Genomic DNA, 265,773 nt, shown 5'->3' on the forward strand with positions numbered 1-265,773 from the left:
GTGCAAAGCTGCCAGCGAGGCCTGTTTCTGATAGGCTGCCAACGTTTGCATTAAAATCACCCAGTATATAAACGTCTTTTTTGGGCACTTGCTTCAAAGTTTTTTTGACCCTTTATTTCAAGCTCCGTTGGATCCGTCATGGAGCGTAGACTTGGACAACTGTGACTCTGAGGGTCTTGGCGCAGATTTGGATGGTCATAAGGCGATTGTTTACCATCGAGAAGTTTTCCAGCGCTTGGGCGAGTTTCTTGCTGGTGATAAATGCCACTCTATTCGTTTCCCTGGTGTCATGTCCCGAGTAATAGTGAATTCCTAAGGCTGGAAATAGCCGTTGTCTATCCAGTGTAGCTCACTGACGCCAAGGTGGTTGATTTTCAACCTGGCCATCTTGCATTTGATGATATTCAGTTTACCCTGGCTCATTCCTCAGACATTCCACGTTGCTATCTGATGTGCCTTCGTGCAGCGTAGACCCTTGCTTTCACCAATGGCTACATCAGCAGCTGGGGTTCCTGCTGGATTTGACCCAGGCGCGTCATTCATGTCTTGACTACTCACTGCAGGCCCTTGCTCTTCCCCAGTAGCTCACTGGGTACCTTCTGGCCTGGGGGTCCTACCACTGGGCACCATAACTGAATCATTTGAGCGCCTTTCCATAAAATTTTCTTGGCAAGATTTTTACAAGGTAGGTCGCCAGGTCTTTCCTCCACCCTCCCGGGCTTGGGTCCGGCGTGCAAGTGCATGGCTGGGTCTACAAAGCGCACGGGTCTACGAAGGATAGTTTCTATCATCTTCCCCAACCTGGTACCCTTCTGATGTATTGGGCAGTCAAAATCCTCAAGCAGCCCAGTTTAGGAGTGTTGCAGGAAAACACAACTGAACAACACCAGGTTGTGGGGAGCTGGTTAAAATTATGGTTTCCTCATGGTTTGGAAGTTACTTCAAAGTGGAAAGAAATGCCTGGGATTTCAGTCCAATATATCTGGGGGAAGGGGCCAATCTAGGAAATTGAGCCAGTCCCCCCTCCAGAACAAAAAGAGGAGGTCAACCCTTCTAAAATAATCAGGTTTATAGGACAGAAAGAGCAGAAGCAAACAACAGACCCAATTTGGTTTGGCTTTGCTGCTGTCATGAAGGGCACAGAGAGTCCCATGGCTTACTTTCTCCCAGGAAACACCATTTAGGTTATTTGGTTTTAATTCCTGACCATCTTACAACCCAGCATATAGGGAGAAAACCATCCCCATGGGAAATGCAGGATGGTTTATCTATTTCAGGCCGACTCCTAACCAGGCTAGCTTCAGCTTAAATTTCTCAGGAGTGTCCCAAGCCTTCAGATTCTACTCTAGGCCATTCCCCAACGGTTGGCTGCGCAAAAGGTTCTCTTAATCAAAGAAAAGGCAGTGAACGCTCCTAAAAGATATTCAGTTACAGTTTATTTATTTTTTTCCGCCTGAAATTATTTCACATTTTTTTTTAAACATGGCTACAGAACAGTAGTAGTAATCCATCAGTAAAAGCAGCTAAGGATAAAATGTTGGCATTAGTTTTTCTTTTCTTTCTTTTCTCCCCTCACTGAGTTTATCAGACGGCATGGGATATAAGGCAGAGACAGGAGCGTCTGCAGGGATGGGTCTGTATAAAAAAAAAGAATTCAAGATGGCTGCACCACTGAAGGACTGACCCCTTTTTATGGGCCTGTGGCCCATATCAAAAAGCAGTGGCACCATCTTGACTTTTCTAACCCGCCCCCCCCCGGCAAAAAATACGAACAATGAACACCCTTCCCCACAACAGTTGTGGCATAACATACGAATTAAGACTTGAACCGGCTGTTTTTGTTGATATTGTCATAAAAAGGGAGAGTCGAGAGATAAAAGGGATTCAAAATAGGAATAAACTACCCAGCAACAGTTAAGAAAAAACAAAGGGTTTTTTTTTTAATTTGTGTGTGTGTGTGTGTGTGTGTTTATATGCATACCTGGTTTTTAAACCTCTTGCATTGCCAAAAGAACTGAATATACATCTGCGTAAGGAACATAAAACAAAACCTTTGCCTTGTTTATTTATTTTAAAAAAAGAAACAAGAAATAGCTGTTCCATTGAAAGAATGCTTATCATGGGGGGAAAAAATCCAAAAGCATATTTATAAAAGAAACCACTTAAAAAACAAACAAACCACCTTTTATCATTTATCTGAACAATCACAGAGGAGGATGAGGCAACAGGACAGTGGTCATACTTTCAGGTGGATTTGAGAAAGCGATCACAGGAAAGACAATCTGATTTCCATCTCTGGAGCTTTGAGAGGTCACGTTCCTCTGGATAAGCCAACCTTCTCCTGCAGCCCAACGGGTTGGCCTGCCAGTGTCCAGCATCTTCCGTGGGGCTTGTGGTCAGCTGCAGGCCGATATGGTAGAAGGGCCGCCAGGCCGAGCAAGATGGACATAAGCAAAGAGCTGGGGCTGGGGAGAGAAGCAGTGCGAAACACCTCCCTAATGTGGCGGCACGGAAGGGCGAAATTTTGCCCTTGAAATTTTGGACATAAACAGAAATCCAACCGTGGCAAATCTAACGCAAACGGTTGACAGCTCAATCTTCACTTTCAGGTAACAACGTAAGCATTTTCTCTAGCGTTAAAAATAATCATGAACATAAACAGAGGTGGCTTTGCTCACCACTCCTAATTCCTAAACCTAGCATAGTCTGAAAATGTGGCTTTAGGAACTGAAAAATCTATTCCCAACAGCTCACCCAGTGTTTTGCTCTTATATGTGTGTGTGTGTGTGTGTGTATGTGTCTGTGTATACACACATACACACACACACACACCAGGCATACACGTATATTCTTTCCCCTGGCTGAATAAATTTGAGGCATATATAAACCAAAAAGGTAAGGTGGGCTGGAACAAGACTGTATAATACAGGAGGGCAATTCTCTTTTGTTCTGTCTTTTTAAGAGCAACGACAATAAAAAGACACCAAAGTTGTTTACACAGTACTCTACGCAAAACAAAAATGAAACAAACAATGAATTAACAATTCATAAATAAAAGACAGGTCCCAGACCTGTTCTTTCTGAACTTATTTTTTTTTAAATAGGCGCATTATGTAAATTGTATATACAATAACATTACTTTGCATAATGATTGAAAGGACAGAATGAGGGGTGGAAATGATGAGAGTTGCTGCTGCTTCTCTTGATTTCGCCTACATTCTTTTTCTATTTTTCACCGAGGAACAGAAGAGATGGGAAAGCATCTATGAAAAGGCCAAGGTTGAAGGGAAACTGAAAAACCGGTGCATCTTCTTGTTAAAACAAAAAACAAAAAGAAAAACTTGACACGTAATTTTAAAAAAGTACAAAAAAGAAAAAAAGAGCAAACCAGAACCGAGAGACGACCCTCCCTGCCCCCCCAAATCTTCTTGAGGCTGTTCAGCCTTGCTTTCTTCACCCTCCACCTTAATTTAAATGATGTTGAATTCGAGAGTACGAAGCTGAAAGAATTAGGTCTGGTGTGAACATCCACCTGCAAAAATCATACTTCACTACCTCACACACAGAGCACCTAAAAATTGATGTCCTCAGAACCTGCTCTCTAGAGGCAAAAGCCAAATGTTCTCTGCTTTTTATTGTTTTAAAATCATTCTCTTCTCTCCCCGTCAACAACTACAAATGCAGCACGAGGGATTTTCACCAAGCTTCAGTGTAGCGGACGTCCACTTCTTTCAAATTGGGCAATTTAGCCTGGTGGAGGGGGAGAGAAAAAGCGATGAGATAGAAAGAACGATGATGAATTGAATACATCTTCATGCATTTTTACCTGCACAGATACAGAAATCTTTCCCACTGGGATGAATTGAGGCCTGGATTCAGCGTGTTATTCTGCTTGGACATAAATATCTTGTGAAAGCAGAACAAACAGAAACTATAGGTCAGTGGGGGAAAACATGCTTTTTAAGTAGAAGTTTGGCAGTTCAATCTCCCACATCTGCAGTTGGAGGAATCATGCTGCATCTAACAGGAATCAACTCCTTGAGTTGCTCCCAGTAAGTGTGAATATTATTATAAGGCAGTTTCCTATATTCTACAAGTTTTGTTTGTTAAGGCTATTATAAATCACTGTGCAGGTGGCAACTTCAAACAATTAGGACCTGTGCGTGTTGCATGATTGCTAACTGGCCAATCAGACACACGGCGACTGACTTTGCAACAGCACTGAAGGAGTGAATATATAAATTCTATTTTCTCCGCGCTAGCCTGGAAAATCATCCTGTCCTCCTGACGCTGCCCATCAAAATCTGGCCCTAAAAAGTGCTATAGACACTTAAGGGTGCTTTAGTCATGCAACATACCTTGAGGTCTTCATAGGTATCTGCCGAGAGCTTGGTGCTGTTCATGTTTAAACTACACAGGCTTTTCATGGCTAGGAAATAAACACAGAAAGATACTGGTCTGTAGGCAGCTTGCAAAGGATGGCATAAGGGAAAGGGAAATTGTGGAGGGTTAGCAGTTGACATCCCACAGACTTTTCCCAAATTAACATCTGGACTTTAAAGAGTGCTCAACCCTTTCCCTCTGGATCAGCTTGCCCCCCGATGTTAAGTGCAGAAAGCTGATCCAGCATTTTAAGTTTTCCTCGATTAGGTGTTATCAAGTCAGAGTTGACTCTTAGCAATCACATCGATTTTGGAACTGATAGAAGCAGTACTCTTCCACAGAGCATTTGGTGAGAAACAGATTAACTGGGACAGCAACGCATATCGTTTTAAAGTTCTGAAGCTGGAGTGCGATTTCATGGAAGTTTTAATGTACACATATTGCAAGCTGTCAAGTAAGCAGCATACAAAAGTTTGCTACAACAAAATTAAATTAAAAAAAAAAATGCTAGAGTGAAGTAATGCTCCAGAAATGTTTTCTCTGCAAACACGTGGGATAGAATCTTGGTACTTTTAAAAAAGTGAAATCAGAGATGCCAAAATCAGCTGGTCCTCAATAGGAAATCTCTCTTTGCTGGGGTCACAAAACATGAAAAGTTGTAACACAGGATGTACAAACCATAGTAGTTAGATTCAGCCACTGCGCTCAGCCACAAGCAAACAAGCAAGCAATATTATTGCTTATAGATCCACAGAATTGTAGAGTTGCAAGGAAGTATTAAATTCTCAGGCACTTAATTACAATAACTCTATTTCAGTAAGAGCCAGCTTGGTGTAGGCACCAGGCTAGAAACCAGGAGACGGTGAGTTCTAGTCCCGCTTAGGCATGAAAGCTGGCTGGGTGGCTTTGGGCCAGTCCCTCTCTCTCAGCCCTAGGAAGGAGGCAACGGCAAACCACTTCTGAAAAACCTTGCCAAGAAAACTGTAGGGACTAGTCCAGACGGTCGCCAGGAGTCAAAACGGACTCAAAGGCCCAAAACAAACAAACAAAAATAAAAACCCAACAGCAACTCTATTTCAATAGTGTAAATTACATTTCAATATATTTCATTTAAATTAGATTAAATCAAGTTTAGATTTTGTCCTGGCTTTATCCAATGCTTGCACTGTGGCCCTTGGCCCCACACCAAAGATTGCAATTCTGTTGTAAACAGAATTTATTGCAGCTGTACATAGGATTAAATTATCAAAATATTGTGCATTTAATACCCGTCCGGGTGTTCAAGCTGTGACATGTGTAACATATAGGAAAAATTGGCATTTTTGATCCAAGGATATATGATGCACAAGCATCTCAACAGTAACTACATATTGTCCAAAAAGAGATTTCCTCCTACACTTTTATCGAAAAGATATGCAAGCCCATGACAAGTCCTCAGATCTGTCACATAACTGCTGGACTTCTTTAATGTTTTTTGTACAAGTCTGTGCACATCCCAAATCTTGAACCTCGAAACTCTATCTTGTGGAGTTATCAGTATTAGTTGCAAAATCATGCAATAACTCCAAACGCAGAATGATTAATTCCAAACAGCAATGAACTGATAATTTTACTTTTTTCCTTCTTTTTAATGTGGGTAGTATATGAGCTATGTATTCTCTTTACCACCCAACTATCTTTATCATTCATACATTTTTTCTCTCTTTCCTTCTATTACAAATCTGCCTGTCTCTTTGTCCGTCCATCCGTCCGTCCGTCCACCCACCCACCCACCCACCCACCCAGAACAAGAGAAGTGATACTGTTGACTGTTTCAGTTACTGCACTGGTGAATTTTTTCCCCACCCTTCCTCGCCAGATATTTTGTTCACTTACAGCTCAGGGCCAGTAGCCCAGCATCAGTAACGGGCGTTTCGCACAAGTTGAGCACCTGAAGCATTGTGAGGTGTTCAGAAAGGAGCCGCAAACCTGCATCTCCAAACTGTAGGGAACAAAAAAGGGAGGAATGTTTATAAGGAGCAGTAAATGGCTGGAAAGTGAGCAGACTCTTAAGAGGTAGGGTCATTATGGAGAACTAAATGTCCATCTCAGCTAGCGTGATCCTCCCTTGTCTGCCCAAGCAATCTTTGGAATTTGTAAACTTCTCTGATGAAGCAACTCACCACATATCACAGAGGGATAGTCCTTCCTTGTTCCCTAGCATTTGCTTGCTGGGGGGAAGGGGGATGACATGGAGCTTTAGTACAAATGTATGGGCTAGACCTCCAGGCCACCAAAGGGATGAAGTAGTTCAACATAATAAGACAGGCTGAAATTTTAGGCTTTTCAAAGGAGTTGGTAATGGGCAGCTTTTCAAATGACAAGTGGGACTTGTCACAAAATGTCCCAGTATGGAATACAGAATTAACTATAATCTTTTTTATAAAAACTCTGTTCCACTCTCCCTCCTCTCCTGGTTTCTTCACCTCCCCCAAAACACACTGCTTTACATAGACCCTCAACATGCGGACTGCTCATTGGATAGTCCTATCTGTCTAGGAAACTGTTTTTTCCTAAATGTTTTCTATAGTTTTGCAAGTTATGGGTTTCCTCCACACTTGTTAGCTGTTTAGGCAACACCTAACTCAGACAGAGTTTTCCATCTCTGTATAAGTAGTCTTCCTCAACCTGGCACATCTCCAGAAGTTTGGAGACAGCAATTTCAGCCACGCTGGTTGGAAATTCTAGGAGCTGTAGTCCCAAAATGTCTAGACAAAGCCAGGCTCAGAAAAGCTGACATATAAAGGATTACCTAAATCTACAGTGATCTGCCAATACCTATCCATTATATAATGGTAAAGATACCTCTGATGCTATTTTTCAATTGCTTATTTTGTGCTGCCCTGAGCTCAGATTCCTTGCCAGAAGATCAGCATCTATGTGTCAAATCAATCTGAGATTAAGCAATCTAAGATCAATCTGCATTAAGCAGCAGTACATCAGATGCTTGAGACAAGATGCACAGGAAGCCAAATGCCTCCACCCTGTTTCTGAGCTTCCCAAAGGCATTTTGGCAACCAATGGTTTGAAAACAAAATGTTGGAGTAGGTTTAATGCCAGGACTGTGCCAGGTTTTGGACTGGATTCCAAAAAGGTGCTTCAAAACAACACAGGGCCTGTCTGCAACTTTTTAAAGCAGCTGTGTCTTTTCCTGAGATTACAGGGCAAATGTGTGATCCCGGGCGTTGCAGATAGGCGTCGTGCTTCTGTTTGAAAGCACCTTTCATGGAATTACATCCGAAGCATTGCACGGCTTTATTTAACACAACATATTTTGGTATGATCTGGAATAGCTTCTAGAACCTGATGCCCTTTAGGTGTGGAAGATAACTTCTACAATTCACAGACAGTACAGACTCCCTGAAGATGATGAGTGCTGTCATCCAAACATATCTGGGTGGGATTGGGGTGCAGGAAAAGATTAATACATGGAACAGGAGGACTTTGAAAGAGGAGCAAATGCATTTTATTTAGAGAAGAAATCTCTTGAAAAGGGCTTGGCTGCTTGTACTGAATGAAACCAGCTCTTCCTGTCGTGACGCACCGGGCCATCTCAGTTTGAGTTAGCACAAACTTTTCTGCCCTTAGTGGCTTGCACAGCTCATACCTGAGTTGACCACAGGTTCAGCTGCTTGAGCGAAGGCAGTTTGATGAGATGCTCTGCACAGGCACTTGTGACGTTGGTAAAGGCCAGGCTGAGGTTCTCCAGGTTTCCAAAGGAGCCCGAGCTTAAGAGCCGAGCCAGGTCTGCATCCTTAAAAGCAGAAGATTGTGGAGATCAGTCAATGAAACCTTCCCTCTCCCCCTATTTTTTCATGGAAAAATATGGCATGCCATTGGGAGAAGGGTCTCAATCCCATAAGCTATATGTCCCTTCTGTATAGTTCCCAATATCAGAATTGTGCAAGCTATGGTATTCCCTGTGACACTCCATGGAAGCAAAAGTTGGACTTTGAAGAAGCAGGATAGGAAGAGTATTGATGCTTTTGAACTTTGGTGTTGGAGAAGACTCCCGAGAATACCATGGACAGCCAAGAAAACAAACCAATGGATCATTGAACAAATCAACCAAGAGCTCTCACTCGAGGCACCAATGACCAGGCTCAAATAATCCTACTTCAGACACATTATGTGAAGACCTAGCACTAGAGAAGGCTCTGATGCTGGGAAAGGTGGAAGGAAGAGAAGCAGAAGAAGACCAGCAGCAAGGCGGTCTCCAGGTTTAAGAGAAATGGGGAAATTAAGGTGTTCCAGATGAGTGTCAGTCCCATGTTAATGAGCCCCAGATATCACTGGCATTCAGCAGCTTGGAGTCACGATTTTAATTTAGTTTCCCATAAACAACCAGATGGAATGAAATATTTGATCTTGTAACTTCTGATGAAGTGGGCAAGATCCTCAGTTCTGTTAACCCAGCCATCTCTTTGTTAGATCCATGCCTCTTTAGCTTGTTAAGGCTGCTGGCAAAGTGTCATACTCTCCTGATGGTCCCAGTGTCATTGGCATCCAGAAATGTGGAACTGCCATTTTAATTTCCCATAAACACTCAGATGAAATGCTGTTCCATAGCATCAGGCAAAATGTAAGTGAAGCTCCTCAATGGCATCAGCCATTTAACGTTTCCCACAATGATGCAGCATGTCTCCATCTAGCAACTCCTGGAGAGAAACATGTTACCTAATTCTATTACAGAGCAACACAATGGATCACACAACAGATTTAACCAGGCCAGCTAAAGACCCAGAGGTTGCATCTGCATGTCTAGCTAAGCTTGGTTAATTTTAATTTGAGCTTGCTATTTTTCTGCATGTCTCTGTGGGTTATGCAAGCGTAGCCTATGTGGTTAGTATAGGGCTTAAGATAATATGTGGATCCAAAACCTAAGTTAATTCAGTAAATAGATTAAATGGAGGTTAAGTGGAGACACTGGGGCATTTAAATCTAATCCACCATTCAAGGCAGAGGCAGTCTAGGCACCAGTGCAAAAGCTGGGCCTTCTTCACATACACAATCTTAGTGTATTTTGGCCCACTCCTGCAAAGTAGGGGAAAAGCTTTCTTAAGACCTCCTTCCATAGCACAGGCAACATATCAACCAGGGTCATCCTTTTTTAATGCCCCAGTGCTCCATCAGTAGGGAAACTGGGCCTTCCAGATGTAGCACAACTGTAAGTCCCAACAGCCCTGCTCAGGAAAGCCAAGGGTGATGGATGCTGGCTGGGGCAGTTCCTAACTCTCACGTGTCAACATCCTTCAGCGCTATGAGACATGTTCCGAGAACATGAAAACCACGTTCAGCAGGCTCAAGGTCATACTGAGATTCAGAAGGGCAACTCACCGTGGATTTTGATGGCAGTGTTAACCTGGTGGGGCCGCCTTTCCTCTGCTGCAAAAGAACACACACACTGCTTACAAATGTGGGAACCATGGATCTGCAGTGGCAAAGCACTGGCTTGGGCCTGCAGAAGGTCCAGAATTCAAATCCCTATCTTCTCTGTACATAATGACCTCTGCTGCTAGAACAGCAGAAGATCTCTTGATATTGCCCCAACTCAGAGCTAAATAGTATAAATAAAAATAAAAGTACATTCACCAACCATTTACAATCAAATGTCTTCTCAGTGATGCCTCCTGCCCTCTGGAATGATATCCTCCTCACCTAACATCCGTATTGTTCCCACCTTACTGATTTTTCACTAATTGTCCAAAACCTGGTTCTCCTAAGCCTTGGGTTAGGATGGTGGTGAAGCCCTTTTGGGTTTTTGGGGTATCCTTTTGGTCTTTTTGTATTATGAGGCCAGTTTTCCAGTTGGTAGCATTCTTTTTTCTTTGATAGATGTTTTCTTTTTTATTTTTCTTTATTGTAAGCTGCCCAGACTCACCATGGAGTCGGGTGGCCTCGAAATGAAGATATTAAGTTAAATATAATAAAAGGTTGCAACAGAAAAGCGCATCGACATATCAAGCCAATGTATTAAAAGACTATATGGTTGCTCCTTTTAAGGATCCAATTTGAATACACATCAGTTGTTTAAGCAATTAAATTAACTGCTGTGGCTTAGTCCTCCCTGAACTTTGGGTTACTGTTCTCTTTCATTGTGTGGAATTCTGATAAACCAGCAGGTGGCAGCATCCGGCTAATTTGGATGGATCTTGAAAAAGCTAAGCAGGACCACACCTAGCTAAATCTTGGATGGGAGAACTTCAAGAAACAACAAGTCTGCAGGTAGACCCTGTAGGTCAAACCAAGTCTTGGAGGAATGCCCTTCTTTCATACTGAAAGCTACAACATGTCCACATGGCCAGCAGGAATCAAGTCCAACTCAAAGGAGTCTTGAAATGTTTTCTCTGGGTTTCAGCATGCGTTATACCCTACTTTTGGATCACACAAAGAAAAGCAGATAACATGTGTTCTTTTGAAGTAGAAAGGTGGAATATAAATCCAAGAAGCTCACCAGCTCTTTGAGTTCTCTCTGCCGGTCACAAAGCTGCTCGTACATTTTCTTCCCCACATCAGTGCTCTCAAGGGTTGAGATGATCTGAAGCTGCGTGTCCTTGTTCTCAATAATGTTGTACTCCAGCATCAGGCAAAGGATCTGAGTAACAAGGAGAGGAGAAAGGATGGCCCATCACTGGTGGTGGCACAGACTCATTCCTTGCCTGCTTTTCAATGGGCAAACACTGTAATTCTTCACATGATCCCACAAATCAGGAACTGTAAACAGACTTTGTACTTTAAAATAACAACAACAACAACAATTGATAAAACTTGTATGCTGCCCTACTCTCAGTAACTCTGGGTGGCTCACTACAATAGAAGAAATTACAATAAAATCACTAAAACATAAAAGGTAAAGATAAAAAATGGCAAGCGTGGTGAAGCAAGAGGCCTTGGGTGAAGAGCCAGGTCTTCACAGCTCTTCTAAACAACAGCAGAGTGGGGCCATCTGGATTTCAGGGGAACCTTGTTCCAGAGGGCGGGCACTGCTACGGAGAAGGTGAGCTTCCAGAGTCCTGAGAGATGACATTGTTTAATCGAAGGAACACAGAGTGCGCCAACCCTGCAGGATTGAATCAGCCAGGCAGATGCTGTAAGAGACAGGTGGTCCCTGAAGTAACCAGGCCCTATGCCATGTAGGGCTTTATAGGTAACCATTAGCACCTTGAATCGCACCTGGAAGCAAACTGGCAACCAGTGCAGCTTGCAAAGCAAAGGTGTTACATGGGCATACCGAGGCATACTCATCCCTGCCCATGCCACCACATTCTGGACATTGTACATTGTACAGAATCTATTTCAAACATGAAGGTTTGCTAAAAGGAACCCTGGAAATTATAGACTCAAAAATGGGAGCAAGGAGAGGGCTGAGAATTCTCTTGTTAATATATCCAAGGAAAGAGTAACTTTTGAGATTCTTCTATCAAGAAGGAATACAAGTCCAATTTGCATTTGCATTTTTATCCCTTTATATCCCCACATTTCTAAGGTTTTGCTATGCTTAATTCTTGCATCTGAGTTTTTAAAGTCTCCTTTCTTGCCACACTGAGAATCCCATCCTTTATTTACTCATTTGTTGCTAAATTTATATCCCACTTTTGCTCCAGTGTTTCCCCCTTCCAATTTTTCCCATGACAACCCTTGGCTGAGTGAGTAGCCCCAAACCCATTGATCTTCCAAAGCTGAGAGTAGACCTGAACCTGGGTCAACATTTTATCCATCATATCACACCGTCTCTCACATTTACTGGCAGAGAGTCTCACTAAACATAATCAGATTTACTTCTGAGTAGACACAGATAGATTTGCACCATTAATTGTTGATCTGTTGTGTTTCTAAAGCTTGTAATCTCCCCCTTTGAGTGGTCATTGCACAGAGCTGGTTGGGATATTTCTTTTTCAAAGGAAGAACAGACAAAGTGCAGAAATGAAATATGTGCTTTCTTGTTTCTGTCTGGTGTGGCAAATTGACAAATGGGTATCAGCCTTACCTCCACCATAGTTTGGTTGCCTCTCAATGCCAGCAGCATGCAAGGGCCCAGTTTGTTCTCAGCCAATGAAAGCAGAAACTTTTTTGTCTTGTAGCAGGAGCCCATTAAAATATGAACCTGCAAGAGAGAGAGAGAGAGGGAAAGGTTCAAGTGAGAGAGACACACAATTTGGGAAACATCTTTTGGCACTTCTCCCAATGTAGCCAAGAAGGCAACATGGCCAAATCCCACAAGAACATTTTAACTCCAGTCTAGACTTCCCTAAATTAATGCCTTTCAGATATGTGGGATTACAACCACCATCGCTCTCAACCTAGCATGGGATGATAACCGTGGGAGTCATGTCTCTGGAAAATACTGATTTAGGGAGGGGTGCTCCAAGTTCAAAATTCGAACACAGTTTTCTGATTAGATGTGTCCTATCTCTAAGATACTAGATAGAGACAAGTCCTCAGCTTGCTTCTCAGAGCTTTTTCAGTTTCTTGTGGATTCCAACCTTAGGAGATGCTTTGCTTTCTCCTTCATCTAGTTCTGATGCCCAGCTTCTCCTCTTGTTCTAGAAGGACCAAAACTTTTCTTTCTCCAGCTCAGAGAGAGAGAGATTGGAGGAAAAATGTACCCTCATGAAGATGTAGATTTTACATATGAGGTGAGTGAATGTGTATCCTATATCTAGCATGAGACCTTTAAGTTTGGTATACTGTGAATGCAATCTAACTTCACAACAGCATGGTTTCAGAATTAGCCCTAGTGAGTTTAGTGAAGTCATGAGATACACCACCCCAGCCACACTCTTCTAGAATCAATGCACAACATGAACTTAAAGAATCTCCCATTTGGTTGTTTGCTTTTCTTACAGGCAGGAATGTGACAATTGAAACAAGTCAAAGATCATTCCAAATCTCTCCTCTGAGAAAATCCTGGAGAACAGTGAAGACAAATGATCAAGTGGCTCTTAAGAGATGAAATGCCAGCATGCTGGTTTTCACATCCAAGTATTTTCATAAACCCATCTCCTTTTTATCCTCAGTTTTCAATTTCCTCCCAGACCAGCTTTCTGAGCCCTCAAAGATGATATCTGATTTTTGCTAAGATGAACAAAAAAATCTCTGGACACTTGTTTTGAACCAGTTGGCTTTGATTCAAAGGTACAATCAATTTTATAATGATCATAAATCACTCAGTCTACTTTGGCACAGGGATTACAAAGACTTAATTTGATAGCACAGATGAAACTGTTCAAACGCAGCATTGAATTTCTGCCCAAAACAGAATATTCCATTTCTGTTTCCATGGCTGGGAAAGAGGCACTTCAGAAGAATGGGATGAACTTTAGGGTGTTGGAAGTTGGGGAATTTGTTGGAACCGCTCCCATGTATTTCATCTCCCCAGCCTCCCTTTTTGATTCTTCATAAACAAAAAAAGCTACATTCTGAAGTAACAACATTCAAAAACAAATCTTGCTGGAAAAAGTGGTAAAGCCATCTTTTCCTAATTGATGGCTCACAACATTTAGAGCCAACGTTTGTCGACTCAAATATGTGAGCGTGAGTTTCCAAAGTGTTAGAATAACCTCCTGAAAGCTGGCATATCCTGGATCTATTGGAATCTATTCAATTCACAGAATTCCCAGTCAGCCATGGCCAAAGAGACCAAGTCCAGCGTACCTGGAGGGCATCCAGTTGGGAAAGATAGCTTCAGAGCAGGAAACCCCCAGCTTGATTGGGACCACTAACACTCTGTAATTTTGAGACTGACTGGTGGTGTTTTACAAGATGACCACTGCTAGGGAACAGGGTCCGTTTACAAAATGGCTGCCACGATGGGCATGGCCAGTCATAAACTCCTATTGGGCAAACAGACAAACAGGTGAGATTGCTCTCTGAAATACCTCAGCCTATTTTTTATTGTCCAGATTATCTTTCCTTGTTTTGGGCAGGTGAGCCTCTGAAGAAAACATTGGGCTTTGGCCATCATGTTTATTTTCTAAGAACTCCCAAGTTCTTGGAAAAAAAGATCACTCTGGAAGTGGCATTTTTGCTTTGAAGTATGCCAGCTTCCTGTTAACTTGTTTTAAACTGAAAGAATCCCAGGAGGATTGGAAGCTTGGCCAGCTTCAACAGAGATGTCCATGGACCTGCAGGTGCTAGCGTTAGGTCTCAGCCTTACAGTCTACACCTGTAATGGTACGTGAGAATGACCATGGGAGACAGGGGGAAGAGCCACCACCAGGGGAACGGTTGGACAAGGGGCAGTTTAACCACAAAAGGAATGTGGGCAAACATCTCAGAAGGGACCCTCCCGAGTTTCTTGGGCTGTAAAGGTGACAGGGGAGAACTGTACTTTCAGACTTGCAAGATTCTGTTCATGTAACCTTACAATAAAGTAGAATTAACCCATCTGGTCGTGCTTCCTGTCTGGACTACCTCACAAGGCTGACAAGACAAGGGCAAAAAAGACTCTGAAGAATTGGCACATACCATACTGGCAAACAGCTCCCCGTCATCATCGCACGCCACACCACCAGGGCTGTAGAGCTGGAACCAGCCATCCTTGCCGGCCCGCACACTCAGCAAACAGGAATGGACCTGGTCGAACAAAAACACACGAGAAGGTGGACTTTCCTGCCAAAGCCCTTCCAAATAATTCTGCAGAGAAAGGAGCTAGCAAGATGGGACCCCTGTGGAACTTGAGATGTTGCTCAACTACTACTCCTAACATCCCTCCCAGCTGATCATGCTGATGAGGCTGCTAGGAAGTGCAGTACAAGATGCCCCAGCCTTGCAGTAAGAGATAAGGGAATGTTCCTTCTCATTGGAACGTTATCCAATTCAGCAATAAGACTCAAAAGGCATTTTTCCTGGCTCCTGATTAGGCACTGGGTGTTCTACGTGAACCCTTTCCTTCCAACCTGCAGGAGGGCAAGGAGCCTGCAAAATGGACCCTTGGATCTAAACCCTGGAGCTGACGGGAAAGAGGGAGAGGAAGACTTTGCCTCCTGTAACTGAAAGGTTTATGGATTTGTTGTGGTTATCCACCCACTGTAGGCCTGGCGTTTCTGAAGAATTTAGGTTCTCCATCCAGATGTTTTGAGCTGCTTAGGATTAAAATGTTGGCAGGATCAAAAGCCTACCCTACTCCTCCAGTCTGCCCTGGGTGCTCAACACAAATGTGCCCCCTTATATTAATCTATTTATCTATCTATCTATCTATCTATCTATCTATCTATCTATCTATCTATCTATCTATCTATTCACAACAAATTCAGACATAAGTACACACACTCTATTTGTGGATCCCCCCCCCATCATAACGATGGGCATTTTTATGACTCAAGCAAGGGTTCAAATGCTCAGTCTCAGTTATTCAAGAGACGAAGGGCATTTATCTGGGGCATTTATTTTACACTGAAATTTCCAGATGCAGCGATTCCAGCCACAGTTCTGAGAAATCCAAACAGTGTTTTATGTTGACATAAGAGGCATGAAATCATTTATAAGAAGGCAGCTGCAAGCTCCAAAAGCCCTTTCAGGAACAATATCAAGGCAGAGATGCTGAGAGGCTGACAGCCCCATGGAGCTCCAAGCAATTTATAGCCTGAACATTTTGACAAACAACCCTTCTCCCATTCCTTTGGTGCTGCGTTGGAAAGAAACTCACTTCTTGTCTTGGATCTTCTGCAAATCTTTGAATGACGTACTTCAGCTCCCTTGAAGCAGCAAAAACATAATAAAAAAGAGAAAGAAAGAGAAGAAGGCTGTCGGTCACCTCTAAAAATATATACAGCTGTTGCATTTCATTTTGATTATGTTCTAAGTGAAAAGTTATAAGGAAATGTGGAGGGAATGATTACTTTCTACTGAACTGGGGCTTTACACAATGGGAAGAGGTCTTCTCACAGCCTGGAAACAATCCATGATCATAGAGACTTTAATCCTCAGGGATTAGAAAGTATCTCAGTTTGAATGCCTGGAGGTCCCTTCCCAACTCTGCAGCTTTTTTTAGCCAGACAAATCCACAGCGAGAGACCTCTTGAGACCACAACCCTCTGGATGTAAGCCCAGGGGGAATTTTGTATGTGTGGGGGGGAGGATGTTTGGAAACCTCATCCCCTACAATGGGGGTAAACATTCCCTGCATGTAGGAAAGCAAGCATTTCAGCTAAAGGACTAGGCTAAAGGACTAGGCTCTTCCTGACCTGCTCCAGCTGATCAGCAAAGCATCCTTCCATCATTCCTTTGACCATGCTGCTTGGAGCACATGGGAATTGTTATCTGGGAACGATGGTTCTTGCCAAATGGCTGGTAGCACAATTCGATCCTGCCGAACCGGCTGCCAAAATAGTCCCACAAAGAAAACACTACAGTAGTCTAGACTGGATGCTTCTAAACCATAAATTACTGAAAGAATGGCCCTTGAGGGAAATGTGACCCTTTAGAGTGGCAGGGGAAGATCATGTGCTGGGCACCTCTATTTTTATGAATGGAGGAGGTGTACTCGGTGGGGGTCTCTTTTAGCCTTTACAAGTGAGAGCCTATCACAAACTTTTTAAACTTCTGTGCTGTGAAAGGCTGGATCAACCCAGAGTTTACATCACTGCAGGAGAGTATTTCAAGCAAATAAGCACTTACTTTGTGAACTTCTCATGTGCAAGAGCCCTGAAATAAAAACACAGGACATTATGTATGTGTTTTCTTCCTTTTTTTTTTTTTTTGCAGTTGTTTTCTTTCCAAAATAATAACAATAATACAAAACACATAGATTCAATGCCTATCAAGAAATGACTTAGGATCTACATTGTCTCTTGTCCTCTCAACTCTGGACTATAAATCCCATCATCCTAGTCTTTCTGAACATTGGCTTTTAGAGATTACAAGGGAAGTCGTTGCGTTGGGGAACACTGCTGCACATGACGCCATTTCAAACTGAACAAAACAAAAAGTGGAGGGAGGGGGAGAAACACTTTTTAATAAAACAAAATAAAGCTGAAGCACAGATAAATCTGGCAGAAACAGCCTTTGGATAAACTAACCCTTGAAAGAAAGATTCTCTGCTCTGTTGATTATATTTTAGGGCTGTACGATACTTGGGATTTTGTTCAGAAGAAGCAGTTTCACGTGCAAGAGTTCATGCAAACACAACACTTTTTTGAGGTTCATTAAAGTAATTGCGTCTGCACAGCTACCCAGATGCGTTAATGAGGCACAAAGAGAAGCTGCATTCATGACCTATATGTTCCAAGAGGCCTCTTCTGAAGCACTGCACCGTCCTAATAGATTTATCATGAGAGAGACCACCTTTTTCCATGATGAAGGCAGATCTGATGGAGTTCTAATGCTTAGAAATTTGTTCTTTGAGAGAACAATGGCTTGAACATAAAGAATCAGTCAACATATGTTTCAATTTATTTTGCATAGATTCTTTTTTTAAACTCAGAGATTAATGCCCAAATGGGATAGTTTATGAACACAAGAGAAATTGTCCAGAAGTAGGCCAATTCAGTGATATTTACTTATCATCATATTTTTGAGTGTGTCTTCTAATTAGGTGGGGCGATGTATATAGGGTGGGAAGGAAGATAGGCAATTCAGTGAGAAAATGTTATTAGAATGTGTCTTGACCACAGTGTCTTGACCACAGTCATCCTGAAGGGCCCATGACTGAACGCCAACTCGACCTGAACTAAATTAAAGTTAATAACATTAAGAGCAAGGCTGGGCAATTTGTGTTGTTTTTGTTTTGTTTTTTTAATACATTTTATTAAAAGTTTTACAAAGAACATAAGAACTAACACAAACCAATAGAAAATAAAAAGAACGAGGAAGGCAATTTGTGTTCTTTGGATGAGCACCAGAGTTTTGCAAGATCAAACATCTGAAACTGGGGAGCAAGATATCAAACTGCAATAGTGAGATTTCTTGCTAATTTTCAATACGAAAAGACACAAAAATGGCCTCAAAATTCCCTCCAACAAGATCATAGCCTCCCCAGTACACAACCCTTCCAAGGCTACTGTATGGAACCCTTGAGGCTAGAAGGTTGCTCATCCATTCTTTAGACACATTGGGAGAAAGGAAGAAAAGCTCGTATGTCATCAAAGACGCAAATGGAAATTTCTAGGTCCAGGAGACCAAAACCATGCATCCGTAAACAGGATTTTCTGCTCAATTCAAGTCCCAGGTGTGTTTGTTAATTGCACTGCAATTAAGGCCCACTTGTCTCTTATTAACATTAGCAAAGCAATTAATGGTCACTTGCAGAGAGGCCCTTGCATCACATTCTCGATCTACAGTCTGCCCTGGGGTCCGGGTCCTCGGTGAGAAAAACAAAACCCAACTCAGATAAATGACACCAAGGGCCTCTCTGTTTCTCCCTAGCCTTTTTGAAGAACACGCAGTTGGTGAAAACTGGGCCCTTCCAAGGCACCAGGCCCCCAAGGGAGGCGATAAGCTGGCAAATTGGATGATTATAGGCTGTAATGTTCACCCCACAGAGAGATCTCCATTTCATAAACACTGCTATCATTAATAGGCTTCAGAGGGAGCATCAGCAACTGCTTCACTGGATTCAAACACTATGTTTATGGAATAACGTGTGGTTTTATACTTATTTTTTCGGTGGGGTGTCTTGTCCCATTACATCTGCCGATACAACCACTTAGATCTTGTTTGATCCTGACAACTGACCCTGTTTACTTTCAATTTTTATTTTCAATTTCTGAGAAGTAATTTTGGCTCAGCTAGAAATTTGGGCAGATGGGACCTCTCCCTTCCACCTGCATCTCACATTGGAACTAAGTTTTTCCAGATATAGGCGGGTCTGGCAACCTAATCATTCTATGAAGGCCTAGGAGGTCCACCCTCAAATCTCACAAAACCTTATGGAATGATCATGTAAAATTCTTGTGTGAGTATCCTAAGACTCTAGCCATCTTTTTGCATTTCCAAAATTATTTTAATTTGGAGTTTGCAAATACCCTTTTTTTGGGGGGGGATGGGGTGGTCAGAGAAGGTAAACTGCAACAACAGTTTCCTCTGTGGCTGCAGCTTAAACTGGAACTCTGTCTTTTGCCCTAGAAAGGCAAAAAATTTCCATTCAGGAAGTAGTTGGTTTTATTTGTAGACAATGCCTTTGCTTTATGATTAGACCTCTCATTGTTTTGGTTACACTGTATGGAATTTTACTGCATTTTTAAATTGTTTGTGACTATTAACTAATGCTGAGTAGTGCAGAGGCACCAGAACAGCAATATACATACATACATACATACATACATACATACATACATACATACATATTTATTTAAAATAAATAAAACAAATGTCCCCTTGTTCTTACTAAATATAGTTCTTCCTGAGTTGCAGACAAATCCCAGCTATAAGCTACACTTATTAGACTCTTCTACTAAATCTTAGTTACAGGTAATCCTTGCTTAATGACTGTTCATTTAATGATGGTTCAAAGTTATGACGGCCTCAGAAAAGTGTTTTACAACCTGTACTTGCACTTACGACCATTGCAAACCGTCACACCACCACCTGCAGACATATGATCACGATTTTCGACTTTTACAATGTTTGTTAAGCGAATCATGTGGTCGTTAAGCAAATTCCGGCAAAAAATGTCCACTGGAGAAGCTGGATTCATTTAATGATGTGATTTGCTTAATGACCATGGGGACTTGCTTAACAGCCATCATAAAAATGGTCATAAAATTGGGCCCAGTCATGTGGTGACTCGCTTAATGACCACCCTGCTTAATGACCAATTTTCCATTGGATGTTAAGCGAGGACTACTTGTAGTTACTTCTGATTAATGCAAGATATCTACCAGGGAAAGGGAGGAAAGAAAGCATCCAAAAGACAATAACTTACTCTTTGGGGAAAGGGATGGGCTGGAGCAAACTGGCCAGAGCTGGTCTCCAATCTTCGTAATCTGATCTGTAATTAGAAATGCACAATTAGCCTAAACTCAATGCAGAATTTACTGCTGTTAATAAGCTATTTTTCTAGTGGGCAAAGCTTGACATTGTGTTTGTGCATGAGTTCAACCTTGGGCTCAGCCAGCCTTCTTTAACCTGGTGCCCACTGGATCTATCAAGGCACAACTACTAATATTTCATCCCTACTCATCGGCCATCCTAGTTGGGAATTCTGGAAATTACAGTTTCAGCACCTTAGAGAGTATCCAGGTTAGGGAAGATATCATAAACCAACTTCATTTATTCAACTTCCAACTTTTTAACTGGCTTGTTGGTGAAACCCTAGTATTCACATATGTCCACCATGTGTTTCCTCCATGTTAGCTTCATTTTTTGTAAAGGAGAGGCAAAACTATTATCAACTAAAACAAGGCATCAAAATAATGAAAAACCAAAAATTCAGACATAGCTGGGATTGAATAGCATTCTCCTAAGAGCTATTTACATAATTTGATCACAACCATTCCATTTAATCAAAGAACATTCAAAAGTCAAATGTGGCCAAAGTAATATCTGTTGAGAAGCAATAACAACCACCATGGTTCTATGATCAAGGAATCCGTAACCCAGATTAGGCCTCTTGTCTTTGACATATTGAAGGATGCATGTTTAGCTCCAGATACATTTATTCAAAGCATTTCTATACCACCTCTCATTACAAGGATTCCTGAAGTTATAAAATCCTAACTCCTAAAAGCATTTGAAAATAAAAATGGAGGACTATGTACAAATGATGAACATGTAATTGCTAAAATGTATACACTTTTGTTGAAATTTGAAATGGAAGAAGAACAAGTGAAAAGGTATATGATAAAATGGGCTAAAAATTTGGGACATAATACATTGATGGAACAATGGGAAAATATGAGGCTGAAAGAACTGAAATTTACATTATGATATAATTTAAAAGAAATTTTTTATAAAATGATGTACCCTTGGTACATGACTCCAGGAAAATTATCTAGAATGAATAAAGGTACTTCAAATTTATGTAGTAAATGTGGAAAACATGAAGGGTCATTCTATCATGCCTGGTAGACTTGCGAAAAACCAGAAAAGTTTGGGTTCAAATACACACAGTGATACAAAGAATTTTAAAGATTAATATTCAATTGCAATCAGAACTTTTCTTGTTGGGACTAATGAATAGACCATTAAAAAAGAGTTATGGAAGATTGTTTTTATATATGATAACTGCTGCGAGATTATTATATGTACAAAAATGGAAAGACTCTGAAACACCCACAACAGAGGAATGGCTGGTGAAGATGACAGAATTAGCAGAGATGGCAACAGTGTCTTGTATGATTAGAGAAAGGACAATAACTACATTTACTAATGTCTGGAAGCACCTTATGGCCTTTTTGCTGAAACAAGAAAAAAATGAACTTGCGACTTATGGGTTTGATGATAAGAAAGGGTAGACTATGGAAAGAAGGAAAATATGTTGTGACCTTAGAGAGAGAAGGTTAAGAAAATTGGAAGCCACTTCTTTAGAACTTCTCTATTTTTCTTTGAACTTTTTTTTACTTATTACTTTTCTTTACTTTCCTTACTTTTTCTTTCAGATTTTGTATTGTTTTTATTCTTTTAAAAATTCTTTAATAATACACACACACAGGTTACCCCCCAGGTTAAGGACGCCTGGTTTAAGGGTGACCCATAGTTAAGAACGGAGCCTATTGTAGCAAAATTCGAGTTAAATACACAATGGTTTGAGTTAATTACAAACGAATACTTATCCAGTATTATACAATATTACTGTTCCGGCTTACATACAAACTCAACTTAAGGACAGACCTTGGGAACGGAACTTGTTCTTAAACTGGGACTGTATGCGTGTGTGTGTGCGCGCATGCGCGTGTAATACAAATGAAGGAAAATGAGGATAAAAAACGTATTTTAAAAAAACAACTAAAAGATAAATAACCGTGGGAGACCAACCTTCAAGATGCCCCAAAATGGTACATTGCAAAAGGAGATCATTTGCATGGGTACAGGTATATGTAGAGATCTACTTCTGTATTGCCATCAAGGGGCAATCATGGAAAGCAGAACCCTTTCCAGATGTTAGGATAACCTGGGGCTGATACAGTTGGAGGCATTCTTTAAAGTAACCTGATCCCAGTTTTTTTCACAGCTTTCTCTAATGCAGTAGCTTGAATCTGGCTCAGGTTTAATCCATCTTTTCTTCTACGAAGTGTATGTGCAGTTCCAGTCACAGAATTTGCAAGCCTTCACTAACCTGAAATGTTTTCAGATGTTTTAGGACTGCAGCTCCCCAAATGTCAAGCTTCCAAACCACGCAACGTGCTGATGTATGGAAGAGTCTAAGATTAGGGAAGTCACATAACTACTGTCATGAGCCACAATTCAGAGTCTGACTCTGAATCTGATGCTGCTGCTCCAGCTGAGCCTGTGGAATGCCAGCCTCAGGAATCATTAAGCCATGATGCATCTGAGACTGATCAGCCACAGGCATCTCCTGCCTGCTGTTATCTGTCTGTCAGCTACAATCTGTATGGCTAGCTTAGCCTTTCCTCCTCTGACGCCCAATTTGATGCACACCCTTGCTGAAAGTGATGGGAAATGTCACCCAGAACATTTGGGGGCTAGATTGGGAGAGGCTGATCTAGAAGGTGACCACTTCCCCTCTGTATCAGGCCAAGAATTTCTTCCCATCCAATGGACCTGCATGGATTGACATAGCTTAGGCAACTTGCCAGAAGAATAACGAGGGCAATAATGTTGTACCAAAGCAATTTCATCTTTGGGATTCCAAATGGTCCCACCAACATCGGATGGTCACTCATGCACTTGTCACCTCCTGAGTGGACTACTGCAAAGCACTCTACGTGGGGCTGTCCTTGAAGATCACTTGAAATCTAGAACTGATTCAGAATGTAGCCGCACAGGCAGTAATGGGCATTGCATGGTTGTGGTTGGCTTCCAGTTGCAATTCAAGGTGCTAGTTATGAACTATAAAACCCTTAATGGCTCAGGGCCTGATGATTTGAAGTATTACTTGTCGCTGATACCTTCTGCCCATCTGATAAGAGCTGGCAGGATGGGTGCGGTTTGGGTCTCCTTCGGGGGCCTCAGAGGCATGCCTTCTCTGTTGCAGCACTTCCCTCTGAAAAAGCACCTCTAGAGATCCCTATGGCAACCATCCTGATAATGTTCCAAAAATCATTGAAAATCTGACTATTCTTGCAGGCTTTGGGGCAGGGTGATGGGTGAGTCCTTGTAAGATTTTATGCTGTTCCATATGGCATTCCTGGATGCATATCATGTGTTTCTCTTTTTTATTATTCTGATTTTAACAGACTCATTCCCATCGCTTCCTTCCTGACCCTTTTAATCGGAGATGTCACAAGCTGAATATGGGGCCTTCTATGTTCTGCATTGGGCTGCCAGCCCTCTTCTCTACCTAGTGCAGTGCTGAAGGTGGAGGTGAAGTGAAACTCTCTTTCTACACCCATTATGCAGCTGTGGGCTATGCCCCCTCTTATCTGACTGTTCCCTAAGCAGCATCTCTTCACCCTGTTTCTCAAGGTCTTTCTCACATACCATTACAGAAGAAGGCAGGTGGAAATCCACACACACACACACACACACTCAGCCCAAGAAAGTCATATGGACTGTCTGGAAAGTCACGGTGAAGAGTAACTCACAGCATCTTGAGTATTTCCACAAAGCAGCCGAGGATGCGATCTGCCTGTGCACTGAGTTCGATGCTAATGCTACTGCAGGTGGGGCTGACCATCAAGCAGTCAATCAGGTTGGGTTCGCTGTCATTGCCAACACTGGCAGTCATCTTCTGGTTGGCCACATTGTTGCGCTCAACTTCGACATGGATCTCATTGGACGTTACAATGACTGACTTGAGGCGGGATTCAGCCAGTGTAGCCTCCCGGGACATCAAGTCAGGGCTGGTGTGGAGAAGACGAAGGGGCAGATTGGGCTTGCGGTCGCAAGGCTGCTGGCAGCCATTCCGAATTTCCTTCAGGCTTGGAGAATTGTCCCGGCTAGATTGTTGAAGAAAAAAAAAATTGGAAAGAATAAAGAAGTTGAACTTGCCAGACATAACAGAAATAGCGGGGAAGAGGCTAGACAGCAACTTTGCAAAGTCTTGCGACATATCCTCTTTTTTTATTATTGTGTGTGCCTCTCTCTCTATTTTTTTTTTTACATCTTGGCCAGCTGCAATTACGTTGTCCTATTTATACCAAAGGAAAACAAATGTCTCCCAAAAGGAATTTGCAACGCAGCCCCCGTTTTGTGGCAGTCTGTGAACTTGGCCATCATGGGGAGGAATGCAATTTTCTCTTCCAAATGATGCAAAACTGTGATGCAATGTTCCTTTCAATAAGCAGCCCACCAGGACAGTCAACTACATTTCCTGGAAGGTTGATTTATGGAAAATGAAGGCAGAAATGCCATCCACCTCCATTCCCATCCTCCAAGACCTAGGAATTGTCACCAAGAGAACTGTTCCCTGCACACAACCGTGTGGTCTCTGACAACTATGGGTTCCTCTCTCTCTCTCTCTCTCTCTCTCTGTGAAGATTTTAAGATTACACAGGAATACCCATTACTGCTTTATTCAGAATCAGATTACTTCTCCACCTTGTTTAGTACTGCCTTCTCCAGCAACAAACAACTGAACACTTGCACTATGTTTTGCATTGCAACCCTCGTAAGTCTCAGATCCCATTCTTGATGGCCAGGAATTCTGGGAATTTTAGTCCAAAGCATCTGGTGGAGATCAGAGTGCCCGTACCTTGTCTATGCTGACTTGCAGAGATTTTTCCAGCCATATATCCTGGAATACCAGGAATTGAATCTGAGAATGCAAAAAATGTGGTCCACCATTCAGCTATGATCCTGTAACTACAACAGGAGGATCACAGTTTGGATTTTTTATTGTTACGGTGGTCAGGAGCTATAAGGGTGGGATGCTGAAGCAATGATGTCACTAGAAAGATTGCAAATAAAGCTGTAGGTGTGTTTCTCTCTTTCCCTCTACTTTTTCTTTGGGAGGGGTAAGCTTATTCAAGGCTTAACATACTCATTTCTCCCCCCACCCAAAACAGACAGGAAACATTGTCAGTAATTTTCAGAGGCATCTTTTGGCCTCTGGAATAATTGGGGTGATTGTGATGAAGGGATCCCAAGACTGTAAAAGAGGCTGGGGTGGACAGGCAGGCTATGTTGTGAATATTCCTCCCAAAGGAAATCTCTCTGGGTCTAGGGCTAAGGAGGCTGAGACATACTGAAGTCTGAAGGATGTTTAAAAGGCTGGGCAAAGGTCATCAGAAGTCTTTAAAAAAAAAAACTGGTATAATATGACAGTCAAACTCTAATAAACTAAAAATAAGAATACAACTGTGGTTACATAGTCAGAAAAGAAATTGTATCCACAGTAATTAAACCAAGACCAGAAAAAGGATTCCACGTTATGTTACTAAGAAACTAGTTATTCAAAAAAATGAAATGAAGAGGTTGGAGAAAAATTTAAGATAATTACTCGACCGAGAGAAGGGTGGAAGGCACAATTGTATTTTTTTTTCTTTTTCAATTTCTTTCTTGTATCTCTGTTTTTTAATTTTCTATCTTTGTTCTCGTTTGTTTTGTATATTTTTACTATCTGGAAAACTCTAATTAAAAATTCTAATTAAAAATTACAAACTAAGAAACTAGTTATTCGTTATTATTAAATCTAGACCATACAGACAGGTATTGCTCTGTCTCCTCATATTTACAATATAAAGATGTTTCAAAAATCAGTACAGATCCTACCTCTGGATTCCATGCAAAATATACATTTATTTCTGCTCATAGGACACAATTCTCTTCATAAAGACCACAAGCAGTGAGCAATGCGCTCTCCATGTTTGTTTGTTTGTTTTTTAAGCAAAGCACATGGCTGTTTGCTGGAATGCCTCTGAGCTCCACAGAGGGATGACAACCAGCATCCTGGTGAACTGGTTTGCCTTCTACAAAATGGATGTTTGGTGACTGGCCATGCCCATCCCAACAGCCATGTTGTGAACTGAAGGTCTCCTGTGGCAGCCATTTTGGGAGTGTGGCTGTGTCATGCCCTCAAAATGCCAAATTTGCCCCGTCCCACACATTGTCTACCCCTGATATCTAGAAATGCCTTCACCCCACCTCTTCTTCTTCCACCCGCCCCTGCAGAGTTTATTGGGAAAAGCTTGAGGCATTTTGATGCAAGTGCATTTTTCTCCTCTGATGGGTTCATTGGGGCATGCAGTTACTGACCTGTTGATGAATTCTTCGTAGCAAGAATAAATGGCTGCTAAACAGACGGCAACAAGATTTGGAAGGACCCGGGGATGCGGACACTGGCCGGTAGGGCCGTGCATACTGGAACGACAGGACAGGGATGTGAGACTGTGTGTCCACAAAGAGTATTGATAAGAAAGGAGAAAGCACAAAGTCTAAATCCAATTCCCCAAACTTAGCTCCTTCCAGAGGCATGGGACTGCAGAATTCCCAGCCGCTTGGCCCTAGCTGGGAAACCCCATGAATGGAAATAACACACAGCAAAGGGATAGATTCTCATGGAAGGCTTGCTAAATTATAGGCCAATATTGAGAGAGATCAGCCTTCTTTGTTTTTGCAGTTAAGTAAAACTCATGGCTAAAAGCTGGCTATCACAGCGGCTGGCAAGGGAAGCAGGTGGGGTGACAAAGAGAAGGAAGCAACGATGAATGTCCTACAAAGGGCAGAGAGATTTTGGCCACACAAATATTTACCTGTGAATAAATTTCTTCACCACTTCCATGCCTGCATTCAGTTCATTCAAGGCCAGAATGTACTCCTGAGTAAAGAGCCTCAACCGAGGGCATTTCCCAAAATCCTTTCCAAAACAGAAAAGGGAGATATTTAAGACGGAAGCACCGAGGTGTGGATTTTCAGTAAGGATGCATTGAAGAATGGGAAGCTTTAATCAGTATTTATACTCTTTCTATTAACTGAAAGAGCCTTTCCCAACCTGGTGCCCTACAGATGCACTGAGCTGCAGCACCCATCTTCCCCAGCCAACGTGGCTAACTGGATCTGGTGGGAGGCACTGCCCACCAATTAGAAGACTGAATTAAAATAATCCACCTATTTAATGACTAACATTCTAATGCCACCAACGGAGAAAGGTCACTTTCCAACACACGCCCTTCTTTTCATACTTGCACCCCCTTCATTAATTGTTTGCAAACTTTCACCACTTTGAAGTTGTTGTTTGCAGACTGGGCCATTGAAATGTTTCTCTGCTCAAATGAGAAGTGCTACAAAAAGGATTGCACAAAGAATAAACATCCCAAATAGGGCCAGCCCGATTCTGAGGCAGAGGGAGGCAGCTGACTCAGGCAGCTGATTTTAGATGTCACGAAAAAGCAGCGAACTTGCTAGTTATTTAATTTGCTGCTGTTATCATTATAACACTGGTGAGCTCCGCAGCTTCAGATGCCAGCTCAATGGACAGCTTCAGGCAATATGTATCCTCGTCTTCTTTGGAACACTTAGGTCTTCTGTTTTACTTGGAAATAAGACCTGTAGAGTTGATTGTGGGACATAGTCTAAATTGGTCAACAAAAACCTGCCATCAAACGCCCCTCCAGAAGTTTTGGACCATAACTTCCATTGTGGATGGAAGCTATGGACCACCTCGAAAAACTGGAGGCTTTCTGAATGCTTGTTAGAGACCAACAGGGAGTTCATTCTTCAACTTGGATCCTTACGTAGCCCAAATGAGAGCCGCAGGGAGCCAAGAGCTGACAACAGCAAGGGACTTAAACCAAGTTTGCAGAGGAACACAACATTTTTAGGGGAAAAATACCTACATGGAGGGAAGGGAAATCAGTCCAAGATAACTGAGCATGTTTGTCTGCCAAAAGAGGGGAAAAAATGGCAAAATGCTCCTTTTTTCTGTCTGTAAGAGTGGAAGAGGGCATAACTAAATTGCTAGGTACCCAAACAAAGGTATTCCATGTTCTTTTATTTTGGGGTGGGTGCCACACAACATTTGTCCTGTCCAGCAGTGCAGGCATGGATACTCTAAAAAACTGGTGTGAAAAAGTTCAGGAACAGATTAGACACATGTTGCAAGTGTGATGGGTTTGGGAGGGGAGTAGGCAGCATGGACACAAACGATTGGTTGCCTGCTGTGGCCCCTGGGGAAATACGTTTGCTCATTTCTTGGTGAAACTCCTCAGCCCTTTGCCCCCGCCTGTGTATATCAGCCCCCTGCTTTGCCAGCAAACAGGACTGTACAAACTCACAAAAGGAATTGAGATTGTTGACTGATTTATGCCTCCGTTTATAATGCCATTAGCATAACAAATGTTTGTATGATATTACAAATGGCAGTTCTCCAATCTCATCACAGCCAAGAAGATTGAGCCCCTTTGGAGCTGGGGAAATGAGACGGCTGAAGAACGGCTGCCGAGAAAACGAAGTTGCTAAGGCAGACCATAAATCTCAGCTTCTCATTACCTACTCTGGATAGTCGAAGCACCCTTGCAGTTAAAGGATCTTCTACTACCGCTCCCAACTGATTGCCGATTGTCTTTTCCCCACTGGAACTGATATTATTTGAGACAATCAAACAGTTGGCTTCCTCTAAGACCCAACTGGTCGCTTTTCTTTCTTGAAGGGCTTTGCAGATTTTTAAAACAAATGCATAAGTGAAAAGTGCTATTCTTACAATAGACAGACACATCGTCAGCCAAGTGAAAAGTTGCAGGCAAAATGCCAGCCCTGTGGTGCAAGCCCTTTCATGTTGCAACATCTTCAAAAATCTGCAAAATCAGCTTGGGTGCATTTTTTAAAAAAGGGTGTGGGCTACTTTTTAACCAACAGATTTGCTGCAAAGCATAAAGGTGATCATTTCATCCTAGGGTTTGGGCAACAGTGATTCAGAGGAAGGTTACTGCCTAATGAAAGATACTACTCAAGTAATTACATTAATTTCAGTGAATAAATTAAATGGATTAAGATTTGTATTTTATAGGAAAATGGAGGTAGACATAGGAATTTAGGCAAGAATATAAAATCATCAGGCTATTAAGTCTAGTTTTGTTAACACTCGGTAGCAATTTTCAGGGTTTGGGGAAAAAAGAGACAACTTTCCTTCATCACACTTTCTGGCTTTAACCAGAATTTTATTTTGCTATAAACCATAATGTGCTTTTGATTTAGCATATAATGCAAATCCAGACCTTCTGTTCTATAAACCTTAATTTATGGCTTAGCATATTGTTTGAGCCCAACTGTACCTTATTCAATGTACCATGGTGAGAATAACAATGGTTTAGTGTAGACTAGACTTTTAGATATTTGCATTAAAGTAATATTTTGTGTTTATGATTTTTGTTTAAATCATGTTGCCCAATTCATGAGGGAGATCCTGTAACAGATGAGGGATTTTGACTTCTTGTGTTGTTTATTCCAGTTACTGAACACATCCTTTCTTAAATTTCTAGATAATGCCAGATTACATATTCCATCATTCCTGACCATCCAAAAGCAACTAGGGCCTGAGAGCTGGGATCCAAAGACTGAGGATGATGGGAGTTCAATCCAAAAATATTTGGGGACCAAAGGCAACTGTGATCTAATTTAAAAAAAATCTCGCACCCAACCTACGTTTTAGACTCTCATCCCAACAGCACAGTCTATTTGATGACTATATCCAGGAAACAACTTGGTGATCTGTACATCACTAAGGACTGCCAACATTCAGCACTAAGAGAATTCTATTTGCATATCAAACTAAGCCAATTTTTAAAAACCATGTTTTGTTGAGCAAGTCGTATGACCTAGTTTGGACGTAATGCTATGCTAATCATATCTGAATTCACACACTGCACTAAGCCCCACACATCCTATATTAGAACTTAAAACAAGATGTAACCAATGTGTAACCAACAATATGGCCAGTGATTTCTCTGTTCTCCTTCTAAAAGCCTAGAATAACTGGAAGTAAATTGTTCTATAAAAGAGTTGTAGTTCTAGTAAAGAACAAAAGTGTTCTCACAAGCTTGAGATCAACTCACCCTTATACTAAAATATCCTAACCACTGCAATTTAATTTTTATATCTAGTGCTTTAAATTTCTCAAACAGCTACTGCTAGAGTTATGTTTGATGATTGTCCATCTGCAAGCGTGAAGTACAGAAAGCGATGCACAGCCCAGGCTCTTTAGATAAGTCCACACACAAATAGCCTGCAGTGCAATTAGAAGGTTTTGTTTTATTAAAAATTCTTTTAGGCCTGTTGACAGAAGTTTTGTTCCTTTAATTTTATTTTAAGCAAAGTAACCAAGATCCAAAGAAGACATTTATGAAATCATCTACTGCACACATAAAAATGCTTGAACTCTCCGTATTAACACTGACTATAATGTACATCCTACTGAATTCAATGTTCCTTATTTCCAAATAAAATGGTACTGGCATGCAGGTTCATTGATTACTGGATTCACCCTGCAAATACGTGTCCCACTGCTTTGACATGATGCCTGTTCATCCAGTTCTACAGAATCTCTTTATCACTGTCAGCGTCAATGGAAGACACGTCTGTTCCTCCTCTCGACTGGTGGGCTAACATCTACCCAGGACTAGACTCTATTTCAGAAGGCTGTTTAAAAACTATTTTTAACTCTACATTTTTGTAACTTTAATGCCTTTTGGAATTGGTGACTTTATGATTCATTGCCTCGTTCAACTGTTTTACTGAAAACTACACTGGACACTTTCAGGAGAAAAAGTTATTTATAATAACAGGAACAACAGTGCATTGGAGGAAGTTTCTTCCCTGTCTAAACAAACAGCCTCTTCTAAGAGAATGGCTGTCTTTTGTAGCTTTTCTAAATATGTGTTAATATATACTCTCAGGTGATGGGGAAGGAATAAAGTATTTTTAATCAATTTAATCTGCTGATGGACACTGGTTGTTTTGGGCAAAGGGCGCACAGTATCTATGGCTATTCTTGAAAGAGGAATGAGAACTACCGGGATTTTCTCCACTGGTACTTTGGTCTAGTGCAGTGTTGGGGAATTCTGGGAGTTCGGGGCTGGAGAATGCTGGGAAGGCTGGGGAATTCTGGGAGTTGAAGTCCACACATTTTAAAGTTGGGAGTTGAAGTCCAAGCATCTTAAAGATGCTTAACGTTGAGAAACACTGCTTTATAACTATCCAACCCTGAACTTGACCAGGAGTTAGAGTTTTCTGCATTTAGTAACTATTTGGTAGCCTACACTATACTATGTGCTTCCTTGGAAGGTTCACAATGAAATTCTGGGAACTGAAGTCCACACATCTTAAAGTTGTTAAGGTAGAGAAACACTGGCCTAGTGTACTGACATTCAGGACATGATTTTCAGTACTGTTCTACCGCTGATTTTATCGCAGGTCCAACAGGCAACTTAGAATTCAATCACGACCCATCTGTCCTGCCCATGGATTTTCATGAGCTAGCCTTAATAGTTCAGTCCTATATTTCTGTGGCACTACAGCTTGCTTACTGGCCACTCATTCAGCAACTGTTCAAAGTTACGATAACGCTGAAAAAGAAGACTTATGACCAGTACTCGAAGTTGCGGCTGTCACAGTGTCCCACGGTCACGTGATTGCCATTTGTGACCTTCACAGCCAGCTTCTGACATGCAAAGTCAATGAGGAAGTCAGCAGGAAGTCACAAGTTGCGGTCACGTGACGTCGCACTTAATGATCTGCAGCGATTTGCTTAATGAGTGCAGCTGGAACTGATGTCATAAGTCAGGAGCAGTCATGTGATGTTTCACTTTATGACTGCACCACTTAGCAGTAGAGTTGCCAGTCCCAATTGTAGTCGGTGTTGACTACCTGTACTACCTATTCTCATCTGTTTTGACTGAGCTGTAAAGAAATGTTGGTCACCAAGCACATATTTTTCTGGAACTGTTTCCACTCAATCTGGCATGATTACCCAAACTGGATCTGGGTTCCTGATACCAGATTTGGAGGTTTCGTGACAGGCTGGTTGTATATTGAAGTTGATGTGGTAGCCCTAATTTCACATAATTGGCACACAACATTCCAGCCCTCTTTCTTTTTCCACCCTCTTCCAATCCTGTATTGTGTAAAGGAAAGCCTCACCTTCTCCTACATCTTCCCCCATTTTATGTGAATTCCTCCATGAGTGGGAGGAAATCTCTGAGGCAGGAACATCCTTGGAAATTGCTGGTGTGATTCAGAAACCATGCAATCACACTTCAATAATCCCTCATGGAAGCTCCTGCTTCATAAGCTTGGCTGTTTGGGAAGACAAGTGATGGATCCTGCCTCCCTCCCTACCTCTCACAAAGTAAAAAGTCCTTTGACTAAAACTTGACTCATGTGAAGCCTGTGAACTTGTTTTGGAAGTCGTTTGCTATTGTCTTTTTTCTGGAATCTTCTTTCAGTAGACTCTAGCTTACCACTTGGGGAGCACCTTCTGGTCTCCATCAAAGTACTAACCAAGCCTGACCCTACCTAACTTCTCAGTCCAGACAAGACTGGCAAAGGTACTCCCACCTGTTCAGCTGCCTCTCTTATGGAGTAATGCAAATTAGTGGAAGGGAAGTGCAAGAGGGAACTTGGCTTCCCAGCATGTTCTTGTTTCCTGCACATGAGGAGAGGGAGAAGATTGAATAAAGCCTTTCTTTTATAGATATATTCTTAGAGATGATAAGAGAGAAAGAACATTAGAGAAGATGGGAATTCAGGGAATTACTGAAATAGATGCAGTGCGTAATTTTTTTAACAGCTTTTGCAGATGTCAAATCATGCTACTTGATTCAACTGAAGCAACTACATGAGCAAGGAAGGGCTATGAGCTCCCTGCACTTGTGAAAATAAATCACAGTGTCTCCTGAAGGAGGAAATAACATCTCTGTTCTTGCCTGTAGACCTGTAATGCATAGCTTGTTCTTTGTGACCCAGTACCAAAATGAGGTAAGTTCTACATACAAGTCTTCCTATTAAATAGTTTCTAGAAATCATTTCAGGTAGAAAGGCTGGAGAGCAGTATATGAACATTTACTTAGCCATTCTATGTTTCATTTTTTTAAAAAGCATGTATTTCACGATCACTTTCTATGTTTTTCATTTTTCAGAAAAGACAAAGAAGTGGCTTTCAGGGGGGAAAAAAACCACAAACGTTTCCAAAATTTCCCTTTATATCTCTGCACATCCACATTTCTAGATGTGGAGATGGGCTTCCACTGAGGAATGAAGCTACGTGCTTTACTGCTACCTGCGACCTCTCTATTTCACAGATATATTGCATGGACGTAGTAGACGACATAAAATAGCAGTATTGTGAAGATTTTGTAGAGAAAACTTCGAATTAAGACAGCAAAGATATTGACTCACCATGTTATGTTTTAGGATTCTCTGTACCACTGGAGTGAACACTTCTATGACCACCATAGACCGAGGGCGTTCTCGGCAATGCTGCACCAAGAGATTACTACGTTTAAAAAGAGGTGAAAAGAAGCACAGCCCACTGTTGCTAACGACCCCAAAGTCTCCATTCATCTTAACAAGTTAAAAAGATATTTTGGATTTTCAGGTATAAGAACTGTATGCCCCAATACTGGACAGGTCTTTCTGAAGGGTTCCAAAAGTATTTTTCATCAATGACCACAGTGTATTCTCTGTGAATACACTCAATGAGTATCCTCTCACATTGGCTGTTCATCTTTCTGCTGAAGCTATTGGGGACTGGCCTTGAAACGATCTGCATGAAAAGCATGTGGGCTCTGTTAGTGAACAGTGGTCCACTGGACTATAATTTTCTGATCCCAGTTCCTCCATACATAGGAATTCTAATAGTTGTCAACATTTCGCCTGAATATGGGTTATTGGCTTATTTCTTTCAATAGCACGGAAAGGTCCTGGTTATAATTGGGAGCATATCAAGACAGCCATTCCCCAACATTGTTAATAAGATTGGAGCATCTCTGAATGTGAATCTTGATCCCAGAGAGAAAACCATTTGAAAGCTGTCTATAATGTAGGCATTTCCTGAATATAACAAAACAATAGAAAGTTTGCTTGCTTGCTCGCTCGCTCACTTGCCTGCCCAGCTGCCCGCCCATCCATCCATCCATCCATCCATCCATCCATCCATCCATCCATCCATCCATCCATCCATCCCTGATGCTTATAATCCATGCCAATCTTGGAGAACTGTAGTTATTGACAGCCTCACCAGGTAGACCAGACCAGGAAATCAACTCTGCAGGAAGGCTAAAACCACCTTTACTAAGATGGGCTACAATAACAGAATATTGCAACTCTGATTGTGCTGTACCTCCTCCCCCTCTTATACTCCAGTGAGGGAGGCATCTGTCTGAGCAGCTTCTGAATGTTACCTTGTTTTAGTGAACTTAAAAATGTTTTAGTCCATTTTACAGTTCCTGTGTATTTCCATGAAGGTCATCTTCCTTACTCTCTACAAACACAACCTTAACTTGCTTAAGGAGCTACCACCAAGAAATTTTTGGACATAGTTTGCAAAAATTAAGAAAAGAAAGCAAAGAAATCAGAAATACCTTGCAAAAAAATTCACACAAGTCAGGTGGTGGGTGGTTGTTTTCCAGCAAAGGAGCAAGTGCCTAAAATAATGAAAGATTAATAATACATTTATATCCATTTATACTCTGATAGTTATATCAGAAATAAGTTCTATATTATTCTTCCACATTACAGTGAATCCCAATTTTTCTATCTCATATAAATATACACATTCTGATTTGCTGATTGCAGAGATAAATTACCTAAAATAAGTCCTCACTTACAAAAAAACATAAACAGGTGCAAATCTTGATTAATTGCATAGTTTCTAATTTTATTTGACCATTAATTTGTTGGCAGGCTATTATAAATTAAAGAAAGAAATTACGATCTTACAAGAGTCCCCCTAGAATATACTGCCATTTTACAGCATTAGTTTTGTGCCTTTTTCTCTTGAAAAAGTGCAAAATAAATGCACTGAAGCAATTTTAAAACTCTTAGTCCTCACAAACACACACGCACACACACGAAGCATGGATGCTTTGGGATCCAATCCCATGACATCACTGCATCACCAAACCTGACCTCTGCTGTCATCAAATAAATAAAACAAAGTGAAACCCTCTCCTTGAATAAATTGTCCAGACCTGATTTAAGCTATATTTACAACATCACCAGTCTAATATTAATTATTTGCTTGTAAAATTCACAGCTGCAAGAGGAAGGGAACATTCTTTCAATGTTCACAACTGATGACCAGATCACAATGCATGATCAGATCCTGGTCCTAGTCAAGTTCACAGAGCAGCTCTGGTGTCCAAGGTCAGCTGGAAAACAGCTCCAGCAAATGGAGATGAAGATCTATACATGATATGAACTACAACAGACTGATGACAATATTAGGCAGGAACATATATCAATTAAAAGAGGCTGAAGTCTGAGTTTTATAGAATCTGACACCACTGGTGCATCCGATGAGCCCAGCTGACATTATTCAAATTGGTCCTGAAGCCTCGATGGGTCTTCTTAATATACAGGGCAGAGGACTGCTATTGATGCAAGAAGAAAAGGTGCTAAAAAATGGAGGGTGATAATCCTGGTTTGCTCAGCCCTAGCCCTGTCCCTGTTTTTTCATAAGCATGAAATCCTATATAATACACATATAAACAAAGAAACTATTAACACAACCAGACAACAGACCAGCCTATATACCAGCCTTCACCAAACTGATGCCTTGCAGTTGAGTTGGATACTAATTCCCATAATTTTCAGTTAGTGCCCAAGATAAACAAAGGGCATTAAGTAGGCAGAAAGTTACTACACATGATCATATAAAAGACTTCTTCAGCATCCTGAACCACAGTTCATTTAACAGGTTTCTAAACATTTGGGCTGCTCCGATTTTCACAGAAGGTAACACAGGGGTCAGTATGGCACGTTAATTGTTACTGCTCAATGAGCACTCAGGGAAAAGTGTGGTCTGTAGGGAAGAGATGTGGTTTCTTCCTCTGTTTTTCGCTTTCACAAACAATTATCAGTAGGCACAGGGGAAGCTCCACCCCTTCCAATTTGCAGTGCTCTTGATAAGGACCTGGAGTCCCCTCTCCAAAACACTGGGCAACCTATTGATCAGATCAACATAAGATCACCTCTTCCTCCACCTTGGATGATTTGTACCTCTCTCTCACACTTGGCTTCACCGCCCCGTTTGTCAAGCCGGCCAAGAGTTTCCTGATCTAATAAAAACAAAACTGGGAACATGGGAATTTTCCAGACCAGTCGGAAACCTCTTCCTTTCCAACAAGCTCTTGCCTTTCAATTCTTAAGTTCATCCTTTCTCTGCCCATTGCTAGGCAACCCAAACATGGTTACATGCCATAACTGCACTAGGAGTAACAGCGGCCACAGTGTGTGTAATAAGATTATGTCACTGCTGCCACTATTGTAAATTATGAAGCGTTGCCAGTACGAAAGTTTCTTCAACAAAAGACCAGGGCCCGTTCCGTCCTGGAGCTACAGAATTCCAGGCATCAGGCTGCAAAAACAGGTGTCTTTTAAGACTGGACTTATAGTCTTTAAAGACTAAGCTTCTTAGACTAGCTTCTATTAAACCTTTCTGACAACTCCATTGTTTGGAGCATCACTTCTTTTATCTTCTCCACTTGGACTTGAAGTGGAGAAGAAATCACAACACACACAAAAGCTACATGCCTAAGTTAAAGCCAAACAGTGAACATGGAAGTTTAAAACTGACTTATCCTGTTGGAAGACTGGCTCATATAACTAACGCTACTCAAGCAGAGATAAACTTCTCCATTCTTGATGCCTCTGGAGAATTGAAAGAAAAATGCTTTGCTCATCCACATGAGATCTCCTTAAATCTGAATTGTACAACTTGCAGCCACATTTTAAAATCTTTTCTTGGGAGGGGGGAAATTTGGGGGGGGGAATAACAGTTGTAAAATTGGAGAAAGGTATTTGCGTTATGTAAGACTGTATGACAATGCCTGCCATGTGACCCCAGCATTATGCCACAGCAAAGTCTGTGGGAACATAGCTGTACCAGATCGGCCATATTGTATGCCCTGCTCTGAATTCACTTCTGTGGCCCAAGGGAATCTCAACTGGCAGCTGGGTCTGTCCGCTCTTCTAGATCAGTCTTCATACAAGCCTGAAGGACCCTTGTTGGGCTTCTGCTCTTGAACTTTGAAACTGGACAGTGAAGCCTATTTGCTCCTGCATTTTAAACAAGTTCCCTCTCTCCCAATCCTAGCAGCACACTCAAATTGTATTATCATTGATTAGGATCATAAATAGCCTATTTGGGATTGAAAAAAAATGTCACTGTGATTTTGGAAATTGACCAAAGTGCTTCAGGGGCTGCTGAGTGACAGTGAAGCTATATTCACATCTGGCAACAGCTGCACTCTGTGGTCAGATTATTTACGTGGAAGGTTTGTTGAGACAATCATAGAACCAGATGAAAACAGGAACTAAGGTAAGGTTACTTAACAACTGTCTTGGAAATCGTGAGCATCCAACATTCAATTGGAAAGTTAGGGAGACCATATTCATCTCTGGGATAAATTGCTAACTGTTAGTATTTTTAAAAGAAATAGGTAACTCAATGGGCAAGAAGAATACAGACTTCTCCTTCATACCCATTTAGCCAACCAGAGCCATCCTAATTATTTTGGGCAGGAGACGTTGGATTCAGAAGGTATACATTTGGGTTTGGGCTGTGTACCTGAAGGACCAGCAGGAAGTTGAACTATGATCCAATTGCTTCAAGCCTGACATTCTAACCCATTCTTCCATAAACTGATACTGTCCAAACTTTTCTAGACTTTTAGAAGTTGCACTGGCAATGCATCTATGGGGCACCTTGTTGAGGAAGCTTACTCTAGCCCAGATGCAGACCCCTTATCCAATTTCTGATCCTGTAAGAGCCCACCAAGATCTTGGTACCAAAAGAAGCAACTCTCAGTGTCACAGCTGCTCATGGTTTTCAATGGAGAAAACTGACATCAATTTTAATTTTGCATTAAAGAACTTCCCCTCCTTAAACCTACAAAGAAACTAAAAAAAGGGGGGAGAAAAAAAAACTTAGCATCACCCCTCTGATGATGACATGACACTGGCCATCCCTGCTGCCTTTGGAGGCCAACAAAGAAATCAATAACCCCCCCCGAAAAAACACTGTTCACCCAGGTTCTGATTTTTGCTCTGCAGCTGCAAAAAACTCATTAGAAACCATATAGATTTTAAAAGAAGAAAGTGTTGTGAGTTGCACTCTAAGCAACCTTATTTCAATTAAGATCTAAGCTCATAAATTAGTAATAATGCTATGGGTAAATGGCAGCAGCAGCTGATGGATGAAATATGGCCTTGTAGAGGTCTGATGGAACAAATACAAGTACCAACCCAAGCAAACATCTCAAGTGTATTTATGATTTGCCCTGACCTGTTGGAACTCCTTGGTCATGAGACAATCAAACGTGTGGTTAAGAGCATCATTCATAATCCAGCTGCCCCAACTGGACATTGAAATAATGCAATGAGCTCACTTTTCCGTGGCTGAGGGTGGACTTGACCTTGAGTCGCCCCAATGCCAATTCAATATTTTAACCACTTCAACCCACCAGCTCTTTATCACCTTTATCATCCTGACCATGGATATCTTCTTAAACTGGGGGGGAGGGGGGGCGCACAGACAGGCAAAAATAAAAACACTAGAGGCTATCTCTCTGCAAAGTACTCTTTGCAAGTACTTTGGAATAGTATAGAGGCCCAATATAACCCACAATTGAGATCCTATTCTGCCCCTTGGGAAGGCTGAAGGTGGCATGATTTTTGCAAATTCACAGATTTTAGAGCTTATTTGGCCTGGGGATATAGCCAGGTTTAAGGGGTCATTTCAAAAAGGCCAGGGCGGGCCTCTATGAATCTTGGGAAAAAAGTGTTCCAGAGGACTGATGCCATAACAGAGAGGATCTGCTTCCTAGATCCACCAGATACCTTGTTTAATTGATGGGACCCGGGGCATGCCAACTTGGTCAGACGATAAGGGTTCCTGCACCAGGCAAGAACAAATTATTGAACAAAATAATCTTGAATGTTCCTTTCAACCCTTACATTCTATTCGGTTTTTTAGCCTCTGACTAAATTCTAATACTACAAGCTACGCAATGAATGTCCTGTAGAATTTAATTCTTGCAGCTCCTTGGGGCCTGTCCTTGCTCTCCAAATCTTTTGGGAAAAAATGGAAAGAATGTTCCCAAACTCTCAAGAAGTTGCCCGTAGCCATTTCTTGAGTGCATATTCTTGGAATTAAACCACATTAAATTTGTAGTAAAAAATGGCAAAGACAAATCAGGGAGAAATGAGAAAGAATACACAGGGAAGTAAAACTCAGGGAAGGAGACCGATCAACCAAACACTTTTTTATTTTTTTGTACTTACCACAATAATATTTTCATGCTCTTGAGTAGTTAAGTTGGTCGCCTGAAAATTGAGATTATATTAAGATTACATTTACAAAACTGAGATGACATTAAGAAATCAATAGCCCATCATCATCATCATCATCATCATCATCATCATCATCATCATCATCATCATCATCACTGAATCCAAGGTCCATCTACTTTGTGTCTCCCACAGGGGTCCCAAAGATCCAGTTGCTGACAAAGAAAACATGGCATGTTGCAATACTGGTGACTTTGCTTCCCCCAGCACCATCTCTCATCTCTTTCAATTCTCCCAGACCACCATGCCAGGAAAGTCAGTGGCTGCTGGTGATTCAGATACTTACCCAGGCTTTGCACATACAACTTCCCATCTTAACAACAATCATTCACAATAAAGGAGCCACGAAATGTTTGAAGACAGTCTAGTAACAAGAGACTAAACTAGTAAACTAGATGGGTGACCAGCCTAGGATGGTGTAAGTCAATTTCCTACATTTCTTTATTATGGGCAAGGGTTTTTAATGGGCAGCTTTTTAATGGTCAACACTTAACTTATGGGTGGAGTGATCACACTAAAAAGATGCCCCCCTCCATGTTTTTCTATTTTTATCAGGATTTGGGCTTTTTTGGAAGTGAGGTCTTTGTTATTTAAATGTGTCAGCTTCTGTTTGTGCCCATCTCAGAATTGTGGGGAATCATTTCAATTTTTAGCTATTGTGTTCAGAGAGGGGCTGCATGTCTTTTCTGTTTTACAGATATGGACATGTTCACTGAATTAACAGAAGTCAAATTCAACTTGAATGAGTCTTGACCCCTTTATAACATCTGTATGCCTTGGAAGAACTTGGGCCATTATCTGCTTGGCTTCTGCAATTTTTGCTTCTGTTGGGCTGCTGGCAGGTTCTCTCTGCCTGTTGTTCAGCTCCATGGAAGGAGGAACTAAGAATTCATGTGCTTCTTTTTCCCCATCCATAGGCAGATCCTGCAGGTGTAACCGCTTTTGCAGGACTAGACCAAACAAAACTTGGACCCAAAATACTCTCACAATCCCATTTGAGGTCAAGCACGGAGAAAGTAAGGATGTTTCTCTTTGGTGTGCCACAAGGAGGTGGGAGCTCAACACACTGGCTCAAGACTTTCCCTCATGGCATGCTTCTTGAAATAAGCTGATATATGGAGAACTCTGGGGTATGGAATACTTGAGATAGTTCTTTTCTAATCAGTATAGTTTCAATAAAATCAGTTTCTGTTGTTTTAATCTGAGTCTATACAGTACCAGGAATACCTGAGGTCAGCTAATGCATGTAGAACTTTCTGAAATTTGGTCTCTGGCCAAAGACCACAGTGAATACCTAGTAGATTCAGCCTAAAAATCTCCTACACTGGGTTTACTGGTTTGTTTGCTTGGATCATGGAAAACAGGAATGAAGAGACATCATTGCCAAGAACTTACCTCCGAGAGCAACTTGGAAACGATTTCCAGAGGAGCTTGATGGATGGACTCATCCTGCAAAGGGGACGTTAATGCCATGTCCACCAAGGTCCGGATTTCTTTCAGGACCACCTCTAAGCGGCTTGGATTACTCAGCACTTTCTTGTACTTGTAGATCTTTTTCTAGGAAAAAAACAAACAGAGAGAAAATTTTTAGTTTAGAACCCCCAGGTTTACTTCAAGATCACATCCAAATCCTGTCTGCTATTGGCTCTGAAGGCAGGTTGGACAACACTTCAATTTTTAACAACTTAAAAAAAAAAAAAAAGGAAAATATTTGCATGTCATTTTCTTCCTTGGATTTTTAGGAAAACATGTGCAGACAGACCAAACGGAGAAGTGACAAGCTGGATAAAGCCTGATTTGGAAATCTGATATCCACCACTCCTTTTTTCTTCCTACACTGATTTGTTGAATTGCTTTGATTTCATCTTCCCAGATAGTTTACAAGAAATACTCTGCTCAAGAAAACATGTAATTGGCTTAATATCCACAGAACAGAAAAAATAGTTTTCATTAAGAAACAGATCTTTTTTAGTTTAGCACTTGATAGAACACAATCAACCTGTATATGATTTGACCTGCTGAGTAACCACCTCAAACAGTCTATAGTTGCGAACAGATTTTTTGCCTTCTGCTTTATGTCTTTCTAGATCATGAGCCTGGGGCAAACTGTAGGCATCTCAGGAAGCAATTTTAGTATAAATGCTTAAAACAAACAAATAACTATACAGAACTACTTGGGAGCATGTCCTATAGATTATCAAATAAACCTACACTGCATTCACTGTAGGTAAGTCAGCTAAATTTACTCACAGCAGTGCACGTCAATGCCTCTGTGTGTGTGTGTGCATGCGTGTGCTTGTGTGTGTATGTAGATAGACAGACAGACAGACATCCAAAATATATCAAAAGTGTGAACAACCAATTTAGCTATTAGTACCAATGAGGGCTTGTACCACCCTTCTCTAAGCTGATCCTGTCCAGATATGTTGGTCTACTACTTCCATACCTCTCACCTGAGTTTCATCATGCTGACTTCATCATACTGACTGAATGTCACCAGTTGAGAAAAACATGGTTTACGGGTTCAACTTTTTTCTTTTTCAGGGTGGCCGAATCCCAGAAGAAAGCAACAGGACTCTAGAAACAGTCGGAAACCCCATAAGACTCAGTGCAATAGGATGAAGGGCATTGGGCAACACTTATCCAGTTGTGGATATCTTACTTTCAGAAAGAGGATGGAGATTATAATTACAACAGGATGCCTGGCAGCTTCATCACTTGTTCTCCATCTTGGTTTTGACAGGGACAGAGTAGAATTCTAATGCAAAGAACTCAGGGACTCTCAGTGAGCTGAGTGTCCTATTGTGTCCTATGGTGGTGAATCAAATGGCCAAGATAAGCCAGTGCAAAAAGTGCAACGTGAAATAAAAGGAACTTCAGACCACCCAGGTTCCAAACAATTATCAAAAGGCATCAGAAATGTACACCAGAGTTTATCAGTCTGTCTCCCCACCACCACCTTCAGCAAGATTGTCTTCAGAAAGTCAACTTTCCTCATGCACCCTTCTCATCTGCCCATCATTCCATCAGCCATTTCATTAACAGTTCTCAAGTTCCTCAACAGGATTTTGGAGGATATACTGATCTCTGCCCCTGTTCTTATGTATCAAGTAGCAAAATACCTAAATACACACCATACCTAAAAATAAGTAAAAGAGAACCACATAAGACTTTTTCAGCAAAACCAACAAAGTTCAGTAACGCTTGAAAACCCAGTTTTCAGCATGGCAGATTGGTGGACACTTGTCCTGAAAAATGATACCTCAACCAATTGATTGATCTTTAAAAGACTGCTTTAAGCTTGTTGATACCACTTTTGCACATTGCTACTTTAGAATAAAAGCATTCGAACGGCAATCTTGCATCAAACCATCGAAAGAGGATCTACCGCAAAGCTCTTGCTGAAAAGGGCGCGGCAGAAAACACAATGCACTTTTCTGAAGTTTCCAAAAAAAAAAAAAAAAAAGGTGAAAGTAAATGGTTTCTGCCTGGTAGACTATGTATTTCTGCCTGACTGAAGAAATTTAACAGAAGAAAAAGGTCTGGTGCTTCCCTGTTATTTAGCCTACTTGTTCATCAAATAAAGATTGGGCAGCAGGGGGAGAAATGCAAAAGAAGTTGAAAATAAACATGCAGCAGATTTCAACAAACTACAGTAGTCCAAATATCACTCCCCCTCATCACGTTCCCCACCATTCATTTTCTCCCACCTCAGACTCCATGTGCAAAGTCAGCTTCCAGTGTAATGTGACAGAGGAATCCTGTTAAGAAGAACAGCTAGTGTTGGTTGAAGCCAGACAAAATAATAATAATAATAATGATTATTTCTTCTTCTTCTTCTTCTTCTTCTTCTTCTTCTTCTTCTTCTTCTTCTTCTTCTTCTTCTTCTTCTTCTTCTTCTTCTTCTTCTCCTTCTCCTTCTCCTTCTCCTTCTCCTTCTTCCCTTCCTTCTTGATCTTCACTAAGCACAATAGGCACAGGATTCTAAAAATATACTTTTCTCAGAAAAATGTGATTGCTACTTTTTAAAGGAGAGGGGTAGGGAGTACGGAACAAATTGTCTGCCACTGAAGACAGGACAGGAAAGGTTAAGGTGGATGTCTGGAAGATATATTTTGAAACAGATCTTCAGAGTTAATTTCTCTCTAGCCTCTCACTGAAAAAAACTTACAAGATGCGCAGCACCAGTCTGTGTCTTGCAATGCTCCTCTCTCTCTCTCTCATCCCTATTTCTTCTCCTTGCAGCTCTTGGGGCCAGAAGGTTTTAAACCTGTTTGCAAGATGCACTATTATCTTTAGGAAATGTCACAGTAAAAATTAAAGCATAGACCAGGAAGGTACTTAATAAACCTCCAGAGACACAAACTGTGGCATACCTTTGATTTGTTCCTGGATGTAATTCTGCCCTTCTCAAAAGAAAACAAAAAGACTTGACCTGCTCAGTGCAGTGAAAAAGTCATTTGTACGAAGGAGGGAGGGACGGAGGGATCAACCCACCCACTGCAAGGCTGGGTATCATATCTACTCTGTTCATATTATGCAGCAATGGGGACTGAAAGTAGTAGAGGGCAATGAAGATGATGAAGAGGAGAAAAAGACCTGGAATTTTATTTTGCTCAATGACCAGCAAAATAAAATACAGTAAGATACAATAAAGCATCTATACAGCTATGAATACAGTAAAAATACGACAGAATTATGAGCACTAAACCGATTAAATCAGTAAGACTAATCTAAACAACTAAACCTAAAAGGAATGAGTTCTCCTAATTGTTATAAACTAGGTTTATGCTAAGATGCAACAAAAACACTAACAATAGGCTAAGAATGCTTTGTTACGGTTAATGACTAATAAACTAAAATACAGAATAATAAAACGATTGATGGATATAAAATACTAGGGTCTTCTGCTCTTGCAAATAATCATGCCATCATCCCCCTTCTGTATCTGCAGGCAATATAACAGTATTCAGCAACATTCAGAGAAACTGCACCAATTCTATCAAACAATAAATACCAGGGATCAAATACATCAGGTTGCCCTGGGTAATTTGCTATTACTGGTGTCAAATAGTGTGCAAAAATATCTTGACCAAAGGGACAATATAGAAAAAAAAATAAGCAGTGGTTTCAACGTGACCAGCTCCACATGGGCAAAGGCAATCGTTATAAGACTGTTCTTATATCTCCCTACTAAGACAGCTGTAGGCAAAACAATAAATCGTGCTAATGTCACAACTCACCTCTACTTGGATATTTCTATCTGCCTCAGGTATCTGGCTGGACTGATGTGAAAGACCTGAGCACCCAGATAGGGCTTTGAGCTTTCTGGTTTTCTATATCATTCTCTGCCTTATCTTGACTTGGCTTCCAGAGAGTAGCCACAATGATTCAACTTGTGTATGATGAAGCTTTTCCATTTGTTGATAAACTAATCAGAAGAGATCAGGGGAACCAGACCACGAGGGCAGAAGACTCTTTTTAACCAACGGTTCAGAGTATTGCGCCACATCATCGTAACAATTTTGAGTACACCAGCTTCTGGCTGGAAAATAACATTGGGTACACACTGTGGTGCCTGGAAGATATTTCTCAAAGGTTTTGGACTATAGGGATTCCATCAATGAAGTGTGTTTATGGGGTCCTATCTCTGCACCATACAGAAGTTGTACTCAGGCTTTGGCAATAAATAGTTCAATTGCAACTGGAATATATAATGTTCCCTAAGATCTATAAAAGGCTTGAATAGTCAAAGTTGATCTCTCTGCAAACTGTATGGTGTATTGTAAATGTGCATTTCATCTTCCTGCAGTTTAAATATTATCCCCAGGTACTTACATTGTTTGACTGATTGTAGCTCATGTCCATTTATTGTCCATCTATGGACTTTAGGGCACTTTGGTCTTGTCATAATTGATCTCAAGAACTTCCTCTGTGTAGAATTCCACAAGGGACTGCAAGACCCTTTTCAGATCAACCTGCATTAACACCAATACTGCTACATCATCTGACTACAAGAGTGTTGAAATATGCTTAGGTGCCAACTGTGATGGATGATGTGCCAATTTATCTAGGCTGAGACCAAGGGGTTTATACAACAATTGAACAATATAGGAGTCAGGATACAACCCTGCCTAACTCCTTTACTCGTCAGAATTTCTCCAGTATAATGGCCTTGAACCAAGCACTGAACTTTTATTCTCAAGTTGTCATAGAGTTTTTGCAAAAGTAAAAGCAAATATCTATCAGTAGAAGATTCCTCCAGTTTTTGCCATAACCTATTCCTGGAAGTTGAGTGAAAAGGCAATATTTAGCCATCATTGAACAGCTATATTCTCCATAAATTCTTCTACTCCTCTTTTAAAGCCAGCAAGTTGGTGGTTAGCTTTCTCACCTGGATTCCCACTACTATTTACAACTGACAGGCCAAGAAAATGACTTAGAAAAGGATGTTTCACTGGATCTACAAAAGAAACTGACTGAGGTTTTAAAATTTAAAAGGGGAATACAAATGACAAACCAAGAGAGTGACCTGGAAATTTTTTTCTTATTGGATTGACAAAAGAGGCTTGTTAAAACTTTGAAGAACTCTGTGCGATGGGACAAAGAAGAAATGAAGAGAGAGGAGAAGAAATCAAATCCTATGACAATATTTGAATGAACTAAAGATTAAGGCTGTTAGAAGTAAAAAGAAGGAATATAAAGTTGGTTTCTTTGATCAAGGTTAAAACAAAATAGGTTGTTACTTCTGGCAACCCTTTATGCATTTTCTGCTGACACCAGGACTGAAAAGATGATATTTGATGGGTTTGCCTATAGAGGGCATGGGATATGGGATGAAGAGATAAATGTTTATGACCTTAGAGGGGGTGAAGAGTCACTAAATACTTGTGATGAAGGTTGGAAGTCCTTCCTTCCTTCCTTCCTTCCTTCCTGCCTGCCTGCCTGCCTGCCTGCACTTTTTACTCCTTTCTATTCTCTTTAAGTTTAGTTTGTATTAGATTTTACTATTATAATCAAAATTCTTAATAAAAATTACACACACACACATGTATACAAACTAGACTTTTAAGCCCTTCTACAAAGATTTGTTCCATGTGCTCTAAAAATGGTCTCAGCTTTACAATGGGATATGGCCTTGCTGCTGGGGAAGGGCCAAGACACTTGGGACAATCTGTAGGGCCTCAAGTTTCTTTCATTGGCAAGCCACAATGTCTTCTTATCACAAATGCCAACTGTGGTCCTCTTTTCTTTAAACAAGGTGTTTAATCCTGGAGCCAGTCTCAACTGGCATCTGGATTTCCCCATCTCTCTCTTCCAGGTAGATCTCTGCCTTGGGCCAAGGCTGAGCAATGTCTGTTGCTAACTTTCAAAACAGGAGAATAACAAATGTACATGGGTGTGTTTTTTTAAAGATTTTCCTTTTTCCTTCTTTCCAATACATTCTGGATTCATTGTCACTGCTCAACTGCAACTGCACATTAATCAAGACACTACTTTGATTTGAAAGGAAATGAACCAATTATTTCAGAAATTAAGATAGCACTCTTGTAAACTGGGAGTCTCACTGAAATCAATGGGATTTAACTTTCACATATATAACCATAACATTGTCTTTCCAATCTTATTTTAGAGGCAAGACACTGATCAAAGTTGTCAGCATTTTATCATCAATGCTTTATTGTTTTATCAACCATTCTAATTTTTATGCTCTTTACTTATCACAAATTTAAGGACCGAATTAATTTTATATCTGTATATACAGCAATTATATAGATATTTTTTTCTTGTTGGTTTTTACTTTTCTTTTTTTATTATGGTTGGTTTATTTAAATCACGATAATATATCTAAGTCTTTTTCTTAACTGTATAATCACTATCTTTTTGGGGGGGGGTACTATATTTTTTGTAATTCACAATTAATTAAAAAACAATTTATCACAACAGTATTTATTAAACCCAGAATATCTAATATTATTGATGATGGGGTGTGCAGACATCTGGTGGAGCAGCAGATTAGCGAAGGGTGGAATAAAACAAGAATGTCTAAACAATGTACATGAAACAGAGTTGACGCATGATCGTTTTCCCTTCTTTCCAAACCTGTCATGCCAAGACACGAGTCCAAGTCACTAGAGGATTTGATGACATAAGCAAAACTCTGTCATGATCTCAGCCCAGTGGGTTGGGACTGGAAAGGCACGCAGATGGAAATAACACTGTCATTGAGGGATTTGCACTGTCCCTTGTTGAATCAACAGGAACTTTCCCGAAGGGAATCCATACCCAACATTATCTGTTTAGCTGGGTATTTAATTCAGTTTTTTGATCCAGTTCCTTCTTTCCACGGTTGCTGGTCTCACATGCTACATTCTACCCTGAAGAAAGTTCACCCAAGAGACTTCAGCATTTTTTCCATGATTTAAATATAGAAATCCAAATGGATCTTCTTTCTGGCTGCAAAATCTTAGTCCACCCCAGCTTCCCACCATGATAGGATTTTGGCTTAAACCATTTTCCTGGCAGTGAATTATTTGGTTTTTTGCAGATGTGCTGAGGCTAAAACATGGTTCAGCTTCCCATAAGACTGCATGTGGCAGAAAGTGCTGATTTATTGTGGAATCCAAAGAATCAAACTCTAGCAGCAGGAGAACATGCCAAGATGTTCCTTCTCAAACTGCTGCATCTACCTTCCTTGAATGGTTTATAGCTGGAGCCTATGACCAAGATTTCCCAAAGCCCAGCCATATACACAAAGATACTTTTCCTTAAGAAAGCCTTGCTACATGATTTTAAAGCTCAAACTGGAGACCTGATGAGAGCCCTCTGATCTTCTGAAAAAGACTGCATATATCAACTATTAATTATTTTATATTTAATCCACTCAATGTAATTCATATAGTTTTCGTTCAGACTGCAGCACTTTTCCTATGGATGGTCCTGAACCCAGTTTACAGTTTCTACAGCAGTCATTTGTTACTGGGTACCTTCCACCTATGCCAGAAAGGTCATTCTGGGAATTGGAAGCCATTCTACTGGAGGGCACCAAGATGGGGAAAGGTATTCTAAAGAGCCCTTGGGAGTTTCTTCAACCTTTGGGGGATTGGCACTGAATTTCATACTCTTTGGATGATGTGACTAGGGCTGTATCACACCCATGAGTGGAAATCTTGAGTTTTTCCCTCTTATGTTTTTGGGAGGACTTTGGGATTTTTTTTCCTGTTTTAAACTATAACAAGATTAGTTTAGGATTTATATTACAACTATATCTGAACAAGTGGGAAATTGTGTCACGGTTTGCAACAACTACGTTTGGAAGGGGATCAAAAAAGGGGCTTGGAATTGTACATGGTCCTGGAGTTTCAGGTTATCCATTTTGCTGTTTCAGGAATGAACCATGCGCCCCCAAAGAGACCAAGGGTATGTCCCAGAAGGAAGATAATGGCCTTTGTTCACATGTGACACTAAAATATGGTTTCCTATTGCAAGAATGAACCTGTATTTTCCTCCTCTTCCCCTTCCTCCTCCTCCTCCTCCTCCTCCTCCTCCTCCTCCTATCTGGACCTTGTGTTTCCACTTTTGATTAACCATACCTCAGTATAATTATATTAGCCCATGGAAAATGAAAAGTAGTTATATTCCCAAAGTATGGCTTGAAGCTACCTCACAACTGTCATTGTTGTTCAGTCGTTAAGTTGTGTCCGACTCTTTGTGACCCCATGAACCACATCGCGCCAGGCCTTCCTGTCCTTCACTGCCTCTCTGAGTTTGCTCAGTTTCAGAAGGACAATCTGTAGTTAAGACTAACCGCAAGAGTAATTTCTCCAGAGTTGGACATCAGATTCAAGAAAAGCTGTGCTTATTCTAAAGCTGCTAATCCAGAAGATGTTCACCGTCAAGGGCGCTCTTTTCTTAGTGGAAAGCTGTAAGGAACAGCATAACAAAACCTAAAATTGAGTTGGTCATCCTTTTCTTTCTCTTTGTTGCTCTTTTTCTTTTCTGTCTGGCAGGAGAAGACTTTGCTCTGATTAAGATGGCCCCCACAGACCACTTCCAGAAGGAGAGCTTCAGAAATTAAACCAAATGCTGCAGATTGACCACTCTTGTTCTAAGCCATTGTTTAGACTTAAGACTTACATATAAACACAGCCAGTGTGGAAAATTATCCAGATGGATTCCTCAAACAGTTCAGATGGAATTTCCCAGAATTTCCTTCTGGCAAAGTTTCCTTCTTCAGATTCTGACTTTATCACAGGCTGGTAAAACATCAGCTCTGGTCCCACTTGTATCAATAGCAGTTCCATTTTTTTTTCATTACAATCACACAATCTGCTTTTTACTGGTTTTAACTTCATTTTTAATGGAATTTGGCTCTTTGGAATTCTGCTGAGTGTTTCCAGGAAAAAATAACAAAAAAGCCACGGCAGGCAATTATCTCAAAAAATTGTATTAAATACGTGAAGTAAAAGAGGAAGGCAAACAACTTACTCGATATTATTATTTTGATGTACACCTTCTGCAATAAGGGCACAATTCACACATTTCTCATTTTTTGTAGATGTTAAATAATATTTTTAAAAAAGGATTCAACTCACAGAGTGTTATCAGTTAAATCTACTTTCATTTTGGATGGAATTCCAACATTTTTCTACAAACGTGTCATCTCCTGTTCTAAGTCTTGATTTACTCTATAGCAATAATCACATTTTTTATCTTAACGTCCTTTCCCAGTTATAGCATCTTCATAGCATCACCCACCATCACTTGAAGTGATATGAAGTTTGTCCTCATTACTGTTATGTTAGCACAACAAAGGTTGGATGGCTCTAGAAGACAATGTAAGTTGGTAGTCACCCTTCCAACACCAACTGGTCTGTTAAGACTGCATCTGCTTTTTCTATAGAAACTCTCATAACAGATGATTTCTCAAATCTATTAGGTTTAGCTTCCATCCAATATATGCAAAGATTATCTTTACATGTTCCTATAGCCTCAGAGGAGAAGAGTAGTAATGGTGAACAAGCTCACACTGGGACAGTACTGGAGGAGCTTAGAGATCCAAGCAATGTATGCTAAAAACTCTAGTAATCTGAAACTCTCATTTGCAAGGTATTTGCTGGTTCTTTTAGGTGGCATTCTAGAAAATAACTCTATAGTCCTATTCATTTATATTTAGAGAAGAAGGGAATGTGAAGGTTAGTCCTGCCTTATGAACAGCAGGACTTTGGAAATAATTTGAAAAAGGTTCTCTGGAGCACACAGGAGTGCAAACGTAGCCCCTGTCTGCAGCTCTTTAAAGCAGCTACATCCTTTCCGAGCAAAAGACTGAAGATCAAAGCAAGGTCTACAGAAGTACAGAGGTATATGTTATAGTTCCAGTGTGCTTCTCACTGTGCAAGGAGTAGGACTAGTCTTGCATCTTCTTCAAACTTCCATACTTTCCACTGTGTAGGGATGACAGTGGAAAACCGGATGGCCTAACAAAAAATGGGTCAGGCCAGGCCTAGGAAAAGCTAAATACCATTTAATATAAATGTTTAATTTTAATTGAATTAATTAAATATAATCTATGAGTATATTCAGCAATTAATGTAATATAGTTACTCTCCTTATATGTAATAGTTTCCTCTTTGGTCACTTTACCAACTACAGCCTCATGAAACACTTCTATAATGACTCTCAGAGCTGCGCTACATCTTTGGGTAGGTACATACAGTTGTAGAGCTGTAGATGTGTGCCTTTTTCTCTGAAGTGTTATGGACATGCAAGAGAACACGGAGTTGTTTCCTATTTTCCACAACCCTGGTAGGTGGAGAGAGGCATTATCCAGAGACTCCCACTGAATTTCATGACTATGAACTATGAGCAAATTCAGCATGACTCACAATACCCCGCTCACTTTAGGGAAGATGTGGCACAGTGTTTTTGCTGTCTTCAACCAAGAAAGATGACTAGTCTATGTAGCTATGTTCTCTCATCTGCTATTCTTCAAGTACTGTATGGTGGACCTTAATTCCCATATCTGCTCCAGCATGACCCTTGGTTGTGGAATCATGGATGCTGAACCCCATTTTTTTCTACAGATTGGGGAAGGCTAATCTACAAGATTTGACAGGGGCATGTATGTCTGCTTCTAAGCACTTCTACATGTAAACCATCTGCCTCTCCTTAGAGCTATGATTCTTTTGTCAGGTGACTCCCTACAGCCCTCAGAAAAAAACATGAAACCTGGATTTCTTGCACATCAAAGATCTGTGATTTGTCACTTAGCTCCACGTATAATTGGTCACATTCTACTCCTCTTCACACGCCCCATTCTTCAATCAAAATGATTTCCAAATCAAACGACTTACTATTCTCATCGCAAATCCTACCCCATGTGAACGCTGCTGAATGGAGGCTGAAAGAAAGCCAACATTCTATAGCTTACGACATAACTAATTCCCTTTTGCAGATGGTGGTTTGGCATGCAAACATTTGCTAGCTGCTACCCAAAGCTGGAGTGCTTGTTATCCCTTTGAATAGCAAAGACCAGCTCTGGTGACAATACCCTTATCTGCATGTACTTTGACCTGTTCTTCAGAGGAAGAGAAGGGAGGGGGTTGTGCCACAAAGCATCCTCTTTGCAAAGAAACTAGGCCTGATCAGCCTGTTGCCAGGTAACCAGCCTCTAATCTCAACCACAAGGCTGACAAAAAAAAAAAAAATTAAATGAATATATCTATCATTGCACAGACATGCCAAACCATGACTGAGAGCACAGGTCTCCAGTTTAAAAGTGATCCTCCAAAACAGACTCTCTGCTAGCAAATCATGGAAGCTCTCCCACCTCAACTAGCCCCAGGGGGGCATGGGTCTCTCTGCAGAAAAGCGAACTCCTTTTTACAGCAATTTCTCATTTAGCAAAGAGTGCTTCACATTCTGAGCTATCAGTGTTTCCAACCTGGATTAAAAGGAATGCTGATTTCCCTTCGGGTTTTACTCTTCGGCTGCACCAGCATCTTCCTAGCCCTTCCCCCCAACTTCCCTCTGACGGGCAAGCTCTTCCAAGCGCTGACACAGATTAAAAAAAAAAAAAAATCTGTTTACCTACCTATTCTGCTCCCCCTCCTCTGGCAAAAAAATGTGCTATTTTGCTGTGGTTTTAGCCTCGCTTCGCCATAAATGTCTGTGGAATGGACGGTGCTGCTCTGTCTATCTGCATCATCAGTGTCGTCAGCAAACAACAAGCAGCCGGGCTGGAGAAGCGGTTTTCAGAACGGAGCTGCTGTTGCTGCTGCAGGACCTTTGGAGCACGGCTGAGATACCAAACTGCAGATGTGATGCCTAACAGCTGCTTCTGAAAAGACTGGGGGTGGGCAGGGTGCAAGAGGAAACGCGCTACGGTTCTTTCCACCGCTACAATTTCACAGGGAAGAGATCCGTTTCATCCATAATTATTGATGTCGCCGTACTTCAGCAAAGGGAATTTCGGAATGCTGAAGCAGATCGTGATTTACTTGGTAGGCAGACAGGTAAACAGACTGCACCTTCTCCTGCTCTTTTGCTACTGTGGTGTGGTCGGTTTTTAGAACAGCTGGCTCAGTTGCTGAAGTTCAGAGGTGGCGTCTTGTTTTGGCATCTTATTCTCATACGGACATGCAGCATCTCTGAGGTTCTTCCTCGATTTCTTCCCCATTTCAGAAATGCCTAGAACTCTGATCTACGTGTGGTTCTCAGCATCTGGTGGACATCATCCTTGGGCCACTACAGATCTTCTGCCCAACCCACGTTTTCATGTTTGTTAAAAGAATGCAATTGTAAGCCAAATTCAAAAGCATGCCCCAAAGGAAATTCTCACTCTCCAAAATCATCTTGGTTTTCAAAACATCAAGTAATTCCACAACCATCCCAAACAAGATTTTAGGAAATAAAATCAGTAAATGGCTACAGCCCAGAGCTTTGTTGTACCTGCCTGCCCAGAAAAGAAAATGGGAATTCTGAGAATGAGCATCCTGCAGATGTGAAGAGGATGGCAGAAAACAACCTCATCCGTTGAACCTCTGACAAACTGGTGTTTTTATGACTGTCTATACCCAGCTTCTATTGTCACCACTCTTTCACCCCCACAAGGCATTCCCAAAATGCAAATTTATCAGTTGGCAAAAAGATATCAGGGACCCCCAAGAACATATACAATTCATATAAAAAGATATCGGTAAGGCAGGAAGGACAAATGGGGGCGGGGGGAAGGAGGCAAAGAAAGGAAGAGAGGAAAAGAATAGAGTTGAAAAAAATCACTTAGAATCATATTGTGCAAAGTCGATGCCATTGTAATCTGTAATATCTGCCTAATTCCTATGAAATCAGTCCCACCCACTTCTAACTACCCAAGTTAGGTTAAAGTAGCCTGGCACTGTGTGTTCCAGTTGACTTGAGAGTGCAATAGTTTCTGAAGCTGACATATATTGGGTAACAATAAAATGGATAAATAATGGTTCAACCCTGGAATTTCTTTCTATTAAGCTTTGGTGGATCCAACAAGAGATCAAGAGACCTTGCTGCTGGGAGAAAGACTGAGAAACTGGGATTCTGCCATTAGTTGGCAATACTAAGACAGCCAACTGGCGATTGTAAGGACTTATGCTTACGATGAACTCTGTTTCAGCTCTTCCAGCATTAAATGCAGGGCACCAATATGAAATCATGCAATCTGAACATGAGCAAATATGTGAACTCTGTGGATTTCTAATTCCTTTCTATTCAACATCAGGCAAAACATGGGCAGCAAGGTTGCTTTTCATAGTTTTTTCCAACCTTCAGTGCCAGCTGCTGGAAAAGCAAGTCATTTTCAATGCTCTGACTTCAGTGGACTGTTTTGGAAAGAAATGAGCATTGCTCCCCTAAGATGATTTCCTTAGGCCAATATCACAATTTCCCACATTTATTTTATGATAATTGATTTCAAAAATGCATAGATCATTGCTCAACAGAGCTTTCCGGAACAATTTAAGTAGACTCTCTTCTTGCTGGCTTGATTCCTACATGAGCCTTGCCATGTAGTTTTCTTGGAACAATACCAATATATGCAACGCTCTAAAATTACAATTAAAAATAACATCTAGAACCAAAACATGAACAAGTCACCAGTTCTAAAACACAAAATTAAGACACTCACATAATATTAAAGGATTTGGCACACCGGAAGGATAAGAAAATCACTGTTGGCTTCTCATCACCAGGAGAGCATCTACAGCTGGGGGCCATCACTGAGAAGATCTCTTCTCCCCCCGCCTTACAAATAGTTCTCTCTTGCACTGATGACAGCATTTGGGGTCTATCCAAAGGATCACATCCAAAGAAAGAGTTTGCTAGTAATATTTGCTTTATCAATGAGAAAGTGACAGAAGTAGGAGAAAACCGAGCAGGTATCCTTGTGATGGATAAATCCTAAGAGATAGAATTGCCTTTCTCAAGTCCAACTGCATCCGTGGACCAGTTTTAGAATGCACGATTCTCTTCTCCGAGTTCAAGAGATGTTTGCCATCTCTCAACCATTTTCTCTCCAAGCAACTCAGTTTTTTAATGGAGGAACGAGACTGTTCAGAAGAATTAAAGAGCATAGCCATAACTTCTGTCATTCCTACGGAACTGGTCCAAGGGCTGTTGCCTTAAGCACCCTCTCTGGAAATGCTCAACTACTGTCCTAGCTGTGGATTGATGACGCTGTTATAAAGCCCATCCCGAACCCTGCCAGATTCCCTCCCAGGTAAACAGTTCAACATTAAGCAGACATTCAGATGGAGGGAGAGAGAAAGTGAAAGAGCCAGAAAACAGTCAAAAGAAACAACTCCTTGAAAGCAAGGCAACAGCAACCTGTAGAATATACTGGCCAAAAAAAAATAAGAATAATAAAGGAATCAAGTGTGTGCACACATGCACATACAGAGTGTAGGAGATGCCAGATCACAGAAATGGCTAAGTTTACCATCTCCTTAATGCCTTTACCAGGACTGAAACTGAAATTTCCTCCACCAACCAACTGTAGGACCATGTGGAATGTCACCAAAAGGGAATTTAAGGGAAATTACCAAACTTTCCATTCTTAACTTTCACCAAACATCTCACGTATAATGAAGACAATTTAATCATTTCTTGATTCTTTAGACAGAGGGGAGCATACATTTGCACCAGGTCTTCTACCCCCACACTTAGGGAGCTGTATTTGAAAAATACATACATGAACCCACATAGTAACTCCTCCTGGAGGGTCCCTCCCCTGCCCTCAGAAAGGTAGAAGATTCATGCCCAGGGATATTTATCCAATGCTTACATTTCTATGAGCAATGTAAAACATCATTTCAAGGTATGTTTTGAAATTCCACATTAAACAAGATCTGAACCAGTCCATAGTGGCTAAAGATAGTTATTACAATCAACAAAATAGCCCACGGTTCACCTCCAAAGAATTCTAGCCTTTATTTAGACTCAGGAGCTAGTCAAAATTGAAATGGTCTATCTTGACAGCTATTTATCTTTTAGTTCAGGAAGAAGATAACTTTTCTCAGGCTAAGGTTCAGATTTGGGTTTTCATGGAACATGCCAGTGGGAACACTCCCCAAAAAGGAGACAGAAAGAATTTGATTTCATTTAATTCAATCTCACTGAGCTACGTTTCAATTTGCATTTAAGGGTGGAAACTAAATTTAATTCCATTCCATTTAAATTGAATTTAAAAGAAATGAAAGGAATACGGTTAATGGGGGTACTTCCCACATGTTGAATGATTTCCAATTCGGTGGCAAGTTTTCAAAGGGGCTTTGACAATCTCATACCCAGTGTGTGAGCCTTGGCGATATGTTTGTTTTAGGGAAAGGTAAGAGAAATATATTCATTTACAGTGTAACTACTACACACTAAGAGCATGGATTTTTTTCTACTTACACTGATTGTAACAAAAATACAGATAGATAGCTTACCTTCCATTGTAAGGAATGAAACCACTGGTCCCTCAGGTAGCTGTTTGCAGCCTACAATATTAATGAGAGAAGATAAAATAAACACAAGCGTTCAATTCTACTCACACACCATTAAAGCAAAACTCCAATCACTCGCACGGACTTTACAGCCTTGAAAGGTCCCTGTCATTTCATTTGTTTGAACTCATTAACTTTGCACACCAATCTCTGGGCTGCTCTCCATAAACTCCCATAGACCCCTTTCCCTTGCATAAAGGAAGGGCCACTGAGAACTCAAAGGAGGGGCTGTTGACGCGTTGCAGTTGATTGAGTTTTACAGCAGAAGGCAACGCTGTAATTGCAACACCGAAGGGCCAATCGACAAATCATCTTTCTGACCTCTTTTTACTACCTCCTCGGAGATGCAACCATTACCCTTATCTCACATCACTGCAAGCTGCGCATCTATTGGAAATTGGCCTTTTCCAACCAGGCAACACAGTGGAGCTTAGGAGATCCGGTAGCATCAGGAAAGGCAAAGAATATTGCCCCTACAATGGCAATACATGACTGGACACTTCCAGATTCAGATATGTTTGGCCGGCACTCTTCTTGCACCTTTATGCTCCTCCCCTTCTGATCTGAGAAGGTGGACATGCTCTGGGTCCCTCCTTGCTGTCCTTTAGTGGGACCAAGGGGGCATGCTGCAATGCCTGCCCTACGAGGTGCCATTCCTCTGAGATTCAAATGGTTCTGATCCTGCTGGCATTCTGAAATCCGTATGGCTATAGGATGTAACTTTTTTCCCCTCTGTTTTTTTTAGGACCTCGGCTGCATTGTATTAACCTTCTTCTTGTGGTTATTTGCATTTGAATTTGGAGGACTGTCATAATTCTGAGTATTGATAGCCACCCAGAGTCACAGGAATGAGATGGGCACCCACATAAATGCCTAAGGTACAAGGTTAATGCCACCATGGACAATATTTACTGCCATGTTCTCAGAGCTGTTATCAAAAGTTGACAGCAGTGTAGATAACAATAGCCCTATGGTCTGCTGGAAGGATAGAGATCTACTCTTTATTATGATTACTGGGCAGTTCGTTTTTGAAGGGCCTAATTCTTTCAAAAATTACAATATAAGAAGACATGTCACACACTGGGAGTCACACAGGCAGAGGCATTCATGGTAGGGAATCTTTTGGTATCTCCCATCAGTGACTACTGAAGACCCTGAACCTAATTAGAGCAAATGCTCTGTGAACTTTACAATTAATTAGGGATTGGCCATAGTCAGTTAGTGGTCAGCCACTATGATTGATATCTGAGACTGTGAACTTCCCAAGTCACCAATTAGCTGCCATCCACTGATCCCCATGATGCTTCTACCACCTTCCATACTGGATCTCTGTGGATCACTGTCTCTACTTGCAAACCACTATTTCGTTAGAAGCAAATGCTCTGTTTTACGTGAGGCATCAAAGAATATCTCGGGGGCATCTGGCCTACTGCCCCCCCCAGTTTAGATTTCAGTTAATTAGTGCCCATGAGCAGGAGTTGGTATTTAATGGCAGGATTCCTACTCTAAGTGCAAAGTCAATGGTGCCAAAGAACTCTATGGCAACTGCATGTCTGCCTGGTGAAACTGGAGCCTGATCATGCAAATACAGAAAAGCTTTGAAAATTTGAGCTGTATTGCTTGACTGTGACCCCTTCTTACTGCATCTCACCAGCTTTTGCTGACATTGAGGTTAATTTAGAGCCATGTTTCTCAGCAGGCTGGCTGGGGAATTCTGGGAGTTGAAGTCCACATATCTTAAAGTTGCCAAGGTTGAGAAACACTAGTTTAGAGAACCATGAGGAATGGTTTAGAGAGAGAATAAATTATAACAAAGGGTACGGTCCTCTCTGCTGAAGTGCCCTTTTTTAGAACCTGTACAAACAATCTCAGATTCAACATCTATAAAAAAGATTGTTTTGCTTGTTGGAAAGGGACTGGACGTTTAATGGGCTGTGCAGCCATCATGTCGTGCAGAAATTCTGTTCTTGGTTGAGGGCTTTCATTATCACCTTCAATTTCCAGCACTTGAATTTTTCAAAAATGATAGCTTTGACCTTGCTACAATTTTGTGCCCATTTGTATTTGTGCACGTATTTGTTCTGTGTTGGCCTCTTCCTTGCATACAAGTGGGACAAGAGTTTGTGAAAGGAAGAGAGGAGTGAATAAAAGTGTCTAAAACAATTGTCCATAAAATCTGGAGAGTCACTATGCACCAGAAAACTGAAAAGTGCATCAGATTTCATCTAGTCAACACGTTGAATTACAGGTTCTACGTGGACTTGTAATTTAGTCCAGAAAATCATACTTTAATTTGAAAGAAAGAAAACTCTGAAAGATAGGATATACAAACAGAAAACATATCCTGTATATACTTGTGGATAAGCTGAGAATTTTAGGTGCCAAAGTACACCTAAAAAATTGGGTTCAGCTTATTTGCAGATGGGCTTACCCACGAGTATATACAGTAATACTTTTTTAAAGTACCCATATATACTCGTGGATAAGCCCATCCTTTTATTAACCAAAATACCTTGAAAAATGTGCCACCTGGGATAAGCCAACCTTTGAAATTTTACAATGTTTTAATTTTCACAATGGCTTATCCAAGGGTGGCACATTTTTCAAGGTATTTTAGTTAAAAATTCAAGGGTCGGCTTATCCGTGAATGGGCTTATACAAGAATATATACGGTAGATGAAAAAGAGAGCTATGTCTGCATTTACAAAACTTTTGAAAATTCATACACAATTGTATAATACAGGTTCACGACATCAGAACAGCTTATTTAGGCCATAAAAATCCTTGCTTAGTGCATGAATCTCAATCAAATCTAGCCTCTGTTTGAACTTATCCAGCCAAAAGATGTATCATTATATCATCTATTGCACTGCAAAAACGGTTTTTATGGTTAGGAAATTTTTCCTCATATTCATTTGAAATCTGCCTTCTTGTAACGTCAGCCCATTATTCTTGCTAAACTTTACCCTGGATTTTCCTTGAAATGTTTTTGTTAGAATAAAAATAAAAATAAATTGCTATGCTTACACAAAAACTGATGAATCACTTTTTATCTACCACCATTGTTGTGCTTATCAAGTTTGTTTTTTCCTTCTGAGTACACCTAATTGCCGGGAATAGTCTTCAAAATGCAGTGAACACTACAGGGCCAAATTTAGACCATGGTCAAATTTAGAACTTGGCCAACTTTTGCAATTGTCCAGAGGGAAAAAACTAACTTGCTCTGATAGGTTTTCTCTCTGAACACCCCTTAAGCAAGATCTAAGTGGAATACAAACCATAATTTAATTTTCTCCTGTCTTGATTATCATCACCATCATTCACTTTGTTTTTCTGGTGTTCAAAATGCTTCATTATTTCATGTTACAATTCTCCCAACCACTTGGTCTGAGCTGTTAGCTTTATATTGCCTCTTCTAATTTAGATGCCCTAGATGTATTACTCCAACTCCCAGAATTATCAACCATGGCCAAACTGTTTGGGAATTTCAGGGAGCAGATTCTCCTATCTAGAACATATCCAGATTGGGGCAGCCTGTTGTAAGTAGGAAGAATGCAAACTCTATCTATCTATCTATCTATCTATCTATCTATCTATCTATCTATCTATCTATCTATCTATCTATCTCCAATGACCCCACCATCCCCATTTTTCAGACACTTTCTTACAGTATGTTTCTACTTCTCTGTGTAATGTGTACACCATATATGGCTTAGAATTACATACTGTGTCATAGCATGGTTTAACCTTCATTTATTAAACAAAACAAAATTGGGTGGCTTTATACATCATGCTAAACCATAAAACCTGTTGAAACCTGGTTTTGAGGGGTAGCAAATATACAAGCCATGGTTTTCAAACCATAATGTTTGGGTTGGCAGGAGAAAAGGAAAGCCTGGGGGGAGAGCACAGGGTGAAAACATCTGCTGATCTTTGCAGTTGGCATCCTTGAGCCAGGGATGACATTTTTGAATAACTGCTTAGTTGGGACTAAGGGGTTATTCAAGAGCAAACCCAAGGAAGGTAGAAGGGAAATGTGCTGGAATTGCACCTAAGGAGCTATCACTAAATAAAGTAAAATAGGTGCAACTGGAAAAAGCTTGGGTTTGCGCACTGTAACCTGAAATGCAAACTAGAGGTCCCAGGTGCCTTAATACATGACTTCCTGAAGTACCACCATGCTGCTGTTGGTTCATTTAGACACTTTGACAGGCATGTACAGAAAAGTTGGGCTGTGAGAGAGAGAGAGAGAGAGAGAGAGAGAGAGAGAGAGAGAAAGGAACGCAGCCATCAACTCTTGGGTCTTCTATTTCAAGTCACCCATGATACTCCATGGCAGAAAGGTTTGCCCGTGTGCACTTTCAAATAGGTAATCTCTTCTTCCCTCTCAAAGGTGGTTTGTTTGTTTGTTTGTTTGAATGTATAAGTGCCCAACTCCAACAAGCTCCATGGTTGAGTATGTTTAGCTTCTTCATGTCTGAAGCTGACATTCACAAGAGTTATATCATTATGCCACTTTTTTATTTATTTGAATGATGATACAATTGCCCATCTCACAGCAATGACCCTGGGCGGTATTCAAGAGTTAAAGCAAAAGACAAAGTGAAAAAAGAAAAGAAAAGAAAACCCAATAAAATTAAACCGGCAACCCTCAAAACAAGTGTCTGTGGTCAACAAAGAATCTTACCAAAGAAAAACACCAATAAAAACCAATCAACCAGCAGAGTTGGCTTAACCTCCTGGCCCAAATGCCTGAGGGAACAACCCAATCTTTAGTGCTTTGTGAAAGGCTAACAGAGTCGGAGCCATCTGGATCTCTGATGGGATGCTGCTTCACAGGGGAGGAGAGCAGAGAAGTGGCAGAGAAGGCACAACTTCTGGGTCCAACAAGATGACTCTGACCTGACCACATGTCACCTCCCAGGAGGACTTAATCAATAAAGGATATGGATCTAAAACATAGCTGACCAAACTCATAGCTCCAAGGACCTTGCCCACTTCATCAGGGCCAACAGGTTCAGACTCTTCTGAGGTGACTGGGCAAGATTGTGCCTCAGGTAACTCCATGGGACCCAAACAGATTCCACAATAGATGCCTAGGAGAGTCCTCACAGTAGCCCTGAAAGTGTTCCCCTGGTCTCTCCTTAGCCAGGAGGGACTGGGTTATCGTAAACAGGCCCTCCAACTGGCTCTTTGCAGGTGCAATAAGGATGGAAAAATAAATGTTACAACATTTATTGCCATGAGGAAGTGTAACCGTATGTGGGAATGACCTTGGGAGACAGGGAGAAGAAATGCTGCCTAGGCAAAGATTAGATAAGGGGGGAGGGAACCCCACAGCTGCATAATGGGCACAGAAAGAAACTCAGAAAGGACCCTCCCTAACTTATCAGGCTGTAAAAAGAGATGGCAGGAGATTTGTACTTTCAGACTTGCAAGATTCTGTTAATGTAGCCTTACAATAAAGTAGAATTAGCTCATCTGGTCGTGTTTCCTGCCTGGTTTACCTGGGAAGGCTAACAGGAAGGCTCTAGCCCATGTCTGGTCAACTTCACTCTTCGTTTTCCTCCAGTGGTGTTCTAGGCATTTCTTATGCTGCTTCATCACCCAGAGATCCTCTGATAAGCAAGGGGCCTTCCAGGATCCATATGCATACATAGTCCGCATATGGCAATCCTGTCCAAGGCTGTCATCGCCCTCTCATTCCAAGGAGCAACTAAGGCCTCAGTCAAGCCATGTGCCAGAGCCCCAAGGCCCTAATACTAAGCTGCCTCCGAAACCCAACAGGGTCCATCTGTGTCTGGGGCAAACCAATCCAATAAGTCATGCTTCCCTGTAGTGGAGCACAGTATCAGAGAACTCCAAAGCCAACATGGAGTAACCTGTCCCTGAGAAGATTAGAATAATATTCCCAACTCCAGATCATGTTGGCATTACCCCAAGATAAAAAGTGGGTGCTTACATTTTAAATCTCCGCAGAAAAGTTAGGGACCTCTGCCCTCAGTACTCAAAATCCTGAACATTAAAACATACAGGTAGTCCTCACTTAATGACCACAATAGGGACTGGGAAATTGGCCGTTATATGGAGTGGTCATTAAGCAAATCATCTGGTCATTAAGTGAATCATGTGGTCGTTAAACAAATCCAGCTTCTTCAATGGACTTTTCTGCTGGAATTCACTTAATGAACATGTTATTCGCTTAACAACTGCGGTGACTTGCTTAACTATGGTCATAAAAAAGGTGGCAAATCACGATCATGTGCCGGTGGGAGGCTGCATCGGTCGTAAGTGCAAGTACAGTTTGTAAAGCACTTTTTCTAAGGCCGTTGTAGCTTCAAACCATTGTTAAGTGAGGGCTACCTATAGTTTTAATTCCTCAATTCTCCACTCATTTTGTTTCCAAAGACAAACTAGATTTTTTTTTTCTTAAATCAAAGAAATCAGAGTTTTCTCCCAAATCTACGCACAGGAGGAAAAAAGTGATATACAACTGAACACTAATATTTTCAGATTATCACCTTTACCTTAAAAGAGAGGTAAAGAGAAAAGAGAAGCAGCTACAGTACATTCACTGTCTAACATACCTTGTGTAATTACATTCTTTATTGTGTCATGACTTAAATATAGCTTTTCCATCTAAATTCCCCTAGTAACTGGCTTCTATTTCAGTGCTTGTCAAGCACTGCAATTGCACCCAACATCTGCCTTTTAAGAGCATCCCCAGCCCATCACACGTCAGGAGTCCCAATACAACAGCTCCAGCTAAACGTGTCTGGGAGCAATTGTGCTGGTGCTCAGTCGCTGTCTGTCCTGCAAAGGACCTGCAAGGGAGCCTTGCTCAACAAATGCTGGGAATGTCCAAGATAAATAATCAGGGAAGTCTGGAATCCATTCAAATTCTGTTATCGGTGCTGATGAAACAATATTATGACCTCAGTTCTTCAAGTGGGAAAACATTCAGGCAGGCTTCCCTCTTCAAATGCCCATTTCTCACAAATGCTATTAATTTGCTCTCAGAATAACAGCAACAAAATACAGCCCACCGCTGCAGATAAAAATCTACCACGCCTGCCAAACTTCCTTGAAACACAGCCAGGAGCTTGGACTTCAGACGTGTTTCATTAATTTTTTTCAGCACAAACAATCCCTGTCCATATTTTCGTGTGTTTTTCTTAATCGGGTTGGAAATAAAATGAGAACGCAAAGAAATAGGGATTTGGAAACATGTATCATGATGTACAGTCCAAATGTTTTCCAGCTTAGATTTTTCAAAAAACCTATCTAAAAATAATGCTTTTTTCCCCACTGTGAAATTAGTGTGGGACGGATACATCTGGGAAGATGCCAGTTGCAGGATTTGGGGCGGGATGCAGGATTAAAATGGTTTGGGTTGCCTTGGTGTGCGATGCATGCCAGGAAGCAGATGGGGTGAATAGAGTTAGTTCTCTTCAATCTCTCTCTGACTTCTGATGCCACTTATCATGGTATTTATTTTTATTTATTTATTTATACATAGACTTATCCCAGCCCATCTCCCTGCAATGGGGGACTCTGGGCGGGTTACATCAATTTAAAACAATAAATACATAATTAAAATTTATAAAAGACAGACACATCCCCCTGGATCACTCAGAAGATCTGGACCATGCGGCTCTTCACACAGTTTTTAGAGCCTTCCTGTTGTTGCTGGGGGATCACTTCAGAGCCTCTCAGCTGTTTGGGTCTGGGATATCCCAGAGGGTACCTCCCTACCCCTATATTGTGTAACATGTATATGAAAGCACTGGAGAGTTTCTTCAGAGGTCTCCGGGAAAGCAGATGACACCTGCTTTCAAGTTCAATAATAGGACCGATGAGGCTGGCCCAACTGAAACTAAAGTCAGCAAAGACAGAGATGCTGGTCAGTGGGAAACTGACTTGACAGGGTTGCACTTTTCCACAATTGGGGAATGATGTTTGACCCCAATGGTCTCTGGATCTGTGTACAGCAACAATGGCAAGGAGCACTTTTGAATTATTTAATGCGCCAGCTGCGACCCTTCCTGAACTGACCGGCTCTGCCATGATTACATCGGAGTTAGACTTCTACAATGAATTCTGTGTAAAGCTATAACAGTTGAAGCCTGAAAGCTTCGACTGACACAAAATATAGCAGTTCAGCTGCTAACAACCACCATGGTCCCAAGTCCTTATTATGCCCACCCTGAAAAATCTTCGTTGGTTGCCAGTTATTTTCTGTACATTATTCAAGCAGCTGATTCTAAACTGTGAAGCCTCAAAGAGTTTAATCGTCTTAGGGACCTGGGGAACCACCTCTCCTATTATGGATCCCTGGAGATCTGAAGGACAGGTCTCCTTAAAGATGCCCTCCGCTTTCAGAGACCTGCTTGTCAGGTACAAGAAAAAGAGTTTTCTCTCTCTCTCTCTCAAGCGATGAAAAGTACTCCATTTGGAGTCGTTTTGTGTTACGCCACGGTTAAAAGAATTAAGGGATTTTAAAATCACTTCCACCGTGAACCGAACATTAGTACGTGTATCTTAAACCTGTTCCTGTTTATTTTATGGGGATGGGTTTGGTCGTTGCGGGTGGCCTTGATCACTTGGAAAAAACGGGTAAAAACGTTTAATTAATCAATAACAACACTGGAAACCAACTTCCTTGATTGCTACGTATATGAATGATATGAATGACAGAAGCTTTCAACCCTGCTGATCTGTGTGTGTTTTGCAATCCAATCCAATCTGTGTTTGCTTAGGAAAAAGAAAAACATAATGGTGCTCCTTGAAGCTTGTTGCAAAGTAATCATGCATAAAAAAGACAGCTTGGACTTTAATACCAGAATGTCTCTGGTTCTTGGAGAAGCCAGTTTCCCAAAAATAGGGGACCAGTTTCAGAAACCTACATAGTGTTCCCTATTATTAACCATCCCCATCAACATGAACTCCAGGAGACATGGGTAGTACAGTTGGGAGGGATGATCTGATGCTTCCACCTTCCTCTCTGCACCCTTTTTTTATTTTAGAATTCAGAAAGAAACCCAACAACTTCATGAAGCTTGAGAGATTCAGTGCACCTGTTTTACAGGAACAAAAGCCTACGAACGAAAAGACTCCAAGCCAAACAAGAACAAAAAGGTGGTCTGAAACCTGAGCTTTGTCACTTTGTCATGCCCCTTGAATCCCACGGAAATATTGTTCCCTTTTTATTTTTTAAACAGGTTTGGCTCTGAACAGCCAAGGCAGACTAAACCTGGTTTAAGGAACCAAGCAAAAGACTCTAGACTGGCTTTAACTAATGGCAAGAGAAACAGAGGTCAAGACTAATCCAACATTTTTATATACTATTCTGCCAGCCCCTACGTGGGCCAGCATCTCTTAAAAAGTACAACCTTCTTCAAGCTCTTGATGTGGACACCTCCCTGGGGTTTTCTTGGCAATAATATAGAAGCGGTTTGCCCTTGCCATCTCCTGAGATGTTTCTTCAGCTTCCCAATCAATCTAGCCTAAAGTCCTGGAGTTTTCATCCAAGCGCACTCACTCCTGTTCCTGCTTGGCTTTGTAAGATCAGCCTGGCCACAGAGATGCTGGCATCTATTAGCCAACAACAAATCACAGTTCATTCTGACCATTATGAGTTATCATCGGACTCGAGCAAAGAGAGAAATGGGAAAGATTCAACAGTGAGAAAGCAAACAAGGTTTCTGTGGTGCTTACTATACCTGCAACAAGACTGTGCCCCCGGGGATCGTGAGCTGTAAACAATACTTTGGGGCGTTCTCCCAAGAGAGCAACTGAATATCTTCAATTGAACTGTAGGAAATGGAGCCTTCCATGTACCCAGTTGGCTGCAGGAAAAACAGACAAGGAAAAAAAAATATTAGGGATTCATCTCAGCACTTTTTAAAAACCTAACAAGGATTTGTAATAAGGTTCATTTGGTCAATGACCAGCAAAATTTAAAAATGTACAACCCAAATGTAAAGCCAAATGGGTGAGAAAACATACTAACGTAACAAGGAATTTCTATAACAACATATCGTAACATACACTACTACCATGGTATGTTAATTAACTGTGCAAGTATAAATCTAAAGTATTACAATCTATAGAATAGAAATACATTTCACCTAAAACAAGGTAGCTAACACATAACTAACACGAAGTGATGAATAAAACGTAAGTGGTTATTCCTGTGAACAAGGATTAAGAATGTTGCCAAGGACTATCCATTTATTAAAATCAAGATTTTTAATTACACTTGAAAATGCACTGAAAATATATTTATAACCAAGGAGTTGCATGGAATGGGATGGTATATATATATATATATATCTTTGTATAAGATATAAACAGGTGTATGACGCGTTCTTATATTAGTAATGTGTACAATGCATAATAAATACACCAACCTTTGCACCAAGGCAACTTAAATAAAAAATATTTACACACCTGTAAATAATTTGAGAATGGAGCCATTATGCAAACACAAACTCACACACAGTATGCATTTGGGTGTGCATGAAAGAGAGAGAAATGCTCAAACACAGACACATACACACGTACACAAACACAAAGGGGAAGACTTAACTTTGTAGGGCAAAAATAACTTGTGGCCAATATAACTGGAAGTTAATACGGTCTCCCCTCTGGAACCTAAGATTTCTTCATGTCTTTCATAAGGACTAGCACCTTTTAGAAGTGAACATTTTCAGGAAGCTGACCTCTTCCATACAAAATATCACAGTCTGATCCTGGGAGAGCTAAAGATGAACCACATAAACCTAGACAGATAATTATACAAAAGACAATCTAAAATTACCCTGAAAGGAGGTACCTTTGCTTCAAAACTATCCACTTCCCACAGTTTAGCATAAAAGCACCAAAGTGACAGAACTAATATTAATTTCCATTAATCATTCAAAGAACGTTATTTAAAGTTGGGGGAAAGAGACAAAGAAGAGATTACGTCCAGAATCTAAAATTCAGTAAGTGCCTATCTGATAGGAAGTCCCTAGTTCAAATCCTAGCCAAATTAGTTTAGGCACACCATGTTTTTGTCATTCCTGTTCCTTCCTCTCTGCTTTACGAAGCACTTTTAGCTCCCAGGGAGGGGTATACCGTATACACACTGCAGAGAAAGAGTAGAACTGAAAACACGGCTCCATTTATTAGCAAAAGTCAAAGACCTGAATGGAATAGGAAGGACTTTTAATAAATGATCAGGGGTCCCTGATTAAAGAGTGAGGGTCTATCGGTGTCATGCTAAGATCAAACCCACTCTAAACAGAATCAGGCTGTTGCCCAGAACTACCCACTTATCAAAATCAAGATTTTTAATTACACCTGAAAATGCACTGAAAATATATTTATAACCTAGGAGTCGGATGGAATAGGGTGGTATATACACCGCAGAGACCGCACCTGCGTGCGCACCACAAACATCTCCAAGATTTAATGACAGAAATGAGGCACAGCGTCTTCCGTCTGCACTTTGGGGCTTCAGTGTAATCCCTCGTTCCTTGCAGGAGTTTCCAAAAAGTCTTTGCAAACAGGATGAGCCCCCAACTTTTAAAAAATAATGCCGACAGCAGGAATATAATAAAGCAAAAGCTTGGTGTCCCACCTGGGCTGGATACATGGAAGTCGAACTAAAGCTGAGAAACACCCAGAGCCATCCCCGAGTCTTCAAAAAGTTGTTAAGATGGGTTTGGGTACGATGGGGGATGCAGCTGAGTGTATTTCAAGCCTATTCTTGGCACCCCTGGAAGTCCCCTTGCATGCTAAACGTCGGGGGGGCTTGGATGCTTAGCCTAACCTACTTCACAGGGTTGTTGTGATGATGATAACATGAGGAGAGACTCCCCCCAACACTATTTTGTCTTCTCAAGAGAAAAGCTTAACACATATAAAAGGAACAACCGTCGCAGCGTGGTACAGGGGCAGGGTTTCTCAACCTCAGCAACTTTAAGACGTGTGGATTTCAACTCCCAGGATTCCCCAGCCAGCAAGCTGGGGAATTTTTTTTTTCCTGTTTTTCCCCCCACTGGAAACCTTTCCTACTTCAACCAGATTTTGATTTTTAAGGTTTGGCTGGGGTTTCACACTGTCTTCCAGATGGGTTCCTTTTCATCTTTTTTATTTATGGTAATATTTACAGGGCATTTTCAGTTTCTTACGGTATGTAATTTCCCTGTATATTTCTTATGCTATGGAGTTGTTTTGAACCCCTTATGGGCACAAAATAACTAAGTAAGTAAAATTTAATTTACTTGTCCGTTTTGTAAGGAAGAAACAAAACCCACATGTAGAAAACTAGCTTTTCAGGTCTGGTAGAATTATCACCCTAATCTTCTCCTTGAGTTGCCACGCTTTCCATTGGAGAATCTGATTTTTCATTTCCATAATAATCATTAAGTTTATCCCTGAATGGCCCACCCAGTCAGCTCCGGGAATCAACTACAGTTGGAGCCATCTCTATCCAACGGGGAATCCTTTTTCCTGTCGATTACAGATAGAAACTTTGTGAATATCTTGGAAATCAAAAGGATAATTCTGCAGACTATTCCCTCCTCTCAACTAAAGACACAAATCCTTTGTGAACTGTATCATTCCAGATGTGCAAGTGGAAATGTCAGAGCAGATGCCCGTGAACTTTTACATTTTACATTTATGTATTGTCTGTTTATGGTTTTATATATATATATATATATATATATATATATATATATATATATAAATATAAAACCATATATATATATATATGCTTATATTCTGTTGCTTTTCCTTCTTTTTAGTTTATTGTGTCATGCGATTTGAGCTGGGCAGCCTTTTTAAGGTTTATAATGAACCAAGAAACAAACATTGAAGATGTCACCGTAACCCCTCAATTCCCAAATGATTGCGTGAAATTTATCAACATTCCTGCAGAAACACAGCTGATTCCAAAACAACTTTGTACAATATTACACTGTTACTTTCAAAAGAACGGGGGGGGGCTTGTTTGTGATCTATGTATATTCTTTTGCATTCAAGTAATTTCTTTCTGGTTTGCAAAGGACTTCAATTGTGGGTTAAAACTGTTCTATCACACTTTTCTCATGGGGGGGGGGACTTTCTTTTTCCTCCTGTCCTTCAAACAAAGGACCAGTTATGCAGAAAGCCCGTTAACCTTCTGTCTACCCATTTACCCAGAGAATCATTCCATGCTTCTAAATGGAAGTCCCTGGGGGTTCCTCCTGATTTTGTACGTCATCCTGTACCTACTGGAGTGCAATTATCTTGTGCACTCAGGAAATTCGAGACCCGAGTTCTTCCACTGAAAGGGTACATTAAAAAGTTCTGCAAGTGAAACTCTGCTTTGCTCAAGAGATGCAATCTAAAAACAGAAGAGGAAATAAACATGGGGAGGGGAGGGAGTTGTGCACAGCAGAGGGGGAAATTTTCCACTTTGTAATGAGTGTTATCCATGCAAACCGTATTCTTAAAAATTAAACATAAGAACATTTGAGTTACTCAGTCTCCGGGACCAAGCCGTCCAGGACCGTGTGGTCTAACTTTGCTTTTTGGAATATTGAAGCAAACAAATGAGCCATTTTTCTTAAGGTTCAGGAACCACTGGATAAATGCTCTGCACAAGGGCTCTCATTCTGCCATCTTTAAGGGTAGGAAAAACTTCCTAATGGTAAGAGCTGTGGGGCAGTGGAGCCGGGCCCAAGTAAAAGCTGGATAATCTGGGACACTTTTATTGTGGAGTTCTTGGTGCTCTCCGCGCTTGGTGGTCTGTTCGTTGATGTTTCATTACCCAACTAGGTAACATCATCAATGCATTGTTACCTAGTTGGGTAGCAAAACGTCTGCATGCAAACCACCAAGCTCAGAGGGCACTGGGCCCAGATGATGTTACTTAGTTGGGGTAACGAAACGTCTGGAAGCAAACCACCAAGCTCAGAGACCATCAAGAACTCCACAATTCACCCCTGAGCTACAGATACTCTCTTCTATTCTTTCACCTGGACTCCTCTGTTGTGCAAGGAGAGTTGGAGGTGGGGTCCAAAATGATCCCTCCCAACTCTATCCCAGGATCTTTGAAACTTTTTAATGTGGGCCCAGATGGAAAACAGCAGAAGATGCCTTTAAATGTCCCTGCTATTTGCCAAAGAGGCAAGCTATTTTTCCCCAGGGGATCTTTGAAATCTCAGCCTACCTTTTCCCCACAGCTAAAGGCTGCAAAGGAAAACATGGTTTCTTTAAAAAATAATAAACTTGGAACTGGTGTAATCTGTAGATGATCTGTACAGGGCAAAGGAGAGGAGAGGTCTATATGCTGTTTGACTTTGGATGTGCTGCTTTTGGGGGAGTGGTGTTAAAGAGAGGCTTGTCTTTCACTGATATTTCATATTTTTATTGCCAAATATATTTTTGTTACATGTAATGCCAGGTATTATAGACTTGTAAGCTCTACAAGAAGGGAGGAGAAGGGAAGGAATGGCTCAGAACTTTTCATCCATGTCATGCGTTACAACAATTGTTATAATTATTTTGACCACTTAGGACAATGAATGGGGGAAAGGATGATAGGTTAAGTACATGTGGAAGTATATGCAGTCCAAGTTTGTAAAGAGTCCTCATAGTGAGGCTCTTGGTGGCAAAACACTCCCGGTTGAAAGACAGAAAGGGGGTCGGGTTTTTCAAACTGTTGTATAGTGATAATTAAGAGAGAATCTTGGTCCTTCCAGGCTCATAATACTGACTTTTTTTCCGCAATCATAAAAGTGCACAATACCCATTTCCATTGGTATATACTTCGAAACAACATAAGCACCTACCAAAAAGGGGGAAAAAAAGTTTTCTCAAGCAAAATTACAGTAATGTTAAAGAATTTCTGCCTGAATCACATCTTATCATTACTGGATTTGAGGCGCACTAGTTGAACCCACCAATTTCTTCCTAAACTGTGCGCTGATGTTAAATAGACACCAAATAGTAATTTCCCACCAATCAGACTTTATCCTCCCTCTGCAATGCCATCTATAGAGAGACAACTATATATTTATACCTTCTGCAGTGAGTTTTTTTTCCCCGTCCTGAATCTACTGCCAGACAAGTTCATTGAACGGACCCCCTACCAATGTGGTCCCTGATATGGCGCTAAGTTATTCCAACTTGCTAGCGAACATCTCCTTTCCTGTCGGTTGAACTTGACTTGGAAAGATTATTTTAGTTGAAACATATAAATAAATAGAAAATAGTAAGCCTCCAACCTCATGTATATTTCCAGGAATGCTTATGCCTGACTTAAGTATTTATGGGGGGGGGGAGTGAAATTGTAGGAGGGCTGCAATTCACAACTTTGGAAGTTAGTCTGCTGGAGGAGGAGGAGGAGGAGGAGGAGGAAGAACAAGTACTGAGCATTCTCAGGGCCAAAAGGGGACCTGAAAAAGAACGTCATCAGTTTCTCTACTAGTACATGTAGCTCACTGTGATAGCTCATCGTGACCGTCCTTCTGTGAGCAAGCAAGCCCTCAAAAAGCAACCATTTTGTGCAAGCCCCCACAGCATGATCTCAAAAGTCAAAGGACTCTGCAGGGCAGAGGAGAAGCACAGAAAAAAGACAGCAGCAGGAACTGTCTCGTATTTTGCTACAGGTACAAACCAGAGTTCCTTCTAGTCTAAGGGTGATGCTTGGAGCTCATCTTCTTCCAGTCAAGGAGGAAAGTGATTCACATGGTCCTCCCACTCCTGTGCCCTGGCCGAGAAGCGCCGAGCTGGCTTGCAATGCCAGGAAACGGCTTACAACGGAAACAAAACAATCCTGCTGCCAGAATCAGCGGTTCCTTTTGACTCACAAGTGAGTTTGAGTCTCCAGGAATGGCAGTGTCCGTCAGTGTACGCTGGGGCCTTATCTTCCTTAACCTTTAAGACTATCTTACTTAAACTGTGGCCTTAAAGGCACTCCTAAGCATCAAGAGGGCTGTTCTCCTAGAAGATGTAGCACCTGAGCAATCCGCCGCGTGGGCTACAAAAGACTGAGTTTTACATTTTTCTAGTGGGAATGCTTCCTATAGAAAATCATAACTTTCGGGCCCATGGTTTTGGCCAGCAGGGCTAAAAAGAGCAAAAAAGTGTGAGCTACCGAGTGCTCAATGCAGGCAATCCAGAGTGACCAGTGTAAGGGCAGAAGGGACCTTCCTGGTAGCTCTGATCCTGGGTGCAAGGATAGACCCATGGTCAAACCACTGGAGGAGTCAAGATCATGCCATCTAAATTGGACATGATAGTATTCTTTCTCTCTCTCTCTCTCTCTCTCTCTCATTTGCAATATGCAAAATAATTTACTCGGCAGCAATACAGAACTTGATTTCATCTGGATTGCTGTTTCAGCTTCCCAGTGGAACCTGCAGCCCTGGGATTTCCCCATCCAAGCCCAAACCCGGCCCAACCCTGCTTAGCATCTGAGCCCGGACAAGACCAGCCAAATGCCGCCAGCAAGCCCATAATTCCTTCTGGTCTCAGCCGCTGGACTCAGTTTAGTTAAACTGTAAACTCAAACACCATTCTGGCCTGCAACAGCCGTGCTAGGCTCCAGAGAGACTGCTAGCTCATCCTTAAAAACAGCCAAATCCACGCAGGATAGATTAAACCCAGGACCTTTTCTACGCAAAACAGCTGATCTGTGGAGCTCTTCCTGTTAATAAACTTAATGTTTTCCAGAGATTGTTTAACTGGACTGTTTCGCATTGTGTTTTCTAAGGAAAAGCCAGCATTTCTTTCATTTTCAGAGAGACTTATAAATTGTTGACATATAAATCTTTTTTATAATGTTTTATTGAGGTTTTGTACTAGCTTTTTTATAAAAGCTAATACAAAACTAAAAAGATGTACAAACAAAAAAGAAAAAGAGAAATATTAAGAGAAGGAACAAGAAGAGAAAGAGAAAGAAAAAGACATATAAAAAGTGACTTTCCCCTCCCTCTAAACAAGTGTAAGCATTTACAGTAACTTAACACCTTCTCTAATATTACAGGAAAAAACCCTCTTCCTCCCATTTCTCATCCCTAAACAATAGCCAAACTGTAAAAAAATATTCATTGATCCATCTTATTCAGCAAAAGTATTAAGAGTACCGGTAGGAGTAAATTATATATTTTAAGCTTAGACAACTAAAATCTATTTTGCGTTTTAACTTATAACTTTTTCTAATAAGTAAAACATAAAAGATCTATCCTCATAGGCATAAGGAATACCAATCATAGTAATGTGTGTATTTTAAATTAAGTCCAATCCCTTTTACATCTGTAAATCAACGTCTGATAATCCTGGTCAGAAAAAAGAAGAAAAAGATTCCAATAATAACAACCCCAAATCAGAACTTATAGTTTAACCCTGATCTGATCGGTCCACTTTGAACACCTTAGTCTCTCTTCATTTTCTCCCTCTCTGTTTTCAGAAACAACTTCAGAGATTTAGTGTTACCCTTCTGTGGATCCAAAACAAAATAATTCTCAAAGTCACTCTTCTGATTTATAATCTGGATCTCTCTTTTAATTATTAAAATATCAACCATAAAAGTTAATATATCCATTACAATTTCCTTCTCCTTATAGTCAAGCATTTTTAAATCCATTTCACATCCACAGCATCTTTTTGCGTATCTTGCATATCTCTTTTATAGTCTGGCAATTTTTTAAAGTCCATTTTAAAGTCTTTATTCAAATCATCATCAGGTTCTGTTTTATCCAGTGGAACCTTTTCTTCTTCTATAACCTCTGTTAGATGCAGTTTTAGGATTAAGTCCTGAACACATTGTTCCCAAACAGATTTAAATTCTCCAGTAGTAAGACAATATTCCTCCATTATGTTAACAACTATCTTTTCCTTTAATCGCTCTCTGGTTCTCTCTAATTAACCTACAAAGCCCAGTCTTATCTTTTATTTTGTTTATTTTCAGAATAGAAACTTTCCCACTGTAAAACTTCTTACAGTTAATTCCAAAATCATCAGCTATATTTTTATAAAATTCAGAACAGTCCATAGAAACTATTCTTTCAGATCCATCTGGCCTCTTAACTGTCCACAGTCAATATGCTTAGCTCACTTTCGCTGCTTTCTAAAAGTTAAAGTTTTTGTTTTTAATCTTAAGACTTACTTAAATCTTCCTTCTTCCCAGATAGAAGGAAATTCTCCCGGTGTGCAGCAACTTGCCTTTCAGAAGGTTTTTAATTTCCAAATAAAGCACAAATAAGTAGTTTCTGATAGTAATTTAAAGAGGAAATGAAAGTAAATCTAATGTCCTTTGGAAGGCTCCGCCTGCAGCTTGGGCTCGATGTTTCCCGCGATTCCCAGAGCGCTCAACCCGCTAGGGTTCACAAATTTGCAATCTCTTCACAGGGAGCCTCTCTGAGGAGTACTTGTGGGTGATCCAGGCATCCCCTTTATCCGGAGATGGTTCCAAAGAGCCAGACCTTTCATTGGGTTCTCCTAACTGCTGCGGCCATCGGCTCCACAAAAACAGAGCCATCTTCAATCCGCCATTACTCCCTCAGAAGTCGTTGACGTATAAATCTTCACAGCTTGGAGACCAAAGAATGACTGGCTCCATGACAACCACAATGCCAAAAATGCTGTTAATCACTGACTGGGAAAATAGGATGAGCTGAATCTCCAACTGGAATAGCCAGTCTCTCTCAAGACTTTTGGGAATCTGCAATCGTTGGTTCTTCCTGCCTCAGAATTCAATCGAGTTCCTGGGAATGTCTAAGATAGCTTTCTGTTCTGGGAATTGCTGTCCCAGGACTTCTACAAGGGGCCAGGTGGGATAAGATGGATTTAAAATAAGGAAACCATCCAGATGTCTATGATGAAAGAACTTCTACTGGCCTTCTTTCTTCATCTGGATCAATGTGTGATCTCCAACCCTAGCCAACAATCCAGTTTTCATTTCCTTTAACCATCTCTATTATGTTCTGAGGAACTTTACTGTAATTCTCAACAAGTCCTTTAAGCTCTATCTTCCAAAGGGACTTTTTACTTTCAGGTTTCAGCCACAAATCCCCTTTTAGTAGCTGAATCAATCCAAGATGAGAAGCTGATAAGCAACCAGGTGGATTGCCCAACTTGGCAGCTCTCTTGTCTGGATCTTCAGCTGGTAATAATGAAAAGTTGTCCAACATCACAACAATTGACTTGCCACAGATCTGTTTCCCAACCCAATGTCCTCCAGATGCTTTGTACTACAATTCCTATCTTCAATTACCAACCTTCCATATGTTGAGGCTGAATTTCTCCAATGAAGACCCTTTTGAATATTGTGTAGGAACTCTATGGGATCCCAGCGTTTGGGTTTCTCAGGAATCAACACCAGTTCCTGAATTGGCAACCCACACACTTAGGACCACACACAGCCCCCAAGCCTGTTTTTTGCATCTCTTGCATGGCCCCCAATTGTGACTGGTGAAAATGAATAATAGTGTTCAAGATGGAGGCAAAAATTGTAACATATGCCCTAAAACAGGTTTACTTTGTGCTATCATCCAGTTTGCAGAACACTTTCTTTCTTCTCCTGGTGAGCACTGTAAGCATTGACACACATACCCGAGGAAGCATGGATGTGCAGCAAAGGTAAGCCTTTCTCAAGCTGCACTCTGGGTGACTTCAAGGACATCTCCATGTCCTTGGTGCTAATACATAAATGGCTTGAGGCTGGCTGTCTTCTGAGTGTGGAAAACTCATTTCCCATGCTGGCTAGGAAATTCTGGGAGTTGAAGTCCACACGTCTTCAAGCTGCCAAGGTTGAGAAGCACTGCTCTGAGAGATGAAGCCAGTTGCCTTTAATCATGGGAGAAATGCAGAGCAGAACCAGAACCAAAACCAACTCATCCCATCCCATCCCAACTCAACCCTTAGCAGGATTCCTTCATGGAATTTCAGAACGTTCCAGAGTCTCCTTCAGGTATGCAGGTCTAATTATCTTCTTCTCCAAGAACCCCACTTCCCCCAGTGAGGTCCCTTCTAAATGTTGGTCTGGGGAGTGAAAAGTCCCAACCCACATGGAAGGGGTCCTACTGGGGAAGGCTGTTATACCAGAACTAGAAAAAAAAATAAACCTATACAAGATCTGGTTCTCGTATCTCAGTTAGCCCTGCCATGCAATTGGGGGAAATATTCTTGGAGCTACAGTTTTTAGTAGCCCACTGAAACTGGAGCTGTTGTCCTGCCCCTGCTGCCACATCGTAAGTACATTTTATAGCAGCCATGCAAAAGATGGTTTCACACATTAAATATTAAATCGAACCCTCTCCCGTTTAAAGCGACTTGATGAATCTAGTCCAAAAGTGCTTTTCTGCAGTTCTTCAGATGGAGCTCTCAGAGCCTCACAAATCAATGAAAAGTTTGAGAACTTGAGATTTACGAGAGAGTTAAAGAACATACCTGAGAACCAACCAAAAAGCTGGGTTCACACAACATAGCTGCAAAGCGCAAGAGCTGTGTTCACCTAACCGGTTATATCAAAATATGTGAAATGTATTGGATGGCCTGGTTCACCAAAAACCCTAAGGCAATGGCTGGGATCCTTTGTTAGTCTGCACTGCAAATTACCCTACCCCATTTGAAGCTAGCCCACCGTGCCCTATCAACCTAAGAACTGCAGGTTGTGGCTGCTTAACATAATCTCTTAGTTGGTTTTTGTTCCTCAGCCCTCTTCTTTAAATACCCCACTATCTCAGCTGCAGTTTCTCTCTGCCGCCACTCTTCCTGCTGATCTTATTTATTCATCATTTCATGACCATTTATTTGAATGTTAATGAAGCCGTTTCTTCAACCACCTGGATGGTCGCTGCAAAACACAGAACATGTGCCCAACCTAGGAGTCAAAAGAGACCAAATTCGGTCAAGGAAAACTGTCATCAAGCCTCTAAGCTGGATCGTTTCAGAAAGACAGAGGATGGAACTGGATTTCAACCCTAATATGCCAAAAGACGAGCTGTGTTTTTAATTAAGATATATTGCCACGAGCGAAGGATGAGAAGGAAAGGTCCCGGGAGAGACATATGGTCAAAAGTGAAGGAAACAGAGCACTGATGCCACATACGTGATATCTTCAAAGGGGTTGACAAAACAGCTTGTGCTCTGTTCATATGTTACTGAGATTTTTGCTGTTGTCATGCATGCAACTTCATAAAAGTGGGTTCAAATGATACAGTACTTCAGACACTTGTGTGTGGGTAGCATCAGTGATGACTGACACACCCAAAGTGCCAGGATGATTTCACAAAATCACAGAATATAAGGAATGGAAGGGACCTCAGAGATCACTTAGTCCAACCAGCTGCAGGAAAACACTGTTAGCATCCTTGACAGATGGCTATCTAGCTTTTGTCTGAACACCTTCAGCTCTATCATCTTCTATGACTTACCATTATATGCTGATGAAGCAGTATTAGAATCTTGATTTTCATAAATATCACCTTGATTATATGCATTTCAGTTATTTTTAAAAAAAACATTCTTAAACCCCAAATTGTGCAAAGAGAGCACCTTTGGAATCACTGGCTCCATTTTTAATTTTGTTACTGGCACAAACAAACAATGGCTTCCACGTAGGATGGGACTGTCCCAGAAAACAAACTAAGAAGGACTCTCTCCAGCTCCAAGATGCTATTGATCCTCTCAATTTAGTTGTGTGTGTGTCTGGGCATAGATGAGCAGAATTCTTAACAAACCAGTGGGCAGTTGTTACGCACTTTATTTTCTAAGAAGGCCAAGAAGAGCTTAGAAGAATTCTTGGAAATCAAAGAGGCAGTGAGAGACTGGTGCTTTGTTCTACAGCACTGCTTCTTCTTTGTAGAGGAAGAAAGGGGGGGGGGGACCCAAAACAAACAAATAAAAGACGCAGAAGGAAAGAAAGGGCTTTTCATATTCACACTCATGTTGTACAGTACCAAGAGGTACCAAAATAAACACAGTAGGACTAGATTCCCATAGAGACAGCAGACAGCAATAATAACTTTTTCCTTGGTGGCTTTGGGTTAGCTGGACAGTCAGCCGGCCTCAGGGTTAAACCATGGGCTTAAAAACATTTTTGAAATGTGGCAGTTTTTTTTTTTCAGCCTTGCAAAACTGATCTAGAGATGAACTGAAGCTGTGTCAGCCTGCCTTGTTCTAGAAACGATGCTCTCTTTTGCTGGAACGGCTTGCCCAACTGGGTAGCAAAATTTAGAGAGGACTCTGGATTTCTCCATACAGCAGAAGAGAAGGTGAACCTCAGACCTTTGCTACCACATTGCCATTGACTCAACTGACTATGTGTCATCAAGTCGTTATTGACTCTTAGCAACCACGTAGATTTTCTTGATGACGATCTGTCCATAACCTGGTCTTTCAGGTCTTTCAATGATACCCCTATCGTCACTGCAACTGAATCCCTCCACATTGCTGCTGGCCATCCTCCTCTTCTCTTTCCTTCTACCTTTCCCAGCATTATAGACTTCTCCAGAGAGCTGGGTCCTTGCATAATGTATTCAAAATATGGCAATTTGAGCGCGGTCATTTGCGTTTCAAGTGAGAATTCTCATTTATTCTATGAGCCATTTTTTTTTGTTTTCTTGGCTGTCCATGGGATTCTCAAGAAAGTGTCTTAGGCACTTTATTGACCCCTTTTGTAACACATGCTTACTGCACACACACACACATAAAAAAAGGATGCCATTTAATCTGGACACAGCAAAAGCACGAAAATATTCCTGAGATAATATAAAAACACGAGAAAAATCCCTTGTGAAAGTGCAGCCTACTGTGTCAAGCTACCCCAGCAATGAATCCAGATCAAGAAGAAGCCATGCTTAAGGCAAACTAAAATTCATTAGCCTACAACAAACATGGCTTCAAATGAGTTATGGAACTATAAGCCATGATTCACTGTCTAATATTTGGTTCACATTCTGAAACAACTAAATCCTGGCTTAGCACTGTATGGAAACCAGGTCTTTCACCCTCAGCTCAGCCTACCTGATGAAGTAGCTATGAGGACAGAATGAGGGAGGGGGGATAATAAGAATCATAAGAATCATAATCATAATTTATTAAATTTGTATACCACCCAACTTTCAATCACCCTGGACGACTTACAACAATCAAAGAAATTACTATAAAATCAATAAAACAAAAAAGTAATGATGTGGACCACCCTAAAGTACCTCTTTAGAGAAAGGGTAGAATATGTTTCCAAAATAGTAGAAATTCCATTCAGTGGGTATTCAATTAAACCTTTTTTTCAGCAGTACCATTTCTCCTAAACTCAAAAGAAGGAATGAATTAGAAACCCAAAGAAAGGAATTTATTTTTGAAAAGAAGCTACAAGAAAGCTTGTTCTTAAGAATGTAAACTTCCAGTTATCTTCCACACCACCATAACTTGGCTTCCTGTCCAGTACAGTTAAGATCCGTTTGAGACCCACAATACCCAAAGTACATTCTTGGCTTTTCTAATAACTAGCATGAAACTCAAGAGGAAAATTTTCCACTGACTTCGGTTTGAAAAATTCAGTCAGTCATTCAGTCTGTCTATTCTCTCTCTCTCTCTATCTCATATACACACATATATGACATTTTGCAAGGCAAATTTAATCCTTTCTCCCCCCTACCCCCAAATTAATCTGTGGTTAGGAATTAACTGCTAGAAAGCCATGCTAATCAAAAAGTCACCTTTTGACCTGTTTTATAAATTATAATTAGTCACAAAGATCAAAGCACAGCTGGGGTATTTTCGGAAATGGAGATCAGCCAGAGTTCACAAGACATGCCCGGCAAGAACCTTGCTGCTTTAACAAGCCATTTGGGTGGCACATCTATCTTAAAATCTATAGCAAACATTATGACCAGCCTAGGCAAATCCTAATGACTAAAGCCAGACTAGATGCCAACAAAAAGCATAATGGAGCTGATTAGCTTTAATTACTTTGCAATTATTAGATGAGAAGCTGATGCAACTCATCACCAAGCCCTGGAACAAAATCCTATCTTTCTCATGAGTATTCTTAAGCCACTTTCCTTCATCTGCAATATGAAGTTATTATACTGCTAAATCATCTAACAGCAGGAAAATGGGGGTAGCTTCCAACCACTTTCCCAAAATTTCGGACAAGCGATCCCATTTGGAATTTGAAAAGCACACTGGGCTGGGGTGTCCACAGCGATAGACACTAGCTTCAAAATGGCAGTATGATCAGGTGATCAAAGTCCCACCCCTTTTTATGTGTGTACACAATGTGTGTAACAGATATTAAAAAGGAGAAGGGCTTTGGATGTGCCCTTCTGAAGTCATTGACCATCACTGTGGATGTCCCTGTTGTTGGACGCTATCCAAAATAATTTCCATGGTAGAATGAAGGACAACCAGTTTTCTTGGGAAGCAAATTTCAGGGCTGTTCCTTATCACACTTTCAATAAAACGTCAAATTACAACCACCTTCCATCTTACAGGAACTCTTGCTGCTGCTTTTTGTTGTAGGGCTCAGCTTCCCACTTTTATTTTTAATTAAAAGTATTTTTTTTAAAAGTCAGGTGGGGCAGGGATCCAAGGAAGTCTTCCTTAGCACATCAATATCCAGGAATCCCGCTGGGGACCCCAATGGTATAGCAACTATTTTGAAGATGGTGACTGGGTTATGACAAGCAGCACTATGCAGATAGGTAGGATTCTGTTTAAAACCTTCCCCTCTCTTTCAGACAAGAGGTTCTCATGAAGTAGGTCATCATAATATGGAAGAGGAAGAGGTCAGGCATTTCATCAAAAGCTAAGCCAATATATACGAAATATAAACAGAATTATGGAAGTAGAAAAATGTCCGGTTCTCAAAACATTTCCAGGTTCAAGGCAATGTGTGAAGTGACTTTACCTCTCTCTCATCTCTTCCCATTTCCCCAAACTCCATCTCTCTCTCTCTCTCTCTCTCTCAGTACTCATTTACCTGCCTGTGGGTTTCTGCTTCTCAAACACTGCATACCTAGCTTCTGGGCTCCCTGCCTCTTTCACTTCCATACCTCCTGATCCTCTTCTTGGCCTGGGTTTAAAGCTAAAGGTCTTCCAACCTATACAAAATTTTCATCCCAGACGAACAAGCACCCCATTCCCAAGAGGGCTGTCCTTGCAAGCATTTCTGTAGTAACCATTGGAATGCGGGTGAAGATTCCGAATCCTCACTTCAGGAGACGTGTAGCTCAGTAGATCAGTTCCTCAAGCTTTACTCGAACGATAAGGACATAAATAACTTCTCTTGTCATCACATCTCTAATTACCTAGACATTCTTCAGATCACAGCAACCTCATAAAACCAAAGCAGCCAATGCAGATGTCCTCCTTTTTGTCTTATTTATTTTGATGTACACATTGGATATGAAGTGGAAAGATATTAAAAATCAACAGACACTGTCATATTTCAGACTAGACAGAAAAACAACTTGGAAGATCATCCGTGTTTCCCACTACAAAAATGAAAATATTTGTTATTCATCCTTGCATCTGCCCCACCAGCTCGCAACTGCCCTACCCTAATCTCTATGTCAGCCCAGTGGAATTCCCATCAGCTCTCCAAAACAAACTCCATAGCATTATATATTACCCCACATACTTGACATTCTGCCAGACCTACAGTAAATCTAATCTAGCTGAAGAGTATTATGTTCCAACAAGGGCAGCTATGTAATAAAGCAGGATCTGGAAACTTTTTCAAGCCCTGGGCACTATCATGCAATCCTGCAAAATGACCCAAGTGCTCCAAGTTTAAAAATTAAAAATGGCCAAAATCTCATGAGATTTTAGTGACCTCATCTTGAGACATTACAAGAGGATTCTGAGAATATGGATAAACGTTGGATGGCTCTTTTTCCAAATTGGATCAAAGTTGGCATGGGAGCCGATTCACTAGCATGCTCATCGGCCACATGAGTTGTAACACCAGGCTTATTATCGCCAGTGCACTCTGGTGGTCCTCTTTAAACAGTAAATCTCTGCTCCCTCCCCCATAAAAGACCCCCTTCATTGTTTTGGTATCAACTCTACTGACCTAACAATTTATAGTCACATGTCTAATCCTGGGACTCTCCTGATACGTTGAGACCCCAATGTCCAGAATTCTCAGGGACTGACCATGTTGGTTGGGAGTTCTGGGTACTGTCACATAGCACACCTGGAGGAACCAGAGTGGACTTACAGATATACGACAATGACGTTTCGCAAAGCCTTACTCTACCTCTACATGCTTCCTACTCAATGAAAGCACTGCAGTTTACCTTAATCTTGACCAACCTGCATGTCCTTCAAATGGCTGCAGTCCCTAACCATCAGAACCAGTGCCAAGAATGATGGAAGTTAAAGCTGACACATCTGGAAAGAGTCCAAGTAGAAGAGAACTAACCTACTTTGTTGGACAGGCATATGGTTTGAGACTTATGTTCATTGGCCTCTCTTTTCGGTGCTCCAAATTTAGCTCATTGACAAGTGTGTCTGAAATACAGTGGTACCTCTAGTTACGAACGCCCCTCCTTACGAATTTTTCAAGATACGACCAGCTCCGGCCCCAAAAATTTACCTCTACTTGCGAACTCCGCCTCTACTTACGAACCGGATCCGTGGCCATTTTCCCTGCTGCCACGGGGTCGCAGCTTCCTGTGGGCGAGATCGCGGTAGCAAGGAGACGTTCGGTGAGGCTTGTGGTGTGTTTTGTGGTGTTTGGAAGGTTTTTGAGGTTTAAAAATAAAATGCATATGTTTCAGAACGGTTTAGCCATATTTACATTGAACCTTATGGGGGAAATTTGGTGCAACCAAATTCGGAGGGCGGATTAGCCGTATTTACATTGAACCTTATGGGGAAATTTGCCTCGTGGTGTGACCAAATTCGGAGGGCGGAACAGATTAACTGTATTTACATTGAACCTTATGGGAAACTTTACCTCGACTTGAGACCAACTCGAGTTGCAACCAGAGTCACGGAACGGATTAAGTTCGTAACTAGAGGTACCACTGTACTTCATATTTTCCTTTGTTTGCCCTGCTTCCCTTTCCCCAATGTCTAACTTTACATCAAAGTTCCTTGGGGTCTGTATCTGTAAGCAACAGACATCAATCACCATTATCTTCTAGATCTCTTGGTCACAGTAGTACTAAAAAGAAAAAAATCTGCATCCTTGCCCTCCCCAAACCCAACTTGATTGACTTATCTACCAAACTGACACTATACAGTTTCCCTCAAGCAAATTCAAAACAATAGCATTCTGTTCCATTACACCAAAACAGAAAAGAATTGGACTTTTCTTTTCTTCAAAAGAATTGAAGAAAACTTAAAATGAATTACCATGTTCACACGCGGATACAATAAATTATACCCAGTTTCACACATCTGTGAATTCTTGCAACAAAGACGTGCTGCTTGTTTGACTTTTGGTACAGCAATTCCCCCTCTGCCCCCCCTCCCCAAAATGAATAGGCACACTTAGGCCTTCAGTGTTTTTTCCTACTTTCCTTTCCAGAATTTTATAAACAGTTACTATGCCTTTCATCAATCTTTGGAGACTATCACACCAAACTAACAATCTGGATTCTAAAACCTCACTGAAGGCTCTTTAGATTCATTTCATGCAACCATTATTTCTGTGATTGTTAAAAACCACCTATAAAGTAGACCAGAAGAATTATCCCTGCACTTCAGATGGGAGTTTGAAAGAACAACATTTGCAAGCTGAATTGATCCCTTCCTCAATTAGAGAGTTGCACACCTTAAGACCAATGCTTCACCATGTCATGGTTTAACTTTAATCCCTGAATTCAGTCTTAAAAGCAGGGACATGTCTTCTCTTCTAGGTGAAGGTTATACTTCTTTTTGAATGACATGGCTGGGCCCCTCCAAAAAGTCAGGACAAAACCAAATTGAATGTAATGACATTTAAAATTAGCCATCCTTCCTATTGTTATTCTTCAAGTCACTGATTTATTGCTTCATTCTGTGATGCAAAAAATTAGAATTCAGCTGCACTTTTTTCGAAAGGCTCTCAAAGACACATCCAAGGTTTTTAGGAAAGTGCTCAGCATCCATATCACCAAGCTGCACACCTCACATTAAACGGAACGTCAGGAAATTCTGAGAAATCTGACTAAGACAGTGGAATCTGTAATAGCTTCTAGTTCTTGCAACAGAAACCACAATTTGGAGACATGCAATTTTTTTCCCAGGCTTCTGAATTGGTTTAAATCATTGGAGCAAAGGAGCTACAGTTCCCAAACTTGTGGAAAAAAGATTTTAAGAACATATTTGGAGCGGAGGATGGGCTTCATTGCTGTCTAAATGTATGCACTGGGAAATCTTTCTGAAACACTCCATTCTCAAGCATTCAGAGCTAACAGCAAACACTGAGTTTTGCAATCCCAAGAATGCAAAAAACAATGCTGTGGCCTCCGAAACTGCTTTTGGTTTAAGCTAAACTTTTCAACTATAATTTTACTCTTTGATCTCTACCACCAACCTTGCCCCTTCCTGCTGACCCTTCACAAAAACTCTCCCCAAAATATAACTGCAATGTTATGTTGCCAGAAGAATACAGTCGAAACCATGAGAGCTGGTCAGGGGTGGGGGGTTAACAGAACCGTAAGTACATAGTTGACTTAGTACATGGTTAGATTTCATCGTGTTATAATAACTAATCAACAGAGAATGAGAAAGACTTGCTGTGTTAGTATGAATTATCCAGCAATCTATTAGAAGTTGCTGGGAGTTGAGCGGCATATAAATTTAATATATTATTGTTGGTTTCACAGTAGTCAGATGTTTAGACTGGATATGGCATTTTTATATTATCCATCTATCGAGTCCTTCCCAAGGACCTGGGATAGGCAGATGTTGTTGTTTGATGGTGTTAAAGGTATCCTTGCAAGATGAAAGCTGTTCCAAGTAAAGCTGCCTTTTGCAATTCACTGATGGTGATTTTTGTCAATGCCGATGGTCTTCAAGTGGTGTTCCAGACGTTTTGGGATTGCACCCAAGGCACCTATTACTATTGGTACTATCTTTGCTTTCTTTTGCCATAGTCGTTCTACTTCTGTTTACAGATCTTTATATTTTGTAATTTTCTCCAGTTCTTTCTCTTCTATTCTGCTGTCTCCGGGTATTGCAATATCCACTATCCAGACTTTTTTGTCTTCCTTACCAACAATTGTTAAGTCTGTGTTGTTGTGTGGCAGGTGCTTGTCTGTTTGAATTCTAAAGTCCCAGAGCACTTTAGCTTCTTCATTTTCTATCACTTCGTTTTGTGGTCCCACCAGTTCTTGCTTGCAGGCAAACCATATTTCTTGCAGATATTCCAGCACACCACTGTTGCTACTTTGTCATGTAGTTTATAATCAGTCTGTTGTCCAAACGTATGTATTCTATTACTTTATGCCATATAAGAATTGATGTTTTATAAAAGGCACATTTTAATACTGCATCCTGTTTGGAGGCACACAGCAAGCAGGCATATGCCTATTTAATTTATTTTAGTCAATATATATTCAAGATTAAAGTGAACAAAGAAGAAACATAAAGGAAGCTCCAGAAGAATTGAAGGTTGGTGTCAAAATTGGTCGAAGGAATGTCAGTACCCTGAGGGATGCAAGCAATACTGTCTGAGTGTCAGTGTTCAATCACAGTCTTGACTGAAGAACCAGAAGAAGACCTAAGAACGATCATTCTGAAAGTAAAACAGGAGAGTGAAAAAGCTGGATTCTGTTTGAACATAAAAGATGATGTGTACTAGAGGAACTTAAGATAAACAATAAGACAACAGGCAGAAGGAGTTGACAGTTACAATGGTCTAGGCTTCAAAATTGATAAAGGTGGTGAGTGTGGAAAATAAAAAGATTCAGAGAAGAATAATGGTGGCCAAAAAGGCACTGAGGGGCCCAGATAAACTCCTGAAAGACCAAGACATTTCAATTAAAGCAAAAGCCAAAATGGGCAACTCAATTATATTCCCTGCTATGATGTACAGATGCACGGAAGGACTCAGTGCAAGAGTGAGAGGAAGAAGACGGATTCCTTTGCACAGTGGTGCTGGAGACAGCTGCTCTGCATTGCTTGGATAGCCATCAACTGTTCAAAACTAGAGGAAATCCAGCCTGCATGCTTACTGGAAACAAGCATCATAAAACAAAACCTGCCAAACTTTGGGTGTGTCTTGAGGGCTGATGCATCTATGGAAAAGAGGAGAATGCTGAGCAAGGTGCATGAAGAGAAAAGAAGAGGCTGACGATGCATGAGGTGCGTAGATCGAGTCGTGGAAGCTACAAGAATGCACTCATAAGAATTGAGCAATATGTCAAGAGACAAGACAGCTTGGAGAGCTTTTAACCACAGAGTCCCCAAGAGTCAGATATGACTTGATGGAAAATAACAAGAACAAACAGTTGGTTCTCTGCTATCAGTCGATCCCAAGGAGCAGGGCGACTCAGGGCTATCCAGATGAGGTTGGAGACTACATCATCTCTTTGCTTCTACAACGCTACTTTCAGCACTAGGGCAAAGGGGGAGAGATAGATAGATAAGGGGAACTTCACGCGCTGTCCCAGTGTCTGCTTCGCATCTGTTCTTTTGTATATTAAAGGAGACTCTGTGTGTTTAAGAGATCAATGGAATTTCCTGTCTCTTTCCCTCCCTCTTGCGTTTCCCTCTCTTCAAGTTGTAGGTGCATAAGGCTTTTCTGTCCTGTGGATTTCTTAATCAATGTACCTTTTACTTCAAATATAATAAATGTTCGCTAGCATTCACTGACAGCTGGACCAAACCAATACTCTGAATCTAGGTCATTTATATTAGGAGCTTCCAATAGTTGCAATTCAGTCGCAACTACGAGGAAGAAACTCTGCTACTTAATTCTGCAGTATTATTTCAGCTCTCTCCTCATGTTCAGGAGCACCTTTCCTAACCAGGGCTCCTGCTGAATTCAAACCTACAACACTTGATTGGTTTATAGTTACCTTCCCTAGCTGGTAACGGATGGTGCAGAGAATAGGACGCTAGTGCCTACTCCATAATCTTCAACTGCCGATCACTGCAACACATTAAAAATCTGAAATTAGGGCCCAGGTAGCAGGTTCAATGATGCTACCTGGGCCCTCCTGATTATGAGTGATGGGGAGTATTTTGCTGTTCCGTAATTGTTAGGAAACAGCCTAGTTCTCACTTCCTGACCCACCTGCTAAACAGAACACTTTTGGACCGTGCACTTCAATTCTGCAATGAAATGTTTGAGTTACAATTTTTATTTCTTTATTTGTTCAATTTATATCGTGTGGAATGTTCATAAAATCCACACAAATGCCCACCAGCTAGGGAAATGTGCACATAATGTGTATAAATAGTTACATACTTATAGATTGCAACATAATGAAGAAATTGAATACATCTCTACATTAATACTTATGAAACGGATGCATTAAGCAATGGGATGAGAAAAAGCATGGAAATAGCTTTTAATTCAAGTTAAATCTCTCCCTAGGATTCTGCAATCATACAGACTGTTGTTACTATTGCTTTTATTTAATCTTTTAGCTCATTCTTCATGAGTTCAGAAGACCTGGAGAGGCTTACTTCAAGAAGAGAATACAGCAGAGTTAAAAATGAAGGTTAATGAAATGGAATATACACAATGTAATTTTTTAAATCAATTATTCTCTGTAAGGAGCAAACTAAAAAAGGAAGTAAAAACAGAAGCAGAAAATATACACCGCCGTCTATTTTAATAGATGTCAATGTGCATTTTCTGCTGCATGTCTTCAGTTTCTAAATGACAGCAAGTAAAGTGGCAGATAAATCTTCACAAAACAGACGTTTTCCAGAATCATGGACCTCAAAAGACAGCTTTAAAGTCCAGACTTTAAATGAGAAAAGGCAGCCTTCAAGATAACCAGCTCTAAAAACACCCAGGGCTTAAAACCAGTACTTTAAATTTGAGCTCAGAAAAGAGATAACTTCTTAATATATACATACTACAAAACTGAAAGCTCTCCTGAGAGAATTTTTAATTCTGCGTTGTAGAGTTTGTGATCTGGGGGTGTGTGGAGTTGTTTCAGCTTCCGCTAGAATATTTTAGGCTACATTTGATGCAATTTCTATATCACTTTCCAGTTCACCACTTTGAATTTTCATGAGATCTCTTTGTTCACTTTCATTTAGCAGTGAGGCAAAGAACCCAGCTCCCTCTGTATTTTGTTTTTCCAAAATTAAGCCCGTCAGCCTAACCTAACCCAAAGCCTGCCTTAGAAATTTAAATGTCAACACCACTGGGAATATGAATCTATTCATTTCTTTGAACGTTGTTGTGTTATAGTGTGGGCCTTTTATATATGCCATGCCCATTTTTTCCCCATTCTCAAGCAGCAGATTCACACCCCTTGCCAACAAATACATGTCCTTCATCCAATAGGAGATACTCAACCTATTCCCAAACAATGTTAACAGTCAATCTAATTCAATAGCATCCATGCCACAAATTGTACTTTTGCCCAGTTATGATTCAAAACAGGATACTGCACCCTTGGCCCCAAGCATATGAACGTTTCGAAGTACACAATGCTTAAAGTTGGCTGCAACTTTTCCCAGAACCAAGATTCAAATATAGGCTTTGTCAAAATGATCTAAGAACACTCCAATCTCTAGATCTCTGCAAGCTTAGCTCTTCTGGCCCATTTTTTGTGCCTTCCTATGCTTCCAACGGGTCTTCCCTGAACAACTGCATCATGAGGGATGGAAGCTGCTGCATTTTTGTAAATCCCCAATTTTTTTTCATTTAGTACTGGTGTTTAAGGCTCTGTGGCTCGGGTTACCAGACATCTAGCAAAAGAAGGACATACCCTCCGTCCAGCAGGCATAGCCTTAAAATCAAATGTTGTCTAGCTTTTTCAGTGTCTTTTTTTTTTTTAAATTGGACTGTTTTCATAGCAGCAATCATTGAAGCTTTCATGTATTGTGACCTTGTAAATTGTCCGCTTCTTTCTTTTCTTCATCTGTCACAGACTCAACAGCGTAGATTTATATTATTTAATTCATCTCCTGATTCCAGCCATCAGCTTCAATCCAGCCCCTTCGTATCTATGATCACTGGAGTTTGGAGATCGCGCGACTCGTCCTAAGTTTCTGTGGTGGAATTTGAAAAGCACATTGCGGTCGATTCCATATTATTGCTAGCATATGTTCTTGAACATAAAGACTCGTTGGAAAAATACTGTGATTGAAAAACCAGTCTTTCTGGTGCTGGAAAAAGTAATTTCATATGCATGTAGGCCTGAGTACCCTTTTTTTTTTTTTGCACTTTTTCGCTATAATTTTTGTTGCAGATGCCAAGAAAGTTAAGTGTGTCCTCCTTTCCAATCCTCTATGTCCTCCTTTGCCTGTTCAGGTATCTGGTAACTACCAATTATGGGATTCTCTTCCCCCCAACTCCGGCTTTACATATCTTTGCATGCATTTAAGAAAGATCTGAACGTTTACTTATTGAATAAAGCAAAGTAATTGGAGGAAGGATTTGTGAACTAATGCATATGATGACAATAAAATTACAGAGTGGTGGTGTTTGGTTGTAAATGCTTTTAGCAAATGGCAAGGGCTTAGTGTTCTTTCTACGGTGAGTAAATTTGGGGTATATTGATTTTATTGCTTTCGCGCAAGTTTAATTGCAGTTTTTTTACTTGTTATTCTGACTGTAGTTAGACTGCACTCTGGGAGGGGGGATGTTACAAAATTGAGTGTGTTTATTTGATTTAGAGCAGACCTGACTGATCTGGAGTCCACCAAATGCATCAGATACAACTCCCATGATACTGGGGTGTCAGGAACTGAAGCCCAACACATCCTAGGTTAAAGAAATCTGGGTCAGATTGAAAGATTAAAACCCATTTTTCAATTTGAAAATGTTCTTGCCTAAGCAATCAAAAGTTTCGTGTTTCTTTAAAAAAAACACAACTAATACTATACTTACAAAAACAAGAGATGGTATGTATCCCCTTAGAAGAAACATTTGAAGTATTACAGAATTTGTCTTCTGTTCTCTCTGGACATATGTGCAATATTTACAATCGTCGGAAGTGTTACTTTAAGAAAAAATAGCAAATTTGGGCAGAGTTACAGCACAATTCCTATACATGCTGACTTATGTTCAAAGAGACATTTATTCCAGAGAAACAGATACCAAAGTACATAGACTAAACAACTCAGCTAAAACTCAAAGGACTAAAAATTCTTCAGCTGATGGCAATCTCAGCTCACTGCCCATAAAAATGGAAACTTCAAAAGACTATCAAGGAAAAAACTGCACAATAGACTATGTTGATGAGTACATAACATAGACAAAGTTTTCATATCAGGTGGCAACATCATAAACCTCACCAATGTTGGAAGATGATTCATGATAGAAAGAACCACTCCGACTTCTCTTTCCTGCCAGCTGTTTCTCTGTTAAGCATCACTATGTCTCATAATCTTAGGAAAGATACTAAGTTGGCTTTGTACATGATAACAGCTGCTAAGACATTTTATGCTTCCCAATGGAAATTACACTCAATTCCTTCTTTAGAGGGCTGGCAGACCAAATTCTGGGAATATGCATCAACGTCAAAAATAACTTCAAATTGTTTTTTAAAAATTCTGACACTAAATTTAACTTGGAAACTAACTATGGATTACAACTCTGCACATAGGTTTCTTCTACACCCAAAGTTTGGGTTTCTTGTCACACAAGGTCTTAACCCACTAATTAATTAATCATAAAGTCAAGAATGGACTGTCTCAGACAAGTTGGACATACTTGTCAACCCTTATTATTCTGAGTGACGATTCTTACTATTTGGGCTTTTTTTCTTCATTTCTGACTTTAATTATGATATTTAAAGAGCCAAACTGATATAAAATTCTTCATATATTGTACTGATTGAATGTTACTACAGGTAGTCCTTGGGTTACAATGGCAATTGGGACTGGAATTTCTGTCGCGAAGCAACGCAAATTGTAAAGCGCTATGTCATGTGACCGCACTGCTTAGTGACAGCAATCCTGGCTATCCTGGTTGCCGTTATTAAGCAAGGATCATAGGTCATTAAGCGAGAACTTCCTCACAACTTCCTGCCAGCTTCCAACAACCAAAATCAGTAGGGAAGCCGGCAGGAAGTTGCAAATTCCAGGTGGAGAGGGAGTGAGGGGGTATGCAGGTGGCCGGGGAGGTGCGGCACAGCGGGGCTTGAGGTGGCTTCTGCCAGGTGGGAGAGGTTACGTGAGGGTGTGTGAGTGGCAGGGGAGGTGGGGCAAAGCTTGGGGTGGCTGCTGCTGGGCGGGGGAGGGTGCACAAGTGGCCAGAGGGGTGTGGCGCGAGCACAGCAAGGCTCAGGGAGAGTGTGCAAGGGTGTGCAGATGGCTAGCAAGGCACAAGGGCCGAGGGGCTGGAGGTACATGAGTGGGGGGGAGTTACCCGAGCAACTTGTGACCTCCTGCCAGCTTCCCCATTAATTTTGCTTGTGGGAAGCCGGCAGGGAAAGTCACAAATGGCTATCACATGACCACAGGATGCTGCAACTGTCATAAGCATGAGCCTGTTACCAAGCGCCCAGATTTCAATCACATGACCGTAGGGGTGCTGGGACAGCTAGAACTTTGAGGACTGGTCATAACCACCACTCATTCAGCACCATCGTAACTTTGGTCACTGAATAAGTGGTTATTAACTGAGGACTACCTGTAGTAGAATAATGACATGTTTTTCTTAATATTTTGTAAACTTTTATCTAATTTTACAGCTTTTACATTCCTTTCTTCGTTTCCTTTTTTTCTCTTCTCTTTTTTCTAGTCTTATTCTTAAGTATTAAAAAAACAAAGCAAAGCAATTTTTGAGATAACTAGTGCTACTCCATTGTAGATTTTAAAAATCAGATTAACTGCTTGCTTGGTAATGTCATTACAGCCAGCCAAACAATTGCATTTATATAAATGTGCACATATTTCAACACCCCCCCCCCAAAAAACAGTATATTTTGAGAAGCTACCACATATTAACAGCTTGGTCAAGCAACATCTGCCATCTCCAACTTTTCCAACTGTGAGCTACCAAAATTTTTCTCCTGGGCTCAGGGTATAAGAGACTGTTTTCATGCACTTTGGTGGTATTCTGAGCTCACAAGAGTTCTGTTGTGAGCAATAAACCCTCTCTGTCAAGCCAGACACACTGGCAGAATGCTGAAAATAGAACATTTCACCATTGAAAAAGCTGTTTTGAGATCAAAACAGGTGCTTTCACTTCCTGATCTCTATCAGTGGACAAAGCCAGAGGAGACATCTATTTAGAAAGTCACTGCCAACCCAAATACATTGAAAGCAAACCATCACTCCAGATATTTGGGTGTATGAATCTCACCCATGCTGCCCATTGACTATGATGACTGTTGCTAATGGGAGCTGCAGCTGAAAGCATCTGGAGGGCCCCAGGATGCCTATGATTGACTAGATAGCTAACCTAGGCTAGTCAATGGACTAACTCATCATAAGGTCCTTTTCAGAAAAAGGTAGCAGCTCCAGTGAAAAATGGTGTCTGTTTCACTTTCCAGTCAAAACGGTTTGGTATTTGCAACCCACAAACTGAGTTCATACTGTAATGTTAGACTAGGCTAAAACATGATTGATTAATTTGTGGCTCAGCATGTTATGTGACAATACGACACTACCGTCTTTGCCTACTGTATGAACCAGGCTATTGAGGGAAACCATACTATGCTTTCCTTTTTGAAGCAAAGGCAACATTTTTTTTCCTTCTACAAGGGCCGGAAGAGTTTACAAATGGAGGAGGAGAAGGAGGTTATTTTTTAGGATACCAAAACTCACTCAAAATTTATTCCAACAGCATGTAAGCAAACTGGCTATGGTTCAGAAGTCTGTGAGCAACTGGCCACAGGAAACATGTAACAGGGATCCTAAGACATAGAAGAGATGTTTGTTTTATTATAGGTGTTTTAGAAAAATAACACTTTTTTTAGGCTACAAATATGATTCCCATATTCCAGGAATTTACTTCCTGTCTAGTAAACCTCACAATTTAAACAGGAAGTAAGTGGCTAACGTGGAGATACATCTATGTCATTTCCTGTAAGGCACAATTCGTCTTACCAAAAACACTCTCTCAAGATCACACATATCTCTTTTTGGTCTAACCACAGAATCAATATACATTTAAGAGAACATTTGCAGTGAATATTATTGTCTGTTATTTTCTTACTGTACATAATCAACAACCTTGCAAAACACCCTTCTAAATAGCCCCTCTTAGGAAAAAAATATGGTGATCTGGTCCATGTTACTGCCATTTCCTTACTGAAAAAACAAAGACTGCAGCCCTCATTCCCACCCCAATCCAGCAAAATATTTTTTTAGAAAAAAAAGTAGTAATGATTTTATCACCTTGCTCTGAAGTGGTTTGGAAGTGCCCCTTAAAAATATCTACATGTTACCAAATTCTACTTTCTGACATAAGACAATGCCCCACCATTCCCATTTGGCAATAAAGTCAGAGCTCCAAGTTAGAAACCTCAATAGAACTGGTGTTTGCTTGCCCATGCCATCTGCCAGGAACAAAGATGGACTTCTGTAACATGTAACATGAGGCCCAACCGGCAACATGTAACATGAGCCCCAACCAGCAATTATGGCCTCTAGATTACAATCGTGGCACACACTGGATTTCATGTCCCATCCAAATTGATTTTCTAAAAGATTCTCTAAATAAATTGGAAGTGAACATGCTGTAAGGCAAAGGGCCAACATTTCACCATCATCTTTGTTTACAAGTACGATTTGAGGTCCGTTAGGCATTCTTAGAAAATAAAAATGGTGGGTGGCTGAAACCCAAGCTTTGTTTTGGCAGGATATCCTACTTTATTTGTGTGATGCTTCTATCCCCTCAATCCAAGCAGACTTTACAAAGTTTATAAGTAAATAGTTTATGACTAGTCACAAACCCCAATGCAGCCATTTCATGAATAAGCAAAGCCCTCCAATGGAAGTCATTTTGGGAGAGGACTCACAGTATACTTTCAAAATTCAAAACAAACAGATTATTCCTCAAAAGCTGCTTATCTATTCCAATGTAAGGATTTATAGCAACAGCTCCTGAATAATGCTGTTCAGACTATGAATGACTGTTGCTACCAAGATACTTCTAGTAGTAACTTGCTCTGGAAACCCATGGCCTGAAGTCTAAGAAGAGTTGCTGGGGACTACAAAAGATTCAAGTCTTGTTGCTCAAGCAAAATGCAGTTTTAACCAATTCAGGCTCTATTTCTATCAGGCTGAACTACTACTTCAAATGATTCAAGCTATTCTGTCCAGATCTAGCCAACTGTCTACAAGGCTACAAAAGACCTTCTGATAGATTGAGATGTTGCTTGAGCAACAAGACTCTTCTTGAATCTTCTGTCCATTCTCTGCAAAGACCACTTCTACCTTCATAATACAGTAAAGGTTCTCCATGGACAAAAGCCCACCACTGCTTACTGTCCTCTCCAATTCAAAAGATCTAAGGTAGCATCACTGAAAAATACTTCTGGTTGAGTTCCAGGACACTACCAGTCAGAGATAGCATTGGGTCAAATGGATGAATGAAATTTATCTGTGTTCCTCTATGATTGCTATGGTGGCCAGAAAAGAGGTCTGAAAGAACCAGAAGATGGCAACATTCACATATAATAAAACAGCTTCATTCCAACTTTCCTGTGTTCTAATCAGTAGAATTTCCATAACACAGGCTTAGGTAAACATTGGTTTCTCTCTGAAGCTACCATTATTCCTTTCTTGTTTGCATAAAAGTCTGAAAGGATCCCATATCCAAGCAACAAAGCTTTAAAAAGAAAAAAAAAGCAACAAGATTAGGTATCTGTTGATAATAACCTAATGGCAGGGCACTTCACTTGAAGTGATGTCACTACAGTTTGGAAAAATGTCCTAAAGTAACCCTTTAGCTAGAAAACCCTAGGACTTGATCTAGCATTTTATCAAATCCAAAACATTCAACCAAAGGCACAATAGGAAACAACTCTTTTTGTGCCATACAGGTCTTCCTTATGGCACCATAATACAAAAATAAACTTATCAATATGAACATGAACATGAGGATTGAAATGGAGTCAATATCCATTCCTGTCTTGCACAGAGAGAGAAAATGTTTAAAATATAAGTCTAGCCATAAGTTGCACCCTGATTAAATACATCATTTTACATTCATGAAATTACAAAAAGTACATGAGATTCAAAAACAACAGTACCAAGACTAAATGGTGAGCAATAAATATCTCAGAATATATCAACAGAAAACTTGTTTGTTCTTCTGGTTCAATTGATAACAAATTACAGACCAAAATATATATTGCGAATGTAATGTTTACATCAATTGCATAACTTTGCCTCCTTTTATTCTCCTCGATAGTTTCAAGACACACTCATCACTTACTTGAAAAAAATTTGCATGCAAGCCCAAAAATAATTTTGAACCGACTGGTCATCTGCTCCAAACTTTCCTACCTCTTTGTCCTTTTTAGTAGTTGCCTTGGTTTTGTATTTTTTAAATCATGAATTGTCATTTGTCAAGACATAATCAGATCTTCCACATCTGGTAATGCTGGCTTGATCAAAGCCTAAAATATTTTATAATGGTTTAAAATGATTTGAAGGTAGTAGGGCCAATAAGAATATTTCAAATTCTGAATGTGTCAGGAGGCACTAAAAAGGCTGGTGTGATTGACTGACTGCTTGATCAATGAATCAACTTTATTATGGTTATAGACCCATATTGAAGATTCATTACAGTGCTTCAGATACATAAAATATACGAGCTACATAAAGCTTCAAAAAATGCTTATAAAATCCAGTAATATGCAATAATAAAAGGAATTAACACTGATTTGTATCTCCCTATACTGTACTTTATGCTTCTTCTTGTAACACCACCATACCCAGTGAACGACTAAACAGAATTGGCCATCTACTTGCCATGTGATTTTGGGATCTTTATCTGCAAAGTAGATAGTTCACATAATGGTCATTCAGAGCACCAGGGTTTTATTTTATTTTGGATTGTGGTGTTATAAATGTCTGTATAAAATAGGCACACAGAAAAATATGGGACTTCTTCTCCACGTGGCAGAGTCTTTCATGGAATGGAGTGGCCTTATGTTTACCCTGGAGAACTGCTGAAGGGAGGCCATTACAGCGTGCAAGGATGAATGCTACAATACTCTGGAAAGTTAATTGTTTAAGATATTGTACTGCCTGGAGATTAGGTGAAGCAGATCCCAGCTACCACAATTGTTGAGGTTCAACCGTGATCATCCTGCATGTCTGTATCTATTAAGTCTCTACTTCAGCAATTCTCTTGCTTGATTATAATCCATTCCCACCAATATTAGGGGAGAAAGCCCACAGTGCAGTATTTTCCACTCAACTTTCAGTGTGAGTGGAAAGTATTCAACAGTGTTAGAGGGGCCAGGCCTTGTGATGAGAGATTCAGCTTCAACTGGAAGTTAGATATCTGCTTCCATGGCCTACTTTCATCTTTATTAGGTCCAGCTTTGAGCAGAATGTTCCCTTCAAAGCACAACATGATTCTTGGAATACATTCCTTAGAAACCTGGTCTCAAGTAGATGTATCTTACTTCCTAACCCAAACTCCACTCCACAGAGAATTTGCACTAGGGTTTTAGCCACAAAAAGCTTAATAGATGGAATATATTGATTTTTCCTTGTGCAGAAGAGCCTTCTTTGAGCCTTCTAGACTGCATTTTTTTTAAAAGTGTGCTTTTCAATGTCCAAGTGAATGGAAAATCCTTACTAGGTAAAGCAAACCACCTGCTTGAATCTCTGCCCATTAATGATCCAGCTGAGGTTTCTCTGGAAATACCATAAGTTTAGTTTGATTGCAATTAGTTGCAACGGTTGCTTCTTGCTGAAGCAGGATAAAGACTGAAACATCCTCTTTGCCCTATCAGTAATACTGACAGGTTTCCTGCATCACCTGCATATTGTGTCCCCCCACAATATTCAGGAGATGGAATACTATTTTAATTAAAAGATCAACCACAGAATTAAAATGAAAATGATGTAAGAGTGGGGCAATTCTATAGCTTCATTTAGCTGATTCCAGTAGGGATCAAGTGAGAGAGGTGGCTTTCCATACTACCTTTGATTGGTTAGATGCCATCACGTTGGTATTGACTCCTAGTAACCACATAAATGGACTTTTTCTAGGGTGCACTCTTTGCCACTATAACCAAGTCCATCCATCTTGCAACTGGTTATCCTCTTCACTTTCTTTCCATCTTTTCAGCATTATAGACTTCTCAAGGGAGCTGAGTTGTTGTATATGTCCAAAATATGATAATTTGAGCCTGGTCATTTGTGCCTCAAGTGAGAACTCTGGATTCATTTGTTCTATGATCCATTTGTTTCTTTTCTTAGCTATCCATAGTGTTCTCAGGAATCTTCTCCAATAAAGTTCAAAAGTGTCAATGATCTTTAATATCTTGTTTCTTCAAAGAACAACTTTTGCTCCCAGTGTGTCACAAGGAATACCACTGCTCGTGCAATTCTGATCTTTGTAGGTATAGACACATCACAGCATCTGAGCAGCTTTTCCAAAGTTCACTGGAACCTTCACTGCTACCATGCCAAGTGCTATACTGTGGTGTATTTCTTGATTGCTAGTTCCTTTACTAATCAATTCTAAAAGGCAGAAGCTATCCACAACTTCAGTACCTTCATGGTCAATGTTAAGGCTGGTTGCTACACCTGTTGTTGTTAGTTTAGTCTTCTTTAAATTTAGCCTTAGTCCCATTTTTTCCATTGTATTCCTTGACTTTCATTATTAGAACTTGCAGATCATTTGCATTTTTAGCTATCACAGTAGCGTCATGAGCATAGCGTAGGTTATTGATGATTCTTTGTCGTTTTAAAAACATACTCATCGTCTTCCAATTCAGCTTCCTTCAATGTATATTCATCATATACACTAAATAAATAAGAAGAGAATATACAACCTTGTCTCCTTCCTTTGCCAACCTGGAGCCAGTCTGTTTCACCATATTCTGTCCCTTACCTTCAAGATTAATCTTAGTGTAGGATTGAACAGAGGAAGTAGCTCTAAGATACAGAGGACACAGAGTTTCCTCTGTACCTCTAAGCTTTTCTCATAATTTTGTTCTAGAGATACTTAAATTCAACAAATAAAGTGTGTAGGCAGACTTTAGATTTGCTGTATATTTCTCTACCAAACAGCATAGGAATATCTGCTGAGTTATCATACTTCTGCCAGTTCTAATGTGGATCTGCTTATCTCCATCCCATTTAAGTTTCTAGTTTTGTGTAGGACTTCTTAAAGATATTTACTAAATGAGTTGATCAATGATTATCAGGAAGGTCTTCCCTCCTTAAAGATTGGAACATTTAGTTCCAATTTGATTTAGTTTAGTTTAGTCCTATTTAGTTCCAATTCCAACATTTAGTGCCAAACTCCAATCTCTAAGGAGTCTGGCTGTTCTATCTATGTATAGTGAGGTCAGACTTGGTGCCTACCAGTCCAAACTGCTTTATCAACTCTGGAGGGATCAAATCCATTCCGCGTGCCTTTCCAAATTTCAACTGTCTGATCAGTTTGGATAGGTGAAAAATCCTTCTCTAAGAAGCCTGTTGGATCAGTCTCCTCTGCATATAGCTTATAGCAAACACATTTCACACTGTTACGGGAATAAGACATTCTAGACTTGAGGTCTTTCTACACAAACAGGCAGGTACCAATTGTCAGAGGTGGAGGTGTCTCTTACAAAATGTCAGAGTTTCTCTGAAGGCACACTGGCGATGCAGAAAGAAAAATAACTTGCTCAAGGATCCAAGCACCAAACAGAAGTAGACTCTGGACTTCGGAACAGAACGCCACTCACAGTTTTCTGCTCCATTTGTAGAAGCCAAATTAATGAACCATGGAGAAAATATTTCCAGGAAAGTAAGTAAAAGGCAAAGATGAAACCTAAGACCCTAAATGCCAAATCACGTATTTGCTCCCATACAACATAACTAAAGCAGACCCACCACAGTAGGTCAACCAGACTCAATACAAACAAGTTCATGCAGATGAACTTACTTCTCCTAACTCAACCCTCCATGTTAACGTTTATGTCAGAGAAAAGTATTGGAACTGCAAGAGGATGAGTCTGCTGTGGTTGCGAAAGTTGTACGTGGCTGCAGAGAGTGCCTGCCAGCAGATAACCCAGATGAACTGTGAATGTTCACTGCAATACAGTTAATATTTTCTGTTTTAATTGCAGCTGAGGTATGATCATCAATAAGGAAGTATATTAGATGGGAACCATTCCCATATTCTTACATAATGATGTTATTCTAGCTGAACCTTAATTACACTGTTGTTACATTATTCTATTTTATATCCTATATTCTATTTTCCCTTCTTGGTTCATAGTATGAATATTAAGCATTTCTATATCTAGAACTTAGTGTTTTAATATCATAAAAATCATATTGAAACAATAAAAAGGGACACCAACTTTTTGCTATCTTTTATATCCCATCGGTTTCACTGTTCTCACCAAAAAGGACAGTAACTCTTACTGAGGGCATCTTATTATTTCAAGATGAGACTTGAAAGATCTGCCCCCCCCCCAAAAAAGGCAACTTTTCAGGGCCCCAGGCCATTACTTCTTCCAAGGAAATGATGGAGCTCCCACGGGGTGAGAAGGAAACTATTGCTTCTGCAGAAATACTTTGCATTTAGGCAGAACTCTGATGGCAAACAACAGGGAAGCGAAGTTATTTTTATTTTCCTGGGTCAGAACGTTTTTGCAAAAAGCCAGAGATGAAACAAACACCAAAAAGAGCTGTTGCACCAAAAGAATACTATCTGGGGGAGATACTGAATGGGAATCCTATCCAGAACCCCTTGCAAGACAAAGATGAATTCGTGCTGTGACAGCACCAAAAAGGAAGCAGCCATCCAACCCGAGAACAAAAACATAAGGAAAACCTGGAGAACTGCAGAATTATACACTTCGAGTTCTATGTTACCCAGATAGAATCAAACACTTTTTCACACAGTTGGACTATGTTGTGGGTGCCAAAACTGCACACAAAGTTTAATCAACTCATGAATTAAACAGTAAAAGGTTCACTGTAGAATGTATTTATTTACACGCTTGCTTGATTTATACAGCCTCCCCATTCGCAAATGTAACTCTGGACTTAAAATCAACAGAACAAAAATGATAAATCCTAACCATAAACAAGAGTTTACCCTAAACCTCATGAGATATCCTACAATAGCACAGATATTTGGCAAAACGTGGCTATCTCAGCCATTTCTGCCCCTTAAGTAATGTTTTCAGGTTTCCACAAAAGCCTGAAAAAGACATGGAGGTTTTAAGAGGCACTTTAACAAGCTGATTCCTTAAAGCAGCAGCATCTCTCTTTTCAGGCTGGCGCAGAAACCTGGAGGGGGGGAGGTAAAAAAAAAAAAAAAAGATAAGTTACTTTAATGAATAGCAGAGAGATGATATATTTATCTGAGGTTCAAAGTGGTTCTTCTGCGAATTTTTGAAGTGTGCCCAACTGCATGTCCAGGCTGTACTGACTTGGCTGCAAATCCTGTTAAGCTTCCCTGTTAACAAAATCAACAGAAACTTAGAAACTTTATCTCCAAAATCTACCCATTTCCCACTTCATGGTAATCTTGGCAAACACGTCCAAGTGGCAGCAGTCTAGCCAAGTTAACCAAACCCCTTTCAAAATTACTGGCGTGCGTTAAAGATTAATCTCTACAACCAGATTCTGGTTGGGTTGCAAAGGAAGAGAATCTTTTGGGGGGCCCTTGTAATTTCAGGGAAGCCAGCAGCCATCCTTTCTCAACAAAGAATGTCTCCAGATGTTCTCAGCTACACCATCCATCCTCAGCTGCAACCATGAATGGCAGAACTGCAGTCCAACAGCACCTCTGGAGGGCGGTGTTAAGCATTTTCTAAAGCAGTCTTCAATGCTTTGAAGCGCATCTACAGAAGTGATCTAGATTTTAATTTTTTTTAAGTGAATTACTTCAAAATGGCCACAATCACATGAGATCACGAGTTATCTGTTCTCAGTAAAATTTCATGAAATATTGTTTTTTTTAATGTTCAAATATTTTTAAAAATATTATTCAAAACACAGGCAGACATATTTTTATTTTACAAGAAACTGGGCTGCTGCAGCACTATGTGAAATTGTGTGCTGTATGCCAACTTTTTAAATTTTTTTAACTGAAACTAAAAAGAAAACAATAATAATACAAAAAGTATATTATTAATATCTGCTACCATCAGTAGAAATTTTAAAAAGGAGGAAATATATAGTATATATACATATACACACAAAGTGCATATGAAAACTTGAGGAAATATTTTAAGCTTCCATATTTAATATTTTTATCCAAAAGAATATTTATAAAGTCTGTCCATTAGGAAAAATAATTGTTTATATAGCTAGTATCTTGAATGTCAGAACTGTGCAGACAATGTTATCCCCTGTGACACTCTACGGACTTTGGACTTTGAAGAAGCAGGATAGGAAGAATATTGACACTTTCGAACTTTGGTGTTGGAGAATAGAGTGGACACCCAAGAAAGCAAATAAATGGAACATCAAACAAATTAACTCAGAGTTATCTCTTGAGGCACAAATGACCAGGCTCAAGTTATCCTACTTTGGACACATTATGCAAAGACCTAGCTCTCTAGAGAAAGCTTTAATCCTGGGAAAGGTAGAAGGAAAGAGAAGAAGAGGATGACCAGCAGCAATGTGGAGGGATTCAGTTGCAGTGGAGATGGGTGCACTGTTGGAAGACCTGAAGGACCAGGGTAGAGACAGATTGTCATGGAAGAAATGATGTGATCACTAACAGTCAACACTGACTTGATGGCACAATCAATTGATAAGGCTAATAAATGGTGAGTAAACTTGTCTTTTCCAGAGTTTGTCACAGTTCTTTGTTATGTTTTCAGCCAAATATTTCCCCAAACTGTTTAACTTGCCTATGTTTTAATCTATTTATTTAATGATTAATGAAGAAGCTCATATTATATATGTATTTTAAATATTTTAATCACTGTAGTTGAGCATAATTTGGTTCCTTTCTATACCTAAGTATTTCATTTTGTGCATTTAAACACATTTTTCTGAGAAAGGGTTCATAGGTTTCACCAAACTCTCAAAAGGGGTCCATGGCACAAGAACCCCTGCATTAGAGGAAAAACATCCTTTTGTCCCTCATTCAGAACAAGGAACCAGGAAGCAAGATCCTATCTGACTATCTCTTAAAATCACTGCAATCAAGCTGTTGAAGGTTCACATCTGTTTACCCGGAGAGGAAACATGCTGCAGCAGGAGGTAAAGCTGCCATCCTGCTAGCAAGGAGAAGGTGAACACAGCTTAAGAATCATTCATAAACAAGGATGCTGTGAGCCTGCCAGCATGCTGTCCACTGTACATTGACATAAGCCTCACAAAAAAAAATCTACTGCCAATAACAGAGAATGTTTGCTTCAGATTTAAAGAGTACAAAGTACTAGCAGGTAGGGGTGGTGCTTGTAAATTTTAAAAAAAAAAATTAAAAGAAGGGTGGATGGGAATATTTTACACAGAACCTTGCTCTAGTTTCTCATGCTCTGCAAACAGGGACCAGAAGGAGAAAGTGTGGAAGTTGAATCTTCTTACTTGCAAAGACATACACTTTAGCTCTACTACAGGAAGGTCAATGGTTCAGAAGAAGACAACTCTAAACCCCTAATTTTTGAAGACAAGTTTCCAGTACCCCTTTTCACACACATGCAGACTTATATCTGAAAGACTGCTGCCCACACTTCCTTAAAAATAGGGGGAAATGAAGAGGTTAGGTTAACCAGAACATCACAATCCTGAACAAATGACAAATTCATAAGACACGCAAGTCATAATACATTTCAGAGGTTTGGTCTTACTGCTTACCTAGATATTTGGGCTTTTTCAATAAGCCATACTGGAGGAAAAAAATGTGACTTAAGGCAATATATGAGCTCAGCCAGAATCTGCAAAAAGTAAATATATCTCAAATCCCAGGAGCACAAATTAAGAGGGTTGGATTTTTGTCCTCACAGCTGTCTTTGAGTCTGTTTGAGGGCTGATCCAGTGTTTAGGTCAGAAAGCTGTCCTTCTCCACAATTCAACTGACCCTGGGCTTTGTGGAAAATTCATAATGGCAGATGATTTCCTCAGTCAACCCTACGGGAGAAAAGCTGGCTGTGCTCTCCAAAAACTAAGTGTCTTCTAAAATCTTAGTTTTCCCACGTTTTGTGATAACTAATCTGGAAAAAAGAAAACAGGAAGTGGGGGAAAAAAAACAAGAACTAAAAACTTCTTTGGCTGAAAAATAAACACAATGAAGAATGTTGAAAAAATTCTACAATGGTGGACACGTGTACTGTATTCAAACTGGGTCACTGTTCGTTAGCCATATTGACAATATTTATCTATATTTGTCTGTACCAATGTTACTTGGATAGAAGCATTAAGTATGGATATTTAAAATGTTTGCATTTCTCAAGATGACATATCTATATGCTCGCCTATGTCCTACACGTCCTTTTTTTAAAAAAATGATTTTCTTTTTCTCCTGGTTTATTTTCCCTTTCAACTGTGTAGAGAATTTTAGCTTTTACCTTGTTTTGTTTGTTGTAACAAGCAAAATAACATAACGCAAAGCCTTGTTACAATTGGGCAGGACAATACACAATCCTCTGGTTTTTGCAAATGTGGTGTGATAGATAGGCCTTAAGCTATGTGAAAGCTGAGAAAAATCAAAGGCTCAATTCACGTGGCATCCTGGATTATAGCTTTAATAACCACAGTTCAAGATCTGCAGAGTACACCAAATGGGTCCCTTCAGATACTGGTGAATTCTATCAACCAACCTTACTTCCTATTGAGTAAGCCGGCTGGAGTCACGCGAAGGCTGCGTTCTCCAAAATGCAACAAGCAAACCACAGCTAAAGCTGCTTGTCCTCATCCTCCATCTACTCAGTTTCATTATGCTTACAACCGTCTCAGTGATGCAGCAACAAGATGGAGCAAGAGCAATAAATGAGGTTTATTGCTATGAGGAACATAGAATTATTAATTCAGTTTAAAAAACTAGCTCTACCTTCAATTTGGGATGTGCATCCTTGTTTGGCAGTGCTTCACAATCAAAACTGGGGTAGGTTTAGGTCTCACATCAAACCATGGTCTGCTTTAGAAGTTTGCCTTTGCTTGATAATATGAAATCACCTATTCTCATAGCTTCCAGCAGGCCTGTTCAACATAGCCGCCTGAGTAAATGTAGCCCATAAGCTTCTCACCTGCTAAGGCCCTCACCACATTTCTGGTCTTTGCAACCTCAGGAAATGCGAACAACTGTACTGTAGTGCTTGTAATGTTGGAGGGGGGGGGGAGACCTCAGTTTGACACTCTGCTCAACATGGCAGCCCCTTGAGCAACTCTGGGGGGGAGTTCCTCTCTCTATCACAGAGTTGTTGTTGGGATATAAAATAGAGGGAGAAGCATCCCATCTCTCTCCTGCGCTTCTAGAAAAACTGCAGAACAGATATGCCATGAATAATACTTACCAACCTCTGACAATGGTACTTTGGGCCAGTCACTCTCAAATGACCCTACCTGACAGAGCTATTGTGGGGAACAAAATGAGATAGATTGCCATGTGTCCTGCTTTGATGCTTGAGGACAACAGGCAGGATGTAGAAGGAAGGAAGGAAGGAAGGAAGGAAGGAAGGAAGGAAGGAAGGAAGGAAGGAAGGAAGGAAGGAAGGAAGGAAGGAAGGAAGGAAGGACGGAGGGAGGGAGGGAGGGAGGGAGGAAGGAAGGAAGGAAGGAAGGAAGGAAGGAAGGAAGGAAGGAAGGAAGGAAGGAAGGAAGGAAGGAGCAATACTTGCAGATCAACTGGAATCCAGACAGGACAGGATCTTTGGCTCCTGCTTACAGTGCACTGTGTAATGAGGTTTCTACTTTCATATCATTCAAAATGCATTTGCAGCTGTGGTCTCTCCAGCCTGGGCTGAAGGTCAGTGTTGTTTACTTACGAGCAGAACAGAGAAGGAGATGGGAACACAGGTTCACATTTACTGGCACCCTCCCTGTATTACTGTACTGGGTCAGAGGGATTAGGGAAATAAGCCGTTCATTTGATTGGAGTGCTGGTTAATGTACAATGTCAGAATTGCCTACAAGGACCGACAGATAATTTACTTTCACCTGGAAAGCTGCTGATGACGGCCAACTGCAGCATTCAGGTTAATGATAGTGATGAAGGAAACCTTTATTTAGTTTTACACTTATAGCATGTCTTGGCTAAAAAGATTTATTGTCCCCCACACCCGCAATGAACAGTCACTCAATTCATCTTTAAACCAGAGAAATACATTCATGGTGACAGTGTCATACAAAAGGAAAGCCAGTTCAGGCCATGCCAGTTTAAGACATTTGCAGGAATGTAGAAGACACCTCTTTTTTCTGTTTTGCAACCACTGAGCAATGCTGCCATAACAGAAGGGCAAAAAGACTAGGCTGCAAATCAAAAGGCCCAAGGTTCAAACCTTGCTCTCTGCCCTGAGTTAGCCACCCTTCCCCATCCTCTCTCTCAACCTCAGCTCATCCAGCTGCAATATAGGAATAATAATATGATGCCACCTTGAAGAGTTATTATGAGGACTAAGGCACCAGAGACTCTCAGGCAGCAGGGTCTAGCAATGGAGTCTCTGCACCCTGACTCGCTTGCAGATTGAAACTATCACCACCCTTACAGTGGCCAAAGGCAGGATTGTGGCTCAGCTTTTCCACCTAATCAGGTGACCTGAGCACCTAGCAAGAGCCAGCCAACTGTTGCCTGGTCCCTTGGTCTAAGCCAGTGTTGTCCAAACTTGGCCACTTTAAGATGAGTGGACTTCAACTCCCAGAATTCCCCAGCCAGCATGGTCTAAGCCATTTGTCCCACGGAACGACTGCACAAACTGCCTTTGTATCTGCTTGTTTCAGAACAGGAGACCTCCAGCTTCACAGCCCACGCTAAGTCGGGTTGTAGTTTGTTGAGATCTGGTTTGGTCTGTGGAGGTTGAAATAGTAACCACAGCATCCAGAAACCTGCATCTCGGCCAGTTCTTCAGTCTATGTGGCCATGTGGCCATCTTATCTCAGAACATGAACTTCTTATAAAAGACATGAACTTGTTAAAAAATGCATCACACACACACATACACACACACACACATATCGGGATATATGTCCATTTTGGACCAATGGGCACCTCTGGAATTTTGAGACCCGTGTGAGGACTTGTGCAAAACGGCTGCCACTCGGAAAGGGTGTGTCCATTCCAAAACTGGTTGCCAGATTCCAATAGGTAGGTTAAAGCAATTTTCCTAAAGTACTGCATTTCTGTTTTTTAAGAGGGACATGTGGATGAGGACCATTGGCATTCCCTTAAATGATGCTGCTGCTAAAAAAATGTCTGCTTCCCATTTAGCGTTTTTAACTAAAATAATCCAACAGACACGTGCCAGCTTCATGGACAACAAGGGAAGTGCCTGCTCACACACGTATGGATTCCCATGCTGTACACCCAAAAGTATATGGCTGGGATAAGTGGGCAAGTGAAACACACATATAATCACAGTACCAACATTGAATTAACTCCCAGAGGTCATATTTCGGTGGTTATCTGCTATATTCCAATGCAAATTCTTTCTGCCACTATGATTTGGCCATGAGGGCCTTGTCCTGAATCTGTCGAGGAGTTCACTGCAGACTTCTAGAACTGGCAAAGGCCACCGCCTCGTCTCCTCTGCAGACGTGCACTGCATGTTCATAAATACACATACACACACACCAAATGTGTACACAAAGGACAAATCTCTCAGCTACAAAGTACGCCATGAAAAGGCCAGCCCCAGAAAGCTACTCACAGTCAAACATGATCAGAAATGAATATAGATTCATACTTGGCATATTTATTCACCCCACCCAATGTAGGAATATCATAAAGGTGGGGTGAGGAAAGCAGAGTTTCAGTGAGGTTGCGAAAGGTTGCGCTGCAAAATCCCTGTCATGTTCTCAGGATTAGTTTGGCCACATTGCAGCCCCTAATTCTGCAAACTCTGGGACTGCCACCCATATTTGCCATGTATCTATTACCATGTCGGAAAGGTTTGAAACTGCTAATTGGACCAGTATGTTGTAGACACCCCTCAAAACAGCTATGTTTGGAATGCAGATCCAAAGACCATCTGAAGGCTGTTGTAATGCTCAACGGCCCATTGTTTCCTACCTCACAAACCACCATACAGATCCAAGATAAACTGTTGATCACATGCATAATAGGCTTAAATTGCGTATCACGTTCCATGTATAATAGTTTAGACAGCAGTGCAAGTTCTGAATCAAGCTTCTCTACAATCCTCTGATTCCAGTTTTAACGATTCCTGCTCCACACATATCCTGTATTATTTGGACAAATTCTCTTTCTAAGGAAAAATTATCCACCAGTAGTTCGCAATTAATTAAACTGAGAATGGAAATTACTAGGTGCTTCACCATCAACTATACAGCAAGATTCCCCAAAGTGGTCAATACTGACTCCCAAGGGTTGATGGGACTATCCACAGAGCTGTTGTTGTTATTCATAGTACTATTAGTTAAAGTAATATTTATTACATTATATGCATATAATGAATGTTTAGGGGTCGATGAACAATCTGAAACTTCTTGAAGGGGTCAATGAACTGAAGAGTTTGGGGACCTCTCGACTAGAGCCTCTGACAAAGCAGTGACAATATGGTGTATGTGACTGCTTTAAAAGATTGGAACTTTTGATGATGAGATGGTAACAAGTTTCTTCCATTTCATTAGACCATGCTTAGTAGGTAGCTCTGAAGTTAGTAAGAAATGGTTTATTTTAGAAATAATTACAAGCAAGAACGTGAAATAGATGAAGCTCATAAAGTATGAATGCTTTTGAACTGTATGTTCTGAAACCATTTTATATCACCCTGTCTTTAGTTGAAAAGTAAAATTAAACTTAAAATAATAATTGTAATAATAGTGTAATAATGATTACAGTTAAATATGCAAAGCATGGATCCATAAAATCCCATTTGGATTTAGCAGACATCTGTATTTAACAGACACCCATTCCCTTCTATTATTCTATTAAACTGATTAATTCCAAAGGACCATGAAGATTGACATGCTGGATGAATTGTACTCCAACACTTTTTGAGGACATTTTCTACAGGTACATATACAAGAAAAATCCTCTATTTATCAAATCCTATATGGCCCTCTATCCCCAAAGGGCTACCCAAAGTGGCAGTTCACAGCAGCAAAGATTTGAATGCCATGAACTTAAAAGCAACATTTTGAAAAATCCAAAACAAGCATCAGGGTAAGAATGAATAGCTAGCAGATTAAAATGCATTAAAAGCCTTGCAAAATAATTTTTTTAAAATGATGAAAAATGTAAGAGAAGAAAATGAGCATTTTGAGCAGTAACAAGACAGCAGGGGTACCATCAGCCACACATCTATCACTCTATGAAATAGAAAAGGGGAGATGGGTGCAGCTTATCCAATGGCATAGGCTAGAGAAGACAGTTTCCAAATTGTTCCAAGCACTCATCCATCTAAGCTCAACCTGTTGTTTGCAAGATGTGTTGGACAAGTGCCAGGAAGGCCAAGGGAATTCCAAAGAATTCCATGCTGGTTAGGAATTCTGGAAGCAGGCTAGGGAAAGTCAATCAAGGTTCATTTAAGTTAACACTATACTAGATCTTCAGAAGGTTCAGCCAAGAGGACTACTGGCATCGCAAAACTTTAAAAGGACAACTGCAACAAATTCTGTGTATCCTAGCCCATTAGACATTCTTTCTGAACCTCAGGTCTACAGATAAAGTTGGCCTACAACTCCCATCACATCAAACCTCTGGCTGCAGGATGGGGTAAGGATAATGGAGAATTGTAGGACATCATCATCTAGGGATCTAAGACTAGGAAAAACTGTTTTAACTCATGTATAAACCAACAGAAGAGAATAACAACCTAGAATGGTTTGTTCACCACATGGTATCCCAGCAGACTCCAACACTGAACACATGCAGCACAATACATCTGCGTGTTGTCTTACTATCTTTATGCCAAAATCTTTGCATCTTGCTTTTCTATAAGGTTCCCTGTTAGGCAGAAGTTAAAAGCCAGGAGCAGTACAGCATACAGCAATAGTGGACCTGGCTAAAGACAATGGTGAGCAGAAAAAAATCAAAATGAGATAGGGGTTATTCCCTTTCCCAGGCACTAAGGAATGCCAGGAGAGGAACAGATGGGTCTGAAATGGATTTGAAATCATTTACAGCAGGCCAAAGACCACACGCATGGGTGCAGCCTAACCTGGCCAGCCCAATCAAAGATCCCACAGTGACATAGAAGTAGCTCTCCAGATTTTGCTGACCCACACTTTCATCTCTGGTCTTTCAGCTGGAGCTTGTAGGAGACTGAGTCTAACTACTGAGCACCTAAAGGCTTTCCAACCCTCTGCAACAATGAGATAAACAGTGTTCAGATGAAGGGTGGGCAATGGTGGGAAGGGGGAGGTACATACAGCTCTTGGCCTAATTTCAAAAGCTTTCTGTAAATTGCTTCTCCAGAGCCAAAGAAGTTCCATTCTGATCTTTCGGAGGCTCCAGGACTGCACGTAGCTCCTGTGGTCTTGGGTGTGAGCCCTGCAGTCCCTCTAAGAGTTACAACCGATTGCAATTTGCACATGAGACCAGGAGAACAATAATTAAACACATGAAGAATGATCATATTAATTGCACTGACTTCATTTTCAGTAAATGCCGCTTTTGGTCTTGGCCAAACTCACTTCTTCTGTCCTCTCCTTCTTGGAGTGTGGCCCCCAGCCCTACTCAACAAGCAAGCACTGTCCTTGATTTTAAAAAAGTTGCCCACCCTCTTTCTAGAATCACTTCTGGCCATTTTCTTCTGAGTTTCATCAAGGGATGTTAGCATCACAGACACCTGAGGCCTTCCTTGCTGAGAAGATGCTTCAGGTACTCTGAAGAGACAGTGGAGAAAGAAACGAACAAACAAACAAAAATCTGCTATTACCAAAATATGCTATATTTTTATTTCCCAAAAAGAAAAGGAAAGGTACAGATTTTAAGACACACTGTACCAAAAGAAAAAACCATGACTTTATTGTCTGTGTCATTGTGACTTGTAACCATAGAAACCACATCCTCTATTGCTGCTATGGTAACACTGCAGTAACCTTTTCTTTCTTTTTCTTTGCAAATAAGGATGGAAGTACTGTAGATAAATTATTTTTGGACTTTTTTTCTGCAATGAAGAGGTGGAAGAGAGAGATAAGACAGATTCGGGCAACACAACTCTACAACTACTCTGTTGACAGCTTTTCCCGACCTGGCATGCTCCAGATGCGGGAGGACTACAACTCCCAAAATCAGTGCTGTCTTCAGCCAAGAAAGGGGGGGAAAGGTCTCAGGCACACATTTCTAGTTAATAAAACCTTGCCCCCCCCAAAAATCACTTGTTCCAAAAGACAAGTTATTTTGTAGGATTTTTCTCCCAATGGAATTTGCCCCCTAATGTCCTTCCCCCCAATGGAAAAAGTTAAGAAGTTTGCAGAAAGGAGGAAAAGATGGGAGGACTCCTCTCCACCCCAATACTAAAATGTTCTGCTTTTTTTCATGCCTGGATTTCTCCAAACGGGTCTTATCAGCATCACTGTCTCTGCAAATATGCGCTGAGCAATCTGGAACTTTTGAAAACAATAATGCGGTCGTGAGCAGACAAAGTGCATCCTGCAAAGTTTTTAGGTCTTTGTTAAGTTCCGTTGGTGAAAAGCAGGAGAAATTACTTCTTATTCAAACATAATCTCAAAGTTAGCTTTTGGCCTTTGCTATTAAGCCTCTCCGTTTAAATGCCTAATTGTTTTAAATGCCCTTTCAGTGGCGCACCAAGTTCAAATATTGGTCATTAGGCTTTGCTAATGACTCAGAAATTCCTAAACCTTGTTGTTCTTGGCCTGTGCGCTGGTGCATAATTGGCTGGTAAAGGTTTCTGGGTCTGTTACAAACAACTGCCTCAGCATTTAATTTTTCTTCCAACAAAAGGGTGAGTAGACTCTACCTGGATGGTCAGACTCCTGCATATATATTATTTTCTTTCTAAAACGTAATTTAAAAACTTTTTTTTTTTAAAAAAAGGAGAAGGCTACTAATGCTGCAAAGCAAAACTTCAGCTTCCAGTGCAATCTTTATGCTCAAGAAATCCTGTGAACCCCCAAAAATACTCACTGGCATTTGCAGATTTTTTTTGGAAAAAGCCACTCTTGCAGCCTAATGCATTGCTTTGAAGGGGACCCTGAAATGTTTCCAAGCATTTGGGGAGAGGGGAGTCTGGAAGGAGAGGATGGGAACGTGCGTCTTGCCATTCATCAGAGTTCCCAGGGCTGCCATTTTGTGACCGCGCCCACCCATGTGGTACACTTTCAAACACATCCATCAAAAGATGGTCTACGGAATAGAGGTAGACCATCTTTTGATGGGTGTGTTTGAACATGTACGACATGGGTGGGCGCTGTCACAAATGGCAGCCTTGGGGAAACGGATGAATGACAAGATTCATCAAAATACAAGTAGCTCTTTTATCACATTCCTAGTCCTAACTAGTTCTTGTAAAGTGCGGAAGTGGGAAAGGTTGTTCCAAGCAGTTTAGAACAGTGTTTCTCACAATCTCAGCAACTTGAAGATGGATGGACTTCAACTCCTCCTAAAGTTGCTGAGATCTGAGAAAGGCTGGTTTAGAATGACAGTTTCAGCCTGCATGCTTAGGCCAGTGGGGATACCAAGAGGGTCAAATGGGAAGGTTAGATGAACATAATTCCATGCACACCTTATCCATCATGGTCAGCACTACCTGATTATTCATAATACATCTCATATTCCCACTATTCCCACTGGCATCTAACATCTTTGCCTGTACAGAGCAGTACTTCTGTTTGACATCCCCACAAATCGATCCACATTTGCAAACATTTAAAACGGCTTGTTGACATGGCAGTTTACCAAAGCTTTTAATGACAAGGCAGCAATCTAGATAAAGGGGGGGGGAGGAATTCTATTGAGAACAAGTCCCCCACCAAACAATACAGACCAAGACCCCCTTTCAAAGGGGGGCGCTTTTGCATGGCAGCTCAGACTTCAATTAAGACGAGTGTTTGTTTTAATTCCCCGCATGCTTCTCCTCTCCGGTGCAACATGGCACCACTGTGTCAATAGCAACGGTAGATAAGATGACAGGATTGTGTTAGCTTTGGGTGTCAATTTACTACTGCGGTCAGCAGTTCTGAAGCAAATTAAAAGGCAAGGTGTGTTAAATGGGATTTTCTTGAAAGCCCGATGACCCCTTTTGTACTAATTCTGCCATGTCCCATCTCCAAATCCCCCCTGCCAGCCGCAGACAAAAGTAGTCATTTATTTTGATTAGAAGTAGCTATACTTCTAGAAAAGAGAAGCTCCAAATCTCAGCCTCTAATAATTTTAAGACCTAGTGTGTAGGTCAGTGTTTCTCAACCTTGACAACTTGAAGACGTGTGAACTTCAATTCCCAGAATTCTGGGAGTTGAAGTCCACACATCTTCAAGTTGCCAAGGTTGAGAAACACTGGTGTAGGTTACATGCACAGCTACATCAAAGGATGAGCCACATAGACAAACACAACTTACTAGCTATAAAGCTTCCTCTTGTGTTCAAGAATCCCCAAGTTCACAACTCTGGGTGGGCAATCCATACAGACTTATCTAACAGTGTGGTGCTGCATTCAGTTCTGTGGCCCACAGTTTATCCTAACGCCATTCCCCAAAGCAAACATTGCAAACTACTTTACCCCGCCATACGTTCAATTCAGTTTGCAATGATGCAGACCAGGTAGTTAGAAACAGCTTTGCAAAACCCGACGCCCTGGGTTGGGGGCCAGCGCCTTGTCTAAGCTCCTCTATCACGTCTTCGCTAAAGCTGAGCTGTTGCAGAGCTTAAATCCATGCAACGGGAAGACCATTATGTAGCATGTTTGTCTTTGGACGGACTAGGATTTACAACATGAATAAAAATTAATGTCTGCCCTATCGGCTATAAATGGGGGGAAATGATTTGCAAATGGAAAAAGTGAATAAATTTATATCTGGCCGGCAATCTGGCCGAGAAGAAAAACAAAGGAAGCTAGCAGCAAAAACCAGATGACAGTAAAAACGGATTAAACTAGCTTAATCAACATGACTGTCACCTTCCAGCTGGCACTGATTGGGGGCAAGTGACAAAAATGTTTTGCAAAACGTGACCACATTCCCAGACCAGAATTTCTGATGAAACTCTGATGCAGAGTCTGACAGAGGGGGGAAAAAGGTCATAATATTTGTATTTATTTTTTCTTCTGTAATGATCAAATACAGTTATGGGTGAACCCCAGCACTGCTACCTTTATGATTAGCTCACAGATCATATAGTTTATACCACTGTATTTGATAGTTGCATGGCCTTCAATTCTGCTCCTGTACACCACTTAGAGTTGATGGACTGAAGTGGTCTATCAATTCATCAATAAAATGAAATACTTTTACATCAAGGCTCAGTCCTGATCCATTCTGTTTCTGGGTCCAAACTTCAGAAGATGAAGCCTTTGAGCTTTCTGGCAATCTCACTTCCAACTTGGAGACAGACATCTGAAAGCACATTAGATTTCGTTGTTCCCACTTGACATCTTCAAGACCTCATGCAAGAGCTCCAAATCTTGTCTAATCTCCACCATTAAAAACCCCCAGGATTTTAGTTTGGGGGAGGGTCAGCAGACAACCTCATGCCCTTGACACGCCATGCTGCTAACTCTTGCATTACGCTGAACTTCATGTCATAATTCAAATGCTCTACTTTAAGAAAAAGGAAATCCAAGTCAAAACATGCCCCACTAGCTGCAAATTGGTTTTCAACTGCATCCAAGCCCCAGTAACTCCTAATGGCATCTGAAGACAGAGAGCATCACTCAGCTCAGCATTAGCTCAGGACCTTGCAGGATCATACCTCCCCTTCATTAAAAAGAGGTAGCCAAGATTTCTAACATAAACTTGTGTGTCAAAGAATCCATTCCACTGTTTCCTCATAGGGCACTGGCCGTGCATGAAGGTGAGGTTGAATTACTTGAAGGCCTTATAGGAGAAGAAATATATTGAATGCAACATGCACACACAACCCAAGCTCTTGGCCTGGCTGGCGATGTAGTCCATGTTCCCACACTCGTTAAAACAGCACCAGGGTGTGTCTCTCCACCATGAAATCAAGAACTCTGCAGATATTTTCTGACGTCTCAGTCTAGCCTAAAGCCCTGGGAGTTCCTGGTGACCTCCCATCCATATACTAACCAGGCCCAATCCTGCTCAGCTTCCCAGCCTAGACAAGGTCATTCAGGAAGAACAATGGAGAATTTCAGCTCTGTAGACATCAGCTGTTGCTTAACCCCATTCTGAGCAGGATAATAACATGAGTCATTGTTTTACACTGCAGAAAGAGATGCAAACCATGAGAACATAACGAAGAGCGCCGTTGCATCAGACCAAGATATATGGTGGTTAATCAAATGCTGGCAGAAAACCTACAAGCTGCATGGTCTTGTACCTTCTTGCTCATATTTGCGAGCATCAGGATAGGTTTCTCAACAATTTCTAAGAGGACCCAAAAAAAGGAATCCGTAATTTGCAATCTGCTATCAAGGACTGTTTCCTCTTATGAGAGGGAGGTGTCAAAAAACATTCCAGGAGAACAATAAACCACCTTCTGCAACCACCATCAGGAAAACAATTATGGATGCAATCACCAAGAATTCCCCCCCCCCAAAAAAGATGTTTCATAAACTGGATGACAAAACAAAAAGGAAGGCCCTGCCTTCAAAGTGCCTCGCCAACGTTTTCTTTTAATTGCCTAACCCTAACACATTTAGAATATGAAGCTTTTTTCCAAGACTGTTCAATTAAAAATATAGACAAATAATGTTAAAATGCATGCTGGCCAGCACAATAATGACCTTAAATACTATCAATTTAGTGTATTTTGGAGTCCTAAGATAAATATTGTCTTTGCTTTTTAGGGTTGTTATTAATAACAGCAGCCCAAATCAATCTACTGCAGGATATGGATTGTAATCCACCATGCTGGATGAGCGCAGGTTAGTAAATACATGTTTTTCCATTTGACAGTCTAGGGCTGAGAGTGACTGGCCCAAAGTCACTCAAACAGCTTCTGTGCCCACGGGAAGATGAGAATCTGGTTCTCTCCTATCCTAATCCAGCACCTACACCACTACCCAACATTGGCTCTTGGGCTGAGGAGGAGGGACTGCCCCCAAATCCCCTAGGGAGCCTCTGTGGCTGAGGGGGGACTAGAACTGGGTCTCCTCCCTCCTAGTCCAGCACCTTCACCACTAAATCATTCTGGCTCTCATATTTTGAGAACACACACACACCTCTCTGAAAAATTACAGAGACCTTGAAAAGCAACTGCATCTCTGAAACTTGTAGAGAATTACAATAAAATGTTGACAAGCAAAAGAGAATATAGAAAATATCAATCTGCTTCATTGGCCAGAGTCTATTCTCCATAACACAGAACACTGGAAAAAAAGAAAAGACTCACACAACCAGCTTTTAGTGTTTGATCATTTTGATGTTGGAAAAATGGGCTGCCAAGAAAGACCCCCAAAAAACATTCTCCACACCTCTAATCAATTGTCCTGTTGGTACACACAGGGACAATGGTTCTGGTGGTATCTGTGACATGCTACCCATGCAACAGAAGTTGAGGGTGCAGTTCCTTGTTCTTGGAGACTTCCTCATCATAAAACACGGATGCATTTTGAGCACTCTCTGTAAAATGGTTTCATTTTCTTTACCAGGACTCATATTCCAATCCAAAAGGACTCTGAGTGGACGTGGTTCCCTTCTTTCAGGAAAAAAGAAAAAGAAAACCAGGATAACCACATAACCATTAATAATGACAAAATTATAGGACGTTTTGGCATCTGAGGAACACTCAAAGTGCAAGCCATAAAAACAGGGTTAAGAAATTTTCCTGAAGCTCAGCAGGGTGATCCATATTAAGGTACTGTATATATCCTTGCAAATGTGTCTTTCTGGGCTGCCTAATCACAAATACCAATGTTTTTTGGTAAAACATCCTCCATGTTCTCATGATGATTACTACCAAGTGTGTATTTGTAGCCATGTCAGTGAAACAATGGCCTGGGAGTCTGGAGTTGAGACTTTGGAAATACCCCTAGGAATGTGTTCCAGAAGAAGAGCAGATGACCTTGACTCCTAATGACTCCTTGGCTCTTGGTCCACGTGGATCTCCCAGCAATAATATGGAAGGATTTTCTGCTGCCTTCTTCCAAGATTGTTTTTCAACGCTGCAGTTTACCCTACAGCCCTGGGGGTTCAGGCTGACCACTGAAAAGAAAATGGGAGAGACTTTTCTTTTCTCCCCCAAATTATGGGCCACCAGGTCACTGTGGAAAACACCAAAACCAACGTGCAATGGTGATAAATGGGAAATACCACTTTGAACTCAAGCCTGTGCAGGCATGAGGGCTTTATTTTGGCCCTAGAGATTACAGGGCTGACATTCCAAACTGTCCTCTCATCTCTTTTTACCATGATCACCCAGCACTACCTCAATCCAGGGAAGATTTCATTTGCCACAGCCAGCCTCTGGCAAGACCAGATTCCCAAGACTTTACAGGAGAAGACCCCATCCGCTGACTGACAGGTGCCTGTTGTTTCTCCTCAGGCAGACCACTGTCCATTGCTGGGAGAAAAATCCCAATGAGAGATAATGAATCTGATTTATGAGATAATCCTGAGGGACTTTTGTGTCCTGACCCAAATTACACTGCAGCTGAGGACAACTCATTTGAGAATGGGCTCTATTTACGTTTCTAAACAACCACCTTGTACTACAGAGTGAAACATTGCGATCTTTTGCATAAAGCAGAGAAGTGAGGACCTGCTATTTCTTTTATCTCTTGGAATCTGATGTCTCCTGAATAACAAACTGTGTGGCTCTAAACCTCCTTTTTCTTGAATTTCTTCCTTATCCTGTGCTTTATAACATCTTGGCAGATGCAGAATTCTAAAAAGCCTCAAAGTCTATGCACATTTTTGTATGAATTGGGTCAATTCTATCATCACCCAGTTATCAGGTTACAGTACATAATTTCTGAATTCTTCCATCCCATGGACCAAGATGGCTGAGATTACTTTCTACACAAAACCTTGCAGCAAAAAACAAAGAAGGGGACTCAAACCTAGGATGATGTTACTTAACCATTCCCAGCTGTTCCTGCAAGATACTTACTATTAAGATGTTGTTGTCATGTGTCTTATGAGCAATGCTGCTGGAGCAGCAGACATGGAACCAGACATGTCACCCAAGCTGATGATATGAATTGAACAATCAAAACATGGCAACTTGATGTAAGAACACCTGCTCTGTGGGTTGAGGCTGACAGCTTCATTCCTTGGCATCTTCAATTAACAGTATCAGGTACTAGCAAATGAATTCTGGGAAAGTCATAATTGGTCCATGTAGGCTACCGATGGCGAAAAGGAGACTTGAATCCTCTAGCCCAGGGGCCCCTGGTGCTGTGTCTACAGAGACACGTCCTTTGCTGCCTGACCTGGTCAATGTCCCACTTGACTGATTTTTAAAAGGTTATTTTAATTGCAAGTGCTGCAAAGGAAAGTAAAAGACTTGAGCACCTTCACTATTTCCAAGAATTCCTCTGGATTCCATGCAGAACTTCTTAGAAACCAAATTGGTAGCCACAATCCAATGCATTGTTTTGCAAGTGTGCCCAGCTGACCCCTCAAAAAAGAGAAGGATCAACTGGAGTGGTAAAGATCTTCCTATGAGGCTTCCTCAGTATACTTTCTTTTTAAGTAAAGTATGTAGCAACTAATCATGACAGCCCTTTTGTGAGAGCACCCACAACTTAGTCCTAAAATGTGGCCATTGGATTAAAAAGACTGGAGATCCCTATATGAGTAGGTTGTAAATGATCCAGAGTTCCTCACTGCCAACTGCTTAACAGTAGAAACAAAAATGATTTGTGCCACCTAGTTCAGATAAGGTTTGCTTCTATTTTTAAATGTAGATTAAAAGGTGTGCCCTGGAGCAGAGTTTCTCAACCGTGGTTCCATGGAATCCTAGGATTCCACGAGAGGTCCCTAGGGGTTCCCATGATTTATTTAAAAAATTATTTCAATTTTGGGCAACGTACTCTTGCAGTGATGAGCAGAGACCGAACAAAAATCTAATTACAACTCTTTCTGAGCAATCTGGTAGTGTGCTGTAGGACTGCATTAATTTAGTTGAATCCATCCTTAATTTTTGATGCGAGATAGGGGAGACCACTGATAACAGGTGAATGCTATATTGCAGGAAGGGAGGAATATATTGAAGGAAGGTGAGGGAGAAGTGCATTTTTCAAGAAATTAATGGACTTGTTCACCTTAGTCTGTGACATCAATCTCTCCCTCCCATGTCTTTTCCCTGTGGTTTTCCTGTAGTTAATTTATCCTGTTATTTTAAATAAATTTCGTACACATTTATTCAGTCATGTCTGAGGGTCCAATGTGGCAATTTTTGAAGAGGAGGTGTGAGAGAGGAGGATTCTAGAATGGACAATACTGATAAGTTTAATGATGATAATGATAATGAAGAATTTTAATCTTCTCAGGCATTTCCCTGCACTGGTACATCAACAGACTCAAAAAAAGTCTGTCTTTACAATGAAAGCTATTTTTCAATGGGTTTTACATGGATGGAGATCCAAGTTGTCTTACTCTGTTGTGCCTCATCTGTGGCAAACTTACAAATGCAGCAATGCTCCAGCAAAATTAAAAAGACACTTAACTACAAATCACAGTCATATAACAAGTAAAAATTCTGATTATTTTAAATGGCTATTGGAATCACAGAACAAACAGTGTAAAAGTTTTGTTAATAAAATGACAGTCAATAAAAAAGAAGCAAGTCATTTAGCAGCAGAACTTATTACACAGAAAAGGAAAAGTCACGCTTTGGGTGAGAAAGTAATCGTGCTAGCGTGTAAAATAAAAGTAGGAAAAATGCTAGGACCAAATGCAGTACAAGAAATTGAAAGAGTTCCACTGTCAAACAGTACAATAAGTCAGCGTACTGATGACATATTACATGATGCTGAAGAGGTTTTGTGTGATAAACTGAAGAACAACAGCTTTTCTATCCAAGTTGATGAGTCAACAGATTTCACCAATAAATGTCATGTTATGGCATTTGTAAGATTTGTAAATGATGGTGAAATTCAAGAAAACTTTTTCTGCTGCAAAGAACTACATGAAACATGCAAAGGCCAAGTTGTACTAAATGTTTTGTCTTCATATTTGAAAACAAAAGGTCTGTCTTGGAGGAACTGTGTTGGCATCTGTATTGATGGTGCTCCATCAATGGTTGGCTCCATGAGAGGTTTCATTTCTCTTGTAAGAAAAGAAAATCCTGATGTTGTCATGACACACTTTCTTCGCAGAGAGATGTTGGTGTCAAAAACTCTTGGAGATGAAATGAAAAAAGTTCTTGATGATGCTACAAAAATGGTTAACTTTATTAAACAAAGATGAGTTCACTCAAGAATGTCTAAAAAACTAGACTAAAAAATGTCCTGAAAACCTGGACAAAGAGCACATAAATCTCCTGTTACACACAGAAATATGGTAGCTTAGCAGATGAAGGGCTCTCAACAGGGTGTTTGAGCTGAAGACAGAATTGCAACAGTATTTTTGAGAAAATAGTATACCACATTTTGCTGAGTGCTTTGATGATGCAGAATGTTTGCAGAAACTAGTATATTTAGGGGACATCTTTCATCACATGAACCAGCTGAGCAAGTCTCTGCAAGGCACTGGAGAAAATGTTTTGACTTCAAGTGACAAGATTCTTGGATTTAAAAGAAAACTGAATGTTTGGAAAAATCATGTTGCAAAAGGAAATTCCGAAATGTTTCCACTGCTGCTTGGGCTTGAGAGTGAGGAAGGATCCCAGGAAGTCTCACATCTAATTCAGAATCACCTGGAAGTACTACAGAACAAAATTGAGCAGTACTTTCCCTCCCTTTCAACACAAATGTATGGCTGGGTGATGGATCCTTTCTCTGCATCTTTGCTCAGCCTGAGAACTTTACTTCAAAGGAAGAGGAAGAACTTTGTCAGCTGAGCCCTTGGATTTTGGCCATGACCAACTGTTCCATTTTACTGGGCATAACACATTCAGTGTTGGATTATCTGTAAATTGTGCTGCATGAAAACAACTTAGCCTACTGCACACATTACCTGGGGAAGACTGACCAAAGAGGGATGCTAAATATACAAGCCACCATCATCCTTTCTGTGCCACTAGAGCCCCAGACTTTGGTGGGAGCAAACATGAATTCCCAGTTTTTGTATTTTTAGGGAGCTGAGATTTTAAGAGGTAAGTTGGATTGCCTAAGCATTTTACTTGCTAAATCTCCCAACCCTTCAAAACATCATGTTCAATATAGCCATGGCCATGCCTACTTTTGGAAGGAGGTCTACGTGCCTTGCTGAACCTAAAAGCCACTCCAGCTAAGATTATATACTTGTGGTATAGCAATAATTAAAATATTAATAACAACACTCCAATTAATTGTACACCATTAGGATTTATAACTGAAGCAAGAAAAGCTAAGAGCAGGAGAAGCTGAAGGAATTTTTGAGAAGTATCTTTTAAGTTCACACAAAGGTGATTTTGGTCACAACCAACAGAGAATTTCAGCTTTCAGTTTTAATTTAAAACTTATCGGTCTTATGCTGGGAAGCAGAGAACCAAAAATTATGTGGGAAGGACCGAGTAAGATCTCAAAAGACGAATCCACTAGCAGAGGCAAGTAAGTTTAGCTGCATCAGTAGCCTAAAAGGTTCTGGTGCAATGTTTTAAAAAAATCCATTCTAACAGCAGCAGTGGATTTGAGTTCAAATTACTCTATAAAAATATTTTCAGATTGTCACAATACTGTGGGGGGGGGGGGTTTGGACCCCCCCCCCATTTTAGGAGCTATTTCCCAATTCCTTTCACCTAGGACAGAATGCCTCTAATAATACCTGTTATCACACGTGCAACATTTGATTGCATTTCAGCTTACATCTCTTGCTGTACTTTTTACTCACGTGTAATTTTAAATTCTATCAATTTAAAGTGAGAGGATCATGTGGTTTGGGTCTCATGAAAACAACAGACACAACCTTCAAAAGCTAGGCTGCAGCTCAAATTTTTCATGCTGCTAAATATGCATTGTGAACAGTTTTGGGGAATGGGCTTCATAAATCATGGTACATTGATGAGACAATATACCACGTTTTGTTTATTCTTCATTCTGGGGCAGTGTAAGAGCCTTTGGTGACCAAACACAGGACAGAATTCCCAAAATATTCCGAAGGCCACCCTTTTCACTTGTCACATTATGCTCTGTAGCACAGACGATCTACATTGTGGTGACAAGTATTTGACTTGCAAATCAAATTTCCTTTAGAATCAAAAGTGACTGGAAGATATCAGTCAAAGTACTTCTTTTTTTTTTTTTTAATTTTGGGGAACTACAGAGGTTTGCAGAAATTATTTCAGTTTTAATTTCTAAGGAAAATGTTTTCTATACTGAAAGCTTCTTACAGTGTTCAGAGAACATGAGAACCAGGAAGGAAGCTGAAGAATTACGGTGTCCTTGTCACTGACAGTAAGCTTCCCCTTTTCCTCTCTATTGTTGTCAAACATTACTGGGACATTTTTCAGTTCTCAACAATGTCATTCCCCAAACTGGTTATGCAAAAAGTAGAACCTCCATCCCCACGGAACTTCTCCAATTGACTGGTTAGACAAGGCAAGGATGAGAAGAAAAATAAGTGCTATAGAGACTAACAAAGGATGTAAACGTTGGCATAAAATTGCAACATTTTAGTAAAGGAAATACAATAATTAATCCCTCAAAGCACAAATGCACCGAGATTTGGTTTTTTAAAGTGGATCCAGCAGACTGTGTGTTAAAACACAATAGCAACTTGCTGTGATACACTGATCATCTCAAGTTAAGTGAGAATCAACTCCCAAAAAACAACCCCACCAGTTGAGACAGGGGTTGATCCCCTCACAGGCTGATAACAGCGTCCATCAGTTCCAGAACTGATCGTGTGCCCAAGATCTGCTCAAGAGGGCCTATCTTGGACCAAAACCTACATGGGACAACCAACAGGTCTGACTAGCAGCTACAAAATCTTATACAAGCAGCATCTCAAAGATACTCTTAAAATTTTCACATAGCACCTCAAGACTAGGATTAGGCTTTAAGGTTGGCAACCTTTGGGGCCAAAAGGCACATCTGGAATTTCGAGAGCATGTTTTGGTGCTGACACAAAATGGCTGTCTTGGAGAGTAGGGGTTTGTCTACTCACAAAATGGCCACCATGCTGGGTACAGTCAGTCACAAAACACTTGGGAGATGGCTTTCCATCCTCCTCTCTAGCCATTTGAAGATGCTCTCTACCACCCCAGCTTCTCTTCCATTTTCTGGGCACAGTTCAAAATGAAATTCTGGCTGCAGCTGAATTCTTTATTTTTCAAGGATGCTTAGAAGTCTCATGCATTCTTGGAAGTACAGATACTGCCAGAGGCTGGTACATTTCACTGTAACAGGCTGGTTCCCCACCATCACTTTTCTTGACTAGGGACCTGGGGAGCACCAAAAGAGGCAGCAGAGGAAACCATATTGCCAACTCCTGGCTCCACATCTGAGCACTACTGGAAATTCTGACTTTTTAATCACCAAGCAAAGATCTGAGTTTAACCAAACCTGCAGATGCCTGGCCCCCAACCATTTCCTCTTTCCACCCCCTTGATCCCCAATTCTTAAATTTATTTCAGCTGTAGCATATTTGTTGCAGCTCTGCATTCCCGCTCTTTCCAAGGGGCATGTCAATACTTTCACATCATCTGAGAGTTTCATTTAAGTGTTTCGCCAACCCCACCCAAGCCCGTGGGCACTTCGGTGATGTAAATCTTGACACATCCAGGACGTAATCCAACTATAAAGAGACTAGAGGGCTACGCACCCTTTCAACAAAAGGGAATGAGGAAACAGCCACGAGACGATTGGAAAATATGTAAATATCTGACGAAAAGCTGAATGCCGAAACGGCAAGAGCCCGATTATGTTGCAGAGGAACTCGGGTGGAATTGCTAAATCTCAATTGCTGGGACCTAAAATAGACAGCAATAATTTAAGCCAAGGAGAGAGAGTTGCAGCCTGCTGGAAGATCAATCTTATGTATTGTTGCAAAGGGTCCTGTTGTAATTCATTCATAACTAGCTGCTTCCTCCAGTCTCATATTTCTGGCTCTACAGAACACCATTTAATCTGAAAAAGATAGGGCAACCCAAGGCATTGGAAGCAAAACTATTCTTTCTTCCTTCTCTTTATGCCACAACTCCATGGGGTAACCCCAAAGCGGAAAATTGTCAGACTGCAGAGAGAAGGGGGGAAAAAAAAATAAAGGCGAATCATTCAAAAATATCTTGAGCGTGACTTCAAAGAAGAGGAAACCAAAACCTGCCTGAATGACAACGAAGTTGATCACGTAATTCTGCAACATCAAAGTGGTTATTAAGGCATCTGTTTTTCTTCTGCTGCTTTTCTTTCTCCTCCTCTGCAAAGCTTAGAGTGAAGCAGCAAGTATAAATGAGAGATAAGCAGGGTTTCCTTTGCGGCTGTTCAGAGCGGATTTGCACACTGCACGACAGAAAAGGTCAGGGAGCCTCCTGGACACACTTGACTGAGACTTGCAGCTGAATCTTCTTCTTTGACAAACCCAACTGCGCACAAGCACATTGTTCAACTTTCACAGTATTTGTGCTTCACTGTTAAAAAAATCAAGTCTTTTCAATCTTATTGGGTATAAAATTTGTTGTCTGCTTTTCCCAACACTCATACCTTTGAGGACTGAAAGAGACTAAGCAAAAAACGCCAGCAGGAAGCCCTCTGGCACAGCAGCTACCCTCTGGAATGGTATCTCCCCAGAGTTCCAAGTAGCTCCCATCCTAATCATGTTCCAGAAGTCTTTGAAAATGTGGCTGTTCTCCCAGGCCTTGGGGTGGAGTAACCATCAAGCCCTCTCCTTCACCTTCTTTTTTTCACATGGACCATTGTTGTCCAGGTACTTCAGATTTTTCCCCTATTGTTTTTCTGTTTTTAAACTATAAACCACTCAGAGTCATTCTGAGGTCGGGTGGCCTCCAAATCAAATCGATCAATCAATCAATCAAAAACATCAGCACTGTTGGCAAAGGAACTATATGGAGGCAACCAGGAAGTCATCAGGGGTTGCATTCAACTTGAGAACATCTTTACTTTACCATTAAAATCATCATGAATGGAATGGTCCTAAGAATTTCAAGAGGAATAGTCTAAAGTTTGGGCAGGGTGTAATATTCCAAACAAAAACAATCCAACAAACAAAATATCTTAAAAGCCACCATTCTGGGGACTTTATAACGGAATAGTAACATGGGGTCCCAAATTTCTGCGCTCCTTGTGACCGTCTTCAGAATTTACAGCGCAATGGGTAAAATAAGCAGCATGATTTCTCACCATTTGATTACGGTGAGATTATCTACTATCTAAAAAGCCACTCTTACACAAATACCATTTCAGAGTATAATGAAATCCAATCACACTCTTGTATGACAAGACCACATTTGTTTTGCGTAACTGCTCTCCTCCAGCCCTGCTCCCCCTCGCCTCAACCCAAAATATTTATCAACATTTGATGATTAGGCTCTCCTTTGTTTATTGACTTACCAAGTAACAATTCAGGACTTAAAGCTTGCTTAAATTTTTTATCAATTATTAAACAAAAGCAAGTCACTAGTTTTCGTGGGCTTGGAGAGAACATCCAGGATTTGTGGAAATCAGAGAAGGCAGAAGATGCCTAAGGCCTTCAAGGATGGGAACTTCACTGCTCCTTAGGCATGTCCAGGTCAGAAAAAAAAATGCAAAATGTGGCACAATTACAGCAACTAAATCAACTCTGGAGAAAAATGTCACTTGAATTTTCTGTAGAGCACATTAAACTTGTTTAAGACTTTATTACATCTTCTATCAATTTAAGCATCTCCATCCTTCTTCATTAAACTGCCTTATAGGCCAAGTCAACCCACTGGTACATCTGTACCAACACAATCTTCTCTGATGATTAATTCTTCCCAAAGACTTCTAGCTGCTGTCAGTGCCCCTCTCTGCCCTTTCCGGTTCGTTTCATCAGAAATGTTAAGGGGCTAGATTCTGGGACTTTCAAGACTCCTGTGTCCTTGCCATCTCTTTCATTTTGTTATGCACCCACAGCCCAGAATGGAATTAACCTATGTTTTGTCCCCTCTAACAAACACAGCATTGCCTGCCTTTTGGATAATCTCCATAACATGCACATAGGAATCGACGTAGGAAAGCTGTATAATTTAACAAGCGTGTAGTGTGAAACTGGGTGTTGCAATATTACATCTCATTGATACTGACCTAATTTCCTGCTGCCTCTGTTTTATTTTAAATGCACAGAGCAAATATTTTCTATTTTGTCCTCCAGGAGAAATGCATACTTTCTCTTACTAGTGAGCAAAAGATTACCTGACACGGATACCTCAAATTCCATTTTATATGGCAGAACAGCATTTGTCAGCAGTGAGCTGGCCTCTTACAATGAGTGTGTGAGTGACAGAATTCAAAGCATGATTTTAGAAAAGACTGGAAAGAACCAGATAACCTCCAGAGCACAGAATTTTATTTCACAAAAGGCTTTTCAACCTTGGCAACTTTAAGATGTGTAGACTTCAACTCCCAGAATTTGAAGTCCACACAGCTTAAAGTTGCCAAGGTTGAAAAACACTGCACTAGAAAAAGGATGTGTTGCCTGATACCTGAGAGCACACAGCTCTTGAATCCTCTGGGCATAGTCTCAGCCTACCCATAGAGGTTGCAATTTTGGAATACGTGAGAAGATGAATGCCAACAGTTGGGGACCAATCAAACTGTATTGCATTGCACTGCATTGCCTGGTAAATGTAATTTCTCTCAGCCCCATTTACCTCTGGGGATGGTCCTTGATATACCGGTCAAAAACCAAAGATCAAGGGCAATCTTTGGACTGGAACAAGGTCTCTGGGCAGGACTTCAACTCCCAGATCTATTGCTCAGCAGACCATCTTCACTGGGCACCAATAACAGCCCTCCTCCCCTTTTATGCTGATCTAAACAAATTCCATTGTCAAGGCTACCTCGTGAACCCACATCACCATTGGTCAATTTGAAAAGTTCCCTGCAACTCTGAACTGTCCTAGAATCAGGACATGCCTGAGCTCGATCCCAACTGATCCCCAGCACTGAACATCATCCTTGATGCTCACCCATGAAAAAAAGTTGCTTGGCTGAGTTGCTGCCAAAAACACAGTGCTACACAAGAGCGCTCTACAGTCGGTTATATCCTACTTTGGCAGCAGTGCAGTATGAAACATTGGATTACTTGCTGCTCCAAATCCCCCAAGATTAGGAAATACAAACATCTTACCTATCCCACTATTCGGATCAAGTATGGACCTGAATGCACACTGAATATAAACCATATTTTCTTGGATAAATCATTATTTGCTGGGCTCTTGATTTTACAAAGCATAGTCGTTGAGTGCCTATAATCCACTAAGCAACAAACATGTAGTTGTGGCATAGTGACATGCATTACCCTAGTAGCTGGGGTTTGTAAACCATGGTTTGGCTTAGTATACTGTGCAAATCCAGCCAACTGTGGTTAATTCAACAAACTCATGATTAAGCAAACCATGATTTCACACAATGCGTTAACCAGGCCACGGAATTACCACTTGCCTAATTTGCCAAATCATTAGCAATTCCAATTTTAGTTGAAATTTTGGTGTGCCCTTATGACTGGTGCTTCTATTAAGGGCACTGATTGTGTGGAATATGTTCCTCTCACTTTTTGCTATTATTTAAAGCATTCTTCATTAACTTGATGCCCTCCAGATATGTTGGCCTATTTATCAAGTTCTCTGGAAATTTGGGAGGTTGAAGCCCTACCATAACTAGACAGAGCAGGGTTAGGGAAGGACAATGACTCTTACAACTGCCAACCCCAGTCCCAATTTGCTGTGTGTCTTTGAGCTGATGGAAATTACATAACTTCTTTAAGGAAATCAAAATGAGCCCTTGTTCTGTGTTTATTATTACACAGGCACAATATCAAGTTTTCATCACTGGAGGAGAAGGAAGAAGAAGAAAAAGAGGTAGAAAGAGAGGAGGAAACAGTAGCAGTACAGTAGCAAAGTGATGGTTCCTTGAGGCTTGGCTAAAAACTGAAGAAACTAAACCAAAACCTCAAATAAATACATCTTCTCATGCTACTCATATGCAAAGGTCCTTCAAATTTCCTGCTTCTGGCAGGAGCCAAAGCTTCAAAAAAGAAATATCTCCCAACTGCAAAGCACCGTTATGTTCTTGTTTTATGCACATCGTAGGAACCCTGAAATTTGGGTTCCTAATCAACTTCTTTTGCATAATTGGTAAAACTGTTTAAAATGCTCTTATACATTGTGAAACAATGTGCACCCAAGCGTGCAGTTTAGAGGAAAGCGTGCACAGAACTGCATTTCACCAGGAGCTGGAAAAAGGACAAACTTCAGAAATAGCATGGAAAAAAATGCCAACTCAAGATGCACTTCTTAAAACACACACACACACACACACACACACACAAAGGCATACAAATATACCTAGCAGCCTTTTTTACTGAGTTCCTAAACGGTCAACAACTCCTACAATAGGCCAAAAAGGAACTCCAACAAAAACAACTAGCAAGTCATTGCTCTGAACTTCAAGGTGCAAAATCTCTAAACTTCTGATCCTAAGACATCAACCCCGCCCCACTTTTTCCTATGCATTTAGTTCAAAAGAAGTCTGACTAACAAATAAAACAGCCCTTATAACCCGAAGCCAAAATAAAAGAAACCACCAGATTGCTCATATGGGAACTTAGTCAATGAAATGGAAAATGGTGCATGCTTTAAAAACAGGAAACTCTTCCATTAACTGCAGTGCAACTACTAAGTCCTCATTTAAAGAGGGCGAGGACTTATCTGCCATCCTACCGTTCTCAAGGGCTTAAGGTGAAAGCATGTCTAGAATAATCTTCATCCCCCCCCCCGGCTTTTGAAGAAGAGGAGCAATTAATTCTAACACCGTGCAAGTTTAAATGTGGAGCTTGGGGTCATTTGTCTGCTCAACAGTAACTACAAGATTCTACAAATGGATTCAGATAACTCACTAAGCCAAATGTATTCATGTATTTTACATAGTCCTTTTATACCTCGCCTTACCCTGGGAGAGTTCAAGGCAGCGCACGTGGCAGTCGCCCCTAATTTAGCCCCACAATAGACTAGGTTGAGAGAGAGTGAATTCAGTGGTTGAGTGCCCTTACACATGGTGTAAGAAAAAAGGTAGAAAAAGTGCACTTACACATGGTGTAAGGCGGTGTTTTTCAAACTTGGCCACTTTAAGATGTGTGGACTTAACTCCCAGAGGCTGGCTGGGGGATTCTGGGCTTTGAAGTCCACACATCTTAAAGTGGCCAAGTTTGAAAAACACCGCCTTACACCATGCTTTACAGAGCATGACGGTGTAATTTGCAATATCGCACTCAACCACTGAATTTACTCTCTCTCAACCTAGTCTACCGTGGGGCTAAATTAGGGGCGACTGCCACATGCGCTGCCTTGAACTCTCCCAGGGTAAGGCGGGGTATAAAAGGACTATGTAAAATGCATGAATACATTTGGCTTAGTGAGTTATCTGAACCCATTTGTAGAATCTTGTACATCTTGTAGAAAAACACTGGTGGAGGACGTAGCATGTCATGTGAACTCAGCCAATCATGGTTCATTCAGTAAACTATACTTACACAAATCATGGCCCAAGTCAAGTTGTACAAGGTCTAAATGAGAACCCCTGAACTTATGGCTCCAGTTTGCAAGTTGAGTGAGAATACCTCATAGTTTGAACTGCTGCCCTCAGTTGCCCTGGCTGATGCACAAGACAACTATTTAAACACCATAAAGTGGCTATTTCCTTTCATTTGCGACTTTTAAGGCAGAGAAGAAGGCAAAAGGATCTGTTTGGAGTTCAGAGTCTGAGGTTAGACCAAACGTTTGACTTGGGTCAGACTGGATTAAGGAAAAATATCCAAGAGCAATTCACTGGTTTACTTTCGTCCAGAATTTGGCAGGACTGACGGGACAAAGTTCAATGCTAAGTGATGCTTTGGCCACAAGAAAATCTTCCAACAGAAAACATCTGGAGAGCATTTGGAACCAGAGAGAAGGCTCTTCAGGAACCTTGATTTGCATTAGGACAACCTTTCCTTCTGTTTCAAGCAACTGAAATGGCCTGGGCAGATTTGTTTTAAAACTGCTGACCTCCACCTCCACATCTCCACACACAAAAACACGCACACCACAAACAAAAAAGGTAATCATCAGACATGGGTCTCAATAGAAAAACAAGCTGGTGAAATTTACACTTTCCTAGCTATTCCTTATTCCCCTATCCCTGGGAGTTTTGAAACCTCAAGACATTCCCCCTTCCAGACAGGCCTCCATTACAAGCCATAATCAAGTCACATAAGTCATGAGATCATCACACAAATGACATAATTCCCACTGTATGATGACATCATGATACACGTGACATCACTTTGCTGCCTGTATGGATACTGATGTCCTAACATGAACCACAATCAAGAACTTAGTATTGATTAGTCATTTTTCTTCTCATTGCTCTTGTCCAGTTTTTTACAATGCCCCAAAGAGCTGCTCAGCTAATAGAGTATTTTACCATTACTAGTTTTTGACCGTTTGCCACATAAGGGGTAGAATTCAGAACTTTTCAAACTCCAGAAGCCCTGCTTGGCCATATTGCCTTGGACATATGGGAAGTATAATCTAGTAGGGGGAGTCAATACCCGAGGTGGGAAAAACTGGATCAAAATTATATCCCAATACCCAGCTAAACCACATGGATCCACACTAGTCAAAACAAGCTATCAGTTTACATACACTATTAGAAGACAAGCCATAGTTTAGACTGGGGAGGGTGGGGGGAATCTCAATGTCGTCATCTAAAGAAACTGCTAAGTTACTAAGGAAGCCCCCTAAATCAAAAAATTAAAATAAACACGTATAGACGTTGGCTAATGGGCTTTCTGAGTTTTCTTTCTTCTTCTTGCAAGAACTAATGCATTCACAGTAGGAAACCAAGCACAGCAGTGGCATACAGATTAAAGGACTTTGGTGCAACTGGAAGGGGAGATAATGATAAATTAAGGCTGTGCCAATAATCCAAGCGGCATGTTGACATCATGTTCAACCAAGAGATAGCATGTTCCAATCATCTGGAGAAGGGCACAGACAGCATGGCTTATGTGGGCCAAACTCTGTTATTTGCAGGAAGGCTGTAATGTCTGCTGGGAAGGTTCCACATTAGAGCGTACATTCAGCTACTCCTTCTCCTTCCTCTTCTTCTGGAGAGAGCATGCATTTACCCACCAAACTTCTGTGGTCCCCAATGAGAGGCCTTCAAGAAGCAATTGTTGGAACTAGCCCTTCCCGAGATTTTAAGAAAAGAGGGGGCATGCATAGGGTTGCTAGGCTACCACTCCTAGCATCTTTCGCCAAGGGAAAGGAAAAGTGCCAAGGATATTCTCTGGAGCATCAGATGAGTAAGCGTTTCCCATTTCTCTCAATGACCACCCAACTCTTCTGTATTTATAACAAGAGCAGCCATTGGTGCGCCCTCAGAGCGTACTCTTTCCAAAATCGCCGCCTTGCCAATGACTTCTGCCAAAGTGGCAAAGAGAGGACGTTTTCAGTGGCCAAGCTACAAACTCCCACTCTCTCCCTTTTCATTCCCCCCCAGAGAGAACCAATCTATGAGGGAATGGCCAGGCACATCATCCCAAATGTTTTTTTAGGACAACCAGCAGGCACAAGAGAAAGCAACAGGCAACGCTCAAGAAAGTCCTGTTGCAAAAGTAAAACAAAAAGGAAGAAAAAGGAATGCCTGGGATTTTTGTTTTCTTCCTTCCTTCTGCTCCTCAGAGATTTTCCACTCGAGGGTTGGCTTCCAACTAAAGAACATCTTTTTTAAAATGAGGATCCTCAGAGAAACTGGAGGAAAAGTGCTTGAACGCTGAAGCTAATGTGAGGCTTAGCGGCATTAAAAACGGACCTGGGTGAGTTTTAAAGCCATTTATTGACAACAAAAACTCTAGTGAGCATCATTTCCTACGGGCCTGATTTATTATAGGTCCAGACAGATCCTTGGTGGTCATTTTCTCCTGCACATTCACTTAAACCAGTGTTTCTCAACCTTGGCAACATTGACGTGTCTGGACTTCAACTCCCCAGATTCCCCAGCCAGCATGGCTGGCTGGGGAATCTGGGGAGTTCAAGTCCAGACACGTCAACGTTGCCTAGGTTGAGAAGCACTGATTTAAACCCTTGATACAGCAAGCCCCAAATATCTTATGCACAAGCTCAAGATGATACGAGATGGATTCCTTCCAGCTATATTTGCCATCAGGATAGAATAATAGGTAATAGGTATATGTAGCCTCTTCTGGCACTGTCCCAAAGCCTTGATCCACAAAACTAGCCCAGAAGACTACAAAAAAATTAGAACAAAAAAACAAAACAGCACAAACCATTTAGAACAGAATAAAAATGACACTGCCCTTTTCAGCAGAACTGAACGGCCGAAGGGACAGGTGGAATGTAGCTTGGGCTCAACTTGGACAGTGCTGGTAATTTGCACAGACTAGAAACGATGCCCAATGCCTTATTCTCTAAAATATTAAAAAGTCTGTGCCTCCCCAGTCCAAAAGCTAAATTTCTGGGGGGGGGGGAAGTACTCTGGAGAAACTAGCAGATTTGTGCATGAAAAGGCTGAATTGCTTATTACCAATATATCAAAAACTCCTCCGCTGAACATACGTTTATTGCACTGTGTCCCTTAAACCTTAGCGTGCCCACTTACCTAGGCCCCTCCTTTATATCTGGCATGAAATATATCCCCCCCAATAATCCAGAGCATATTTATAGTGACCGTTGCAGCTGTTTATACCTTCACCCTTTCCAGCACGCAAAGCGGCAAAGGACACAACCGGTGCACTCACAAAACTACACCTCAACGCAAATCTGTTGAAACGGAAGCATCGTTCCCAGTTAAATTTGTACAGTTGAGGCTCCAAAACCTTGGTTGCACTCCACAAGGGCCTGCGTCTTGCTGTGTTCCCAATGTTCAACAGATAAGAAGGGGATGGGATAAATGATTAAATACACAAGTGGAGAGCAACCCCATTAAATGCAATTCCAATTCAATGGAAATTTAAACAAACCCAAGAGTTATGATTTGCTCTAACTGCTACATTCTGGAGCATGGCCCTGGCACACCACTCAAACACCAAGGGCACTCTTCAGCATGGAAAAAGTTGGCCTTCAGGACCGGAGCCTAAGATGGTCTTAAGGGCTATGCAGCTACGTGAACGCCATGACCAGGAATAAAACAGCCTGTATGTAAAGTTCTCCGGTGTTTAAGAAAGGCATAGGGAACTAGCAACCAAGGCATTATATAGTGCTAAATTCCCATTAAGAGGAAAATTCCCAACAAGGGGGAAAAAATCAAAGGAGATGATTCCAGAGTTTCCAATTCCTATTTCAGGAGCAAATTGTCAGTAGTAGTAGTAACAGTTCTTGCTTTTCAGGCATTTTGGTTCAATTCAAGGGTAAATATTGTCTTTGGAGCAAGGACGGGTCACGCCCTGTTAGCTTTTGTACCGCAGCCATCTGTGAGAGACTGGCACATTTCTATGACAACCAACTGGCAAAGAGAAGAAAATGTGGTACACGGTTACACCACTTTTTGAAGCTTTCTTACAGTTCTGGAGCTGGGAGCAGGAAGAAGCACAACTCTGTGTGTGTGTGTGTGTGCGCGCGCACGCGCGCGTGTGTGTTTTCCCCAGCATCAGGCACAAACATTATCTTTTCAACCAATGCAAACAGAATAGAGTAATTCTTATTTATCTTTTTAATTATGAAAAGAAAGTTAAGTGTTTTCATACAAATAAGTCAATGAAATACATGAACTGTCCAAGGCACAATTTATAGAAAAAGCATCTGCACCAGGAACAGACAGCCATCAAACTTTTAAAATGGAACCACTGTATGCTTGAATAACACCTCATTTTTTAAAAAATGCTTATTAAATTTATATACTGCCTTTCCTCTGAGGAACTCCTAGCCAGGAAGGTAGAAGGAGATGGAAGTATCTATGAAGAAAACACAGAAACCAGCAATCTAAGTCTCCACCCTCCCACCCCCCAGCAAAAAACGTGGCTTGAAAATGTCACCCAAAGAATTCTGAAATACATTTTCAAGCATCCTAAAAAATTAGGTAAAGAAGCTGAGACTGTTTCTTCCAGGAGGGGAAAAAAATTCTGAAAAGACAGGTTTCAGTAGCGCATCAGTTCAGACATGACATGAACCATGATAGATGCTGCATTTTTAACAAAGTGGGGTGGATATCAGCAGTGACAAGGTACAAAGCCACAATCCTCTTATATTTTTATTTTAACTACTTGTTCCGATTCTCTTCCCCGATTTTAGCACCCCCCAACCCATACTTTTCTTTCACTGTTGCTGTTTTGAGTCAAGACTCCCAAATTTGACACCCCACAGTAACCTACTGCTATTTCGTTTTGCTTTCTTAATAGTGACATCCCACTCAAAATATCAGTAAATCTTTGAGTGCAGGGAAATTGCTGTGTGAGTGTGTTTTTGCAACCAACATTCCTCCCACTCAAACTCTTTCCCCCGTGAAGAAATTCCCCAGCACAACAACACTGGTTTGATTTTCCTCCTTTCACAGAGCTTTCTAACGTTAGGCACAACACACCCATCAGCACAAAAGGAAGATGTGCCCTACTTGCACAGTTTTGATGCGTCCTTTTATGTTGCTCTTTTGAAAAATGTATTGGAAAAAAAAATTAATAACTCCCCCAGATCACTTGGGGTTTTTAGGCAGCCAGGTTAAAATTTGAACCCAGATGAAAGGTCAAATAGGCGTGCGAAGGAGATCTAGGATCAGAGCTGAGTTTAGGAGTGGATGGTGATGATGATCATGATGCCAAATCCAGACTAAACATCTGGCTGACTATGCAACCAACCAACCATCATCATCATCATCATCATCATCATCATCATCATCATCATCATCATCACAATAATGATAAAAAGAAGATGCACGGAAGCTAGTACACCATGAAGGCTTACTGAATACTGAAGAGACCAAACTGGCCTACAAGAAAGACCAGATGAAGACTAGAAAAGGGACATGGCAAGGCAAAGTATTACACGGCCAGTACAGAAAAAAATTAGCAGGCAAAGTGGATAACAACAAGACCTGGCAATAGCTAAGAGCAGGAAAGCTGAAGAAAGAGACAGAGGGACTAATTCTGGTTCTACAAGACCAAGCCTTAAGAACAAATGCACACAAAGCCAGAATTGAGAAGATAGCAACAGACAGCAAATGTCACCTCTGCAAAGAAGCTGAAGAAACATTGGACCCCCTAGTTTGCTGCTGCAAGAAGATCACACAGATTGACTACAAACAATGGCATGACAAAGTAGCAACAGTGGTGTGCTGGAATATCTGCAAGAAATACGGTTTGCCTGCAAGCAAGAACTGGTGGGACCGCAAAACAAAGTCATAGAAAATGAAGAAGCTAAAGTGCTCTGGGACTTTACAATTCAAACAGACAAGCACACGACATCCCAGACTTAACAATTGTTGATAAGAAAGACAAAAAAGTGTGGATAGTGGACATTGCAATACCTGGAGACAGCAGAAGAGAAGAGAAAGAACTGGAGAAAATCACAAAATGCAAAGTCCCGCAAATAGAAATAGCACGACTGTGGCAAAAGAAAGCAAAGATAGTACCAATAGTAATAGGCGCCTTAGGTGCAATCCCAAAACATCTGGAGTACCACTGGAAGACCATCGGCATTGACAAAATCACCATCAGTCAATTGCAAAAGGCAGCTTTACTTGGAACAGCTTTCATCTTGCAAGGATACCTTTAGCACCATCAAACAACAACATCTGCCTATCCCAGGTCCTTGGGAAGGACTTGATAGGTGGTTAAATATGCCAAATCCAGTCTAAACATCTGGCTGACTGTGTGACCAACAATAATGAAATGTGAATATCAAAATAATGTAATAAAAACATGAACAGAATGCTGGCAAGGAAAAGCATTGCATGGTCAATTTCTACAAAAGATCAAGTGTAAAGTGGATAAAGATAAAACTTGGCAATGGCTTATAACTGGAACATTAAAAAAAGAAACTGAAGGCTTGATTTTGGGTGCTGAAGAGGAAGCTATTAAAACTAATGCAATCAAGGCCAGAATTGAAAAATCCTCAAACGACTGAAAGTGCAGACTGTGCAAAGAAGCAGAAGAAACAGTAGATCATGTACTCAGCTCATGCAAGAAGATCGTACAAACTGACTATAAACAATGACATAAGAGTCGCCAAAATGATTCACTGGAACATCTATAAAAATTATCATTTGACAGTAATGAAAAATTGGTGGGAACACATAGTTGAAAAAGTAGTTGAAAATGAGCAGGTTAAAATACTGTGGGATTTCCAAATACAAACTGATAAAGTTTTGGCGCATGACACACCAGATTTAACTGAGGTTGAAAAGAAGAAAGTGTGGATAGTTGATGTGGCAATACCAGGGGATAGTAGAATAGAAGACAAAGAATTGGAGAAGGTCATAAGGTACCAAGATCTAAAAATCGAAGTTGAAAGATTATGGCATAAACCGGCAGTGGTTGTCCCAGGACTTATCAGCACACTGAGTGACATACCAAAAACACCTTGGATGGTACTCAGAAAATCTGCACATTGACAAAATTTCCATCTGCCAGTTACAAAAGGCCAGACTGCTTAGATCCACCCATATGCTACGCTGATACATTAGACATCCTAGGTTCCTGGGAAGAACTCGATGCGAATGAAGGCCAACACCAGCTAAAGAACTGGCACCTGTGATTTCATGTTGTTTTGCATAACAACAACAGCAATAACAATAATGCTTTTCTCAAGAAACTGCACAATGATATAGCCATATTGCCAAAGAATGCAGCTTTGGAGGAACTTGCATTTTTTTGCAGGATTGGGGCTTTTAAATCCCTGATTGAAAACCATCTCAGATACAAGGACCAGCAGAGGTCCTATCTTTCTTCTTTTGGGGGGGGGGGGGGCTGAAACTCTGGAAACCCTCTTCCAGTGAGAACAAAATACTCCAGGCTAGATGAACCAACAATTGTCCATCCTGACACCAAAGAATTCTCCAAGCTCAAGTTCAACAACAACTATTATTATGATTTAGATTTATAAACCACTGAATCCCTAAAGACAGTACAGATGTCTTACATATCTGGTGTACAGATATGATACAGAGGAAACAATACACAATAAACAAAGAAGTATACAAATACTAATGGAAAACACAGAACATCAAATTTGCCATACTATAGCTGAACCAAGATGGGGTCAAGATCCAAATGCTTTCCAATGAGCTCTGTTTGAGCACCTTCTGGAAGGCAGTCAGGGTGGGAGCCACGGGGTGGGGGGGGAAGAGGAGTTTTCACACTTTCTCAGGCCATGGAACCTGTTACTTTAAAAAAATAAATAAATTCCTAGAACCCCTGATTAAGAGGCAAAGCTGTACTGATAGAAAATTGGCTGCAAGTGTGTGAACTTAACCCTGCTCCAAGATATCTGACAATTTTGTGTTTATATTATATAAAAACCCTTTCAAAAGGAGAGAGATGAGCATAGCAAGGCCACAATCCAGAAACTAAAAATTGAATATATGTGGGAAAAGGAAGATTTTTTTTTTCTTACGTTGCATAACTTACACAGGTTGCAGAAACTGGCTTAGGGCACAGAACCAAACTTACTTTGGCCTACAATGTTGTTGTGCAAGAAGAAGGGTCAGTGCTACAAATACTGATCATTTCTCATTTGATAAATGACTTGATCCTGTATCATTTTTGAACATGCTGCTCTGGATCACATGAAGCTGTGGTTTATTTACCACTTTAGCCACCAGTGACTGGGTTCACACATGACACTCAGTCACAAACCATGTTCTACAAACTACAGTGGCTGGTTTTGCACAATGCACGAAGGAAAAACCGAGCAGGCCATGCTAAGAAGGGTTTAATGTAGGGTGTACAGTGACATGAATGAACTCAGCCCCCGAAATTCTAACCCAGCAATGTAGGGTGGGAAGCAAAAAAGACCCAGTCAAGACAACTTCTCACGTGCGCAGCGTTTTACTGCTTGCAAAACTCTGCAGCACTTAAAATCCCATCTGAAAGAGGCAGGGGTGTGATTAATAGGGCATCCAAAGAGAGCTGTGAAAAAGGAACTAGTTTCATCACGAAGCAAATGGGTATTGCCACATTTCTGCTGAACAATGCGCTATATTACAAGTCTCTGCAAGTCCTCTGGAGCTCCAGAAACCTCCAACATCCTTTCCTGCTCCTGCTAAAGATTAAGCTGTTTTAAAGCTCGCAAGAGCTCATGTTCCAGTCTCAAGTCGACGGCCCCTTGATGAAAATAAAAAGAAAAAAGATGAAGGGCCCTACGTTCCTCCCCTGCCTTGCCACCTTCTCCTCCCCCTGCCCCCTGCTTGAGATTTCCTTGCAAAGCAGACATTTCCTTCCCCCCAACGGATGACATAAACCATTTTAGAAAAGGAGGAAGTGGTTTAAATGGATCTCTGGAAATGGCAATCCTCCCATTTTGCAGAACCACTGATAAAACGGACAGGAAGGTGCCCAGAAGCTTTCGCCATCTGTGGGTGCCAAGCCATCCATGGCTTGGGCCCCTACCCCTGTGTGTTCCACAAGACATTGGTTGACTGGGATGACAGGTTATGGCAGCATCCATTAAGTTTCCACTGAAAAAGCTGCCTCTGTGCTTAAAAAAACAGACCACCACTTGTAATGGTACGTGGGAACAACCTTGAGAGACGGGGAAGAGCCACAGCCGGGAGAACGGTTGGATAAGCAGCAGCTGCACCTGCGGAAGGAATGGGGCATGGCAAACCTCTCAGAAGGGACTCTCCCGAGTTTCTTCGGCTGTAAAGGTGATGGGGGAGATTTGTACCTTCAGACTTGCAAGATTCTGTTCGTGTAACCTTACCATAAAGTAGAATTAGTTCAACTGGGGTGGCTTTCTGTCTGGACTACCTCACAAGGCTGACATCACCAATACAGTTATAATGATAGAAGAAAATCATTATAGCAAGTGGCTTACAGAGCTATGTCGGTAGAACCAGGCTGAACCCTGCTCCTATGGAGGTTTCGATCGACAACAAAAAAGACGCAGTGGGGGGCTAGGAGAGGATGAACAGAGGCAAATGCAATATCATTTTGGAATGGTGGTCTCCAGCAGTTAGAAAAGGTTGCAATTATCAAGGAGAATGGGTGGTGTTTACAAAATGATGGACAACAGCTTGAAAAAGCGACACAAGATGAAAATAAACTTCATTCTGCTCACCACACAGTTGTTGCTATATCTTGGAGTTACAATCTCACTTTTCCTTTTTTTATTTTCTTATGTACACACACACTCACACTTGTTTATACTTCCTTAGCTTCTTATCACTGCAAAAGAGTTTAAAAGGCATTTGTGTGTGTGTTTTAAACGTGGGCAAATGCCATTTTCTAATCATTTTTGTGCAGATATAATCTAGAGTAACGCAGAGAAAATTTCAGCGCAAAAGATCCAGAACAAGACACAAACTCTAGTTTCAACCACAAATTCATCACTTTTTATCTTGTTCCTTTAAGTCCACAACCGGTTTTAAAGGACCAAAGTCAGAAACAAGGATATAAGAAATGAACCAAACATTTGGCATAAGAAGTGGGTTTGAGAAAAGAGATGGAAGAAGGCAAAGGGAAAACCATACTGGATAACTGGATTCACACATTATGCTTACCCGTGATTAGTTATAACTATAGTTTGTTGACCAAGCTAGAACCACCCCAGTTCATACATAATGCTATGCTAAGCAGAAGATTTTTAAAGGATAATTTCCAGCACACTGCCATTCTTGAACAGAGAGCAATTTACATTCAAATCCAAAAAAAAAAAAAAAGTTTCTAACACACATAAGATCCTGCTTAGCTTTTAGAACAGAAGAGTGTAATGCTTCCTCCAAGAAAGAGAGAGAAGGGAAGCAGCTGAATGCTAAGATCAGATGTTGCTGAGTTCACACACGGTGCAAGGCTATGGGAGCAACCCAGGGCCACAAAGAACCCCCTTTCTGCAGCCCACAGAATCCACCATAACTGGAAGTATTACTGATAGAGTTCTCAGTTAAAGTTTTATTTCCAAGAAAGGTGTAGTTCAAGACTGAAAGTATGCTCAACGTAGTTTAAAACACTACCAGCCCTTCCATCCTAAAACTCCAGGGCAGAAATGTGAAAATCACAGTCCCATCCAGTTGATACGATACAGGCCTGCTACCTGCTGAGCTCCGCTCTGCTCCCACCAAAGTTTGTTCCCCCTCAACCTTGCGCTAAGGCACAGCATTTGCGAACAACGCAGCATGCTAATCCATTAGGCAGTGTTTTTCAACCTCAGCAATGTTAAGATGTGTGGACTTCAACTCCCAAAACTCCCTAGCCAGTCATGCTGGCTGGGGAATTCTGGGAGTTGAACCGCACACATCTTAACATTGTTGAGGTTGAGAAACGCTGCCATAAGGGCTGAACTGGCATATCATGCTACACCATCCAATGGCCTACTTGATTCTGGCTTGATGGATGAGGGCATCTGCTTTGTCCATCCAAGGCAAGAACTGTATCCATTTTGACCTTTAATGACTTCCAGCTCCTAAGCAGACCTCTCCCACGATACCCAGCTAGAGTATGAACTATGGTCCCACACCTAATGAAAGCTTATCCTAGAATGTGACCCATATATGAGCTATCTGGGTCAGCCTGAACCCTGTCTTCTAGAATAGAGGTGGTGCCTTCAAAAGCTGTGGCTGATTTATCTGCGTAACCTGCCATTCCACCAGAGATTGGTCTTGTGGTTAAGCATTTCATCCGGTACACACATAGGGCAGGAATGTGCAAAACCTACCAATGAGCGCATGCTGTCTGCACACCCTTCTAGTGTTTAATCTTCACAAGCAAGCCTGTGAATCATAGGAGTGACTTCTCCATGAGCCACCTTCCTTGCCATCTCAAAGACAGCTGTGAAACAGCAGTTCTAGCCCAACTCTCTGCTTGAAACTCACAGCACTACATGATTAAATAGGGCTTTTTTTCCCCTGCCACATTCACATGCTCTATGTCTAGGCTTGGGAGGGTGGGGACAGAGAAATGCTCCTGTTTCTCCAGGATCTCTTCAAGGAATCCAACTTGTCGGTGCATTATTGCAAAAGGTTGGGACCATAAATCATTTGTAAATCATAAGTGTATTACCACATCTTCTGAAGAAGCTCTTAGAAGCAGCAATAAAATACAGAGGTAAAATCTAACCCATTTCAGCAACTTAACAACAGTATTTTGGGGTGCTTCAGGTGCACTCTTTTCTCCTTTTAAATTCTGAAGGGGAAAAAAAAGCGCAAGGGAAGACAGAAAAATCGAAATGTCGAATCATAATATGTTCAATGGGCCATTTGTGAAATCAAACCCTTTCTCTAGTTTGCTTTGGGCACGGTCTATCCCATCCTTGCTCACTCTTTACAACTGCGGGTGCAGCAAAGGCGGTGAGAGATGCCTTATGATGGGAAACACCTTGAAAATGATTGTCAAATTAATACGGCTGCACAACGTAGTCATCTTAACGGATAAATGAGTCAACTTAAATCTTACATAATTGAAATAGTTGGGGGAATCAGGAGGACCGTATGATCAAGGGCAAAATAGGTCCAGGTTGTTTTCTTTTCCAGTATTTGGTTGCCAGATAAATGGGATGAGAAGCAACCATAAACCAAAGCTTGTCCTTCTTCAACTTCCTGCTCTCCAGATGCATCAAGACTATAAACCCCAGAAATCCACACTGCCTAGGAATCCAGGAAGTTGCACCCCTCAAACATCTGGGGAACAACAGGTCTTAATAACTTTCCTTCAAGTCTCACAGCTCTCAGAACACCCTCACACTGAGGTCTCAGTAAGAAGTGAAATTAAGTTGGCTAGCCAGCTGGCAGATTCAACCTTTTTAAGACAAGTCATGCTTTTTAGGCCAGGGAAGTTCTGCAAAATATTTGCAAAGTCTTTTGTAACCTTCCTTTGGCCTAAGAAAGGAAGTACCTCTATGGATTTGGGGGTGGGAGGACGTCCAACTCAGGAAAACTTGTGTTACGCTCCGTAGAAGAAAGGCAGAACTTTCATCCATGAGCAACCATCAGTTTTACTTACAGCATACCAACTTCCCCCCCATCAAAATAGCTTAGATCTGTTTCTTAACCTTTGGGGATGAGATAAATACATTTATGGAGCCTGGATTTTTTTTGTGTATAGAATGGACAAAAACAGCAAGAGATGGAAAGATTTGGAAAATTACAACATATTCCTCAGTATATATTTAAGTAGGGAACATACTGTATGACGTTTATCCTCTAGCTCCTTCAAGGACTGTTTACTGTATCATGTGTGATGTCCCAGGATGCTGGTTTTCACATTTTGCAAAACCTAATTCCTAAAGGAAGAGTTCAATGGGTTGCTCCCTTTTTCAACGCTGCTTTTGTTTTGCAATGATCTAGTACACACCAGCTTTGGTTGCCACACAGAAAACATTCATACCATTTTCCAAACAGTGGAAACTGGCTGAGCATCTGAAGCAGAAAAGCAAACAATCCTGATTAGGTTTTACAATCCAAACAGAATGAAACAGGAAAGGTAGTATTTCAGCAACACAATTTCACCAAAACAAAAACAGAAATTTTTTTTTAAAAAGCACCCCACCCTCACTTCCAGGACGAACCCATCTGCTTGCTGGGCATGCAAACTGAGATCTATCAGCCTTCCACACAAAAACAGGAGCGAGGCTGCTGATTTTTAAAAATCTGAATGGCTTCAATTGGCCAACACCAAATGTGAAGCTTTTCATACTCTCCTTCAGCATTAATCTGAACCACAAATTAAGACGCTGAAGAATTGTGCCTATTTCTACCGTTTTAATCTCCAGCCTAGACTTCAGCAGTAAAGCTGTACAGAATTTTGGATTTGATTCCCAAACAATGCTTCAGAATATTTTGGGGCACGAACATAGGCCTTGTCAGTCACTCATTAAAGCAGCTGTGTCTTTTCCAGCGACTACAATTCCTTCCCCTTCACAGCTGCTACCTGATCCCAGGAAACGACACGGCGGCTTTAAAGAGTTACGCTACGTTTGGGCTTCCATAGAGTCCGCGACACCTTTTTAGAACTCAATCCCGAAGCACTGAACAAGCTTACACACCAGCGTGCAGCTGCTGGTACTCAGAAAAAGTGGCCTTCTCCTGCCTTCGTCGTACACTGTAAATTCACCCCAGGCACATAACATCTGCAGAAATGCAGTGGGCACCCACTGTTTGTAAGTATGATACCTTTCTGTGCTGCTACAGGAACTCAAAATGTTGGCGCGCTGCCTCTTGCTGTGTCTCATTTTCAGGAAACAATTCCTGGCTGGCTGAGACATGCAGAGGGTTTTCTTTCACAGCTGAGTATTCCAGCCAGCTGAAGTGACCAAGTGCCCAGCTGTTCCTGCTCGCTCTTAAAGATTCATGAGCGTGAACCTGGCTCAGAAATCACGAAAAGCGGCTTTTAATTCAGTGATGCAGGGAAAATCCTTTTGCTTTTTTCCCCCTTACCAGTTCTCTTTCAATATTTTGTCCAGCTGGACGGAGAATTCCAGATAAAGTTTAGCGTCAGAAGAAACCAGAAGACAGATTTCAGCATAACATCCGTTTTCAGGTAATTTAAAAACACAAACTAACCCTAACCCGCTTAAATTCTACCATCAAAATTACAAGTTTTGATCTACCACTTAACCAAGTAAGCAAATCACAAACCTGGTAAAGTGCAGAAGTGGGCAACCAAAATGATCAGTGGGCTTAAACTCCTTTCCTACAAGAAAAGGCGAGAATATTATCAAGCTTAGCTCAAAAAAGAGGGAATGGGTAATTTTATGGGGGACAGTCCATAAAATCCAGGACTGCTGCTCCTGAAGACTCAAGGTGACCTCCAGGTTGGGAGCAACATGCTTTCAAATACCTTTGCTGATGGGAGAGGGACATATCACCATCTCCTGCTTGTGAGCAGCCAAGAGGCAATTGGTTGGGCATTGTGAGAAACACAACGTTGAGAGGGGCCTTAGACTGGTCCAACAGGGTGGATCTTATGTTGAGAATTGCAGCTCACAAATAATCAGTGTAGATTTACATTGGTGTTCATGGACATTACTAATGGTGGTATACCAAGGGTGGGGCAGTGGGGGTAGTCCCCCCGTAGAGGCAATAAGGAAGTGCATTATCTGATGACCTGGAGGCAACAAGGAGGCTATCTGGAAGATCACTGACAGATATGGAGTTGAGTCAGCCTTTTGGCAGCAGCAACAGAGGAGTGGGGTGTTCAAAAATGATCTGCTCCATGTGTCAAATATGTTAGTTAAGCCACTGGACCTTTGGTATATATAGCAGCATTTGTTTGGAACACCAATCCATTTCCTCCACTATTCCAAGGAACATCTCCCAAATGCTCATTCTTCAGGTTAACAGCTTTAACTACTAGAAATCCTAATATATTTAACATGCTGTATCCAAAACTGGATGAATTAACTGTTCAATCCTAGCCACTTCACCTTTAGAGAAAACACATGAATGCCCTCGCTGTTTTGGAGCACACATTCTGTGAAACGCTGCTGAATCTTGCCTCCTCCATCTACTAGATGCATGTACGTAGTGTGCAAACCATGATTACACTTTAGCATATTTAGCCAAATAAAGTTTGAAAACATTCCATTTTAACATTTCCCTCACACAGGGCATCAAATACTAGCATCTGTTGAATTTCCTTACTCTGAATATAAGTCCCTCTAGTTCATGTTGCATTTTTTGTAAGAATGCTTTTAGACAGTTACAGTTAGTTATTTTTGATAAGTTTGTGCATCATCATCATCATCATCACCACCACCACCATCACCACCACCACCACCACCACCACCAAGGGGACAATCCTTCCAGGAACGTATGGCCTTCTGTAACCGAATTCCCTTCAGATATATTATAAAACCAACCCCCAGAATTTACAACTAGGCGTTTCTCATGTTGGCTTGCAATTCTGGTCACTGCAAAATCAGATACCTGGAAGTCACTAAAAGAGAGTCTAAATTAACAAGTATGGATCAAAGAACACTGCAACAGAAATTTAAGCGCAGGAACATACTTTGCTAAAAGTATCAGGGAACCTGATCTGGACTGGCATATTGAAAGCAAGGGTACCAAATTCATGGACCCAACTACCACCAAGCTGGAAATTAGTATTCTTCCCACATTTACCCCTGTCTCCATGTTCATCTCCTCTCCTTAGCCTATCTGTCCTATCTGTCTTAGCCTATTGTCCTTTACTGAATGTTATATCATATACTCTTTCATGTTCTTCCTAAAAACGTAGGGCCCTATATTATCACCTACTTTTTTAAACATTTGATGATTACAAATTGATAGAACAATAAAAGGGGGTGGGGGTGTTATCACAGGGCTAAGGAACCCTAACCCTGCAGAAAACAGATTTAAGTTGGGTCATTTCATTGGCAGTCATATCATTGACATGACGACATCCCATAGAGATAACATTTGTTAAGACCCTAAGATGATTGACTTCAGTCCTAAGCCTGACTTCTCTTTACTTAGATCAGTGTTTCTCAACCTGGACCACTTTAAGATGTGTGGACTTCAACTCCCAGAATTCCCCAGCTAGCCAGGCTGGCTGGGGAATTCTGGGAGTTGAAGTCCACACATCTTAAAGTGGTCCAGGTTGTGAAACACTGATTTAGAATCTTACAATTCCACTACCCCAAAGTAATTTCCAACCTGTGAACAAAGACCCACTTGTTTAAATCCATGTCAGATCCAACCACCAAAATGTATGTGCTGTAATGACTTCTAACCCACTTCCACAACATATGTTCTCAATTTATCTTACGTTAATAAGTGTCTAACCCCAATATAATAAAGCAAGTGAAGAGGGTCCAGATTGGAACCATCTACTCCACCGCCAAGTTGGGTTTGGAGACGAATTGCACCCTTAATCACCACTCCAATCTGCAATGTTTGAATTCTAAGCATTCAACATCTCTAAGCGCCCTGTGCTTTGAAGCTGGATTTCCCTCCAGCCAAACGAAGATGCCAGCCCGGCATCACATGAGCGCCCAGAAAAATCTTATCAACAACACAATCCCTTTTTTCAACAGTGTCAAATCTTCCCTTCCTCTTTTTCTACTCAGGAACCAAAAAGAAAATTCAACCCCAGACGAAGGACTGAAGCTGTTTGTTTTCACAGAGCCCACAATGATGCCCCACTGGCTTGGCAATCCTGGTGAACACCACCCTTGGAATGTATTGGGTAAAACTTGTTTTAACCCCTGAAATCACGGCAAACCGCAGAACCATGGCTTTCCAGGCTTCGCTTTATGTTCCCTACCTTTTATCAGTTACAGCAAACTGTAATGAGGCCCAAGGCAAAAGACTGATTGGGAATGCTTGTTTTAAGCTGATTTCCAAACTCAAACATCTTTAATCAAGTCAAGCTAACAGCAGTTTTGGAAGTCACTTTTAACAAATTGTATTTATTTTATCTCTTACACTGATGTCCTACTTTTTCCTCCAGCAGCTGAAGTTGGCTTATATGGAGACCTCCTCTTATTTTATCCCCAGACAACAGGCCTGTGAGGTAGGTAGAGGTGTGACCAAAAACTCTGCCTGTGTGGCAAGGATTTGGTGGAAAATGGGCTTCATTTTTTCCCAAGGGATTCATTACAAGCCTTTAGATCAGTGTTTCTCAACCTCGGGAACTTTAAGATGTGTGGACTTCAACTCCCAGAATTCCCCAGCCACCATGCTGCTGGGGAATTCTGGGAGTTGAAGTCCACACATCTTAAAGTTGCCAAGGCTGAGAAACACTGCTTTAGAATGCTTGAAAAGAAGCTGCCTGGTCCAATACATAGAAAATTGATTTTCTTTTAGCTTCTCATAAGAAAGTGACCTTGGCGGCCTGTTTTTAAAGTTTAGAATTGTTTTTTGTCTTCTCAACAGTCTGACAATAAGGCTCGATTTATACCTGTTGTATCTTGACTTGTGAAATCATTTCCATCTCTGTGGCATCCCATGTTCTAACAATAAAAACTTTAAAAAAAAAAAAAAGACTCCCTGTTATAATAAAAAAAATCCCCTTTCCATCTCCAGCTTTGTCTTCTCGGCTACCAAAGAGAAACTCAGAAATGATGAAACAGTATTCACTTTTAACTTCCTTGGGGGAGGTTAATGAATAACTTTGGGACTGTATTATTATGTCCTGTCCTGAAGTAATTACGTACACAGGGTCAACAAGATCTTTGCTAGGGAAAATATGTCCTCGCCTCCTCTATTTTTTTTTGCAAAAGACAGAAATTGAGGCAAGCAGATTTTCCAAATGGGAATTGGTTTTTTTAAAGGGAATGTGGCAGCAAGGGGCTGACCTTGGACCTAATTACTTGGATGGGGCACCAACAGGAAATCCCAGAGCTCTAGGAAAAAGTCAGAAAACATCCCAGGAGTTGGCCATTTACACTGCATTCCTCTCTCACCACAACCCAAATGAGCTGTTAAGCAATGGCCAATCACTGCTGCTCTGTTCCCAAAAAAACAGTATCGACACATCTATGAGGTCACTAGGCGTCGGGCTCAGCTAAAGATAATGTCTATTTTTCACTGGGAGGGAAGTCCCACGGAATCCAATGCACGTTGCCTTGCACTGTATCGTGGAAAAGAGGCAACAAGGAAAGTTTTGAATGGGCTTTTATATCAGCCAATGATTGCAATTCTCCAAACAGAGGAAAAATCATCATATTATGAACAGCAGGGAAGAGGAGGGGAGGGGAGGGGAGGGAGGGGAGGGGCTTTTTAATGAGATGGGCAGTGACAAATTTATATATATATGTGTGTGTGTGTGTGTGTGTATGTATGTATGTGTGTGTGTGTGTGTGTGTGTGTGTATATATATATATATATATATATAAATAAATAAATTTGTCACTGCCCATCTCATTAAAAAGCCCCTCCCCTCCCTCCCCTCCCCTCCCCTTCTGTTCATATGATGATACATATACATATATATATATGTATGTATGTATATGTGTATACACACACACACACAGTGTGTATGTATGTGTGTGCGTGTGTGTGTGTATTAATAAATAAAACAAACGGGAAAAAGGGAAACAGTGTAAAAACCAATATGTTAGCCACCATGAGCCATTTTTTATTACAGTGGCAATCAAACACGTTTAATAAATAAATACAAAAACAGGACAACAATTGAGAATTCCAGAAAAGGCACCACCACTGAAATTTAATCAATAAAATGCTATTACCTGGAATTTCCAAACAGCTCCTTGAATGATGCAGCAGGAAAACGGTCCATGAAAACCACCACACTTTCCCATCATATTACCACATAAGAACACTGCTGCTCTTCTCAGCTAATGACAGACAGTCAGCCGTAAAGCACGTCAAACGTGGCTGCCCCCAAACCCCTACAATGTTTATTACAGAGATTTTATGGGCAAAAGGGAAAGAAAATCAAATGGGCTGTTTGAGAATCCCCTAATGTCAAAAACCTTGGTTTTGCTTTTCACTGCAGGGATGGATGGTACAAGAGTGAAGTTTTGCTGGATCAGAAAAAGTTTGCCTAGTTCATCTTTTTTTTCCTCCATCAGCAACAAAGATGCTCATTGGTAAAACAAAAATAACTTTTTTTAAAAAAAGAAGAATCTAAAAGGAGCGAAGAAAAAATAGAGCAAAATCAAGGAACAAATAACTATGAGTGGTGATGTTGTTACAGGAACTGAATCTGATTTCTTTAAAATATTGTCACCCATTTATAGTAATCACTATTCTATCTATTCTTTTCTGATTATATTAGAATTGTTATACTTCTGGTCGTACTTCATCGTATCTTCTGGTTGTTATATTTCGCCAATAAAATATTTAAAGGCCCCAAAAAGTTATAATGAGAATTCTTAACCACAAACCACAATTCCAGCTAAATATAAGGCATGGGGAAACGTCAGTACATGCATCAAATGTCTTGGTCAAGGTTTGTCTTGTTTCGGTTTTGCATTTTGTATTTACTCAACAGGACGTGCCAATCTAGTGAATGAGCAAGCAAAGGAGGACAGAGTTTCTTTGCAAATTTCTCTGCAAAAAAAAAAAAAAAGTAATTTGCATTGAAAAGAAGAACTACTAAAGTCTGGTTTGACTTTCTATCAACCTAGGAGCACAGGCAGCCTTCTAGTTTCTTTATCTCTACCATAAGGAGGGCTAGAAAATTGTTCTAATTGTTCTATTTGTCCCTGCTTTAAATCAAAGACAGGGTTTTTTTTTTTTTAAAAAAGCCTGCAATTTGTAGAATGAAAAATAAATGCCTTAGGTGCAGAAAAATCTCCCCAAAGGTAAGTATTCACAACTGGTCTTGCAGAAGTTCAATCATCAAGGAAAGATTGGAGGACAATATAATAGCAGCAAACCCAAAAAGATTTTATTTAATGCTGTTGTAGTTTAGCTTTTATTAGACTGGCATGTTCAAGTGTTATTGTTGCAGAGGCTGCACCTGGTAAGGTTCAGAAACAAATATTTAGACTCCTTTGGCGTTTGTTTTATAAAACTACCAAGCCCAAGGGGAAAAAAATAGATTATGTCCCTGAGCAAGCACTTACCTGAAGATGAAAGTTTGTAAATATTAAAATTGTTCTTTGGGGAAATTGAGCAGTAAAACTCATATGCATACAGCATCGGGGATAAAAATGAGGCTATCATTAAGTATACAATCCTGCACAATGGAAAATTACATGCATACTGCAAAACTACACCTCATTTAAAGGACAATGAGGAAAAAAAAACAGCATGACAATAGGGCAGATTCGAAAAGAATATACTATGATCATTTATGTCCTACCCAATATCTGCCCACAGTTCCCGTATCTGTTGGAATCCTTAACCTGCTAAAATCTGTAGCAGAACCAACTTGGATTTTAGCCAAAATTACCTGCATCCAATAGACACCTGGCTGTATCTGATATTTTCCACTTTTGTGCTAAGCCATAGTGTGTGATCTGCTTGGTTCTGGCTTAAACGTGCTGTGTGAACTCAGCCCCTGGGTTTAGTAATCCCTGATCTTCAGCTTAGTGCTAGGTGTAACCCAGGCAGTAGTAGCTTACTCATGGATCTTGGTTTAATGTGATGGGTGAATCCAGGCGTAACATTTCTCTAGGACCCTCGCCTTTCTTTTGCTGAGTTTGTTTTTAACTGGAGGTGCTGTGGTTGGTTCTGGCTCTGACTTATGTGCCAAACATATAGTGCACCACTGAACTACAGAGATCCTCCACTTTTATTCCCATGCAGTGTGCAATCCCCCTTTTTATTCTTTCTCCTTTACCAAGGGCATCTCTCATCTCACCATCCTGGAACTCACTAGCCGCCCATCCAGGCATTGACCAGATCCAGACCAGCTTCACTTCAAACATATTCCCATGCTCTTCGCCAGGCCCTAGCTCCGATCTAGCTCCTTCAGAGATATTTGTTCAATTTTCCCAGTTCAACCTCATCTTTCTCACGCTTACCCTCATTTTTAACACCCTTAAATCTCAAAAGTGATCCCCCCCTCCGCCAGGCTTAGGCGTTTTCATCAAAATGTTACATATCTGTCTGCATCAAGAAATTCTTCAATAAATGTTACATTAGCTTGATGGATCAATATCTTAACTATTCTTAATAGTTAAGCTACTTCTCCTCCTGCTATATTCGGGAAAGCACAATTGACAGCAGCAAAGAAAAGAGATCACAATCTCTACCTGCGCTTTTTCAATGACTCCGTTTCCTCCTTTCGAAATCACTACCTTCTGAAATTGCTGTCCTCTTCCACCTCACCAGATTAAAATGGCTATTCTCCAGGGATTTATCTGAGATTGCAACCTTCCCCTGCTTTGTTTCCCAGGGGCGGGGATGAGTACACGAATAAAGAAATCAATCACACACCGTTTAGATACATTTCTCAACATCAAATCTCCCCCTTTCCCCTCCGTAGGTCCCCTACCTGCACAGGCGATGGGAAAGGAATCTAAGAACTAAACTACAGTATATCAATGTTGTGACAGACCAGCAAACCGCAAGATGAAAAAAAGTGTTGAAAAAGAAAACAGCCCAACAGATAACCGTGAAACAGACGTTTAGGCAACGGGGTGAGACTTCAGACATTGCCTACAGGCCACGCTACAGCCAAAGAGCCACACTCAACAGCGATCTACCTGGGTCTTAAGAGTGGGGGAAAAAACCACGGACTGTGATGCTGCCACTTTCTAAAACAAGAAAATACAGCAGAATTCTTACTAAGTCTATATATACAACAGAGAACAAAGGCACTTTGGCCTTTGATGTATCAAGCCTAAACACAATTGATACAGATCAGTTGACCTTGTTTCACGTCTACTGTACCTGTTCTGGGTTGCAGCAGGAAAAATTCCTTCACCTCTTGTCAAGCGCCCACCCAACCAGAGGCATTTTTTTTAAAAAAAATGGAGGCTTTGAAAGGAAAATGGGTCTGCACGCCTGCTTTTGTGCTGAAGAAAGGGTGAAGTCTTCACACAGGTGGCAGAAATTAGAATTTCTGTGCACCTACCAAGGCCTGCACTCTAAAGGGGAGAGCGCCACTGTTGATGTTCAGAACTTCTCCTTGAAAGCATTTGGCTCACTTTCTTCCTCTAAGCAACTAAGCATTCAGAAGAGACAGAGCTTTGTACTCTCGCCGCCTCATGCCTCCTTCAGGGCAGCTGCACAGATTGGACTCAAAGGGAAAGGGCACACAGGGGGTGAGTAGGGGGTCTTCTACACCTCTCCTCCCAAGCAAAAGATGGAAACCTTAATAAGATGAGCCTGCCAGCGAAACAACTCCTCGGGAACAGAAATAGAAAGATGAACAGCAGACAAGAGAAGGAACAATATTCTACCCCAGTAACTGACTAGCCCTACAGAGTAATCCTATGCAGAAAAAACACTGTGCAATTGATCCCCACTATTCTCATTCAATTCAGTGAGAAATCGCCCTTTGCCCGTCTTTCAAAGGAGAAGAGAATTGCAGCAAAATTCTCAGGGGTGGCATGCCATGGTCTTCCACTTCGGGGAGTCCAGGGGAGTAAATGAAGGTCTCACGTCTCTCGCCAGGATTCTGCAACTTCCCTGGGGTTCATTAAACCTCCAGGGAATTGGAGGTGGAAATGGGAAGGAGATGAGGGCATCTGGGAAGCTGCTCAGGAATTGGAAGAGAGGGGAATGAAAGGGACAGAAAGCTGGAAAAGAAATATAAAAGACATTCTTGGGCACTAGAGAGTAGGATAGAAATACAAAGGCCTCTTTTGCAGGGGGGAGGAACTTTTAGCAAGAAATACACTGGATTAGCTGATATTCTCATGGGCTTTCTCTCCCCTTGATCAACAGACTCAATAGCTTGGCCACATATCACTCTACGCCACGGTTTCTCAACCTCAGGAACTTTAAGATGTGTGGACTTCAACTCCCAGAATTGACTCCCATGCTGGCTGGGGAATTCTGGGAATTGAAGTCCACACATCTTAAAGTTCCTAAGGTTGAGAAACATTGCTCTAAGCCATCATGTGGTTAGTCTGGTTTTGCAGGTAAGGTGAACCCAATCATTTCAAGTAAGATAATCATATCAAGGTTAGAATAAACCATGGATCCGAATGCTATCTAAATCCAACCTAGATGGCTTCATCATTTTTTACTCCACAGGCTTTTTAAAAGAGAGCCATTACAGAAATAATTACATTTTACATTATCCCCAGTCAACGACAGCTACAAAACACTGAAGAATAAACACGGCATTTCAGTTTGCTTTGCTCCAAAGAAAGGGAGAGAGAGAAGTCTAAGGGTCAGCTAATACATCATGATGCCCCACAACTATTAATCAGGGCTTGTCAAATAAACCACAACTGGAAAACACCCTGGGGTTTTCTAAAGCATAAACCCTGATTTAGAAAAGGCGAGGCGGGGTTCACAGAGCACACCAGAGCAAAGTCAGATTAACCCCCTTAGGTGAACCCAATCCTTCCCAGCCTTGGAGTATATGAATGCTTTACATCGCAACCCTAGCTTTGCATGGCTCTGCCCGCAAATATTTTCAGTGAGCTATTCTAACCAGGCTCGATTTGAAAGCCCCAAGTATTAAGAAACCCTCGCCCATTCCGATCACGTGAACAGGACGCCAGCTTGTCCCTTAAACCACTCACAGACCAAAGCCACACTTTATCAATGAACTGGAAAGATAGCTGAAAGGAATGGGAGATAAATAGGAGAAACATGAAGGCTGCCATCCATGTACCCTTACTTAGAAGTAAGCCCATGTATGTCAGTAAGGCTTTACTTCTTCACAAGACCTGCATAAAGTTTAAATTCACTCCAGCCACAAAATGAAGAGCCAGTGGCTGAGTTGATACACCACAAGAAGTCATCAAGATCTGGCTTTGGGTAAGCATGATGTGTGAATTGGCTGCTCCAGGTTATGAGGAATGAGCACAGTGCTTGCATTACTTCAGTGCTTCTCAACCTTGGCAACTTTCAGACCTGTGGACTTCAACTCCCAGAATTCCCCAGCCAGCATGCTGGCTGGGGAATTCTGGGAGTTGAAGTCCACAGGTTTGAAAGTTGCCAAGGTTGAGAAACACTGCACTATTTATACGATGCTGGTGAGTCATGCAGGATATAAAGAAGGCCCAAAGTCCAAGATAGGCATTAACTGTAAAAACAGGTAACTGCTGCTAACGTCCACCTGGGGTTGGAAACTATCAACTTCAGATAGCAAGCTGGAAAATGGCTGCTTTAGAAGGCCCAACTGTGGTGTTGTGCAACCACAGCAGAGCTGCAACGAAACTGAGAGATTAACTCTTTGGCGATTGACTCTGCAGCCTTGCTGTATATTCTCTTGAGCCGTGGCTCTCTGTCAGCCCACCTTCCAAGGGTATGGTGAACTGGAAGAGAAGCTTGGATTCCCAGCATCCTTGCAAGAAGGCCAAGACAAAACATTCATTCAATGCAGGAGAAAAAGTAAAAGTCCATGGTTCCTGAGCTGACACACCGATTTAGGCTAGATTGCAGATAAGATAATATCTTAGTGTTTACTCAGGTATCGTCTTATCTGCAATCTAGCTTAAATCTGTATTACCTAAGCTGGAAGAGATCAAATGTATCTTCCATTCTCTGCAATCTAGCACAGGGAAAGGGGCATTTTAGGAGATTTAACACGTAGAAGAGAACATATGTAGTTCAGGGTTGAACTGTCCAGGGGTTGGGGTTCTCTGAGCTTGGTTGTTTTCTTGCAGACGTTTCATTACTTGACTAGCTAACATCTTCAGAAGATCTTACCTAGTCGGGTAATGAAACGTCTGCAAGAAAACAACCAAGCTTAGAGAACCCCAAGGACGCTACAGATTTAACATGGTCACTTCAAATCCCAAAGGGAACCAGCAGCTTTTTCCAACCTTCTGCTTTCTAAACTGGGAGGACTACACTTTCCATCATCCTTAGCTTGCTCGCCCTCAATTAAAAAGCACAAGAGGAAGAAAGACCAATCCTGGCTCCCGTCTTTCAAAGTCCATAAGGGCATACATACATTTCAGAATCCAGCTCAAGACCTAAAATCCACTTTGCTTTTTGTACTCAAAGCACACCCCCGAACGTCCTATCCAACCCTTCCAAAGGCACAATTCCTCTCTGCTTTCCATTCAAGATTTGATTTGTTCTTCATTCTTCCTTTAATTATAAGTCATCAAAACCCAGCAAACCCGATGAAAGAAAAAAAAAAAGGCTCAGCGTTCAAAGAAGGAAATGATTAAAACCTAAGTAATCACGCATCTGTATGTTGAAGAAAGAGGAAACAAAATCTTCTATCATGAGATGTCACTGATGAATAATTCAATTACAATATGCATCTAAATAATGGAAAGACAAGCCCTTACCAAACAGGGTTTTTGCTACCAGGTCTCATTTCAACCTCAAATATTCCAAACTGCCAAAGGACAAGAAGATCATAATAAGATGAAGAAAAATAAATAACAATAATGATGTTTTAAAAAGAACTGGCCTAAAGTGGAAACGTTGCTTCTGTCTGGGGCTTTGTTTAAAATCACCTATCTTGCCTTCAGAGACCATCTTCCAGGCATGCCAGGTTTTGCAAAATTTTATTTCAGGACAGGTTTGCAGCTCACGCCGTCCAGGTGTTGGACAACAACTCTCATTCCGCACAGGGAAGACGGTTCGAAACCCAGAGACACAAAGAGCGAGGGAAGGGAAGGGAAGGGAGGCAGGCAGCAACTGCACAGGACAAGCAAAGCCTTCGCTTAGCAGGTTGTGGGAAAGCTACTCCTTGGGCTTGTAAACCTCAGTTTGCAGATCAGCATGATGGGCCAATCCAACCCAGGGTGGGTTCAACCCCCAACCAGCCGCGTCTTGGGGTGTCATGCGAAACCAGCCAGCTGCAAGGTGTCCAATCCCCCCCCATGGGCCAACTCAGGCAAGGGGGCCCCGGGGCAAGGAGGCCCCCCAAACCGGCCAAGGGGGTCTTCCGCTGGGTGGGCAGCGAGGGGCACTTACCGTCGCGGAGGCCAGGCTGTGGTCCGCCAGGGCCAGGTGGTGAGGCTCCCACCGCCGCAGGAATTTGGAGGTGAGGATCTTGCTGAGGAAAGTCCGGGGGTGCCGGATGACGCACACCTGGATGTCCCCCTCCTGGAGCAGTTTGTACCTCATGCCGCTGCAGTGGACGCCTCTCCGGCACGGAGCGGCTCCCATCTTGGTCCCTTCGGGGCCGGCGGGCGCCTCGCCCAGCAAGGGCTTGCTCTCCTCCGGCGGCCGGGGGTCGCTCCCGCCCCCGCAGCCGCTCGTGCAATCCATGGCGCCCCTCCCCAGCCCCTCGGGGCTCGCGGGCGGCGGGCGAAGGGCGGCGAGGGGCGTCCAAGAGGGCGCAGCCGAGCGGGGTCTAGCCCCGTCCGCCCCCGACCCTCCCCGCGGGCACGCGCGGAGCACCCATGCGCCGGCGGCAGCGCGGCAAGGCAGCGCTCCGGGGCAGGCTGGAAGCCCGACGCGCGCCCGCTCCTCCCGCAGCCCGCGGAGACAAAAGGCGGCGGCGGCGGCGCTCCGGAGAGACCCGGGCGGGGGCTCCTCCTCGCGCGCAGGGAGGGACGGAGCGGCCGCAGCCGGGCCGGGGAAGGAGCAGAGGCGCTGACCGGCCCGCCTGCGCACGTCTGGAGGCGCGCGGACGCGTGTCCCGGAGCGCGGGGCGGCGTCGGAGCCCGCGGAGCCGCCGGAGCAGAGGCGAGCGCGGCTCGAGCGCCTGGCAGGAGCCGCTCCGGAGCGGCTCTGATTGGCTTCCCCGGTCATGTGCGGCCGCTCTGACGTCAATGCGAACCGGGCGGCCGCCTGCCCCGCCGTCCCCCGGCGCTCCGGGCGCGCGCCGCGTCCACGCCCGGGACGGAGCGGCCCGGCCCGGGACCGCGTGGCGCCCCCCGCGCCCCCGGCGGGTGGGGGTTGCAGCCCGCCCCAGCCCGCCCTTCCTTTCCGCCGCGCCGTCCGCTCCCGTCCGCCCCAGCACGATGGGATCTGTAGTCCAAGGCTGGCCAAGCAAGTTTGAAAAGAGAAGAAGCCTGCAGGCTTGGTCTCGAGCTGTCGGTCAGTTGCCCGGCACGATGGGAATTGTAGTCCAAGGCTGCCCAAGCAACTTTGAAAAGAGAAGAAGCTTGCAGGCTTGATCTTAAGCTGTTGGTCAGTTGCCTGGCACGATGGGAATTGTAGTCCAGAGCTGCCCAAGCAAGTTTGAAAAGAAAAGCCTGTAGGCTCGATCTTAAGCTGTCGGTCAGTTGCCTGGCACGATGGGATTTGTAGTCCAAGGCTGGCCAAGCAACTTTGAAAAGAAGCCTGCAGGCTCGATCTTGAGCTGTCGGTCAGTTGCCTGGCACGATGGGAATTGTAGTCCAGAGCTGGCCAAGCAAGTTTGAAAAGAGAAGAAGTCTGCAGGCTTGATCTTGAGCTGTCGGTCTCTTACCTTGATTGTGTGGACATAGAGGTGGGCTTGAATAAAACGTGGCTGAGCTGAAACGTGGTTTTCTCCCTTTTCGAACTGATGCTACACGCCGAGCCACGGAGTAACAGCCCCAGCGCAGTTCCCCCATAACAAGCGAGTTCAGATTCTGGTGGTTAGTTTGTATTTTAGCCTGTTTTTCACACATACCCCAAGACACCGTAGCTGTTACTAACCCTAATGAATTTGTACCCCCAGCTTTTATCAAAAACACACGCAAGATGTGATAGATAGAATATCACAGTCATAATAAAGACTATATTCCATTTTGAACCAGCATGTTTAATCATGATGGGAATTTATAGCTCAACCTTTACAGAACGAGCCAAGAAAATAAATAGAGTATCAATTAAATGTGGGGTAGTCTTTAAAAAAAAGTGGTAATTGTTTATATAAAACAATGCTGTTTAAAAACGATTAAAAGGTAGCACAGAGGACCTCGAAATAACTCTCAATGACATTAAACATCATAATGAATCTCACAAGACATTAAAAAGCTTATTTACTAATAACAATTTTATACTCCAGTTTTTCACTGAATAACATGCTTAGAAAAATCAGTACAATGCAAAATAAGTCTCATGTTATGTCGAAAAGTATTTTGTAAAAATAATGGTACAAGCACCACTAAAAACAAATAGAATACTCACATTTACAGATAAAACGATATTTTTTTCAAAGACCTATAACTAGAATGTAGTATTTCATACTGTATTGTGTTTAAAAAGAGTGTGTCATGCTCCCAACATTGTTTTAGGAACTGTTACAACAATCCTTTAGGTTGTTTTTATTTTTATTACTGTTATGAAAACTGCAAATATTTAATCATTCAGTTTAAATCACAATCAGTACTGGGCTTGTTTTAGTTAAGATATTTTTAAACTAAAATCTGCACGTAGAAAAAACAGAAAAAAGCATGAGAAACGTGAAAAGCCTGATCTGATCTTAAAAAGAGGGAGGGACGTTAAAAAAAATAATTCAAAACGCTTATGCAAAACCAATACTATCTGTTAAGGCACATATACAAGCTCCTACTTAAACATGATACAGATAAAACAAATTTTAATAAAACTCTGTGACAAAATGGATGCAAAACTTCAAAGAAACACTCACAGCAATGGGAAGAATTATGGATCAATTCCGTAAAATTTACTCCAAGTTACAGTCTAAAAGAAAATTGGTACAAAGTGTTTTACAGATGGTAAACAACTCCATCAATAATCTCCAAGATATATAAATCATACGGTAATAAATGTTGGAAATGCCATGAACACTCTAGAAATAACACTGTACCCAAACAATACAATGTATTATTCGTGTTTTAAAATAAATAAATTTAAGAAAAAGAAAAGTGGAAGGCCTGTTCTAAAAAAATGCTGTTCCACATGCGTGTGCAATGGAAGAAACAAAGGAAAAATGCTTTTCTAATATGTTTTTTCCCCTGAAGGGCCAATGCAGGTGGTTATAAATCAGATCGAGGACCTAGCTTTCCTGGGCTGATTTCCTAGTGATTTCCCATCCAAATATTAAGCAGATCTGCCCCTGGTGATTACGTGGATATGAGACCATTAGGTGATCCCAGACAGTAGGCTAAACTGGGAAGTCAAATCTCTTGGAAGAAGGCAAAATATTTCCATATTGCTGCTGCTAAAACTACTGTACATGTCATTTCAGGGAAGTCACCAGGAAGTGAGTCTTGACATAAAGAAAACCTCTAAAGTTGCCCAATCTGGATTTGAATCCATTCATTACGTTACTGGTTTAATGTTATGAAATGACCCATGCCAGCCACTGTAGTGTGGTGGTTAAAGCAGTGCTTCTCAAGCTTGGCAACTTTAAGATGGGTGGACTTCAACTCCCAGAATTCCCCAGCCAGCGTGCTGGCTGGGGAATTCTGGGAGTTGAAGTCCACCCATCTTAAAGTTGCCAAGCTTGAGAAACCTTGGGTTAAAGTATACAGCTAGGACCAGGAGTCCACAGATGAAGGCCACCCTCAAGCGTGGAAGTGTATTTCCTTTGCTTTATTTTTACGCCTCTTGCGCTTGCTTGAATAACCAGGTTTAAACGGCTCTCCCGAAACCTAGGAGAGCAAGAGCGGATCAAATCTCCATGCGGAGGGAGTTCCAGAGCATCGGAGTGGCAATGCCCACTTCCAAGCCCCCTCGATGGGGATCTCCGCATAACCTACAGGGTTATTACAGTGGGGCAGGGAGAAAGGGAAGATGGAGTATTAAACATCCAGACACACCTACCCAGCCCCCTATTCCCTTTCAGGCTGAGTAACATGGGACAGAGGGCAAAAAGCGAGTAAGAAATAAGATTATTCCTCAGGGCATCATATGGTCTAGCTAACATCCTCCATCCTGCCAACACCTGACATCATCTGTGTGCAAAAATGCACATCCCTTCACTTTTCCAACCAACCCACTTCTATTCTACAAGCGTTTGTTATACATTTATCTATAAATATTTCAAACTACCATCACACAGCCTTGCCTTACCCCTGCTCCATGTTGAACCCCTTCCGTTTCTTCTCCCGCGTGCTTCCGCTCCCGTCACATTCAGCAAGCGACCTTCCATTTTTATTTCATTGATATCTTTTATTTATTATTAAATTGATATGACGCCCGTCTCCCCCAGATGCTGCCTTCAACAGAGAGCGTTCCATACATCCAGGCTTCCCCCTCATCGTAGCTCAGATAATGAACTTTCTTCCTCTTTCGTCGTAGTTCACGTAACAAACCTTCACGCGTGTCTTCAAGCGCTGGAGGAAAAGCAGGCTCTAACCCTAACAAATGAATAAATAAACAGAGAAGGTTCGATGCTGGAAAAAATAACAGAAACTTTGCTACCGTTCTTTTCCTAAATCTGAAGAAGTACAAAAAAAGCACGTGGGCTGATAGCGTAATTCCAATGTGGCATCTGACATATATTGATGACTTACGTATATTGATGATTAGGATGGCAATCTTGTAGGCCATTAAATAGAAATACGTATAGAAACGAGAAGAATATATTCTGCTAGGCCCAGAAGGACTTATTTCTAAGATGACATGAAGATGGATGCACAGAGAAATAACAAGCAGTCCGTTCCTAGGCGTACCTGTTTAGGAATAAATTCCATGAAATTTAATGGGATGTAAGGATATAGAAAGGCTTCTGTTTGGTTTAACACTGAACCATTCAAAGCTAACAAGATAAAGCAGGGATGGTGTAGAAATTTGCAAGAGGGCCAAAGAATTAGGCACCGGGTTGTGGATATCCAGCCTACGGTGCTGGAGGGGCCAGCAATAAAATGGGTGTCACGATATCATTGCGCAGATGATGTGATTTTATCCTGTTTTATTTTGCTATTACTTTGTTATAATTGGCTGGAACATAATAGTCTTAATCCCAACAAACCCTATCAGGGCTTCAGCAAGTATTAGACTTAATGTAAGTTAGCGTAGCCTTACATTCTCACCGGGTTTTATGAATTTTAGTACTGCTTATGTCCTTTTATACTTATCTGTATTAGTTTATAGCAGTGTTGTCCAAACTTGACCATTTTAAGATGAGTGGACTTCAACTCCCAGAATTCCCCAGCCAGCATGGCTGGCTGGGGAATTCTGGGAGTTGAAGTCCACTCATCTTAAAGTGGCCAAGTTTGGACAACACTGGTTTAGAGCATGTAGATTATTCGTTGTAAAATTTAATTGTAATTTTATAGGATCCCTTTGCATTTTAATACCTGCACTCTGTAATTTTACCTTAATAATTTTATCTTTACCTTATTCTATCAATATGACTTTTGATTTTGATTTTAGCGTAATTGTTCTGTTAGGAGTTATATGCTGGTCTATGACCGAAATAAAATTGATAAAATGGATCGATTATAGCATGATGCAAGTACATAGCTGCATCATTCACACAATCACATCCTGGTACATGGTCTTTTGACATTGGGGCTTGTTACAGACACCTCTGCCTACAAGGTCCTCACACGGTTGCTTACCAATCTTTCCAAAAAAATAAAAATTGAAGAGAGATTGAGCAGGCTGAAAGACTGTCGTCAAAAGCAGAACCGTTGATTTTCCAGGGAGCAACACAAACCAGAAAAATCCTTCTTCAGCAACCCCCAAACTCTTCTGAAAGAAGGAGCGAACAAAGAACTCAAAAGGAGTTATTGCTTGTAAAGAAGCAATTAAATGAGAACATTACTTAATCCCCATAACAAAATGCACAGATACTTTCTCTTGCATCAGATTCTCTGCTCCTGCACAAACAGTACTTTAATAGGGCTGTGCAGCACATCTATCACTAAGAAGTGCTTCAGCAGTATGGAAATGTGAGCATAGCTCCTGGGTGCAACCTTTTAAAGCAGCAGCCTCTTTCCCTCAGTACCTTCATGGGCTCAGGGAAAGGGACAGCAGCTCTTAGATGGGGCAAATGGGTGCTACATTCACACAGCTCTATAATTTAGCAAAGTCTATTAGAGGAGGCCATTAAGAAACATCTCAGTGTCTGGGGTCACTGCTCAGCTGCTTTATTTAACCATGGTTTATTGGAAGAACGATAATGGCTGGGTTGACACTAGCATCTTTCAGCCTTAGCAGCTTCTAAATATGTGGATTTCAGCTTCCTCAATTCTCAGCAGAGGGAATTCGGAAGCAACGGTTTCCTCCTCTGAGGTTCCCTTTCTCTCTCTCAAAGCCACCCAGAACAACACAGGCCAAAGTCTTGTTTTCTCTTGGTTGAACAGAGTTTAACCAAGTGAAACAAAAACAGTTTAAACATCGACCACAGGCATGTCCCAATTTTCTCATCCCTGTGTGAAAGAAGTACCTAGTTTCTCTCAGGAAAAGAAATCACCCACCTAGTTTTATGTGGTGACACGCAAGGACAGCAAGCGAAGAAAACATTTGCATTTCACACTGATTTTCTTGGCTTTTATGTCCAGCTATGGGTATGTGTCACGGTGAAAAAGTATACCAGGAAGCTATGTATGAGCTGCCACTATCTATGGTGAGCCATTGATCTCTGTTCTTCCTCGAACAGCAACTCACTGAAATCCTAGAAACAAGCACGATTTTTTCAGCAAAGTGCAAGACCTTCCCCTCTTGATGCTAGATATTACATTTCAACGTGCAGGGCCCCAGCTTGGTGCCAGGAAGTTTGGAAAACATTGGCATGGATGGTAGGGATGGGAAAGCAGACCAAAAAAAGTATTTATGCATAGAAAAAGGTTGCTTACATCCGTAGATATCTGGGATGAGCACAGTGAGGTCGCACGTGCCACAAGGTTATCGAGGATATGACATGTGGCATTGCTTGCCCCCTGCCCCATGGATGTTCCTGGGCTACTAATTCAATCTGTGCATTAGTTTGGTCTACAGTATTTAGTGAAATCAACATTCTACATGAATCCAGCCACTGAATTCAATTATTGAGCTGGGTCTGCATAACACATTTCACTAAGCCCAGCTAGAGACCTAGAGCGGGATTTCTCAACCTTGTCCACTTTAAGATGTGTGGACTTCAACTCCCAGAATTCCCCAGCCAGCATACACTGATGAATTATAACCTTGATTAGATTTTTAGTGGCTTAACATGGTTTGCAATCCTAGCCTGTTTGGTCAGTTTTTTGTTCAATATATAGTCCAGACTGAGAAAGTGGATCAATTCAATAATCAAGTGTGGTGTCCAGTTCAAGCCTTAAATCCATACTATTCAATCTAGACTGCAGCCATGAAATTAAAAGACACTTGCTCCTTGGGAGGAAAGCTATGGCAAACCTAGATAGCATATTAAAAAGCAGAAACATCACCTTGCCGACAAAGATCCGCATAGTCAAAGCTATGGTTTTTCCAGTAGTAATGTATGGCTGTGAGAGCTGGACCATAAAGAAGGCTGAGCGCAGAAGAATTGATGCCTTTGAACTGTGGTGCTAAGAAGACTCTTAAGAGTCCCCTGGACTGCTAGGAGGTCAAACCAGTCAATCTTAAAGGAAATCAACCCTGACTGCTCATTGGAAGGATTGATACTGAAGCTCAAGCTCAGATACTTTGGTCACCTAATGCGAAGAGAGGACTCTTTGGAAAAGACCCTGATGCTGGAAAAGATTGAAGGCAAAAGGAGAAGAAGACGGCAGAGGATGAGATGGTTAGACAGCATCATTGAAGCAATGAGCATGAAACTGAGCAAACTCAGGGAGACAGTGAAGGATAGGAAGGCCTGGCGCAATATGGTTCATGGGGTCACGAAGAGTCGGACACGACTTAACGACTGAACAACAACAACAATTCAATTTAGCTGGTGGTTGATCAAGCTAAGGTCTTCCTCAGACATTCTGTTAAGATTTTTGTAATTGAGGCACCTTTTCAGCAAAATTCTGAAATATGGCTTTCATATCTTTTACTGGAACTTGCACTGTAGATATTTAATCTATCAGACACCATATATTTATAGCATTTTCCTTGCTTTTTTTCATATTTATAAGTGTCCTTAATGGTCTATACCTCTTAGGGGTCCCAAAATAAAAACGATTTGCTAGCCTATGTTGAAAAATAATACAATATTAAAATCCCATCGAACAGTCGTGAGAAGTAGCAGCAAATGCATCCATTTTAATTTTTAATATGGTAAATATTGATAAATATAATCCATACAAGTCAAAGTTCTTTTGGGGTCCTCCATAATTTTTAGAAGTGGGAAGGGGTCCTGAGAAAGAAAAAACTTTAAGAGACACTGGTCAACAGCAATGTGTCCCAACTTTAGCAATGTTCAAGTGTGTGGACTTCAACTCCCAGAATACTCAGCAAAATGGCCCTGCTTGCTGGGAATTTTAAGAGAAAGTCTGCACATCTGGAAGTTGCCCAGATTGGGGAAAAAATGGTGCAGTCAGTGTTACTTATTTTGTCTAAACACAGCTCTTCTGACATGATTTATATGGCCACATAGTATATTATTTTATTCTATTTCATTTTCCATCATAAAAGTATTTTTTAAAATATTCAGGACCTGCTTAAAAAAATGGGATTTGCAAAAATGAAGTTTGTCACTGAGCTTTAGTGGACAGGAAGAGGAAATATAGTAATATGTGAATAATGTTATGCAACGAGGCAGTGACAGATGTGGAACTAAACTGAGCCATCTGAATACCTAATACAGATAGGATATATTTGGAGATAATCTTGCTATTAATTTTCTGTTCTATGAAATAGGACCTAAATTGTTTTCAGATTTTAAGCATGATAGGAAAAGTCCAAAAAATCTTAAAACTTCTAGGAACAGGAAAGTGACATGCATAGCCCAAACAGTCTGCTAACCCATCCTTAGCTCTTACTGTTGTTCTGACAGCAAAAACCCCTAATCTAGTTAAAGGTTCCCATTTTGAAACATAAAGGTCCCCATCCATTTCCTCTATGCCTGCCTGATATCTCATGAGCCCTGGTGCAAGGAAAGTCAATGGAGAGGTTTCTATTTTAATGGCTGGCTGGGGAATTCTGGGAGTTGAAGTCCGTACATCTTAAAGTTGCTCAGATTGAGAAACACTACCCTAAACCCTTAATCCAACCATCTTCCCACAGTGAGACTGTGTTGGGTGAGTCCAGAACTAGCTCCTTCTGGGCCAGAAGACTTGAACTACCTAGAAAGCCTTCCAAGGACATGAGATGAATATGTCACATAATGTTCACATTTTGGACAGAGAAGATAGGTAGTTTGAGAGAGGAGTGAAGGAATCCATTTATGCCAAGTGGAAAATCCTTCCCTCAATAGAGGTGGAGGCCTCAGACACAACTTGTTCCCCATTTTCCAGGCTGTCCTTTCAACAGTCCCCAAGAAAATTAAGAACAGTTCAGAAGTTCACCAGGAAGGCAACTATTAACATCCCCTTGGGGATGAGTGAGGGATTAGGAGTAGATATCTACATCTCAAAGACTCTACTAATCACATCTCCTATTGTCCCTCAATGAGCCTATCATGCTAGCAAGAAACACAGCCACCCTGGAAGACTTTTATGGGGTCTCCCTAATCAACTTTTTTAGACTGAAGAAGCTGCTTGGACAAGTAATGAAACATCTCTACCAAAAAGAAAAGAAGTCCAGTTGCCATGATTCAACCTCCAGACAATTCCACGTGGATGACTAAGAATCTTCATAAACATATCCACTGAAAAACTAACAGCTGAATCTTGATTGCTTTAACAACCTAATGATTGAGGGCTGGGGAATTCTGGGAGTTGAAGTCTATACACCTTTGTGAGAAGGCAGAGAGAAGTGAGGGCCTCAAACGAACCATGTTTGCTAGGGGAGAGCGCTGTGCACCATGGGGCAGCCTTGGGGGGGACGGCAGGAGGGAGGAGATACTGTAGGCAGAAGGCACGTTCGCACCAGAGTGAAGAGGGGCAGCAGGAGGGAGGAAATACTGTGGGCAGGAGGCACGTTCGCACCAGAGTGAAGAGAAATGGCAGGGGGCGGCTGTTGGGTCAAGTGGGTATTGCAATGTGTATTGCGCTGATTGGATTCGGAAAGTGGAATGTCTGTGGTTTTGCAGTTAATTAGCGGCGCTCCGGGGCGGTAAAAAAAGGTGAGATTGTGAGCCAAGCCCTCTTAGGAGGGGGAGGACAGATAGGGGATATAAAAACCTGTCAGACCTTGTTTCGGGGTTCCTCCATTGCTGCGGGAGGGACCCACCTTTGCAAACATGCCCAATAAAAAAACTTCTGTCTCCTGGACAAACCGAACCCATGTCTGTCGTTTTCTGACAAAATTGGCGAGCCAGCCAGGAGTCCTCGACGTGGACCGGACTGTGGGGAACTGGTGAGTAATCGGCCGTAACACCCCGTTGAGGTGTCTCCCGTTTTCCCCGGAGTCGGGTCCGGGATGGGACTCCAATCGCCAGTCAGACAGAAGTAAAGAGGAAGTCGGCTGACGAGGGGACCTCTGGGAGGTCTGGTGAGTACAGCCTACCCATAATCTCGGGGAGATTAGCGTGGTTACGAGGCGTTGGACACCGCAAGGGGACAGAAGAGTCCGGGACCTTCTGTAAGGTGGGAAACGTAGTCAGGAAGGATGGGTAAGGCGCAGAGTAAGAGTGTAAGGCCAGGGGCCAGTGGGAAAAATGCAGTAGGGGGAATCCCCACGGATTCTCCATTAGGACAATTGTTGCAACAATGGGAGACACCCTGGTTGTGTCCATTCACCAGGGGTCTGGAGAAACCGACCATGATAACTTTGTGCACTAAAGACTGGCCAAAATATCCACTAGTGGACCCCGAATTCCCCCACCATTGGGATACTCTTGGAATCCCCAGTAATTACTGGGTGACCCAACTAAAAAACTACATTGTGGAGCATAAATTGTTAACACAGGAACCCTATGTGGAAGTCTGGTTCCATGTTCATTGGGAGGGGCCTCGACCCAAGTTAGCCAAAATTTTTGTCCAAAAAGAACAGGAGGATGAGGAGGACCTCTGGCTGACTGGACCCCACTGGGAGCCGCCACCTCCTCCTCCTCCTCCTCTTCCTACCGCTCCCCCTCTGGCACCCACACCCTATCCCGGGCTGCGGAAAGAGCTGGACCAGCTGAACCAAGACATTCAGAACTTGCCCTTTATTCTAAGGTCGGCCAGTGCCTTCCCCGTCCGGGAGGTCCCGAACGGAACGAACGCACAGGGGGTGGCCGTCACCAGTTACGTAACGGTTCCCATCAAACCCAGTGAGTTGAGGGAATTAAAGAAGACCCTCCCTTGTATGCAAGAGAACGTCCATACCGCCGCCGAACAATTGGAACTTTTTCTCGGCCCGGTGGAATACTCCTGGGGGGAACTGAATTACATTTTAGCCCACCTCTATACGCCAGAAGAGAGGGGCCAGATTCGGCGAGCCGCGCTCGGGGCTTGGGAGCGAAGGAATGCAAACGTCCCGAATGCCCCGGCCACGGATACTAAATTCCCTCTGGCGGACCCAAATTGGGATCCCAATAATGTCGCACATCAGCAGAACATGAGAGACATGAAAGAGATGATTTTGGAGGGCATCCGAACAGCAGTGCCCCAGGGGAAGAATTTGACCAAGGCTTTTGAGGTAACCCAGGGGAAGGATGAATCGCCCGGAGATTTTTGTGAGAGGATCCGGGTTGGCCTGACCAAATTCTCAGGCGTGACTCCGGACACCCCAGCCTTTGAGACCTTGTTAAAAATGCAGTTCGTCACCAAAGCGTGGCCAGACATTCAGAAGAAGATACAAAAACAGGAGGGTTGGACCAAACAGGGGATAGGGGAACTCCTAAGGATTGCTCAACAGACCTATGTGGGGAGGGAGGAGGCGAAGACCAGGCAGAAAACTCAAATGATGATGGCAGCTGTTCAGGCGGCGGCCAAGAATGAGACGAAGGGGGAGGGACTGAGGGAGGCGCGACCTTCTCCCCATCTGGTCCGGGGACCTTGGCCCCGGAGAGGTGGTATCGACCCCAGGAGGGAGAGGTGGACTGGGGATAGGCAAGGTTGTTTCCGCTGCGGGCGGGTAGGACACTTTGCTCAGGACTGTCAGGTGGATCCCCCCACGGGTGAGAGGAGTTTCCCCCTGTACGACTAGGGAGGTCATGGTTCCCCAACCGGGACCCACGGGGAACCCTTGGTAAACATCATGGTGGGTCCCACCAGCGAGGAACGGCAGTTCCTCGTGGACACCAGAGCCTCTCGAACATCACTGTGCCAACCGATCCCAGGGATTGCGAAATCCCGGGGCGCGTCGGTATCGGTGATGGGGGTGGGAGGTTCTCCGGTCAAGGCAGACGTACTGGAGGGAGTAAGATTGGAGTGGAATGGGAAGGAGGTAACTGCAGATGTGTTACTGATCCCACAGGCGGGAGTGAACCTGCTGGGAAGGGATCTAATGGGTAGTCTAGGAGTGGAGTTGTGGAATGTGGAACAGGCAGAAAGGATGTGTTTGTTGCAGGAGGCGGACGTGGAGGTTGTGAACCCTGAGGTATGGGCAGGGGAAGGGGGGGCGGGTCAGTTTTGCATCGGCCCAATTAGCATCCCCTTGAAACCGGGGGTGACGGGTTTGTGGCAAGCCCAATACCCGCTGTCCCAGGATGGGAGGCGCGGGCTGAAGCCCATCATAGATGGGCTGAGGTGGCAAGGGCTGTTGGAACCAGCTATGTCCCCCTTCAACTCCCCTATCTTAGCTATGAAGAAGAAGGACAATAGTTACAGGCTGGTGCAGGATCTGAGGAGAGTCAACGATTTGGTCTTGGCCCGGACCCCGATAGTGCCTGACCCCTACACTTTGATGGGGAAGATCCCTCCCGGGGATCGGTGGTTCATGGTGATAGACTTGAAGGATGCTTTTTGGTCATGCCCTCTGGCAGAGGAAAGTAGGGATCTGTTCGCCTTTGAGTGGGAAGATCCGGAGACTGGGAGGAAGCAACAACTGAGGTGGACGGTGCTGCCCCAGGGGTACACCGAGAGCCCCCTCTTGTTTGGACAGGCATTGGAAGAGAAACTCCAGGGGTTCCGGGCCCCCGGGGGTTCTCGGGTGCTGCAGTATGTGGATGATTTGTTGGTGTCTGGAGAGAAGGAGGTAAAGGTGAGAGAAGACTCAGTGGCTTTATTGAACTGGTTGGCTGAGGAAGGATTGAAGGTGTCAAAAGGGAAGGTCCAATTTGTGGAAAGGGAGGTCAAGTATTTAGGACATGTACTCCGGAAGGGCGAGAAGTTGATTGATCCTTCTCGGATACAGGGGATAATGCAGTTGAAGCCCCCTCATACTAAAACGGAGGTGCGGCGGTTTCTGGGTCTAGTAGGATATTGCCGGCTATGGATAGATGAGTACATGAGCAAGGCTCAGTTTCTGTATGAGAAGTTGAAAGGATCATCTGACAGGGTAGAATGGACAGACGGGGACACAGAGAAGTGGGGAGAATTACGAAGGAGCCTGGTGATGGCCCTGGCTCTGGCTCTACCAAACCTGGCCCTCCCCTTTCACCTGTACATTACAGCCCATGGGGGAACCGCCATTGGAGTGCTGACTCAGAGACGGGCTGGGAAATATCAACCAGTGGCCTTCCTGAGCAAAGCCCTAGAACCGGTGGTGAGGGGATGGCCGACTTGTGTGCAGGCAGTGGCTGCCGCTGCTGTGCTAGTGACAGAAGGGAAGAAACTCACTTTTGGGAGCCCCGTGATTGTCCATTCGCCCCATCAGATCTTAAGTGTGCTTAGTCAGCAGGCGGCTGCTTGGATGACAGAAGGAAGGATGTTGAAATATGAGACAGTTCTCCGGATAAGTCCTGATGTGGTGGTAGGAACAGACAGGAATTTGAACCCAGCGGAGTTTCTTGCGGGGGAGCGGAAAGAATGGGAGCCGGCGGAGCACGAGTGCTCCACCCTGTTGCAGCTGCAAACAAAGACCCGGGAGGACCTGCAGGAGGAGGGTGAGGTCTGGTTTGTGGATGGGTCTAGCCGAGTAGAGCAGGGACAAAGGAAGTCAGGGTATGCGATAGTGACGGCGGAGGGAGAGACAGTAGAGAAGGGGGCACTACCAGCGGACTGGTCGGCCCAGCTGTGTGAAGTGCACGCTTTGAAACGGGCACTAGAGTTGGGAAAGGGAGTGTCCCTCACCGTTTACACAGACTCGCGATACGCCTGGGGAGTAGTGCACACTTTCGGGAAAATTTGGCTGGAACGGGGTTTACTCACAACTGCTGGGAAGGAGGTGAAAGCTTGGCAACTGATAGAGGGGATGATGGAAGCTCTTCAAGAACCCGACAGGATTGCAGTGGTGCATGTAATGGGACATCAGAAGGGGGACTCGATGGAGGCAAGAGGGAACCGACTTGCTGATCGAGTAGCAAAGGAGGCAGCGGAGGGTGTCCCCATTGCCATCATGGTTGCAATCCCCCAAATAGAAGAACCTCTGACTTGGGTGCCGGGGAAGTTGGACAAGGTGCTGCTGGAAAGGGAAGGTTGCAGGGAGGAAGCAGGTCATTGGGTTACAATTGAGGGGACCCCAGTAGTGAGCCATGCTGACATGAGGGGGATGTTGGAGAAACTGCACAAAGGGTCTCACTGGGGGGTGCAGGCTTTGGTAGAAACTGTAAAGCCGTGGTACTGGAGCCTGGGGATGTGGACAGAGGCGCAGGCTGTGTGCTGGAAATGCCTGATTTGTCAGAAAACCAATCGCAAAGCCATGAGGAGAAGGGAGAGGGGAGGAAGGCCCTTGGCAGTGTAGCCCTTTCAGCGAGTCCAGGTGGACTTTACGGAACTCCCTCCTGTGGCTGGGTTGAAGTACCTGTTGGTACTCAAAGATCACCTCACTGGCTGGGTGGAAGCGGTGCCCAGCCGGAGGGCAACTGCACAGGTAGTAGCAAAAGTTCTCCTGGAACAGATCATCCCCCGGTATGGGATAGTAGAGAGTCTGGATTCCGACAGGGGGACCCACTTCACCCACAAGGTGCTGCAGGAGGTCATGCAAAGCCTGGGGGTTCGTTGGGAACTCCACACCCCTTGGCATCCTGAATCCAGTGGGAAAGTGGAAAGGGCTAACGGGGTATTGAAGCAACATCTCACCAAACTGGGATTGGAAACAGGGCTACCTTGGACAAAGACACTTCCGGTTGCCCTGCTTCGAATGCGGACAGCCCCTCGCAAGGATGTGGGGGTCTCCCCATTCGAGCTGATGATGGGAAGACCTTTCCTGGCTCCAATGGGAGAGCCTATCCCCGAGCTAAAGGATACCTTCCTAAGAAAGTATCTCTTGGTACTGTCACAATCTCTCTTGTCTTTAAGAAAACAGGGACTCCTCGCTCAACGGCCCCCCTTGCTGGAAGACCAACATTCCCACAAGCCAGAAGATTGGGTCCTGATAAAGATGTGGAAGGATGAGAAGCTGAAACCGTCTTGGGAGGGACCATACCAAGTTCTCCTGACAATTGAATCAGCGGTTCAGACCCGACAGGGGGGTTGGACCCACTACCATCGGGTTAAGCGAGCTCCCGACCCCCAACCGTGGACTGCCCAACCGGGAGACGGACTCAAAGTAAAACTTAAAAGGAACTGAACTAAGGCAGGGGAGGAGATGACCAACATAAAGGCTTGCATCCAGGTTATTCTGTTATGTCACTGCTTAGATGCTCTACAGCACAGCTCTAACAACAATTTTTTTGTAGAATTGGCACAGACAGCTTTGAACAGCTCAACTTTTTGTGTAGGGCAACTCTTGACTGTGAATGGTGTCACTTCCACCTGTTTCTTTGGAATGCCCATCAGCTTGGAAGCACTGAAGAATGTTACTCAGATAGCGAATATTGATATCACTGGGGATGATCCCCCGTGGGGGGGGATGTTCTATCATTTTGGGTCTTCTCCCACACCAAGACCCTGGACTAATCAAAGGCAAATGGCTCTAAATCTCTTGGGGATAACCAATGCAACTCAATGTGTATATTTCAACAATACCCAGAACCGGACCCACCCATTGCCCTCAAAAGGTCCTGCTTTCACTTGTGGAGGGGTCTATAATATCCCTTACGCTTCAACCCCTCTATACCTACCTAAAGGTTTCTTTTTGTTATGTGGACATGAAGCTTATACCTATGTTCCAGCCTATAGTTCAGGGGGCCCTTGTGCCGTAGGGCGCCTGACCTCTCTATATGCCCTGCCTCCGATGCAAGCGCACCCATCAAAAGAAAAAAGAAAAAGGGAGCTGCCATCTGATTGTGAGAGTGATGTGACACTCTTGTCCGAAACAGAAGCCATGGCTCTGGCCCTCTCCTTAATAGGGGTTCCTGCACTAAGCGGAAGAACTTATCTGGACCTAAGGAAGGTGGCCTGCCTCCTGGCTAAAAGTGTCAACCTTACATCCTCTCTCATTGCAGCCCTCACTGAAGAAGTCACTGAGATCAGGAGGGCGGTCATTCAAAATCGGATAGCTATAGACTATCTCCTATTAAGGGCAGGACAAGGCTGTGAATCTTTTCAAGGTCTTTGTTGCTTTAACCTAACCAACAATGAGAATTATACTGAAGCAAAACTAGCCAAGTTGAAGACCTTAGCCTCTCTCATATCCGAGGATCCAGAGGGATGGAATTGGTCGTGGCTCACTAGTTGGTTATCTAACTTTGCTTGGTTGAAACAACTTTCTGTGCTAGCTATTGGCTTCATTGCCTTACTGGTCCTAGTATGTTGCTTAATGCAATGCCTCCCTGCTTGTGGGAATTACCTGTCCCAGTGTGTGAAGCCCCGGGTCCGGGACGAGGGAGCAATCCTGTTAGCCAGGTTTGAGGCCCAACAGAGGCGTGAAAAGAAAAAGGGGGGATTGTGAGAAGGCAGGGAGAAGTGAGGGCCTCAAACAAACCATGTTTGCTAGGGGAGAGCGCTGTGCACCATGGGGCAGCCTTGAGGGGGACGGCAGGAGGGAGGAGATACTGTAGGCAGAAGGCACGTTCGCACCAGAGTGAAGAGAAACGGCAGGGGGCGGCTGTTGGGTCAAGTGGGTATTGCAATGTGTATTGCGCTGATTGGATTCGGAAAGTGGAATGTCTGCGGTTTTGCGGTTAATTAGCGGCGCTCCGGGGCGGTAAAAAAAGGTGAGATTGTGAGCCAAGCCCTCTTAGGAGGGGGAGGACAGATAGGGGGTATAAAAAAACCTGTCAGACCTTGTTTCGGGGTTCCTCCATTGCTGCGGGAGGGACCCACCTTTGCAAATGTGCCCAATAAAAAAACTTCTGTCTACTGGACAAATCGAACCCGTGTCTGTCATTTTCTGACACCTTAAAGTTGACAAAGTTGAGAAACACTGGTTTAGGGTACTTTAGGATTGAATAGCTCCTCACCTGACCTGGAATTAACTGGGTTTCTGCTCAAATCCTTGGACTTAGAACATCTAAACATTCAGTGCAAATAATACGCTAGTCATTTGACTGTTGGGATACAGACACAGGAATCAAATGAATGGGTGAAATGCTAGAATAGATGTCAATTCCAACTCTGTCCCCATCTCCATTCCAGCAGCACTATTCCATGATCTAATAACTTTGCCCAGAACATCAGCAGCAGGTATCTCTCTTCATCTTTGAATTCATTCAGTGCCGTCATCCGTTAGCAATGCCTCCCTGCACTCCATAGTGGACAACCTAGAGAATTCCTAGGCAAGGGAATAAATGAAGAGATCTAATGTCAGAAAAAATCAATATATATCTGGGGAAAGCTAAAGGGAGAAAATTTTAGTTTTTTAGGAGAGTCTGGCACTCAGCTCATGGCAACTAGCCTTGAGCAAAGGAATTACAAAGGCCCGTTTGAGAAATAAGGGAGATGGGCTTTTTTCTGGACAATTAACATGATATACCATGAATTGAACAGAGGCAAAAAGTTCTTATCACATTACTTGCCTTAATCAGCCCATGAATGCATAAATGTCTCTGTTTAAGGAATGGTCCCTACCTACAGGAAATTATCACTTCTCCTCTCCCACATTTCATTTCCTTCTGGCCTTTCCTTTTACTGTTTTCCCACACCCCATGCCCCAAACAGGATTGTATTAGGCCAAAAGAAACGGGGAAAAAAAAAAAAAAAGGAAGGGGAATAAAGCATGAATTCCAACCAGAACAAATTTGTTTGTCACAGGTTACATCATAACAAATATAGTCTTTAAGCAAATATAAAACCCTCATCTGATTTGGTTTTAGTAGTTTTCATGTATTCATCTCTTTAAAAATATGATCACAAAGATTAGGAGACCCAAGTCAGTCTGCTCTATTTAATGGGTTATTTGGGGAAAATCAAATTGTGATCTGTTGAATTTCTGGACCAATTTTTCATTAAAAACCCGGGGGGAAATTCACCAGTTTGGAGAAGGACCTCACTTCTTTGCAAAACATATAAAATAACAAAGGAGTTTCTTTTATCCCCTGCTTTTTAAAACAAATTAAGAAGTTCAATACATTTGAAGCACTGGGCACTCTGAAGAATAGAGCTCTTTTCTGGCACTTTCTGGAATGAACAGTTGGTACATTTTGAAAAATAAATGTAAATCTGCAAAACCCCATCTGACCTTTGCAGACTTTTTTTTTTTACAGGGAAGGATAAAAGCTAGCAGGACTTTGGCTAAGAGTTCATCCTGCTGTGTTTCTGCCATCAGTAAAATAATAAAAGTAGCTCCTATTAGGATGTATGAGAAAACTCCTTTTAATACTCACAGTTCACCTTTATTAGAGGAAATGTGGTTGGATCATGTGTGGGGGAAATAAATAAATCAAGGTGCCAAAAGCATAGCTTTTTCATCTGTTCCTCTTTTAAAGATATACTTTGTGAATGTATAGGTACCTGGTGGGTATCGGTAGGTCCATCCAGTTCAATCCAATCTTCCATAAGGAGAAGGAGAAGGAGAAGGAGAAGGAGAAGGAGAAGGAGAAGGAGAAGGAGAAGGAGAAGGAGAAGGAGAAGGAGGAGAAGGATGAGAATGGGAAGGGAGAGAGAAAAGGAGGATGAAGAGATAGAGAAGGAGAAGAATGGGATGGGGGAGAGAAAAGGAGAAGGAGTAGTAGGAGGGGGGAAATAAGAAGGAGGAGAGGAAAGGAGAAGGAGAAGGAATCCATCAACTTTGGAGGTGGATTTGGGGCAGGGGGAGATACCAAAATTCAACAGGTTTCGCAGGCTGTCCGTTTGTGGTTATTGTAGTGTTGAGTTGGTTATGAGTTGGCTGCTGTTAAATAGAAATCAGATATTCTCCTGCAAAACACCCAGAATAGATCCAGATCTATACTCCTGGCTCTACGGGAGGCTTTTTCTCCTGTAAAGTGAAATGAAATGATGAAACTCTGTGTCTCTTTTGGTTTGATAAAAACGGATACGATAATGTTTGCAAATGCCAAATATAAATCCTGGAAGAAAAAAAAAGACAAGATTCTGGGTGGTTTGGTGGTTGACAGCACAGGTTGTTCCATCTCCAATGGAACACCAGTCTAGTACAACATAAAAAGTCCCAGCAAATCTAGAACCTGGCTTGACAAGAGAGCACCTGAGCTACGTGGTACCCAGTAGACAGGGACACTTTGAGCCAATTTGGAACTTTGTTCCCAACCAAAACATATTAATTGGCGAGACAAGAGGAAGTCGTGAGTTGGATGATTTATTTTATTTCAGCTAACATATTTCTAGGCCAAAAAAGTTCCAAAGCCTCTTGAGCGTAGGAGACATTAACCACCTTAAGATAGAGGCCAGCAACCTTCTTGGCCAGGAGCTGCATGAGTGTCTTTTGAGGAGACAAGAGCTCTTATGGGGCTATGGAGCCCAAGTTGCCATGGGACAGCCAGGTTGGTGTCCTGCCCATCAGAAGGGCCAGGAGTTTCTATTTTGTTCTTGAATTTGGAAAGGAGTTTGAGATATTTCTCTGATTTTTCTTGAAGCCCTTCTAGAGTTCTTCCAATTTCTTTCATCTCAACTGTAGCAGGAAGGCTTGTCCCTGATTTTATAATTTGTGGTCAGAGGGGACTCCAGGAACCACAAAACAATCTCCAGGGCTGCAGGAATCCCTGAGCAGGTATCTCAGATTGTTGTTGTTGTTGTTGTTGTTCAGTCGTTAAGTCGTGTCCGACTCTTCGTGACCCCATGAACCATATTGCGCCAGGCCTTCCTGTCCTTCACTGCCTCCCTGAGTTTGCTCAGTTTCATGCTCATTGCTTCAGTGATGCTATCTAACCATCTCATCCTCTGCCGTCCTCTTCTCCTTTTGCCTTCAATCTTTCCCAGCATCAGGGTCTTTTCCAAAGACTCCTCTCTTTGCATTAGGTGACCAAAGTATCTGAGCTTGAGCTTCATTATCAGTCCTTCCAATGAGCAATCAGGGTTGATTTCCTTTAAGATTGACTGGTTTGACCTCCTAGCAGTCCAGGGGACTCTTAAGAGTCTTCTCCAGCACCACAGTTCAAAATCTCAGATTACCTTTCCCAATTTAAGTCTTGGGGGCTCTGCCTTTCTGCACCACCCCTCCATTTTTTACTTCCTACATTCTGTTTTCCTTCACAACTCAGGAAACTTGGAGATAGCATTGACCTTTCAGCCACCAAAAAGAAAATGTCACCTTCCCCTTTCAAGGTCTCATTCACTCGCTATGAAAATGTTCAACTGATCATTTGGGGAGGGTTCAAGATGCAGGGTGAAGTTCAACCTTTCCCCCCAAATTAACAGAACCTATTTCACCTCTTCAACCACCTTGATGCAAGTGGAACATTGTCATGACCGAAGGAGATCATTATTGGCAGTGAGCCACCCCCAAGTGGGGCCTGGGGACCCCAGTGTCCCATAGATTTCTGGCACTCATTAATCTCTTTACCCCTGTTCTCTGTCCAAAAATTAATGGAAGAAAAGCAAAAAAAGCTGGCTTCTGCAAACCATCAGCCACTAACTTCAATGAAATGCGTCCGTGTATAAAACTTTCCCTTAATTACACTTGTAGCAATTGTAGTGAGCAATTAATACATGAGTAGTTTTCTTTTCCCTAAGTGGTAAACAGCTTTGAGCGAAGCATCAAAAGGCGCACATTAAACTCCTTCTAGACTAAGTTGCACAGTTGCAGCATGATCATCAGAACTCAGTTGTTTGCATGTTGCTTTCCTTTTCAGAAAAGGCAGGGTGATGTAGAAGATTCAGGATCAAAGTGTGTTGATAATGCTTTGTGACCTCTGATATCAGGCAAGATCTGTGGTTACCATCCATTTCTTTTGGAAAACTGGACCATGCTTGTTACCCCTCCAATTCTGACAGCTTCTTTGGGCTGTATCTATTAGAGACTCTAAGAGCCTTGCTTTGATCTTGGGTATGGAAGAAGAAGAGAACCAGTTTGGTGTAGTGGTTAAAGGCACTGTGTTAGAAGCCAGGAGACCATGAGTTCTAGTCCTGTGTTAGGTATGAAAACCACCTGGGTGACTTCGGTCAGTCTGTCGGTCCCAGCCCTAGGAAAAAGGTACTGGCAAACCACTTCCAAAAGAAATGTTGTCAATGGACTTGTTCCTGCAGTCGTCTAGAACCAGGGTTGTCTTGACAGACCATAACAACAGCATAGGAAAGAAACGATGACTGTGTTCATGCTTTGCCCTAAGCTATAGTGTGTTAACTAGGCTTCGCAGGTGGGAACACCTGCACTGGCCAACTTTGTCTGAGCTTGGAAGCCAAGCAGAGTTGAGCTTAGTTAGTACCTGGATGGAAGACCAGAACTGGAGGTTAGAGTAAGAAGATTAAAAAAAAAAAAAAATGAGAAAGTGGGAAGTTGCCAACAAGCTCAGCATGGATGTGCTATTTAGTCAGCAGCGGCACAGCTTGACTCAAAGGCAGCTTTGCTTTTCCTTAATTGAATAAACCTCATTTGGCTGGACGTGTGCAAGAAGCTCAGCCATAAATCATCCCTTCCAAACCACAGTGGCTGGACTCGTACATGCTACGCCAAACTTGAAGAATCACATGATATTCAGCTTCCTGTGATGGATGAAACAGGGCTAGGATTTAGATCCATTGCAGCTCCCATCCTCAGTGGTCAATCTGGATGCCAGGGAGCATCATTTAGAGACTGGACATCAGTCTCTACTCGTTCATGGAGGGACTCTTGCTTCCCATTGCATGCTTTTCTTCTAATTTCTAAAAAAACTGTAGCTGGGGAGTTATTGGCTCTATAGATACCCCATTACAAATATTCAGTTCTTTTTAATTGAAAAATGTACTATTGTGTTCTGTAACAAAACAGTGCCTCTTCCACTGAAGACATAGCCTTGCAAAAGACGTTACCTTTGAATCCAGAATGTTTGATTGCTTAACTGAACCACTGTTTGGGCCCATGTGCCATGGGCTCGTATCTCCTTCTCTCAGTAGTTCTAACATCATAAGAAGTAAAGGTGTATTTAAGTTAAGCTTTCTGGGACATAATGATGTCCATTTATTGACTTTTGAAGTGGTTTGCCATTCCTTCCCTGGGATGTTTTTGACTTCCCAATCTCATGACAGTACTAGAATTCCCAGGTAGACCCCCATCTAAGTAGTAACCAGGGCTGACCCAGCTTAGCTTCTTAGATCAGCCATGGTTGACCAGATGCCACTGTCTGTGAACTATCAGCTTGCCTTATGGAGGCCCTGGCTGGATTCACCCAGCATGTCAAGATACAGTACACTTGAAGTTTAGCGGTATTAATCCAACTCTTGTTATTTGTAAATCAGGATTTAGGGCTTAGAATGAGCTGCGTATTCATCCAACTGCAGTTTAGTCAACAGATTCCAAATAACAAAATCATTATGTGGTGCAATGTCTGAATCAACCATTGTGGCTTATACAGCAAAACTCTGGGTAACAAATCTGAGCATACTGCAGTGTGTGAACCAGCCTTTGTGTTTCCATGTACAGAATGCCTTTACGTAGCAAGGAAAATCCAGATTTTCTGAATATTTTCCCTTGCTGAGTTGCAATCTATATCTTTTCCATTTTGGAGATACTATGTTATTAAAGCTTGCTGCTAGTATTCTGGTTCTGCAGGTATAAATGCCTTCCCACAGCTTCATAAACCAAAGTATCTGAGGGTCAATTCAAAGAAGAGGCCAAATTTACAATTAACAGTTGTGCAAACTGCTTTGTAAAGCTAAAAGGCGGATGCAATGCTCCTGATCAAGATTGTCCTGCAGTGCTCCTCAGGTCTCTTCCTTGTTCAGGATTTCTATGAAACCATCAGAGTTGGGACAGAATGTCATCCATCTGCAAATGGCCTCCAATTGTACTTCTCACCTTCAAGGCCAGCTAGTGTGGCTTGCAGACATCTTGAGCTGACATCTGATGGTCTAGGGCAGTGTTTCTGAACCTTATCAACTTTCAGAAGTGTGGACTTCAATTCCCAGAATTCCCCAGCCAGATGGGTGGTTGAGGAACCATGGGAGTTGAAGTCCACACATCTTAAACTTGCTGAAGTTGAGAAACACTAGTCTAGGAGATGAAGGGTAATGAGCTGAAATCAGAATAAAACAAGATAAAGGGACCTTTCATGAGTGTTAAAGCAGATTTGACTGTTTATCAGACTTTGGAAGAAATGGGGTTTGACAGGGTTGGATGGTTCTTACCCAGCTTTGTTTACCCATGCAACAGTCCTTCTGCAGCATCTGAAATATCTGGAATTATTTCAAGACCACCCTGACCTGCCATGGAAGGCAACTTGGAAAGCAACAAGCTGGACAAGCTGAAGAAGTCCCAGATGGAGAAGGCTGATCTTACATGCTGAACCAAATTAGCTTAATTCTCTGCTTTATTACCACTTTGCACATTCCAAAGTTAGCAATATTTACCAAGACTGATCTGACCTTTAGTGCCAATTAAATCTAAGGGGCTAAGGAAGACGTCAGAGCATTTGCGTTTTGCGTGACACATTTACCCCTGGTTAACCAAGAGTTACTCAATTAACTCAGTGTTCTGGCCTTTGCAGAACAATAAAGCAGCCATTCAAACTGAATTGGCCCCAAATGCAACCATCTTGATTGGGCAACTTGTCATTCAACCTGTTACACAAACACAGGCCATCTGAAAGATCTAGCTGAATCCTTTTTTTCTTCTAAAGGAAAGCACCTCACTCAGTTTCACCCTCCCCATTCGCAATTAACACATTTTATGTCTTCAACTGCAGCAATAAAATGAACAAGAAAGGCCATAAACATACTTCTAGTTCAGAACATGTCAGAGATTCTCCCTGAGCATTTCGTGGGATTGGTTCAGGATCAAAGCATGCTGCAGGGGGAATGAAGAATAAGGTTCACTGACCTCATATATCTCTCATTCATAAAACATTCGGGGACTGAGGCCCTTAGCTCTTCCCCTTGCTGGGGTGGAGTGAAAAACCAGATCATTCAGGCGTGTCCAAAAGGCGAGGTAAAATATATCAAGATGGTGGCTGAGATGGTCAGCCTGTTTTTTATGTGCATCACACAGGCAATGTACATTAAAAACAGGAGGAACTTTGGTCACACCATTGCAGCCATCATCTTGATTTCTTTGACCACACCCTGAGGATACCCTTGTACTCATTCCTCCAAGGGGGAAAGTGGCCATGCTCAAACAACACCCTACAGAAGGAAGCTTTCCAATGTTTGGTTGGAACTCCCATTTCTTAACTCATGGGCAATTATGCCACCTGCCATAATCACATCTGTTTGGTTTTCTTGCCCCAGCTTTCTCTTAACTGACACAACCTTTAAGTTTCTTCACCACCAAGGACAAACACATTTTTGCTTGATAACCTTTCAAGTCTCTGCTCCCTATTCTTTGGCTTTCTGAGATATGAAAGTCAAAGTGTGGAAGGAAAATACAGAAACACCAAGAACTAGAAACTTGATCATGATTATTTTTTATGGGTGTCTAAAGAAGAGGGATTGAGACTTTCTCACTCACTGTTGACAAGCAAATGAGAGTTAGCATGAAGGAAAAAAAAGATAATCTTTTAATATTTTCTCTTCTTTCAAAAAATGGGATATTGTTCTTTAAGCACTGGACAGCTTTCACATTCCAACTCGGTCAACTCAACAACTAATTTCCACAGAAATTGATTCATAAGCCAGCCAGTTGTGTTAATACCAAACTTCCTGCAAATTTATTGCGAAGAAGCTGGGGTGGATACATTTCTTTAGTCTGGTATAATAACAAAAAGTTGGAACTTGGAGCAGAGATGCCAAAAAGGGCCTGTTTTCTTGCTTCTTGCTGTCCTCCCAGGATGCAAGAAATGAGGTGAAAGATTGGCTACGATTGGGATCTGGGAAGATTCCACTTCAAAATCTTGCTTCAGACACAAATCCATTAAATAACGTTAGAAAAAAGCCAGCCTCCTTCATACAACCATTAAGGTAATCATTCTGGCTTGTTTTGCAAAACCAGGGAAAGATTAGAGAGTATGTGAAATGAAATGGGGGAAAACTCAATAGGGCTTGAAAGTTCTCTAATGCCAGGCAGATATTATCTTCTCCTTCATCATTCAATTTGATGAAAAGGCATTTGGTGTAGAAATTGTTTCAAGGAGAAGAGAATGTCAGTGAAATGCTCAGGGATGGCAAGTGGCGGGATTTATTTATTCACTGACACACTCCGCAAGACTCCACAAATGCTCTTGTATTTATTTGTTAGATTTTGATCCTATGCGTCTTCCTGGAGCTCACGGCAATATACAAAGTATTCCTACCTCCACTTTTTCCCAAAAGGATTGTGAGGTACTTTGGGCTGAAGGCTAAAGGCTGCCTCAAAGCAACTAAGTGAGTTTCTGTGGCTGAGGGGAGACTTAAACCTTGGTTTTTCAATTCCTAATCCAGCACCTGAACATTATACCAGGGCATAAGAATGTCCAACCTTTGGTTTTACAATCCTCTGCACCATCGTGGCCTTTTCAGCTTCCATTAAATCCCAAGGGAAGACCTTATGAAGGAACTCACATTTTTTAATGTTTTTTCCCCCTGTAGAGGGGCTCTTATCACTGCCAAGGGGGGAAAAGTCCTTCAGAAAAGACCCCTCCTGAGGTTCAGTGAACACAGCTCTCCTCCCACAATGCCTTCTCTTTGAGAGAAGTCAAGAATTAAGATGAATGAACTGGACGAGTGGGAAGAAATGAGGCAAGCCGCTTGTGACATGAATGAGAGAGGTGCCGAAGTTATCCGAGGACAGGTGAAGGGTAGCTGAGCCTTCTTCAGCCACGTGAAGGAGGCCACCATCTCCCTCATGCAGAGAGCGTGCAACTAGAGGGCTGCACTCTCTACGACCTCGAATCTCTCCCCAACAGGATTTAGCATTTCAAAGCAGCCACCCTTGGCATTTGCAGCCCCTGCCCCAGGCTTAAAAATAGCCTTGCTGTTATTTATAGAAGCTGCAGGGAAAGCAGCATTGCTCTGTCCTCTGGAAAAGGATGCTGTGGTGAAAGATCACCTTTTGGGTTTTCCTCCTCCTCCTCCCCCTCCTCCTCCCCTCTGGATTCTGGGAATTGGCTGCACCCAAGAGATGTGGGAACATTTCTGAGAGTTCATTGTATAGTGAAATCCCGTACTGCACGGTTTGAAGGAGAGATGAGTTCCAAAAAGAAGACATTCTTGGCTGTCTTTGCAATGAGCAGCTCTGAAATTCCTTGGTGACTGGATGCAAAAAGCCACATGCTCCTAAATGTTCAAACTGAGACCTCTCTTTTGTAATGAACGTCCTTCTTCCAAACCTCTCACTGACCAATGGCTTGTCTTGGTTTGTTTGTTTAAGCTGCCCAAACCTCCCTTAACAAGTCCAGATCACTGCATCCAGCCCCTTGTCTGATCCGGCCGTTCCTTTGGGGCTATATTTGACTCCCACCAAACTTCTCCTTCGGGCCTAACCCTGCAAGGAACAGCTGGGGAGGAATGGTGGAACCCTGTTTCCCGCATCAGTCCCAGGTTTCATTCCTGAGTTTTTCCATTAAAAAATAGAGGGTGCAGATGATGAACATGAGTTTCCATCTGATGTCTCAGAGGACTATTACAAAAAATGAACTAGTCTGGGATAGCCCACTGTGTTTTTAAGGCTTCAGAAGACTATAAGGGATTGAATGGAGATGAAATATCTCTGGGAGGGCTGGACTGAATCTTCATCCCTTTCCAGGATAGGTTTGTAGTTTCATTTCCTCATTCATTCATTCATTCTCAAAAAGATACCCATACTATAGTCTTAGCACATTTACATTAGATCTCAATTAGTTGTTCTTTAAAAAAAAAAGTGGTGCTGAAATTTGCCATGTTTGCAGCTGAATTTTGTTCAGAGCCTTTGGGGGGAAGAACCTTTGGGAGGAAACTGGGGGCTACAAAAATAGGTTGGGTGCATAGATGACCGACCCTGGGTGAGATGAACAAATAATCTACGGTCAGGCTGTTTGACTGGCATCTAAATCTGAAAGCAGCTCTTTCCAGCATTATTCTCACAGAGTTCTCTTTATTTCTTTATTTATTTAGCAAATTTATATAGCCACTTGTCAGGTTCAGCCCAAGAACCACAAGAAAACAGTCCAGGAACAGCTGAGTTACTTTATTAGCTTACACCTACTAGACAGAATCTTACCAGACTAACTCTAACCCCCAATGACAGCAACTATAACCCTGAATCCCTTAGGGAGGGGCCAGTCTCCTTCTCTTACTTTCACACGCTCCGGCTGGGGACTGAGGAGATGCTTGGAATGTCTCTCCCCCTCCCTGCAACCTTGAAGCTCCATTCCAGGATCCTCCTCTCCCATGCCTTCCATCACACCACCCATTTCACTGAAGTGACTCTGGGCGGCGTACAACAATCAGATAAAAAGACAAATGTAAAAACAACAGAAAAATATTAAAAAACACATTAATAAATACCATAAAAAACCAAAAATACAAACCATAGGGGAAGGGAGAATAAAAATGGCCCCCTCAGCAATGGAGCCATCTAAGGCAGGGCTCTGGTTCCCTGGGAGCCCCAGGCCTGATCACCCAACCAGGTCTTGAGGGCCTTTCGGAATAGCAAAAGGAGGGCACTAATCTAATCCCGGGAGGAATGATGTTCCATAAAGTGGGCACCACAGCACAGAAGGCTGTTCTCTTTAGCAAGATTAATGGAAAAGAAAGGCTGACAAATTTTATTAAAAGGCATAAGCTTTCATGAGCTACAGAGTAATGCCTTTTATACATGTTGTTCATCTGGAAAGGTGCTACCAGACTACTTTTCAAAAGGGAAGAGTGACACTTATTCCCCATCACCCTTCTGGAGGATAATTTCCATCTTTCCATTAAATTCCAGGGCTCAAACATGAAATGCAAAGAGGGTTGCAGTTCCCAAACTCCTTTACAGCACATAAAAGTGCCTGTTAGCTCCAGCTGCTCGTCAGTAAGATGGAGTCATCCCACCCACACTCTCTTCTTACTTTCTGTTTAGTTGTGCAGCCAGTGTTCAATGCTAGAGGTTTTGTTCTTCATGCCAAAGGTCGCAATACTTCTTCACATCTTCGGGCAGGGCTGGAAGAATTCCAGGATGAAATGGTTTCATGTTGTTCTAAGCAGTAACATGGCTTGATGTTAGCTTAGCATGTTGGATGACTATTCTGGTTTGTAAATCATGATTTATGAACTATGGTAGAAATGAACCTTATAGTAGAAGGACCCTTGGTTCCTTCTTGACAGCTTCCGAGCCTTTTCTGACTGTTAGGGCTGATGGCAGTTTTCTGAGGTGGGAAGCTGATGAAAACTGGTGGGTTAAACGCTAAGATCAACACAACACAGATAAAAATTAAGAACCCCCAACTCTGCCCCCAAACCAGCAGCTCCACCAAATTTGCAGCCCTCAGTCCTCTCCGAAAGTGAAGCGTGGCCTTTGACTTTCCGAAGATTGCCCTCAGCTGGTCTGTGGCTCTAGCATTATGAGTAACTTGGCCATTCATAGTTTGTTTTAATCATGGTTAAAATGAAGCAAAACTTAACAGAGAGGGTGTCTCCAGACAGACCTCGTGGCACCCACCTGGACCCTCCCAATTTTTTTTTTTTTTTAAATAGGCATTTTAATAAAGAAGCACTCCTGTTCCAAAGCACCTTAATTACTTTCCCCAATGCCTTTTGTGCTTACAAAGGTCCCACTGAGGTGGTGGAGAACACTCAAGCGTTTGGAGACTGGTTTGCGTCAGGGAAATAGGGGTTGTGTGCTTCGCTATGACTACCATAGCATCCACTTGGCAAACAGGCACATTTCCAAGAGTTATCCTGGGAGTGCACCTACCCCAGGCTTTTAAATTTCTGCCATGGCCATCACAGCATTCTTTCTGTAACTCGAGATCTCAAGATACAGATGTTGTGAGGGTCCCCCACATACTGTCCCAATTACAAATGTGGCCTTATCCCCAAGTTGTCATTACCTGGGTTAGCAGGGAATGTGAACCTAGCCAGTAGATATCTAAGCCAGGCATTTAGGGCCAGCTGAGTGGTCATTACGTGGTTCTTTTTTAGTTTGAGTTAGTTTAGTTTGAGTTCAGTGGCTTATTAATCCAGTAAATAAATAAAGAAATAAATAAAATGTCAATGTCCCAGTTACATCCACACCACTCCCACAAAATCAGGAGGGGAAAAGCTTTCGCTTCCACCCGCTCTCCATCAGTTTTACCCCAACTTGCTATTTTTCCCCTGTGAAAAGCAGCATGCAATAGCAACTCTGCTTGACTTGAGTGTCGCAGAAGACAACCTGCTCCCCACTGTCTTGATGACTGCCCTGTTCAACAATGTTAAATAGCAGGTAAGCTTCCATGACTGTCTGGGAAGTAGCATGATCGTCCATGTCTTAAATGATTTAGGATCAGGTTGTTTGAAAGATCTCCTGTTACATAAACCTGCTTGTATTTGAAGATCTTCTAAGGTACTTTTGGATGACCAACCTCCAAGAAAGAATAGTCTGGCTGGAACAAGGTCTCCTCTGTGGTGGTCCTCCACCTTCAAATTTTCTCTGTGTAATACAGACTAGGTACTTCTTTAATTAGTCAAACAATCTTGACTCCTGGCAACTGCCTGGACAAGCCCCTGCGGTTTTCTTGGCAACATTTTTCAGAAGTGGTTTCCCACTGCCTCCTTCCTAGGGCTAAAAGAGAGTGACTGACCCAAAGGCACCCAGATGACTTCATGCCTAAGGCAGGACTAGAACTCACAGTCTCCCAGTTTCTAGTCTGGGGCTTTAGCTACTGTATCAAATTGGCTCTTAATAATGACATATTTTTTATTTATGGCCAAAAGACCCAAATAAGCTGGCTCTTAATTAGTCTTGGGTGGACTTAAAGCTTGTTTTGATCCTCACAGCTTTGAGAAAATTTTAATATTTGAGTTCCATAATTTTTTAAAAAGTGGTATTTTCCCCGATCTTTATTTTGCTATGGGAAAGCTTTTCTAAGCCTAAAGAAGACTCAGAAATAACAGGATAAATCTGAGCTTAAGGCAATAGCAATCATACATTCCAAGTGTAGCAGGAGTTTGTACAGTTCCTTTCTCTTGTTAACCACAGAATGTGCAAGCCAGCTGACTCTGCTGCTCTTTAAAATGTCTGTTGCAACCCTTCAGTATTTTAAGCAAACAAAAAGAAATTACTGCATTGTATACAAGTTATGACTGTATAGATGTTTTAATTTCCAGCAGGCTAGAGACCAGGGAAATGAAAAATAGTCTAATTTATGTACAGAACCAGCCTTCCAGATGCACATCAAACGCAGCTACCAATTATGGAAATTGCACCCAGATCTGTATACAGTCTATTCATACTGTGTGACTCCAGGAGATGTATGTATAAGTGTACATTTGAATGTGCACATCTATCAACATTCTTTCCCAACTTACTGCTGTTTCAAAAAGCACCTAGAACAATATAGAGGCATGATTTAAACATGGATGGTAGAATGTTAATTTCTGAGAAACAATATCATGTTTTGCCCCAGAATACTAGGAAAGTATTTCATAATGGGGAAGAGCCTTCTGCAAAATAGAGCTCTTGAGTTTGGCTATGTAAATTTGTAGAAGAGGAAGTCTAGGAGAGTTCAATTTTGTGGAGGCTAAAGATGATCAACTCTTGGGCCATGTGAAGCATGCATCTTCTTTCTCCATCCTTCTGTTTCCAATCTCCGCAGAAGATGCAACACAATGAAAAATAAACTTCTGTTGCAATGGAGGCTCCATTAAGAATGTACCAAAAGTGGAAGAAGTCCACTTGATCAGAAGAACTCTTGTTCTTCTTTCTCTTACAAAAAGCCCACAAAAACCAAAACTTTCACCCAAACCTATCTACTCAAATCTCCCTATAATCCTTACTTTATACTCTTCCCATTCCCAGATAAAAATCCCAGGTTGGGAATCACATGTTTGTATGCATTGCTGAGCACAGCTCCATTTTTGGAAGATAGAGCATCACACTCTGAGTCAATATTCCAAGATGCTCGTCCTCTACACTTTTGTGCCAAGCAGAGCAATAGAAAACAACTTATCTTTTCATGTTTTCAACTATTCTGTACCATGTTATATATTTTGTTACTTTGGCCTTGGACCAGTGTTTCTCAAGCTTGGGAACTTTAAGATGTGTGGACTTCAACTTCAACATGCTGGCTGGGGAATTCTGGGAGTTGAAGTCCACACATCTTAAAGTTCCCAAGCTTGAGAAACACTGCCTTGGACACACCTAGAGTGCCTTGCAGCTGAGGTTAATAAAGCGTTTCAATAAATAAATATTTTTAAAATCTGTTCTAACTGCTAGACAAAATGCCTTCTCTGCCTTGGTTAATTTTGGATGGAAGAATACAATGATAATGATGCTGGCTTGGAGCATGCACTGACTTTATGTCTGACTGTTTTCAGTACCAAGTAAATACATCCAGATTAGTTCTGAAGGTTCATACAAAATGAATGGCTGAAAAGCTCCAAGTCATGGAGTGGAGAACATTAGGAAAGCCAAACTCATAGTTTCAGAATTCCTTCTGGTTCCAAATACATATAAACTATTCTTAGATTGTTGCAAATGGATAATGGGTGTGTTTGAGAGAGAGACACACACAGAGACTTCCAAACTAGAGGTTTCCTTTTGCTAACAACTGCCCTACTAGACTACAGAAAGGAAGTTACAACAGCAAGGATTTCAGATTTGGGGAAAGGCCATTTCCTATTCCTCTCTCTCTTGGTGCCAGAAGCCAGTGCCAGAATCTTACCCTTTTCCCAAAAGCGTATCTGCAATTCAGTCGCTCCTTCTGATAATGTGTATCCTGATGGATAAAAATAAAGTTTGCCCTTACCATCAGCGTAATAATTCTTTGCCCTTTTGTAGATGTGGAATGTTTTTTTCCGTCTCCTCCGCTGGTGAAAAAGCTTGTGTTATTAAGAATTTGAACTAGGGCTGTCAACCGATTGCAGGATTATTAAAAAAAAAATACAATTAATTTATAGGGATTAAATATTATATATCATGGCCACCCCTGCCTGGCTTTGCTCCATAGTTACGAGATTTCCATTCAGTAATACTGATCTGGATTGAGTTCACACACTGCATTTAGCACATTTTGTTTAACTGTGGCACATGCATAAACCATAACTGGATGGCCTATTGCCACAGACAAAGCCATAAATAACAGTTTACAAGCTATGGTGACTTAGAGTTCATACAAGACCGTAAGCCAGAAGCAAATAAACTTTAGGGCTTAAGGTGTAGCATGTTGTATGAACCAGGACCTAGTCGATTAGGTCTTTAGGAGATTGAGAAGCACAATACTCTTCTGAGATCTCAACCACCACTTGGAGAATGCTGAATTGACCTTTAGCAACAGAGATGATGGTTATCTTGACACTCAATTACTCCTGTTGCTTGTAATCCCTTGTCACCATCAGGCCGTCTCCAGCAAACATCCCATTTATCTCCACTCCCTATTTGGTTTCCATGTCACCCTTTTATTTATCAGATAAATATAAGAAAAGGTTTCATGCCAAAGACAGCATATGTATGCAACCATAAAGTGTTTATTTGGTTAGTTCATTAACCATCTGTAAGACAGTTCAATTTTGGTCTGCATCCTTCTATAAAAGAGTTCAAGTTTTCAACAAACCTCCAATACATAAAGCAAAGTAAAATTACTGCACACATTTCAGACCAAAATACAGCACTTTTCCTTACATTTTATAAAACCCGGTCAATACAAACTACATTAAAAAAGATAACACACTTTCACTTTTCCTTAGTACAGTATTTTGCCACAATTTGCATGGGGGCTACAAAGCCCATACAGCACAATCCATGTGCTTTAAATTAAAACAAACAAACAAAAATACCCTTTACTTACCCAACATTATATTGAACATGTAAACAAAGTGCTACTTAATCCAAGACCCATTTTGTACTCCATTTTGTAGTTTTGAAACGTGTAAACCTCAAAAGTATGCCAATGAGAAAAAAGGGGTTCTGGTTTTTAAACTGCCCGCAGGCAAAATTTTCCATGAAAACAGACAGACTTAGGGAATGTGAAATTATCCTAAGGCATTATAAATTCACATAAATTGAGTCTGGCCCAACATTTTAACACCCCAATTTATACACAGAGTTCTATTCTCTTCTATGAGTGAAGACAGACTCAAATTTTTGTAGATGTGTGTGTGTGTGTGTGTGTGTGTGAGAGAGAGAGAGAGAGAGAGAATTAGCCTATGAAGAACGAAGATCCCAGTGAAAGTATCTAAAACCCAAACATCTTCCAGGCTCTTTAGCAATTTTCACAATAGGAGTCTTCAATGTGGTTAATGTATGAAATTTCTCACACTCCCTCCCCAAATTCCTGGACCAACTTTTCATGTTTATTCATTTATTTTGCAGCTTTGTTTCAAATGAAATGAAAGAAAGCACATAAGTGGATGAAGAGAGTCTATTTTTACTCGATGAAGAAGAAAGATGGCATCAGGGAATCTCCCCTGTGCTGTCGATCATACGATCAACAACTCTTAGATTTATTATTTATGTCCATCAAGGCCATTGCTTGCCCAATTAATAAATAAAAATTCAACGTGATTTCTCAGAGTCACCCATTTTTAAATTAACAACCACTGTTAAACACTTGAAAAGGATATACAAACAGCATTGAGAACACAACTTATTACACATTACTATCATTTGTTTTATTGCAAAGCCCAGTTTTCACTCACCAATCACAAAGTGCTATTCAAATTGCACTCTTTTTTTCTTCAAAAGTTAGCATGCACAACATTCAAACTAGCTCCCTAACTGTTCCTAAAATCAAAATCTATGCAAACTAGGAAGAGATTCAGGATCCCTTAAACCAGAAAACAGAAAAACAAGTATACTACACATCAAGTATTGGTTTGTTCAGATGCCATAAATAGGGGTTGCAGAGACCTCTGTTTCTTTAATGCAAAACCCACTTTAACATTTGGGGGTAAAGGGAAGAGCAGCCACCTAGATGGGAAATACCCCATGACTGGGAAAACAACAACAACACAGCAGTGTAAATATACAACACTAGCACTGGTTGATACTTAAAGTGCAAAGGGTAAACAATAAATAGAAAAAGGGATAGGAAACAAACCTGCAGGTTTGATGAACAGGTTTGATGAAATGTTTTTCACCTGGTTTTGTATACAGATGCTCCCCAAGTTCAACACTAGATATAATCACAGGTATCTTTAATTTAAAATGCAAGGTTAGAAAATTTAAAGGTGCCAAGGTTGGGAAAAGCTTCAACCTGAATTTTAGGAAAGCAGAGACAGTCAAGATACATAGATCATATTTTCCACCCCAGGATTCAGTTCACGTAACACAATTTCCTGATGACACTCTTATGAGTTAGTTTGGGCTGATGTCTGGCAACATCTATTTGATGTTATAAATGGGCCATGATGGATGGAGACAGGTCAGCTTATTTCATTTATTTATTCAATTTTTGATGCTGCCTGACTCCAACTGACTCTGGGTACCTCACAACATAAAACACAACATAAAACGAGTAAATAAAAATATAGTAAAATTAATCCAAAAAGAATGACAAAATAGTTACTCGTTGAGCTCTCTTAAGGTAAAATATGACATCTGAACAAATCCAGTTGACCGAGTTTATAATAAAAAAGTGATTTTGGAGGTCTGCTATTAACACGTCCCTTAAGTTTTGCAGAAGACTGTAAATTAATATTGATAATACAAGGGTATTATTATTGGCAATCTACAGGTCTTAGTATTGCGAACACTCTCATGGCATTGCACAAGCAACTTAAGGTAAATTTGCACCCTGTTTTTAAATCAAATGTGAAACTTATTCCTATGTTAATCTGAACATTTTCAGTATCTAGTGGAATTCACAAACTAACATAAATTGTGCACAAATTAATAGATGATATATACAGTCTATGTGGGATTTTTTAATGCTTAGCTTACTTATCTAGTTCTGATTCCCATGTCATTAACGACTCTGGATATTTTGTCCTAACCGTTAAGACAGCAATTAGAACAACAACTACCACAACGAAAACAACAACAAAAATAGTCTCCTGAAATTCAGCAGTTCAACTGTAAACTTCCAATGGATGGAAAGAGTAAAGTCTCATGCATATGAGTCAGGTACAGTAACGGTTGCTTCCTTTTGTAAATCGCTAGGCTATGAATCTCTCTTCCTTCCCCAAGGAGAAAACATCTCACACTCTGAGATCGGCCTCGACAGCTGGTCACTTCAAGCTGTATTTTCTGTCTACAATTCATTGCTCTGACGCTGTAAATATATAAAAATAATGCAACTGAATGAAGCATCTTACAACTGGCAAACAACCACCCTGGTCAGCCACTTTGCACGGGGCTGCTTTCTATCCACTCTTAGAGAAGGCTGACACTACTTGTTCTCCAGCACTGATGAACAAGGGGCTTGACCCAATCATGCGGAGATCCAGGCAAAGCTTATTGTGTTGGACAATACTTGTTTTTTCCTCCTCCTTTTTTGCCCACTCTACCTGCATGGATCTAGCAAAAGAGCGTATTATTTTTTGAAAAACGCATATATAAATGCTGTAGTACAAAATCCTCTGAAATTACATTGCTACACCATGCTAATCAATATCCTGTGCTTCCTGTAAAAAGGCCCCTTTGAGACAGTATAAAAATTGCATGTTTCCTTAAATAAACCGTGATTCTATTAATAAACACTGTGGTTACGTTGGAAGCACAAGAAACATCTAATTACCTTTTGGCCTGGCTATATGTCATCAAGTCAATACAATGCTTAAAATCTGAATGCATTTTGCGTTTAATTAAAAAAAAAAAAACTCTTAAATTTACCTTGAGCCTTCCTCAAATACAATTCAGATCAGATGCACTGAAGTCCATTGAAAGCAGTATAGCCATAACCTAGTTAAAAGTATTACCCTCCGATTTACTCTGACGAAACCTAGATGTGTACACATTTCTCCGGATTGCAGTTTTTAGTTTAAGAAAAAACTGAGATCACAAGGAATATGAATGTCACCACTGATACGTGAAAAACTAGTTAATGCAACAAACAGCCTGGAAGACCTGCAAGCAAGTCCACAAGAACCTTTCGCACACAAACAAATGCTAGCCTGCCTTTTTTTGTAGACGTACCTCTTTCAGGTCACTCTGCCCTAAATAAATAAAAATCAACCGCATTCGAAGCCTGATTCTTTTAATCGGATACTGTACTGTACTGACAATAAGCAGCAAGAAATAAGTGGAACAACGCACGCATCACCAACTGCTTTCATATATGCATAGAGAGTTTGCCAACTCCCCGACTGGTGGAAAGCGCAAGGACTCGAGAGGACTCAGACGCTCTGGCCTCTCACCTACGTAGCCCTTTCCTGAAGAGCACCCGGTCCACGGTTGCATAGTTATGGAGGCAAACAATGAGCTCGCCAAGGGAGGTGCAGAGGCATCGATCATTTACTCACGTCTTTGTTGCAGAATAAATATTCTTGCAATTGCTTTGCCCGTTGTGGATTCTGACAAAAATGGGAAAAGGGGGATCCAGACATAAAGCCTGCATCTGGGGTGGAAATGGGAAGCAAACAATTCGGCAATCTTGAAAACGCGCTGAAGTTCTGATTGAAAAAAAAAGACGGCCTTTCTGATAATTGGCAGCCCAGAACTAACAGGCAAATAGGGGTGTACACTGGGGGGGTGTGTGTGTGTGAAAAAAAGGCAGGATGGTGCCTGCAACCGTGTATTTGAAGCCCCCCTTTTTTTTACAGGCATTGCATGTGTGGCCACCATTTTGACTTTTTTGACCCCCCCTCCAATGTGGACATACCTGGGGGGTGAGGAAGGGTGTAAGTATGCCATTACTTGCCTTATTTTTCTGGAGGAGGAAGAAAGACAAGTTACTTGCTTGTTTTTCTCAGAGTTTTGGTAAATGTTTCTTCTTTGTTTTGATCCAGGAAAAGGAAAAATCCTTGGTAGAAAATAAAAACAAACAAAAACCTGAACCCCCAGTTTGTCTTCACTGCCTTTTTTTTTATGGGCAACGCAGAGCTCACTTGGCCACGCAAACCGACAAGCTCAGTGTGGAGAACGAAAGTGAAATCACATCATGGCTTGTCTCTTGCTAGATCCTAGTGTGACCTGGCAAGCTTAGCTCAACAAGCCATGGATGGTGGGCCAAAGTGGGTTTTTTCTATGAGTAAACTGTAAACCAAGGTTTGAGGGCTACCTCCTGTGATCTGTACCACATCATTTGTCCTGGGATGTTACACGCAGCATTTGAAAAATCCAAAGACAGGCATCCTGAACTCAAGAGTATCTCAATTTCCCTGGCAGCTTTGCAGGACAGAGTAGCCATAACTTTGTTTTATTAATCAAACCAAACGTGAAAAACATTATCACTAACGATTCTTTTTTTTTAAAAAAAAGTCTGTGAAATTATACAGTAAATACTGTAGCAATATAACTATATAGCTGCTATATAAAAAAGATATAAAATGAAACCTGTTATATATACAAAAGGTTTATAGTGAAGAGGAAAAAGTAAAAAAAAAAAAAAACTACCCAGAGAATGAGAAAAAAAGAAGGGGAAGGGAACCCCCCCTCTAGAAAATAGGAAAAAACAACAACCTATAAGTAACTAAACAAAACTATAACTTAAAAAAAACCCCCACCACACACACATTGTGTTTAGAATTAGATGTAATTTTTGTGTGTGGTGGTGTTTTTTTTAAACACACACACACACACACACACACACACACACTGTATATCTAAAAGCCAATTTAAGAATGTGTATATGTGTATGTGTAGAACTACGTCACAGACTGGTAACATTATGTAATTTTCTCCCCATTTTTTTCAGCGCTGAATCAGATTTTCAAACTATGCATTATACCATGCAGAGCACCCACAGCTACATGGTAAGTGCCAAACACAAGGGGAAAAATTCCCCCATGGAATGAACCAGCATTTGCAATGTAGCCTGGACAGTGCTGTGGCTTTCAAAAAGGAAGGTACATTAGCGATGGAAACAAAGAGCCAGTTTGGACTTTTAAAAAGTTATATCGAGACAGCAAGCAAATCCCAGGGTTAAAAAAGACCTAATGAAACTCCCCCCCCCGCCCCCCGCAAACAAAGTACCAGTAGATGAAATGTGGGGACTCCACAAAGAGGATTAAAGAAGCCAGAATAAAATACAGATCCATATTCATTCTTCTCAGCCTCGTCTGGTAAAGATAAGGATGTTACTAAAAGGACATCCTTTTTGACAACTTGGGGATGAGATGCAGAGTTTTTTTCACACTGATGGCTGTAGTCTTGGTTATTAAAATATGACTGGCAGTGCAGGAGAGATTTTTCCCTGCTTAGCCTGCCTACACACACACACATACATATATCGAACCCTCTAACTCCCAGGCCTCTGGTAGAGGACCTGAGATTGAGGAAGACACATACCACCCATAGGGGTGAGAGGGGGATCTGTCTATGTGTGTGTGTGTGTGTGTGTGTGTGGAGAATAGTACCACCCATATTTAACACCCTCCACCCTGAGGCTATTGCTTCCTCTAGTTCTAAACAACCTGACATCAAAACTGACATCAAAACAGGGGCAAAGAACATCTCTGTTGGGCCATATTTGGGTGGCAAGCCAGCACGAGGCATGGAGAAATGATACAACCTCTTTCACCCCCACAAAATTGCAACCTAGGTGAGGATAAGTTTTTTTTTTTTTTGGTAAACCCAGTGGTGGAGAGACAATTAAGACCGATGACATTCTTAACACGCAGTTTAAATGCAGTGTATTCCTTCTTCCATTTAAGAATTAAGCAACTTAGAATAACATACAATCTTCCTGACATTCTTTTCCTGCCTTCATTGTATCTGGCAAGTCAGCTCACCTTTCTTGGGCCAAAGAAGCGATAAATGAATACATCATTTGATACTTTCCTGAAGTTTTAAATCAGTGTGTTTCAAATTTGGCTACTTGAAGATGCATGGACTTCAACTCCCAGAGTTCTGAGAACTGAAGTCCACCCATCTTAAAGTGGCCAAGTTTGAAAAACATTGGTTTAAACTATAACTTTTAGAATCCTTAAACCCTAGCCATGCTGACAGGGATGGGTGGGAACTGAAAATCAACCCAAGAAGCTATCTACCCATGAAGTCAACTTTCAGAGAAGAAGTCCTCATGCAAAGGAAACTTTTCAGTAAAAGAATTACTACATTTATTGAAAGGTATAAATAAGGTTTGAGTGATGGGTTATTAAGATATCAAATAAATACGGATAAACTTTCGGCTCTCAACTAAAAAAGGAGGGAGAAACAACCTGCTAACCAGTTATTAACTGTTAATATTCAAACCATCTATGTTTAACGTTTTCAAGCAGAATGGGAAAAATTCAACATATAAAAACAGCACCTTTAAGAATAAAAGATCAAGGCCCCTGGCATCAAGTACAACAAAACATGACTAATTATACTAAACACAGTGAGCAAAGGTTAGCTTTGCATTTATGCTGATTATTCCTCTTTTCCTGAGAAGCAAAGACTGGAAATTTCCTCTTTAATCTGCACTCTATTTTTTTTTTTTTGTCCTTTTTGCCACGGTTAACTATTCAAATCCAAGTGAGGAAAAAACACTGGTTATTTATATTGTGATGCAGCTGAAATCAAACACCGTGGGATAGTGGGATGGCCTATTTTATATTTTCCAATGAACTAAAGTGAGGACTTAGGTCTGTGTGTAGCACACTATGTACAAGTGCATGTGTGTATGTGCACATATCTTCTCTTTTCTTCCCCCAACAGAATGCCGCTGTCAATGAACGAGAGAGAGTCATTGCTCAGTGCAAGCTTGTGAAAGGACTCCTGCTCTTTCCACTTTTTTGGGGAGGGGTGGGGCTGGGGGTAGCTGATAGTGTCTGAAAGAGGATGACCAGACCAGGATAATGGAAGTGGACTAACGCTCTGCTCTTGGGGATATGGATGTTTCTCTTACAACCTGTCTTCTAGCTTGTTTTATATGTATAACCAGTACGTGCTCTATTAATCAAGAATTGTGTGTAAGAATCTTTATTTAGGACAAGTACCGTTAGAATGGGCAATTGCCTAGTTTCTAAAGAAGCAGCAGCTCCTAAACACCTTTGGCTCATCTCAAAAAAGCTAAGCAGGTTCACACATATTTAGTGCATGGAAATGCACCAGAAAATTCAAGGGCTGTAGTCTAGACTAGGAAGTTGAAAAATATCCTAGGACAAGTCAGTGGCAACCTACTTCTGTACGGTTGCCTCAAAGGCAATGTGGCCATGTCATCGCCGAGGGGGACTTTGCCTTTAAGTAGCAGGTAAGAGCAGTAAATGCCATTCTATGCAGAAATTCCTGTTAAACTACCCAGCAAGAAAAAGGGACTTTTTGGGGGGAGGGTGTGTGTGTTAATTTCTGTTCTCTGTCTACTAAAAGACACCTTCCAATTCAGATTGCTACTTCCCAGACCAATTAGGTCCTTCAGACTTGGTAGAAAATTTAAATTCCAGTGAGAACTGGTTTTTATCAAGATGCCATTCTATACAATGTGATTTTCAACTATGGTTCAATCTAGGTCCTCAGGCTTACAGCATAGTTACATCAGCATTAGTAATAGTACAGGTGCTACGGTTTATGGTGGGTTATAAAACTTTTTAAAAGCAACCAAAATCATCTTAGGAAGAGCGAGTTATGAGCCTTAGGTGAGAACATAAAAGTAAAAGCTCTGTTTTATATTTAATTAATGAGTTTCAAATCAACCAATCATTTAATTTATGATTTTCTGTCTCTAAAAGGGTTATACAATAATCTTGTTAAAGATAAAGACTGCAGGACAGAATTAGCATCCAGCTGACAAGTGACAAATTAAAATAATAGTCAATATTCAAATTTCTTGTTTTCCTACTTTCCTTTAAAACTTTGTATTTCATTAGTGGGTAGACAATTTTCTCTCACCCAATAGGCAGCAGATGACAATGATAAATATAGACTTAGGACTAAAAATAATTTGTAATACATTTAATTTATCTGCTGATTATATTCAACTCTATGAAAACAATCTTTATCTACACTGACCTGGGGAACCCTCTCTACTCAAGTTATATTAGGCACTTGGGTGGTTTTTAAACTAATTAATTATGTAGTTAATTCTAACAGGCTCAAATACAAATTTTCTTTATCATACAATAAGAGACAACACTAACAACCAAGAAACCTGACATCAAAGAAATGTCAAACATAATCTACCATCTCATTCTGCAGCAGCAGAACCTGGTAGCTCATAGACTGTTTAGATGAACTGAAATTATGAACAATCTAAGGCTAGGTGCAAAGAGTAACTGATATTTGATGGCTAGTAAAATCATTCAGGAAAAACAGGGCAAAGAAAAAGACAGTTACATTAGGTTGGTTTTGTCAGTGTCACATTCAGAATATAATAATGTGTGTTCCTGCCCTTAAATGAGAACAGAATTTGATAAATTGAGATTTTAAATCAGACTAATTTGAATGACAAAACAAACTAAGGGAATTTTTTTCTGTTGTGGGTCAACAGATGTGCCTTTAAAACTATCCTTCCACAGGCAAATAGGTGGAAAACTACTTTTTGAGTGTAAATTTCTGCATTTTTTAAGGCAGCTATAGATGTTTCTGCAATACTCATCTTTGTATAGACTTGTGCATAAGTCTATACAAAGATGAGTACTGCAGAAAATCTATAGCTGCGTAAAAAATGCAGAAATTTACACTCGAAGTAGTTTTCCATCCTGCTAACAGGGTAGGTACACTAAATAGTACTAATGGATGATGACTGGAATCGGGACCAAAGCCTCATCACACAATGAAACTGAGCTACTGATGTTTCTTTTTTAAAAAATTCAGTTCATTGTAGAGAAACTTAGACAAAGCTCCAAGGAATAAACCTCCAAAACAAAGCCATAATGCTTTGAAAGCATTGTTGATATCTGAAAACTGAGGAAGGAAAACTAATGAAAAGATACATGCTAGTTATAACACACCAATCGTATCTGATCAACAACTGTGGTGTCCTTGGGCAACTCAGACTAAAGAGTTTCTGAACCTGAGATGGACCATCTTTCTTCTAAAAATAGAATCAGTTAAGGCAATGAGCAAGATGTATGGACCAGCTGGTCATTCAGGAATCAGATGTGGGCTGCTGCTTTCTGCCACCATTTGTAATAGGAACTCTGCACATAATTCCAGCTTTCTCAACCACCTTAAGAACCAGGCCAGCAAACACTCATTGCAAGTAATGGTTGTCCTGCTCCAGAATATACGCAATCCTAGGACCAGCTGTGGAAACTATCTTTCCTAAGCCCTATGCCATTGACTTGCCCTAGAGCCTGTTGTAATCCTCAGGAAGTCAAACAGGTTTAAAGAAGGTTGAAATAAAAAAGGCCAGTTTTCACTCACTATTCCCAAGGGTGGCACTATTATAGCAAAGGGACAACAGTGCCCATGGTGCCGCAGGCAGTGGTGTTGTCCAAGGCAATTTTGGAGTCAAAATTAAGACAAACAACAAGAACTTGCACAACCTTAATTTAAATAGTTTTACGGTGCAGTTCAATATTGTAATATCCCTGCACTTTAACGGATGGGTTTTAGCAGCACCTGTATTGAAACAGAACAAAAATGCTGGCACTTACTACAACTTTTTGTTATTATATACTGCATTACATGTGACAAATGCCGGCTCTGTGATTTTGGAAACTACTGATGGAAATATGGAAGAGAGAAGATATATTACATAAACAAATCTTCATATCTGCACCTATGGATGTAGTTTTAATCATTTAGAGCTAGAACACACATAATGTAAAGAATGGTGTGTATTTTTCTCCACTGCTAATGCTCATTTAAAAAAAAAAATTAATGTTTGACTATTATAAACCAGACACCGAGAGCCAGTTTCAATATGCCTCGTTAATCTTTCCAAACTATAAAACAGAGTTTGCATAAGGTGGACAAATAGTTTTGAGTTGTGTTGTAAACTATATGAATTAACAATGCACCCTAAAATAAAATATGAACAGCTGCTATCCATGCTAAAACCATGAATCACACTACTACTGGTTGTCTGGGCATGAGACTGTACTTGCAAAAGTTTAGGATGGGATATTTTTCAGGGCAAAACCCAATGGAAATTAAAAAAAAAAAGAACAAAGTCAAAAAACCAAGACGTTTAAAGAATAAAACTAAATATAGCAAACATTTATAAAGCAGCATGGGAGACAAAAATTTCCTTTGTCCTTTTCTTCTTAAACTGCTTCTCCCCAGCAGAAACACAGACACAGAGAATTGATTTGAGGGGGAAAATCTCTTCCTTTTAAATCATCATCATAACCCTGCTTCATAAAGGCGAGGCAACAGCAACTTGAGTTTAAGATGCAGATTGACTGGCTTAACATCTAGTTTGGGCCCAAGATCACAAGTCAGGAAAATATTCCTACAGACTGACGGAAATCATAATGAGTCACAGCAAAACCTTCTCCTACGAATGACAATGTTATCCAAGGCCAGCAAATGAATCGAACTAGCTGAATGTCCTTGTCCAACGGAAGTTCCTCTATGAAAAGTCTTTTAGTTTCTAGAATGGCACTGACTTAATTTGTTTTGGGATGCTATATGCTCTCGCAAGCAACTATCAGTCATATTTTAACTGCCCCTCCGTCCAACTAGGGGACTTGTACCCCTTAATGCAGTGCTATGAAGTTACTCTACTGTCATTGAAGCACTGTACGTTATCCCCAATGCAAAAATTCAAAAGTTGGCTTCCAGAGAAAAAGAAAGAAAAACACCCTATTTGGATATTTGCATATTTCCTGACACTTTTTTTTTTTTTTTTAGCAAGGAACTTGTATTTAATATTTTAAAAAGAAATTAACCCCAAGCCCTTTGAATTCTCAAGGAAACCAATCAAAGATCCATTCTAACATTATTAGGCTCGAAAGTATGGAGTCTTCCTTCTGAAGCAGGTAGTTACCATCTGACAGATAAAGCACGGTGTAAGCTCCAGCTGGCCACAATCACTTTCAAGAACTAGAGGAGGGCTTGTTTGGGGAAAGAGAGAGCTTTGGGTCAAAGGAAGAAAAAAATGCTCCTGCTGAGGACTTCCAATGGAGGAGAGACAATAAAAAACAACAACATAAAAATGGCAGAATTGAAAATGCACCCAAAATTTTCCACCCAAAATGAGAAATTGTTCCAATAAAAAGGATAGAATACCGGATGGATGATCACCTAACATTTAGCACATTCCCCCAAACTAAGCAGGCCACACACACATCTTTCTTGTCTGTTATTTCTTTTATACTTTCAAATCAATTTTTTCCCCCTTGCTCCCATTGGAATGATACTAGAGAGAATCCCAAGGAATGACAACTTATAAAGACCCAACTGGATCGTTCTCTAGGTTTTGGATATTAGTAAACTGAGAGAGCCAGAAACAACTCAAGAGAACCCTTGCAGACCTTTTGCTGTGAGTGTCCCTGAAGAAGCCCTATGTATTAAACTGGAAGGCAAGGTGGGTGGGGATTGTGAGGAGGGGAAACAGTTGCTATGAACAAAAGGACATGTATTTCACTAAGGCAGAGAGAACCATTAAGAGCCTTTGGGAGAAGATGGAATACTCCAAGGGGCAAGCTTTCAAACTTTCCACAAAGCTTCTGATGTCAAAAAACAAAACAAAACTTTGGAGCAATATTTGCAGCCCCTTCTTGTGACTTGAATGTGTGCAATATATCCTTTATCTAAATGTTACATGATTTGATTTTTGTAAAGGATGAGCAAGATCCAGCTAACCCACGGAGGACACGGTAAGCATGTGCTTCTGATCTGAAAACAAGCCCTCAACAAATTTAACGGGCTTTATATCTGTGAGTAGATATACAGAGGAATGCATAGCAGATCTCTTCTCTCAATATACACAAAACTTTAAAATGTGCTTAGTATTTGATTTTGAACCCAGATATTATAGTCAGTCATGCTGTTGTGTACTGAGTACAGCCTTCCTGTCAATATATGGATTTTCTAAGATAAGGTGGGGAGGATGTGGACCTCCATATTATGGAACCACAACTGCTGAAGCCCCAGCCTTCTGCAATGAAGGATGACAGAAGCTGTATTTCAGGAACTTCTGGAAGCCACCTTTGCTCACTCTCTGCTCTAAGACATCAACAGAAATTCCACTGGATTCACATTACTGTAAACATTTGGCCCAATAATATGCATTACTGGGGAAACATATACAACGGAAAACAATGCCATTGTTGCAACGACACCATTTCTAGAAACTGCAGTGCAAGACTATGGAATATTACAACTGTGTAACCCCTTTTTTGCTTTTAGGTTATAGAGCGTCACTAACAACGTAACAAAATAACGTTTAAGTAGAAAGGTAAACAGTATTGTCACTAGCAAATTATCCATATTTTAATTAAATATTAATATCTATGATCAAAAAAATAAAATTAAAAAATGGAAAAAATAAAACCTTCACTGTAATTGTATTAACAATATTCAGCACAATTTTCTTAGAAAGAGGTAATTTTTACACCAATGTTTGATCCCAATATAATTCTCCAGACAGTGTCTGAAATGTATTAATAGTTTCACCCCCCCCCACCTCCTCTGCAAGAAGATAAAAACCAACCTTCTGCCTTTCTTCCCTTTTTTCTGTACTACTACTGTTAGGAATGTTTTCACTCCTGGAAAACTGCAGCATCTTTCATCCAAAGTGTCTGGGAATACCCTCCTTGCGTTATCACTCTCCCGCCCCTACCCCCAAATATGTGCTATCTGCCCCATTCATATGGCACTTCTGAAATTCATCTCATGATTTGAGACCCATTACTAAGATCTACAATGGCTGCATGATAATCCACAAATAACAAAGATCTGTGTAATATTTAGTTCCCTTTTGTAGTACAATGCTTAGCTTGGTTTAGTTTAGTCCATTCAATTAAAAAAAAAATTCCCAGGAATGAAACACAGTGAACAATGGTTTACATATAATTCTGTCCTTTTAGGCAGAGGCCTCAAATTGCAAGGAAAGCTGTGAAATAAAGGTTCAGTTGCCCATTTTTCTCCTAGTGGAGTTAAAAGTCTCTTTTGGCATCACAGAGAGATTGATTTTCATTCAGTATTTCTTGTACCACCAATGCTCCCCAAGGTGAGCACCACACTGTTACTCACAACCATTCCCCCTCAGTGAAAACACATCCTGCAGATGCTCCCCCATTTCAACAGGTTTCCATTTTTACACTACTGTTCTTCACTGGAAACAAAGAAATGGTCCCAGCAGCATGGCTTAATATATTTAAATAACTGGGCCTCTCGTTGCCTCCCTGACAATTTTTCAGTCTGCAGTGAGCTGCTCCAAACAAAGGCCGAGGCTTAAGCATTTAAGCAGTTAAAGAAAAGTTAGAACGGTTACCATACCAAAGCCGAGCATACTGTTTAAATTTCTGCTGCAAGATGTTTGTTTCTCCGTTATATAAAGCTATATCATTACAATGGGCTTTCTCTAACGCTCTTCCCAGCTGTGTGAAGACCGGTCAAGGAGAAGGAACACGGATCCGGAACAACCCTTGCTGGAGCTGGAGACGGAAGAGTTTGCAGTTGGCTATTCGCAAAGGTGCACATCCGGTCCGGCGAAGATCTGATGGGAAGAGAGGTTTCGTAGGGTGCCAGGTTCCAGTGCTCCTTCTGAATTCTCGAACGTAATCGTAACTGGTACCTATCAAATAGTAGTGTTAGTTTGAGAAGTTACAATTTACAGTTACAGCATCTAAGAAACAGCTCTGAAAATGAAAAGCAAAACTGAATTCAGTAGCCATGTGTTCAGTAAAGCAGCTCCGGCAACTTTTACAAAGTAAGCAGATGTAAATAAAGATGAGAATCGCATTTGTAAGCGAACTTGGTTTTTAAAACAAAAAACAAAAACAAACTTTCCCTTATTTGCTATAACACTAATACACCAGAAAGAAGTAATCATTAAGGAGTATGACATTTAAAAAAGGGGAGTATTTAAAAACTAAGTGAACTATTCACAAGTGAGCTATTCACATCCCTAGAATAATAATTATGTATCTGCTTTTAAAGTGTTTATTTTAAAAGGTTATGGAATAATAAAAGAATAAGATGTGAATCGCTTTGTCTCTTGCAAAGTGGCTGGTATTGAGGCATCTGAACTGAAATCTTTTGGGAAGTTGCCAGACGCATGGTTAGTAATGGAAGACTTTGAGGCGCCATTTTATGACATAATTTCTAATGATCCTGTTTATGAAGATAAGAGAAACACACTCTGTATGATTCAGGAAAGGCAGCAGAGACTCAGCTGAAGGTTTTTCAGAGTCTGTTGGCTCTCTGTGCCAACCTGATGAAGACCGCTGGAAACCATAATCCATTGGTAGAAATATCTGCTCTGAGCATCCAAACAGGTATTGACCAACAATTGTAATGAACATAAAAAACAAATGCAAATCCGATGGCATTTTTAGCAGTTTCCATAATTGGTACAAATGAACTTCTCACGGTAGGAGCTTTTACTGGCTGTCTCCTTCTGGAAGGATACTTAACTAAAGGCCATGCCACTGGAAACTACAGTCAGGTCCAGAAATATTGGGACATCGACACAATTCTAACATCTTTGGCTCTATACACCACCACAATGGATTTGGAATGAAACAAACACAATGTGCTTTAACTGCAGACTGTCAGCTGTAATTTGAGGGTATGTACATCCAACTCAGGTGAACGGTGTAGGAATTACAACAGTTTGCATATGTGCCTCCCACTTGTTAAGGGACCAAAAGTAATGGGACAGAATAATAATCATAAATCAAACTTTCCCTTTTTAATACTTGGTTGCAAATCGGTTGCAGTCAATCACAGCCTGAAGCCTGGAACGCATAGACATCACCAGACGCTGGGTTTCATCCCTGGTGATGCTCTGCCAGGCCTCTACTGCAACTGTCTTCAGTTCCTGCTTGTTCTTGGGGCATTTTCCCTTCAGTTTTGTCTTCAGCAAGTGAAATGCATGCTCAATGGGATTCAGGTCAGGTGATTGACTTGGCCATTGCAAAACATTCCACTTCTGTCCCTTCAAAAACTCTTTGGTTGCTTTTGCAGTATGCTTTGGGTCATTGTCCATCTGTACTGTGAAGCGCCGTCCAATGAGTTCTCCAGCATTTGGCTGAATGTGAGCAGATATTGCCCGAAACACTGCAGAATTCATCCTGCTGCTTTTGTCAGCAGTCACATCATCAATAAATACAAGAGAACCAGTTCCATTGGCAGCCATACATGCCCACACCATGACACTACCACCACCATGCTTCACTGATGAGGTGGTATGCTTAGGATCATGAGCAGTTCCTTTCCTTCTCCATACTCTTCTCTTCCCATCACTCTGGTACAAGTTGATCTTGGTCTCATCTGTCCATAGGATGTTGTTCCAGAACTGTGAAGGCTTTTTTAGATGTCGTTTGGTAAACTCTAATCTGGCCTTCCTGTTTTTGAGGCTCACCAATGGTTTACATCTTGTGGTGAACCCTCAGTATTCACTCTGGTGAAGTCTTCTTTTGATTATTGACTTTGACACACATACACCTACCTCCTGGAGAGTGTTCTTGATCTGGCCAACTGTTGTGAAGGGTGTTTTCTTCACCCTGGAAAGGATTCTTCGGTCATCCACCACAGTTGTTTTCCATTGTCTCCCGGGTCTTTTGGTGTTGCTGAGCTCACCGGTGTGTTCCTTCTTTTTGAGAATGTTCCAAACAGTTGTTTTGGCCACGCCTAATGTTCTTGCTATCTCTCTGATGGGTTTGTTTTGTTTCTTCAGCCTAATGATGGCTTGTTTCACTGATAGTGACAGCTCTTTGGATCTTATCTTGAGAGTTGACAGCAAGATTCCAAATGCAAATAGCACACTTGAAATGAACTCTGGGCCTTTTATCTGCACATTGTAATTGGGGTACCGAGGGAATATCACACACCTGGCCATGGAACAGCTGAGAAGCCGATTGTCCCATTACTTTTGGTCCCTTAACAAGTGGGAGGCACATATGCAAACTGTTGTAATTCCTACACCGTTCACCTGAGTTGGATGTACATACCCTCAAATTAAAGCTGACAGTCTGCAGTTAAGGCACATTGTGTTTGTTTCATTCCAAATCCATTGTGGTGGTGTATAGAGCCAAAGATGTTAGAATTGTGTCAATGTCCCAATATTTCTGGACCTGACTGTATTTGCTTGGGTTCAAGATTGTCATGGCTTCTTCTCTACAATGAACTGTTAGTGGTTTGGTTTGGTTTTTTGATTGCCCAAATTGTATTGCTTTCAATTTGATGAGAACAGTTCTGGTGTATCACCAGAAAGGGACAACAGGTTGAAACATCAAGATGGAAATATTGTAAACATTTCTGTCATTTGCTTCCCTGCTTTAACTTTATAAAAGGATAAATTTATACATAACGCTATTTTTTTTTAAAAAAAAAAGGGACGGTTGAATAAACCATAATGGCCAGATCGACATATCATACTAAACCATAATAGTTATGTTCCCACACTGCACTAAGCGAAAAATAGATGAATGACATTGTGGCTTACTACGATGTGTCAAATAAAGACATATCATCCTGTTGTATGGATGGAATATTTAACACAATTGATTGTGTTGATTAAAGGCAGAACTTATAAATCAGTGTAGCTTTCCACAAGGCACTTAACTGGAATAGTACTGACCATGTTGTGATCCAGTCATAATATATTTGCAGCTTGACTACAGAAGAGTTTAAATCTTTAAACAAGAAGACAATTGTGTTTCACGCATCCAGCAGTACTACTAAAATGTAAGATGACCCCTGAGAAGTTCTACAAGCCTATCTTGTAGCAATGTGATATGTGATTAAAACAACAACAACACAAGTACGTTACCTGTTTAGCCACTAACCTGTATCAAGATCCCCAATCACATATATACTGGCCCCAATGGGCACAGCTCCATACACAAACGAAGAACTGGCTGGGATGCATAAATTCTGATCACTCAGATAGATCCATCTGCATAAAATTGAGCAGGTGAAAATTTGTTCAGTAATTAGTAGTGCCTAGAAAAAAGTATCTACCTCACAAATTTTCTCATGCAGTACAAAATACACTTATGCTCCTTTGTAGGATTTTAAAACTGATGCTACACTTCACATTGAGGTCACCTATTCGCTGGAGAAGCAGATAGCTATTATCAAAATCCTTTGCTGCATGCAAGACATTTCATGTTACAGCAGACAGGTGGATACAGCTTTTATAGAATTTGCAGCTGAAAGCACCAGAAATAGATTATGTACTTCCTGTTTTGGCCAATGCTCCACTTTTTGTGTGGGGAAGTTAACGTTTTATTTAAGAGCGGCCAACATTCATATGCTGGGTGAATCAGTGACAGAATGCAAGTTCTGTATGCAGAAGGTTTGGCATTCAACTTCCTGCACCTCCTGATCAAAGTATTTCAGGAAGCACCTCTGGAAAATATTTCTAGCTTGAATCCCAAAGAAGTGCCATTAGGTACAATAAACCATGCTAAACTAAGCTCGTCAGCAGCATAAAGGCAGTTTAATCTGAGAATCTTTTTGTATTGTTTTCATCACTTTCTTACAATGCCTAGCTACAGAGCCTGGACAGGATTCTTTCGAAGAACAGAATATTCATCCAAGGGCCAGCCCAATCATGAGACAGAGTGACACGGCCACCTCCGGCAGCAGATTTGGAGCATGATCAAAGGACAGCAAAGTATTTTTTGTTGTTGCTATATATTGTACGTCATATTTTATGGGAAGTGGTGCTTGTGGCATTGTCTGTCACCTCTGCCGAAATCTCTGTCCTGGTCCTGAATATTACATGCCCAGACCCAAATGATGGCAATTGCAACGGGTTCAATTCCCTGCTCCCCCAGTATCAGGCAGTGAAGTATCCTGCATCAATTCTTCAATATGTCTATTTGAGACCATGTGTTTTGAAATGAGAAAACGTATTGGTGCAGGGTTAAGGAGATACACATCTATGAAGTGACCCATTCAAGAAAAGTTTGGAATTCAACGACAATGAAACACGAGAGTCACAACACAAAAGTCTATTCAACGATCCACCATAAGAGATAGAAACAGATCTCTTCTAATAAGTTAGTAGCCATCTTCTTGAAATCCTACAGCTGACAGCTTCTTTTAGAGTAAGTACTGTTGGAGTAAGCTATCAACCTGTACAATGGCACCCTCTTCTGGTTAACAGAGATATAAGCTGTATTGCATTTAAAAAGATACTGTAATGACCACAACCATGTCTTCAGCACAGGAAGTTTAAATTACATGATGATTAATGTGCCACTATTCCTATATTCAAATTATCATTTCAAGTATAACCTACTAGGGTTGTGCAAAGAATTCAGAAGAGGCTGTTTGCATAGGGTACTGGAGCAAGTGAAGGATTCCTCCTTGAAGCATGAAAACAACAGGGCCTTTTGAGAGGCCTGACACAGCTGCTTTGAAGACTGTCTCTGGCTGTCTTCAGGTGTGTGTCAATGCACAGCAGCAAGTTTGAGGGTGTAAAGGAATTTCAAGCTGACCTAAGCCATTAATAAGTGTCTTGGACAAGAGATCCCACGGTCCAGAGATAGAAGGGAGGATGAGAAAGAACTTCAAAATAAACCTGCATTGAGGTTATTTAGTTTAAGATGGGGCACAGAGAAACTTGGACAGGCTTTCAAGATTCTGCTATTATACCCTACAACAGTATTTCTCAACCTTGTCAACTTTAAGATGTGTGGACTTCAACCCCCAGAATGGCTGGGGAATTAGCCAAGTTTGAAAAACACTGTCGTGCAACAATGCATTCCAGGAATCCCTGTGGGGTCTGTTTCTTAACCTGGCTGACCCAAAGGAAGAGTTATCTATATGCATCCTCAGACAATTAGGGACAGCCTTCAAAGCAGCACATGAGCCTTCCAAAGGCTGCTTGCAGCTGATTTCATGCTTCGAGGAGGGATGCTGTGCTTGCACTTAACATGTTCTGTGAAGCTACTAAATGCTTTGTATAACTCTACAAAAGTAAGAACTGGAAACCATGCGATTTATAAATCATTGTAGATTTAGTTGAAAAATCAAGCTGGCTGACATCTATTAGCACTCACATCTTTCTATTGCAGGGGGGGGAGTTTGCACTCAGATGTACTAATGCCACAAGATGCATTTTCTTTGATGGGGAAGAGCCTCAACAATTATTTACTTCTTTTGCCAAAGGTCCAGGTTTCAAGCCAAGAAAAGGAGATATCAAGTGACAAGACTGGGAAAGATTATCTGCAGAGATAATCAATCAAAGAAGACTTTTATTGGCTAGAAGGAAAACAATTGGCAATTCCCCAGGTTCAGTTTTGTTAAGCTCTACAATGAAGTTGCCAGGGACAAAACAAGATAACAGCCAACTGTCAAGAGTTCATTAGACTCTGTTATATAGAAAATGGTTACCTTTTAAATTCATCATGGTAGAATTCAGATTTGCACGTCACCATCTCACTGGTTTGATTATCATCACGGCTTCTTACTCCACCAAAGACATAGAGCTCTGAAGCGACTCCACATGCCACCGCCCCAAATCTGAAAAACAATTTAAGATGAGAAATGTAAGCATGGATGTTAACTCAGCACTTATGTTACTAACCACATCTAATGTTATCCTAGCTATTTCACCCAACCCCACATGTGCTTTTGTAGGAGTACTTCCTTAGCGGTAAACTTCTGCTTTACTGCTCCTACCTCTTATTCTCCTGCATAGCTCACATTATCTTACAAAGATCCTGTTTCTAGGCAAAGTCTGAAGGATGGGAATCTTTTGTTTACAAAGATGCTAGCTCAGCATCTTTTTACTTTAGTCTACAGAATCTCACTAAACTTTCTAGACATTCTTTTTTTTTTATGTCCGTAATAATGTTTCTGGCCATGGATTAATTTACACACTATCACAGTGGCATGGAAGTCAATTTCCATTAGAGGCTGAACACTTTAATCCTGCTCATTTGTAGCCCTTGGAGGTAGCAGAAAAAGCACTTGCCCATCCTACTTAGGGCAAAATAGGGACCCAATCTGAATGTAGCTAAATCGCTAACACACTCTTTTTGTTCTCTAAAAAATGATAACCATTATGGTCAATCACATAGAGCAGCTGAAGAAAAGCATTCAGTAATTCCATAGTGAGAGCCAGTTTGGTGTAGTGGTTAAGACACCAGATTAGAAACCGGGAGACCATGAGTTCTAGTCTTGCCTTAGACACAAAGCCAGCTGGGTGACCTTGGGCCAGTCCCCTTCTCTCAGCCCTAGGAAGGAGGCAATGGTAAACCACTTCTGAAAAACCTTGCCAAGAAAACTGCAGGGACAAGTCCAGGCAGTTACGAAGAGCCAAAAATGTCATAGTGTGGCGGGACGGTATCTTAGTGTGGCAAGAAATAAGCTTGAGTTAAATATGTAAACATGGCTTTTTAAAAAGCTTTAAAAAGTAAAAGAAGAAGAAAAAAATCTTAGCCAACCAAGATGCCATTTATTCCCTCTCCATAGCCTGCAAAGAAATACAGGATGCTAGTCTATTGGCAGGTTAGATGTGAAAGTGCCTTCACCAAAGACAAGGAAGGACAAAGGGACCCCACCCTTTCGCAGACTTCTTACTCATCCGAGCAAAATTTTTAGTCAGCCTATTATGACTAGGTTAATGCTTAAACCCAAGACTGATAAGAATACCCAGGCCTAATCTGTGGAATGTTGGATGATTTAGGACATTAAGGAGATGGTGGATGTATCTAATAATCTGGGCAGTAAATCCTAATATTTTACTAACCTTCTCTCTTTCAGTGGGCAGATGGCCGTCCACTGCTGAGTCCTCGGGTCATAACATTCCACAGACTCAAAGAGCTTGCCATAGGAACCACCACCCATTGCATAGATCTTCTTTTTCATAGCTGCATAGCAACCAATCTTAAAAATGAAAATGTACAACATCCGTTACACACAGTAAGGTGCGAGTCATTCTGCAATAAGGACAGAACAAAAGGGAGTAACACCACAGGAACACAAATGATGAGCTTCTAGAGGGGAAGGGGAAGTCTTCTGGTGCCTTAATCAGCAGATTGTTAGAAGATTCCATCCCTGATACAATTCAAAAGAAAAACAAAAGAGTCCACACAGTAAATGCTTGGAGATCTGGATCACTATCTGAAACATATGAAGGCAACTCCAACAAGATGGCTCTTCTGAAATTCAGCTTTCCTCTGTATCAATTTAAGGGCTATTTCTCTTCCTGTATTGCCTGGAAAGAATTTAATCAGCTATAATATGCTCTTATGTATTTTGTTCTTGTTTTCTAAAGACATCCTGTCACTTAACACTTGCATCTTGTATTACATTAGATTCACATAGCATTTTGGCTTCTTATACCATGAAAAGAAAAGAAGAAAAGAAAAAGGTGTGCAGACAAATTTCTGTTGTGACCAACGTGAAGAACGCAACTGTGCTAGATTATGACCAGGATTTTATTCCTTATGTAAAAGCCTTGCAATGTTTTGAGCAGTCTCAATCTTTGATTGATTGTATCTGGCTTTGAGGCCTCCTTGCAGCCAAGTTGGCAGAACATGGAAAAAAGGTGCAGTAAACCAACTGTCAAACCTGCAAGAGAGGTTGAGGTCGTATTTCTGCTTCAAGACACATGAAAGAAACAGACAGGTGTTGCTTTGATAAATGAAACAAGCAGGTGTTTCCTCATGAAGGTGGCAATCCCCCAAACTACTTAAAGAACAGTGAATCTTGAGACAGCCAGCCAATTAAAAAGTGTCCTTTTCTATTATTCCTTTCTCCCACTTTATTTTATCAAAAGTCATACAGGATGATAGAGACCAAGGTTCCAGATTTGAAGAGATGGTAAAAATCTGCAAAGCCCATCCCAGTAAGCAAGATTTGATCAAGCGCAGGATTAAGTTCTGTAACTACTCTTTCATCAGCCTCCACTCGGCTTCCCAGAACAATTCAACTTCCTGTTTTTGACTATTAAAACCTTTTATATTGAAAGGGAACAACTGGAGCTCCCAAAACTGCAAGACCTCAAATGTTGCCTCAAAAGATCTCAAAGTTGTTGCCAAAATAATATATTTTAAAGTAACAGCAGGGGAAAGCTAGTAAAGGCACAACTAGACAGTAATTGTAATAGGGACATTTTGGTTAATTTAAAATACCAATGAAATGAAGTGGATTTCCTGGCCTGGCTCCACCTACTACCTTTTGGAAGGCAGCCCTTGCATATCATTTTTTCCATTTGTTAAACTTTATTACAGTATTTTTATATTATATTATATTGCACTACACACAACAGCTTTCACATTCATTTATCAAGCCATTCCAATTTAAATTTTCTATATATCCACACAGGTATTCATTATGCTACTTATAAAACAGATAAAATCCTGCAAATCTGAGTAGAATGATTTCCCATGGTCGTTTTCTAAGTGTGAGAATGTTGTCAGAGTCCTTCTCAAACAGGACAATAGACTAGTTCTATCCTTGCATTTTTCAAGTGACACATCATCCAAATATTGGTGGGCAAGACTTGACTTAGCTGCTAGAAGCAGGTAAAGAGTACGTTTGGGTTGATCTTGCATGTTAGTTAAAGGCTAAGGGTGGGCCTCAATAAAGAAACAGCTGCATACCCCTGCTTTCTAGCTTTGGGGACTGATACTTTCTGTCAAGGAGATTCCACCGACTCCTGCTGATTTGACAAGTTCAACTGGAAGCTAGGCAACCATTTGCTTGGTGCTTTGCTCTGGACTCCTCTACTTGTATACAAGACTGGACTCCAAGGTTTACATGACCCAATTATTCTTGAACCATTTGCACTATCGGACACTGCCTAGATGCTGAGATAATTTTCAGAAGCCCATTAGTGTTGCTCTCACCAGATATGAAGAACAGCATGACCAGTGAAGAAGCTTACTATTTGGGATTCCATCCTCAGCATCAACTGTAGAACTCTTCTGGAACCACCAAAAGAGCTTTCAGTATGTCCTTTGAGATGCAATTTTTAAGACAGTGTTAGGTGGTAGGTATGAGGCCACTTTTGGACTTGAGCTCTTGGTCTGGTTTAATTGCAGCTTTAGTGGCTTTTTAAAAGTACTTGGGAGAAGCATTTGGATCTTCTTTGAGGCCAAACAACAGGGAAGAACAACATGAACTGAACAAAATAAACCTCTTCCTCTTATTTTTGTCTAACTGGCTGGGCGAGGTCTTTCATATGAAGCTACTGCTAGCTTTCCAAAAGATGTTACGAAACCTGACATGGCTGTTAAGATGGTGGGGACAGATCTGTATTGAAAATGAGGCAAACACTGAAAGCATGTCCCTTGTTTTGCTTAGGATAACCCTCTTGAAACAAGCAATGGTAGAAATTGCTCAGAAGGCCCATCTGCTAAGCTTTAAGCAGCTAACAGAAGATCTGGCTCCAGTCTCTGCTTCACTTTTTTCAACACAACAATCAGCAACGAAAACATCCTTTTACTATATTAATATATGGTGTAAAACCTTTTGGCAGCTGCAGCAGCTACATCAACATGGAGGCTTGGATAATACATCATGTTTCCTATTCTGTCTGGCAGTCCAAGGAATGTGGTTTCTGTTTATTTTTTTGAAAGTTAAGAGAGAGGGAGAGAACTGCTGTGAAAATGAGTGAGATCTCTCGCAGCATAATGGCTCTCAGTGAGCAATTTACTTACACAATCGTGCCTTTAATTCAACTGGAGTCAAGAATCCACTAAGTGGACTTGGAGCACTTTCACATAGACCTTTGATGCGGTACCACTGTGTTCCTATGAGGTCTTCCCCCCTGGGCAGCTGATTGTCTTCTGAGTCAGCTGTAAAAAACTTCAAACTGCAAAATTTCTATTTTGCTGTTTGCAATGCTGGAGTTCAGCACTGGGGCTCAGGAGGAGGTCATTTTACCATTTGTAGGAAATGGTGCCTTGCTACTTGAACTCCAGGTTTTCTCGTAGGTTTCCCAAACAGCCAAGGAGCAAACCTAGTCTCAAGACTTCTGGACAGTTTTGCAACTTCCAATTTAAGACAACGACAGCGCTCCAATAAGAAGCAGACACCAAACCCTTGGCCTATCCTACCACTCTGCATCTCGATTCAAGCAAGCCATAAATCAGCCTCACCACCACCAAAAAACCCTAACACTGCACCTGGCTGCAGCAACCTGCATCTGACTGAAAAAAAAATCAGGTCAATATCATAGCTTTCAGTAGGAGTTTAAATGCAGGAAAAACGATGTTCTGATGGCCAGAATGGTCTCCCCTTGTCCCAATAGCTCTGCTGTTTTGCAAAACAGCCAGGAAAGCAAATACAACATGTGCACTACACACAGGAGATAGAAGAGCTAGCCTTGGGGGGGTTTTTCCCTCCCTTATTGTAGGAGGCAATATCTCCAATATTGAAAAAAGTAATTCTGTTTGCTGTAGTGGTGAAGGCACCAGGCTAGAAACCAGGAGACCAGGAGTTCTAGTCCCGCCTTAGCCATGAAGCCAGCTAGGTGACCTTGGGCCAGTCCCTCTCTCTCAGCCCTAGGAAGGAGGCAATGGTAAACCACTTCCAAAATCCTGCCAAGAAAACTGCAGGGACTAGTCCAGGCAGTCGCCAGGAGTCAACACTGACTCAAAGACGCACACATACATACGCACACAATTCTGTCCTAGCCAACCAGCTGGCTGAAAGGATTACCAAGAAAAGTTACAAGTTATTCTGAGCGCATTACATGATATCACTATGCACAATCTTTACAGTATCAAGTCAGGGAAAAATCCAGGATTTCTGAGACAAGTGAATGAGCACTACACCACCAGGAATTGAGAACCTGCAGCCCTCAGAAAACATAGCTGGAGAACTATTCTCATCATCCTTGAATATTAGCTATTATGGCTGGAATTTATGGGTGTTGGAGTCCAATAACATCTGGATGGCCATAGTTTCCTATCTTCAATGAGCTGATTGAGAGACCAAACTCTAGTTGGTACTTCTAGTCCCTGATCCAAAGTTGCAGCAAGACAACTTTAGGGATTTATTTATTTAATTATAAAGCCAGCCAACTCAACAATGACTTCGGGAAGCTTTATAACTATGACTTATAAATAAATAATTTCCTCAATCAGTACTTAATTTTCCTTTATTTCTTCCTTGTTCCTTTTTCCTTCTTGTGTCTTGTTTATTAGACAGTAATGCTTGCAGAAGGGATTCCTTTGTTTGGTTTTAAATCTGTGTTAACGGCAATTAGTTCATTTCAGGCACTTTAAGACAAAGTGGAAATAGGCCACAGAGACATTTAAGATATCTTAATTCAAGTGCATCTTTCTTTTTTGAAACAGATTCTTGTGGATTGGGGGACAGTACAGGAAGGAAAACTGAGGAAATGATGGCTTATTGTTTTGTATCACTAACTGTATACTTAGTAAGAGTCTTTTAGTTAAAAAAACAACCTCTAAACCTTTAGGTAAACAAACAAACAAAAATCAAAGAGAGAAAAGAAGTGGGAGAAAGAAATAGTTTCAGAAAGAAACACCACCAGCTTACTTTTCCCTTTTGCTTGCCTCTTACCTTCCTAATCATGGTTAGGTCTGGTTGCTTTGTCCATGTCCTATTGTAAATGTCATAGGACTCCATGGAGATGAGCTCTTGTTCTCCATCCTCACCTCCCAAAACATATAACACTCCATCAATCTCGACCAGACCAAAGTTGTGCCGTGCCTATTGGAAATATGTGACGTAAGAACGAAATCTTAATCAACTACAATTTTTGTTAGATGACAATACAAACCATGGAGCATATAAACAACAAAAGTAACATTCCCAGAAATTTAAAGCTACCTCAGTCATTGGTGGCAAAGGGCTCCATGAATTGGTATCTGGATCATACTTTTCACCTGAATTTAGTGTAGTTTTATTTTCATCTTGACCTCCGAGGACAAACAGGAATCCCTCTGAGAAGCAGACCATAAAGATATATTTTAAAACACAATTCATAATGGTGGCACATCGAGCTAAGCATATACATTTTATAAGAAGGATCAACAAATGAATGGTGAGAGAACGAAGCACCAGAATTCAATTACTGAGACTATGAAAAGGTACTACATCTCCATCTGACCAAACATAATCAACCATTTTAGTGACTTCTTCCTAGCAGGCAATAAGATTCCTGTCCAGCCATGCCATGTTGTGTATCAGAACCATAAGGTGAGTCTGAGTCTAGTGCCTAACCAACTCCAGAAAATTTTGCCAAGATCTTGCCATGAGCCTGACCACTGATATGCTGGACTACAATTGCAATTATCTCAGTGGGCATGAGGGATTAATCCAACACATGCAGTGGGTACCAAGCAGGACATCAGACTAAACTATTCATGTATCTGCTTGGGTTTGGCTTAGTATGTTTTGTGAACATAGCCACTGTGGTTTGCAAAACATGGTTAAGAAAACCATGGTTTAATACAATGTATACCCCTAATTACTGTCTGTAAGATGTTTAACAAGTTTCTATTGGGCACCAAAGAGAATGTGTAAGGCCACAAGGATTACTTCAAAAAAGTAAAAGAGCCAGTTTGATGTAGTGGTGAAGGTGCTGGTCTGGACACCAGGAGACTGAGTTCTAAGCCTCCCTTAGGCATGAAGCCCTCTCTCAGCCCAACTCAACTCACATGGTTGTTGCTGTGGGGAAAATAAGAGGCAGAAGTATTAGGTATGTTCACTGCCTTAAGTTACATATAAAAAGGCAAGGAAAAAAAAACAGTGTCGGTTCTTGTGAGACTATATTCATAGTTACTGAAGAAATATTAAACAAAAAAATTAGCAAAGTATATACAATATGACTGGGTTCCTAAGACAAGGATGTGCATGTTTAGAGTACTTCCTTGTATGCAAATGTCTGAGTGGGAAATAGCAGCATCTACAAAGGACTGATCAAAATGGACAAGATGGCCACACAGTACCGCAATCCAAGCCCCAACTTTTTTATACTTGCACCCATATTTTATGTGCATACAAAAGGGTGGGGATTGGACTGTGATGCTGTGTCTACCATCTTGCCTGTTTTAACTTGCACCAAATATGTGCCCTCTGCAGATGCTGCTATTGGGAAGGGAACAAATATATACATACATACATACATACACACACACACACACACACACGAAACTTACCACACCTCTTAGAATACAATAGTAAGGGGATAAAAAACTGAAAGGGTTTGCGCACATAAAATTCCCCACTGCTCTTGTTTGGATGTTGGCTTGTATTTATTAGATAAAAACAGATGATGCCCTGAACACCTCATCAAACATTTATTTATTTATTTTACATACCACACGGGCCTGGCAAAACTAATATGGCCTTGGCTCCTTCCCTCTTCTTGCTCCCGTGCTTTTCCCTCTAAACTAGAGAGAGTCACCTACTTAATTATTCACTGGTTATTATTTGCCCAGGATCTGATCCAAAGTAGCTAAAAGACTATTTCACTTTATAAATATTTAAAAGCATTAGATTTATATCCTCTTTTATTAATGGGGGGGGGGAAGGATTTTTCCTACCTGCAGAAAGTACACTGTGATTTATCCTGGGTGTACTCAAAGGAGCCAGTTCTATCCACAATTGTCTGTGCGGATCATACAGAGGACACATGCATCGCATTGCAGCTGAGGGCTTCCTGGAGCTGAACAGGGAGAAAAGACAGAAATTAACTTGTCAGTATAGGAGGATTCATTGTTAAATGCTTTAAAAGGTGCCCACCTCTCTCTATTTTAGAGAGATATTTCAGGAAGACCTGGCCTCCACTGAATATGCTGTACAAACTAATACGTAATGGGAAAGACAATAAGAAACTGAGATAAACTTATCCCAAATCATGATTTTCTTTATTTGGAAAAACGTATCATTTTTCCTGGCTGTAAAACCAGCCTCAATCAGAACACAATAATGCTTTTCTTTGGGGTAGGGGGATAGAGAGAGAAAATCCAGGAGAAGAACTGAGTTATTTTGATATGAAAGTATTTCACCTGGGCATTTTTGTTGGAGACTTAATCCATTATGGGGGGGGGGGGGAATATAGTAGATCAAAATTCAGCTAGTACATTTTGATCACCAAGTATAACCCAGTAAGGAATCAATCTGGGCTGCAAGTAACCATTCTTTTTAGTTTCTACAAAAGTTTATGGGGCCAACTTTAGACCCAAACGCTTTCCTGGAAATAAAATATGACACTTGGGCCACAATGTGCCATTTTTAAACATTATTTCAATATAAAAAGTGAGATGGGGCAGCGAGACCGGCAGGCGCCAAGAGACTCTCCCAGTTGCTACATGGAGATTCCAGACCTTGGCTTGAAGGCAGACAACCACTGGGTTGAATGATAACTGTCTCAAAGCAACCCATAGTCTCAAACGTTTTGCGTTCTTGGTCTTTTCCAACCTTGCTTTTCTTCTTGGAGATGTTTCATTACCAGGCCAGGTGACATCATTAGTGCACCTGATGATGGGCCTAGACTGATAATGAAACATCTGCAGGAAAAGCAAGCTCAGATCATCAGGAACACAAACATTCAACTCTAAGATCCATACATTCTCCACTACTGCAGTCTCAAACTTATCATCAATGGAGTATTGACCTTTCTTCAAAGTGCTGTCTTCTTTCTCTTTGACTCCTTCCCTACCAAATGAGATCCACAGCTGCTTTCCTGAATTACTTACACTCTTTCTTCGCCCCCAACTGTCACAATGCACTCTGAGTATCCTCTGGGTTTAAAAGAAGCAAGCATTGCCTCTCCTTGCTGGGGAGGGGTGAGTGGAATGTTGCTACATTCTTTGACAATCTCCCGAACTAATGGCTCGTTCATCATTTGTTCACGCAAGTAGGTAGAGTCCAATCCAGTTACCCACACAGCTGACATAGCATCCTTCATATGAACCTGGAGAGCCACAAAGATACTTTAAATCACAAAATGATCCTAACCTCATGAACTTTACAGATAAATAAATTAGTGTTTAACATTACTGCTGATAGACTTTCACAGGAAGAGGCAACTTCTGCCAGGGGCAGCACTTAACGTTGTTTGGGAGGGTAAGGACTATGTTTGCAGGAGAACAATGCACTGGGCAGAACCATCTCAGAGCACAAAGAGGTGTGTTTCTTGCCTCAAAATGGCAGGAAATCCTACACCAAGTTTCAGCAATTCTAGGGAGAAGTAGGGATCTTATCTAACTTAGACAACAAATGGTTCCAACCACTACTCTTGTAATAAATGAAGGCATGGGGAGGTGCCTAAAGAAAAAAGCAACAACAAGAAGAGAAATATCACAGCATATGTATCAGCTGAATAATATACACAGTTGCATAAATGCTCTGATTCTGCTAAAATATAGGATATGAACTTAGGGCAAAATTCAGCTTTCTCTTATTCCTACTCTTCAATGTTTTGATAAACAAATTTTCTTGATTTGTATAGTTAAGAAAATAAGTTTGAAAGTGAGTGAATAATGCCTGCTGATATCTTGGAAGCCAGAGGATTGCTGAATACATTTTTCAGTGATTGAGTCAAGGCTGAGGGGTTTGGCAGAATTACGCAATTAATTAAAACACAGAATAACACATGAACTGCAGGGGCAAGGAGATTCAAAGCAGTGCAGACATTACACTGGTAATAACCGTGTTCAAAAGCAGTAAGCCAAGCTTCATACAATTAGAAGCGTCCAAGTAAACCAACATGAGCAAATGTGTTTATGCAGCCCTCTTAGGTAACTTTAAATTCTGTACCTTTCTTAATTCAGGATCGTGGGAGATCCAACGAATGACTGCTTCAAAAACATGTCTCTCATTCCCAACATTTAACTTCTCCAAAGACAGCACTTCTTTTAGTTTTTGAGGACTTAGTTCCAGGAATTCTTCTGTACTGCTGACATCCCGGAAGTGCGTTTCAAGATATTCCGAGGCAAGGTAGTGAACGTGGAGCAGACAGTAGTGTAGTGCAAAGTCCCGAATTCCAATACAGTTTTCAGCAGCAATGCAACCCTCCAGGAACTCACAACAGAGAGTTTTTAGGTCTGTAAGCAGCAACAAGTCAGCAGCTTGTACCACGTCCTGGATGGTGTCTTCACTTAGTCTGATCTGCAAAAGTTGTATTGCAGGACAGAAAATTACAACCAGTGATGAAGGTTGCCTGAGTCAAACTCCAGATAGCTATTCCCTCTTCCCACATTAGCACACAACTTCTTTCTCCTGGTTTACTTTTAGACTAGTAAGCATGCAAGAGTAGAGTGCTAGACAAACACAAGAGTATATGTAAGCCTGCCATAGCAATGCCCATAGGCTTTCCTCTTCTCCACTAGGCCCACATTTTTACTGGCTATATCATGTAATATACATTCCACATGTTGATCATCAATAATACTAAATGTTTCCTGGAGTCAGAGGAGAGTTGATGTCAATCCTGCATTGTGTATAGTTCTCATCTCACAGAATCTGTTGCTACAAAATGCTGCAATTGCATCTGGTTTAGGTGGCTTAAGAGTGGACCAAAAACAGTCCATGAAAAATATGCCTATTTTCAGACATTAGCCATGACAAACTTGTCATAATTCATCGAACATATAGGAGATGTTTGTATTCCCATACATTTTGCAGCTTTCACCAAAGTGTCTGGCTGGCTATTGCAGAAGTGAGATGCTACACTTTGACTTCCAATCTCATCCAGCTGCATTTTCTTAATGGATGAGAGAGCATAATCAGAATTCAACACATAAAGCATAATCCTCTTTAAATGAACATACTGATGCTTAAGAATATAAGGAGCACTTGAAAAATTTGACCAAAGTCTATCTTACCCAGCATTTTTTTTACAAAGTTGCCAGTGATCCATTTGGAGATCCATGGAAACTGGCCAGGATCCACTGTGGAATACTTCTACTTTATAAACATATTTTTCTAGGAGATTTAGGTTACAATTCTAGCTTACTTTTGAGCAGACATGGACAGAATTGTGACTGGGTACACATACACACACAGAATATTCCTGAAGATATATGGAGGATTAATATTAGTAACACACACCTGGCCACTGAAGATGTAGTCCAGAATCTCTTTCATGGTGTCAACAGATATCCCTTCAAGTTCAATTTTATACATAGATCCATCATCCTTGGGAGGATTATAGTTCAGTTTTGTTCTGTAAAAGATAGACTTTAATTTTAAAAAGCAATAAGAATAGGACAAATGTTACAGAAAATCACAGATCAAAACCATCCCAGATTGTTTTCAATTCTATAATCTTCCATATATACTCTTAAAAATTCCAAGACACAGGTAGAAAGTCCTTGGTTAAAAATTACTACTAACACCTCATGACAATAATTATTTGGATGTTCAGTGCAGTTTCATGGTATTAAGACTTCCATTTAATGAAAAAACTTGGCCACATATAAAACCTCAGATGTTGGGTCTTGTCTTGCTAGTTACCATCTAAAATAATTAGACTAGGTTGAACTCATAGCCACATGTCTTTTGAGAACTGGTTAAAAGGCCATGCTGTATGTTCTACCTTATCAATGAGATCTTGAGGCAACTTTGCTGTGGTCTTCATTAGAAGAAAATGATATTTTGCAAAACATGTTAGCATGTGGGAAACTCTCCTCCTTGAAGTGTTAAATCAGCCATGTTCTTTACAGCTGATTCAAAGGCTGTCCTGGGCTGACTGAGCAGGCGTGTATACCCTCTTCATGCTGGTAGTCCCAGCAGAACTGTTCTCTTTGCCACGCACACATATGCACATACAGACAACCAGGGACAGCTTTTGTGTGCAAAATTCCAAAGGACATGACTACTTCATACAACACTCCTTATGAGTGCTTTGCACAGACTAACCTTTGTGGTTCAGGGGTATAACTCCCCACTTGAAAACTCCAACCTAAATACAATCTCAACAAACTTCCATTTAGAAACATAATCAGCTACATTCAGAACAGATACAGAAAAGCCAGCAAGTGACCAAAAAAAAAAAAAAAATGCAGTAGAAATTATTTCTTTCTGTTTCTTTTAGGACAGAAACAAACCTTATTTGCAGTTGAGTGTTTTTAAAGAAGAGTCCCAAGCTTTAAGATGTAGGTGAGGAAGTTTACTGATGAGTTATTCAACTCACCAGTAAGAAACTCATATGCTTTTCCAAGCAGCAAACTTACAAGGAGATAATATTCAGACTGGCAAGGATTATTCAGAGAGAGAAGATGGGAGAATATAATTTTCAATAGAGGAGAATATATGTAGCTCAAGGTTGAACTGTGAGTCCTTGGTGCTCTCTGAGCTTGGTTGTTTGCTTACAGACGTTTCGTTACCTGACTAGGTAACATCACCAGTTACCTAGTTGGGTAAGGAAATGTCTGCAAGCAAACAACCAAGCTCAGAGAGCACCAAGGACTTCACAATATAATTTTCAGAACTGCCAACTAAAAATAAATCCTCAGTGAGAAGTTACTAGAAATAAAATGCATAGCTATTCCCAGAACTTGTTTCAGAATATATATTTACATACATGAAATATGCAACAAGCTTTTTGTTGTTGTTGTTTAGTCGTTAAGTCGTGTCCGACTCTTCGTGACCCCATGAACCATATTGCGCCAGGCCTTCCTGTCCTTCACTGCCTCCCTGAGTTTGCTCAGTTTCATGCTCATTGCTTCAGTGATGCTATCTAACCATCTCATCCTCTGCCGTCCTCTTCTCCTTTTGCCTTCAATCTTTCCCAGCATCAGGGTCTTCTCCAAAGAGATCTCTCTTCGCATTAGGTGACCAAAATATCTGAGCTTGAGCTTCATTATCGATCCTTCCAATGAGCAATCAGGGTTGATTTCCTTTAAGATTGACTGGTTTGACCTCCTAGCAGTCCAGGGGACTCTCAAGAGTCTTCTCCAGCACCACAGTTCAAAGGCATCAATTCTTCGGCGCTCGGCCTTTTTTATGGTCCAGCTCTCACAGCCATACATTACTACTGGAAAAACCATAGCTTTGACTATGCGGATCTTTGTCGGCAAGGTGACGTCTCTGCTTTTTAATATGCTATCTAGGCTTGCCATAGCTTTCCTCCCAAGGAGCAAGCGTCTTTTAATTTCATGGCTGCAGTCTCCGTCTGCGGTGATCTTGGAGCCCAAATAAATGAAGTCTGTTACTGCTTCCATTTCTACCCCTTCTATTTGCCAGGAATTGATGGGTCCAGATGCCATGATCTTAGTTTTTTTAATGTTGAGTTTCAAGCCAGCTTTTGCACTCTCCTCTTTCACCCTCATCAAGAGGCTCTTTAGTTCTTCTTCACTTTAGGGTGCCATTAGGGTGGTATCGTCCGCATATCTGAGGTTGTTGATGATTCTCCCTGCAATCTTAATTCCGGCTTGTGATTCTTCCAGCCTGGCATTTCTCATGATGTACTCTGCATATAGGTTAAATAAGCAGGGTGACAGTATACAGCCTTGTCGTACACCTTTCCCTATTTTGAACCAATCGGTTGTTCCATGACCGGTCCTAACTGTTGCTTCTTGGCCCGCATACAGATTTCTCAGGAGACAGGTAAGGTGGTCTGGTATTCCCATCTCTTTAAGAATTTGCCACAGTTTGTTGTGATCCACACAATCAAAGGCTTTTGCATAGTCAATGAAGCAGAAGTAGATATTTTTCTGGAACTCTCGTGCTTTCTCCATGATCCAGCGAATGTTGGCGATTTGATCTCTAGTTCCTCTGCCTCTTCGAAACCCAGCTTGTACATCCGGTAGTTCTCGGTTCATGTATTGCTGAAGCCTAGCTTGTAGGATTTTGAGCATAACCTTGCTAGCATGTGAAATGAGTGCAATTGTGCGATAGTTTGAGCATTCTTTGGCGTTGCCCTTCTTTGGAATTGGAACGTAAACTGACCTTTTCCAATCCCGTGGCCACTGTTGCGTTTTCCAAACTTGCTGGCATATTGAGTGCAGCACTTTAACACCATCATCTTTTAGTATTTTAAATAACTCAGCTGGAATACTGTCATCTCCACTAGCTTTGTTGTTAGCAATGCTTCCTAAGGCCCACTTGACTTCACTGCAACAAGCTACAAAACACTAAAAACCACCGAGCATCAGTTATGCATGATGCAAAGGGAAAATCATAAATTTATCCACTGACATCAATTTAATAGAATTTAAAGGCTTGCTCACCATGAAGACTCTCTTTCAACACCTGACATACTATGTCAGTATGTCAGCCTGTAACTACTTGGTGATTTGGTTATATACATAGACAAAGTTGTAAGCTGCTGAAAGATTTGTATAGACATTCTGTATGCATTTATTTACTTGTGTGCACCTGCCATGTGCACGCAGATGAATCTACAGCAGAGATTCACTTAGCAGTCAGGAAACACAAAACACAAACTATTTATGAGACCATACATGGATATCCAGCTTATGACACATTGCTCAGAACACTGAGTCAGCATTAAGCTATTGTTAAAGGTGGCAGAAAACAAGGGGAGCTTTTTCAGTGAACACATTAGTCCAATCTCTTCCCTGTACTTAAAGCCAGAATCACCACTGACATTGATAGCACACCCCCAAATTCTGTTCCGGCTTTACAGGAGAAGTTTCAGTCTTATTAAATTTAAGCGGTAATAAAATATAATGGCAACAGTCTCATGAGTCTCTGCCCCTGAGTCACTCAATATGCTGATAAGAAGGAAAATGTGCCTTTCCTTGTCTGATTATTTTCCTTTTGCCCCCACACACTGAGAGGGAATCAACATCAAAGAAAAGAACCTCAAAGGGGAAGAGCACAGAGCACTGCAGGGAGGACCAGGGGTGATTCTCCTCCCTATCCATGCATTTTTCCAGCCTTTTATACTTCCCTTGAGATATGACAATGTTTAAAGAGAGACATGCAGCCTCTTTGCCCTCTGGAAGCAAGCTTATAGAGTTCATTACAGATAGTCCTTACTTAACAACCATTCCTTTAGTGACCATTCAAAGTTACAATGGTGCTGAATAAAGGGACTTACAACTGGTCTTTGCACTTACAACCATCGCAGCAACCCCGTGGTCATGTGATTGCAATCCGGGCGCTTGGCAAGCAACTCGCATTTATAATAGTTGCAGTGTCCCAGGGTCATGTGATCGCCATTTGTGACCTTCCTAGCTGGCTTTTGGCAAGCAAAATCAATGGGGAACCACGTGATTCACTTAACAGCCGCAGTGATTCACCGTGCAATGACCACTGCAAAAAGGTCATAAAATCAGGTGCAACTCGCTTAACAACCACCCCGCTTAACAACACATTTTCTGGTCCCTATTGTTAAGGGAGGACTACCTGGACATCCTAAATCTTACCTGCAGCTGCTGGTCTAAACCAACTTTGTGCCAAACCACAACTAAGCAAACATATCTCTTCCTAGTTAAATCCTGCATGAAAATTTGTGGACTGCCAGAATAATTTCCCCATGTTCACACTAATTAAGCTTTGCCTAATTATGTAATATACAAGGTGCATTAATGTGGCTTGTTTTTACTGTACAGTACAAGTATAATATTTTTCTCTTGTCATTCTAACTTGATTTCATTAAAAGACATTTTAGTGGGTTTTATGTTATGGATTTACACAATGAAACAGATAAGATCAATTCCTGTCCCCCCAAACAAACAAGGGCTTATTTTTATTTTTCCCCATGTCATACCCAGCCCTTTGGCAGCACACATTAAAGATATGAGGTTTAACCACACCCTATTCTCACTGCCAATTTTCTGAGAGTTATGGTTATATATTTTTCAGGTGCTCTGTACAAGAAGAGCCACTTAAAACAAAAACAAACACTCTGCATAAAAACCAAGGGACTCTACCATTCCATTTTCAGAAGGAGCTACTACAATATTTATATTTATTTTACACTTTAGGAACTATTTCTATTCCCCCTGCTCCCCAAATGCACTAACAGGGCAATGGTATCCTGAAAATTGTAATGTTCTCAATTTATTAAAAAACTATCAAAGTTTTATATTTCTTCTCCACCTTTTAATGTCAGAATATGACTGACCTAGTTCTCTTTCACACAGAGAAATACTAAATAGCTCAACATCAAAGTAAAGCAACACAATGAAGTGTTGATGGCTTACAAACTGGGTGCAATAAACCAGGATTGTGAATTTTAAGCCTCAAGCTAAGCTATCAGTTTCTAATTATTTTTATTCCCTCATTTTAACTGGGAGGAAATGAACAGGATCCAGGGACCTTTCTAATTATTTTTATTCCCTCATTTTAACTGGGAGGAAATGAACAGGATCCAGGGACCTTTCATTCAGAGTTATCCATCATGTCAGGCTTCCTGGCTTATGTGTCCCTTAGAGATGTTTGCCAGGTATCTTGCAACAGTGTCCAAACAGTGTTAACCAGACTACCGATCAACCTGAATCAAGTTTAGAATCCTAAGTTCATATGAACCCTACAAAAGAGTCACATATCAACCATAACAAAATAAGTACCAGTTCTTTTTTTATGCTTAGAAACAAGCTGGTCAAGTTCTTCAACTGTATGCAATAAAGCTTTAGCAAACACTAGTATTAGCAACATGGTTTCGCAGGAGATGTGAATTGGCCATGCCTCAAAGCTAGTTCAAAATCTCAGTTACAATGCTGTAAAATTTCCAGTCTGGAATGGTGATAACGCTGTCCTCTTGAAGCACCTACTCAACAAGGGGAGGTGGGGACATTTATCTCTGGAATTCCATCCTTAAATAGGAATGACTTTGTAGGAGCAAACAAGTACAGGTAGTCCCTGGGTTAAGAATGCCTGAGTTACAGATGACCCATAGTTAAGAATGGAGCCTACTGTAGCAAAACTCGAGTTAAATACACAGTGGTTCAAGTTAATTACACAACACTACTTAGACAGTATTATACAATAATACCGTTCCGGCTTATATACAAATTTGACTTAAAGACAGACCTTGGGAACAGAACTCGTTCGTAAACTGGGGACTACCTGTATTGTGATTCAATATGTTACAGGACACAAAGCAAGCAAAGTAGGAAGTTGCTTCAACCTCTTAATTGCAGTTCCATTCTGATTCATGTCACCAGAAAGGAAAAGAAGAGCAGCTTCAAATGGAGCAGTCAACAACATTTGGAGTCACTGCCCAACTTCCTCTCCCATAGAAACATACTGTGGGATTGTTTCTAGAATTCTTTTCTTCACTGGCCCTAGCTCCATCTGGTCCCATTTTAAGTTTGATCTTTTCTTTGGCCTGCTTCTCTCCTTCCGTCAAAGTTTTGTTGCGTCCTATTCTGCTGGGGGACAAGCAGACACAGAGCACTAAGCCCAATTACATCATTTTTCCCAGCATACTGTTAGGTTGGAAAGAATAAAAACAAGTCACCTCCTGAATTTCTGTTCTAAATGATTAAAAGCCAAATGGCTTCTTGAAATATATACTGTACGATGTTTATTACGCACACCCTTGAAAAACAATGCTTATAAGACTGCTTTCTGTTGGGGATGTAGGCAAAAACAGTCCAAATCTGGGGATGGCTACATGGGACTTCAGATTAATTCCACCCATCAACACTGCCCACAACATTTTCAAGTTGAAAAATATTCCATCTCTGCAATTATTTGCTATAACATTTTAAAGGAAACAGCAACTGCAGGAAAGAAAATTATGAAGGGAGGAATGGCTTATAATACTATTTCTATTCATTCAAGATTGAGGCTTTGAATTCTATGCCCATATGCCCAGTGCTTGCTTGGATGCCAGCTAAGAAGAAAGTATGATTCAGTCCTAATATTAATACAGACTTATGCTCTCACTCTTTCTCTAATTATCTTTAATCTGATAAAAAAAACTGCATGAGTCAGTTGCAGGCACCCTCCCATCTCCATAGAAATTGACTGAATTATCTTTCACCCGCTGTTAATCCTCAGGGACAGATACAAACATATGTTCACATTTATTTCCAAACTCTTTATTTTATTTGTTATGGACTAAATATATGTGTATATTTGTATTATTAAACAAATATATTATTGTTTCAAATTGTGTTGGCTAAAGTTAAACAAATCTAACTAGACAAACTGTTCATATGAGTCATAAACAACGTCTGGTCAATTCTATTTATTGGAAACACTTCCATCTCTTAAATACAATCTATTCCAGGAATTTAAAAATGTTCCGGTGGGCCTAAACTATATGCTAAAATGATAAACTAGTTCAGCAAGTTACAAGACATGTCGTAAGACTACGTACATTAAAACAGACGTTAAAAAAATCTGAATTCTATTTATGGCTGACAGTACATTTCAGAGCTCTTTAACAGCATCTGAATATGAATATGAATATATATAAAATCAGCGTAATTATTAATTTCTTACATGTAAACTAATAAAAAGGCATAATGTATATACTGCCATTGCCAGATGGAAAAATGGCAGCTGTCAAACAACTGCTACTTAGCATATTATAGTGCTTGTAAAAGTCACACATTATTATCCAAATCATCCAGATTTGGAACTTATCCTACGTAGCAGAGAACCAACTAGTGTTGAAATATCTTAGGTAGGACCTCCTTGTCAGATCAGAGAGCTGAGGATGACAATTTATTTACCAGATTCTCACATGGAGGAAATACTGTAATAAATCATCACTCTCTTTCCAAGGGTGTCACAATATTGTGAAAGCACTAATTGGCATCCAATAATAAGATTCTTTAAATACCCAGGCATCTTTTAGATAGGAGTGTTCTGTTGCTTTATTTAAAATGTATATTTAAATCATGTATTTAAAGCACAGGAAGGGAAGAGGAACTACACAGTTTAAATTATATGTGACACATCTTCAACTTCATATATAAGGAATATTTATGTAATCAGTTGTGAAATTCCCATCTTAGCTGTTTACTGCCATTCTCCATTCCCAACATTAACATGCTTTCTAGCATTTCAACCATGAATCCTCCAGGAAAGGCCTCTTCAATTACTTGACAATCAGCAGTTTCATAACTCTCCTTCACCATGAAAAATGTCATATTTGATTTTTACAAATGAGCTTATAACTATAATTACCAATATTACCTACTGAGGCCTTGGTAAACAACAGATGCCCCACCTCTTTTTACATGCATGATACACATGAATTTGGCAGTAACTTTCCCACCACAGCACCCCATTCATCCAGATGCAAGAGGCATACTCTAAGCTTCTTCCTGCTTGTCTGAATCAAGAAGCCAGCTGTTTTCTCCTGTTTACAGCACAACGAAAGAACTGTGCTTTTAAGGGGCTTTGAGAATTAAACGATGTGTTGCCCACAAAAAGAGATCAAGAACATAGGGATCTCTATAGCACAGCTGTGTGTGCCCATCTGAGAACAAGCAGGGCTTTGTTTGCACTTTTTAAACTACTGCCTTTCTAGTGCTGGAGAAATGCATAGAGAAGTGGGAAATGGCAGTACAAAGGAAAAGAAGGAAGAAAATGTGTGGCTAGGGTGTTGGCAACTAACTGGGCCAGCAAGAGGTGAAAAAATCCATGAAAGCAAAAAGACAGAAAAAGAAAACACCTGGATCCATGATGTGGTGGCTCATACCTTTGCTATGAATTGCTCTAAATTTTAAATCAAGCAGTATGATATTTCTCATCTGATTGTTCTTAGACCTGGTCTGGACTCATGGTTTGAAGCACACAAAACAAACATCTTCTTGATGTTAAGCAGGCATGGTCAGTACCTAGATGAACAGCCCCACAGAGATGGTCAGGTGAGATACTATCAGCTTCATACATGATACAACATGAACTCAAAGCTAATTTCAACAGCCCCTTTTCCCCATGTGACTTCACCCTTCAGTCTTGCTTACTGAGTTCAGCAAATGTCTTAGTTGCAGAATTCATACATTAGTGTGCTTAATTTGCCCAATGAGGGGTGACAGGGCAACATTACAATGTAGAAATGTTGGGGGAGAGGGAGACCCTGCACATGCTCAGGGAAACCTTCCTTCCTAGCCAGGTGAAATACTTAAGCTATTATATAAAGGACACACTACCATAAAAAATGGCTATTATTATCTTATTTGCTGAGTTCACAAATTGTGTGAAAGCATAAAGTAGTTTCAGCTACCATACTGTCAAAACTATTTCTTATACTTTAGCATTATGAGTAAACCATGCAATTAGGGCTTGCTCAGCATACAGTTCAACAATTTAAGGTTACATGCAAAGCCAGACATCACCTAGCAAGCAACTGATGGAAAAATCTTGTCAACAATTGTCAAGAAGCTATTCAACTCTTTAAAACTCACAGGCAGGAACTTGTTTTAAAAATCTGAGGCCTGTTGGATGGCTGCCAGTTCAGCCAATGCTTACTAAGGATATTTGAATAGTCCTGTTAAAGCAGGCCATGGGCTCAACCCATTCTATGTCCAATAATAGCTAATCCTTAATTGATCACTGGATTTCAGCATTAATGCTTTGCCCTGAAACAATCAACATTTATTTATTTTATTTAATCAATATATTAGCTACCTCAATTGCTGAAGCAACTCTAAATACCATACAAAGATAAAGTAACAATTTAAAACAGACTGAATGTAGCCCACAAGAAGCAAATAAAAACCACCCATGTTGGGAAATAGGGGTACACACACATACACACCCCATCAGGATCATAGATCTCCATATCCCAGGGCCTGTTAAAAATGCCAAGTCTTCATGGTTTTCCTAAAGGACAACTGGATTATAACTGGGTGAGGGGTGTTCCACAGGTCAGGGATGGCCACAGAGAGAGCACATCTCCAGAAATGACATTCATTTCCTGTTGGGACCCAGAGCATGCCAACCCTGTTAGGAGGAAAGAAGTTGAATGCTCCTTTGCTGTGCACTCTTCATCTCTCAGCCCTTTTTACAAAATAGTTGTAAAAAATTATCAAAGCCAGAAAGCTAAATCCTGCTATCACCTAGAAAAGCATAGTCTCTCTAACCGTTGGTGCCTTAACTGACCCAACCAGAAACATCCAAGTCCTGTGGGAGAATGTGAAGCAAGACCATCTAATCCTGCCTCTTGTTTCCAAAAAAAAAGACAGTCAGGGGGCTTCCCAAATGTATCTGATTGGCCTGTTTGCAAGTGCTTACGGGGTAATGTGTACAGTATCAACCTTAGTTATTATACTTAAGAATAATATTCTTAAGAACTGTGCCAAATTTAATTGAAAACTCTGATCCAACAAACCCTAACCATAAGTAAATTTATTTAAACAAAAACAAGCTCCTAAAGGAAATATGGGAGAAAAATCTGAAGAATAAATAATAAAAGCAATAGCAATTTTTCCCATGCCAGCTTCCCTGCAACATCTCCTTATGGCTATCACAAGCTAGGTAGGGACTTGTAAGAGTCTGACTGTCACAAAGAAACAGGAGATTTACTCAGTGCCTGCCTGTGCATCATCTTTACTACTAACTTAATGCATGCCTATTAAACCTGCTTTCAATGAGCTCAAGATAGCCCATTTGGCTATTTGATCCTCAGGTAATTCGGCGAATCTGAGATCAACAACAAAAGAGTGGATTTCTCAACACCTCAGCACACTGGGTTATAACTGCAGTAGGATGCAGTGATGAGGATGAGCCAGTGGGTATGGAGCACAGGTTATCACAATGCCATGGTGGGAAGGATATGACGTGTTTTTATGTCATTGTTTATTGATTTTGTTGTGAGCCACCACGGATTAGTGTCTAAGATAGACATCTTATTCATCAATAAACAAACTGCCTTATATTTAATACTTTAGGACATTTACATAATAGAATATTAAGAATTTAAGTATATGATACGAATATCATTCTAATTAAAATAACCTATTGTACTAAAATTGAGAAGATGGAGCGATAGATGGTCTATATGGCTAGATTTAATACATTAAAAGAATGAGCCAGTTTTATCTTAACGTTTTATGCATATATTTTTAGTTAGGGTTAGGGTACAAATGGTACTGCTCACTTATTCATTATGCTGTATATATATTTTTTATTTTAATGTATTTCGGGACATACCTCTCATATTTTCTGGTTGCTATACTCATCAATAAATACATAATTGTAATAATAAGGGATTCACAGCAGGAGCAGAAAACAGCCGTGCATCCTGTTCTGGGAGAGCCAGCATGGGAAGCTGGTTAAGGTGCTGGAGACAGCCAAGTCACAGTCTGTCCTTCAGCTGGGCGGCCGACTTTGGGCCAGTTCCTCCCTGAGCCCAACTGACCTCCCTCACAGGCTTGTTGCAGTGGTGGGAAACAAGAGGTGGCGGCTGCCACCTCGAGCTCCTGGAAGAAAAGGCAGGCGATGCTTGCAGGGAAGATGCAATCCAAGAAGGGGAAGCCTTGAGCATCGTTTCTCAATCTCAGCCCCTTGAAGAGGGGTAGACTTCAACTCCCAGAATTCCCCAGCCAGCAAGGCTGGCTGGGGAATTCTGGGAGCTGAAGTGCACCCCTCTTCAAGGGGCTGAGATTGAGAGGTACTACGTTGCAGGAAGAGGCGCTGTAACAGCCCTGGAGAGTCTTCAGCTGCCCCCCCCAAGATCCCAAGAGAATAAAGCCCCCTTTCTGTGGGGAAGCAGACGAAGTAATAGAAGTATCAAAGGCAATAACCAAGAGGGGTCCAACCGCCTCCCAGCCTTCCTCCTCCGTAGCCCCCCCCGGCCTGCCCCCCCCCCGCTGCTCACCGGATGTAGGGGCTGGCGGCGGCCAGGATGTTGGTCTGCACCGGGATCTCACGCCCGTCCAGCACCAGGTGCGCGTCGCAGAAGCGGCCCTCCTGTCGGAAGGAGCTCAGCGCCCGCAGCAGCCGCGCCGCGTGCTGCGGGTCGGAGACGGCGCTGCCCGGCGCTCCGCTCGACATGGCGGCCGCGGCACTGCCCGGCCCCACTGCGCTGCGCTCGCCTCGCCGGGCCCTCACGGCCGGCCGGGAACCGCCATCCTGTCCCGCCGCGCCGGTGCCGCCTGACCTCATCTCCGCGCGCCCGCCACGCCCCCCGGAGGCGGGGCCGCGGGATGACGCGCGAGGGAGGGCGGGACGGACACGCCCACCGCTCGCGGGCGGGGCGCCGCCGCGTGACGAGGAAGCGGCGGGAAGCAGCCTTCCTCGACTACAACTCCCCTCGTCCCCAGCCGGGAAGCAGAGGGGGAGGGGGAGGGGATGTGCGGGACTACAGCTCCCCTCGCCCCCAGCCGGGAAGCCGACAGGGCGAGGCCGACCTGACTTTCCCCTTCCTCTTCCTCGGCCGCCCCTTCATCCCTGGCTAAATGTGAGGGGCTACAACTCCCATCACTCCCAGCCGGCAGCACCTTCACTCCGGTGGCCAGAGGGGAGCAGGGCTAACCTGATTCCAACCTCCTCATCCCCAACGACATATGACGGACTACAACTCCCATCATTTCCACCCAGCGGGGGACTGCACAGGGCGGAAGCAGATGGGGTGAAGCTGATCTGATTTCTTCCCCTGTGCTCCTCGCAGCACATGCTCAGGGGGAAGACAGGGCCGCAGCACGAGATCCTAGCCTAGCCTTCCCCAGCTGGATGTGTGGGTCTGCAGTCCCCAGACTTCCCAGCCCAAACACGGCCTCTGACGCTATGGTCCAGAGCCTCTGGAGGATGACCAACTCGGGAAGACTGTCCAAAAGAGTGATGATGTTCCGTGTGCAAGGCAGGTGTGAACAATAACAGCAAATAAAAGATTTTCAGACTGATGCCCCATGCTGGAATTTGGGAGGAAGTTGTTCTTCTCAAGGGGTTCCTGCCCAGGAAGATGGGCACAGCATCACCACTGCACTTCCGCTGTGGACTTGGGGAAGCTCCTTGGTCAAAGGCACAGAGGAGACTTGTGCGGCACAACACTGAGCCCCCAGCTGAACAGTGGAAGAAGCTACGGAAGATGGTCCTCATTAGAAGCCCTATTAATTAATTAATTAATTAATTAATTGTTAAATTTGTATGCTGCCCATCTCCCCCAACAGAAGATTTAATTTATTTACTCAAGGGAAAGCCTTGGACAGCACTGGCATTTGCAAAGGTCTCTACTAAAATCACATAAGCCCCATTACTCCGCGTATCGGACAAAATGGGCGCGGGCCCAGACGTCTTCTGTTAATGATCACTTAGTGTCACCAAAGTCTTTGGAAGCATAGTTGCAACAGCCGATTACAGTGATCAGCCTAAGATTCCAGGATTGCTGTCTTGAGAAGCCTCCAAAATCCAGAGTTGGGCAACGCTTTTAATAGGGCCAGTTGCCTGGCCAAATTGTGCACTAGTTTGGAGATTTCCAGATGTTTTCAGTAGTCATATGCGTTTGGCACGACAGTCATACTTGATGTAACCTGAAACCTGTATGACATCCAGCTGAGTCAACTCTAACCTGTTTAAGCTAGCGATTCCCCAACTGATAGCAGAGACTTTAAATCTTTTCTTCCTTTTCCCCTTCCCAAATAACATCTTGCCGATTAAACTATGAAGAGACCCCAAATACAATTTTGTACACATTTTGCTCCTAAGAAAAGTATTGTCTGATCATGGAATTTTTTATGGAATGGACTTTGCTACAGTTCCTGCTAGTCTCTTCCGATAAAGATTTTGTTGTACACCATTATTCCTACTTTCTATTTTATTCTCTATTATTTTATTTTGATAAGGCTGTTTTGGAAGAGCCCAGACTGGTTTACAAGCGAATGGTAAGAACGTTCTTAAATAAAAGTGTCAACAATAAATCAATAGTTCTAAAATAAATACAAAAAGAAAACAAGGTTTGCTATTTAAAAAAGGAAAAGCTGTGTAATAAAAAGAGAAAGGCATCCTTGAGCTGGGTTTGGTAATTAAATGGACTCTAATTTTCTTGGCAACAATACGAAAATAGTGTGCCATAACTGCCTTCTTCCAGAACGGTTTTTCAACTTCACATCTAGTTTACAGCCCTGGATTCTCCAGTGGTTTCTCATAAGATACAAGCTTGTTTACCTTCCAAGCCCAAACAAAGTTGATATCTTAAATTTATTTATTTATTCTGTGAAATGCATAAGGCTGCTCAACTCTAGAGTGACTCCAGATGGTGTACAATAAAATCATTACTGTGGAGTCCTTGGGGTTCTCTGAGCTTGGTTCTTTTCTTGCAAACGTTTCATTACCCGGCTAGGGAACATCTTCAGTGCTAGAATGGGATGGGGTTTGCTCTCTATGTGCTGTGGCCTGCCTTGCCAGTGCTGGTAAGGGTGGGGGTTTGTTTTGCTCCTCTGGTAGTTGTTTGATTAGCATATGTTTATCATATGTTTAAGCATATATTTAAAATGGGAATGAACATCCCATTTTAGCACTGAAGATGTTCCCTAGCTGGGTAATGAAATGTTTGCAAGAAAAGAACCAAGCTCAGAGAACCCCAAGGACTCCACAGTTCAACCCTGAGCTATACATATTCACCTCTATTAAAATCATTACTAAAATACCAAAGAAGAAACAGCTATTTGAAAACAATACAATGCACAGAACCCACTAATTAATTTAAAGCAATGTTTTTCAAACTTGGCAACTTTAAGATGTGTGGAGTTCAACTCCCAGAATTCCCCAGCCAGCACTGGCTGGGGAATTCTGGGAGTTGAAGTCCACGCATCTTAAACTTGTCAAGTTTGAAAAAAACTATTTGAAACTAAGGCCTGAGGGATGAGCCAAGTGTTCAGAATGCAGCCTGTTTCTGGATTGCTTGTAAAGATATATGTCTAATTATCATATAAAAGAGGCATAAGGAATAGCCATAGTTCCCTTAAGATAGTATTTATTTGTGTATTTATTTATTTAAAATATTTGTATAGCCGCCCTTCTTAAAACCAGAACTCTGGGTGGCTCACAACTATAATATAAAGCAACATCGTACAAAGAATAAAAACAGAACCAAAAAAAAAACAATAAAAACAAAGCCAGAAAGACCTGGTGCTACAACCAAACTCCCTTGATGCAACACACAACACTCTCTTCCATATCTGGGGTACTGCCACTGAGAAGGCCCTGGTTGAGACACCTTGTTGTGATCCCAACCAACTGGACATATCACAAGCAGGGCCTTGAAGATATTTGGAGTGGCCTTGGGAAGACTTCATCTGGGTTCTACAGAGCCCTCCTAGATGTGAAAGCATGGAGGTAGGTAGTTGTGACAGCTGGTAGTTCCTTACTGGTGAGATATTACTACTAGGTTGAACTGAGGTCTTGGAATGAAGTTAAGGTTCAAAGATGTCAGTTGTTCTTAACTATACTCCAAATGTTTGCCACTTACTGATTTGAGAACAACTTTGGATGAACTATGCCTTGGTTGTTGCGAAGAAGGTGTTCATGGATTCCTAGGAAGATGTTTTTGTACTGGATTCTAAATATTAGCTCAATTTTTCAACTCTCAGTCTTTGAATATGATTCTATATGGTCAGTGTTTAAATGTTGAATACTATTTGCTCAAGCTCAGATACTTTGGCCACCTAATGTGAAGAGAAGACTCTTTGGAAAAGACCCTGATGCTGGGAAAGATTGAGGCAGTGAAGGACAGGAAGGCCTGGTGCGATATGGTTCATGGGGTCATGAAGAGTCGGACACGACTTAACGACTGAACAACAACAACTATTTGCCCAAATACATAAGTAAGACTTTCAGCCCTCCTCTTTTACTTTTAAACAGTGTTAATTATTTTGTTCTATACTGGTCTTTGACTGACATAAACTTTGACTAATTAAGACTTTCAAGCTGAAGGGAAGTACTAAAAACTCAAAATCTTCAATACTTTTTCGGGGTGTGTGTGGCTTTTTTCTAGTATTTTTTTTTATCCCGCTTTTACTCTTTTTTCTTTCCTTTTTCTCCAAAGTTTTTATGAGTTTTGCTTAGGTTTTTTGTTTTATGTGTATTGTCTTACCTGTTATCCTGTTATGCCTTCTATATAACTTTGTGATCATTTGTCATGTCTTCATAAAACAATAGCAATTTTAAAAATGGGTTCTGTGGAGCACAAAAACTTCTGCCAGAAGCCGTCTTGCAGAAAATAATCTTAGGAAAAAAACTTTATTGGAGGGTGGCAGACTTTGGCTTGTGGGGTTCATTAAGCTAAATCTACAAGGCCTGTTGATCAACTCTATCTGGAAACATGGGCGTCTGTGGTGAATGGGGGAAAGTGTGTCAGATGCATCATGGCATAATTGCACAAAGGACATAGATTATGCAAATGTTGTCAGTCATTGCATAATATCATGGCACACGTCACTTTATCATGGCTTCTTACAGCTATCTCTGTCTGGAAGTGATACTCCATATTCTTTCCTCACTATCCTGTTGAAGGTATATTTTAGTGCAGTGTTTCTCAACCTTGGTGACTTGAAGATGGGTGGACTTCAACTCCCCAAATTCCCCAGCCAGCATGCTGTCTGACTGGGGAATTCTGGGAGTTGAAGTCCGCTCCTCTTAAAGTTATCAAGGCTGAGAAACATTGCTCTAGTGAATGAATTTCAAATTACAAGTACTTCTGACTCAATGCTCAGCCTAGAAATTGTTCTCAGCATCAAAAAGGAAGTTCACAGTTGATCCAATACCACCTCCACATCATCATCCTCCATCACACCAGGTGTCTAGCTATGGCTTCATAAGACAGGCTTCCTGTCTTGATAGCTTCTCCAACATCCCACTGCTACTTGCTTAATGAACTGCTGATTCAGACAAGGCTCTCTTGTTGTATTATGCCATAATGTGCCTGGTCAGCTTAGCACACTGTGTGAATTCAGCTGTGACTTACAGCTAGAACTAGTTTGTTCAATAATGGTAAGGCCAAAACATGGCTTGGTGCAAGGTGCAACCTTCCCTTGTCCCTCTTCCAACATCTCACTCCAAGACTTTTCCAATAGCTCAGTTTGTGACATAGAATAACTCTTTATAAATGTCCAAGATTAGTCTAGAGTTTGTGGCTTTTTGGAAGAAGAGAACCAGATGATGTAACCAAGCCTAACAATAAAGTAAGCACTGGGGTGGAGCATTATCATGGCCACTATCTTTATTTTTTTTGACACACCTTTACTCAGGAGAATGGGAATAGTCAAAAATTCAGGGGGAATTCCTGGGGGGAGGGGCTATCTGCCTTTCTGCCTGTTCTTTCTCTCCCACCCCCATCAGCAATTGCTACAGATTCATCCTCCTCTCTGTCTAATGGTAGGACCAGCCTGGAAAATAACAGACAGGAAGAATAAGAGACAGATGAGACTCTGAAATCCATTATGCACCCCTCCTTCAGGCATAAGTATTACATGTTTATTCAGTTTAAAGCTATACTCAAACACTCAGCTTGGATTTGGGCCTCTCGCTTTAATAAAGATCTGCCCAAACTGGAAAAGTTGCCTTGATGTGGAAGAACACTGTTCAGGTGTTGGAATATACCTGGATATTTCCATAGTAGATGGATTGGAGGAGAATCAGAGATCTTAACTTCTGCAGATTTGAGTCTTCCTGCTCTCATGGAGCTGGAGCCAAAACTACCCCACCCATCCATAAGAAAGAGGAATCAGCAGATTGGATTGAAGGAACACCAAAGCTCTTTTGTCAGAGAGAGACACCATGAGGAGCAAAGACAGAGATCCAAGCATCCATCATAGCTCAGTAGCCTATATTGTTGAAGGAAATGGGGGCACCATGAGAACTGGATAGCACAAGGAAATGAGCTGCATGGATGGGGGATCAGAAAAGAAAGGGAAAAAAGCTGGCAGAGATCTTTAGAAGGATAAAGCCATTTCATTACTGTCCTGGTCACTTCCCACTTCACCCTGTGAAGTTATTTTGAACAGCAGCAGGAACAGAACAGAGAGCAGCTCAACATGTCCACATCTAAACAGAACCTGATGTTTTTGATGTAGCAATTATTGCAATGACCCATTTCAGTAAAAATATGGTTGACCACATCATTCTAAGTGTTTATCATTGTCTAGAAGAAGGGTAGGGAACCCAGTGTATTTACACATACCTCCCTTGGCACTAAGTCTATCTTCCTTTATTTATTTTTTAATTAATAAATGGGGAAGTGGCATGTTGAAAAGTAAAGCACCAGTAATCAACATTAACTCAGTCTCCAAGAATGCCTCGTATAGGATCCATAGGCAGCATTACAAAATACAAAATCAGTGAGTTGTTGCCATCCAGCCAGTAGAGAAATTTGCTTTCAGATAAATCAGTGCTTTACCATCGTGGCAACCAGTTTTAAGAGTGATCCCAACCCAGTGACTGGAAACCCTTTATGGACTTTTGGCTGAAAACAGAAAAAAATGTTGTGATGATTAGAAAGGGTAGACTATGGAAAGAAGGGAGCCATGTTGTAACTTTAAAGAGAGAGAAAGAGGATAAAATATAAATGCATTTACAACTGCTGTAAAGATTGGAAGCCTCTTCTCTTTGTGTGTGTGTAAAATTCTCTTTTTCTTTCATTTCTTTCCTATTACCTTATCACTTTTACTTTACTTTCTTTTTTCTTTAAATTTGTATTATTTTCACTTTGTAAACAACTTCTTTAATTAATAAATAAATGATGATGATAATAATGCAAATAGAAGTAGAATGACTATGGCAAAAGAAAGCAAAGATAGTACCAATAGTTATGGGCTCCTTGGATGCAATCCCAAAACATCTGGAGCACTACTTGAACACCATCAGCATTGAAAGAATCACCCTCAGTCAATTGCAAAAGGCAGCTTTACTTGAAACAGGTTACATCCTGTGATGATACCTTTAACATCATTGAACAACATCATCTGCCTATCCCAGGGAAGGACTCGATAGGTGATAAAAATGCCAAATCCAGTCTAAACATCTGGCTGACTGTGCAACCAACCATAATAATACAAGAGTGATCCCAACCTGTCCCATTTGGTCCAGTGGGAGGAGCATGCTCTGGGGTCCATCTATTAGAAAGTGTCATCTAGTGGGATCCATGCCTTTTGGAACACCATCCCGCCTGAGATCAGACTGTCCCCCCCCCAACCCCCCGTTGGTCTTCTGGAAAGTTCTCCCAGGCATGGGGCCAGGAGGTTAACTGAGCCTGTAAGATATTATTTATTGTTCATGGGTTTATCCTTGACTGCCTTTTTTTTCCTTTGTTACATTCATATCTCTATTATTATATTGACTTTTTAAATTGCATTTGCTACCCAAAGTTGGCTTGGTGAGATGGGTGACTGTATAAATTGGATTAAATAAATAAACACAGTTCTCAACATTTTCAATGAATCCAGCAATCTGAAAATATTGTCTTTTCCTGGCCTAGGAAAAATCTGTACAGTTTTTTTGCAATACTGAAAGCACCCCACCTAAGACTTGAATTTTCCCCTCCTTTTGGTAATCCCACTGAAACTCCAACACAGGAGGTTAGCACCTTTCTATTGCCAGGGAGTTATTTTCCACATCATAAATCAACCAAGCTGAATCTGTGGTCCTTCAGGCAGAACTAGGAGTTGGAACCATGAACAAAGGGTGAAAAATAGGGTTGATCACAGCAGCGAGACCTATTTGTATATGCTTTTACCCATGTAGGTCCTGGACCCATGGAAAAAGGACAGGTGCACAATTCTTAGGTCAGCCCCAATAAGTGAGGTCTGAATATCATACGCAAGGAAAGTTGCTATTGTCTAGGGCGGAAAAATCCAGCTGTTATGATCCTTTGTAGAGCCAATGACCGATGACCAGTCACTCTAGAATTCAGGAACCTTTTCCTGCCCTGGAATGCTCTCCACTTTCACTTCCAGAGCTGAACACTTGGGTAACAGAAAAGCAGTGAATGCCCATCCCAGTCTTAGCTGCAACAGTGCAGCATTTCCTAAGATCAAATACAACTGAGATCACCCTGTAGATCCTGGATGTATCTCCAGAGCTAGCTTTTAATGTCTCCATCTCACCATCTAATGCAAAAATGTAGCTATGCCCTGACATTAGATAAATACAGGTAGTCCTCGACTTACAACCATAATTGGGACCAGAACTTCTGTCACTAAACAATGCGGTTGTTAAGTGAGTTGTGCCTGATTTTATGACCTTTCTTGCCATAGTTGTTAAGCAAATCACTGTGGTCATTAAGCAAATCCAGCTTCCCCCATTGACTTTGCTCGTCAGAAGCCCTCTGGAAAGGTAACAAATGGCAATCACATGACCCCCAGGATGCTGCAACCGTCATAAATACATGATGGTTGCCAAGTGTCCGAATTGTGATCACGTGACTGCAGGGACACTGTGATGGTCGTGTGAGGACCAGACACTACAATGGTCATGTGAGGACTGATCATGAGTCACTTTTTCCAGCACCATTGTAACTTTGAACGGTTGTTAAACAAATGGTTGTAAATTGAGGACTACCTGTAGACAGCAAAAGCTGGGGGATGTGAGGTTAGCAGCATCCTTACTCCATTGAGCATCCTAGTCTAGCTTGTTACCTTCAGGTCTGATGAAAAACAGTGTTGTGCTGTGCAGTGTAGACAACTGCATCTTCCTTTTCATCTGCCAAGCCTACCCATTAATCAAAGAATCAAACATAATTTATGTTTGCAAAGTTACCCAGGCAAATATGCATTTACCCATGCTTAAATACTTTTGGTGCGCATACTGACACAATGACTACATTCATACAGCACTCCAAACCTGGTTAAAGACTTAGCAGTTGCTTCTGCATGTGTAATGGTATGTGGGAATGACCTTGGGAGACAGGAGAAAGAGCTGCAGACTAGACAACAGTCTGATAAGCAAAATTTGAGTCCGGAGGAGGAGGAGTAGAGAAAGCATCTCAGAAGGAACCCTCCCTAGTTTTTGGGACAGTAAAAGTGAGGGACAGGAGGGGAACTTTCAGACTTGCAAGGTTCCGTTAGTGTAACCTTACAAAAAAGATAGAGAGCTAGTATTCCTGGTTGTGCTTCTTGTCTGGACTACCTCCCAAGGCTAACAGCATGAGACATTAAAGCTCGGTTAACATTCAACTTTGCAATGCTTTCTGAGGCTTAGCAGACTATGGAACCCAGCCTGTTTGGTTAGAGTTCAGTGTTGTGTAGTGCGACCCAGAAACATGGGTTCAGTCAGTCACCAGATTGTGTTTGTGCCAACACAGACTTTGAGTATATCCTGTTTCCAGTTGGCCCTGGAGTGAAAGAGCAAAAGAGAACGTTGTAGTCTGACCTCCCTTGGTTGCTGAGGACATTCAGCAAGAAAGCACACGCACACAATGCATTTTGCCTGGTCTTATAGCAGCTTTGGGCATTTCGTAGCCAAGGGAAATGCGCTTTAACTCTAAAATCATGTGAAAACCAATAATTAAGTGACTGTGTTTCAATTATTTCAAGACGAGTAATTGGCTTGCTTTTGCTGCCATCTGCTCACAGAGACATCGTAGGGAAGCAGAACTGGCATTTGGCTTGCCCTTGCAAACGATGACTCGGTTTCCGCAAACAGCTTATTCAGGTCAATGTAAGCAGCAGATGATGTAACAGGCAAATCCAGGAAGGGCAGGTTTGAATGCAGAAAAGTTGAAGGCAATCTGCTGGAACCAAAACAGGAAATGGCACTCTCTCTTTTTTCCCACCTGTCTTTTGGCTCTTCTCCCTTTGGGAAAAACAGAATACCAAGCCAATACTCTAACTTTTTCCAACTTTGTCCCCAAATTTAAATGCAACACAGCAGTGTTTTTCAATCTTGGCAACTTTAAGATGTGTGGACTTCAACTCATGCTGGCTGGGGAATTCTGGGAGTTGAAGTCCACACATCTTAAAGTTGCCAAGATTGAAAAACACTGCAGCAGAGAATCCATCTTTGCTATTAAATCTCTATTTATCCCAAAGGAAGATGAACTGAAAACAACCCCACCCCACAAGGAAGATTAAAAAAAAAAAAACTTTATTTTTCTTGGTCTAAACACACACTTACCCTATATACTGCTTTTCCATCTTATTAACTACATTGGCTAATTGCCACTGAAAACAATTCTGGAAATTTTTTGTTTTCCTAAAATGGTGCGCACGTGATAATCATGATTGCAGAGATGCATTTATGTACTTGTATATATGCACTGGCCAGAGGCTACATTCCCCAAAAGGGCAGAGCCACAAGAAACACATAAATTAATATGAATTGCTTTAATGACTACTGACTAAGATTGACTTTCAAATTTAGTACCCCATTTGCAAAATTAATTCCTCCTCCATTTGCATACACACACACACAAACCAGTCGCTCACACACAAGGACACAGACGCTACAGAAATCTAGCCCCACCCCAGATCAATATATGGATGCCTACTCTGAAGTATGGCCCACTGAGTTCAGTTGCTTTTACTTCTAGACAGTGGGTATAAACAGCTATCTTCACAATAGTTCTGCATTGTTTATTCCATAAGTTATAGTGGAACCTGGGGAAGAGATCCTTGGGACACTGAACTGTTTGCAAAAAGGGAACGGTTTAACAGAGGACTTTCTGCTGGGCTATAACCTATGCATACTTCCAATGTCATAAGGCCTACTGAGGTCAGTGCCTCTTGCTCCCAGGTAGGTGTGCCTAGAACTTCTAGTCTTGTTCAGTCAGTAGGCCAGCCTGAGTTTCCTCTTATTCCCTTCCATGTATAAAGGACCATTGTCTTCAAGAATGATTCTCACTACTCAGATTCCGTGGAAAGAAAAGCTCTCCAATCCAGACACTAGAATTTTTTCAACAAAATTGATGTCGGCCCTACAAGGTACCAAGAACAGACCGCATGTAGGCCTACTTCTACTTTTATTAGAATAGTTGCAAGTGTGAATGTGCTTCCCCCCTCCCCAGCTTTTATCTTCATGCGAATAGAGGGTGTTTTCATACGTCTCTTTCTTGGTCTGGGCTCAAGCCATGTTTATCTGATCATTGCCTTGGTAATGGATCTTCCCTCTGTCTTTCAAGGCCATCCTCTGTACTCCCTATGGTTGGAACAGCTGGTTCAAATTCAAAGGGGGCATTTTGAGCTTGAAATGCTTCAAGTTCAAGACATTTCAAATTCAACCTGTTTGCAAATCTCTGGTAAATAAACCACCAGAAGGCATTGGGTATCCAGATTTGTTCTTATTGGGACTCCTCAGATCTGGGTAGCCAGATGTTGTTCTATGGGGTTCAAACCCTCTCCTGGGAATTGAACTCAGACCTTCACATTTTAGAGCAGTTTTTCCCAAACTTTTTTTGCCCATGGCTCCCCTGTTCAGGTCCCATCACCGGATACAAACGTGGGGCAGTAACTGGTATGATTTCTGGTATCAACAAGACAGTACAGTATTTGCAGTATAATACGCTTTGCTTTTCTATGGCCCCCTCAGCATGTACCATGGCCCCTTTTATTTATTTTTTTACAATATGGTCCCTGGTTGAGAACCACTACTTTAGATGACTATATACTGTGACTTATATATCTAAGTCCTGGAGGTCAGTTTTTGCAGGAAGAGATATTCAAAAGTGCTATCAAAATGCTATATCCAGCAGGGCATGAAATATAACATCTGTATCTCTCTTCTCTGAGAGGTTAAGGGGAGGTGGACTGTATATGCCATTCTGATAGCATTTCTAGTAAATAAGGTACTTTCTTTGACTGGGTTCACACATTAGGACAAGCCAAAGTTGGATTAAAATGCCTCTGGTTGGGTTTGCATAATACATTGCCATAAATCATGGTTTACAAATCACAGGAGGTGAATTCACAAGCACGTGTGACGCTGTGAAGAAATCCCATTGTGGCTTAACACAGTGCACGAACAAGCCTCTCACAATGTTTCCAATGGGTGGCTTCTTGGACCACTATTTAAAAGGTATGAGGTCATTCTGTCTTGCCTTCTTTAATCAAATTTTGGTGCAAAGCAAGAGGACAGAAAAAATGGGGAGAAAATTTGGAGGATTACCAATGCATTATCATTCCCCAGAGTCTCAGCCAGGAGGGCCAAAAATTCTAGTTTGTCATTGCACATGAACAGAGCCAGTGTCCACTATACGCAGAGACATTGCATGTGGCAAGTGGCAATGGTTGTGTTTTTGTTTTCACAGAGATGAGTCCCGTCGATGAAAAACATCGTGCATAAAGTTACTTATAATGGGAAGCCTGCTGGTATTTGGGTCAGGAGGAGAATCAAATCTTCCTGTTTTATTCATGCAGGTTAATGGCTGTGTGCTCAGCTCAGTCATCACAGTAGCATAGATGTGGGGTTAAACAGGTTACTCCAACAGGGAAATTAGAGAGGCTTGCCCTGCTCCACAAACACACCCACACCCTTTTATACAAGTGACAGTGCGTTGCTAACTTCACCCTGATTATAATCTACAGTCAATTTCTTCCAGGATATTGGTGTCTGTTACAACTCCTGGAGTGGTTTCATTGATCTGAACACTGGCCACATCCTGACTTTAAAGCTTGAGTATCTGTCCCTGAAATTTAGGGGTGGCCAATTGCTCCAATGGTTTTTATAACTTTTAATTGTATTTCTGATTTTAGCTTGTTGTAAGCCGCCCAGAGTCCCCTGTTTTGGGGAGATGGGCGGGGACAAGTATATTAAATAAATAAAAATAAATAAATGGAGATAGAAAGGACATGCCAAAACTGTCCAAATCAAGATGGTCAGATATAAATGTCGAGGAGAAACAGGGTATTCCTGGAATCAAGCAGTTTGACATTGCTGAGATTATTGTTGGGAATTTCTTCAGCCTAATCATAATCCTAGGGGGTATCTTGCATTGAATCAGTTTATGTTAATAAACATGGACCTGGTCTGAGAGCTGCCATTTTAGTTTTCCACAATACACCACCATATAGCACTTTTGAGAATTAACCTTTTAAAACAGTGTTTCTCAAACCTGACAACTTTATCTTGGGTAGACTTCAAAACCCAGAATTTCCCAGCTAAAGTTGAAGTCCACACATTTTAAAGTTGCCAAATTTGAGAAACCCTTTAGGCGTTCCCAGCAAACTCATCCTAATGTTGGAAGGAGGAAGTTATTAAGTCATGGGAAAGCATATTAAGTGAAATTAAGGTCATCTTAATGTTAAATCAAATGTATATTTATTTCTGACCTTGCCTACTTCTTTATCCAGCCCCATCTACTTTTTGAAGTACATCAACCAGCCCCCTTCCTAAAGGCCAAGGATGTTTGACCTGAAAAAAGTTATACATCCCTTGATTATGGTTTACTTTGTTACACAAATCTACTAATTTTCTAAAATTCAAAACAAGGTCTAAACAAAGGACAGCTTAGGGCAATGAGCAAGCTTACCTAGCATAAACATGAAGACAACCTTCATGTTTAATATGACATTTATGGATGAATGCCTGTTCACCTGTATTACCAGGGACAAGCCTTTAAAACACAACTCAGCATGCAGTGACAGGGGGCTGAGTTGATGCTAAATTGCTAATAATCTAAATGGCAAATCTGGTGCCTTTCACATGTGTTCAGCTCCTGTAACCCCCACCAGCATGGCCAAACTGGTTGAAGGAGTTTTATTCCCAAACATCTGGAGGTGATCAAGTTGGGAAGGCTGGTCTAAAAGAAACACGAAGGCTTGTGTTAATCCTAGATGGATTTTTATTCTACGTGACTAGGCCTGTCTACCCTAGTAGCCATTTTGGGAATTTGCCCCTCCATGCTCTCAAAATTCCGAAGATACTCCCTTCCCCAGATGGTTGCCTACCCTGGTCTTCTGTGTGAATCAGTCCAGATCCAACAACAACAAAGCATACATGAGCATGTACAGGTGCCTAATATGAGAAGAAGCAAAGATGATATCACTGCTTTTGAACATAACCCTATACCTTTGTTTCTAAACCTTACCACGCTATTGCAAAAATCATCCAGGGAGCATCTTCATCTCTTCTCACCATAAAAAGGTGCATCTCAAAATTTTGACACTCCGATCTTAACAGGTATTGTGTTTTCAACTGCTTGCTGGCTTAACATCCTTAAATCTATATTGTATACCTGTTCAGTGAAGGTTATTGTAGTTCTGTTAAAAGAACTTGCCGTATACGCCTTAAGGAATATCACATGAGAGGCCTTTTAGTTTATTCTGGGTCAAATCAAATTGTTTGGCCACTGCTAATTGTTAGGTTTGCTGGATACAAAGCTTGGAATTAACTGCGTATTTTCCTTGAACAGGCTGTCTTTTATATTAAATGGGGAAGCTTGAGCCATCTCACTTCTCTTGAACCAGTCAAATATTACTTATTTTTGAGACAGTAATCTCACTGAACTGGTATCTGACATTCCTGAACAAAGGCAAGTACAGCTGAAAGAACGAACCTTGCTGGAAATAAAAAGAAAATAGCATTTGAAAAATCATACTGAATTTGAAATATAGTTAATGATTCTTCTGTTTAGGAAGCAGAACAGACCTGAGGGGAAGAGGGGCCACAATGAAACACAATAAAAAAAAAGTCTGTTGATAAATGCATGTGTACGTGCGTGTATTAAATGTATTTCAACAGTTTTAATATTTCACTTTGGTCATCAGACTTAGGAAGTTAAGCACGAGAATAATAAACAGATAACACCGATTGCAATGCTGACAGCTGATACAAGGATATGTGTTGGCTGATTGCACACAGTTCTGTGATCATCTGCAAAGATTACATAAAGTGTTGTGCAAAGGCTCTGGTAAACACACTTGCTCAAGATTACCTATTAAGCCTCTCCAATTCCTGCATGTTGCTAACACCAGATGTTGACTTTTGAGCACAAGACAGGCAATTTGGATACAACACACATTTGAAATGATGCTTCTTCAAACTACGGTCGGTTTAAAGTGCTTCTGATTGAAGACTGACAGTGATTGAAGCACAATTCACGTAAAACAGTGATGAAGGAGTAAAAACTGTTTATGAGGCATTTGGCTTTAACACCTGGGTCTCATTATATACTTTGGATTTTAACTCTCCCTCCCTGTGTGGCTTAGAGGTGAAAGCATTGTTCTAGAGCCATGGAGACCCCAGTTCAAATCCACTGTCAGCCATGGAAATCCACTGCACAGTCTCTCCAATCAACATTAGAATGGCGAGAATAAAAACAGAAGTTCCCATCCTGAGCTTCCTTAAGCTCTTGGGGGAAAGACTGGATATATATCTCAACTAAACTAAAACTGAACTGAAAATACAGTCTCTCCCTAGGAATACATTGATACCGCCTATTGTGCAGTACGCAATATCTGTAAGCAGGAAATGATTCATCTGATAATACTTGCTGGGTTTACACACCATGGGAAGTTCTAAGAAGGTTGGTTGGTTTTGCCCTGGAATGTAGTAAAGACCTGACCAGGGCTTTTGTAAAACAAGCTTAAAACTTTGGGTGTTTATAAACCCTGACTTATGTAGCAAGTAAGGAAGATGGCCTTGGCAGAAGTATGCAGGAACCATTATCTAGGCAAAAGGGGCTAAACCATTTTAAAGTCCACAACAATGAGATAATACTTGAAAGCAGCTCAGGGAAAAGCCTCACTAATTCACTGGAAGGGGGAGGAGGTACAGCCCAATCAGACTTGCAAGATTCTGTTATTATAGCCAATCTCAATAAAAGTCATTTCAGCCTTCCTGTGGAGCCGACTTTCTGGTCTGGTCTACCTAGTGGGGCTGACACTTAAGGCTTGGCATGTTGTGCAACCCCAATCAATGATGGTTGATTCCATAACTATGTTTAAATAAGCCATGCTTTATTACATCAACAAGGCTGCAGCAAGTTAGGCTGCCCTGTCTGAACCCAGGTCATAGGACAAGTTGGACTTAAATACTTGTCTTAGTAGAAGGTGCTATGGGTATGGTCTCTACACCATCCAAGCTGAAAGGGGAAGATACTAAAATCTGTGGATTCTAGGTAAACTAATGCTTTTGAGAGGCAGGGGAGAAGCAAGACTCTTTTAACCTTACTTTACAGTGCAAGGTAGTTGCAGTGCTACGCTATGATGAACAAATCACTGCACTTACCCACTGTCAAGAACTAAACCATATTTCCTCCAGCAAATATACACTCAAAAGCACGGATGGAGGACTGGAGGATGAAAAACCATTTGCTCTTTTGCAGCAAATCTAATTTGTGTGTAGTCTTCTACTGAAGTTCTTCCTCCCTCTGCAGCAGAGATTCCAAATCCTTCTTAAAATCCATGTGCACTTCAACAGTGACAGTGGGTCAAGCCATTTCCTCAAACGTTTTAGCACCCAATATCAAGACCTCTGGGGTTCTGAGGTCACAGTGGTCAACCAGATGACACCTGAAGTTGCAAGACATGCTTAACGTGTACCTTTGCAATTGAAGATGAGCTGAAATAATCTACTTCCCTTCCCAGTAGGGTTCTTTCAAGAAGATGAAAGAGGAAAAGATGTTTAGTTTTTAGTGCTAACTGGAACACAGCAGGTGGGTACTTGGATTGTGCTAAACCATAATATAAATTGTTTGAGTTTAGCTTTAATTATATATCAACTCAGACAATGAGATTTACTAAAACCTGGTGATGCAAACTACTGTTTAGTGCAGTGCCATTGGCTTTTCCGATATTGTAATAGTAATGCTGGCCTATACCATGTTGCAAAATTGGTGTATTTGTAGTCATTCTATGCAGGTAGTTTTTGGTACAAATAAATCCTGATCAACTCAATTTGCTAATACATAAAATGTTATGTATTAATTATATTCACCCAAACATACTTGAGATCAGTAAGCTTCTGTTATTTTATACACACGTTAGTTTGTACCTTTCACATCTCATGATATTTTGGCTCCATTGCTTACTCCTTTTCTTTGTAAACACATTACAGTAATAGGTAGCAATTAAACTTAGGACTGGAATATTTGACCAATTAAAAAGCTCAGTCTTAAACATTCTAATTAACTGAAAGGCAGTTGCAGATTATTCAGACAGTAGATGAAAGTAAATTGGTTAATAATACTTACAGATCACTTCATGGGTTACCCTAAATCATAATGTAATTTATTTGTGATCTGTGACCCAGCTGTTGTTGTTTGTGGAAGAGAAGATCCTATATTCTTGGGCCGGGGGACAGTCTTGGAATATTTATTCAACTTGTATGTACCAAATCCAGAAGATTTCCAGCAGTTAATGGTGTTATACAGATCCATGGTTAAAATCAACAACAAGATACATAACACCTCCACACTAAGAAAAAAATTAGTAATTAGTCATCCATAACAAAAACATTCATTCATCCATCCAACCCAAGTGTGTCAATCGATAAATGTTATACAGAACAAGCCAGTTCTGAGCATCTTCCTACATGAAATCAAGGTGAGAACAAGTCTTACCTCAATGCATTGATACCCAAAAGTCAAGCCTCCGTGCTTCAGCCCCACTCACTTCATGGAAGCGGGGTACAACCAGAAGCTTCTCCTGGGCTGACCATGGCAGCTGGGACAACAGATACTAGAGGTGGTTGTCCTGTGTGTATTTCATCCAAAATAGCTGTGCTAGGGGGACTCCCAAGTGTTCGCAAAGTGCCGACATGAGGAGGGCCAATCACAACCTACTCCTCCAGCTCTCCCAGGATGCTCCTTATAATTTCCAGTTTACTTCTGCATTTTTGGAGGGGGGGGCAAGTTAACACGCTTCCAAACAACAGACTGACTTCTTACACCTTTTTGTATTTTCTAAGAATGCCTAAGGGGCTCATATGTAGCATTCTTGTAGATAAAGATAGTGCTAATGCTTAGTGCTTAATTTTATGGCGCGTGCTCTTCCTTTTCAAGAAAGACATTACAAAAGATTATTTAAAAAGTGCTGCCGTATGCTGTGTCAGCTATAATTGAGGGAACGGCCTACATTCTCTTACCATCTAAATCTCAGGCATGCTTATTCTTCCTCAGTCTAACTTACATCACCCAAAGAGTGGTTATGCCAGAGATAAAGTGGAAGACATGAGGAACGCCACCCTGATTTTTTTTTTTTTCCAGAAGGGTGGGACACAGTTGTGGTAAATTTGATGCAACAGGGCTAAATGACAAAAGAAAGTGACACGCGTCTAAAGATAAAATGTAAAGATGTCAACACTCCCAGCCCACACTATTAACAGGAGGAACAGTAACAGGTGTGCAAAGACTAAGCACATTCTTAACTAGGAACGTGGCCATGGCACAAAAACGCCACAATATCTACAGATAGTCCCCGGGTTAAGAACATCCCAGTTACAGACGACCCATCGTTGAGAACGGAGCCTATTGTAACAAAATTTGAGTTAAATACACAATGGTTCGAGTTCATTACACAACATGACTTATACAGTATTATACAATAATGCTGTTCCAGCTTACATACAAATATGACTTAAGGACAGACCTTGGGAACGGAACTCGTTCTTAAACTGGGGACTACCTGTATTTTTAAGGGACATGTCCTTGTGAGGTCACCTCTGCCTCATCCTCAGCCCTCTGCAAAGGCAGCTTAAATTCTTTAGTTGTTCTGCTATTAAAGTGGTGTTTTCCCTCTTCTTGCAACACAAACCTTGCCGTATAGACACCTTGTCAATGATAAAGTGAGGAAGCTGGAAACTTTTTATGGCCCTTTTGCTGAAAATAGAGAAAAGTGAAGTGATGGTTTTGGATTTGATGATTGAAAAAGGACTGAACCAAGGGCTGAAGGGATTTTTGTAATATTACAGAGAGGTTGGAGAATAAGTTTAATTTCTGTTGCAAAGGAGGTCAGAAGTTATTTATTTCCGACTTTTGTTGTTTTTCTATTTTTTTGTTTTCTGCACTTTTCTTCTATTTTTGCTTTTAGATTTGTCTTTCTTTGCTTGAAAAAAAATTTAATTAAAAAAATTATAAGACCAATCGGCTACTTAAGCCTGTTGTGGGCACATGCCTTCCTCATCCGTTGCCAGGCACTGCCCTCTATGCGCTACCCTCACTGCACCTTGGCGTGTACAGAAGCACCTGCCCACATCCTGCCCTGACTGGTGCCTTGTGTTGGCTCTTTCAGAAGTGTGATAATCATGGTAGAACCCACAAACAGTAGCACCCAGAAATAGGTCATGGGATATGCTAAATGGCATGGGAAGTAATAAAGTAATAGTTTTCTGTTATTTTAATAATAGAAATAGAATAGACCAGCCATCTAAAGCTCTTCATCTCCTGATGATGGAGAGTAATTAGGGTCCCCCCCCATCAATAGGTGATTCTGGGTGAGAGGGGAAGTATAACCAGGGAATCCAGCAGCCACTGTTCTGAACAGTCCCGTGTCAAATCTGCAAGGATAGCAACACTCCCCAAGTCTTATTCCCGACCCCCAGTAAATCTCAGCCCTTTACTCAGCACTTACTTCAGAGTAGATACACAACTACTTTGAAAACTTCGGTAGATCGTTTGTAGAATCAACATACGTCTTTGGGTTCCCTCTGAATGTTTTCATTCAGATACATGACAAACAGAACCCCTGGTAAGATTTGAACCCAGCTTTCCCAACAAGTGTAGGGTGACTTCTTTGAGGGTCTTCAGCTTCTGATGTGACGCTGCAGTAATATTCTAACTACCGCCAGCAGGGCTGACCTGAAGTATTTTGTAGTTTAAGATGGGCAAGAAAAAACATCTTTCTTCCCAGTTGAGATACAAAGAACATACAAGAATTTCTTCCTGCAAGTAATAATATAGTAGATAAATAAGCTAACAATTTGTTGTCATTTTACAAGGCATCTAAAAATCAGTTAGGGGCTTGTATATTAACTTTTCTACAACTGGCTATTGCGCGTTATCTTCTTTTCCAGCTCCTGAAGGCCATAGTGAAAGGGGCAATATCAGAAAGGTGGGCTTTTGGGGGAGTTTTCCTCTTTTTTTTTTTCCTTCTGATTTTAAAATAATGTTTATATTAATAGAAACTTAAAATGGGTGCCTTATTTGTTCTAACTAGGCAGATGGCATCTTGAGAACATCCAAAACTTAAAAACAATTTAAAGCTATGGAAGATCTCAAGATGCCATCAACCTATTTAAAATAAAGAACACACCTGTTTTGAGGTTCTCTTAATATAAAGATATTCATCAATCAGTTGAAAAGCAGTTATTAAATCAATTAAGATGCATCTGTAAATTAAGTCCCATTCAGTCACACTAGATGCATCTTTCGGCTTCTGTAGCTCTGCCAAAACTTAAAAAAAAAAAAAAAAGGTGACAAAACCTGAAATATTGTGGAGTGTGCTGATACTGCACTTCTGCATTGATAAAACTCTTAATCTCAAGGGTTCTATGAAATACTTTAATACGAGCTCTTTGAAGATAAGCAAAAGATCTAAAGACTAGTAGCAGCTTTGCTTTGGTTCTTTGCTGGGCATTGTCACTTAGCAAACAACGATGCCTGGATGTTTTGGTTGATAACACAAAGGTCATCTAGGGCTGTTTTTGAAGGAAGCTTTATGAAATGTAATTGTAAAAACCCAGCATAAATTATCTCTGACACTGCCAATAACAGCTGGGTTTTGCACATCAGCTGACAACAAAGACTATACAGGTAGTCCTCACTTAATGACAACAGGGACTGGAAAATTGGTTGTTATGCAAATCAGACCTGATTTTATGACTTTTTTTGCAGCAGTCATTAAGTGTATCACCGTGGTCATTAAATGAATCACACATCATTGAGCAAATCCAACTTCCTCCATTGATTTTGCTTGTTGGCAGCTCCCTGGGAAATGGCAATCATGTGACCCCATGACACTGCAACCATCATGTGAGCTGCTTGCCAAGCAGCCAAATTTTGATCATGTGACCGCAGGGAAGCTGCAACAGTCATAAGTGCGAGGACCAGTCACACTTTGCAAACAGTGATTGCAAACAGTGATTGATAGCTTAGGGTGATGTGGGCCAGTTGGAGTTTCATTAAGCCATACCTTAGAACACAAGAAAGGTGTCTGCAGTAAAGCTAAACTCCTGATTAATATGTAGGAATTTCCAGGTTTATCCCCATGATGAAGTCATTCAGGTACTCAGGGTCTAGACTATACACAGCCAAAAGTTTGGATTACAAACTGCAGATCTAAACTTATTCCACCATGTTGGCCCTTGTTCAAGAATGAGCAAATTTCTTTTCTGCCCAAAGCCCTATTCTCTCAGGGTCATCGACTCCGTTGATAAGTGGGGCCCCTCTTTCTTTTTTGGAGTCCCCCTTCTGCAACTCCCAGCAATAAGCCACTAGGGAAGGGGCAGGTAACTCTTACCTGCTGTCCTAACTGATCACTTGCACTTTTGATGGTGTTCTGTAGGCTGTGACTCTTGGGCTGAAATCTGCCCATCAATCTTAACATAAATCTAATACTTTGACTTCGTCCATCCATCACTGTAAGTCATAGTTTGCTAAACAAGCCATAGTGGTCCTTTTAAGCCAGGGATGGGCAACATTGGAGAAGCAAGGGCTGCAGCTTAGCCTCCCACCCTTTTCAACAGCTGTAGCAGGTTGCCAGAGAGCTAGCGACATCATTGGAAGAGATAAGGCTGATCCTTTTAAAACCATGGTTGGGCTTTGGGAATAATGTTTAAGCAGGAAGGAGAGCAGGAGGCCTCCAGAAGAAAACTGCTCCCATTCCCACACCTAAACCCATCCAAACTCTGAAAAACAGGCTGATAATTTTCAGCCTTATGAACTTGGGGGTACTGGAGGACCACAAATTGCCTGTCTTTAACTCAAGCCGTGAACACAAAGTTGACAAATGCATCCTTGTCCACAGCCTCATTGATACTGAAGCTCAAGCTCAGATACTTTGGTCACCTAATGCGAAGAGAGGACTCTTTGGAAAAGACCCTGATACTGGGAAAGATTGAAGGCCAAAGGAGCAAGGGACAGCAGAGGATGAGATGGTTGGATAGCATCACTGAAGCAATGAGCATGAAACTGAGCAAACTCAGGGAGGCAGTGAAGGACAGGAAGGCCTGGTGTGATATGGTTCATGGGGTCACGAAGAGTCGGACATGACTTAACAACTGAACAACAACAACCATAGCCTCCCCCACTTCCTGTCTGAATGAGACCATATTTGTTTGCCTGCACCCACAAGTAAAGCTCCTCTTCTCAATTCTTATTTCACCTGAGCACTCAAACAAGAGAATCAGATTTTGCAGAATCCTATAATAAACCTGCCAAGCCTGTTGGACCAGCGAGCCATAACATAATAATGTACATCATATACAGTCAGTGCCTCTATTATGCTGCCTTTGACTCTTACAGACTGTAGTCTGCCTCCAAACTTGGCTAGTAGCCACCTCACAGTGTTTTCTGGTTTGCTTCACCAACCAGAACATTGTAATGGGCAGAAAACACCCCAGTCTCCTTCCTATCTACAGGATCATGGTTCTTACCAGCATCTTCTCTTGAAGTTGGACTAGGAAAAAGAAAGATGCCAGCAGTCTTCACCTTTGCAATGATTTTTGTCCTTTTTATTAGAAGCTCAAATTTAACTAGGGAGAGATATATTCCTACCTTCTGGCCTTATCATAGTCAGTGGGAGTTCTGTTCCTGGAACTGAAAATTTTTTATAGATAGATAAAATGGATCACTGTTGATACAAAGAAACTGACAATATGAATGACCAAATATTAATTTAAGTAGAACTATTGGCTGTGTAGTCCTTCAGAATTGAATAGATGCTGCTCAAAACTGAGACTACATAGTGATTAAGGTGTTGGATGTGGACTGGATAGGTCCTGCTTCAATTGCTACTCAACCATAAATCACACTGTTGTTGTTTTTGTAACAATTAAGTCAAAAGAAGGTTCAGTATAATGGGAACATTGCACAAAAGGGATTAAATGACCCAGTCCACTAACCCCAATGGTGTTCTATTTAACCCCAAAGAAATCCAGTCAGAGTTAAACTAACTGTACTCAGTCAACCATCTTGTAGGAAAGCTAAACTTAGTCAGCTAGCATTCCTAGTGCTCTAAGTAAAAGAACTGGAATGAAAGGGTGACTGATCAGCAAGGAGATGTAACTAGGTTAGAGGGAGACTGGGTTCACACCACACCCTACCCTTGGGTGAACAAAACACAGTCCCTATGTTCACATTACCTGCTTCACTACAAACTAACTATCATGGATTAACATGAAGGGCTAGTCATTCATACCACATGCTAAGTCAGTAGCTGGGTTCCTAGAATGTACTGCCCAAACCCACTTTAGCCTAGCTTGTTGTGGGACTATAGCCATGGTACTAGGAAGAGTAATCTGTAGTCTTCCCCATAACAAGTTTAACAGGACCCATTTTAAGAGATTTTTCCTTCCTATTATAGTTCTTCTATTTTGAAAGTGAAAGTGCAGCAAAGGAAGCACCCCCTGTACATTTTGATCATTTAGAATCCAATAGAGACAACTTCCAAGAAAAGAACATTAGTCACAGGCCAGTGAAACAGAACAATTCGGAGAAGTACAATTAATGACTAACCCGACAGAAAGCCATTTCCCTGCATTACCCTAAAAGTATCACAAATACAAGCAATGAAAGAAGAGCAAGACCTAAAGACATTCTTCAGGTGCCCAGTGAGGCAAGACAGGCAGAGGCACAGCCTCTTCAAGATTGGCACTATCAGTCTATGAAATCCCAGATTCCTTTTGGAAGTGGACACAGATCTTTTAATTCTACCAGGCATTTTAAGAGCTCTTCGGCATCATTTCTTCATGCTGCTCCTAAATTTCATCTTACCTGCCGTGCTGTTTCCTATGTACATTTCAGTGCCTTTCCCCCCACTTTTTCATTGTTTTTATACAGCTGTGTTTGTCTGTGAGGTCTTCCTGACTCTACGCTGACCTAAAAAGCTCCTGTTAGTGGCATGACTAAAGCATAATAAACAACAGAGGCAGAAGTTTCCCTTTGTTTTCCTGAGAATGCCTCCTGATGGTTCATCCCTCAACTCTCAGACTGCAAGGTCTGGAAGGAAGAAAATGTAGCAAGGAGGAAGCCAATCAATGCAATCTCTGCAAACTCATTCAGAGCTGTGTTCAAAGCATGCCTACAACCTTATTTTGAAAGCATGACAAACACAGCATGGCAGGCTTAGACTTGTTGGACAGGTAAAAGGGCAAAGTCTAGGTAAATAAATCCTGCCCATAAAACAACAGTGTAAAATAAGCCAGATCAGGGAAACCTCAAATCCAAAAATGTTTCCAACTTGCATCAGACTCCTTTGTTAAGAGTCCTGCCTGGCAATCTTATATAATAATTGGCCTTTATAGGGCTAGTTTGGAAAGTTCCTCGTTCAGACCTCACCTTGGCCCCAACCATGATATGGCTTCTTCATCCTAGGATGGTGGACCTCATTCTACTGGTGGGGAACACTCTTAAAATGGGAGAGAAGGACTACAGTAGGAGGGTCAATGATGTAAAACAGGTTGGGCAGTACTATGAATATAGATGTCTATGATCGTGTGGCTTTATGGGATTCTTGTGTTCAAGTACATTAAGCCTATTTTACATGCAGTTTTTGTAACTTCCCTGCTGCAAAATTGTGAGAAGCCATGTTGCCAATTCTACAGTAGTTAAAAGGATTCACCCAAAGAAGTCTGGTTCTCACGTGTTGAGCTTGAATGGGATCAGTTGTGATATGGACATTCTACTAGCTCTCTCCATTTGGTGGAACCTTTCAAAATAATCCTAAGATACAGAAAGACTTTCATTCAAAGGGGGTTGCCTATTTGTCCCTGCATCATTCCCAGAAATGAACTGAGCCCAGAAGAAATATTTATGCAGATGCACAGAGATAGTGGGAGACATTGTACAATCAAAACTGTGGCTATATAAGTATGCGGGTGATGTATTCTTTACAATTAATTTCCCCAGACAACAAAGGGTTTCTTAGTTAAATCCTAGGCAGCAATTGTGCAAGACAGATAGAGTCATAAATACTAATTCATTTGAAATATTTTGCACATGTTAACTTCCACAGCTCCCAGTGAATTTATCAGATCTGGAGTTTGGTTGAAAAAGTGCTGAATTAGGGAATAAAGAGAAAGACCAGGGCAGTGGGAGGGATTTGAGGGTCTGGTGTTAATCCTGAGATAGCCAGCAACAATGAAAAAAACCAGAGTAGTAGAGTTGGATCCAGTACACAAGAAAAGAAAGCAAGGACCAGAGGAGCCAGCCTGGGAGACAGAAAGAGGTTCATTCGAGATCAAGCAATAGAACTGTTCATGCTGAAATGCCAAAACTTGGCCATAGGACTCCGTCCAATATGTAACTCAGCCTAGCTAAAGAATGGAAGGAAACAATGATTTAACATACTTGAATGCTGCCCAAGCCATCCAGATGACCAGACTAGTTCCTGCAAAAATAAAAATACTCAACCAGGCACCATCTGGGAGGGATGGGGCTAAAAAACATAGGTCATCCATCACAGAAGCAGAACGACATGTAGCAAAGAGAGAAATGCAAACCATTCCTTGTGGTTAAGAAGGTGGCTTTCATAATATTATGACAATTACGATATTCTTTCAAGCCTCCAGATTTTTTTTTCTGGTTCTATAACTGGGTTATAAAAATATAAAATATATTGGAAGCAACTACCTATACAAAGAACTAGCCTGCAAAATCAGAACTTGCAATTTCTATGTATAATAGGCTTAAACAGAGAATTTTCCAGCAGAAGCTTCATCTCAGCTTATTTCTTCCTCTTTATCACAATGGACCAATGCTGAACTTATATTCAGTCCTATCGTTAGGTACAATGAAGCAGTGATCTTATGGTAACTGGTCTTGATTGTCATAAAAGGCCAGCTAATCAATAATTAGCTACACCTTTAAAATAGTTTCACTCCTAAATCCTTGTGATTTTAGACCACATCTAGCAGTTGCTCCTGGAAAGTTGAACTGTGTCAGTTTGATTTATTCTTTGATCTCGTAATTACTGCTTCAGTGCAGATAAGCCAGCATTTGTTATAGCCAATAAAATAAGACATGCAACATTAGGCCACATCAACATTGCCATACCTGAGAATCCTTCATTTTATTCTGTTTTGGTCAAAACATGCCTGCTTTGCCAGGAATTTATTGGAGCGCATGGCAAAGCCACCAGCAAACTCTTGTGAAACACCATGTAAAGTGTAAGTAGCTGTATTTGGGTTTGGCACACACAATTTAAATAGAGGGTATGGCATTTTAAAGGAAATTGTCAGGTTAATAGATTATGTGCATGGAGAACCAAGAGAGTACTATGATGCTAATCAGCAGTTGCAGAAAATTTATGATACTTAGCCAAAATAGTGGTACCTTGGGTCACGAACGCTTCGTTCACGAACAATTCGGTTCATGAACAGCACCGTTCGCAAAATTTTGCTTCCGTTCGTGAACTCCGCATCGGGTGATGAACAGGATCCGCAGCCATTTTCCCTGCTGTGACACGTGGTTGTGGCTTCCTGTAGGGAGGGGGACTCTCCCTCCAAACAATAACCGCCTCCCCACCTGCCTTCTTGTCCTCCACGCCAGAAGTCGCCTTGAGCAAGGTCAGTGTTCTCTTCATACTGTACTGTACTTTGTTTCATATTTTTGTGGTTTTAAAAAAAAACATATGGTTCAGAACAGATTAACTGTATTTACATTGAACCTTATGGGAAAATTTGATTCGGGTCACGACCAGAGTCGCGGAACAAATTAAGTTCGTGACCCGAGGTACCACTGTATCCTAAGCCTATAACTTGTCATCTTTATAGAAAATGAGACAGGAAGACCAGCTCACTCCATAGATATAGGCTGCTGCCATCTTGAGTATTTCCATTGTAAATGGCTTTTTGAAAAGGATGTAACTTTCTGAAATGCTGCTGTGATAACAGCTGGGATCAGATCTCAGATCACATGACTTTCAAGTGCTTGGAGAAATAACACAAAAGTAGAGATTACACCACTTTAATTCCAGGCAGAAAAGATCCAGTCTGAAAAAGGGGTAGAGAACTCTTCGAGATGTTGAGTCAAAAGAACTAGGCCAATGTTTTTCCAAGCATTTTAATCTATGGCAAAGTTCGGAGATAAAGTGACTGAGAAAGCATCATGTGATCATTCTGCCCCAGGCTGATCCTCAAGCTGTTTCCAGTCCATCAACTGGGGTTATTCTAAGAAATTGGGGAAACCTGTTCCACAGGCATCACTGTCTCAATGGCCTAGTTTTGATCTTGGCTTCAAACCGAAACCCTGGAATCTTCATCAGAGAAAATGAGTCTGTTTGTTGAAATCATTGCAGGAACTTGTGTAAATGATCTCCTGCTAGTAAGAAATACTAGAGGAAAGACAGTAATATCCATAACAAATTGACATTACCAAAATGAACCAATTAATAAAAACCCACAATCCCTGAGCGATACTCTTCCTTCATTTGGTCTGTGTACATCCTCTGAAGAACTGATTTGTTAATTTTAATTCTTGATCCAACCGGAAGTTTTTTCAGATATACGCCTTTAGTATTTTACCAGTACAACTACAGAGAGGTAGGTTAATTTGAGGGAAGGTGGGTTTATGGACTATTCTAAGCCATAATTAGTTCTATTTTCTTCTGCCTTGGCAGAATGCGCAAAACCAGCCCATTCTGGTCTTTAAACCATCATATATGGCTTAGCACAACACTTAGCATTTGAGACTAAGGCTAGAATAGACGGCACAAAGACTAACACTGGGCAGCACTAGAAGTTTTTCCCACTAGGTTTCACGGGGGTTTTGGTTTCCTCCACTTGCAGGGTTCTACAACTGTTCTTACTCCACAACATGGCTCCAGATGTGCATTCCAATAACTCTAGAGAGTACAATATTGGGAAAGGCAGATGTTGCTACAGGCTTCCTGCCTGGAATATGGAGAGGTGAGGCAAATAACCTCTATACAAGACCCCACTGACTAAGGCTAAAATTAACCAAACTCAGCACTTTGGGTGCCCACAATTACTAGGCAAGTAACTAACCTGGCTGAGTATGTTCTGTGGATATAGCCTACTTTCTATGAATGGGAATAAGAGTGAAATGGTTTGGCAGATAACTAAACATTGTAAAAAAAAACAAAGAAATGCAACTTTCAAGAAATCTGTGCCTAAAAATTGAACAGAGTAGACTCCCTGGAAATGTTGATGTAGCCTACTGTTGCATGTCTTTATTCTATTGGCTATAACAAATGTTGGCTTATCTTGTTTGCACTGAAGCAGTAATTAAGAGACCAAAGAACAAATCAAGGCAACACAGTTCAACTTTCTAATAGCAACTGATAGATGTGGTCTAAAATCACAAGGATTTGGAAGTCAAACTTTAAAGCATTGGTTCTCAACGGGGGCGGTGGGAGGATGCTGAGGGGCGGTGAACTTGTTTTGGGCGGTAGGGGGGCGGTGGGCATGTTTTGGGTGGTAAAGGGGCAATGAGCATGTTTTGGCATTCGAACTTAATTTTAAAACTCCCCCCAAAATTTATTAAATCGATTATCCGGTTTACACCATTTGTACCAGCAATAAAACAAACGTACGCGACGGCTGCCCTCACGCACTTCTAAGAATGGTGAGACGAATTTGTATTCTAGGTAGGATGACCTTGAAGAACTCAACACTACGATTCTCCGATCCCAACCAGCACAGCGCATGCATCAGCTGTTTACCCGCACAATTAATTGCAGTGCGTGCATGCGTTGAGCGTCCTTTCAATATGAATGTTTGATCTGACCCGTATTTCTTGAGTTGCTTTTCGTTCGCTTCATTTCTGTTTTTTCCCCTCAGTTTTGATTTACTTTCATTGTTTATTTGGCCAGTCGGCTAGGTAAGTGCGCTTATTAGTTCTTTATTAGTTCTTTGTAAATAAACGTATTTACAGCATTTTGAAATAAACGTATTTACATGAAAGAGCATTTAAGCATTTTTTTTGCATTAGTCATTTTAATTTTAATAAAAGGAATGCAATTACCTTCCAGGGCAAAAGTATCGAGTTAAATCGAACAAATTTGGTGTGTAAGTCTACTGAAAAAAATTACTTAAAAGTTTTGCCTTTTATAATTCAGTAACTCCCCCCCCCCCCAAATTACAGGATTTTCACAAAGGGTGGCGTTGAAAAATTTTCTGCTCCTTAGGGGGGCGGCAGCTTCAAAAAGGTTGAGAATCACTGCTTTAAAGTTACTTTAAAGGTGTAGCTAATTAATTTGTCCCTTCAACAACCCCATCATGTCAGTGAGGAACGCAGCCACCCTAGAAGACATTTATGGGGTCTCCCCAACCAACTTTCTAGCCTGAAGAAGCTGCTTAGACAAGCAGTGAAACGTATCTAACCAAAAGAAAAGAAGTCCAGTTGCCATGACTCAACCTCCAGATGTATCCAAAGCCAGATCTAAATCTTGATCCCAAATGAAGATCAACCTAATCCAGATAATCATACAGGCAGCCAAGTATTTTGTCTCCAATATCCAGTTCAGTGCCTTTGGCATGAACATAAACACCAGGATAGAGATCGCAAACAACACTAGCATGTGAACACTTAGGTCAGCCTTTCATAAACTGGTGCCATTAACTTGTGATTGATTTCCACACCCAAACCTAACCAGCCATGCGGTTGGAGGCAGTTTCTACTCTTTTTAAAGGCATGCTATCATCCCTCATCCCTAGTGATGTCTCTCCATCTTGTGGCCATTTAAGGTATTCCAGCCTTTCTCAACTACCATCCCTAGAACCCATATGCCTACAATAGCCTCCAACATACCCAGCTTTTATAACCTAGCAAAGCTCTTGAAGACAATTCAGCCTAATAGTGAAACTCACATCATAATGTATTGCTTGTAAAGCTATAAGTCAAGCTTGGGTTGAGAGAAGTCAGTCAGCAATAGCAATTAGTCAGCCTGAGAGTCAATTCCAACATGCAAGAGATGTGGGGTTCATTGTATGATCAAGGACCGTTGGCAGGTACACAGCACCACAAGAGAGATCTATCATCAAAGTTGTTCCAAAAAGGAAGTGCTTTTCCCCAGAAGCCTTAAATAGCCAACCCAAGGCTCCTTTACTCCCTACCCATGCACAGCTGAAGTTAAACAGCTTTGGTTTGCTAGGGTCAGATTCTGCAAAGCTTCACCTCTTCTCAAGGACCTTCTCCTGCAAAGAGCTATTCCTTTATCTTCCTAACTTCTGGCTCTCCTCAGAACTGCCACCAAGGTTCTTAGGAATGGGGGTCTCACCTCCAGTTTCAAGGTCAGAGTGCTCAGTATCAGGTTCAGATCAACAAGGCCTTCATTCAGACTTTCAGCACTGGCACTAAAGCTTGGTTCTTCAGCATCTGAATTGCCAGGTGTGCGAGCTTAGTCCTCTTCTGGACATGTCAGAAAGGGCCATAAGCAAGCTAGGACATACTCTTCCAGGAGCAGGGCAACAAGGTGATGATAGAACCAGAGAAGCCGCCCAGAATGTTTGTTCCCTTTTGGCACCTTCTCAGGTGGAGCTCCCCCCCACCCCCCATCAAATAGTTGCATTCAGATTTTCAGAGGTGTAACACATTATTTTATCTACATCTGTAGGGATTACAGTGAAACATGGTCATCCTTTAAAGAAACTGTTGTATAAAACTTCATATGTCTATTAACCCCTTGTGCAGTTTTTATTTTTAATCGTGTCACTGCTATATAAGATATAAACAGTCTGTAAAAGGCAACTGAGAGAGAACTGAAGATTTAGTAGATGTATTTGTAGAATGTTAACTTCACCATAGTCGTCATCATTTTGGATACAACTCATAAAACTAACTTGAAGTTCTCCAAGTATGTTCTGTTATCCTACCATTTTATCCAGCATCCATTTCCCTCTCTCTTGGATTTTACAGATTATTTACATCTTATATAGAAGTGATTAAAAAATTAAAACTGCACTTTAAATATACCATCTAGCTACTTATCTATCCCTTACTGTATATATAATGTTTGTTGTCATTGTATCACTTTCTTTTTTATTTTCTGTTTCTGTTATTGTTTTATTTTTCCCCTTCATTCTGTTTTATTGAATAGAGTAGAAAGGAAGGAAGGAAGGAAGGAAAGAAGAATTTTTAACTTGCTTTTTAAACTGAATACAAAGCCCACTTTGGAAGATGAGAATGTAATCTGGGCTGCCCTTGGGCAGGAGAAAACAGAAAAATGAACTAAAGATGAGGTTTCCAACCTCTGCCATTGTGGTTCTGACTTTCTACACATTTCACCCATTCAGGTGTGTTGCAAAGTCAAGATGGCAGCAACACCTAAAAAATGAGTGAGCTTCTATTGCACCATCGCAGCTGTCATTGTGGTTTTTTTGACTACACCCTGCAGATAGCCCTGCACCCATTTTTTAATCCACAGTCCAAGATCTTTGCATCTAAGCAATGATTTATGGATAACTCCATCCAGTTTTAAATTAGCCTAGCCGCTCTGAATATCTGCTGTTCTGACTTATTCCTTTTTTTAAAATAGTATTTTATTGAGATTTTAAAATTACAAAGTTAAAAGTTAGAAATGAAAAAGAAAATTGAAAATACAAATTATAAAAAAAAGGAAAAGAAAAAATGAGATAAAGTAAAAGAAAAAGAAAAAAGACATGAAAAGTAGATAGCTTCCAATCTATCTCTGGTCTTAAGAATAATAAGAGTGTCATAAGTGCTAGTTTTTAATGCATTGAGTAGGAATAATTCTTTGTCAAAACATATCCCATTACATTTATAATCTAATCTTCAAATCCCCATGTAAGCTTTGCCCTGCCTGCATTTTGCAAATAGTCCATCAATGGTTTCCATTCTTTAAGGTAATAATTATTTGAATTTTCCTCTAATAAGCAAGTCAGTTTATCGTTTTCTGCCATTTCCATCAGTTTTAACAACCATTCTTGTATTGTTGGTAGTGTCTGGGTTTTCCAAAATTGTGCATACAGAAGTCTTGCTGTGGTAATCATGTATTGAGTAATTCTAATAAGATGCTTTCCTATTTGAAAGTCCATTATCCCCAGCAGGAACTGTTCTGACTTATTCCTGATGAATAGGAATGGATTTCTATGGTAACCATGGCAGGATGATGTCATAGTAACATCATGAATTCTTGTTTGGTAACAGTCAGTTCAAGTGTAAGGAATGGTTCTGAATGCTGAAAGTTTCAAAAACATATTTCATTGAATAGTTGTTGATCGGTAAGAGTTCTGGATAAGTTTTGCAGTAGTCTTCATCGTATAGTCATCTGTCAAAACTCTGGCAGCCACATTCATTTCTTCTGGTGAGGCATCATGTTTTCATCCACAGGCCTAGAAAAAAAGGAACTACAAAGAAATTAAAAGCTCCATTCTGACTGAGAATAGAAATATTAGAACTAAAATAAGTTAGTCACCTGGTCACTGCTTCCATAGAAAATTAAGCCAGTTCCAGCTTCTCCTGAAAAACCATCCAGCTTTTCCATTCCTAATCCAGATTCTTTCTGCATCTCATTGAGACTTAACCAGCACTTTTCCAACTTCCACACAGTTCCTTTGGTACTTTGGGCAGCAGAGGAAAGAAAGATTCTTACCTGATGCAGAAATTCGGTGATTCACTCTCAAGATGCTCTGTATATTTTTATCTAAAGGATACTAACTCCCTTTATCACCAGAAGTGCTTGTAACTTTGTGGATTGTATCATGTTCTTAGAGATCTTAACAGAATAGAATTCAAACATTTCTTTTTTGACTTTTTAAATTGGAATGTAGCATCTTTAAACAGGTCTGAACTGAACTCCATTTACAGCCATGTCCTGTTCAAAAGAAAGAAGAATTACAGAGGGAAGGAGGGAGAGAGAAATGCTGAAATTACTGAATTTGATCTCCTTTGCCTTTCCATTTACTCAAACTGTTTTTAGTCTTACAGACCTACTTCT

At 41.3% G+C, this 265,773-nt stretch overlaps 2 protein-coding genes across 2 annotated transcripts; both read right to left on the minus strand.

Moving 5' to 3' along the window:
- Positions 1-1,414: 1,414 nt before the first annotated feature.
- On the minus strand, positions 1,415-157,144 carry CMIP (c-Maf inducing protein). The gene is made up of 21 exons (XM_007433803.4): positions 156,374-157,144; positions 66,722-66,847; positions 56,943-56,993; positions 41,380-41,541; positions 39,919-39,960; positions 34,995-35,057; positions 33,811-33,891; positions 27,174-27,277; positions 26,677-26,781; positions 24,066-24,419; positions 20,285-20,350; positions 17,041-17,067; positions 16,070-16,118; positions 14,890-14,997; positions 12,410-12,526; positions 10,877-11,017; positions 9,760-9,807; positions 8,030-8,176; positions 6,259-6,364; positions 4,359-4,429; positions 1,415-3,750 (listed from the first exon to the last, which is right to left on the minus strand). Exons 1-21 carry the CDS (start codon positions 156,668-156,670, stop codon positions 3,697-3,699), a joined length of 2,319 nt encoding a protein of 772 aa, XP_007433865.2. The 5' UTR covers positions 156,671-157,144; the 3' UTR covers positions 1,415-3,696.
- Positions 157,145-189,318: 32,174 nt separating this feature from the next.
- GAN (gigaxonin) lies at positions 189,319-232,913 on the minus strand. Its single transcript, XM_088135980.1, has 11 exons — positions 232,653-232,913; positions 221,006-221,120; positions 219,713-220,063; positions 218,650-218,867; positions 217,495-217,616; positions 215,777-215,889; positions 215,507-215,656; positions 210,717-210,853; positions 209,357-209,485; positions 206,797-206,906; positions 189,319-203,579 (listed from the first exon to the last, which is right to left on the minus strand). The coding sequence occupies exons 1-11, from the start codon at positions 232,826-232,828 to the stop codon at positions 203,398-203,400; spliced, it is 1,803 nt and encodes a 600-aa protein (XP_087992106.1). The 5' UTR covers positions 232,829-232,913; the 3' UTR covers positions 189,319-203,397.
- Positions 232,914-265,773: the final 32,860 nt, after the last annotated feature.

This window comes from Python bivittatus, unplaced genomic scaffold, assembly GCF_059951505.1.
Source record: "Python bivittatus isolate LINGU-HERP-01145 unplaced genomic scaffold, Pbiv_v1 ctg000190_np1212, whole genome shotgun sequence".
Classification (NCBI taxonomy): Eukaryota; Metazoa; Chordata; class Lepidosauria; order Squamata; family Pythonidae; genus Python; species Python bivittatus.

Coding starts and splice junctions, on each gene's coding strand:
- GAN (XM_088135980.1), bottom strand. CDS start 232,828: ATGTCGAGCGGAGCGCCGGGCAGCGCCGTCTCCGACCCGCAGCACGCG. Junction 218,868..219,712: donor ACGATCCTGAATTAAGAAAG/GTACAGAATTTA, acceptor GTGGCTCTCCAG/GTTCATATGAAGGATGCTAT. Junction 217,617..218,649: donor GTTGGGGGCGAAGAAAGAGT/GTAAGTAATTCA, acceptor CTCCCTGTTCAG/CTCCAGGAAGCCCTCAGCTG.
- CMIP (XM_007433803.4), bottom strand. CDS start 156,670: ATGGATTGCACGAGCGGCTGCGGGGGCGGGAGCGACCCCCGGCCGCCG. Junction 56,994..66,721: donor GGGGCACAGTCTTGTTGCAG/GTATAGTAAGCA, acceptor TTAATATTGTAG/GCTGCAAACAGCTACCTGAG. Junction 14,998..16,069: donor CAGAAGATCCAAGACAAGAA/GTGAGTTTCTTT, acceptor TTGTTCGACCAG/GTCCATTCCTGTTTGCTGAG.